At 48.2% G+C, this 288,358-nt stretch overlaps 3 protein-coding genes across 9 annotated transcripts; all 3 read right to left on the reverse strand.

The window, feature by feature from the left end:
* Positions 1-11,917: 11,917 nt before the first annotated feature.
* Ror2 (receptor tyrosine kinase like orphan receptor 2) lies at positions 11,918-172,472 on the reverse strand. Of its 4 annotated transcripts, none has more exons than XM_060373101.1 (9): positions 172,155-172,470; positions 44,402-44,479; positions 32,157-32,444; positions 31,367-31,397; positions 23,248-23,375; positions 20,102-20,416; positions 18,727-18,972; positions 15,646-15,848; positions 11,918-14,221 (listed from the first exon to the last, which is right to left on the reverse strand). In XM_060373101.1, exons 1-9 carry the CDS (start codon positions 172,249-172,251, stop codon positions 12,776-12,778), a joined length of 2,832 nt encoding a protein of 943 aa, XP_060229084.1. In that variant the 5' UTR covers positions 172,252-172,470; the 3' UTR covers positions 11,918-12,775. The 4 variants fall into 4 exon arrangements, 2 of the variants coding, with proteins under 2 accessions (XP_060229084.1, XP_060229083.1); XM_060373100.1 differs by having other exon boundaries at positions 11,918-14,224; XR_009587792.1 differs by having other exon boundaries at positions 14,085-14,221; positions 18,761-18,972; positions 172,155-172,472.
* LOC132649159 (uncharacterized) lies at positions 115,131-167,245 on the reverse strand. Of its 3 annotated transcripts, XM_060372307.1 has the most exons (3): positions 124,276-167,245; positions 123,786-123,855; positions 115,131-122,874 (listed from the first exon to the last, which is right to left on the reverse strand). In XM_060372307.1, the coding sequence occupies exon 3, from the start codon at positions 118,100-118,102 to the stop codon at positions 117,146-117,148; it is 957 nt and encodes a 318-aa protein (XP_060228290.1). In that variant the 5' UTR covers positions 118,103-122,874; positions 123,786-123,855; positions 124,276-167,245; the 3' UTR covers positions 115,131-117,145. The 3 variants fall into 3 exon arrangements, with proteins under 3 accessions (XP_060228290.1, XP_060228288.1, XP_060228289.1); XM_060372305.1 differs by having other exon boundaries at positions 115,131-123,855; XM_060372306.1 differs by having other exon boundaries at positions 123,786-167,245.
* Positions 172,473-213,071: 40,599 nt separating the features above from the next.
* Sptlc1 (serine palmitoyltransferase long chain base subunit 1) lies at positions 213,072-261,698 on the reverse strand. 2 transcript variants are annotated; one of them, XM_060372851.1, is made up of 15 exons: positions 261,583-261,698; positions 258,594-258,701; positions 257,913-258,007; positions 253,172-253,265; positions 252,600-252,672; positions 243,959-244,091; positions 239,144-239,273; positions 236,091-236,180; positions 224,886-224,993; positions 223,869-223,964; positions 223,466-223,562; positions 222,222-222,276; positions 219,187-219,304; positions 215,862-215,935; positions 213,072-214,314 (listed from the first exon to the last, which is right to left on the reverse strand). In XM_060372851.1, exons 1-15 carry the CDS (start codon positions 261,637-261,639, stop codon positions 214,221-214,223), a joined length of 1,422 nt encoding a protein of 473 aa, XP_060228834.1. In that variant the 5' UTR covers positions 261,640-261,698; the 3' UTR covers positions 213,072-214,220. The 2 variants fall into 2 exon arrangements, with proteins under 2 accessions (XP_060228834.1, XP_060228835.1); XM_060372852.1 differs by lacking the exons at positions 213,072-214,314; positions 215,862-215,935 and adding an exon at positions 215,942-218,620.
* Positions 261,699-288,358: the final 26,660 nt, after the last annotated feature.

Here is a 288,358-nt window from a genome sequence, read left to right on the forward strand (position 1 = left end):
TGGCTACGAAGCGAGTTCGAAGCCAGCCTGGAATACATGAGATCCTGCCACCAAAAGCCATTTTTAAGTTATAAAAAAAATCAATTGATTTAGGTAATTGGACTGGAGAATTCGATACTACGATGGAGCAGCTGAGAGTGGCCATTGTCATGGTAAATTCTACCAGAGTGGATGCAGGACTAGCCACAGGATTATCATCATGGATTGCTGCAGCCATGAATCATCTGAAGGAATGGGCGGGCATGGGAGCGTTAGCAGGCCTTCTGGTGTTGGTCACCTTGGTTTGCCTGTGGTATATATGCAAGATTAGAGTCTCACAACAGCGTAATGCAGCCATGACCATTCAGGCCTTTACAGCCATTGAAGCAGGACATTCGCTCCAAGCATGGTTGGATACCATAAAAAGCTAAAATGTTACGCTCAGGATGCGAGGCTAAGCACTGCACTCAGGGTCAGCCGCTTTGGACCCAGAGAAGAGCATGTCTGATTGCATGCGGGTTGATACCCCAGGTCCTGCCTCTGAGAAAAAGGTATCGGACGGGTCTGATGCTCTTTGGGTGGATGACACCTAAATGAACATCGGTACAAAGTCCCAATTTTTTCTAATATCAGAGATCAGACCTCTACTCTTGCCTGATGCGTCTAAAACAAAAAGGGGAAACTGTAGAGAGCTGCGGAATGCTGTGCCTTAAAGATGGAGCTGGTTTCCGCCTTCCACCTTCCCGATGGTGAGTGCTCTCTGTCACGAACAATTCCACATTTGGCTAAGGCCGAGGATCTGGCTTGCTTCCATGTATGTGGACCTATCTGCATTGCCCACGTGGCACGCCTGGGTTGGCTACCCAGAGGCTATTTAAGCTGTGGGCTGGCTTTCCCCAGGGTCAGATGATTGTTCAAGGTTCCTGAATAAACTGCATTGAAAAAAAAAATCAATTGATGAATAATTGAACAATTGCACGTAAGTCTCTATATGCTCCTAGAAATGCAAAAATAACACACCTCCGTTTGTTCTCTGCTACTCTCAACATGTCCAATGAGCCCAGAATGACGTGTGTGTGACAAAAATAGGAGACAATGAGGTCCACATACCCTGCAGGTTACATCAGGAAGCTGATCTCAAACTTCAATCCATCAACGTCAGTTAACTACATGCTTTCTACATGTGTACTGGTGAGAGCCCCTCCCTCCAGTGTGCCAAAGGGGTGGAGCGAGACGGATGGTCTTGATGGTCTGAAGGAGAAAGGAATGCTGGCACTGGCTCTAGAAAAGCCATGGTTAGCAGCCACTGGAGACAGAATCCATCCGGGCCAGGGCATTTAGCTCACTAGGGCTTCACCGTGTCGGCATCCTTTAGACCGTGTGGTGACCAACCTATAAACAACCCGTGGTCTCACTCGAGAGTCATTACAAATTAAAAGGCAAAATAGCAGCCCTGGATGCCTGACAAAGAGTCCACGCTCAGTGGCCACCAACTTCGCACTGAACAAGCCAGTCATGAAATTCTGCCTTGATGTGTATTTCTTCATCGTATACATGACAGCCTGTGATTTTGCTACAATAAAAAAATAGTGTAATTCAGTTGGCAGTGTTTGTCTCAAGTGGTAGACTCTTTTGACCCTGATTCCCTTCTGGCAAGCACATGAATTAATGACAAAGAGACTCTGTCAGCCCCCTTAGTTATTTCTTAATTTTCTAGAAATGACTCATTTAGGCTAAGTGGTGCCAGTGGAGAGGGGTGTGGGTGTGGGGTGTTATCATTAGACATTCTAGAAGCCCAGGTTTCCTGGATCAGAAGATTAGGAAAGAGATCTGCTGCCCCTCAGCCTTGCAGGAACCTCCATCTTGCCTTTTCCCCACTAGTCCCCTTGCCACAGAATCCTACAAATATCAGTTTTAAGTCTCTGTCTGCTGGCCTCTGTGTGAAATCTGACTGCCCACACCACGTCCGCTTACAGGTTGGATTGCATCCGGTTTTTGTTAAGTCACTTCCGCACTGTGACAAATTTCTGGAGATGAATCAGCTCAGAGGAGGGTGAGCTTATTTTGGCTCATGGTTTCCGAGGCTTCTGTCATGGTTGGCTTGGTCATTTGCAAGGGCTGTGCTGAGGCTGTCCAGCCTACTGGGCATGTGTGGTAGAACATGGCTGTTCATCAGGAGGTGCTTGGGCAGGGACAAAATGCCTCTTCCAAGGGCCTGGCCCCACTGCCTCCCACTGTGGTGTACTCCTATTCATTCCACCTCCACACTCCGACTCCATCCATGAGTCCATCTGTCTGTCGGATCAAAGTCCTCAGGACTCACTCACCTCCCAGAGTTCACTGCTGGACAGTGCTACAGTGAGGACAGACACATTGGGGGACATTTTTGGTCTCCAAGTATAGCGCCACGTCAACTGCTGTTTTCTGGTCGAGGCTCTTTAAGACAACAGACATAAACAGAAGAGACCTGTCTTTGGGCACCGTCCCCACACACTCTCATCGGTGTCACTGCCCCCTCCACCACCACCCCTCCACCCCTCCCTCAGGAGGAGACCTGACCACAGGCAGGGACTTCCATACCCAGTGACTCCTGAGGTCACAATGTCCAAAGCAAGGGAGAGAAGTGTTAGCAACAGAGAGTTTGCTGGTGGAGACGACCTCTGGCCCTACACCACCGGCTGCTTTACTCTTCGGCTTTTTCAGAAAAGCCCCGTACTTCCTTAACCTTTTCATGTAAATGCCACGTGATGCACATGTCCCTCCTCGTTCTCCCCCCCCCTCCATCGACCTGGACAGTTTCGCCTCTGCTCTGCACTGTGAACAGCACTGCAGACAACACCGATGGTGGTTATCTCTGTGGTACTGTCTTCCTCTTCGCTTAGAGGAGTTTTGCCCTGTGGCCCGGCTTCTGCCTGTTGGTGAGGGCATGCTCTCCCATCCCGCATGAGGGTGCTGTCGGGATCCAGGAGGCAAAGCCCGTCCTGTTACAGTTAGCAGGTACACACTCCATCCCTGTGCGACCTGGACCTCGTCCATCGACCTTCATCCGCCCACTTCAGGCAAGGGAATCACCGATCAGCTTTGTGTTTCCTGTCGGGCACTTCTCTACACACAAAATCCACAGATGAAGAGTGTGCCGGGTAGCAATACACAGGACGGTGCCAAGGGCTCTAGCGCCATCTGCCGCCCACATAAGGACTCGCAGGAGACTGGAGAAATGCCAAGCACCAGCTTCTGGTTCCATTGACCTGCAGAAAATGATCCTTTGAAGAGAACATTGTGGACAGAAAAGTAATTTGTCCTCTTACATGTACATATAAATGCAAATATGTATATGTACATACATATGTTTTAAATAATATATAGTTTACTATAAAACATAGGTGTTTATACAAACATATATTCATGTGTTTAAGCAGGCTTGTGTAGAGAGGGTCTGCCTCTCCATCCTACCCCATAAACTCCAAACTCTTAAAGCATGGCTCCTCTGCTTGTCAGGAAACTGACACCAGGACACACAATTCTTCTTCCATCCTACGGATTGAACTCAGAAGTACCCTTAGGTGACCATCCCTTGCCCAGGACCCCGGCAACAATCGGTAGCTGCCTACTCTCAGCATCCCTGCCTCTATTAAAGTCCAGTGCATCTTCATCCTGGGGCATGAGATCCCGGGGTAGATGGGGTGGCTAGGTAGGACCAAAGGGCAGGACTAGTTATGATGTCTCAGTGGGTAAAGTGCTGGCTTTGCAAGCCCCAGGACCTACGCTTGGATCACCAGAGTCCACAGAAAAGCTTAAGGAGATGGCGCATGTGTATGGCCTGAGAACTGCGGGGTTGGGTGTGGGGCAGACACTGGATTCTTCTGCTGGCTACTGGCTCAGCCTGCACTTCGGAAGGCAGCAGAGGAAGGAGCTAGACCTGATGCAAAGCGCTAGGACAGGCAGCTCGGGGGAGCATCTTCTTTGGGTATAAGCAGGAGTGTTTGCAACAATTGAAACCACTTGTTTGGCCAATCACAGCTGTTCATTTTGAACTAATCAGCTAAAAACTCTTGAGCTCTGGACCAGTCACAGCCTTGCCAGTGGTCACAGTAGTCCACTGATTAGGGTGTGTGCTCCCTAATCAGGTCACTGAGGTTCAGGATCAAAAAGAGCCTGGCACAGAATGACCCAACATCCTGGTCTGAAAAAATTGAGGAAGAGCCGGGCTGTGGTGGCACGCACCTTTAATCCCAGCACTCAGGAGGCAGAGACAGGTGGATCTCTGTGAATTCAAAGCCAGCCTGGTCTCTGAGTTTTAGGACAGCCAAGGCTACACAGAGATAAGCCCTGTATGAAGGTGGGGGAGATGGAGAGCAGTAGAAAAGGGCATCCCAAGATCAGTCTCTGGCTTCATTATTATTTTTTAAATTCAAAATATTCCTATTGAGATACACCCCCAAATTCCTCATGACTAATATGGTATTTGCCAGATTTAATATATCCCCAACTTTTATCATATACAGTTAGAACTTATTTATTATAAAGAAAAGTAAACCTGGAAGTTGTAGCAGTCCTTCCCAGCTGCCACTTTGCAGCCTTTTCCTTTCCTCCCACGTCAGGGGACTCCTAGGTGGGTGTTGCCACCAGACGATTCATTCTTTGGCTGTGTGAACATGTCCCTGTGACACGCTGGTGTTTCACTTTTGTCTAAATCGTGTCACATTTCATGCCGCCTCTGTGAATGGCTGTCTCTGTCAGCGTCAACAGCGGTGATATTAATTCATCTTTAGTATTCTGAAACCCAGCTCATTCATTTTAATGGCTGCGGCACAGACAGTGGAACAACATGAATGAACTGCAAATTATCCACCTGTTATCCGTTGAGGTTCTTGGGCGTCTGCCAGTTACTCATCCATCATTCTTGAGCTCCACTTAGGTGTCAGGCTCAGCTCTGACATCTTGTCAAATAGGAGCCCCAGCTGCAGTGGAGGGTGGGCACAGTGACAGGCCAAGCAGACAAGCAGGCAGAGGCGACTGCACTACAGCATGATGTTTCACCTTGGGGTGCAGTATCTCCTCCCGGAATCCTGCCAAAGGATTCGAACCTTAGCTCTTAAGCCCCTCCAGTGACCGCCGGGCTTCACTGGCCATTAGCCTGCAAGTCCAACCTTGCAGGCATCTCCGGGGCTGTTAGGAGACTTGGCTGTCCCTGTTCTCACATTTGCATCACCAGCCAGTGGTTTCACATGGTGGGGAGTTCACTCTATCACACTTACTGCCGCGGTGGACTGAATGAGAAATGCCCCTCCCCGACAGGGTTGTGTACTTGAACACTTGGTCCCCAGTTGGTGGTACTGCTAGGGAAGGTTGTTGTGTGGCTTGGATGAGAATGCACCCCCCGCCCAGACTCGTCTATTTGAAGGCTTGGTCCCCAGTTACTGGAACTGTTTTGGAAAGATTAGGAGGAGTTGTGTCACCGGGGGTGGGGTTTGAGGTTTCAAAAGCCCAGATGCGCTTTCTCTCTGCCTCCCGACTGCGGCTCAGGATGGGAAGCCCCCACCTGCTTTGCCAGCACCATGCCTGCTTGCCACCGTGCTTCCCGCCAGGACGACCTGAGGCTGTAAGCCAACCCCAATGAAATGTTTCCCTTTCTAAGTTGCCTTGGTCATGGTGTCTCTTCACAGCAATAAGACAGTTATCAAAAGTTCAGGAAGTGGGGCCTTGCTGGAGGGAGTGGGCCACTAGGAGGCTTTGGGAGTGCACAATCTCACCAGCTTCTTACTTGCAGCTAGAAATACCGTCTCTCAGCCTCTTGCCCCAGCTGCCTGTCACTGCGCCCCTCCCACCATCACTCTGGGGTTGCAAGCTCAAATAAATTCTTCCTTATAAGTTTTTACAAAGATGCATTTTTAAAGTGTGTGTGTGCGGGGTTGCCCTCTGATCCCTTGGAGCTGGAGTTATGGATAGTTCTGAGGCTGTGAACTGCCTGATGTGTGAGCTGGGAATTGAACCTCAGGTCCTCTGAAAGAGCAGCAAGTGCTCCTAACCACTGAGCCATCTTTCCAGCTGCCTCAACAGACTTTGAAGTAGCTGGTTTTCACTTTGTACCAATAAGGATGGTTACACGTTTTAAAAGGTGACCGCAGATTCCAGCAAGGGTGTGAAAAAAAAAACTGCTCTTCAATGCTATGGAAAGTAGTTGGGAAGTTTCTCAAAGACCAATAGTTTATATACAGCTCAGCAATACCTCTACTAGGATGTCTACCTGAGAGACATTTCTCCTATTTGCAGGCGTTGATTAGTTGGTTTGACAGTGATGACGGTGGTGATGGTGATAATAGTGAAGATGATGATGCTAAAGGTGATGGTGATGATGCCAGGTGAGATACAGTCAGGTTCATGATGCCTCCTGTATACTGGCGCCAGTCTCAAACATCCGCCTTTTGAGGGAGCTCAGGGGCAAACGACGGCATGCAGGAAAGGAGAATCCACAGCTGCTAAGTCATCAAGTGGTGACAATGACTGCACTTGAGCAGTGCCAGTGTCACAGTGGCCTGTGCACAGTTCTCCCGCTTGACCTCAACACAACCCTGCGGTGGTGCCGAGAACAGAGGCCTGCTGGCCACCGCGGGGCTCCGACTGCTACTGTTCCTTACCACCTCCTAGCTGTACAACTCTGAACGAGCACACTTTGGAGGCCTCGGCCTTCTCATGTGTCAAATAGGAGTCAGGATAGCAGAAACCCCCAGTGATTCTGGGGGAGCCACAAATGGTTTTTGCTGCAGTTATCACCATTGTCACCATGGTTGCCATAGTAATAGTAACTAGGACTACTTCAGTATCATCACCATCACCAGCATTACCACCGTCACCACAACTATCACTATCACTACCACCATCACCACCACCATCACCACTGTCACCACCACCATCACCACCACCACCACCACCATCACCACCATCACCACTATCATCACCACCATCACCAGTTTACCATCATTTCCAGTCATACAGCTTGGGGTTCCTGCCTACCCTAGGCCCAGCTTAAGGCTGGAGTGGGGAAACTCATGGGCCTACGGAAGGCCTAGCTTTCTCAGCTTGCCCCAGGAGGCCTCACACACAGAGCCATGTAGCCTAAACAAGCCCCCAAACAGGCTGCCCAACCCAAGCTGCAGACCCCTCCTGACCCTCCAGGAGCTCCAGTGGGATTCTCTGTGAGGCCCAATAGGCTAATCCCAAACTGGCTCACTGCTAAGGCTCATCATTCACCAACAAGCCGGAACCCAGGGATTTAACCAGCACTACCTCTACCTTTACTCAGAAAATGACTTGGAAAGGAGGCAATCCTTTTTATGTTCCGTTTCCAAAGTCTTCAGTCTCCTTCCTGCCTACAAAGCCAACTTCCTTCACTTGGCTCATGAAAGAAAACAACAACAAAAACCTCATTCTAATCTACACAATGCATTGTTGCCTATATAAATGTGAAGGGTAGATCTTTATACTAAATTTGTCATAATTTAACATTTTGACAGACACGAAATTACACCCATCCATGAGCATGGTCACAGCAGCATAATTCTTAAAAATAATTGCTTACTTTTGGGGAGGCTAGAGAGATGGCTGAATGGTTAAGAGCACTGTCTGTTCTTCCAGAGATCCTGAGTTCAATTCCCAGCAACCACATGGTGGCTCAAAACCGTCTACACTGGGATCTGGTGCCCTCTTCTGGCCTGCAGGTGTACATGCAGACAGAGCCCTTATAGATATAAAATAAATAAATAAATCTTAAGAAAACAATTGCTTATTTTTACGTACTCGAGTGCTTTGTCTGCAAGTGTGTCTGTGCGCCATGTTCGGTGCCTGCAGAGGTCTGAAGAGGGAGTCGCATCCTTTGGAACTGGAGCTGAGGATGGTGTTGAGTTTCTGGGAATTGAATGCTCGCCACTCTCTGTCCCCGGAGAGGACCACTGGTGACCTGAATCTAATGGTCTCAGCTCATGTGATGTCCCCTCTCGCTCAGGAAGCCTCAATGTCAGTTTTCTGGCTTCAGCTGCCCCTCCACTCACCAATTTTGAAGTTTCAGATCCTCTGCCTCTCAGGTACAGTGTGTGTTGGTTGCTGCCATCTTGGATCCCATCAAGTCTCTGGGAATTGAACCTGGGTCCTCTGGAAGAGCAGCCTGCACTCTTAACCACTCAGCCATCTCTCCAGCCCCCAAACTAGAAAAGCTGACCAATGATGTGTATATATATTTACACACACACACACACACACACACACACACACACACACACACCAGAACACTATGTAGCAATGGACAGCATGAACTTTGAAAAAAAAAAATTGCTAAGTGAAAGACTGGAGAAGCAAAATACCACTTTTCCCTGAATTCAGTTGACAGGAAATGTTCAGAAGACAAACCCAAAGACAGAAGGGGAGCAGACCAAAGTGTTCTAAAGTGAGAGGGTGGGGAAGTCCATGCTCTTTGCACGTGTGCATTAACCGTGGGCGAGGATTAGAAGCAAACAGCAGTACAGTAAACTTGTGGAAAAGGGAACAGTGGGAGATGGCTCCATCCAGGGAGAATGATGAGGCCTGAACATGGGAAGATCCTACCCTGGGGCCCAGAAGCACTTCCTATTAAACGATACACGTATCCCTTGACAAGATGACCACAGCCCTGTTAGCGCCTGAGACCTCTTCGTGAGCCTTAGAAAGCACACACAGCCTGGCTGTGCTGGAAGCAGACACACCAATGGAGGTCACCAGCCTTGACAGCACCTCTGGCCCCATTTCAAAAATCCACCTCAGAACACTTTGTTGAGATGGTAGAGTCCTTAACTTTTCCCAGGCTGGCCTCCAATGCCAGGGCCTCGGGCAGTCTTTCCACCTCAGCCTCCTTGCCACCGTATCTGGCTTCAAAGGGACCATAAGGGTTAAATATTAGCTCTTACTCGCCCTCACAGGCACTGATACTTTTCATAGAGTGTGTTTGAAACACAGTTGTAGATCCACAAACGTTTCGTGAACTATTTTCCAAAGTGAGGCCGAGGCGTTGTCTCACAAGAATGAGAGATGGCCCAGGCAGGTAACTGTGGTCACACGCCGTTCATCAGTAGAAAAAACCATGGACAGACCGATGCGATATGGTGGAGTACTGGGAGACGGAAGGCATGTGAAGAGTGTTTGTGGCTCTGTAAGGCTCACGTGGAATTCAGGTCCGTGCGCGTGCTGTTCTGTAGCCGTGAGAGCATCACTGTCGTGGGTTCAGACACAGACGGAACAGTTACCCACCGGTGGCATTCTCCTGAACCGAGCGGCCACCGATCTCTGTAGTCCGTGGTTCTAGAACGTACCAGCTAAACCACCACTGCTCAACCGCAGAAACTTTCAGAGGCTGGTAGCTTTCCAACTTCACCCCGAGTTTAAGATTAGAATGAGGGGGAAATGGACATTTTATCTTTAACCTTCTTGAAATCCCCCAGACCCGTCTCCCCCACTGCGACAGAAATACCCTCCGCATTTCTGGAGAACTTCTGCTTCCAGATCCTCAGGGCACCGGCGGTGGCAGCCGTCAGTACCTGGTGGCCAGTCACAGTCGGCTCAAGCGGCTTCCGTGCTTACCAAGAAGCACAAAAAGCCATTTCCCATTTTCAGCCTCGGGCATCCGCAGCTAAACCCCAGGTGTGCACATTAGAGGCTAAGTTCCTCTTTCAGGGGTTGTCGCTTTCCTCCTATGTCAGCAACAGACCCATCAATAGCCACTCCAGACATCCTGACCAAACTGGCTGAGGGGCCCTGGAGCCGGCTCCTCATCCATTGTCCAGCCTTTCCTTCCCACAGAAGTGTCTACTCTGACATGGGGACACAGTACAGTTTACTGGGTCTGGGCAATTTAGCACTACTGTGCCAGCACAGTGAGGGGAAGACAGGGCTGGGAGTCAGGACTTGCTATTCCAGCAAGGGCACCTTGGCCTCTCCTGCCTCCCCATGCAGGGGCAGGCCACCAGAGAATGCTCTGGACTCCTCTGGAGCACAGCGTGAGACCCTAGTGCTGGAGGGCACATGGGCGTGCTTGCCTTGGAATACCAGAATCTGGACAGGAAGGGCTTGCTGACCCCAGCCTCCTACATAGGACAACACACGCCTGCATACTCTCACTTCTACACACCTGTCCATACATCACAAAAAAAAAAAAAAGACAAACAAACAACAACATCCCCCCCCCAACTCCCGATGCTGGTCCTTCATTTGTGAAGGTTCGTATATGACAATCCACTTCTAATCAAGTAGTCCTGATGCTCTTCTTTTGGCATTTCTGTCTTTTGTTATGATAGCCTCAGCCATGACCCCCAGCCTTGGTCTCCCTGGCTTAGTCTGGGAAGTTGAGAAGACAGGTGCCGGGCAAGGTCAGTTCTATGAGCCAACATGAAGGGCATCTGCCTCATGGCAGGGGACTTGCTGCTGCAAGGCAGTTTCTGCCGAACACAGTTCTTTCCCATAAAAGTCGCTGGACAATTTTGAGGACTTTGTAGGGCTCACAACGTGACTTAATTTAAGTCAAGTTTGAATTTACGAAGTGAAGAAAACAGGGAGAAATGGGCCCTGGAAGTGAGTCCTAAGGGGCCAGCGGTGCTCTGCCTCAGCGTGCCATCCCTTGAGCAGCATCAAAGGCATCCGTAACCCTCACTGAAAATGCATTCTGGGCCAGCAGCACCCAGTCAGACTGGTGCACGGAGACCAAGGATGATGTTGTCACAGAAGCTCTCTGAGGGGAGGAGCTGTGGGGAAGGGACACTGGAACAATGCCATACCTTGAGGCCCCATCAAAACAAAGCGCCCTGGGCCTGAGCACAGGGTTGTTTGGTGTCTGTGCTCAGGATTCAGCCCAGGCTGTCACTGTGTCCAGGGCCTTGGCCCAGGCGGTTGCACTGGAAATGGAGCAGGGGTGTGGCGGCCTTGATCAGTGAAGAAGTCTCACTCCTCCCTAACCCTCCTATGCCTCACCCTTCGCTAGAGTCCCGCAAGGTGATGCTCTGGCCTCCACAAGTAACACACTAGAAACCAAAGGCCACCGTCACGTCACCCTCAGTGAATCTGCACTTGAGGCTGTAACAGAGCAGTGGAGAAGAGCCAGCCTGTGCATAGAACAGGGAGTCCTAGAGGTCAGGGTTGGGCAGCCAAGACAGGGCTGCATGTGACCAGTGTGTGTTCTGTACACGGTTGGCTCAGCCCACTGAACCCTGTCAATATGTGTAACTAACAAGCTGATCTAAGATAGAGTAAGGGGATGTAAGGGTGGAGACCTGGCTCAGATTGTGTGAAATTTGGGAGGTGGGAGGGCGTAAAGACGGAGGGAGGGAAAAAGGGTTGATTAAAAAAAAAAAATAGCAGTGGGAACTGGCAAGATGGCTCAGCAGGCTCAAGTACTTGTCCCCAAGCCTGATGACCTGAGTTTAATCCCTAGAGTCTACACAGTAGGAGATAACTGAACTCCACCCACACACTATGACACCTGGCACAGACTCGTGTGCAAGCACACACACAAACACACGCGCACACATGCACACACAATCACAAAACAATACAAATCAAAGGAGAAAAAAAGCAGTGGGAAGTCACCCCTGCCGTCCGCCCGTACTGCTTCGGCCCCGAGGAGCTGCTGGTCCTAGCAGAACTGCAAACCCTCCGAAAGGCTCAGAACAAACCCCTCCCAAGTGTGCCCTCATCCAGCAGGTGCCTGCCTCACCCGAAAGTCCTTCCGGCCTGCAAACAAGCATTCACTTATCTGGTGCACCAGCCACGAGGCCTACAGCACTGACAGCACGTGCCCGGCAGCTTGCCCACGGCCGAGCGAAGCAGGGGCCTGAAACGAAAGGACCTTCTTCACACACATGCGGCAGAATGAAGCCAGACACAACCCCAGTGTGATGACATCCAGAGATAATACACACAGTTAAATTACTAAGTCATTTTTTACGATCAAGATACTTCCATGAAACGGCACACAGAAAACCATATAAATTACATTTAAGGTCTGCACACGATTCTTTAAAAAAAAAAAAAAAAAAACAACAAACATTAACAATACTGTTTTCTGTACAATGTTGCTTCCTTTTGAACATTCTCAACCCAGGAAACATTTTCCCTTGAATTCCAGAAAAGTAGGCAAAATACATATGCAGTATAATTAAAACCCTTCACAAAAATACGAAACCGTGCTGATTTCTGTAAAGGCACATTTAAAAAAAAATATTCCAAGGCACTTCCCACTGTTCAGAAGCTCCTCTGTCCTTGGAGCCCAGCAGGTGGCAGCACCCTGCTCCTACTGGCCTTTGGCTGCTAGAAAGCAAGTGACCTGCAGTGGCAGAGAGACAAGAACTCTCTCCACCCTCGGCCAGGAGGAGCCTTCCGAGACAGCTCGGTTCCAAGGTGCCTCTCTGCCACCCTTCCTCGGCCCAGAGGACAGGGAGTGAGGCTGTTTCTTTGCACAACGTCCTTAGCTTGTTCTCCATCAGCCATCAGGATAAAGCAGACAGTGGTTGGGTCTCCCTGTCCTGTTTCTGAGGAGGCCGTGCTACAGGGACCCTGCCCAGGCTAGACGGCTGTCTGAAACGGCCTCCAGTGAAGCCAGGGCTGCCGTGGCCATTTTAAGGGCACAGAGTGCAGGAGATTGTATAGGATTTCTCACAGTCTCAGGCGGGAGGGCTCAGTCAGTCGCTGGGCTCTGGTGCAGCTTCTCAGAGCCGTTCTGAGGTCCCCATCTGGTCATGTCAGGGGCTTTTGTTCTAGCGTCGCAGGCCCTGAATACTCCTCAGGCTTCAAGCTGGACATGGGCCTCGCTCACCTGCAGAGTGTCACTGTCTCCCAGGAGCTCCGTCTCTGGGACAGAGCCCTCCTCCTCCTCCTCCGCCTCCTGCACGGGACTCTGGGCCACGTCTTCCGGGACGTTCTGTGCGTCCTCAGTGCCCTCAGAGAGCAGGGCTGCCCTGTCCGCCACAGACGTGTTAGAGGGCGCCGTGGTGACATAGCCAGTGCTGGTGGAGCCGCTGCCGCTGTGGTGGGAGCTCGGCTTGGGGACCATCTGAGGGGGCACCTGCTGTGGGGCCATCGGCATGGGGATCTGGACTGGGTAGAAGTTGGGCAGGTAGGCCCCATAGGCCGGCACGGGCTGGTAGCCATTGACCGGGATGTACAGCTGTGCCGGGGGCACCAAGGGTCTGATCTGACCCTTCATGGGGATGAACTGAGGCTGTGGGAAGGGCTGGGCCTTCTGCTTGGGCGCCACGTAGCGGGCATTGCTCACATTGCTCACAGGGCTGGTGCTCAGGGAGCTGGTCTGCGTGGTGTTGCTGGCTCCCGAGGTCTGTGCCGAGCTGTTGTAGTTGGCTAGGTTGCCCCAGGCCCGGAGGCGGCTGTGGATGTCCTTGAAGCGGGGCCTGCGGCCGGGGAACTCGTTCCAGCATTCAATCATGAGGGCGTAGACCCAGGCGGGACAGTCATCCGGGCAGGGCAGCACCTGCCGGCTACGGATCATCTCCACCACGTCCTGGTTGGAGTACCCACAGTAGGGCTGCAGGCCATAGCTGAAGACCTCCCAGAGGACCACGCCGTAGGACCAGATGTCAGAGTCGACGGAGAACTTGCCGTACATGATGGCCTCGGGTGACATCCAGCGGACGGGCAGCAGGGCATTGCCCATGAGTTTGTAGTAATCGGCGGAGTACACCTCTCGGAAGAGGCCCAAGTCTGAGATCCTCACGTTCAGCTTGTCATGGACCAGCACGTTACGTGTGGCCAGGTCCTTGTGGACCACGTGGTGGCTGGACAGGAACTCCATCCCGGCGGCAATCTGGGCCACCACGTGCACGAAGTCGGGGGGCTCCAGGGCTGACTTCACCGTGCGGTCGTCGTCGGTGCTGCCCACGTCGGAGTGCGGGGAGCGCATGACCAGGAACTCGTGGAGGTCACCGTGGGAGCAGTAGCTGAAGATCATGCTCAAGGGCTGGTCCTTGGTCACCACGCCTAGCAGGCAGACGATGTTGGGGTGCTGCAGCCTTGCCCGCAGCATGGCCTCTTGCCGGAACTCCTCCCGCAGGGGCCCCTCGGCCTTGTCCTTCAGCGTCTTGATGGCCACTGCCTGGGTTGGTTCCCCCGGGGCGGGCCCGAACAGGTGGCCTTTGTAGACTTTCCCAAACCGGTCCTCACCAAGCTCCTCCATGAACCTCACAGTGGACAAGCTGATCTCTTTGAGTTTGGCCTGCTGAGGAGAAGTCAAGTACAATTGTCAATGCAGTACCAGGACAGAGGGCCTGGGAGCACCATGGCTGGCCTGGCCTGGCTTGTCCTGTCTGTCCTGGGTCTGGCCTTCCCCACAGCCCTCTCAATGTGCTACTTAGAGCTCCAATACTCTGCCCACATCGGAAACCCCCTGGAGTCTTAACCCACGTGTTAGGGTTCTCCAAAACCTGAGCATACGCCCATGCCCACGAGTATAACATCTGTCCACACTCACAGCTGAGTCCGGAGCCCAGTTTTCTAGTCACCCAGGGACCCTTACAGAGGTGCTCTCCCAGCACACCCCACATCACGGCAGGATGCTCTGCCCTTAACTTCCTGCCTGCTCGGATTTCTTCACTCCAGAGCCCAGCACCACGTGCTACAGACTTCCTCTATGTCGGTCTCAGGCCTCCCTCTACACTCGATGATGAGTTTGAGATCCTATGGATGGAGTGACACCCAGGGGCATGGACCCTCCCTACTCCTTCTGAGTGGACTATCTGTAGACTCTAAGCCTTGTGCACCCTCACTCCAGCTGAGGGCCTGTGTCTTCCTCAGGAGCCAATCCCAAGCCATGGCAAGCATCCAGGGATTCCTGACTGAAAGGCTGAAGGAGCCAGCTCTGTCCCCGGCACCCCAAGAGCCTTCAAAGTCACTTGAGTGAAGGCACTGCTCTCAAACCCAGTCATGAGCGAAGTCTGGGTCTCCAAGAGCTGGTGAGGCGGTCACCTGCCATAGGTCAGTGTCTCCACTCACATCCCTGCCACCTGGAACACTCGAGAGCAGGGCCAGCCACTCAGGGTTGCTGCCCTCCTGGTAAAGGGCTGGTAATTTTCCCCCCAAAACAAAACAGGAAAAGACCCTCCACGCTCTCAAAATTGCTAATCTTCAAACAGTAAGGCTGTCTGAATTCTTTTTTTGTGTCACCCCGAGGGCAAAACTGGGGCAGCTCACTGGGCCAGGGAGGTCCTGAGGCAGGTGGAAGGGAGGGCCACCGTCTCAGGTGTGAGTCCCACAGACCCGCACGCGCCCGTCTATTGAGAGGCAGCAGCGAAAGCTCCACCACCTTTTCCACTCTAAGCTGCCACTTCCTGGTCTCTCAGCACCGGGTGTTCAAGTACGGCTGGCAGTCCCCAGCTTCTGCTCTCTTTAGGTTTTTACCAGGGCTCTTCAGCTCAGTACGTGGAAGAGAGCCGGAGTGTGGCGTCACGGGTACCCCCTTCCTGAGCTCAGACTAGGCCACACAAGAGGGCCCATGTACGCTGGCCGGCTGACACCCCAGGCGTAAGCTGGGCCCTAAGGGAGTTGTCTCCTAGGACACCTGCAGGAGGATTTGTTCGTGCTCACTGCTACCCCATCCCAGGCTGCGCACCCAAAGAGCTGCTAGGCTAGGGGCCAGAGGACCTGTTTGTGCTGGCTGATGAGGGGCATCTCCATGTCCTGGCTGGGCGAGGCCATCAGCTGCCGGCGCTGGGGAGTGGAGGCCGAGGCCTTCTGTTTGTTGCGGCACATGCAGACGAGGAAGAAAAGGCAAGCGATGACCAGTGGGATGGCGATGCTAGGGACCAGGATGTACAGAATCCCCATCTTGCTGCCATCTCGGGGACCTGGAGACCACACAGGGGATTCCATGAGCTTTCAGAAGACATGTCCTTTCTAGCTCTCAGCACGCCGCCCCTCCCACCACCAGGTAAAGAATTCAGGTATGGCTGGCTGTTCCCAGAGTTCCGCCCTCTTTCATTTCTACCTAGGCCTCCTCAGCTCAATGTCCTTGATAACCTTTCCCCCTAGTTAACATTTTAATATGTTTCGACAGTTTTTTATAATAATGACATTGTTCGGGATAACAATTATAGACGCATTCGAGGTGAAAGAGTACAAGTAAAAAGCAAAACGGAGTCCCAAGGCTTGTCCTTGTGGCAACATGCCACAGGGGCGAAGAATCCTCGACAGGTGATTTGGACCAACACACAAGGACCTTCTGGATTTCCCTTCGCTCTTCTCAAGGAAAAGCTGAGCTTTCCCTCCACATAAAGAACTCACAGGAAAGTGCAGAAGGGCACACAGGGAGACGGGCTGAAGGACATCGGCAAGAAAGGTTAGGTGGGGACTGACCAGCACTGGCCAGGGCGGAACACTGGCTGGCCCTGGAAGGCTTCTCACCCCAGGCGGCACTCTAACGGAAGCCGTTGAACTTCAAGGATAGCTGGTGTGGTTGAAGGAGGGCCTGGGGAACCATGGGGTGTCTCCATCCCCTTGAGCCCCATAAATAAGGATGCCAGGCTGGGATACCCTAGAACTGGGAAGCAATGAGCTCCCGTGTGGAAGTGAACAAGCCCTTTCTAGACTGTGGTATCTGGAAGAGGTGACCCAGTCCCCAGCATGTGCTCTGGTGCTGCCTTAGGGAGGACCAAAAATTGCCATGTCCTAAACCCACCGTAAAACACAGATATTTATATTACGATTTGTAACAGTAGCAAAATTGCAGTTACGGAGTAGCAACAAAGATAATTTTCTAGTTGGGGTCAGCACAACATGAAGAACTGCATGCATTAGGAGGACTGATGGAGGAAGACCATTCCCGGCCGGGGAATCCTTGACTGAAGACAGCAGAGGGGGCGAGCTGAGGCCTGTGAGCACCTGCTGATCCCACTCCTGCTCCTGACTGCACGGGACATCCCCACTTCCCCGCAATGGTCGACTAACAGGTTAGAAGGCAGATAAGCCCACTCTCCCTTCAGAGCAGCAAATGTGTGCATTTGACCACAGCCACATGAGACAAAACTAAAGGCTGTGGGGTGCCCCTTACCCACGCCTCAGGGAATCCTGCCCACACAGTAACAAAATAAAATGGGTTTTTACCGTCATCATTTAAAAACTACCAACACAACACACACTCACCGGGGGAAAAATGATAACATTAAAGAAAGGGGAAGGTCATTATTGGCAGAGAGGTGTGTCACCAAAGGCTATTTCACTGCTGCTGGATTGGTACTCAACTTTACATGTGTATTTTCAATTGAAGTTTAGCAACTTATACTTAGCTATTTTGGCATACAGACATTGCATTTTCCTGGGGAACCATGAGGAGTCTCCATCCCCTTGAGCCTCATAAATAAGAACACCATACTTAGATACTCTTGAACCAGGAAGCAATGGGCTCCCTTGTTGAAGCGAAGAAGCCTTTTCTAGGGACTGTGGTACCAACAGAGATGACCCAGTCGGCAGTGTATGCGCTGGTGAAGCTACTTTAAATAGAGTAGTACACTATTTTAAATAGCTGTGAAATCATTTTAAATAGCATCCTGTATTACCCTGCTGGCTGCTGGCTTTGGAGCAGAGTAAGATATTTTGGTCTCTTCCTCCCAGAGCACACAGATATGTGGGCTCCATTAGCTGTATTCAGTCCCTGTGTGACCACCCTAGCCACTCCGGAGCCTCCAATGGTACACGACAGGTGCACTGGGTTCTGGCCCTCACTAGCACGTTTTCAAGATGGTCCCCTTAACATTTCTGCCCCATGAATGCAGACCTTTCTGAAACCTATGGTTTTAGAGCCAATAACCTATATAGTTTTAAGTTTTTAAAATTGCAAAATAATAGCTATTCATCAAAATGCCCCCTACCTGGACACCCCCATGGATCTGGGAAAGTTATTGTCAAAAGCCTTTCTAAAACTCCACCCAGGACAACGGGATGGCCAGCATTCTCATGTTCTACTATTTTCCCAGTAGGCCTTGTGGACCCATTTCTCAGAAGGAAGGCTTCACAGGGCCAAAGCATTTCCTTAGAACCAGACTTCGCTTGGATGTGACATCAAACATCTGCATTCTTGAGGTGCATTCCTGCCGTAAGGACATGCTTATTCAGAGGTGAGTGGCCCTGCGACCCCCCACACACACAAAGCTGGTGAGGGCAAGCTGTGGATATGTGGGTGTGTGCTCCTTAGAGCAGCAGGGCATTCAGAGATAGCTGACTACTGATGTCTTAGATGTGCAGCAATTGCTCATCCTTCTCCCACTCATGACTGAGACACCGGGGGATGTTGAGACCTAAAATCTACCGCCTCCTTACTCTACCAAGTCTACATGTAGGAGCCACAAAACGGGATGAGGGGTATGGAGGAATCACATCCACCCAGCTTAGAAAACCCTGTGCAGTGATGTTGGTGTCAGAACCCACAGGCCAAACTGAATGTCCCAGGACCACACACACACAGGGCCCTGGTGGGAGGAAGGCCAGAGAATGCACACGGCAGCCACGACTGGGACGTGAGATTAGTTCTGCCCAGTACAGCGTTTAGAAGTTCATATCCTCAAACACCCTGTGATGACCTGGGATTACAAGTCTATTTAAAACAAATGATTGTGATGGTTAAGATGGGACACGGAGTCCCCACTGTCCCCTGGAAAGACACAATATCTTATTACAGGCAAACTCAACAGTCAACATCAAAAAATATATATATAGAGAGAGAATACATACTACACGGGGGAACGTCACACAGTTCCATGCGTACGTTTTTATTCTGCGTAAAGCACCACGGCCCTTCCATCTGGCCCCCGGGGTTCCGGCAGTAGGCGTGGCCTCCTCCCAGCTCTGGGAATTCTGTGCTGGACAGGTGATGGCTGTGAGGGTGCTGCAGAGCCCAAGGCTGACACTGGTGGCCTGACTTGGTGGTACTGGTCATGCCCCTGTAGTCGGCACCGGAGCCGTTGTAGCACTGGTGGTCTGAGAGAGGCAGAGAGGCAGGGGCCTGAGTACCCCGGGATACCGGCAAGCCTGAATGCAGAGCCTTCCCGCCCTTAGGATCTTCAGAAAGGAAGCACAAAGCCACCCTGCCTCCTTGCAGAAAACCCAAAGACCTAAAGATTTGAAAACCTATGTCCTGGAGAATTAGCACTAGAGGAACGGAATCAAGCCCCCAGCCCACCAGTGACATAGAAGGTGCCAAACAGGGCAGGAGACTTACTGCCATCGCTCCATCCCTGAGACCGCCTATGGGACCCGCCGGGCATCCACACCCAACTGCCCGGGTATGATGCCAAGCGGCCTCATGCTCCCTTGTTCTAGGAGCAAAATGGAACTGCACAGACAATGGTGGCAAGTCGCAGGCCCGTCCCTGCACCCCCAGAGGCCAGCTTGGCTGCCAGTGAGAGTGTCTGGCTCAGCCACACGTGAGAGTACACTAGCCTCCGCAGAGGAGCTAGAGCTGGGGTGTGCCGTTAGGCTTCACATGCGTCTACTGCAAACTCCACCCTGAGGCCCAACTAATCCTCCACTCAGGCTCCACCCAGCCTCACCAGGTTAGTGACGCTATCACCACCAGGGGAACAAACAGTGTGCGGGTTTCAGCCTCTGGCTCGGGTCACAGCATAAAGCCGAAGTCAAGGTATGGATGTGCACCGTGGAACCAGGTCCTGCTGCCTGGTAAGGAGCTGCCCACTCCTGGCACACCCAGATGACCCCAGGAGAGCTGGTCCACCAACTCCCTTCTCCAGGGACCCACATCAGGGGCTTTCTGAGCTCTTGAGAGTTGTCCAGTGCTAGGAATCCTTGGGGCTCAGGAGCCCAGGTGCCCCCAAACAGGCCGGGAGGCTGGCCCTGCCACCTCAACGGTCCTGACACTGATCACTCGTTTTGGAAATCCCAGGTTCAAGTAGATGGACCCAGACAAGGAAAGGGTCCTGTTGGGTGAGAGCCTGGGGCAGGTCGATTCCCAGCCTCTAGCTCCCAACCACTAGGGGGCTTTCCTGGGGCTGTCCTTGCCGCGGGCTCTGGCTGCCAGCCGGCCCCGCTTAGTAGGGCACCAAGGCCTTGAGAAGCCACGGGTGCGCTTTGACACCCGGAGGACACTCACAGCGACCCAGGCGCTCGGCGGGGATCCCGATGCGCATGCAGTTGGCGGCATCAGGGCTCTCGGGCACGGGCAGCGCTTCGCACTTGGGCAGCTGCAGCCTCATGAGGATGAGCGGGTTGGAGCGGGCAATGGTGTACTCCTGGCGGCACAGGTCGTTCTCCAGCACTTCGCACTCGTCCCGGCACAGTTCCCGCGGCTTGGGCGCCCTGGAGCGCGCGTCGCACAGAGGGAAGACGAAGTGGCAGAAGGAGGGGATGGCGAACTGCGAGCACTGGTCTGACAGGTGCGTGGAGGTGCCAATCATGGTGAAGGCAGCTGCGGAAAAGAGACTCTTCATCAGGTCGGCCCCGCCCCTGGCCAAGACGCCCCGCCCCTGGCCAAGACGCCCCGCCTTCAGTCCCTGATCAGCCCCACTCCCCATCCTCTACCCTTGGTCCTTGACCCTCAACCGCACCACCTAGCCGAAAGCCCTCCCTCAGCCCCCTTCTCTGGGTTTCCAGACACCTGCTGGACTTCTGCCTGGACTCTTGACAACCTATCCCGGACACCAAGCCCTTTCCCTGAGCCCCAGCCCCTGACCTGGGAGCCCGTCTTAGGTCTAGCCCACCCCCGTTATACTATTCCAGACTCACACGCTGTCCCCTAACAGTCACCACCCCAAGCAACCCCGCCTCTCTCCTTTGCCCAAACCACAACCTCGGCGTCATCAATGGCTTGCTCTACAACCCCGACGCCTCCCCACCCGTTCCTGCGGCTACCCTGAGCCCTGGACACCCTGTCCCTCTACCTCATTCTGGCCCTGGAGACCTTGCCTCACTCCCTGTAACCCCCAGCTCCAGATTATTTTATCTCCTAACTGGGGTCTTCTGGGTACATGAGGCTCACCCTGAGAGCCCACAGAGGGTAAAAGGAATGTGTGTGGAGGGCTGGGAAAGTCGGAGGTGGGGATTAGGTATCCAGGAGGACGTGGAGAGCTGAAGCAGTCAGGCCCCTCTGCCTGCACACCCTGTGTTCTAACCCTGGGAGAAAACCCAGAGGCTGAGACCCTGGGGCATGTACTACCAGATGTAGCCAGCAGGGGGTGCTGTTGCCACCCTTTTTTTTTTCCCCCAGAACACAGGACCAGGAGCCTACCCAGTGTTTGCCAACGAACAGAATGTCAAATCCATCCTGGACTCTGTGGGTGGCATTTTGAAGGCTAACTCAGGGATGCCAGGGCACTCGGCTTGTACCACAGGTCATAACTGTAACCTTGTCTCTACAGAACTTGAACTGAGGAGACAAATCCAAGCATGCTGGCCTAGGGAGGGTGAGCACTGCTCCTCATGACCCAACAGCGCTGTGCTAGAAGAATTTTGGGCTTGGGGATGCTCCCATATCCTAAGACAGGTACACACATGTAATGCAATTCTGGGGAGTGAACCCAAGTCTCAACACAAAATTTACTGTTTCACATAGGCCTCGAGCACACAGTGATGTCACAGCTCTTCTGTTCGAGCTGATGACCCAAAGCCGATTGGATTCTGCTTTCGCCCATCAGGTTGGCTCTGCCTGTGCCAAGTCACAGCGTGAAGCACAGGTGTCACTGGACCCCAAGGCTTCCCTGTTGCTCAAGATGATGTTCAAACACACTCTGGTAAGAGCACCAATGCTGTTCCTAGAGCCTTCGCACTACACTCTCATCTTCATCTACATAGCTTACACAGGTCAGGCAGGCTCTGCTGTGACCAGGAACTCTGCCCTCTGTCTCAGCCCTCGAAACCTTGGAGGCCAGGTCAATGATGGCAATGGTGTATTTCTGCCTTGATCTTCATTCCACTCTACCCCATTGCCTAGGTAAGGATCTGCCTCCCTGTGCCCCACCCCCCCGATCTGAACACAAAGTCTGGCCAAGAGCACCACAGAAAGCATTCAAAGCCCGCACCCATAGCTTTGCTGATCTTTTTCAAGGTCTGGGAAAGAAAGGCATCCTGCTTGGAGGGAGGTGAAGAAAAGGATGCAGGACTCTAACTCATTTTCCTTCTAAAGCTTCTTCTAATGAAGATCTCCCCCAACCACCACCACCACCACTACACAAACACACACACACACACACACACACACACACACACACACACACACACTAAGGGACCCAAGCTGGGATGCTGAGACCTGACAGCCAGGCAGCAAAGTCCCCAAGGGACTGAGGAGAGCAGCTTCTCTTCCTGGCTGACCTGCCCCACCACACTGACACAGAACGAGAACCTGGCTTTGTTCTCTGAAAGCTAAGGACGGAGGCCTCACTCACTGTGGCGTCCCCTCTGCCTGTCACCGACGGTCTCCTTTCCCAGGCAGCCGGCGCCAGGTGGCACCTGCAGCCCAGGCATGGCACATAGATGACGCAGAAGTGAGAGAGTACAGGGCAAGCAGTATTCTCGAGCAGACTGAATGTGAGCATGCCATCAGTGCCACTCCAACATGCCCGGCCTGGCCAGGCTGTGTGTGTGTGTGTGTGTGTGTGTTTTACAAACATCTGCACTTGTTAACCCTGGTTTACATGCGGCCTGCCCACCCTGGGGCTATTGTGTTTGCTTCCCAGTCTGGTGGTGCTGAGAGATGGGGGTACCTTTGGGGACAGGGCATAGTGGCCCCCCTTAGAATAGGTGGGAGCAGATTTCATGTGACATGCTCTGTTCTAACGAGGTTGTGGTGAGAGATCAGGTCTGGCTCTTGTCTCCCCCCCCCCCAGCACACCCCGCAGCTTCCTGTCTTGGCAAGTGATCTCCCCTTCTCCTATGGGCTCCCTCCGTGATGGCTCCCACTATGGCATGGTGAGGCCAGGGAGGCCTCAGCAGGCCGATGCCATGTAGCTTGGGCATCTCTGTCTTGAAGCTGTGAGCCAAAGAAACATTTCTTTATGAAGTGTTTAGCTTCGAGTATCTCATCATCGTAAAGAATAAAAAAAAAGACTAACATGCTAACTTAAACTCGGGAAATATTTTAGGCCAGAACACATCAGCAAGAGCGTCGGCTTCTAAGAAAGAGCTCTTATTTCCCACTGCAAGGCATGCTAGAGGGGCCTGCTGCCTGGAACGCCAGCTGACGAAATGCTAGGATGGCACCTGTGTGCACGGAAGGCGCCTGCACAGGGGCTGTGAGCTCCCTACCTGTGATCCGGTTTTCAATCTCCCCCTGCATCTGCAGAGAGTCCACGTAAATGGTCCGGTTCCCGATGAAGCGCGCACAGGCAATCCCCCGGTAAGGCTGGCAGAAGCCGTCCTCCTGGTCGACATCCCTGCGGAGGCACAGGAAGCCCCGTGAGTGACTGCTGAATGCCAGCGGTGCGGAAGCGCTTAGTCCAGAATCCTACAAACCATCCATGTGCGCTTGCTTGTTCTGCTTTATTTCCGTGCCAGAGTCCTTCTATTCAGTCCGGGCTAATTTTGAACTCCTTCTGTGGCCTCATCTGGCCACAGTGAACTCTAAGGGATGGTTCTGCCTCAGCCTCCCGACTGCTGGGATTACATCACCGCACTTGGTAGGGATTACATCACCGCACTTGGTAGGGATTACATCACCGTACTTGGTAGGCCAGCGATTTTTTTTTTTAAAACCTGGTCCAAAAATTCTACCACTTTGTCTGTAATTGCCCTAATTGTTTGGAAGCAACCAGGTGCAAAGGAAAACAGACTGGCACTTCCGAGCAACAAGACCCAAGCCAGGGAAAGGATGTGGGCATCCCCTAAGAGGGAAGGGAGTCCATCTGAGAAGCTCTGGGCTGGGTGTGAGGCTCCACCTCTGCAATGCTCTGGAAAAGGACAAGTCCAGAGCCAGTGACCAGACCCCAGACTGCTAGGTGCTGAAGAGGGGGAGGGCGGATCTTAGCTCCTCAGAGGAGACCGAGGGCTGGAAACTCGTAGATACGATGATACCATGTTGGGTCCATAAGCCTAAACCCATAGAAATGGATACTCAAAAGGAACGCTAACGCACTGCCCGCTTCAGCTCATGACGACCGTCGATACGGGCTCCATCAATGGTGAGCAAGAGAGCAAGAGGTAACTCTTAACTCCCAGTCAGGCTTGCCGTGAAGCTACCACAGCTGTTCAGCAGCTTAGGAATCACTTTTCTATTCTAATCACCTTTTAAAAGCCTTAAGTGAGAGTGAAGCATCAAAAGACTCTTTTTCCCCGCCTGAGACACCATGCAGCCCTGGCTGGCCTGGAACTTGCTATGTACATCGGGCTGGCCTTAAACTCCCACGGATGCCTCTGCCTCCCGACTGCTGGGATCAAAGGTGTGTGCCATCACCTCTGGTCCACGGGGAGACTTCTGGACGAAGTACGGTGTCACCAGGTGTTAATCCACAGGGCCCTCGCACGAGGACTTTACACATCTGACACAGCGCTCACTCCTGTGGCGCTCCCCTCACGGTGCCCTCGTTTGCAAACAAGGAGTTTACGGAGGACAGTAATCCGTGAGCTGAGTTCCAGCACTGAGTGCTGGAGGCAGCCTCTGAGAAACAAAGGCAGGACATGCCCTCTGCCTTCTTTTCCACAGCAACAGAGCACAGCCCTCCAAAGAGACGGGCAAGGCCGACTATACACACGGCACGCTGAGGTGACGAAGCTGACACGCCCAGGAAGGCAGCCTGGCCCTCCTAGAACTCACCGCTGTGGTAAAAATACCTGACATCAGCCTGCGCGGTGGTGCACGCCTGTAATCCCAGCAGCTGGGGAGGAAGAGGCAGCTGGATCTCTGTGAGTTCGAGGCCAGCCTGGTCTGCAAAGCAAGCCTAGGACAGGCAAGGTTATACAGAGAAACCCTGTCTCGAAAAACCAATAACATATATGTGTATATAAAACAACTTAAGGAGGGGCAGGGTTATTATGACTCTCGGTTGGGGATACAGTCCACGGACAGTGAGGAAGCGAAGGCAGCAGGAGTGGGAGGAAACTGGTCACTGTCTCCACAGTCAGGATGAGAGAGATGAATGCTGTTCTGTTCAGCTCGCTTTCACCATCTCCATCAGTCCTGGACCCCAGCCCACAGGAAGGATGGTGTTGCCCACATTCAAGCTAGATCTCCCCACCTCGGCTGAACCTGGAGACACCCACACATCTGTTTCCGTGGTGACTCTAAAGCCCTTCGATGTCCCATTTTTTGACAAGGAATGGTCCCGAGGATCCTGCAAGGAGGCACCTCCAGGCTGCAGTAGGATTCTCGGGGCTGCTGAGTGAGAGAGGCACAGCAGAGGAGCAGGAGACTGCATGATCAAGCCTCTGATGTGACCCTAGGCCTTAGGTCAGGCGCATGAATGAAAGGAACCATACAGAAGATCCTTCGCCATGCACAGCCTCCCTGAACCCCCTGCTCGACCCGATGTGGCCAAGCACAGATCAGAGCCTGGCCACGCTGGACGCTGGAAAGACAAACAGCTACCAGGAAGAAGCTACAACCAGGGAGAGAGAGCAGACAGTCTAGAACCATTGGGTACAGAGATGGAACCAGTAGGGATCAGAAGCCCAGGAGGAACGGAGGCAGGGCCCTGCAAATAGGTTAGCAAGCCCTACAGCCTCCCCTGTCAAGAAAGGCCTCCAGAGGGGGTATCCTAACAGGCAAAAGGTCACAGAAGGTCAAGGAAGTGCCCAGATTAGAGGCTCAGCAGCAGCATGGTTACGGGGGGGGGGGGGGGGGGGAGGACCTGATAAGTGGACTATTAAAAAAATTGGAACATGAGTGTAAAGTGTAATCACCAGACATGCACACACTTAAGTATTAAGTATTTTCATTCACTACAGAATTTAAAGATCTCTCTCTCTCTCTCTCTCTCTCTCTCTCTCTCTCTCTCTGTGTGTGTGTGTGTGTGTGTGTGTGTGGCCATATCTTCATCCTCCTCCTTGTTTGGCACAGGGTCTCTGCTCTTCAATGCTGTTTACCCCAGAATAGCTGACCTTCAGCTTCAGAGATCCTTCTGTCCCACCTTCCATCCCCATAAGAGCAACAGGCTACACACACACACACACACACACACACACACACACACACACACACTACTATGTCTGGTTTTTACAGGGGTGCTGGGGATTTGAACTCAGGCTCTTGTGCTTGCACAGCAAGCACTCTTATCTATAGAGCCATCTCCCCAGGCCAAAAGCTTCACTCCCTATTATAACAAGGTGGCTCGGAGTTAAAACGTAAGACCAGTGTCCCTTCTTCCAGCTCCACCTGGGGCTGAGTTGAACCACTGAGTGACTGGTGCTCTAAGCTTTCATGTTAAATGCTAAACTGGTCTTTTCCCAAGAATGCTCCTTAAATAAAGAAGCCAGCCTTCTCCCAAGGTCACCATCAATCACTTGTCAGTGGCAACCTAAGTCGATTTTATCCTGTTCTTTCTCTGTAACTGGGATGGAGTCTGAACCAGAGTTAAGAACATTCTCCTTAACAGCCATGGGAGAGTGGCAGGAGCAGCCAGACATTAGGCCCAGGAAGATGGACGCTCACGACGCTCACTGGGGCCCTGGGTCTAAAGACTGTTGGGTAAGGTGGACTTGGCAGTGGAGATCCTGGGGCCACAAGCATGCAGCTGGATAGCAGGGTGGCAGCTGTGGGCATACTTGGTGTCCAGGTAAGCCAAAAAATTAGGGAGTTCAGGACATGGCCCCAGCAAAGCAGCTTTCAAAACACCAAGAGTTAGCTTAATTTTGAAGAGCTCTGAAGCGCCAGGTACACAGATGTGCCCCCAAAGGCTGGTGGAGGATGGCAGAAGGATGGCTCCAGTGCACAGGCTGCAGGGAGCAGAGCACCTCGCCATGCTGCCCGTTCCTAACTGCCTGGAGTGTGGGGCATCCGGGCCGACTGGTGAACATGAGCCACCACTAAGTGAAAACAGCAGAAACAAAACCCACCTCACGCATGACGTGCCTGGCAGGCATGATCCTCTGCGCATCACCCCAGCCTGGCGAGCCTCTAAGAAAGGCAGGCACCACGGCCGCTCAAAGCTCTTGTTCTCTCCACACACCCTCCTCACTGCCGGCTGAAGGACGACGGTAAATCCCTTAACTACCTGTCACACAGTCACAGCAGCAGAAGCCGCAGGCTTTCAGCACCACATGTGAGCTTAGGGCAGAAGGCAGGGAGGAAGCCTGAGGCAGCCAGTCTTTTTTCTGTGTGAGGACCAACAACAGCCCTCCTCAGTGACTCAGTGCACGAGGATAAACCCAGCCTCCACCTGTCATTCACTGTCCCAGCCTGCCACCACACCTACAGGACAGACCAATTGACCCGGGCAGGAAGGCTATGTCTCTGCCAAGGAAACAGGCCTGTGAAGGAGCCTAGCGGGACAGGTTAGTTGGAGATGGAGTCCAGACCAATGGGAAAATAGAGTCGATGCCACGGAGAGGCCACAGCCTGTCACCTCAGTCTATAGGGATGTGATCACAGACAATTTTTTGTTCACCTGTGGCATCAGCCAGAGACTGGAGCTGAGCAGCTTGAGGGCATGAGGAGCTCAGCATGAAAGATTTCAGTTACGCATGCTGATAAGCTGAGCCCAAGCAGCCTTTTTACGATATGATGAGTTAGGAACATGCACTGTACAATTAAGAAGTGCTAACAGAGAGACTACCTGTTCTCATCACAAAACAATGATAATTATGTGAGCTGATGCATATGCTAATTGGCCTGATTAGGTCATTCTACAACACATAAATATACCAAGGCATCATGCTGTAGTCTATAAACAGCCGAAAGTTTTTGGTGCCGGAGCCTGACGCTACACTCTGGAGCAATACACACAAATTTTAGTGTTTATTGTATGTGTCCATTGTGTATCTGGAGCTGCACCTCAGGCCCTGAGAATGCTAGGCAAGGGTTCTGTTTCGTTTTGTTATTTTTCAGTACAGAGTCTCACAAAGTTGCCCAGGCTAGACCTGAGCTCCTCTGTAACCCAGGCTAACCTTGAACTTTCTATTTTCCTGACTAGGCTTCCCACCTAACAGGGGTTACAAATCTGCACTAAGAGGCCCAGCTGTGCCAGTTTTCATTCGGCATAAACTTAAAAATGAACTGATAACCTTCAAAGTCAGACTAATCGAGCACCACGTTAAAAGAATAACTCACCCCAACATTCTAATTCGGGGACATCATTGCACAACAGGAAATCCCTATGAGAGTATCAGCCTGTGAAAGCTACATGCGAAAGACACAGGCCTGTTGCCAGCTGTCAGCACCATATGCTGTAAATGCTGTGTGCTGAGGTGTTTGGGGATAGGTGTGGCACTGCCTGCAACACACTAGGAGGAAGTGAAAAATCCGGTGGATTGACGGCTGGATCTGGGGACGGTGGAAAGACACAGTATGGCCAGAAGCTGATGCTTGCTCCACAATACGCCCAGCAGCCTGCACTGGGAGTGCTTGGCTGTGTGGCTGTGGTGCCCCGATGCTCCCTCCAGAATGGCCCTCCGACATTTCATGCTTGAAATATTTTATAATAAAATGTCGGGGGGGGGGGTGCTGTAGGACATGAAAAACACGGTTCTTAGAGGAGACTCCAGCAGAGGCCTCACTCACCCGCTCACCTGCGGGTCCATTATCCACCAATCTAAACAGCTTCTGAGCAGTTCAAGGAAGCTGGGACATTTTTAAACAAGGCCCAACACCGAAAGCCCAGGAATTCTTCACACACACAAAAAGGAAACTTTTTATCTCCATCCAGGGGTGAGTTAAACGGCTCAGTGAGTAAAGGCACTTGCCTCTAAGCCTGCTGACCTGAGTTCTAATCCCGGGGACCCACCTCAAGGAAGAAGAGAATGAACTCCTCCAGGCTGCCCTGTGACCCTAAAGTATGTGCTCCCACACACACTAAATAAGTGTGAAACAAAATAACTTTCATTTGACCAATAGATAAGATTCAAAACTTATGAAAACTGTAAGTTAAAAAAAAAAAAGGAAATGAAAAATGGACAAAGGATAGAGGCACTCAATAAAGAAAACCATTGGTTCCAGGAGGCATGCAGCCAGGTGCGTGAGTGGCAGGGAAGTGCGGAGTGGGGTGAAATGAACAGATATGGAAATCCGTGTATGGTAGGTAAGGACGGTTGTGCTTGCTCAAGCCTGCGAATGGCCGTTTGGCAACACTGACAGCAGCAGTGTTAGCCACTGGGGACGTGTCCCACGGTCCTGAAGAGACAGAGAGCTGGAGAGTCCTGTCCAAACTGGGCTTTTTCCCTTTCCACGCTCCCTGTGGTGAATCCTAATTAAAAAAGGAGGCACCACTAGCCACAGTAACATTCTACAGTGACAGTTATGTGGCCGGGGTCTTCCCAGCTTCTCCCTGGCACACCCCAGTTACCCTCTGTGTACCAAGATGGCCACCGAGGGAGCGCCAGGCAGTTAGCATGCACAGTGTGGATATTCTCAACAGAGGGATGGATGATTCCAACCCCGAGTAAGGGCCAGCAGGGTGCCACGGATCTCACCACGCTGCTCAGAACGAGGTCCATCTTAAAAACACAGCACGTTTATTTGTGGACTTCTCCCGTGAGCATTTTCAGGCGGAAGTTGGTCGAGGGTAATCTTGCGAAGGAGAGCTACTGTGGGCAAAGGGGGGCTGCTGTGTCAAAGGTGAGCTGTTTCGCTCTCAGCATTGCCCCCAGGGCCTCGGGGCCGGGGCAGAGGGTACACGGAAGCACTATGGGCAGTCACAGCGGAGACTCCTTGCCCCCGAGGAAGTCATGAGCTCTGTGTCCAAGGCCAGACGGGGAGAAAAGAGGACCAGGTGACGTTTACCACACACTGGGCAGGATTTTCGTAACAAAGTGAAAGGAAGGGTTGCCCTTCTCTAAGCTGGTTGCCTCAAGAGACCTGGTCCGCTTAAAAGCGTACGGGGAGAGCAAGAGCCCAGAGGTCGCTCTGCACTGCAGCCTCCCGAACCAGCTACACGTATGCCCTGCCTCCATCGATGGCTTAAAAATGCAGAGGACATCTACAGCATAAGACGTTTCATATAGATAACTGTAACTGAATGATTTACAACTTAACGTGAGTGTATGGAAAGATGGTTTTATAGTCCTAAAAATTAATATATTTTACATTACCTAGGTAAAAAAAAATGTGTACATTATAATATTCATTAAATTATGGGCAAATAAATTCTAATAGGAAATACTTATAATAGCATACACACACACACACACAATGTGTGTGTGTGTGTGTGTATGTGTTATTTTTGCAGTGCTGGAGGCTGAATTCAGAGCCTCATTCATGCATGCTCCTAAGTGCCTCACAACTCCAGCAACAAGAATATGTAATATAAGGAAGCGTATAATTATGAGATAAGAACAAAGAAACATTTCAACTTCTTAATTGACTTGTGCCTCTTTAAAGCCACACACCCACCCTACCACAAACACTCACACACACCCCTGGGGCTGTTTCTCTGCCTCAGTCACCCTGGGTGTGAAGGGTTATTAATGAGTTTCAGTGCTACGTCTCACTCGGCTGCCCACTACCCTGCTCTTACTCCCCACAGCCCTCGGGCTCAGCACCCCACAGGTCCCGCCCGACACCATTTGGAACTGAGACCGGTGAGCAAGTTCTCGAAAGGGCCGTGCAGGAAAGGTGGATTCCCGCTCACAAACGCAGACAGCGCAGGGAGTAACTGTCCAGGCAGAGAAGGGCCGAGAGAGCCACAGCGCGGAGACCTCCCTGTGCAGCTGGGCTGTGGAGAAGCCGTATTTCACCACGAGAGGAAAGGCCCGAATCCCAGACCCGGACCCATCCTCATCCCCTAGGACGCAGGAGTCTCAGGCTCTTCCTCAGTGTGGATTTGAAAACCTGCTGCAGAGGGTGTCCTGAGGCTCAGTGGACACACCTGAAAAGTGCAGGCACAAGTGTCAGGGACATAGCCCAATGGCAGAGCTCGTGGGGAATCTGTGCAAGACTCTGGGTTCAAGCTTTAACATCAGGAGAGAAAAAAAAAAAAAGACTGCAGGTTGAGAATGACTTCCATGTCCACAAATACATGAGTCTCCCGTGAGACTCTGCAGGGCACGCTCAGATATCCCGATTCCGTGCCCTGTGCAATTACGGGGGCTGAAAGCGATTAACATCTGTTTTTATGATCCTTTAAGCTTCCCAACTCCAATTAAATGCCTGTTTGTGTGAGCTCCCAGCCAGCTTCCAGCAAACTCTGGAGAGATGTGACCATGCCAGGGTTCAAAGCCAATACTCTGACATAAGGGGAGCCCTCAGGGTGTCAGTCAGGTGCCGCAGACGGATACTTACTGGAAGTTGTGGTTCGGGCTGTGTGTTGGACCTAAAGATGTGAAACAGAAAGACACGTTGTTAATATGGCCAGGGGTAAACATGGCGGCCCAGCAGCCCCGCCATGACCAGCTGTCCTTGGGCTTGACCTTTCCTCCCACTCAGAGGGACACCGGACACCCCAGCAAGAGGGCTTCCTGTGGATGAGTACGTGTGGGTGGCATTCCTCAGGCTGTACACTCATCTAAACTTTCTCCATAGAACCTGTTCTCCTCATCAGGGCTGGCTCTAAGGGGCCTAGTGCGATCCCAGGCAGCAGGCCTGAGGCATTCCCTGCCAAGGACCTTCCCCTACTGGGTCACAGGAGGAGAAGTTACTCCTGCCGCTTCATCCTGCTGTCCCGTGTGACAAGCACAGAAACCCAGCACCCCGTGCATGGTCCTGCGCAGTGGGGCCAGCCTTGCACGTGAAGGATGGGTGTGTTCACTTGGGACAGGCATGGCAAGTGAGCCCTGGCCGGTACAGTGCCGCAGACGCGCCTTAGGTTCTGGCTCTCTGTGGCACGGCCATCCTCCCCCAGAGCCTGGCCTCCTGCAGTATGGTCCGAGGCACACACCCAGCTCACCTTGTCCGTCTGGGATGCCTTCCTGTGGGCCGGGCTTACTGACTGCTCATCTGCACGCACCAGGGAGAGGCGCTGGAGCAGTGTCTGAATTCGTGCTGACCAGCGCATGCTCAGCCGCAAACGCTCTGCCTGTCCCTGGCTCTGCCCCTTGACGCTCTTGAGAGCGCCTCCGCTGCCGTCACTCACCTAGCCGCACATACAGAACCCCGGTGGCCGTGATGGTCTTCAGCCCGTTGGTGGCCACGCACTGGTAGTAGCCGGTGTCGGTCGTGTCCAGGTCCTGGATCCGCAGCCGAGAGCCGTACTCGGTCTTCCGGATGATGACCCTCCGAGGCTCTTGCACCACCGGGGCATCGTTCTTCAGCCACCGCACGTTCGGGGGCGGGTTTCCCGCCACCTTGCAGTGCAGGATCGCCGTCTGGCCCTGGACAATGGTGATGTTGTTGACTGGTTCCAGGAAATTCAGGAAGTAACCTGCAGGGGATGGGGCCACAGAGCGCAAACGCGTGAAGCCACCGTGAGGGGACGGCCGACCTCTTTCTGACAGGTTCCACGCGGTAGCCTGAGCTGGCACGGAACTCATTACAGAGCCCACGGCTCAGGCTGGCCTTTAACTCAGAAATCCCCCCGCCTCAGCCTCCCAAGTGCTGGGATACAGGTTGGGTCACATGGCCGCTGATTCTGTTTTGAAGACCTGATTGAATGCATCTGGCGGAGCCAGGTACGGCTCATGTCCTGGCCACAGCCCTGGGACTTCTGTCTGGATCAAGTCTCTCTGCCACACTGTAGGCTGTCCACACTGTCAGAAGGTTTTGATTTTTGTTGTTTTTTTTTTTTGTTGTTGTTGTTTTTGTTTGTTTGTTTGTTTGTTTTTTGAGAAAGGGTCTCACATAACCCAGGCTGAAGTTCAGAACCTCCTGTCTCAAACTCCAGAGCCCTGGGGTTAGAGCCATGTGCTGCCATGCCTGCTGGAGACACTCTTAACTATGAAAGTCACTAACCAAACCCAGGACGCTAACTGGGCTCACCATGCTGCTCCTGGGAAGGTGTTCGCCGGCTGCCTTCTCTCCGTAAAAGCAGCTCTGCCACGCCTGTCAGGCCCCATCCACATCCCTTCTGCCCTTTGCCACATCCCAGCAACCTGTCAGGCCCCGACCAGCCCTGTGCACGCTGACATGGAGAGTGACAATTACTGTGCTGAGGGCATTTTTTCTCTCAGAATAAATTCTGAATCAGCTTCTTAAGTTCCTGGTAAACAACGGGGCTCTGATGGGGAAAGGCCTGGGTGTGGGTTCGTGTCAAGGTCTGGATGGTACGAGAGGCAGGTTCCCACCTTAGACCTCATCTGCCCAGAAGACAGTCATGATTTCATCCACATACATCTTCCTGCTTTATTTCTCAGGTAGGTAGGCCACTGGTCACTCTGTAATTTCCCTTAGGGGTGCACATCTTTTTTTTTTTTTTTTTTTTTGTCCTACTATGCTCTGTGAATCCACACAAAGTCAAGGTGGCAGAGCTGGTTCTGTCCCCAGGGTCTGAGTGTGGATCTGTTGGCCTCTGCTCTTCCTCAGGGACCACCCTTGCTCCTTGCCCAAGCCGCCCTCCCTTGTGTAAGGGCTCCTGGGCTACAGTGGAGCACCCTGGGATTCCAGGGTGAGCTCTCCATCTACAGTCCTTAATCATACCTACAAAGGTCCTGTGCTGTGGGAGGGGACACGGCCACAGGATATGGAAGTCAGGGCCCCGTGAGCTCCGAGGGAGCCACTACCGTCCACAGTGTTCACTTCCTCCCGAGCCTTGATTGCCTTGTTCTATCATCACGGTAGCTTCTGAGCTGCCGCCTGGGATTCTCACACAGCTGCCAGCTTCACTAACAATCCAGCCTTTTGTTGTGAACTCACAGCTCTCTCCTGCCTTTCCTTCCACTCCTTGTCCATTATTCTGGTGGATTGGAAACTAATAAAAGCTGAAATACCGCAGCACACAGAAATCAAGGCTAGACATATTCCCACAAACAACATAAAATTTTGATGGCTGCCTTTTGCCATACTTGACCTAGAACGTTTAAGATGTCTGGGACACAAACAGGGCCTCTGGTCCCTTGTTTCCCCTCCAAGGGATGACTATCCATCATACCAGTCCGTACTATTTTATAGTTTCAGGAACTTTCTCTTGACAGGCCACCTTCTCTAGCTGCCTGCTTTCACTCAAGCTGGTTTTCGTCGGTACCGTTCTTTAACTGCTGTGTAACGGTGCACTCCATAAACACGTCACAGTTTTGTTACTCATTTCCCGGTGGAGGGGCAGTGAGCTGTTCCCACATTTGGGCTTCGATCAGTTCACTGACCATCTGTGTGTGTGCCCATCTGGTCCTGGACGTGTTCAAGAGCGCCTCAAAAGTACCTGCTGACGTGGAGGCACGGAGTCCTGGGAGCAACCGCTGGCCCGGGTCTCTGCAGATGTGCTCCCTACAAACACCTGCATTAAGGCGCCCCCCACAACTTCAACGACACTTGCTCTTGGGGGGCTTTAGAGTTTTGACAGTCGGATGCACATGAGGAAGCGCCATGCTGCTGTATGCAGTCGGTGGCTTCAGACATTAGGAGAGCACCGGCATCCATCAGAATGATCCCTGGACACTGAGCATATTTTCTGAAACGGCCTATTCACCTTTCTTCTGTTTTCCCTCCTGACGTCTACAATTAATTCCTTCCCTACTAATAACAGGTATAAAACAGGCAATTTCCCTTCAAGCTCTTCAGCCGCATAATAAATCACTTCAACTTTCCTACGTGTGGTCAGACCCAAGTGGCTTGTAATTCATTTGAGGGGTATTTTTTCTTTTGCCTATGTTATGAAAGGTGTGCCTCTTTACAGTTGTTAATTTATGTGAGTGTGTGTGTGCTTGTGCGCACATGCCACCACATGCATGTGGACGAGCATCAGAAGAAATCGAAGGGGTCAGTTCTTGCCTCTGCCCACAGTGTGGGTTCCAGGAATCAAATTAATGACTTCCGGCTTGACTACGGGAATCACTACCCAATGAGCCATCTCACCAGCCCTGAAGGTGCGCATTAAATGCATTTTTGCTGCTGTTCTTGTTTTATACAGAAAAACAGGTTTTAGGGACCAGTAAGATGGCTCAGGGATAAAGGTGCTTGCCAGCAATCCTGATGACTTGACTTTGAGCCCTAAAGACCCATGGCACACGTGCGTACACACACACACAAACACATACCACAAGAAGTAAATAAATAAGTAAATAAATAAAAATGTAATTTAATAAATTTTAAAAACAGGCAGGAGAACTGCTCAGAGCACTGGCAGCTTTTCTAGAGGACCCAGGCCTGGTTCCCAGCACCAACATGGATCCTCACAACCTTCTGTAACTCCAGTTCCTGTGTCCTCTTCTGCTTCCACAAGCGTCAGGCACACAGACAGACATGCAGGCAAAACAGCCACACACATTGAAAGGGTGGGCAGTGAAAAAAATCCCAGAGACAACAACAAACATTCTTCTTTTAAGACAACACATTTTACGTCATGGCGATTCTTTGAGGCCAGCAAGACTCACTCTGCAGCCCAACCGACATTCGGATCTTGTGGACAGTTCATGAATAGCTTCTCTGTCTGTCACAGAAGTTTGTGTGCGCCCATTAAGTCAAGCGTGCCTGCTTGATGTTGGCAATTTTTCTCCAAGTTTCAGTTGTTTCTATGACTATTTGCTCGATGATTTTTGTTGGTCAAGTAGATGTCAGCAATGCTCTTCACTTCCTTTGAACTACTAGAAACCTTGTGGCCAGGAGCATCAAACTTCAAGTTTGCTGTATCATTTGGTCCTTGGATCACTGTGGAATGCGTTTGTCTAGAACACTCTGATTCATCAAACATACCTCAAGATACTTTTGGTTAAAACAGCCCTACTTTCCTTTGCTTAATAGTTTACCCTTTTATGATAATTTACTGTTTATGAACCTAATAAGCTGTAAATAATTTTACATATGAAACTATAAATATTTTAAAATATAAATTTTAAATTAGTTTTAATGTTTTCATTTTGTCTCTTAATTCTCTTGTACTTTATTTTTAAATGAATCTTTAAAAACTCTTTACTTCTCTTAAATAGTTTGACAGTTACAGTGTATTTATTAGGTTAGCTACTTTTAATCAGCATCACCCCTCATTGAGCAAAACTTGTGAAACACAAGAACCTTTAAATGCTAAAATACAAAACCTCCCACCTAGACGGTCCTCGCAGGAAGGAAGCTTTGGAGTACCTGCTTTTCATCTCTTACACTCTGATTTCAGTCGCTCAATTGTGATCCTTAGTGATGGTTTCTACCGTCAGAGTTCCTTGACATCGGCCAAAGTAGAAACTTTCCCTAGCACCACTTCCTGTCTCCTTCCTTCCTCCTAGGTTCAGCTGAACCTACCCAGAATCCCAGGTGTGCCTTGGGCTGTGGACTGAGGTTGTAAACACTCCCATTGTTAGTGTAAAAGTACCTGTTTCTTTCACCTTGAGGAGCAGTTTAGCTGCTGGTTGGGCTCAAATCTGTCAATCCCAATTGTTTCCAGGCAATCTTACTAATCATTGATGCCGCTCCCCGGCCTTTGTCAGCCTGAGCATCTGCTCTCATAGCCAGGCAATTACTTCTGTGTTAGCCTCTTTGGATCCTAGCTCCCTTCCTTAATTCTGAAAATTCCTGCGTTCATCAATGGAGGAAAATTCTCTGTCAGGGTCTCATGAAATCCAGCCTTTACTCCTTCCCCTCCACGTCTCGTTTGGGATAGTCAGTGTGTGCAGTTACGTTCCTCCAATGGCTCTCTGAAATTGTTTTCGTATTGTCTAAACTGCATTGTAACCTGTCTGTCCAATTTCTCAACTCACAGGCATTGCTTCTGGAAGTAATGGTTTCCTTTTGATTCCAGCACTTGCTCTGTGTAATTTTCTTTTCTTTTTTTTTTCCCCCTTAAGAAAAACAAAGTCTGCAGGCTTCAGTGTGTACTACTGGCCAGCTACCCTGTGCCTCTACACTGTGCTTGGTAACTCTTTGCTGCAGGCTGGCTTTTCTTTGGCAATTGTTTGAGGGCAGGGTTCCTCAATGAGACAGTGCCATGGTTCATTTTAACTCTCTGGCTGTGGATCTCCCACAATGTCCTTGCTATGGTACTGACTGCCAGTGGCCCCAGCTCAGGTTTGCTAGGGCACCTTCTCAGGAGTTCCCCAGCGAAAGCCAGATTCCTCTCAGCTGCTTGACTGAACAAGAACAGAACAGCTCTGAGCTCTGTGTGAGAGGCTTTCCCACAATGCCTCAGTGGTGTGGACTCCGTGGGCTCCTTTTCTGGCTCGATACTAAGACTCAAGACTCCTGATGAAACTGAAGAAGTGTGACTGTCTCCATAGCTGGAACAAGATTTACCGGGCCCGACATGGAAATTCCATGATTTGATTAAAAGCACACTTGATTTTTATGCTGACCTATTACTTCTCCCTGAAAGTAAACCTTCAACATCCAGCTCCAAGGGAGTAGAAACACTTAGGCCCTTGTTCTGAGTCAGGATCCGCTAATCCTGTGTACTCTCCACCTTGTCTACTTTCTGGAGCTAATCCACTCCACAGTTTTGGCTTTGACACTTCCAGCTGCCCTTTGCCCAGAACACCTGTGTCTTCCTGGCGTCTGTTTCTGAAGCCCGCAAACATGTCAAATCTGCAGCCTGGACACAGGGATACCCCATTCGTTAGCATGTTCCCAGCAACGTGACAATGTCAGAATCCAATTCCCTTCCACAAGTCACTTAAACTTGAGGACCCAGCGAAGTGGGATTGTTCTCTGAGGAGAGCAGCCTCTGCCCTGGCAGCCCTGGGCTGTTACTTCCATCCTTTCCCTTCTCTTTCTGGCTCCTGGGCATCACTCCATTTTGGCATCACTCCAAAACATTTACATCGTGTCCTAACATTTTACCAAGCACGCGTGTGCCACTGACCCCAGAGAGCTGCGGAGTCGGCTTGGCCTACCATTCTCCCCATCATCAATTCTCCTGAGGCTGGAAGGGAACGTTAGAGACCTGGCTCCCAGGAGACTGCACACAATACCCCTTCCCCTCAGGGCTGAACTTACAGCCAGCCGGTTAACCTCTCAGCTTTACTTTTTTGACATGCAAAATGTGAGGCTTGCACTAAATCACTTTCCAAGCTCCTCATCAGCTCACAGAAATTCCTTTGAGCGGTCCCAAACCTCTCTAGACAACTGGTCAGCCACCAGAAGCCAGGCAGCACTGGCTGAAAATTTCAGGACAGTGGACAAAGCTGGCACATTGTGCCGTTAGGAACAGAAATTCCCGGCTTTGATTCATCTGGATGAGTTGCCCTTCTGTACTGAGGCAACCTTGGCTGCTGACGCAGAGTCCTCTCTGTGGGGGCTCTGGCCAGCCCGGTGCAGGGCCTAGTGCAAGCATTAAAGGATCCCAGAGGCTAGAAGGGAATTCCCTCCCCGGGAAACTGCTCCCTCCTGCCCAATCGCACACAGATCCATGATTAATGATTTTATAACCCAACCAACTGCCCAGACAGTCACCCATGTTGTCAAATGACTTAGGAGCCCCAGTATTGGCTTCCCGACCAGGCCAACCTGGTGTAGGAAGGATATAAAGAAAGCCTTCTGTGCCTGGGGTCACAAGGTCATGGGGTTTCGATTGGTGGGAAACAAAACAGACAATTTCCTGCAGGGGTGAGTGAAAAGGAGACCCCAAGGGTCGAAGGAGGGATGTAAAGCTGCCAACCCCAGAGTAAAATATTTACAGGTCAATAAACCAGCCAGAGGCCAGAGCAGGGGCCTGGGTTCACTGCCCTGCCTGAGCCATCCAGCCGTCTGCACAGACCCACTGCAGAAAACAGGGGAAACAGGAGGGGATGCGAGACACTGGGGGAATGAGAAAACAAAAAGGGGAGTGGGGGGCTTGAGGGAGCTCCGTCAGTGAAGCATGAGGCAGACCCCATCCAGACCCCAAAATACTGGGTATGGTTGTGTGTGCATGGAATCCCAGCGCTGGGGAGGCAGACACTGGCTGGTTCCTGGGGCGTGCTGCCCAGTCAGCCTACCCAAAGCACTGAGATCCAGGCGAAAGCGAGAGACTGTCTCCAAAACCAAGGGAAACGTATCTGAGGGACAGGGAGGAATACTGAGGTTCTCTCCCGGGGCTCTACGTGCATATACATACATGTGCATGCATAACCCCCACAAGCACAACTGCACACACATGACTGTGCAAACATGTAAATACACAGGCAGGCACATCCACACACAGGGACCTGAGAGATGAAGGCAAATAGAAGACCGTTTGACCTTTAAGGAGTGATCTTTATTCCTCAATGGTGTTTTACTGGTGCTGCTGTTGTTCGTTCATTCGTTCGTTCGTTCATTCATTCATTCATTCATTCATTGTGTGTGTGAGCTCGTTCCCTCTTTGTGGGTCTCGGTCTTGATTGTGTGTTTAATTCTTTTGGTGGAGCATCTTTCAATCCTTTGAGTCGAAGGAGCCATGGCCAGGTGAGGCCCTACCCTGCGATCACAGTTTCTGATCAAACATACAGCATAGAATGCCGGCACCTGCTCTGTGCGGCTTCAGCCACAGCATAGGTCACATGGACACCGAACACGAAAGCGTTTCCTGTCAGCCGGTGCGGCTGAAGGCAGAGACGGGGCATAATGGAAGATGTAATGACTGCAACAGGAAACGGGAGAGCGTGGGCACCATCCACAGGGCGCCGGAGCCTGCTGTGTTCAGGGGCGGGTGGGTTCATTCCTGAGCATGCTCAGTGGAGGACGTGCCGTTCCAGAGCATGCGTAGTCCAAAGCCATGGTGCTAGCGCTTAAAAGACTCGTCGTGGACAGAAGTGGCTGTGGGAATACTCAGTCTGAACCGTAATGGCGATGCTGAACACACTGGACAGGACACTTGAAGGGTGCGTCGATGCAGGGGTCTGCCTGCGTTGCTCCGTGGCTGACAGTGCCACAGAGGGCGCTGAGTACCGTCCCCTCTGGGGCACAAGGCTTGGAGGGAGCTATCTGAGGTGGGGGCAGCCTCTGCACACTCACAAACCACTGGTGATCTGTGACCGCAACACTCAGTAGTTAAAAACAGCACCAGAAAGTGCCTAGTGCAAAAGGACACCGAATAGTAAACACCATGGCTTGGGTCAGTCGTGTCCGGCCTCGTTGCCCCTCTAAGCATGGCTTGCACGGAGAGCTGGCAAAGGCTCTAAATCTCAGTCTGCATGGTTTTGTTCAGTTTGTGCCCACACTGAGAGGAAAGGGCCTGGCGTCAAGGGGCCATCCCTAGCTCTCGGCCCAAGGCTCACGGCAGTCTTCCTGCCCTCCCCAGCAGGCCGGCTCCACTGCCGATGTTGAAACAGTTTCTCTGCCTGTGCCACCACACTTGCAGAGGACAGACGGAGGACAGGGGCACCGCCTGCCCTGCCCTGCCCGCTCCCCGGCATCTTTCTGCTGTTGCGGGACATGCTGTGCTAATGAACACTTTGAGCTTCTGCCTGGCTACTGGGTGTGGACCAGATGGAAAACAGTATCAGCAGAAATGCTAAGAACGACATTCCTTATAAAGGAGGGTCACAGCTCCCACACTCCCCCACACACACCCTTGTGCCTCTGGACAGTGAGAACTCCCACAGGCCGAGGAAAACTTTTCCCTGCTTGTCCGCTTAGACAACAGTCCTAGAGAAGAAAGAATTTCAAGCGGAAATGCAGTGTCCAGGTCTTCTGTGAGTGTCCAGTCGTTCTGTCGTTCTGTGAAGCCTCGTGTCCCCCTGCTCTAACCGGCTGCTGCACGCACTTGGCGACACCTTTTCTCTGTTGCCCACCCCAGTGTTCTCTGCTTTCTTGTGTTCTTTCCACATCCTCACAAGGGGGGGGGGGACTACAGCGGGGAGCATGGAGCACATTGAACCTTGTGGAAATGAGGCGTGCCAACTGATTCGACAGACACTATAGATGGACAGGTGCCATGTGCCAGGCGGTATGGGTCTGGTGAGGCAACAGTAAGCAAGACGCTATCCTGTCCTGGAGAGTGAAAGCTAGTGGGCCAGAGACCAGGCAGGGGTGAGCGCGTATCTCAGTGGGAGAGCACTCACTAAGCATGCACGGGGCTCTAGCTCAGGGCCGAGTACTTGAGTATGAGCGTGCGCATGCACACACACACGCAGAGTGACAGACACTGACAGGCAGACAGACGGACAGACAGGCATTCCCAGCAAAGTCAGTGTGAGGCTGAGGGACATTCTGGAGAAAGGGGCTGCTGCAGGCTGGGACCAGATGGCCGTTCTTGTGTGAAATGGTTACTTCAGTCTCAGCAGAGCTGACCTCAGCACAGGAAATAAGAACTCAGCAGAGGAGGTTGTGTTCCCGATTCACAGCTGAGAAAAGTACGTGGGTAGAGCAAGAGGAAAAAAAATCCTGAAAAATCCCTGATGTATTTGGAGGCTGCAGAGCTGTGTGCTGAGGGTGGAGGATGAGGAGCCGCATCCTGAGATGAAGGCCTGCAGGGGAGGGGCTAAGAGTCATCAGATTTCATCGTCCCTTTTTCTTTGGTGCTGGTGACCAAACCCAAGGCCTCACTTGTGCCAAGCCCACACTCTCTCTCTGAGTTTTGTTAAAGTTTTTTTAAGAACTGCTCAGACTGGTTTGAACTCCTGGCTCAAGCATTCCTCCTGCCTCATCCTCCAGACCAGCTGAGACACCAGCCACGTGTTATTACACCCACCAAAAAAAACCTTATGTTAAATTTTCCGTGTATGGGTGTTTGGCCCACGTGTTTAGCCACCATTTGCATGCAGTGCCCACAGAGGCCAGAAGAGGGCGACACATCCCCTGGAACTGGAATTACAGCTGGTCAGGAGGGGCCCTATGGGTGGGAGGGTACCAAACCTCTGTAAGAGCAGCCAATGTTCTTAAGCACTGTTCTCCAGCCACAGACAGACAGACAGACAGACAGGCAGGCAGGCAGGCAGGCAGAGATAGATACGTAGATAGATACATAGATAGATACATAGATAGGTTTTATATCATGCTTCATTCCTTGAAATGTTTCATCTTTTAATTTTCCTACAGACTCTCCTTCCTTTTTCTTTTTATTGGTGCTGAGAATCAAACTTGGGCCTCACACAGTCTAGACACATGCTTTACCACAAACCTCCATACCCAGCCTTACCAATCCCCTCTCAACCGACGGAACTATGAGCAAATGGATGCCTGGCATTGTGCCTGCCCTGTCTGTGGGATTCTGGCACGGTAGCCACAGTGACTGAGACACACCTATGAACACATGGTGAGAAGATATTATCAGAAGAGGCATCACACCCCCCCGGACTCCCTGCTCTGCCCTCCCCTCCCATGGGGTAAGTGACTCTGAGGATGTTTGGAAAAGGCATGTGGAAACCCACTATTTTACAACCGATATAAAACGTACATTTTTCATAGAGAAGAGCTTAATTGTAATTACCTTCCATAGGGGTTTATGCTAACCCCAGAAACCACAGGTCACCAAATTACAAAAATAAATAAAAAAGAGGAGGAGGCAGCATCAGGTTTGGGACATTTTCCTTTAAGTTGTTGGTCAGAGGTCTTGGACATGCCCCAAAACAATACAGCCAACTGCTGCTGCTCTTGGTTGCCTACCAAAACCTGAGAGTTGGACCCTATTGCTCAAGACTCCCCACACACTGGGCACACACAGAGTGTGTGGAAGTGGAGTCAGGACGGTCCAGGAAGCCTTTTCGCTGCTAGCCAGCTCTCTTCGTACTGAACGGCTTCGGGGGAGGGGGGGAGGGAGTGTCTTCAACCGTTTTACTCAGCTGTGAACTGAGGGACTTAGCTCAGGGAAGTGCGGTTGTGTGAGATATGCGACAGCGGCGTGAATGTTACAGGTGTAGCTTTCTGCGTGCATTTAAGACCTGCTCCGCAGGAGGAAACGCACACCTGGTGCTGCCATCTGGCCAAGAACCGTGGCTGGGAAGCTCGCAGGCCCCAAGAGAGAACCTACGACAATTTGCTAAGTGGACAGGGTCAGACCTCCCTCTAGATCCCTACTGCTATACTCCCCCGTTAGTGCAGCTCTCAGACACCGTCAAAAGTTCCTTTGCACAGTGGGTGGCAGTGGTTAGCACAGAGACTCACAGCCGGTCAAAGTGACTGTGGCGTGCTCTGCCACAGGTGAGACACCTGCGTCACTCCGGGATGGCCATTCTTGGTCGTCACTTGACCACACCTGGAAGGAACTACAACCAGAGCAGATGGGTACATCTGGGGGATTGTTCCGGCTTGAACCATTAGAAGCAGGAAGACCCCTCTAAATCTGGATCTTTTGAGGTGGCAAGATCCACCTTTTCTTTGTTTAGGCCACATTTTCTGGTGGAAGCCTATATAAAGGGCATGGAAGAAGGAAAATTCTTGTTTATTGTTAGAATAGTCAGACCACAACCTATTATACACACACACAGACAGACAGACATACTTACATCTCATTCTTTCAGTTTTGTGTCTCTGGAGATCTCTAACTAACATAACAGCCCTCCCAAAGGATCAGGGACCATGAGAGAAGTGGAAAGACGGAAGTCAGGGAAGCTAGAGTAAAGCAGTGCCTTCTGGGCGCAGCAGGATGCTGTAGCCATCAACAGCTGTGGCTGCCTGCACGCAATCAAGCTGGTCAGCATTCTAGCATGGAGCGGGAAGGGGTCATGAGCCTCTGGCAAGGCAGTTTCCTTTACGGATGTGGCTCGTATTTAGCCAACCATGTTCCTGTGGAATGCCCACATCAAGAAGGGTATTGACAGCACAAATTGGAGAGGATGGATTATCTAAGAAAAGAAAGTGCCTCTTCAAGGAAATAGGGCATGCGGTTCTTTGTTCTGTCAAAAAGACACCTGTAATGCCCATCAGGCGTGCCAGCTGAGCATGGTGCCTACAGAAAACTTCCAGGACATGCAGAAGCCACCGCAGGGGAACACAGAATGCTCCTTCAGGTGGCAGCACATAGAAGTGTCACCCTCTGAGACATGCCACTCGGCTATTTGAGAGAAACAAATGTGGGGGTGAGGTGCTCGTCAGCGCTACTTAACAGATGGCCAAGATGTGAGGCCAGCCCCTAACACTCTGCTAAGAACCTCTGGGCACCCCAAGAGCCCTTCCTCCCCAGCCAGCCGCATTTCCTGCAGCTTCATTTGCTGGCTTCCAACCATCCTCATCAGCTCCCAAAGCCTTTTCTGGGGGTATGGGGAGACTTCCTGTGGGGACCTCACCTGCCCAGCAATGGAGACCCTATTATCTGTTTGATTAGGCAGGTCCTGCCCCAAGTGACAAGGACAAAGCAATACCCCGTGATTTCCTGCAAGCAGCACAAGGGCAGCTATCCTTCTGACTTACCTTTAAGGGTGGGAAGGGGGCTGTCCGGTCCATCAAGTTGTCCCAAGGTGTCAATTGCATCCGAATCCTCCACTTCTCCTGGGAGGAAGAACACACACACATGAGACACTGTGAGAGCCAGCCTGCCCAGCACCAGCAGACACAGGGGAAAAGGATGCTACGGCCACAGCCATCAGCTTTCCAAGTATCAGATTTCCTGCCATTACAGAAGTGGTTTCTAGGTTACCCCAAGACAGCCACAGGCTAATAGAACCTGGGAAAGAAGCCCTCTGTGTCAGCAGGGAGGAGAGGAGCACGAGAGGGAGCAAGAGAAAGTAGAAAACGAAGGAAGGAGAGGACTGGTTATCAAAACGAAGGGTTCTGAGCTATTTCGTATCGAAGTTCCAGGTAATTCAGAGAAAAGTTCAGAACCTCTCCCGCATCCCTTTGTCTCCCTCATATGGCCCAGGCTGGCCTCAAACTTAAAACTGGAGCCTCCTGCCTCTGCCCCAGAGGTGCTAGAATGGCTGGTGTGTGTCACCACGACAGGCTCTGAGAATTAGAACCTCCTTAGGCAGCTTATCCCCCAGTTTCCCAGCGCCCCTGGATCGATGTGATCTAACCGTAAGAGGTGGATATGTGTTCTTCTTTCTAAGGACAGCTGGATGCCACCTCTGGTGGGACAACCGTCTACCCCAGGGAGCACAGACATGCTGGTTGGAACAGCCCTCTAATGCGCTGGAACACTAAGGGTAAGTGTAGATTTGGTGTGTCTAATTGAACACTTATCTCCACATATGGACAGGAAGGGGCTCAGTGTTACTCTGTCAGGGGAGGGGAGTTAACACTCTCAAACCAGGAAGCCACAAGCAGCTCTCACAGAGCACCATCCAACTCCCAACTAGCCCCTACTCCATCACATTTACTTCCAGCCTTTACCCAGGACCCAGGCTTCAACAGGGTCCTGTTGTCTGAGAGCAAGAAATGATAAAGTTTAGGGTGACTCGCACCTTCTAACCAGACCTGGATTTAAAACATGGAAAGACTACAACAGATTGGCCCAACATACCCATCTAAAAGGGGGCACTGTGACACATCCTCTTACACAGTGACCCTTTGACTCCAGTGTGGCTACACTCATCTGAGGTCCCCAGAGTTGCTAGGAGTAAGAGAAGCAAGGAAAAACGGTGGATGCCAGGTTCAGGCGTTACAGGACCTGGGAGCCAGTATTTGGTAGAGACAACATTTCAGTTTAGGAAGGAGAAAATCGTTCTGCAGACAGATGGTGGCGATGCCCGCCCGACACTGAACGTAGCCAGCACTGCTGTGCTGCAGTGAGAATGGTAAAGATACTCCTTTCACCTTATGTATACTGGGCACCATTCAAGACAACTGTAGCGATGCTTTCAATGAGAAATGCTCCCCACCCACCCAGCCAATAGACACAACAACTGAACCCTTGTTCTCCAGCAGGTGGCGCTGTTCAGGAAGGTTGGGGAACCTTCAGGGAGCCAGCCTTACGGGAGGAAACATGTGACTGTCTTTTGAGAGTTTATGGCCACGTTCCACTTCCAGTTCGTGTTACATGCTTCATGCCTGCGGTTAAGGATATGATTGCCTGGCTTCCTGCTCTAGCCACCATGCCTTTTCTACCCCGCCTCCTTGCCAGTACGGACTCTCCCTCTGGAACCATGAGCCAAAATAAACCCGTTCTTGCATAAGGTGCATTTGGTCATGGTGTTTTATCACAGCAACAAGAAATAACTAATTGTAATTTTGAGGCTTGTAACTCGGTGTCCGGTGACTTCTGGTCAGCACAGGAGCCAAGAGTTACCTAAACAGCTCCAGTTCAGAGATGTCCTGAGCGGAAGCCTTGCCTGCTGGACTAAAGATCCAGCTGTGATTCTGAGGTGGGGCCAGGGGGACCACGTTCTTCCTCAGGCTAAGGAAAGACTGGCTCCTTGCTCCTAAGGCATGAGTCTCTAAGCTGGTTCTTCCATCTCTGTTTGGATGGTGGTCCCCGATTCCTCAGGGCTTCCAAAATCCAGGTCAGACTGTGGCACTCTTGGCCTCTGTCTCTCTCCTGCCCGCACAGCAGACCAGTGTCATTTCCCAACTCTGTTTTCCCATCTCTCCTGGTTAAACTCACCCACGACACTTTTCATAAAATATTTACAGTCCACTGCTGGGAACTAATGCCCTTTTTTCTTTATACATCCCCAAACCCTGGGGCAATCAGAGAAACCTCCCTGGACCAACAGCAGGCACTCTCTTCTCAAAACAGCTAAAGCCCGGCGGGTGCTGAGCTAGGGAAGAGGGTTCTGTGGTATTGCCATTAAAACCATGGTGGGGGGCTGGCTGGATCCTTAAGCCCTTTACCCACTGAGCTGAAATCAATCCCAGAATTCCCACTTAAACAAACATGAAACAATTCTTAGAAGCCCATGTCCCATGGCTTCTGTGCCTATGGAGCCAGTATCAAAATACATGTATTGAAAACAATGTCCAGGCTTTAGTAGAGCACTTGGAAGCTCAGTGCTGGGGCAATGGGGACAGGCAGGTCCTGGAGGCTCGCTAGCCAGCCAGCTTTGCTCGTCTGGGGAGTTGCAGGCCAGTGAGCGACCCTGTCTACAAACACCAAGGTGGCTGGCACCTGAGGTTTGTTCGCTGGCTGCCGCACGATGCACTCACAAACACGCATCCATTAGCACAGGCACAACTTTAAAAAAGAAAAAAGGCCAAGGCAGGAGCCACAGCAAGGCAGTCAACAAATGCCTGTGCAATGGCCTCACCTGATCGAGCTGCTGCAGACTGGCACACTCACAGGCTGCCAATCAGCACCCTGTAGGTGCAGAGAGACCGCGTGGAATCAAACACACTGGCACCGTGCACGCGCACAGCGGAAGGGGCACAGAAGTTACTAAAGGCGTGGAAATCCACAAGCGGCGTGAAGCAGTCAGCTAGACAGTCACCTCGAAGCAAAACCTAGGCCCGGCACCTAGTTCCATGGTGGGGGTGAGGAGCCCCAGCTTCCAATTGGTCGGTTTGGGATGGGGAGGTGGAGACATGTTCCTGGGTGGGTGCCATCTGCAGAGCTGTAGCATGTGTGGGCCAAGTCAGAGCAGACACACACTCAAGGCTGGCATCTCTGGGAGTGTGCTTGCTCTAAGCATGTGCCCTTGTTCCTTCTGACCACTTGTGCTGAGTCAGTGAGGACATCTAGATAAACAAAAGTATCAGCCACAGAATTTGAAAACTAGGTGAAGGCTCTGGCATGTTGATACAGACACACCCCCTCCCTACAAACACACACATGCTCGCATGTGCACACACACACACACACACACAGGCTCTGGGGCTCAGAGAGGGTCCAGGCCTCCATTTCCACAAGTAGCCAGTATTTTAGGATATCCAGACACTGGGGTCCTCAGATCTCTTTCAGCAGAATGAGACTCTGCCATTACTGTCTAATGGAAAGAATGGGAAATCCTGTGTGTGTGTGTGTGTGTGTGTTGTTGTTGTTGTTGTTGTTATTGTTGTTGAAATTAAAAGCCACACAGGGTTCAGGCCTAGAAAAATGTCCTCACTCAAGGCACCTGTGACCTCCTGAAACTGATAAGCAAAATGGGACGGGCAGGGGGTGAACTGGAAATGGGTAGATGTCTAAGCAGTAAGGCCTTTCTTGGCCTTAAAAGGGAGCCAAGTGTAACATGAATGAAACACTAAATGGACACGCAAAACCAACATCCATACCCTACCCCAGCCCAAACCAGCACTGAGATAGCTGCTATGGCTGCTAATTTCAATAGCTTTGATTTTTTTTTCCCAGAGGAAATGCATATGAAGTGATTCCTTTAAACTAAGATATGTCATATGCGATAAAAGGTGAAGTATTTTACATCTTAAACAATGCACGCATCGGTAGTGTTTAGCGGACTTTTCAGTGAAAGCCGTAATCACTAACAAGCCCCAGGACCTTCATCGCCCACCCCACACCAACCCCAAGGAGCCTTCCTCACATTAGCGGTCACTACACGCAAACACAGTCATGGCCAGGTGGCCCTTCCAGCCCTGAGAAGTCAAATGGAAACGAAAAAGGGAAAGGCGTCCGAACGAGGCCTGCTGTGATCCTGCATGGTTGAGAAAGGTGCGTGCACACGACACGGTGCTCCGCTGATGCGTCCGTCCACAAAGGGCACGGCAGGGGTGCCGTGTGATGCTCCAGGCAGCTCCAGGGTAGAAAGTGCACACTGTTGTGGTGTCGGAGTGCCCGAGAGCACCAATGAAAGGTGGGTGTCCTGTGGTGGACAAGCCCAAACACAGCTGCTCTCCTGAGGCAGAAGAGTCAGGGAACTGACTGGGCAGCAGGTGGGGCTTTGTGACAGCAGGGTGGGGCCGGCCAGCAACTTGGAGAACACATGTCACCTCTATCTCCTCCTCCCGCTCCCTCCACCACAGAACAGGCAGCCTCTGCTCACGGCTCAGTAGCTTTCTATCTTGTCTTGACACAATCTTTACTGCTGACCCAGTTTAGCGGGTCACGACCTTTGTGCCCGGTAACTGTTCCCACGTGCCCATCCTGAGCACAACGGTCTCCCTTTGTTTTCAGTTTGGGGTTCTGTAGTTTGAGTCACCTATAGTCAAAAACAAAAACCATCTCATCACAGAAGCTGTAGGGTGTCACAGTATGTAACACAGAGTGCCCTTTTGTCCACACATCTTTTCTTGCAAATGTTTGTTGCAATAAGTCACTGGTGTGGCTGGAGGCCTCTGTGTTCTGCTGCTCTATCAATACTGGATCCTCACAGGGACTCCTCTTGGGCCTCCTGCTGTTGCTCTGTGTCCTGGAGCTCCAACAGTTTTGGATCTGCAGGACCCCTTCATGTAATCCAACAGTTCATAGACAGGGTAGATGTCGGAGCGGACCAACCCAAAGCCCTGGATCTGGGCCTGATGGTGGCCAAGTTGGCCAGTCCTCCAGCTCTCCCTCACCGCACCACCAGGGCCAGCTCCCCAGCACTGCCCTGGTACCTCACCGAGTGTGGCAAGCCGGCGCGGAGGGGGCCAGCTCTCCTGCTCTTGGGCCCCTGGAACCAGCTCACCCACCCCCACAACACCAGATCCAGTGCCACTGCGTGGCCCAGCCTACAGGCTGGGTCCCTCTCCTGAGTGACTACAGTGCACGTGAAATAACACTTCTGCGCTGTAATCATCACTGTGGCTGCCTGCCCATCTTATCGTTGTTGGTATAACCTCTCACTACCTAGTTTATAAATGTTTCCACAGGTATATGTGTACAGGAACAAACATACTCTGCAAAAGAGCCTGGTACCATCTGTGGTTTTAGGGACCCCTGAGGGTCTTGAAGATATCCTCCTGAGATAAGGGAGACGTGAGGAAGAGAGGCTGCTCAGTCTTTGCATCAAAAGCCACGTGCGTCTGTGCTGTGCAAGGACTCTATCCCTAGCCAGCTGGCAAGGTCATGAAGCAAGGCCTGTGAGCCTGTTACTTGGGTGGACATAGCAGGAGGAATATCGTGGTTACTTCCCTCGTTGTTGGGACAAAATGCCAAATGAAAGTAACGTAAGGATAAAAGTGTTTACTCTTAGCTCAGTGGGGAAGTACAGCCCACACATGTTGCACATAGGCATATATACAGAGGATCCGACACCTTCTCGGGCTTCTGAGGGCACCTGAACTCATGTGTCCATACACACACACACACACACACACACACACACCACCTTCTCCTCTTTCTAAAGACTAATGCATCAGCCAGGCACTGTGACTCTCATACCTGTCATGCCTGTCATGCCGGCACCTTGGAGGCCAAGGCAAAGCTGTTGGGAGTCCAGGCCAGACTAGGTTTCATACTGAGACCCTGTCTCAAAAGAAGCCCCTAACCCAACCCAACCAAATAAAACCAAGAATGTGTACTGTCTGTCAAACACACCGGATAATATAAGTAAATGCCAGCGACAGGCCCTGGCACAGCCGGGCATGTGGGCTATGAGTGTGCTACCCAACGGTCTCATCATTCCACCCTCTCACGTCACAAAGAGCTGTCCGAGGCATCTGGCTCCCAGCGCCTCACACTCTCTTACCTTCCACATGGCAACACCCCTGGAAAATGATCCAAGTATGAACCCAGAGCGTGACCCACACACATGGCTGACTCACAGGGCATTCCAACAAAAACCTTGACACACTACACTCATGGTTGTAGCTGAACTTCGCCCTAACTGCCACTGGCCTGGTGGCAGCGGTTGTCCGGCAGGAACCTGTGGCACACTCTGAGGAACACGCTAGCAGTGAATGTCCTGTGTATTCAGGACTGGATAAATTACTATCTCTGTAACCACCAAAGGGAGGGTGTGCCCTGTCACCACGGAGGACACCGTGGCAGGCAGTTTCCCACAGGGGGACCCAATAGCTGAAAGCCCTGCTCAAACGTGTTTGAATTCTGACTAAGCGGACACTGCCTTCTAGTCTAGCAGCGTGATCAACATGGCCTCTCACACCGCACTTTGAGTGACAGCATCAATGAGAGCTTCTCAGGCTTTTTTTTTTACACTAGCATCTAGCTCTCATTAAGGGCAGAGACACAACTAGGCAAGAATTTGCTAATGAAGTTCAACCTATGCCCTTGGACTTGAATTCGTGGCGCTGGCCTGGTTTTCATTTGCGCTTCTTTACGGCATGTTTTGTTCTTCAGACTTTTCATCTAGGAATCTCTTTACCTGGGGATCTGAGTCAGTGTGTTCGTTGTGATGTAATTAGAGGCCGTCTTCAGAGGACTGCTCGCACTTCAAAGCTTGCTCCCCTTAATTAGTAGAGAGTTTTATTCTTCCAAGGCTTGACACTCTTGGATCTGTCCCCCCCCCCCCCCCCCGTGAAAAGGTAATTTCCAAGACGAGAGAAAAGAATTGGTGCAGAGACTGGAGAGTCACACACGAGCAAGCCTCTTGGAGAGCAAGAGGGTTGGGTCTTAGGATGAGCTCTAATGTGTGGAAATTTAGAAGGTACAATCCCTACCGACCTGTGACAAAAACGCTAGTCACACGTGGCAAAATGATGCCATCTCCATGATCACAATCACCAAGCTAAAAATATGCACAGTGCTGGAAACGCAAGGGTTAAGACCTAGAATAAGCAAAGTCCAAAGTCTTGAGAAGGTGGGTGGCTAGGGACCGTGCTTCCAGGAACACTTAGTAAGGGTGACACCATGAGTTTTCACTGCCAGCTGGAAGGCCACAGCACCAGCAGTGAGCTGTCAGTATCTAATCGCTGAGGGTCTTAACAGTTTGTAATGTTTTATTTTCATTATGTCTAACTTTAGGCTGCGTAAACATAAGCCTCTGCTTGACTCTGCTTCAGAAATATGATATAAAACTCAGCAACCTGAAGACAGAATAACCAGGGTCTCTTGTCGGCTTGACCTTGGCTTTGATCCCACTTCTACAGCAAGCATATTACACTCCCAACAAGTCCATGCACTGGCTCAAATCCCCTGAATATTGCTTTTAGAACGCTTTCTCTACCTTCGGCCTCCCACAGCCCTGAGCCCCCAACAAAGGCCTACTGTCGGGGGTCCAGCGAATATTTGGCTGAAGGGAGAGCGGCCCTGAGAGCTGCTGAATTGGGGCCTTTCATGAACTGTCTCTCCTTCTGACACCAGAGTTTTTGGCAGTTGGAGACGGGGGAGGGAGGGGACTGGCCCCAGCATATACTCTGGGAAGGTGTGACTCCACCCTTCACAGGGACCCAGGCTCTGCAGCCTGCTTTCTATACTGAGGCTTTCCACTCCAGAATCAGCAGAAAAAGACAAACAGGAATGTGGGCAGATCACTCCATGCTTCTGCTGTGTTTTCTCAGTTGGTTTTCACAGAAAAGTCTTGAAAACGAGTCACTGCCACCAACTTTCCACTTTGAATCTTTGGGAAATTTTACTTAAAGGTGGAGAAAGATTTAAAAATAAAGTAAAAGCATGAAACGCAGGTAACTAAACTGCCTTGTCCCGTGGAAAGAACATTCCTTTGTTTGCTTAATGGGTCATAAGGCTCAAGTGACAGATGGACTTCTGCAAGGGTCAGTTGAGGGCCTCAGGCTTGACATGGCTCCATTAGGAATCCTTGCCTGCCTCAGAGGCAGGTGTTACCTCTCTCTCCAGAGTTTTCAGCCTATTTATGCTCAAAATTCTTTGACAACCATGACCTTATTCTGAAAACACTCAAAGGGTGAACATCTGATGTCATCAAAGGTAGCAGTGTCAATTTTTTACAATATTTATTATTATTATTATTATTATTATTATTATTATTATTATTATTATTATTACAGAGTTTCATCGTATCACCTCAGCTGGGCTGGAACACGGCATGTAGACCAGTAGACCTGGATGGCCTCCAGCTCCTAGAGATCCACCTATCTGTGCCTCCCAAGTGCTAGGATTAAAGACATGCCCCACCATCTTTATCATCAGTGGCTTTTTGAAGATGTTCCTGCAGCAGCTGGAGAGACAGTTCAGTGGTTAAGAGTCTTGCTGCTCTTGCAGAGGAACCGAGCTTGGTTCTCAGCACTCATATATGGTGGCTCACAACTGCCTGTAACTCCAGCTGCAGGGGATGCAATGCCCTCTTCTGGCCACTAGGGGCAACTGCACTCACATGCACAGGCACACAAATACGTAATTAAAGATAAAATAGTTGTTCTAATAGGCTACTTCTCAAGAAGCCACAACAAAGACCAACTCCTGTTGACTCTCTTGCTTTTTGTTTGTGTCTGAGGCAAGATGTCACTAACTTACTCAAGCTAGCTCAGAAAGCCCAACACTGCTGTTTCTGCCTCCCAGATGCTGGGATTACAGGCATGTACCCCCATAAGTAGCTAAAATTAACGGCTTAAACCACAGAGACTGGTTTCCTTGCAGCTCTGCAGGCTCCAATTCTAGGTCAAGGTATGGGTAGGTTTATTTCCTCTGAGGCTTCAGGAAGCCTGCTCAGTCTACTGTCCTTGGAAGGTGTCTCTCTTCAACCTTTGTCTCACCATATCATCTTTTCTCTGCCTAAGTATATCTCTGTGCTCATGTTTCTCCTTCTTAAAGGTCACTGGTGATGGGGGGGTGCCCTATGACCCCATTTTAGCTTGTTTTCATATGCAGAGAGCCTATCTCCAAGTCTAAGGTCAAGTCAGAGACCCAGAGGAGCGGATCCACCAACATAAACATTTCCTGTTGACACAATTGAAACTTTAATGAGTATTGTTCTTTAGCCCCAATACATTACTAAAGCTGAGTTCTTGGACCCAGAAATGGAAAGAGGAAGACAAGACCCAAAAGGCTTTTTTTCTACTCAGGCTATACCTCCATGTAGCTCTGACTAAGAAAAGCAAGTAGGGAGTTGGGGGAAGGTCAACTCTCTGAACACGGACCAAGGACACCTTCTATGGGAAGAATTCCCGCTCTGTGTCATCTCAAGCAAACTAGGCATTCAACTGCTCAGAGGTCATATCTCGGCTGCTACGGTCTGCCCTTGGTCAGGGCTAGCGCCTGCTCAGCTGACAAGCTCTGCTCAGGGTCTCACAGGGCCTCTGCAGCTGGCCCCAGCTCGACCCTGGCTGGTGTCTGTGTGAGAAGGGCCGCCCAGGTTCTAATTCTAGCCTGTGTGTGAGCCATCAGTTCCCACTTAAGTCCTTGTTTGGAGTTGCCTTGGGGAAAAGAAACAGGTGTGAGTCTTTGTGTTGGGGGAGGGAGCTTTCAACACCTGATCATTTTATTCCCCTTTGGGGTGGTCCCAACTATCTGAAAAGAAGTCTTTCTAATATTAATGTTAGCTTCAGGCGACTGAGAGGGCAAACAGGCTCTGGAGGACAGAGAAGCCTCCGTGTCCGGGGAAGCAGAGCAGTCTCTCCAAGTTGCTGAGGGTAGCAACTCTCTCACCCCCTCTTTGGATGTTACTGCCAGGAGGTCCAGCCCCCACCAGCCAGCAGTTGGGGCAGCAATGGCCCCAAGCTCCCTCCCCTGGCATTTCCAGCAGCAGCTAGCTGGGCATCGCCTCTTGCCCAGTTTTGTGCCCAAATGAATTCCTCATCCCTTTCTCCCTGCCTGACATTCCTCTTTCACATAATATTTATACGGCAGCCATTCCACTCCGAGGAGCAGGGTGGTAGGCCCGTGGGCACCGTGTGGGGCCTGGTCTGGCACGGCTGGCCTGGCCATGTTTGGTAACGGCCCTGTTGGACATTCACGTAGTTGATGCTTCTCCATTTATGCACAAGGCCTTCACGGCCTTCTCCTCCGACCTGCCTCAGTCTGCCTGCCTGTTCTCTCCTTCCCCAGTCCTCCACACAGAAAAGCATCCCTTCTCTAGCCCTGACACTCAGGTGACTCACTTGAAGTGACACCAAGATACCCTCATCCCCCAAAGCCAACTCCACAGCCTGAACCGCTCCCCACAAAGGCAGACCATGATTATCACAGCCTGCCCCCTCCTCCACCTGCACATCTGAGCCATAAGTCACACTTGGCGTGTCCGCACACGAATCTGGCCTTCTCTCCAGGCCTCGTCCCCAGCAGCTCTCTGGCTTTCTAGACCTGATCAGCACTCTGCTCCCAGTGAAGGCCACTGGCGATGAAGTGATCTCTGATTCCTTTTCCCACAAATGCACCGAATAGACCACCCAGGGTTCTTTGCACCATTACCTAAATGCTTCCAGGACCCCTTTTACTCCGAAAACACCAGGTTCCAGCTACTCTCCTCTCTTCGAGATTTACCAAACTGGTTCTAAAAAGGCCCCTGGACCGACCCTCTAACCCAACCTCAGTCTGTTGCCCTGGAAACGGGCAAGGCATCAAGCACTATGGCTGAAGTGCCAAAGCCAGGGTGAGAGAGGGCATCCACGTTCCGTGCTGTGATCCGCTTACACTCAGGCCCAGGCAGAGGAAGTCTTTCAGAAGAGGGCATTGGAGAGAGTGCCCTGGGGGATAGTGCCCTCCCTGATCCTCTCCAAACACCCAACCCTCATCTCGTCTCATCTACACAACACCCTAACAACTCTAGCCAACCTCCTGTCTCATTCCATTCCGAGACACTTTCTTTTCTCTTTTCCGAGACAGGTCATTCGTCAGGGCAGCTTCAAAATCACAGAGCGGCCGAGGAGGATGGTTCCTTTCCTCCCCAGTGCTGAGATTCTGGGTCTGGGCCACCCACTGCACACGGTGCTAGGGCTGGGGAAGCCTCTGAGAGACAGCGCGAGCCCCTCCTTGACACTGGAAGTGGCTGTTCATCTGCTCCCGTCTCCCCTTGGAGGCAGAAAGAGCTTTTGTGTTTGCTCACTGCCTGGCCCAGAACCTGGGATTCAGCTCTGCCTGTGCTCCTTAGGTGAACGAATGATTGTGTGGAAAAAAACACCAGACTCAACGCATTCCAGAATCTTCTGACCTATGTAAGAGTTAAAGACAGATGCCTGTACACCTGCACACACTCAGAGAGAGACAGAGACAGAGATCAATGACTTGACTGAGCCTCTGCCTCACACTCAGCAGTCCCTCAGCCCCAGCCTGCCTCTTCCCCTCCAGGCTTTGCAGTCACTCTTGCTTCTAGGTAAGAGGGGACTTCCGATATCCAGGAGGACACCAGATATACATGGTCTCCTCCTTCCTTCTTCAGTCTCCATCTCTGGCCTTAGTTCACCCTGCCGCTTCATGTCACACAATTTGACCCATTCACAGCTTTACTAACATTGTGTGCAGGGTACTACATGGTGTGTGTGTGTCTGTGCGCGCGTGTGTGCACCTGTTCACCTCTGCCTTGCATCAGATAAAGCTAACTTTCAGAGGTCGGTTTCTGGTCATTGTGTGGTGTGTGCCTGGGAACTGTATCCCACTGACCCTAGTCACAGAGAAAATAGTTGCTGCCAGACAAGCTTGCCCTAGTGATGACGGGCACAGTTGCAGCAATCTTTATGAGTCTCTGAGCTGAGGCCAGAGAAAGGCTCAGAAAGAAACAGCACTGCCTGCCAGAGCTGAGCCCAGTCCACAGAACGCGTGTGAAAAGCCCTACATGCAGGCCCACGTTTGATGCGCTGCTTTGCGCGTGCCATCCCAGCGCCCGTGTAAGATGGGAGGCAGGGACAAAACTTCCGTGAAGCTCAGGAGCCAGCCAGCCTGGAGTCTGCGCTAACTGCAGTGACGGAAATGGTGGGAGCGACCCTGCCTCAACCAGGAGGAAGGCGGGAACTCCCACAGTCATCTCCAGACCTCAAACGTACTCCCTGGCACACATCTGCCTCCAATACATGCATTAGACGGATAAACAAGCAGATCGGTGTTTTCTCGTAAATAAAGCGTTGGGTACCGGTGAGACGGCTCAGCAGTAAAGGTACCTGTTTCTAAGCCTGACGACCTGAGTATGATTTCCAGAAACCACATGGGGCAAGTGTTGCTAAGTGGGGCTCTTGATCCTGTTGCATTTATTTTCTCTAATAGTTAAGGAATATCTAATAGTTAAGGAAATATCTCAGCTGCAACAGGAATCAACAAGTAACAAACTTTATTAAAAGTGAAGACTCAGGCATGAGTATAACTACATGCACACACACAGACAGACCGACAGACAAAGACACAGAGACAGAGAAAAAGATACCACATAATTTGGAAAGGGGATCTGGAAACCAAAATCCAAATTTCCCAGGAGGACCTGGGAACTCTGTGTGTTTCGGTGGCAAAGGGAAAATCTCCTTCCCCTAATTTTGCATCAGTCAACTTGAATGAAGAATGGGGAGCAGACAGTAGAGCCAGAGTCTCAGGGCAACGTGCTCGCGACCAATCTTGAATAAACCTGGCCAATCTGGACCCATGAAGCCTCTGCTAGTGAGAGGAAAAGCTCTCCAGGCCTCTGTCTCCGGTCAGGAAGCTGAAGTCATGACTTTTACATCGTTTTTATTTATCATTGACCCCTTCACCTGTATGCTTGTCTGTCCAGTTCCTGCTCACTCAGAAGGTCACAGAGAGAACTGACTGTTATAAACTGTCCACTGACTTCAACAACCTGGCACACTCTCATCTTCACCTACACATGAAATAGATAGACAGATAGACAGACAGACAGACAGACAGATAGATAGACAGATGAGAATGAAAATCACTACCAACAACAACAACAAAGGCTTCTGAGGCTCGAGCCATAGTTTGAAGTTAGCGCTCACACGTGTGACGAATGTGGAGCAGCACCTCCAAGCTGCGCCCCACCCCCACCATGCAGCACTTGGTCCTTGCATCTGGTGAAGGTGCTCACTTGTGCACTGCCCTCTGGTCTGCGGCCCTCACGGCCCTGTACCACCACCCTCCCTCCTTCCCCAGCAGTCCTGCCGCCAAGGCACCAAGACTTTCCAAAGAGGCCCCTTTACAGCATGCATCCAGAGCTCCCACCACATACAACTGCAGAGGAGGAGCAAGAAACAGACCGCCTCAGACCCCTCCAGCGCCCCTCAGCCATAGAACGCACTGGCTGCCCGGGGCACGCCTGGCACCTCGGAGGCAGAGCCAAATGCCAGCAGCAGGCCGGGGACGGAAAGCCTTCCAGCACACAGCGAGGACAGGGAGACCTCACTCTCCCTCTTCAACAACAAAAGTCAACAATTTTACACCACAGAACTCACCAGACCCACAGAAGCAGACATTCTCCAACCCAAAACAACCCTTTCCGTTCCAATAGGATAACGGGTATTTGTGGCTTGACACAGGCAGCTCCCGCCATCCTTCTACCAGAATTTAAGGGAAATCTGAAGGATTTGGGGGACGTGAAGAACAACCCAGCTGAAACAGTCTGTGTATGCAACAGTCCTGGGAAAGGAGGCGCCCACTCAGCTCAGTGCTTTCAGCCCTTGCTCCACCATCAGGAACCTGCACGTCTCACGCAGATCCCCTGAGATTCAAGGCCTGTGAAGACATCTGACCAGCGGCTGGCTGACCAGACAGTGACTCAGGTTCAGATGTGGCTCAGAGGAGTCCAGGCTTAAAACTAAAAAGAACTTGAAAAAGTATATTGCAAACAGCTCAAGGGTTGTGCGTTATAATTAGTACAGAAACCACAACACTAGGAAAGGAAAGATGCCTTTAAAAAAATATATGATGAATCAACCAAGGACCATGCATGGAGAGGACCTAGACCCCCCGCGCAGATGTAGCCCATGGGCAGCTCAATCTCCATGGGGGTCTCCTAGTAAGGGGGACAGGAGCGGTCACTGGCATGAACTTGCCTGCTCTTTAATTACCTACCCCTGGCCAGGTGGCCTTATTAGGCCACAGAGAAAGAGGATCCAGACCGTCCTGATGAGACCTAATAGGCTAGGGTCAGATAGTAGGAGAGAAGTACCTCCCCTATCAGTGTTCTTACATTTGTGGGATGAGACAAATTGGGAGAAGAGGGAGGGAAAGTGTGACCAAGAGGAGATGAGGGAGGGGGGCTACAGCAGAAATACAAAGTTAATAAAGCCTAATTAACAATAATAATAATGAAAAAATATTTTTAAAAAAAGACTAAAACAAAATAAAAAATATAGCAAGAAAAGCAGAACCCCACACCGAAACAGAAAACAAGCAAAAGCAAAAGCAGGGCCAACAACAAACTGGAAGGGCATGAGGACTCCCTATCAAACCAATACAAAGCAATGTCCCCAGGGCATATTCAGATAAACACAGTGGACCAGGATGGAAGGGAAAAAGTGAGAGGGAGGGAGAGAGGGGACAAGGAAGGAAGGGGGAGGAGAAGAGATGGAAGAAAGGGGAAGAGAAGGGAGAAAACAGCCAATCAGAAGAAAATATCTCTAAGTAATCCGAGACTTTGAACTAGGGAAGACTTTCAGTCACTGAATGGATTCTGCCTGAAGGATACCTAAGAAGTCTCAACATTCTTTTCTTCTCAGATGGAGGCTGAAACAAAGGGAATGAACAAATCACAGCGAACTCTGAGCTGAGGGGACAGAATCTGAATCTTACCAGCTGAGACAATGACCATTAGAATGGACAGATAAAAGTGCTAGAGAGCAAGTCAGGTAAAGACTCTCTGGTGAGAGGAAAAGAGAGTGAAAGAATGAAGAAACTCACCACAGCCTACGGGCATGAGGAACCTGCAAAACACAGTGAGTGGTGCTGGCAGCCACAGGGAACCCAGATGGGCCAGGGTGCCAACCTGCTCCTGTAGTCTAAGCACCCAGAAAGCTGAGGCTGGAGCACTGCTGTGAGTGTCACTATAGCCAGGCCTTACAGTAAAAATGAAAACAACTCCTTTTTAAAACATGTAATAAGCAGAGACTTACCAAGTGTCATTTACTCTGATTCCTACAGGTAAGGAACTCCAAAGAGCTCTATGTAGGGTAAGCTAACTGCAGTGCCCAGTTAACCGCATCACAAACAGGCTACAGAAAGACCAAGAAAAACAGAAAAGCAACAACAACAACAACAAAAAAAAACGTGAATCAAGTGAGTGACCCAAGGGACAGTGGTACCACTCGGAACGGGGTCTTCTTTAGAGGCCAGAGAGACAGAGCACTGGAAATGCTGGAGGACTGAGATTATCAACCCAGAATTCGACATCAGATCAGCTTTGCTTCGGAAATGAAAAGGGTTGGCCATATCTGAACAAACAGAAAATCAGAAAAAGCTGTCATTAGCAGACTGCCCTCTAAGAATATCACAGACCCATCTGAGACGGAAGATACCAAACAAAGGAAATAAAGAGCATCATTAAAAAGAATTGCACAGTTGAGCTGCTTGGGGAGGGAGAGCCATTTTTCTCCGGGGGGGGGGGGGGTATAGCCATTTACAAGGCTTGGGGAGTGCTGCTACTCTGAGTGGCGAATGAGCAGCACCAATTATATCCAGAGGGTTATAAAGAGTAAGATGAGGGGAGAAAAAGGGTAAGAGGAGAAAGAAGAGAAAAAAAGAGGAGGAAGTCGCAAAGGGCTCAAAGGAAAGGAGAATGAATGAAGATATATTGGATCAGAAATTTGCATACTAATTACATTTGACTAATTCTATATTATATAAATAATATATATAATTATATATAAATATATCAGCAAACAAAAGTATAATCTACTGTGTTGACAATTAAATTAAATGTAAATGGTTTTAAGAAAGCAAATCAAAACATAAAGACTAGCAGAATGGATTCCCAAAAGCATCGCCCAACCACAAGAGAGCTACAGAGATCCACTTCTGAGGCAAAACACAGATAAGCCGGGAGGTTACATTCCAGAATAACCACCTCGAGAAAGTCAGAGTAGCTGCCCAGGTGGCTGGCAAACTCTAAAGGGAAAGTTATTAAAATACAAGAGTAACTTTAAAGTAAGAGGGTCAGTACGTGTAGACACGTGTCTGAACTAACAGCAGGGCCCTCCAAAGGAAGCAACAACAAAAATGCTTGCATAGTTAAAGGGGAGAAACAGATAATTCAACAACAGCAATCAAAACATACAGGAACAGAGGACAACAACACTGATATCAACAACACTGATATCCCACGTGAGCACAGCTAACCCTGCTACTAGACCACTGTGCCTCACAGTGGACTCACATTCTACAGCCCACAGGGAGCACGGACCAATGTGCTGGACTATTAAATGAGCTGCGATATAATGTGAACGGACTGAAAACAAGAAGAGTGGAACGGCATAAAAATGTACAACCAAAAAAAAAACCCACCCACAAACAAACAACAAACAAAAACAAAACTCTGGGAAAATGGCCAGGAAAGGAAGAGAGGAAACCACACATCTCCTAGTTTTGGGGTGGGGAGAACTCAGGACACCCCGGCGAGCAGGTGAAGCAGAGCTTCGGGGTAATTTATAGCTGTACGTTTTTGTCTATATTTAATAAGATGATTTCCAACTCTTAAGCTTTATTCTTTAAGAATTAGGAAAATTACCCCACTTAACCTTTGGCACCGTGACCCTCCCATGTGAAGAAATGGCTGTCTGTCGTGGGTTTGTGGCTCACTAGTATGTTAGGCACCGGACACGGCAGCGACGGGCACGAGCAGTCAAGGTAAGAGGCAGACGGGCACAACATCAGTGGTTGCTGACTGAGAGCTCCGTAAGTGAGCGCGCAAAGGCTGGGGCCAGCTGCCATCAGGATAACTTCAGCTCTGTGAGCAGCCTCGTTTTTCTCTTGTTAAAGATTGGTTTATTTATGTTTGTTTATGAGTATTTACCTGTGTAGGTTTATGTGCCGCACATGCATACAGCTGACTACAGAGGCCAGAAGCAGGCACTGGATCCCGGAACCGGATGTGGATGCTGGGACCTGTACTCAGTCCTGTGCAGCTGAGACATCTCTCCAGCCCGGGCACCTCCTTGTCAAGTAAAAGGAAAGCATCTTCCTTGAACGTGTGAGCAAGAAGTAACGCTCAGCATTCCACGCTGGACGCCGCCTTATGAAGTGACCTCTATTTCTGAGAATACTAAAACGTGAAGTACAGGACCTGACACGTCAGCTGCACACTAATGCCAGGTTGCTATCCTTAGACTCCCTGTTCCACTCATGCACTGGGACACCTGGCGGACATGGGTCCCGGCTCCCGAACATACTCCATGCACCATCTCCTTGCTTCAGGAATCATCAGATTGTGCCTGACCTCAGCAACACGAACAGCAAGGTTGTTCAGTTACGGCATAAGCGCTTGCATTTTATAGTGACAGTGTCGTGTGATTAACGTGGACGATGCGACAGCAGTCTGAGCCACTGCTACTTTGTGGTGATGGTAAAAATGCAGGCGGCTGCCAAGTATGTGTGTTCTCTGAACGGATGTTGGCGTCGCCTCTACACTTCTCCTTTTAAAGGAAAAGAATCCATCAGCAGGCCTGACTTAGCAACTGTACTGCCAGCCACTACTTCTCTCTAATGCCCCAGTGGAAGACAACTTTCAGTGCAAAGTTTTACCCAACTGAGACTTGTAAACTCATAAATCATGGTCGCTTCCACGCTTGTTTTCTCTGATGCCTCTTTTTGTGTTCACAGCCAGAAGCAGTAAATGAATCAATCACGGCTTGGCATCATGGGTGGGTGGGGCTGGCTCTGCAGGTGGGCTTCCTGCTCCGTGCCCAAAGCCCTTTTGCCTTTACAGCCAAATGGTACCCAGGAGTCTATTATTATTTCCAAACCATGTCTACCCAGAGGGGGCCGCCCAGGGGAGACAGCGCACGCTCAGAGCATGTTCAGAGGCAAAGAGGTGCTCTCGGGAATAAACTCCGCAGGCTGTCTTCACCCATCACACCTGGGCTCCCCAGCAGGGGGTCCGAGTGGGATTCCCACTGGATCTGGGTTGACATGTAAACCTCCTCTAAATTCAAGTCTCTAGCAGCCCCTTTCTACATTTTTAGAGCATGTTTCAGCCTTTCTACATTTTCTGTATTCTCCCGGAACCACTTTACAATGAAAAGCCCTCAGGTAACCACAAGCTGACTGTCAGATAGGAGAGGATTGAAACTAGAAGATCAGGCGCCACCTTTCAGTTTCCAGGCACCAAGTTCTGTTCCCCTCAGAATAAGCTCTGACAGCATGAACCCGGAGGAGGTCCTGTGCCTATCCCGGCCCGGCAGAGCGCGGGAGCAGAGCAGAAGCAGTTTCCTGTTCATCTGTGAGGTGACAGAGCTCCAACACATTCCTGTTCCGTTTTCTGTCTCCTGTTCCAGGTTCTCCTAGGAACTCCACCTGCCCCAACACAGGTGGCAATGTCTGGGACCCATTGGGAAGGGAAAAGAGCTGAGAATGCTACAGAACATGCTCCACACAGAAGGTGGCCCAGCATAGAGGTCAAAGCCTGGGCTGTTCTACTCTGCCAGCCTGCCTGTGCCTCGGCATAGAGACTACAACTAGATACAGAGCCTGGAGATGTCCTGGTGTGTCCGAAAAGACCAGTCAGATGGACACCTGTGCAAGGCCCTCCTCTGCCTGCCAATCATGAGCTCTGAGACCCGGGAATCCTGCCTGGAATCCTGAGGCTCCAGGGAGGAGTCTCTGGGAAGCTAACACCAATGAACCTCAACTGTACTCCACAGCCCTTAGGAGCCTCGTGGGCTTGCTGCTCTTTCTTTCCACCTGTCCCTCCGCTTCTGATTTATTCCTACTCTCAACTCATTTGCAAGACAAGCCAGATGCCAACAGCACCCTAAGGCCACAGCAACCTTTTTCTTGCAGGGCTACACCTACAACCTCAGGGGACCACTTGCACGCTACACCCAGAAGCCAGCCAGCCAGGGTAGGGGATTTGACGCCCAACATGTGGAGGGACTGCTAAGGGAAGGGGTACAGTAGGGCAAGATGGGTAATTAAGGCCTTGTCTTCTTTGGTCAGAGGGTGTGTGTGAGAAGGACATTATTATCTTTGTTCCCTCCCTCCCTCCCTCTCTTCTTCCCTCCGTTCCTCCCTTCCTCCCTCTCTCCCTCCCTCTCTTCTTCACTCCCTCCCTCCCTTCCTCTGTGGGAAAGGAAACTCGGGGCTAGTGCTCTACCACTGACATACACCCTAGTTTTGTACCCCAGGCTTGTATTCGGTTTTTGTTTCTGTTGTGGTAGAGCTCTTGTGATGAGAAGACAGCTTCCCAAATGGGGTCTCTTCCACCGCCGTCCTGGGAAGGGAACGCAGGCTGTCAGGCTTGCACAGCAAACACTTGTTCTCACTAAACCATCCAGAAAGGCCCTGTTTCCTTGTGTTTCATTTTGCACTGCTTTGTGGAGGTGGGGAGGCACAGGTTATTTATTTATTTTTATGTATTTATTATGTATCTATTATTTATTTGTTTGTTTATCCATGTTTGAGGCAGGCTCTCACTATGTAGCTCTGGCTGGTCTGGAACTCATGTAAACCAGGATGAGTTTGAATCTTCAGCAATCCCCTGCCTTGGCTTCCTGAGCCCAGGGGCCATCGCACCCAACCTTTGTGTTTGTTTCTTTGGACCATTGGTCATCACCAAAAGCAGCACTGTGCTCCCATCTGCAACCCCAGTATTTGGGGGGGGGGGGTCCTTAGCTTAAAGATGACTTAAGGCTCAGGCTGCTCTGCTCTATCATGATGTCAAAACAGACTGAATTTGCTAAGAACTATGCTTCTTATTTTGAACTGGGGCCTCTCTCTGCATGGCATTAAGGAGTCAGACCCTCTGTCAAGCTGAGGACAACACAGCCTGCAACATCCTATTACATGCATAATCATGAGTGGAAATGGCTGACACCAGGCATTCTGTCGGGCTCAGCCAGCATGCTCGGCAGGTTAGCTGCCTTTGATATGGTTTTCAACTTACCAGTTTTATCAGACCCAATACCTTCTATATTTGTAATGTAATTTCTGCAGCCAGTCCATCTCGGTCAGAGGTGAGAGGAACACACTGTCTGGCTCAAGAAGGATTCAGGATGCCAGAAATGCTATTTAAGGAAACCCTTGACCTGCAGGATGAAGGATGTGATTGCTTTGCAACCTTCCCATTGAGCGTTGTCTTGTGTAGCTATTTACACCAGATTGAAATATTCCCTCCCAGACTGAGACATTTTAGGATTCAGGAAGTAAAATTTACAAGTCTCAGGAAGTTCCTGAAATTAGAAAATTACCCAAGCAAGGAGTAACTGCTGGTGCTGAGGAGCACCACCCTCCAAGCCACACACACACACACACCACCCCACAGCAAGCTACATGGGGAAGTCCAGGGATGTGAGCTTTTCAATGATGCAGCTGCCTTTAAGTCACTAATGCTCCTGTAAGTGACCCCAATAAACTCCCTGTTTCACTAAGCTAGACTTGGGTGAACAGGTTTATTGGTTGGCCTCGGGTGTCCTATCTAGAATAAACAGGGGTGTGTTCAACCTTCCTAGAAAAAAAAAAAGCCACACACTGCTGAGCTCAGCAGTAATAAAAGCAAATGCATTGCACTGTGGTGCAGGCCTTTAACCCCAGCACTCGGGAGGCACAGGCGGGTGATCTCTGTGAGTTTGAGAACAACCTGGTCTCCATAGCTAGTCAAAAGGGATGTGTGTGGGGAGGTGCTGGTGAGACGGCTTAGCAGGAAAGGACACTCGATTTTCTTGAAGAAGATCTAGGTCCAGCTCCCAGCACCCACGTGGCAGCTCACAGCTATGTGTTAACTCCAGCTCCAAGGGATCCCATGCTTTCCTCTAGGCACAAGGCATGGCACACAGGTAGTATACATATGTACAAAAGACAGAAGCAGAAAATAAAAATAAGGTTATATATATATATATATATATATATTAAAGAAGCAAACAGAGAAGGGAAGGCCAGATGGATAGGAACTGGCCTGGGTCAGGAAAAGAGAGAAGCAGGAGGGACCAGAAGCGCACAGCCCTTCCCCAGCTGCCCCAACAGCTCCCCATCCCAGCACAGTAAAGTTCACAGCTGCGATTCCAAAGAGACTCATTATTTATGCACACACACACTCCTCCATTAGCATTAGCAGGCTCCGAGACAGCAAGACAGCCTGAGCAGGCAACCGCCCTGTTTAAAATATTTACCAAAACGGATGCCAAGTCTAGCACCATGTAAAGCGGATGGGCGAAGAGGCCTGAAACACTTTCATCCTGGAGGGTGAAATCATGCCGACAAGAGGGTGTAATGAGGGCAACCATGGGCCTCCTGCCACTCGCCACAGCCAGGACAGTGCAGAGGAAAGCCATCTTCCCGGCTCCTACCCCAGGCTGCCCTTTTCCATCAACCATTATTTTTGCCTATCAGTAATTTCAAGCATGGGGTGGAGGGTCTGAGATCATGGCCTGCCAGGCACTGGCATCCAGGACAAGTGTACCAGTACAGGTGTGTTCCCTAAGAAACTGAACACTTCTGGGCACTTGTGTGTAGCTGGTTTTCCTTGGAACAGGTCCCCTGACTGGCCGCTCCCAGCAGGAATCACCCAGACACAGATGTAGCAGGAATTACCCTGTGTGCTATGTGGATGCCGTGGCTGTCGATAATAAACCGCCTGGAGTTGGCAGAGCAGGGCAGGCCCCTGGGCTGGTCAGACCACCGCAGACCGGGCTGCTTCCTCCCGGGTTTGGGGACTGTTATGAACTCAGGTCATTTTGCACCTGAGCTGTGTGAAGGGCTGCCCTAACAGCCCCGGCACTGGAGACAGACAGATCCCTTGGGGCTCACAGGGCAACACCTGTGCTTACTTGGTAATGAGAAACCTCATCTCAAAAGACAAAGTGGGTACCACCAAGGACTGAGAGCTGAGGCTGACCCCCGTGCACTGCCCGGCACCCCGCCTCAAGGGCAGCGTCACAGGGTGTTTATCCACATGGAGCGCTGGCGGGAACACTTCCACCCAGATTAGGTGACAGGAGCATAACATGCCCCGTGCAAGAGAGTGACAGAGCTCCCAGACTCACAATCACGCACACCCCAAGCCCCATCAACTTCAATCCTGGGAACTTTTTATCATACAAGTTAATATTGGCTCGTGCCCTAGATTGCAGGTCTGTGAGCCTACCAATTCTGTGTGTGATAAAAGACCAGGTCTTCCGTTTCAACTGTAGGTAGGTGCAAAGCGGGTTAAGATAGAGACCCTCCCACATCACCCCTACCCACTCCACTCTACCCCCCCAAAAAAAAAAGAAAAGAAAATTCTGTAGCTAGGGAGACATCTCAGCGGGCAAAGCGCTTGCTTCACTATAGAATCCCGGTGCCTCTACACCACGTCACTGTGTCAAGGGAGCGCACCTTGGGGCGAACGGCATGTCTTCTAGGATGGTGAAGACACCCTAGTCCTTCAACCTCTGACATCAGGAAGTCTCCGTGTGGCTCAGGGGTGACAGCACTGCTCCCCACAGTAACGGTGCTCAGCAAAGAACAGGGTCGCACAGCACACACCGTCAGGGCTGGATTCCAGCTGAGGCTGGCAGCAGCCATCAGGCCCACAAGAAGAGGGCAGTTCCCAGCAGCAGCCTTCCGTGTGTCAGCCAGGCGGCACGTGTGGGTACACCTTTGGCAGGCGGAGAGCTCAGCCTTTTGCTTGTTTCTTGCTCGATGCCTTAGGCCTTCTTTCTCCAGGGTCTCCTTCTAAGAATATTAACCTTATTCCTGAGGCTCCGTTGGGCTTGGCTTTATCACTTTATCACGACACTATCACTTTCCAAAGATCTACCTCCTGGTGCTATCACACTGCAATTGAGAATGCCAACTTCAGAATTTGGGGAGATGCAAACAGCTGACCCCCACCATGGGGCAGCTGGAAAACTAAGAAAAAGAAGCCATAAACTCTGGCAAGGGTCGTGGGAATTGCCTCTCTGTGACCCACCCCCACCCAAAAAAAAAAACCTTCTGATAATCAATCTAAAAGGAAGAAGGGTTTATTTGTGCTCATAGTTTCTAGGTTTGGGGTCATGCTCACTGGTCCCTGTGGTTTTGGGCCTGTGGCAACATAGGACATCATGACACCTAGACCCCCTGGAACTATTCAGATGAGCTTACCCCATGGAGGCCAGAAGCAAAGACATGGAGGGACTGATGTTCCAAATTCCCAATAACTTAACTTCTGCCCGCTAGGCGGCCGCTTCTCAAGGGTCCACCATCAGCACTACAGACTGGTGGCTAAGTCCTCACCACACTGGCCTTTTGGGAAATTCGAGATCCAAAGGAGGGCGCAGCTGACTGACCTGACCCTCAACGATCCACCAGGCAACACTATATACGTGTGTGACGGGAGCTACAGACCCCATGAATGGTAGGCTCTGCTCCCAAACCCACTTGTATCCGGTTGTACCTGTTACTGTCATTATGCTGCATGGCTGTCTGTGACAAAAATGTGGCATCAAGCAACTGACAAGAAGAAAATTCTTTCTACATAAAAACCAAGCTTGAGGGTTTAGGCAGACAGTAAAAAGCGGGCTGCTTTCCAAGTGACAAGTCCTCATGCACATGACAACCGACGCTTCAGTAGCAAGAGCAACAAAAGTCAGTGCACATCTGGTGTTTTCCTAGTGCTTAAAATGTTTATAGAAGTCACAGAATTCAAGCCCTACAAGTGTCTGGCTGTGCTCTTTAGGGGGACTATGGTTTTGGGGGTGGCTCACAGAGTTCCGCCATTCCACACACAAGGACTTTTCCAAAGCCGGCTGGAGCCATCAAATAGCTCCTTTGCTGCCTGTCTCTGTCCGTACACAGGGTTTGTGCTTGCAGCTGTCGGAAGCGCAGAGCTGGGGGCTGGCTTGGTGGCCTGTTGGGGCCTCTGCGTGTAGAACCAAATGACTGTGTACTACAGAGGTAACACCGGGAAAGCATCTGCCTGAGCAGAAGGCAAAACCGCACCTGTCAATCCTGAGGGCGCTTCAGGCTTCAAACTCAGCACTCAGAAGGTGTGTGCTGACGGCTTTCCGTGTTTGCCTTCTAAATCCGCTCAGGATTGCTCGGGGCCAGGCTTGGTTTTCACCACGAAACAGATGATGTGCCCATGAAAACTCTTCCTGGAAGTCACACCAGCAGCCTCTTGAACTTTAGGGCGACGAGCTCCGGTCTGAATTCCACTACCACCACAGCCTTGGGCATGATGGGAAGCTGCTTAGTCCCGAAGAGTGGGGTGAGGGTTAGCCCTGGACTAAATCGGCTTTCCTGAGAGCTGCTGAGAGTGGGATTACAGTGAGTTGCCCGCTCTGTGGTGCCTGACTTCTGACAGGAAGCAACCTGCAAGAGGTAGGAATGCCACCCCTCTAGTGAGCCCCCAGAAGCTCCTGGACCACACTTGCAGGGATGGAGTGGAGCTCAAGACATGGTCAGGGGTGTCTATGGGAAGGGGTGGTCCTGGTTCAACCCACCGTAGAAAACTGGCTTTTTGCCAGATCTTCCTTCCCGCCTCCTCCAGCAAGGTCCCCAGAGAAAGGGGCACGTTAATTATATGTTGAGACTGTCTCTGCTTTCTGCAGTTTGTCGTCTGCTGACCCTAGAGAGACGCCAGTCCCAAGGGTGGCTGGATCCTACAGGCATCAAACAATGGCCTGCAAGAGCATCTCAACACGCAAGCCTACCCTCTCCCTCATTCCAGCCAGCATCCCCCATCCTGGCCACTTCAGAAGTGTATGACTAGGACAACTCAGACACCTAGACGCCCTGGAACCATTCAGATGAGGCAGCCCCAAAGGTGCTGTGTTTATGTACGGGCTTTGCTCATTCATTAATTCCCTCACCACGGCGCTCAAGGTCCTCTCACCACCCCGCTCCTGAGGCTGCCTGCTTCTCCAGTCTGTGAGCATGAAACAAACTGTGACAATAATTTTCACACCTGCATACCTCGTCATCCCTGCTTAAAACAAATGCTGGTCAGATGTGGTAGTCTACCCTGCAATTCTAGGATTTGGTAAACTGAGGCAAGTGGCTCAGGGATTCAGCCAGGGCAACCTAAGCAACATCATGCACTAGGACACTGACTTGGCATCCACAAAGCCATGGGTTTCATTCTCAGGACTGTTCAACACACACACACACACACACACACACACACACACACACAAGGCATGGCACCACAAAGCACGGCACACACACTCAAACAAAAAATTTAACAAAGTGAAACCAACAAAACCTTCTAAGTTTCTGCTACCATCTATACTCTGTCTCCACAGGTGAAAAGGTGCAGGAAAACGAGCAGGCCAAGTGAGCCTCTGGGTGGCAGAACCTGAACCCCACACTTTGCACACAGGTAACCTCAAAGCATTGCCCCTGAGCCCCTGAACCAGGAACCCGGGGAGGAGAGACCTCAGGGAGGACCCAGGTGCCGTCAGTCTACAGAGTCAACATGAGTGTGAAAGTCAGCGTTGAATGTTGCTTCCAAACACAAGGAGAGTTCAGCACGGGGTGGGGGTGGGGGGAATCAGGTTTATGTGTGTGTGAGACGCAAGCGCACATCCTGTCCTTCCAAACGGGTATGGTCCATCTGATACACTAGGGACTCATACATGGCACTTGGATTGGAGCTGGGTGTGTGAACTGTGACAGTGGTTAGGGAAACCCAGGACCCTGATGTGCCTACAGCTCCTTTTCAGCGTCCCTTTCTCCTTGTAAGGAAAACTCCTCCTTATGCAGGTCTTCTGTACCCTTCAGGCTACTCCCACTGCAGCGGGAGGCTGTACGATGTCCAGGGCTCCACTTGCTAATCTCCAGGGGCAGAGTCAGCAGACTGGGTACCTGCCGCCAGCTTGGAATTCCGGTGTCAGCTGCCCTTTTCCTGCCTTTTTCTCCTTAATCTCAGGTATGTGTGGCTTTTCCTGAGTCATGATGTCATCAGCTGCAGTCCTCAGTAGAACCAGTATGGCCCAAATCAGTTCTTCCTGGACATGAGCCACCAATATATTTACTCTTGGCAAACAGAACATTAAAAAACATAAAAACAAACAAAACAAGCAGGGGCAGGAGAGCTGGCTCAGCAGATAACAGTGCTTGCTGCTCTTGTAGAGGACCCAAGCCTGGCTCCCAGTACCCTGTGAGAGGCTCACAATCACCTGTCCCTTCTACTTCTGACATCTACAGATACCTGCACTTGAGTGCATGACCTGCCCTGACCCCAAATGCATACACATATTTTTATTTAAAAAAAAAAAGTGAAAAAAAAATTGACAAGTGATGCCCCCTTAAGATGAATTCACCAGGAAGGAAACGGAATGAACTTTAGAATACACAGCAAGGGAATGCTGGCTTCCTACAGTTTCCATCACTCACACCCCTGGGAGTACAAGCCCTACAAATTACAGCTGTTGGTACTTTCACTTGCACTCCACAGAACTGCTTGTCTGAATGAATTTATGCTCTCAGTCATGGAGGGCTCATTATGTACATAGATTGTTTAATTGGTACCCCGAGTGTTCTCAGATGCTTGCTCTTGGCCGGGGAAGATCTGCCGTCTTTGGAATAGCTCTCAGAAACCCACAGGGTGAAAGAAGTCAAGCAAAGACTCAGGGCAACACCAAGCCACAAGCACACAAGAAAAGATTATAGAGATTGTAACAGGCCCACGTGTAGGACTTGCTTTTCAGACATAGTAAGGAAAATTGATGGGGTGTCAAGGAAAACCAATCCTAACTCTTGATCCCAGAGTATCCTTTCAGGAAGATTCCATTGGTATCAGTCAGTATGATTTTTGGGCCAGCTCTTGTAGATTTCAGAGGCTTTTCTGACTTTTCTTTGTCCAAATGAAGCACTGGAATGGCACAGTTCTCAGGGACCAGTATTTATGACCTGAGCAAAAGCAGGGCTTCCCCAAGCAAGAGCAGCCCTTGGATGACAGGAAGGAGCAAAAGCCATAGGGAGGGGCTGGAGAGATGGCCTAGAGGTTGAGAGCACTGGCTGTTATTCCAAAGGTCCTGAGTTTAATTCCCAGCACCCACATGGTGGCTCACAACCATCTATAGTGAGATCTGGTGCCCTCTTCTGGTGCACAGGCACACATGCAGGCAGAATGGTATATAAATAATAAATAAATTAATTAGCCAATTCTTTTAAAAACTCAAATATTGCTAGGATTAAAGGTACCACACCACCATGCTCGGCAAAGGTTTATTGCCAAGAACAGTGGTGCTTGCCTATTATCCCAAAACTCGGAAGGGAGAGGCAGGCAGATCTCTGTGAGTTCAAGGCCAGCCTGCTCTAGAAAGTGAGTCTAGGATAGCCAAGGCTACATGGGAAAACCCTGTATCGAAAACCAAGGTGTTGGAAGGGAACCTCACAAGGAAAGTTCAGTGTGGCAGAAAGCCAGGAGCCAGTCAAGCAATGGTGCTAAATGCTCACTAGGAGATGCACAGCATTTTTTTTTCTTCCAAAGGAGAAATTGTAAAAATAAAATGTTTTATCAAGTACCTGGGAAGACAGATCAGTCAGGAAAGAGGCTGCTGTACAAAGAATGAGGAAAGGCGTTTGGACTCCTGGCACTCATGTATAAAGTCATGTATCGTGACACATGTCTGCAATCCCAGTGTTGGGGAGGCAGAGACAGGAGCATCTCTGAAGCTCACTGGCCAGCCAGGCTAGTCAAGCAGGTAGATGAGCTTTTAGTGAGAGACCCCGTGTTAAAAATCACGTAGAGGGCAATCACAGAAGACAGTGCTGACAGCCTTTGTATGTATGCTTGCATGTGTACGTATGAAATGTACAGGGACACATACCAGGTGTATGAACACACATGGTGACTAGCTAAATGTTTTACCCTGGCTTGTTTCTGATATTAGAAAGTATCTTCTGCCGGTAGCAGGGAATGGGGTGGCTCTGTTGTCTTCCAGAAAGGACTCCTAGCCCTTGCCTGCCTTTTCCCCAGTGAGTGCTGCAGAGAACGGTTGTGGTGGCCCCAGGCTGCAGCGTGAGAGACTCTGGAGGGCCAGGGCAGGACGGGCTTCCTCACACTGCAGTGGCTGACGATGCCATCTAGCCGTGTTCTATGAACAGAAAACAGAAACAAACCACACTGCCCAACCATGAACGCCACCTGGTTGCCAAGTACGCACTTTGGAAGAAATCCACACATTTAAAAGAAAACGTCAAGCCCCAGTTCCCCTGAGGTTTACAGACTCACTCAGCAATTCATACTCCGACATGACCATGTGCTCCTGATTTCTCACTCGTGATAAAAACATCAACGATGACTCTTTCCTGCAAGGGTCTCAATATGGTGTAAAGACAGTGGAACTCTGTGGAAAGGAAGGCGATGGGGCAGGTCCATCCAAGTGTAGATTCAAAATGGAGGGCGAAACGTTGCTCCCATGAGCACAACTCGACTGGGCCCATAATGATCACACCTGTACTAAACACGCCCAGACTACTTTCCTTGTTACTCCCAAACTAATGCAGTTGGGGTACTAACAGGACTGAGAACCACCCAAGAGAGAAGCCTTAGGTCTCATGATCTAGATTAGGATAGTTGCTGTGGGAAGGCCCCCAATGTGGGAGACATCGTGCTGGACTGCGTGAAAAGTGACCGGTCACCAGCATCCGTCTCTCTGCTTCCTGCTGGCCACGGCGATGTGACTGGCTACCTCCTGCTCCCTCGGCCTGGCCTGCCATGCCATGGTGTACTATAACCTCAACTGTGAGCAGAAATCAAGCCTTCCGTTCTGAAGTCGATTTTGTCAGGTGGAAGATCACAGCAACCGAACAGTAACTAATCACAGTGCAACTGTGTGTTAACATTCACATTGTAGCGGGTACTGTGGGCACTAAGACCAACTGTATGCCCTGAAGATGGCCCCTTAAGCTTGACCTAAGGGACTGTCCTACATAGCGACCTACAATCCAATTCGATGGACAGATTTATAACCCACAACAGTGGTCAGCAGTGGAACCTTAACCAAATATAAGCAGCCAAACAGTTCATATTCAAGTAAGACAGACAGGAAGATAGCCACTTCCACTATCTGTATTATTTCGTTCCGCTATGTCTTCTGTATGCCATTTCCTCTTCTCCAGCTATAAATAGAGGTCTATCCATCTGCTGGGCAGGCACATGGACAGAGTTTTGTTCCAGACTGCTGTTAGATTCTAAAGTGGAAAGGTAGCTTATTAGATCTGCAGAGTGGGGCTGGGGGCTGGCTCCGAGGTACAGAGTAGTTGCTGTAGAAGGCACAGGGCCTGGGCTCACTCCGCATGAAAATACCCCCCCACATACACACTCACTCACAAGTCTAACTTGTAATTTTCACTTTCGTCATAAATAAGCACGGATGAACTAACACAGAGACTCTAGCAACATGTGAGCAGATGAGGGCAAACCCTGGCATTTGCGTTGTTCTGAGACAGGGTCTTTCTATACAGTCACGGCGGCCACGGAACTCATTACCGGCTGCTTACCCACGGAGACCCACCTTTCTCTGCCTCTTGAGTGCTAGGATTAAAAGTATACACTACCACACCGTGCCGCTACGGCATTTTACACAAGGGTCTTGGCCTGCACCCAGCACACTTTGGTACCCACAGGGGAGACGGGGTTCGTATGCAGGAAATAAATCCCTTTAGACATGGAGGACACAGTTCATACTGAGAACATGCTGGGAAGCAAGAAGCTATAGAATATAAAGCAGAAAACAAAGAGCTCAGCCCACGCTCCGTTTGTCTCACTAGCTTTGCTAAACATTTTGGTTGCTTCTGGTGAGAACCTTGCAAACACCCAGCCAAATCATCAGAAGCATCCTCTCAGGTCTGCTCCAAAAACGAGGCACAGGAAACTGCTAACTGCACCAAAGCAGAGTCAGCAGATGAAAACACTTTAGTCCTGGAGAACTGTGAAGGCCACTTCCGTGGTGGGTTTCAGAAAAAGTTTAATCCCAGGGCTTGCGAGGCAGAGGCCAGCGATCCCTGTGAGATTGAGGCCAGGCTGGTCTACAGAGTGAGTTCCAGGACAGCCAGAGCTACACAGAGAAACACTGATTTGGAACACTGCCCCCCCCCCAGAAGGAAAAGAGAGAGAGAGAGAAAGAAGAAAGAAAGAAAGAAAGAAAGAAAGAGAAAGAAAGAAAGAAAGAAAGAAAGAAAGAAAGAAAGAAAGAAAGAAAGAAAGAAAGAAAGAAAGAAAGAAAGAGTTCAAGAACAAGCTCCATTACCCTTTCTGGGGTAAATGGTCTGCACCACACTTTTATACATTCAATGGCCTCTGACCCAGGGCATGTATAAGATGACTTTCCTCTGATGAATAGTCATTACAGAGTCATACATGCTTCTCTCGGTAGCAAAGAAATCTTAGGCATTTCCATTCCTAAGAGAATGCCTCGTTATTTTAAGAGAATGAAACAACTTTAACCGCAATTAGAATACAGGGGTCAAAAAAATCTCATGCTGTGACACATGGATGCTGTTTGTGTGTATGTATTGCGCGCATGCGTGAGAGTGTATGTACAGACTATGAAACTTGATAAGAGACCACATTGTGGGAGGAGATGCTGGGGAAGGGAGGCCAATGAGACACATATACTATGAAAGCTGAGGCGACTTCTAGGGACAGAGGAGCACAATGGGAGCAGGGGACAGAAAAGAATCGAATCAGTGAAAACACATTTTGTTTGAAACTGCTGCCGCAGTACATGCTAATAAAACAACAGAACACATGTTCAGTCGTGATGCTAGGCAGAACACTAAATATTTGCAGGTAAGGCGAGTAAACTAGACGGGGACGCTAAATAGACTCTTGCTTTCGACAGGCCAACGGTGAATCACAGGATTTCCACTAATCCTCAGATAAACACTGTAAATACTGTTCCTGACTCAGACGTCGTCTGCCGGCTAGCAACGGGTACTCTTGCTTAGGAACGGCCAGCACCTCATCCATCAGCCTTTGAGAGGCAAACAGTCTTCCAGGGAGATTCTCCACAAGCAAAAACGGTCATGGGAGCTGAAGAAACCCAGGACTGTGCACTGTGGAGCAGTCCCCATTCCCATCCCCATGGGTTATTCCAGGGAGGGCATCACATGGCCTGGCAAGTCTGAAGAAGTAAGCGCTTCTGGAAACCCAAGAACCATACGGAAACAGCCAGCACCCACACAGATGGCATGCGTATGCAGAAGGGGCACCCTTGGCCTGGAAGGTGCCACCTGGGGTCTATGCACACGAGCCCTGGCTTTCTGGGTCACTGTTAGGTTGCTCATGGCCACTGTTCCTGGTCTGAGAACCCACCTCCCCTGCCCCATTTCTGCAGTCGCTTCAGTGAAATCCTTAAGTAGCAACACCAGTTGCTCAGGACAAATGTCCACAGCATCTCATTCCCCTTCCTGGTGGCTCATCCATCAGTCCTCATTTTTCTTTTCAGAAGGGACTTGATCCAGTCTCTTCTATCCCTCCCCCAAACCCTAACAGCAGGCCTGTTGCAGGTTACCCCGCACCTTCCACCCCCAGGCCCACTCTACCCTGCACAACCCCCGACAAAGACATCCTTTCAAGAGATGAGGTGGATTGTGTCGCTCCCTTTCTTAAAACCCTCCAAATGGCCTCCTTGCCACTCCAACCAAAGCGACAGATCCTTCCCAGAGCTGCAAAGAGCCAGCCTCTACTCTTGAGCCAGCCAGCTGACCCTCCTACTGGACCTGCTATGTGAACTCTAGGGCGTTAGCATCACCTCATCTCAAGGTCCGTCTCCCAACAAAAGCTCCCTTTCAGTCAAGCCTTCAGCGTCACCTATCTGAGGCAACCCAGCGTACTCACACTCCATCAGACAGATGCTTCTTAACCTCGGCTCCAGGCATCTGCAAACCCTGCCTGTTTGCTACTTTACTGCCCGCCGCCCTAACTGAGCTGATTCCAGTATTTCCAAGTGCCTGGCAGGGCAGTCTCCTCTGGTTTAGGTGTGGCTTATCCCCTCCAAACTGACACTGAGGCTTGGTCCCCAGTGTATCAGCAGTGAGAGATGGCAGGCCTTTGACAGAAGGGGACCAGTGAGATGGCTCAGTGGGTGAAACGCTGAATGCAAGCCTATTGGCTCTGGAGCCCATGCAAAGGTGGAAGAGGAGAACCAGCCCTGCAAAGCTGTCCTCTCACCTCTGCACTGTGGTTCATGTGTATTCCCCTCCCAACACACACACACAGAGACAGACAGACAGACAGACAGACAGACACAGAGACAGGGAGAGAGAGAGACAGAGACTGAAAGAATATCAATATATTTCTTCAGGGGCTGAGTCTGCCACCTTGACAGTGGGCTCCTAACAAATTAGTCCAACCTGGAACTCCATTGGCTCCCCTCCCCCCCAGGGGAAAAAAAAAAACAACCTGCTATGACACTTTTGGTGGGAAGTCAAAACAGCACGAGGTGCTGTGCTCCAGGACTTCCCAGGCCTCTTGGGTTCTAAAGAAGGACCAAAACTCCATCCGCAGAGGCTGTGAGGCAAGCTAAGGCAGCGTGGGCGGGGAGCATCGGGGCAGCAATGATGCTTTTGGTCAGCAGCTGGAAGTAACCCCAAGGAGCCCTGCACGGGATAAGGTCCATTGACTTTCCGGAAGAGGGGGAAGCCCTGCCTTCAAGGATTTATAGGCGGTTAACAGTAACGGGCGGAGGGCTTATGAGACCACACCCCTCCCCACGATATACAGGCTGTTATCAATCATTGGGGGGAAAGGATATTTTTTTTCCTTTGGTGGTCTAGCTGATTACACTTTGTGCAAGCTCCTAAAAGTAACCCCAGTTAAACTCACTGGTTCACCAAGGGGCTCTGGGTTAGAGTTATTACATTGTTTTTATCATTGGTATCTTCTTGGAGGTGAGTAAACATTCATTTCGCCTCAGGGGTCAAAAAGGTCGTACAATAAGAGCAAAGCCCTTCCCTGGTCAATCATAATTGCTCTTGAGCCTAACTCCTCCTCCTCTTCTTCCTTCTTCTTCTTCTCCTTCATCTTCTTCCTCTTCTTCTTCTTTCTCTTCTTCCTCTTCTTCCTCTTCCTCCTCCTCCTCTTCTTTTTCTTCTTTCTCTTCTTTTTGTGGCTATACTGGAACTCGCTTTATAGACAAGGCTGTCCTTGAACTCAGAGATCCACCTTCCTCTGCCCCTACTTCCACCCCTGAGCGCTGGGATAAAGGTGTGCATCACCACCATGTGTCAAGACAACCTTCTTTAAAATTAAGATGGGAAGAAAACTCACAACCAATGCAAGAACACTTTCTAAGTTGCCTCTGGGCTTACATCTGTGATCCTAGCACTAAGGGAGCTGGAGGCAGGAGAACCAGAAGTTCATGGTCCTCTTCCTGTCAATAGGGATTCAAGGCTAGCCTTGGCTACCGAGAATTCCCAGGAAGTAAAACACTGGGCTGGGGCTCTGTCTGTCCTCTGGATAACCCCTCCCAACTGATGCAGGGCCCTGGAGCAGACAATGGGCAAAGCCAGCATCTGACTTAAAACACACACACACACACACATACAACACACACACACACAAGCTTGCCGAGCTAGTCCAGAGTCTTGGGACTAGTGAAGCATTTAACCTCGTTTCTGATACAGTTGACACTCAGGGAGATGAAGGCTGTGAAGCAGGGATTGGGCATCTCTAGCTCAGGTTCAGACAACAGTAACAGGCCTCCACTGTGAAGCGCTGGCAGAGGTTCTGCAGAGCTTACAGCCCAAGCGGCCTAGACCAGCACTGTGTCAAGCACGTCAGCTGGTCCAGCAAGTCAGGATGAGCTTACCCTCGGATGTACTCATATGTCTTAGAAGAGACCATCACTAACACAGGGAGCCAGAGTAGGGCCAAGGCCTGGAGGGCCAATCTCCCACACACGACACCCCAGGGAAGCAGGCCTCATATGGGCCACAGTGGTCCAGGCAGAGGACACCAGAACTAAGCTGCCACGACCACCCGTTCAGAAAGCAAACACCCTGTCCACCAACAGGGATGCCCTTGAATGAGTAATCCCAAGGCCATTTCACAAAGATGAGGTCCTCATCTAGTATTTACGGCAACAGAAAGTCAAGGCTGCTTTAAAGATCTTAATTAAGATTTACTTAGAGAGTAAAAGCAAAAGGAGAACAATAGCTCAGCTAGCTGTTAACCAGTGGCGGAGGAAGGGAAGGGGCCGGGGGCTCTCTGAGTGTCTCCAGGTTTTGTTTATAGCCGTCCCAGACTAAAATCCTCAGGTGGGGGTGGGAGAGCCTCCCAGCCCTCCCGCCCCTGGGTGCAACTGACAAAGCATTTCCTTTTCTCCAAGGCCAGGGCAGGATCACAAGCGCTTTTGCTGTTCTCAAGCCATGTTTGTTTTTGTAGTTTCTGCCAAGTTAAATCAATCCCGCTTGTGGCCGCGTTCAAAAATCACGACTCGCTGGAACAGCCTCAGCCTTTGACTTCTTTCCAAGAACAGAGAGCAACGTTCGTATAGGTTTCACATGGCTGGAGATCAAATCCTCTAATTACTCAAATCTGTGTCACAGAACTGCACATTAGCCACTTGCAAGATGACAGATTGCCATTATCTGATGCGCCTGGCTGAAGTTCTTCCTTCCACTCAGAGGGCTTTGCTTGCAACTGCACAACCTTGTTGTACAGCACACACCCCCCGAAGCTACAACCTGGGCCTCCACCCAGCACTACAACCTGCCTGTAACACAGCCAAGTGTCTCTCACTAAGCCCCTGCCTCCTCCCGGACCCCAGGTGCTGGCTGAAACCCTTCAGGTCCAATGGCAGTGATTACAACAATGGAATCATCCCTAACAGAATCTTCTGAAAGCTTAGAAGGGCAAGAGAAGCCCTGCCACTCTTTGTAGAAGGAACCGGTGCTACTTGAGAGCTGGCACAGCAGGGTAAGGATGCATCAGGGAGAAAGCAGAGCCTGTGAAGATGAAGCTGAAGCTGCTTGGGGCTTCAGCTACCGTCCAATGGGCTACAAATACAAATGCAAGCAGCAAGATCTCTTTGGTGCCTGTGGTGGCTAATAGCCTCAACTTGATGGGATCTGGACTCCAATGAAAGCCTCTGCATACACCTGTGATGAACACCTACATCAGGTTACTAAAATGGGAAGCTCTGTCCACTGCGGGTGGCACCATTCCATGGCTGTGGCCTTAGACCAAGTAAGAAGGAGCTGAGTAGCGCCATTTCTCTCTCTCTCTCTGCTTCCTGACTGTAGATCCCACATGATCAGGATGCTGCTACTGTTCTTTCCTCACCACCATGGACTGTACCAATGAGCCAAAATAAACCCACCCTTCTTTAAATCGCCATCTGTCAGGTTGCTTGTTTTGTCAAAGCAATGAAACAAGTAGCTCTCCAGCATCTAAGTGCTTGCCCTGTATGGCTGCAATCAAGTCTCTCACATGGACAGAGCCTTGGCCAAGGCCTACCTCTGAGCAGCCTTACTGCACCAGGGAGGCTGTGCTGTCTCCTCCTTTCTGCTCTCCAGTTTGGTAACAGCGTTGTCTCTGATCTAAGATATAAGCCCCATCCCAACAGGGGGTGTAGCCCAGCAATAGAGCACTTCATTGCATGCAAAAGGCCTGGGCATTGCTCTCAGGCTCAGGAGAGCAATGAGATTACAAATAATACCCAGTGCCTCTCACCCATCCGTGGCTGGACCCCAGTGGATCTGGCTTTAGAGAAGCCATGGCTGGGACTCAGGACTGTGGCCTCAGGAGAGAGGATGGTATAGGGATGCCAACAGGGCTGGGGGAAGACAGGATGTAGGTTGACACATCAATCACAGCACGGCCCAACCCCCAGATGCCTGCCTCTGTGCCTGCCTGCGCTGAGCAGGTCCTAGTCTAGGCAGGAGGAGGCCATGACACACATTCAGTGAGAAACTGAAAGAAAGTTAAGTAGCTATTAAGGGCTCTGATGGGCAGTTGTTAATTTCCATCTGTGTGGGAATGCTTATGCAGCCATGGAGAAGAGTTGTCCTTCTTAGGAACCACGCACACCCTTGTTTGTGGGAAGGCATGTCTAGATGTCCATATTCAAGTTGTTCAGCAAAACATTTTTACCAAGTGTATACTGTATACACAAGAGGCAGAAAACTCTGCGATCCAGAAGTAGAAACGAGCCCACTGTTAAGTGGAGCGTGAGCTTCGTTTCTCAACAAGTTGTAGTCCTTAAATTTTCCATAATCAAAAGGCAGAGGAAGCTGCCCGGCACCCAGGACATGGCGAAGATGGCTAGTCCGGATGGTCAGCTTGGCACAGCTGGGAAGAGAGAACGTCAGCCAACTGTCGTCAGCCAGAGAGACTGTCTCCCAACAGTCTCCACCAGATCTGCCTGTGGCCGAGTCTACGGGTGTTTTCTTGACTGCTGACTGATGTCATACCGTGGGCAATGTCATCCCTAAGCAGGTGGGCGTGGCTGCGTAGGAAAGGCAGCTGAACAAGAGATGAGAAACAAGCCAGTAAGCAGCATCCCTCCTGTCCACGGCTGCTGCCTCAATCCCTGCCCTGTTGGCATTTCTGCTCTGATTTCCCTCTGTAGCGGACTAGAATCTCTAAGATAAAATGAATCCTTTTCCACCCAAGTTGTTTGCTCATGGTATCTTGGAGTTGTGTGTGTGTATGTGTGTGTGTGTGTGTGTGTGTGTGCGTGTGTGCACGTGTGTGCGTGTGCACGCGCTCTTGCATGTACGAACACTTGGTGCCCTTGGATGTCAGATGAAGAGGGTGTGTGTGACCCCCTGGAACTGGAGTTGCAGACATTTGTAAGGCTGTGTGAGAGTTGGGAGTCCTCTGCCAGGACAGCCACTGCTTTCAATGTCTGAGCCCCCGCCACAGTCCTGGGCATGGTATTTATCACAGAAACAGAAAGCAAAGTAGGACATGTGGGTTCTGGGAACACAAAAGTCTGTCCCTGTGCTTACCCAGTTGTCTCTCCAGCCCCACCCATTCCTAATACATAGTGAGTTCAAAGCCAGCCTGGGCTATATGAAAGCCCGATTCAAAGCAAGCAAATAAAGGAGCGCAGGTGTGTGGAACAGCAAGCTTATCAGATGTCCCTGCCACACTCATGCTGGAGATTCAAGGACGAGAGGGTGGCAAGGCCCTGCCAGTCGTCAGGGGAAAATGAGGAGTTTTCTCTCGGGAGTGGGGAGGGACACACACGCACATTGTGAAAGGCCTCCCCTGCGTGAGACAGCACATCCAGGGGTCTGTAATCACAAACACATTGTCGAGAGGGAACAGGAGAGGTATTTCAAAGGTCTTCCCATGAGTGCTGCAGGAAATGGAGGAAGACAAAGCACAAGCAAATGCTGTTGTTCCCCACCTGAAGCAGCTGTCCTCTGACCCTGGTATACGACACCCCAGTTTCCTGACAAAAACCAGGACACCAGGAGTGGGATGCTTGCAGCCCCCCTCAGACGTCCTCAGAGGGAGACTGGCCCATGTGTTTGCAATTAGGAGGCTGCAGACGCTGGGAGGGGCTGCTGTGCCCGGCCAACCAGCTTCTTCCCAGCAAAACAAGGCCTCCTTAGCCAGGAACCAGGCGACCGCATAGCGGCAGAGCCCTCCAGACTCCCAGAAACAGGAGAAAAGATAGCACCGGGCTTCAGTTGACAAGTGTCACCGTGTCAAGCCACACAGCTGGGACCCTCAGCAGTTCTCGACAACATGCTACACAGACGCCCTTCCTACACGCAAAAGAGGTGTCTGGGGGTGGGAGCATGTTAGCCCTGAGAATAGCATGAAATTTCCCCACTCAAGAACACCATGTAAGGTGAGGTGGTTTTAGGACCATGTGGACAGAAATGGGACTGTTCTTCCACTGGGTTCTAGGGAACCTGGGTGAGAGAGAAGCCCACCAGGAGACACTTTCAGCTTCCCACAGTAAAAACACACAACAGCAAGTAACAAACCCAGGGGTCCCTGAGCTCTAAGACGCTGCCCTGGGCATTAGTGGACCTGCCAGACCCACAGGGTGGACACAGTTCTTTCTTTACTATGTAGACCAGGCTGATCTGGAACAGAGATCCCCCCCTCTGCCTCTTGAGTGCCAGGATTAAAGATGAGAAGTGCCATGTCTGGCCAAACTTACAGAAGCTTTAAAAACAAACAACAAAACAAAACAAAACAAACAAACAAAAAACAAGACCACTCAGACCAGAACCTGGGGAGAACAGCTGGCAAGAAATGGTCAACTTCAGTATTCTGAATTTCTTACTACTTTGGTTGTGGGTTTTATTTGTTTTCTGTTTTAATTGCTTGCTTGTTTTGTCTGTTTGTGAGAGGATCTCCTTTATCCCAACAAACTCACCAGAGAACCCAGATGGCCTTACACTTCAGACCCTGTACCTGGACTCTGGGTGTGTGCACTCCCGAGCTGGCTACTTTTGTTAACTTGACACAAGCTAGAGTCTGTGGAAGACGAAACTTCAACTGAGAAAATGCGCCCACAAGATTGGCCTACAGGGTATTTTCTTTATTGATGGCTGCTGTGGGAGGGCCCCGCTCACTGTGGGTGGGGCCACCACCAGGTTCTATAAGAAAGCAGGCTGAACAAGCCATGGGGTGCAAGGCAGTAAGCAGCACCCCTCCACAGTCTCTGTTTCGGTCCTACCTCCAGGTCTGTGCTTTAAGTTCCGACCTGGGGGCTTCCTTGGATGGTGGGTTGCGCTGAGAGTTAAGTTGGGATACACTCTTCGCTCGCAGCGTCGCTTCTGGTCATGGTGTTTCATCACAGCAATAGAAACTCCCAACTCAGACAGCTACCAAACCCAGTTTTATGCGGCACTGGGGCTTTTTCACGTATCCCTAAACAAGCACTCTACCCAGTCAGCCACACCTTGTCTCCACAGCTCACACAGTATGGACCACACGCCGTGGAACGGGATGTAGAGCCAGTGCCTCAGTCCTCACGTCACAGACCGAAGTCCAGCCACACCAGAGAGGCCTCTGACTTCACTCCCATTGACTGCTGTTTGCCTCACGGACAAGACAGACAAATAAGCTATCGTGGAGGTTTACATGTGGCTCCTGAGCTCTGGTCCAGGAGGGCCTCCTGACCTGTGCTGCCAGCTCACACAGCTGTGCTCGGGGAGGAGGGAGTGCCCAAGCATGTCTGTTGTGGGATGTGCAGCACTGCCGGGACTGCCGTGTGGCAGACAGCCCAGACTCCGAGGGTGTAAACCCTGGCTCACCGATTCCCAGAAATATGAAGCCTTAGGCCTCAGTATTCTCGTCCGTCAAATAGGGGAATGGTGCCTTGCCAGCTCACAGGTTAGAGCATAGTCAGTTCTTATAAAAATAAAAAAATTGAAAGTAGTGAACAGTATAATGAAGAAAGAACACTTATCTGTGGTCCTTTTAACAAGATCACACACACACAGAGAAAAATACATAACGCACATGCACCAAACACATAGATCACATTTCCAGACACAATACACAGCACATGCATACACCCAAAACACACACAAAGTTTTAGTGCTCTTCTTTCTGGCTTCTCAAATTACATTATACACTGTACACATTGATACAAACACTTTTATTACAAGATCAGAGTCCCTTTTCAGAGTGAAGTCTTCATTATTGACAACAACAACATTATTATATTAATAACATTGCCACACCCCCCTCAGGGCACCACTTGGAAGGCAATTTTTGTATACAGTCAATACACCCCCACGTGCCTGTCACAACGCCTCGTAGGTAAACACACTTCCAGTGTAGTAGTTGATGAGGCAAACATTGTATCACACAAACATCCCTGTGATGTGAGTCTTATACTAAAGATTCTTGCTGTGTCCTATCTTTTAATTTGGTGTTTTTTCACAGCTACGTCTCTGTGCCGCCACCACCACAGTTAGTTTCAGTTGTCAGCTTGACACACTTGGAAAAAGGGACCCTCAGCTGTGGAACTGCCTTCATCAGCTTGGCCTGTCGGCCTGCTACCTGATGCAGAAGGGTCCAGCCCCCTGTGGGAGGCACCATCCCTAGACAGAAAGGCCTGGGCATCACACTGTGGGGTGGGAGGGGAAGTGTGGACTGGAAATGATGTTAAGCAGAGGTGATGCATAAAACTATCCAAAAAAGAAATAAATATTAAAAATGAGCAAAACGAGAGGAAAGCTAGCTGGGCCATCGAGGCAGCAGGTCAGTGACTGCCTCCACCGTCTCTGCCTGAGTTCCTGCCTCCAGATTCCTGGGCCCCACCTCGCTCAGAGATGGACTGAAATCTGTAAGCTAAAATAAACTGCCCCCCTCAAGCTGCTCCGGTCATAGTGTGTATCACAGAAAGCACACCAGGACAGTCACTCACCAAATGTGCTTTGATATCCCCCTGCTCCTGAACCTGGGAATTGCCAAATTGCCTGCTGCGCATGACAGTGTGTGCCTGCACTGGGGATGCCAAGGCAGGAGGAACCTGTGTTCAGGGCCAACCTGGGCCACAGCAAGACCCTCTCTCAATCACCACAACAACCAAAAGCATAGCAAAGGGCCAAAAAAACAACGTGGATTTAGTTTATATTTCTGAAATGTAAAAGACATTTGAATTATCTCACCACCCAGAAGCTTTCCTCCCGCCCCAGCCCTGGAAATTCCCTTGATTCCTTCCACTTCTATTAACAGTCACAGCGTGGGGCACTATTATTAGAGTTAATGTCTGCAGCTTTTTCATATATTTTACTACATTATGTGGACCTCCCTTCAGCATGAGCCACACTCATTTTCTTGGTCACTTGTTGGTTTCCCAGGCGGCTACAGCACCATTTTGTCCATTCACTAGGCCGTGGATTGGAGGCACTTTAAAAGTTTCTCCACTGGAAAAATTGGCATATTTTAAAACGTTAAGGCTACTGGAGCATGGATTATTAAATTCTAATGTCTTCCGTTATGCTAACACACCTCCACACAGACTGTCAAAGCTTTGGGTTACTTCAACAGCGCTTGCGTGTGCTTGATGTTACAGGGATGCAGTTTTTGGTGGTTTTGCTTTTTTGGAATAGAATGTTCCCCCTATACAACCTATTACTAGACATAATGCATTCCAAAAAGATTTTAGTCTTGAGTTTTCATGTATGGTCTTATAAAATAATAACTACATCTTGAGCATAACATTACCCTATCTCCCTCCTATGCTCTGTCTCATGTCTTCACATGAGACTTCCAGAGACTTTCAGAGCATCTTGCAGAAGGATTTTTTAACTGGCTTTGATGTTAATGGTAATATGTAGGTTATATGGCTGGTTCTGAGTTTGGCATAAATATTAATAACACTAGAGCAAACTATCCTTTCATCTTCAGTTCTTTAAAACATTTCTGGAATCAGAAATGGGTGTCCCAAAGCCTTGGAGTCAGGTTGGAGAGATGGCTCTGTGGTTAAGAACGCTTGTTGTTCTTCCTAAGGTCCTGCGTTTGGCTCCCAGCATCCACGCCAGGTGCCTCACAAGTGCATCACAGATCATGTGATGAAGTGATATGCCCTCTGCAGGCACCCACACATATGTGATGTACAGACATACACACAAATGAAAATAAAAACAAATCTTAGGATGTCTCACCATCACCCTGTCTGGATGGTTACAGCCATCAGAAAGTCAAAAATACAGAGATTTCCATTTCAGAGTAGCCTCAGGTGACATTAACAAGACATCACACAGCACGTCACCTCTGAACTGCAGGCGGGTCACTTCAGAGTACAGCTGAAGTGAGGCAGGAATGAACACTCTCCCATCATTACAGCCCTCTGGGCACCCGAATCTGTAAGCAGCACGGATGCCCCACAGGAGGCGACAGCTTTGGGTGTAGTGGGTGACTTTCCACTACCTGAAGCCAGCTAGAGAAGGCAACTCACTAGACAGGAACAAAGAAACGAGCACGCAGCCATTGGTCTAAGGAATCAGTGTCTTCTCGCCAAGGTCCTGGATTTTACAGGTGTGGTAGTTAATGGAGACAAAGCGGGGCCTGGAAATCGCAAATCCCAGTGCATAGATACAGCAAACACTTCATACTCTCTGGAACACATCACTGGATCATAATTTATCTGCTGATGTACAGCCCAGCACCCCGACTCCTTCTCTAAGTTATAAAAAAAAAAAGGAAGAAAGCCTGCTGACTGCTGTTTGCATTACTTTCACCATAAATCACCTATATTTTATCATCCATTTCCTGGCTTGGTTTTCTTAAGAGTGAAGTGTTTAAACACACCTACAAGTCTGACTACAAACCCTGATCAATTCGCGTAAGAACTCAGACTTAAGTCAACAGAAACTGTTTAAACAAGTTTTCCACGTTTTCTATTTTCAAAGCCTTCACTTTGAGCGTTTCCTTTCTTCTGCTCCACTGGACTTATGGATTACGCGATTAAACTCTATCTTACAATGCAAGCACAGTTCCCAGAAGCAAGTCTGGGAACACACAGAGCTGACAGCACACCTCCCGGCTGCTCCGTGGGCACACATGGGCGAGCCCACCACCCTTCCGAAACTGGGGGGCGGCGGTTGGTGGTTTATTTGCATAGGGAACAGGAGTCTTGTTCAATGTGGATCCATAAAAATTAAAGGGGTCTGGAGACATGGCTCAGGGATAAAGCATTTGCCAAGCATAAGGTACTGGGTTCAATCCCAGCAATGAACACTTTATTATTATTATTATTATTATTATTATTATTATTATTATTATTATCATCTAGTCACTGACAGATGTTCATGTTACAATGTTAAGAGGGAAAGTGAATTTGTAACAATCAGTTTAAAGATTTTACGGGGTGGGGGAAGGAGTTTGTGTACAAACTCTAAGTTGCAAAAGCAGTTATCAAACTGCTACAGGAATGCTGTTGGGCCCTGGGTAAAGAGACAGGATTCAGCAATACACACATCTGTAACATTTTGTATGACACTACTCACACAGTGCAAGTTTGTTATCTTTTCTAGGGGCAAGAACACCAGTGGGAACCAAAGCTTGCAGGGCAGGCTGGCTGGAAGGAAGCAAGGATTCTTGGGCTACTAAGTAAACCCATGATTGTTTTTGCTTTGTTTTGCTGAGACAGGATCTCATGCAGCCCAGGCTGGCCTCAAACTTGGTAGGTAGCAGAGGCCGGCCTTGAACTTCTAACCCTCATGCCTCTTCCTTCCGGTGCCTGCATTATGGGCAGGCACTGCCACACCCAGATTTGAAATGTAAATCTGAAACTTTGGTCCCTTTCCTGGACTCCTTCTTAGGTCCACAGAACCAATTTCAACAGTGTCCAGCTGCATGCTCTTCATGAGGAGGAGGTGAGAGGCTACAAGGATCACGTCACCCGTCATCGTGTCTTTCTTCCGCCCCTGGAGATGGTCTGGAAGACCAAATGGGAACCACAAAGCTCCTGATCCAAGCATGAGAGTATCCAGGGACAGGGACTGCCTGAGCCACCCTTTCATAGAGCCTGGTCCAGCTCGCAGTCCAGCCCATGGTACTGTAATGTTCACTGACCTTTCAGAGGCGTGCTGACATTGGTATGTTTCACCAGTTTAAAACTTATAGGGCCAGGATGACACTAAAGTGACCCCATAACTCAGTGATGAGCACTTGCCTACAGGAGGTGCGTGTGTATGAGAAAGAGAGAAGAGAGAATGAGTGTGAGCATGTGTATGAATGTTAGAGTGTATGAGTGTACGTGTGTGAGTGTGTGCACATGTGTATGCATGCACATACATGTGGTATGGTAACCAGTGAGATTTGGCTCTCTCATTCTATCATGTGGATTCCAGGGATCAAACTCAGGCTGGCTCATCTTGGCGGCAGACACCTCTAACCACTGAGCCATCTCTTTGACTTTGAACAGAAAACATGGACAGAGCTACCCGGAGCACCAGTCTTAGAGGGATGTTCCCTCAGTGTGTGTTCAACTCTAGCATCTGAGGATGGGGTAAACAGCTCAGTCAGCAGAGTGCTTGTCTTGCCCAATCTCAGAACCTGCCTGAAAGTGCTGGGCGTGGGGTGCAGGCTAGTAATTCCAGAGGAAGAAACAGGAGGACGCTAGGACTCACTAGTCAACCACAGTAGCTACCTGGAAACTTACAGGCCGACGAAAGAACATGCCTCAAGATGCCGCAAGGGTGGCTCCTAACGCCTGATGCCCCAGATCACCCTCTGGCTTCCACACAAGTGGACACAGACATGCCACACACGCTCGCATTCCAAAGGCTTTGTCAGACCCTGTTCTCCTCTGTCCAGCTTTTAGGAAAATCATCTATGTAAGCAGCGTAACCTCTGCCTGCGGCCTTGTCCCCAGCCTCAGGTGCCCACCTCCTGAAATCAGGGGTGCCCATTTCAGAGACAGGCTGGTTAGACAAGCTGGTGATTACAGAGTAAAAACAGGTCTTACCCCACAGCACACTCATCCCGGAAATGCCCTGTAAATCCTGGGAGAGAGTGGCAAGGGGAGCTTCTAGGGACAAGGCAAGGAACTGGGAGCTACAGGAGCCCAAAACCCTGCCTGTCCTGGGCTGTCTCCAGGGTGTGCAGCTCCAGCGCATCCTCTTTGGGCTGAATCTGCTCAAAGATTTACCATACTCCATTTCCTTACTTTCTAAGACCTGTGGACACCCCCAGGGGAAACTGCCAACCACTCACACCCTGGTCGGCTACGAGCTCTTAAAACCAGACCAGCATAAGCACAACCAGCATTCTGTGGCTTATTTTTCTTTTTATCCCAACACAGATCACAGTGAGCCCTGAACCCAGCCTGGCATGAGCCTGTCTGAGTCTCTCACATCCAATACCTGCTTCCCCTGGCAGAAGCCACACTCTCAAAGACTAAGATATAGCACAGCAAAGACAAAAGCTTACAGGTGGTAAAGGGCTGTGCCTAAGAGTCACAGGAAGCAACAATGTCAGTAAGATCCAAGCTGAGTCCAAGTGTGACCTGAATAACAGGATTTTTTTTTTTTCTGTCACATCCCTAACATTCCAAGGAAAGCCTCCAAGCCCTTCTCAAAGGGTATGGGTCTCCCATGGACTCCTTTATGATTTAACCACAGGCTCAGCACACATGCAGGTCCACCTAAAAGTTCCATTTGCTGCAGCTACGGGTTCCCAAGGGGCTCAAGACAAGCACGGCCTCAATAAAACTCCACAGCGCAGGCTCTGTTCACAGGAGACCACTTTATAACAGGACCGTGCTCTCCGCCAGGAAACGACTGCTTTTCCAGTCTGGCCCAGGAATGTGTCCTGCCTTATGTCTCTGGGCAAAATCGCCACTGTGAGTGGGTGGGCAGGAGGAAGAGCAGCTCAGAGGCAGTGGCGGCTCTCATACAACACACATAGAAATGAGAATGTCCAAGGAGAGGCCTGCAGGCACATGGCCCTGGGGTCTTCAGGTCCACTCTCCTGTGGGATGAAGCAGAAATCAAGGCTTACACCCACAACCACCACCACCACCACACCCCCTGCTGCTTGCCACACACCACACACACACACACACACACACACACGTTGTTCTCAGTAAGGGCCAGCTCTCCTCCACACCCATGAGCCTTTAGCATCAGCGCTTCCAGTAAGACCTAAAAAAGCAGAGTGGTGTCTCTCTAGCAGGTGAGCAGAAGTGGAAAGAAGGCTGGACAGTGGGCAGTGGGCTGTGAAATGGTCCTGAAAAATTAGCAGTGTGAGGGGCATGGGTCTCTCTGGCTTGGAGGGAAAGGGGACACTTTCTTAGGGTGTTGTGACAATCATACCCTCATGGGCGCTTCCCTCTTCATGACTCTTTCCTCCTCTCTAATTATACAGCTGTTTAACTTGTCAAAAAACAACAACCACTTGCCTAATTTACAAGTGTGTGTGTGTGTGTGTCCATGTATATGCCTTTGTATGTGCAGGTGTACGTGTATCTGTATGTGCGCTGAGGCCAGATGACATCCTGGGACATCCTTTCTCAAACACTATCCACCTTCTTTTTGAGACAGGGTTTCTCACTAGTCTGGAACTTGCCAAGTAAGCTATGCTGGGATTCCAGGGATAATTTCACTTAAATGAGTGAAACTAAATGACGCTGTTTAGGGAGCAAATGTTTAAACAAGGGCAAAGGAAGACTGGGAGACAGCTCACTCAGTAAAGCACTTGCCTCTCGAGTGTGAGGGCCTGCACACGATTCTCAGAGCCCACATAAAAGGCTCTTATGGAGAAGCTTGTGCTCGTAATCCAGCACTGGGAGGGCAAAGGCACCAGTTCCTGGGGTTCGCTGGCCAGCCGTCTAGCCTGTCTGGGGAACTCCAGGCCAGTCTGAGACCCTAGCCAGAAAATATTTTCTTAATTAAAAAGGTGAGGAGCACCTGGTAAATAACAACCAAGGCTGTCATCTGGCTGACACACACACAGACAGATACACACACATGGCTTCTCTCTCTCTCTGCCTTTTTTTTCCACTCAGCCCACCCCCATGACTAAGCTCAGGAGTCTCTGAAAACACAGGCCTGGTGTAAGCATTTGTGAAAGTGCCCAAACAGATACAGTGAGCATTTGTGTCGGGTAACGTGAGGCCTGAAGAGAACTTGAAGCTTCGAGTCTCCCGAACCTCATCTTCAGTCCATGAAGCTGTCCTGATCAAAAGTGTGAGGTGTGGGAATGCCTTTGCCAGTTCTCAGACCTGGTGTCATGAGCTAGCAGCCTCCACTTCCTGTCTGGGGGGTCACCCCTTCCCCAGCCTGGTTAGCCAGGCACAAGGACAAAGGAGCCTCTACAAGCCTCCGGACCCTAGCCTAGGGCCCAATCTATTAAGGAGTCAGCTGTCCTTCTCAAAACTATCTCATAGGTGTCCTTGTTTCATTTCCCAGTTATCTCAATTTCAAAACTGCTTTTAAAAGAGAAAAAAATTCCAATCCTGCCAAGTAAACACACACACACACACACACACACACACACACACACAATTTTTAATCACCATCGTGCTTCAATTTATTTTCCCCATACTTTGTGTTTAAACAGGGCGGAAGTAAAAGAAGAAGAGACGTCAATTAAAGTGCCACGTGCTCACACGTTCTAACTGCAACATATAAAGGACAAAAATCCTCAAATTATAGGTTTCATTGTCAAACTGCCACTTTAAATACATGATGGGGGGGGGAGCAGAAATTACCCATACTCCCTTTCTCCTCACAAAACTGGTTTTATTTTTCATGTTGACATGTAAATTTTAGTGCTTTTCCAGGAGTTTATTTTGAGATTTATTCTTTATTAGGTAGTTAAAAATCACTGCTGTTCACCTTAACCTGGCCCCACCTGTGTCTCCCACTCCCACTCCAGACCCTGACAACTCGCCCACTGCAGGTCAGAGAGAGGAAGCAAGGATCTAATTGGAGTCTCCACTTTGCTTGATGGTTTGAGATAAGCTGGAGCAGGCCGCTTCCTGGGACAGAATGAGCCTCCCAGAAAGTCCCGGATGAGGGCTGCTCGGCATCTGAGGAGGCCAGCCAGAAGTCAGCTAACTTCCTGGCCCTCCCGGGGCACCTGCCCTCTGCTCTTGGCAGTCAGCGTTGGCTACACACACAGTGAGAAGGAGAGAAAAGGAAACACTTCACCACCCAGCCCGACAGGAAGCCACAACTGAAACCAATGACAGCCTGAGTCTCTTCTCGGCTTTTCCCCAGAACTCCACGTGCCTAGCTAAGTGTGATGCACAGTCCCTAAGCCCAAACCTGAGAGGCACGGCCAGAGGGGCTCGGTCGTCTGCTGTTCCACGTTCACAAACCACACATTGCATGTACATTCTGCTGTCTCAGCAGGCTGTGGGGACTGGCAAGGAAAACCTTGCGCCCAAGCTTTAAAGACAAGTTCAGAATATCAAAGTTACAAATACAATTCAACAAGTGATGTGTGCCCACAGTTGGGTCTGAGGAGGGAGTTCTCTGGTTCTCACCCTAACACAGGTCGATCAGGGACCAAGATGGAGCCCTCTAGTCCAGCCCATCTGTTCCTGAACAGTTTGCCATCAATGGGAAGTCCTGAAGACACATACAATTCCTTTTGTCCTCACTCTGCAAGGCGGGCAGGTGCTCACAGGTGACCTGAGGATGACAGCTTAATTATCACACTCAGTCCCTCTCTTCTGGTCCATAGAGGTGGGTATTGCTAAATTCCCTAGGTCTCAGAACGTAGCATGGTCTAAATGTTCGCCGACAGCCCCTATGTTCACAGGGACAGCTGCAGTTGGGACATACAGACAGACAGAAGCCTAAAGCTCATGACAATACTACCATTTAAACTGCACTAAGTTTGGGGGGCTGGTGAGATGGCTCAGCAGTTAAAGAGCCCTCGCTGTTCTTCCGGAAGACCTGGGGTCGATTCCAACCACTGACATGTGGCTTACAAGTGCTTGTAACTCAAGTTCCAGAGGGCCTGGTGCCTTCTCCTTGCCTCCAAGGGTACAGCATGCCTGTGGTGCGGACATACATGCAAAACGCCACCATACATTCAAAAAGCTTTGAAAACTATGTTTCTTAGGAACATACTACTTGTTAAATGAATTCTAAACTTTCATGGGTTTATCTAAAGCGATAAAGTTCTGTAGAGAGTAGGAGTGTGGTGGGGGTGTGCCACAGGTGCACAGTGCTTGACTGTGGTGCATGAGGCCTTGGGTTGCATCCCCCACCCCACAAAAGCCATCTCGACAGCATGTGCCACTCAGTCACATCTCTGTCTCCCTACACCTCTGTCAGTGTCTACAGGTCACAAGTCACCGTGGGGACCCTGCGGGGCGTGAAGAGCTTAGAGAATCATTGTCACCTGTCTGCTTCCATCATGGCCTCCTGCAAGTAGGAGGCAGGTTCTGACCTCCTGCTCCTTCTCCAACCACTGCAGAAGCCTAGAACCAGGGACCAGAGACTACGGATGTCATTCTTTTCCAGAGGCTGGAGGCTGAGGAGGAGAAGCCACCAAGAGAGGGGAAAGAAAAGGGATACTCTGGAAAAGGAGAGGGTCACAGCATAAGGGGTGGGGGTCTCATTCACCCTCACTCTTGCCAGTCTCTCGATTTGCTTCACCCGGCTGTAACATGGGCCAACTCAGCATCCCAGGCCAAACTCACCCAATTCTAGGAAGGCATTCATTTCCCCAGAGAAGAAAGCTGCCAGCAAAAGATGGGTGTAAGCATCCATATTCCAGGGCCCTGTGCGTGCCGCTCTGCATGTATGGATTACATGTGTGTCTCTTTGAGGAAGGGCAGTCCCCAAACTACACTCAGGCTGACTATGAGAGTTATGGGCACATGATAGTCTCAATCAAGGGGCAGAGGATGGCTCAGCTGGCTAAGTGCTCATAGCACAGGCGTGAGGACCTGAATACAATCCCTAGAACCCACATTAAAAAAAAAAAAAAGCAAAGGTGAGAAACTTTCCCAAAACACAAACGATGCTGGAGGTTGCTGTCTGGCCTCCGCACACACTAGCACACACATACACTCACGAATGTGTGCGTACATCTCAATTCAAACCCCAACCATCCCAGACATCATTCCAGCTGCTTCAGAGCTGGGCTGCGGGGCCAGCCTGTCTGCACAGCTTTCCCGAATCGTCACTTCCCTGCAGACTGGGGCCTTTCAACAGCCACTCTCCAGCCCTGGAGGCCTTCCACAAGCTCTCCCACTTTAAGCCTTTTTCATCCTGGCAGTCGGTGGGGAGGGGCCGTCATAACTCCGAGTTCCACGTTTCAACAGGCTGCCCTGGCCAACAGCATAAATCAGGCCGTGTTTTAGTGTTTCGGGCCAGAGGAAATGGTTCTCCAGCTAGGTTCCCTACTGTTTCTTAAAGTGATTATTTTGATTTAAACCGCTGCCTGGTGGCAAGTCTGCTAGCTACCAGCTCCAGTCCATTTGTCCTGGGAGCACCGAGCACAAAGAAGCCCTGTTTTCTGGTTCCCAACATGACCTCCTCCAGGCCACTCAAGGTGGGCTTTGGGTACTCACGCCCCCAAAGAGGAGAGCTGGTCCTCACCAGAGGAACTACCAACCCAAAGTTACTGTGTGTTTCCTGCCAAGGGTTGTCAGCTGAGCTGTTTTGCTGGAGGCCTTTTGGACTATCTTCAGCAACTCAGTATCCCTCCACGTCTATAATTCATGGGGGGTGGGGGGCGGCTCTGGTTCAGTCCACAGCCGTCTATACCTGTTGGCCTTCTTAGTCTAAAATGAAGAGACAGGCCTGTCTTGTTGAGCCATCCACAAGGGAAATCCAGCAGGCCCTGGCTGGGCCCCACGTCTACCCACAAGCCTGGCAAGATGCTGTGGTCTGCTTCCAGTGCCTTTACAGTTTCTCAGGTTGGAAAGAAAGGCAGAGGCCAGGTGAATTTCCAAGGCAGAAGGTTGTGTGCAGAGGAGGGGGTGGCCTCCGGTTTCAGCGTGCTCTTATGGGAAGAGCTGGGAGGCGGAAGGGGAGAAACCCTGCCTGTTTCCTACACATCTGTCCTAATTTAAAGCCAGCATTTCACGCTTTGCAAAATGTTGCTAAATAAAGCAAAATACATTCATGACACAGTTCAAAATTATGAATCTAATAAAGGGGTGGGAGTAGAACAGAGCCTGTCCTTGGGGAGGCCCTGACTTGATCAGAATATATCTTCCAGAGATGTCCAGGAAGGGCTTCAAGGCCATGCTTCATCCCAAACCCCAGACTCCAAGGTCATCTGTCAGGGTGAACCCCAGAACACAGGTTACTTTGCAGATGTCATGTGCCCCAGCGAGCCGTCAGCATACAATCCTTACTCAAAACCAACTTGCTCTGCTTAATGCACAAGAATGAAGCCAGACAGCTCCAAAGGTCCCCAGCTGGTTCCCTCCAGCAGTGTTCCCACTCATGCCCACCACACAACCATCTTCTATCAAGAAAAGGATTTAGCGATTGTTTGAACACTTAGGGGTATCCACTTTGGGAATACATGTTGGTGAATTCTACAAAACATGCACCATTGAAGACATAGTCCAACCGTCAGAGGGCAACAGGGAGAAGAAAACGGGGTTACCTGGGCCAGGAATGGCTGGAGCAAAGGGCACAGCCCTCTGGGGATGCTGCCTGGGCGGGCTGTTACCACAGCAATCATCAGTGTGGTGTGGAGATGCAGCCCCCAGAGTGCTGCCGCTTCCATCTGGATCCCCCGAGAAATTCTCAACCTTCTCATCTTAAAGCTGAGGGTGCCAGCGTGGGGCTGTGGCTCAGTGGCTCAGTGGCAGAATGCTTACCTGATGCCGAGTTCCATGTCCCGCATGGGGAAAGAAACAGAAAACAAACCTAAGAATGTTGGCCAGGGTGATCGCTCAGGCGTAAACACAAAGACCTGACTCTGACCCCAGGGTCCACAATAAAAACATTTAAAGCCAGGCACGGTGGCACGCCAGAATCTTAGAGACTTGCTGACAAATGAGACTCCATCTCAAAAAGCAATGCAGGACCTAAATAAGACTGTTTTCTGCTCTCTCTTCACACATACATAACCAAGTATAACCCCCCAAACACACACACATACACACACACTAACAGCTCAGTATGGTAGGTTTTATAGTTGATGGTATCTACAGTTTGTTCCCCAAAACAGAATGAAGTCCAGACTTCACTGTGACTATATCTGATGAGAGTACGAGTGAGAAGGTGGCAACTGGAAGAAACAGCCACTCTCTGTCCCTCCGGTGAGGATACATCAAGACAGAGGCTGCCAACAAGCCAGGATGAGCATTCCCAGAAGCAACGGAGTCAGCCTGTTCCTGGGCCTCGGGCTAGCATCTCCAGTGGTGTGAGCAGGGAGCACTTGTGTGTGCTTCAGCAGGGAGCACCGTGTGTGCTTCAGCTGCCCAATCTGTGGCTCTCTTATTTGGCTGCCTGGGCTGGCTGATCCATGCAGGCTCGGTGGAGAAGCAAAGATTCCCTAGGAAATTTCTGGTGAAAATGTCAAGGAACCGGCTAGTCAAGTGGGCAAGGGTCCGCCGGTGTCCAGGCTTGCCCGTCCTGTGCTCCCTCCCACAAGCACACGCAGGTCAGAAGAAAGTCACGCATACCAGGTTAGCCCCGGGGCACAGTGTGGAGGGAGCACGGAGCAGAGCTGACAACACCGAGGAAAGGGGAGGCAAGTGGGTGTAAATGCCTGGAGACCAAACGGCGTCAGTTGGGATGGGCTAACCGGGAGGCCAGAAAGCTGACCCAGGGAGAGTCAGGCACCTGACCCTTTAGGGCTGCCAGGACAGCTCACCGAGTGCGAGTGCCACCAACCTCACGACCCACATGGTAGAAGGAAAGAACTAACTCCTGAAAACCGGGCACTGAACCCCACGTGTGTGGCAAGGCGTGTGCGTGTGTGTGTGCTTGCACACACACGTGCAAATTAAACAAATGTGAATTTTTTTAAATGTTAAACTAATATCGACAGGTCAGTGGATGCCATGGCCTCACACTGATCCGAGACCCAGAGGCCTGACCAGTCAGTCTCCTGACGTTTAGCGTCAGGCGGTCCTTCGAATCTAAGATTGATTCACAGAAAATATACCCAAGTCCCTACATGGAAATTTCACCCCCAAAGGGCAGGCAGTTTCGGTCTGCAGGCCACACAGCATCATAAGCTCTTCACTAGAAAGGGCTGCCACACCAACCCCCCTCCCTGTTTTCCACAGAGGGAGACTGGGGGGTGTCATCCATTCTATCTGTTCCTCAAGGTCAAGCTGAACAGCCAGTCCCCCAAATCACCCTGCTTCATGGGGTGTCTTCCCAGGCCTGTTTTCCTTATTTCCAGGAGGAGCATGGCACGGGCTAGGGTGGACGGCAGAGGCCGAGAACGCCCACTCAGCTCAGGCATGGACCCTGCTCTTCCCTCCAGGGTGCAGCAGACAGGAAGCCTTCCTTCCTCCACCCAACTAGAAGCTCCCTGGAGTTCAAGTTCCAGCATCGGTCTAGGCTCCAGCCTGGCTTTGATCTTGAAAGCAACACCCACTAGATCCACTGTCCAGGGCAGGAGCCAGCTCTGTCAGCAGAGCTCCCAGACCAGCCAGCATCTCCCAGGCTGCACCCCTCCCCCACCCCACGTGGTCCAAACCACCTCGAAATGGAAAACAGATGAGCCTGCTGCAGGAAAAGTTATTTACATTATGGAATACTTCAGAGCAAGCAGAGACTAGAAGAGGTTTATCACCTGAGGCAGGAGACTAATGATAGCTGAGTCTTCTCACACCGAAGGGGCGGATATGTTTTATGGAGAATGAAGAGGAGGAAATGTGTTGGTTTGATCTTATTTCTTCATCTCTACTTTTAATGATCTGTGTGCCAGGCAAATCAAGCCATCAAGGACAGATAAGACTCAGTTCAACCAGCCAGCAAACAAACAAACAAACAAACAAAACAAAACAAAACTCTCTTCTTGAGGAGCCCCTGAAAGTCTAGACCAAGAGCGAAGTGTACAATGGATGCAACCTGTACCTAAAGCACTCTCTTACTAGCTAGGAGGGCTTAGACCACAGAGGTGGATACACCAGGGAAGAGGGCTTAGACCACAGAGGTGGATACACCAGGGAAGAGGGCTTAGACCACAGAGGTGGATACACCAGGGAAGAGGGCTTAGACCACAGAGGTGGATACACCAGGGAAGAGGGCTTAGACCACAGAGGTGGATACACCAGGGAAGAGGGCTTAGACCACAGAGGTGGATACACCAGGGAAGAGGGCTTAGACCACAGAGGTGGATACACCAGGGAAGAGGGCTTAGACCACAGAGGTGGATACACCAGGGAAGAGGGCTTAGACCACAGAGGTGGATACACCAGGGAAGAGGGCTTAGACCACAGAGGTGGACACTGCAGGCTGTGTGTGCCCTGCCACTCACTTTCAACTGCTCTGGTAAAGTCTTGTCTGTTTTTAAATAACAGCTGGAGACAAGGCACTGATCAGATACTCAGGGCTGTGTCTACAGGGGCCATTTCTATAATAATGTACACAATGCATGAAGGAAATTACACACTCCACAGTACTGTGTTCAAACCTAAAGCAATTACTGCTTCCCAAGATACACCCTTTTCTAAGAAAATCAGGACTCCCGTTTAGGTTTTCATAAATGAGTGGTTGGGGGAGAGGTCTGAGTGTATGTGTGTGGTGTGTGCATGGTGTGTGTCTGTGTGTGTGTGGTGTATGTGTGGTGTGGTGTGTGTGTGGTGTGTATGTATGTGACTGTGTGTGTGCATGGCATGTATCTGTGTTTGAGTATATGTGTCTGGGTGTGGTGTGTGTATCTGGGTGTGTATATGGTATGTCTGTGTGTGTGTGTGTGTGTGTGTGTGTGTGTGTCTGGGTGTGTGTGTATGTGCTCATGCACAAACCTCAGTTTGACACAGCTTTCCTGTGGAAGTGAGAGGACAGCTTCCTTTGTGGAATCAGTTTCCTCCTTCCACCATAATGTGGGATCTCACTGCATATGCCAGGCTTGACGGTGAGCACTGTCACCCTCGGCTCCCACAGTTCTTCTCATACAATGACAAACATTCTCAACTTTGTGTACCGGAAAAATGCAAATCAAGGCTGTGCTGGGGGCTGGGGTTGTCTAGGTCAGCAAACTGTGAAGTTCACACCCAGCACCCACATGCAAAGCCAGGAGTGGTGGCCTGTGTTTGTAACTCCGGAGGCTGTGAGTGGAGCGCCTGGGGCTTGCTGGCCCACTCAGGCCAATGGGATCAGTGAGGCCAGTGAGGCCAGTGAGAGCAGTGAGAGCAGTGAGAGCAGTGAGAGCAGTGAGAACAATGACAGCAGTGAGAGCAGTGAGGACAGTGAGGACTGTGAGAGCAGTGAGAGCAGTGAGGACAGTGAGGACTGTGAGAGCAGTGAAAACAATGACAGCAGTGAGAGCAGTGAGGACAGTGAGGACTGTGAGAGCGGTGAGAGCGGTGAGAACAGTGAGAGCAGTGAGGACAGTGAGAGCAGTGAGAACAGTGAGCACAGTGAGGACTGTGAGAGCAGTGAGAGCAGTGAGGACAGTGAGGACAGTGAGAGCAGTGAGAACAATGACAGCAGTGAGAGCAGTGAGAACAGTGAGGACAGTGAGAGCAGTGAACACAGTGAGAACAGTGAGAGTAGTGAGAGCAGTGAAGACAGTGAGAACAGTGAGGACAGTGAGAGCAGTGAGAGCAGTGAGAGTGGTGAGGACAGTGAGAGCAGTGAGAACAGTGAGCACAGTGAGGAGAGTGAGAGCAGTGAGGAGAGTGAGAGCAGTGAGGACTGTGAGAGCAGTGAGAGCAGTGAGAGTGGTGAGGACAGTGAGAGCAGTGAGAACAGTGAGCACAGTGAGGAGAGTGAGAGCAGTGAGGAGAGTGAGAGCAGTGAGGACTGTGAGAGCAGTGAGAGCAGTGAGAGTGGTGAGGACAGTGAGGACTGTGAGAGCAGTGAGAGTGGTGAGGACAGTGAGAGCAGTGAGAACAGTGAGCACAGTGAGGAGAGTGAGAGCAGTGAGGACTGTGAGAGCAGTGAGAGCAGTGAGGACAGTAAGGACAGTGAGAGCAGTGAGAACAGTGAGGACAGTGAGAACAGTGAACACAGTGAGAACAGTGAGAGCAGTGAGAGTAGTGAGAGCAGTGAAGACAGTGAGAGCAGTGAGGACTGTGAGAGCAGTGAGAGCAGTGAGGACTGTAAGAGCAGTGAGGGCAGTGAGAACAGTGAAGACAGTGAGAACAGTGAGGACAGTGAGAGCAGTGAAGACAGTGAGAACAGTGAAGACAGTGAGAGCAGTGAGGACAGTGAGAGCAGTGAGGACAGTGAGAGCAGTGAGGACAGTGAGAGCAGTGAGAGCAGTGAGAACAGTGAGAGCAGTGAGAACAGTGAGAACAGTGAGAGCAGTGAGGACAGTGAGAGCAGTGAGAACAGTGAGAGCAGTGAGGACTGTGAGAGCAGTGAGAACAGTGAGGACAGTGAGGACTGTGAGAGCAGTGAGAACAGTGAGAACAGTGAGAGCAGTGAGAACAGTGAGAGCAGTGAGAGCAGTGAGAGCAGTGAGAGCAGTGAGGACTCTGAGAGCAGTGAGGACTGTGAGAGCAGTGAGAGCAGTGAGGACTCTGAGAGCATTGAGAGCAGTGAGAGCAGTGAGGACAGTGAGAACAGTGAAGACAGTGAGAACAGTGAAGACAGTGAGAACAGTGAAGACAGTGAGAACAGTGAAGACAGTGAGAACAGTGAGGACAGTGAGAGCAGTGAGAGCAGTGAGGACAGTGAGAACAGTGAGAGCAGTGAGGACTGTGAGAGCAGTGAGAGCAGTGAGAACAATGAGAGCAGTGAGAATAGTGAGAGCAGTGAGAACAGTGAGAACAATGAGAGCAGTAAGAGTAGTGAGACCTGTGAGAGCAGTGAGGACAGTGAAAAACAGTGATAGCAATGAGGACTGTGAGAGTAGTGAGAACAGTGAAAACTGTGAGAGCAGTGAGGACTGTGAGAGCAGTGAGGACAGTAAGAGCAGTGAGAACAGTGAGGACAGTGAGGACAGTGAGAGCAGTGACAGCTTGCTTCAGAAAATAAAGTGGAAAGCAAGCAAGGAATACAAAGTTGACCTCTGTGCTCCACCTGCACAAGTACATGCTTTCACATGCACATGACCCCCCTACATACACACACATACATACACATGAATACACATATACATATACACACAACACAACACTCACAATACAACACACATGAGCACACACACAATACACACACATACACACAGCACAACATACAACACAACACACACGCACACACACACACACACACACAGGGAGTGACTGCAGTTCCACTTCACCCCAGCCAGAGTGGAATCACACACAGCATGTTAATATCCGTGCTAGCCTTGTATGTCGCCGGTGTGACTCCAGACTAGAACAACCACTGTGGGCGACAATCTGGGGCTCCAGAGACTAAAATCGAGACCTTCATGGTTAGATTTGTAACCCGACGGTGCAGCTCTGCACAAGTGTCTCCGAGTGCCCCACACAGGCACCTTGCCTCTCGGTGGGCATTGTGGATGTTGTTTCTGTAAAGCGCTGAGCACTCCCACTGACATCGGCCTGGCTGGCCATCCTCGGGGACCGAACCAGCACAGCTCCAAGAAGATGACAAAAAGTGTCTCCACACTCCTGGGTTTCACACTGAAGCTGCATTAAGTGTTAATGTTGAGTGATAACACCCCACCCCCACCCCAGGCAGGCCAACCACCTTCCAGATCACTGAGGGAAGTCCCCAGTGTGTGGCCCTGTCTGCTGAGGTCACTCGTGGGTGTGTCCTCTGCACGCCGTGTGTCCACTTCTAACTGGCTGCTTCCCGTGACCTGTTCCTCGGAGCACATCACAGGTCTTTAAGGATGACACCCATGTGACTCCAGACCAGCTGTAGGGTCCCTGAGAGGGGTCTGCAGCTCCAATAAAGGTGTTCAGATTCTGTGTGTGGAGGTGCCCAGCCAGCTCACCCAGAGTCATTTTCCCATTTGGAAAATGCACGCCTAGGCCTGGCGGTGAAGCTCAGCGGTGGAGTGAGTGATGAGCGTGTGCAAGGCCCTAGGTTGTAACTAGCACCAAAAGTGGCAATAAAATAGGACCTCTCTGTTAAAGGAACGGTACTCTCTTTCTAAAAGATGTGTTCATTCACTCAGTCACATGTGTACGAGGCGGGCATGCATGTGTGCCCTCAAAGAGGTCAGCAGAGGGCACCATGGATTCTCCCTGTCACTCTTCACCTATGCTTTTTGTTTGTTTGTTTTGTTTTGTTTTGTTTTGTTTCCAGCACAGTCTCTCCCTAAGAGAGCACGTGTTCGCTCAGCTAGGCTGGATGCCAGCAGCCCCAGTGACCCTTCTGTCTCCACATGTGCAACTCCCGGCCCGTTACATGGACACACCCAGGTTCTCACGACTGCGCAGTAAGCACTCTTATGCTGAGTCAGTACTCCAGACATAAAAGACTTAGAGAAAGCAAACAGGGAAGGCCTAGCGTTAGCTCCACATAACTTCCCCTTGAAGACACTTGGTCCTGGCACATCAGCTCCCTCATTCCTTAGGACCTCCTGGTCCCCCTGACTGTGTTTTCATGTCTTGTAGAGCAACTATGGCTGTTCAAAAACGGCGAGTCTGTCCTGTATGGCGAATAGGGAACACTGAAATGTAAGCCACCAGGCTTGGGTGCGGCCTAGCATGGAGGCTCTGGGCCCCACCCTTAAGGAGGGAGGAATAAAACAAAACACAGAACTTTCCAGAAGAGGGATGAGGTGTGAGGTACAGAACCTCATACAGCCTAACATGGAGGCTCTGGCTTCCACCCTCCACACTAAGAAAGAAACAAAAAAACAAAAAACAGGAGAATGCTCCAAAAGAGGTTTGACATACAGAATCTTACCCCTTCCCCAAACACAAGAAACATGAACCCATTTAAATGTCGGGGAGAATTCTGTGCAGCAGGCGGAGTTACAGTCAGAGGAAGTGAATGCAAGACAATTCAAGAACACAGGAAGGAACCTGGAGAGAAATGGGGCCCACGGGGTAAAAGGTGGGTGTAGCAGCTGAGGAGGCAGAGGTGCTGTGGGGTTGGCTCAACAGCCAGGTGCCCCACCAGTGCTAGACACAGCCTCAAAAGAACAGGGGGAGATGCCATGACACCTGACATGGACCTCAGGCCTCCACACACATGAAGACACCTTCACACACACAAAAACACACGCAAATGAGTCCCTCGGCATGGCACGCTAGCTCACATCTCCAATGCAAACACATAGGCAGCTGAGGGGACAGAAGTCTGAGCAAAGCCTGAGCTACACGGTTGAGATCCTGTCTCTATAGCAAACAGAGAGGGAAGAAGAAGGAAGAAGAAAGCAGGGAGAGGGAAAGAGGGAAGGAGAGAACACATGAGGACACAGAGAGGGGGCGCCAAGAGAGGCCTCTGCAGGAACCGGCCCAGCTCACATTTGAACTTCTGGCCTCTGGAGCCATGAACCTGGTTCACCTAAGCTGTGCTCCTCTAGGGCTTTGCTATGGCAGAGCGCTAATTTAAGGCCCTGGTCTGAGGCTCTACCCTAAACAGACACCCATGCTAGCATTTGATGAGCACCGAAGTCACCCACAGAACCCTATGCTAGGGCTATAGTCAGTAGAGCGCTTACCTGGCATGCACAGGCCCTGGTTCAAACCCCAGCACTACATAAACCCAGCCTGGAAGGTGGAGGCAGGAGAATGAGATTTCATCCTCTGGCTATGCCTGAGTTTCCGGCTAGCATAAGATACTCAAGACTCGTATGGGAACAGCTTTCCTTTAGTCCTCATGACAGAGAAGGGAATTCCAGCAGGCGTCTTCCACAGGCTGGGCTGGTATTTCAGCCTGTGGTCATCATCCCCTGCTTCCTTATGGCACCATGAGGTGCCAGGATGCAAACTAACTCCTACCCTGAGAGCAGCGCCACCCTCGGGGACCTGTGCACACTCTACGTGGTGTGGCTGGGAGAGAAGCGGACAGAAGGCGGCAACCCTTGAACCAGCAGCTGGATTTCCCTGCAGGCCGCCCCCTCCTCTGCTGGTAATCCATCCCCGCAGGTGCCAGAAATTTCTGAATCCCAGCCTGTCCTGGGAAGAGCGGCAGGAGAACAGTGACCACAGTGACCACGGGCTGAAACATCAAGATCAGCAAATGAAAGAAGCCAGCTGCCAGAGAAAGACTGGAGACCCTTCCCCACACGGCCTCCAACTCACCAACAGAGCAAGCTCGAGAGAAGCCCCAGAGACACAGCTCTGAAAACTGGGGTGCTCAGAGAAAGTCCTATGAAGAGCTACACATCCCGAGGCCCACAGCTTTGGGGGATTTTGTCTTCAGTTCCCTGTGCCCCTCTTGTGTTGGGGGAGCTTTCCATTTTTTAAAATTTATTTTTATTGTAAATTATGTATGTGCATGGGTCTGTCTGTGGGTATGTGGGTATGTGAATGTAGAGAGAAGTTGCCTACAGAAGCCAGGATGCCAGATCTCCCTAGAGCTGGAGTTACAGGCGGTTGTGAGCTGTGGGTGCTGGGAACTGAACTCCAGTCCTGTGGAATATCAAGATTTCCTCTTAACTGCTGAGCCTGTCTCTTTCTGAAGGAACTGCCTCTGTTTGTATTTAAGTACTCATCCATTTCCACAGTGGAATCCTTTCACTCTGGGACACTCGGAGAGCCTGGAGTCAGGTTGCCTCTCAACTCAAGCCCTTGGGAGCATTAATCATGTTTTTTCCTTTTGCTTTCCCTATCTCTCTCTTTATTTGGGGAAGGGCGATACTGGCCAAAAGCCTAAGCGTGTTTTCCAGGACACGGGGGCTTTCTTTGTTTGTCAGCCTCCGAGCCCAACTCAAAGAGGCCACGAGTTCTCTCCATCACTCCTCCTCCTGGCAGTTAACTATCCTGTTTCATTTCTCTCAGGCTGTGCCAAGAGTGTCCTCCATCTCCCTTCAGAGTCCATTCTTAAATTCTTTTCTTACTGACACTAAGACCCTTAGTCTTCCTGAGTGAGGAAACCATGTCAGAAGCAGTGACAGGGCTACCTTCCCATCAGCACAGAGACCCCTCCTCAGCCAACTTCAACCAAGGCTTTCTGACCACCAGGGTAGCCCCAGGACTCTCACACAGCCCTGCTGTTAGGAGGCTCGTGGCCTGTGTGCAGGGTATGGGAGCCAAGCCAGTTCCACACTTTTAGGAGACAGTCTAGCAGGTTCTCCACAGGCGCCCAGGCTTCTCGGGGAGAAAGTCCTCACAACAGAGACCTGCAGCCACTCCCCAAGTCTGCCTGGGAGCAGAGGGTAACGCCGGCCAGCTCCCAGGAGGATGCAGGCCAAGCAATGACATGCCTGGGCAGTGCCACTGTCTCCTGCCACCTTCCAGGCTGGCATCAGGGGAGAAGACTTCCTCCATTGAGAGCTTTGGTTGCCTCCGCTCTGTACCCAGCGGAGGAGGCTCCAGGGTGGAGCCGGGAGCAACAGGGCGGCCCTTGTTTCCCCGCAGCGTCCGCAATCTGGTTTTCATTGAACACAGTCCTCACTGCTCTCCCGCCACATTTTTCTTTAATTATGATAAAAGAGGGTAACTTAATCAAGCATAAATCCTGTTGAAATGAACAGGAGAAAATAAGGGGGTTAACGTGATGAAGAGGGGGAGGGAGGAAACCTCACCCCAGACTCTCGCAGGGAGCCAGCCCGGCAAATAAAAATGCAGGCTGGTTTCTCACCTGGAATCCGGTTCTGTTCCAGCCTGGCAAAGAAGAAACAAAGGCCAAGCACAACCTGCTCACTCGGCTGAGGCACCTGAGAACAAAGACCCCAGTTCATTGGGCGGGACCCAAGGCCTGAGTTCCCCCGAGTGCCAACCTGAGCTCCTGGCCTCACACTGGGGGCGAGCAGGAGAGAGGTGCTGGTCATTGCTGAGTTACCTGGGCAGTGGAGGAGACTGCAGGCGACCATGCACAGGGCACAGATGCACCCACAGGAGTGCATGCAACACCCACAAAGAGGCATGTGCTGTGCTCATACGCACATGCAGCAGTGGCTCTCCTGCATCTGCTGACAGTCGGCTACAACCCCGGGGAGCTCGCTAGCGGAGCAGCGTCCCAAGCCTCCTCCATGCCAAGAGAGTGGGGATTGAAAAGGCTGGGGTTCCAGGATGAAGACACCCTCCAGGCTGACATCAAAGACCCACTGATACTGAAGAGCGTATGGCTTCCATCCACAGAAGCGGTCCTGACTGAGAGCAAGGGAGAAAAATCACACTCATTCATAGTCATGCCGTGTGCTCATACAAAGAACGCTCGGCTCTCAGGGTTTCCATATGCCTCGGGGAAGACGAGTTACAGATGTGATCCAGTGCACCCGCTTCCAGATGAGGAAGGTGGCACAGAAGGGTGGGGTGCAGCAGGGCACAGGATCGGGAACCAGAACTAAGTGCTGCCCCCGCCCAAACAAGCACACCTCGGCGCACACGTGATGCCAGGTAAACAGCACAGTCCTCCCTTCCAGGGAGTGGCTCTGAGAAGCTGGCCAGGCAGCCCGGATCCAGAGGAGTACAGAGTCTGGGTGTTCCTCCATGGGGACTCAGGAGGTCCCTGCAGAGAGGGCAAAGTCACTGCAAAGGGTCTGGCCAGAGTCCCAGCCCTGCCAGGGAACGCTTGAAAGTCTTTATCCTGCACAGGCATGGAAAGCTGGGGTATATTCCGGGTCCCTGATTCCACACTGAAGATTTTGACAAGTCTTTCCAGTGGACAAGGATGGTTAAATGTTGGAGCCACATGAAGGTGCACACCTGGACCAGGAGTGGCCATTCTTAGGGAATCCATACAAGGTCTCTCCTCAAGCGCATCCTGTGAGGCACCAGAGTGTGTGCAGTCCGCAAGGCCAGGCTACTGCTCCAGAAGGGTCCATAGGGTCATTCTGAAAATAGGTGCGCCCTCATGGAGGCAATTAGAGACTCTAACTGAGGTGGTCTGAATCAGGCATGGGGGAAAAAAACAAACAAACAAACAAAAAACAGGACATCCCTGAAGGGCTTGGGTTCTAGGTTGGCAGAAAAAGAGAGATACTGACCAGCTTAAGGAGGACTTCATGGCTGAGAGCCCATTCCTTCTCACATGAGGGGGAGGCTGCTGGGCCCCAAGGACAGATGGACTTGTCATGGGAGCATTCGGCAGCACTGAGCAACTGCCTGTATGTGAAAGAAGCCAGCAACAGGGCTGCCCCCTGCTCTCCAGACCAATGAAAAGACACTCGCTGAAAGCCAGGAGTGGGGACAAGGAGCTGCCTGGGAGGGAAAACCCTCTCTGTCTGACATCAGGCAGGTGGCAGGTGTGTGAACAGAGGGCTTGGAGACACAGCTTGGTCAGTAGGACTAAGTTCAATCCCCAGAACCCTCATTAAGAGAGGGAGAAAGAGAGAGGGAGAGAGAGAGAGAAACCAAACCAAACCAAACCCAAAAGCCACAGGTGTGGTGGCATGTGTTTGTAATTGTAGCAGTGGGAAGGTGGAGAAAAGCAGGTCCCTGGGGCTCACTGCAATCAGTCTCTGCTTAGGAAGTTACAGGCCAGTGAGACAACCTGCCTTAAAAGAAAAAAAAAGTCTCCTTCTGGCCACACATGTGCACATGCACTCAGCACACAAACATTCTCTCTCTCTCTCTCTCTCACACACACACACACACAGACAGAGAGAGAGAGAGAGGGGGGGGACTACAATGGGCTGTGTTTGCATTTCTCCTAAATTCTCCATGTAGGCCAAAGTACAACATGGGAATGGACTAGGCTGACCGGGAAGCCATGTGGGCAGGACCCTGGGAGGAGATTAACTGCCAGTCCAAGTGGAGAGATTGCTGCTGCCTGCACCATGACCACACAAAAGGCTGCACCTGACCTAAACAACTTCCACCACAAGCTCCCAGCCTCCAGAAAGGCAAGATGTGAATGTCTGCTGTTTAAGACAACGTGATCAAATGCAGTCAAAAGATCTAATCAGTGGTTTCGTCCTCCCATAATGCACAAATGGTCAGCCGGCGCTCACAAAGATGCTCAGCGCTGGAGCCGTCCATGGGGCGCAACTCTGAGCTACTGAAACACCACATCGCGCCTACAGGGTAGTCTCAGCTGTCAAACCTACACGATGCTCAAGGGGAGCTCAGGGAGGGGACTGCCCAGATTAGGGTGCCTCTGGACTTGTCTGGGGAGGGGGGACTGTCTTCATTATGTTAAGGTGGGAGGACCCAGCCTGAAAGTGGGTGGGACCATTCCCTGCGCTGGGGTGCTGGTCTGTGCTAAGAGGACAAGGTGTGTACCAGCAGGAGTGCCTGTATCCACAGCTCACTGTTCTTGACTGACGCACTGTGATCCCTCAGTTCCTGCAGGGTCCTGCTGCCCTGACTTTCCCACCTCCTCCCCACTGTGACGGACTGCGCCTTCAGCAGTGAACCAAGACAAACCCCTTTTCTCCTAAGTTGCCTTTGTCAGGTCACTTTATTACAGCAACAGGAAACCAAACTAAAGCAGATGGTTCTACTGAAAACAGCTGAGAGTAAGAAGAGGTTAACTGAGGCTGACCTTCTGCCTTTCATATGCAGGCGCACACATATGCACACACATACATGAGAAGGTGGCAACAGGAAGAGAGGAAAGGGAAGGACAGAAGAAGAAAGTGAAAGATGCAGGACGTGGTGAGGGGGAAGAAAAGGATGAGGAGAGGGACAGAGCAGAGAGGGAAATTGTCTAAGAGGGTGTAGACAAACTGGAACCCTCAAGAGAAAGGGGATCAATGGGATGAAAGTGGAGAGAGTAATGAACATTGAATATCATCAAAATATGATATACACATGGGCGAAACATAACGTGACCCATTATTGTGTATACTTAATATATGCTAATTACAAACATTGTTTTTAAAAGACCAATTTAGAGACACTGAACGTGGAAGGGAAGAGGATGAAATCCAGGCAACTACAAAACCAGAAGAAGTAAAAAGCAGTGGAGAGACACGGAAGCATAGTGACATGAATGAGGAGAAAGGGCAGAGGTTGGCAGCTGTGCTCCCAGCACCTTGGCAGACCATAATACAAGCCCCTGCCTCTCAGCCTGAGGATTGGCATCAGCTGAGGTGAGCCGTGGTGTCGCCTGGGCCAGTGACAGTGCAGCACACAGCACAGAAGAAATCACCGCCTGGTGGCCAGGAAGTAGGAGAAGAGGCTGGAGGTGCAAGATCCCTCAGTGACGTAACTTCCTCCCACTAGACCCCAGCCCTTAAAGGTCCCAACAGGACCAGGAGCTAAAAACCTTCAACATGTGGGCTTTGCTGGATATTCCTGACCCAAACCAGTAGTTTGGAAACTGAGTTCCCGGGTCCTTTTGAACGTATGTAACTCTCATCATAGTCATAGAAGATTAATGTCCTTCTCTACCACACACAGCTACGCTCCTGGATTATCTAGGTTATGGGGCACTTTGTCCTGAAAAAATATCAAATAAACTGAACTTATGTTTCTGACTGGCTTTTAGCGAGAATGCATTTGGTTCTTGCAAGGGAGATGACAGTGGAAGCTGGAGGCACGGCTTGGTGGCAGGGTGCTTGTGACAGGGGAAGAAAACCAGTAATTTCTAGTTCCATTCCTTTGCCTGCGGGTTTCATGATGTTTCTTGTTGTTTCCAGATTCTGGCTATTACAAATAAAGCTGCTATGAACATAGTTGAGCAAAAGTCTCCATCTCGATGTGGATTGTCAAGTAAGGGGAGCAGGGGCTGCCTCTGTCATGAACTTGGTTGCCTGCTCTTTGCTCACTTGCCCCTAGTTATGTGGCCTTGCTGGGACACAGAGGAAGAGGATCCAGGCCGTCATGATGAGACTTGATAAGGTATGAGCAGATGGCAGAGGAAGAGAACTCCCCCTTTCAGTGGACTAGGGTAAGGGGGTAGGGGAAAAGAGGGAGGGAGGGTAGGATTGGGAGGAGTTGAGGGAGGGGGCTTCAATTGGGATATATAATGAATAAATTGTGAAAAGAAATTAAAATTTAGGAAAAAAAAAAAAAGAAAGAAAGAAAACCAGTCATTTGGGTAAGTTCTTCGTGTATCTTCATCTCTCAGCCCATGAGTACACCTTGTGTCTTAATACCCCGTCCCCAGGATGCTGGGAACACAGCCATGGACATCAGCCTCTAGAGCTGGGCCAGGAACAGGAACACTGTCAGCGCACGCAGAGCAGGGCAGGAAGTCTGGTCCTGAATTTAAGAGCTACACTCGCAATTATGCCTTATATGCTATAAACTCCCCTGCCAGCATTTGCAGGAAAGCGCTGCCATAGATCAAAGCATGTGAAGGGGACTTGGCCTGGACTGTGAATGTCACATGAATCAGACATCTGTGGCAGGCCAGCCGCCTTGCCAAGACAGTCTCAGGTCCTGCTTCCTCTTCTAAAAAGAGGAACCCACCGTTCCCCACATCCCCGAGGGCTTGCCAAGACCCTGAGGAAGATGGAATGTCTTCAGAGCACACTCCTGTCAGACAACTCACTTAGAAGACAAAGAAAGGAAGAGAAAAATCACATGTGGAGCACCTAAGGCCGCATGTTTTATTCAGGCTGCTGTTCCGCACCCCCTTCTGTCTTCCCTCTGTCTGCTCTGAGGGGCAAGAGGGGAGGGTCAGGAAGATAAAATTCTTTAACAGTGATTTAACCCAGGAGCTTTGTCACTTTAGGTGAGTTCAGCAGCACGGCAGTCTCCTTTGCTGAGAAGTGTATGGCTCCTTGCAAAAACGCTCTGCCCAACAGCCAAGTCTCCAACAGAAGCGGGGTCCCCAACACCCAAGCTAAGGCTAAAACCTTTCTCAGTGTGAATTTCAGATTCAGTGATTCCACGCAGAGAAAACAGAAGCACAGTAAGAGCACTCTCTTGAGCCCTTTCACCAGACAAAGGGGGAGCCACATGAAGGCACCTCATCCTTAAGCCATGAGCTGGCAGATTACAAACTTGCTACCTGCAAGAGGTAACCCAAGTCCCCAGGCTGGGGACTCAAGGAATCAAAAGATTCAATGGTGAAACTTATTTTTACATTTTTTCCGAATGTAACTGAAAAATTGATGTGCTTCTGTGCTGTGGTTTGGGTAACTGACTGCCCCTGTGATAAAGGCTTGGTTGCGAGCCTAGGGCATTACTGGTGGGGAGTGGGGTGGGGGGAGGGAGGCTGTCTCCCTCTTGGCTTCCCGGCAGCCCTGAGGAGTCTCCACTAGAAGCTCCCCTGAGCGAAGGGCAGGAGACCAGGGAGTGTGGCTGCTTCTGAACTCCCCTCAGCTCGCTTGCCCATCAGCTCTTAGAAGCAAGCCGTACATAGCAGGGCACAGTGGCGCATGCCTGTAATCCCAGCACTGTGGGAAGGCGAAAGCAGGCAGATCTCTGTGAGTACTCTGTAGGCCAGCCTGGTCTACAAAGCGAGTCCAGGACCTCCAAGGCTACACAGAGAAACCCTGTCTCGACGAAACAAAACAAAAAGCTATCCATTTCTATTCCGTGCCTAGCATAAAAGGCGCGGCTTTTTCTCAGTCTCTTCCCAGCAGCTGCCTGGATTTGCACCTGATCTCTGTCATGTGTTTTCTCTTAAACTCTAATAAAATTGTCCTCCCAACCTCTTTCTCTGTCCACTTCTAAATACTTTCATTAATTTTGCTAAGAAATCCAAACACAAATTTCCCTGGTAACATTCCTGCCTCAACTTCCTGAGTCCCGGGACCTGAGGAGTGTCCCACCACAGCTGCCTCACCACTCCGTTTTAAAAGGAGCATCACATGACCAAGGTTGATTAAGTAAATCTTGTCATCTAAGCAAGGAAGAAACCAACCTTCTATAGACGACACCTTCCTGCTGCTTCAGACTGTACAAGGAGTCAGGCGTGGTAGCTGACCCCACAATCCGAGCACTCAGGAAGCTAGGGCAGAATTGCCATGAGGAGGTGGCCAGCCTGGGCCACAGAGTGAGCTCTAGGCCCTCCTGGGTTACAAAGTGGGACAAGGTCTCAAAAGAAACTAGACAACAGCAAGTCAGCATTATATTTTCAAAACCTGGGCCCCTGGCATTAGCTTCCATAGATCTCGTGAACCAGCTAAACCCAAGTTGCCAGGCTAACCAGGTCCTACTTCCACCCAGACAGACTGTGCCACAACAGATGTTTCTTCCAACTGCTGACACTAGGACATTGTGCCATCCAAAGGTAGAGGGAACCCATGGAGGAAACAGTCCTGCCCTGCTGTACCTGCGTCGGAATGCTCCGGTGCCTTGAGTTACAACAGCGCTTCCACAGTAAAAACGGGCAAAGGAAGGAACACATCTGTGCTTCCACCATCTGCCTGCTGGCCTCCTGCAGAGTAGCTTTCCACAGCAGAAGCCTGCCCTGGGCCTGGAACCACTGCCTGCACAGGGCTACTAAAACGTTGACAATATTATTTTAACCTTTTTAAAAATAGGCATTAGGGGCCCTGCTAAGTCAGTAAAGCGCTTGCCCTACAAGCATGAAAAATGTGCCTCTGAGCCTCAGGCCCACGTAAAAGCTGGGCCTGTAATATAAAAGTGCTTCTGGCCTGTAATTCCAGCACGTGAGAGGCAGAGCCGTGAATCCCTACAGCAGGCTGGCCAGACACACCAGCCAAGGCGAGCCTCGGGCTTAGTGGGAGCACTGCCTCACGCAACAGGGAGGGTCCGGGAACCCCTCCCCCACCACAATCAGTCTCCTCGAGGTCACACAAGCATGCACAAGCACATGCACACCCGCACATGAAGACACACATGCTCACCACAAATATACCAAAAGGCCATGATAAGCCTCAGGAGGCTTAGAGAGATGACTCATCAACCAAGTGTCCGCCATACCACCAGGAGAACTTAAGTTCCACAGCCCAGAGCCCACACAAAAAGACAGTGACTTATGCCTGTAACTCCAAGGTCTGTGGGGGTGAGGAGAGGTAGATCGCTGCACTCCTTTAGCTAGACACTCTTAAAATGAAAAGTTTCATGCTCACTGAGATACCCTGTCCCTTAAAGAGACAGGAAGGAAGGAAAGGAGGGAAGGAGGGGGGAGAAAGAGAGGGAGGGAGGGAGGAAAGGAGGGAAGAATGGATGGAGGGAAGTTGGGAGGGAGGAAGGGAGAAAGGAAGGCAGTATCTTTGAGAGATGTTCAACATCTCCCTCTGACCTCCACATGTACATACATGGTCACATATGTATATCAACACACAACACACTCAAACTTGCATACAAACAACCAGCTATAACAAGCACAGATATACACCTGAGGCTGGGCAATTTAGAAAAAACAAGGACATAATTCTCATACATTTAGAAGCCAGGAAGTCCAAAGCCAAGACTCCCACACCTGGAAGAGCCTTCTAGCTGCATCTACCCAAGGAAGAAGGCAGAGAGGCAAGAAAAGAGGAGAGGGGGAAGGGAGGGGAGATGGAGAAGAGGAGAGGGGGAAGGTGGAAGGGAGGGGAGATGGAGAAGAGGAGGAGAGGTCAGAAAGGGAGGGAAGAGAACACAAGAATGTTGCAGGTCTGGGGATATGAGTTTTAATTTTCATTTCATCTTATTTTTCGACTTCTTCCTATTGCCCCCCTCCCTCTGGCTCCCACACAGTACCACAGCATCATGGGAGTAGGAGGCAGGCACAGTGAGGGCAGGGTTGGCAGCAGATGTCTACTTTAACACGCAGAAGAGAACCCACCTGTGCACCCAGGACCTGGGGGTCCAAGGTGCCCCAAACCTGCTGTTACTGTTCTCCTTAATCTCTCTATCCCCCATTTACTTGGCCTCAGGTGTGGGCATGATGCAGGAAAGCAGGGCAAAGCTTGTGGCTGTGGGATGCAAAGGAGAGCCTGGGGAGCTCAGAGAACCAGGGACGTGAATGACAAGGAGGAAGACGCTCAAAACGCCGGTTCTTGGGGTTGTTTATGAAATCCACGGACCACCCATGAGCTGCACGTGTGTAGCTCTGCCCCTGAGCAGATGTGGGAATGGAAGGCAGCACACGATCACCCCGGACCAGGACTGCCTGGAAGGCAGCAGAGACACAGGAGGCACAGACACGACCCGCGGGGTGCCCATCCGTACCCAATCCCAGAGACCCGCAGAACCCTAGAGCAGACTCAGCAGTCCACAGAGGAGGAAGGCCTAGGGTCACACAGAGCTGAGGTATCGTTCTTAAACTCTCCATGGCATGATCCAAAAATTCTCAACACGACAAGATCCAGGAACATCTCAAATGGCCAATATACACTAACAATTTGTTGCAGGTATTACAATCATCCAACAAAGATGACTTCAATAATAATAATATATAAAATCCGCCACAAGCACAACTTCAGAAACAAACAGAAAGATAGAACATCTGCAAAGACAAAAAGTTATTTTTGGAAAAAAAAAATAGAATTTGAGAATGAAAACTTCTCGTAGAACCTACGAGGCTAGCAAGATGGCCTAGGGTCTCTCTCATGCTGCGCATTCTGGGGACCTGAGTTCGATTTCCAGTCAGGCAGCTCACAACCTGTCAGTCCAGTTCCACGGAATCCAACACCTTTAGTCTCTGTGTGGGCACCCGCACAGGTACACGCATCTACACACATGCAGGGACACACATAGACATGTAATTAAAAATACTAAAATAAATCCTTTAAAAAATAAAGAACTAAAACAAATACTTAAAATGTGCCGAGACCACAAAAGGCCTATGTCCTATGGGACACCATGGGATGTCTGTCATTCCTACTGTCAAGAGGCTCAGAAGGGGAGGGAGAAAACATCAGACTTACAAAATAAACCAAGTGAGCTCGAAAACGATTTAAAAATAAAATGAAATAAAAAACAGAACCAAAAAAAAAAAAAAAAAAAAAAAACAGAACCAAAAATCATTTGATACCCAAATACATAATAACCGGCCTCTTAAAACTGAACGCAATGTGAACGCAATGAACAAAACTCTTAAAAGAGACATCCAAGAAAAAGAAAAACCTATAGACAGAGAACAAACTACAATGGCTATATCACCCTGAATCGGCCCCGCCTTGTCTTTAAAAGACAAACAGCCCAGTGACAGCAGATTTGTTACTGGAAACAACAGAGGCCGGGAGGACCTGGAACAGAGAGGGTTCACAAGGACAGTGGAAACTACAAGAGATGCTCTTAGGAAGGTGACTCTCACAGGGCGGGCGGTCCACACCGAATGCTCACCTCGAGGAACTAAAACCCCACAGCTGTGTTTCACAACAGCTCCAAACGAGGGATGCCACAAACACCTCAACAGTTCTGACACTGTGACACAACACCTGAGGAAAACACTTTACTGATGAAAGGGTTCATTTTGTCTCACAGGTGGGTGGCACAGTCCTCCATGGAGGGGTACCTGTGGTGGCAGAAGCGCAGGGCAGCTGGTCACACATCCCCATCAGGAAGCAGAGAGCAATGAACGCTGGTACTCAAGCTGAGCTCTCATTTTCCTCCTTTTAGTCAATTCAGGGCTCTAGCCCGTGGGATGATACCGCCCACATTCGGGGTACATCTTCCCCACGCTGCTGAACATTTCTGGAAAGGCCATCAGGCAGACCATGTTTCCTCAGTGACCCCAAATCCCCCTGAGGTTGACAGTGAACATTACCCATCACAGGGCAAGACAAACCCACGAAACAGCCAGGCACTGGCAGAACAGCTATCACGAACGCACTAGCTAGGTGGGGAGAATGGTGTGAGAACTAGGCTGAATGAACGGGAAGAATAAATGGCAGAGTAAAGCCACAGAGACAGAGCAGGGCTGCCGGACAGAGCAGGGGACCCTGCACAGTTCTGTGGGCCACGGAATCAGTCAACCTCCTGACACAGGTAGTGGCCGGACATTCTATCTGCAATTGCTTTAGAATCCCCTCCCCAAAATGCCAATTTGTATCCATCTGAAAATTAAATTTTGTCTTTCTTGGGGAATTATTTTAAGGAAGAAAACAAACGAAGCATCCCTGAAAGCTACCTAAGTCATAGATTCTGTTCATTTGAGTCTATCTAAATGTGAGCAACAGCCAATTACTGATGGCTAGGAATGGGGGAAGGGCCATGTGTATATGTGTGTGTGTGTGTGTGTGGTATGTACATATGTTTGTGAATGTGTGTGGTGTATGTGTGGTGTGTGTATATGTTTGTGTGTGTGTGTATGTTGTGTGTGTGTGTGTGTGTGTGTGTGTGTGTGTGTGTGTGTGTGTGTGAAGTGGGGGGGAGGGTGTGTGCATATGGCCCACCGCCTACCTGAATGGCTATTGTATCAAAAGTCTGTCCAGAAAAACCCAACAATGTACAACCTGGTCTTTCCTGGAAAAGGTTTGCCAACCTCCAATCTAATCTAGTGTTTGGGTAACTTAGTGATCAAAGAAAAAAAAAAGTCATTTCGTTTGATTAATAACAATTTCCTGAACAGTCACACACTGTCGTAGGATCCAAGGCCATTGTTTCAAAACCAAGATACTGAGAATAGAGCACTGATTTGCTGAGAATAGATACTGATTTGCTGAGAATAGAGCACAAGGGTCCTGATATGCAGGCTGCCTGGGGTCAAGGTACCAGTCACCTGAGGGCAAGGAAGGCCACAGCCATTCTCCATAGCAACCCCTGGAGAAACCATTCACCCCTCACTTACTTGTTACTGGAAACAACAGAGGCCGGGAGGACGAGGAACAGAGAGGGTTCACGAGGACAGTGAAACTACAAGAGCTGCTCTTAGGAAGGTGACTCTCACAGGGCGGGCGGCCTGTGTGTTGTGCCAGTCCTCCGGTTCCTGAGCACACGCATTCATGACACTTTCACGTGTGCCATTCCTATCATGCTAAAAGGAACTCGAGGTTAAAAGTAACTTCTCAATATTTAATGAAACTTTAAAAGCTGAAAATGTAAACACAAAAAGAAAAAGAAGCTGACTCACTGTTCCCCCAGCCTGAAGACAACCCCAAGCAACACAGGGTCAGTTATCACACTGCACAGGGAAGTCACAGCACTGCACAAAGCTGTCTCACTGCACAGGGACATCATCACACTGCACAGGGACATCATCACACTGCATAAGGCTGTTTCACTGCACAGGGCTGTCTCACTGCACAGGGACATCATCACACTGCACAGGAACATCATCACACTGCATAAGGCTGTCTCACTGGGCAGGGACATCATCACACTGCACAAAGCTGTCTCACTGCACGGGGACATCATCACACTGCACAGGAACATCATCACACTGCATAAGGCTGTCTCACTGCACAGGGACATCATCACACTACATAAGGCTGTCTCACTGGGCAGGGACATCATCACACTGCACAAAGCTGTCTCACTGCACAGGGACATCATCACACTGCACAGGAATGTCATCACACTGCACAGGGCTGTTTCACTGCACAGGGACATCATCTCACTGCACAGGGATGTCATCACACTGCATAAGGCTGTTTCACTGCACAAGGCTGCCTCACTGCACAGGGACATCATCACACTGCACAGGAACATCATCACACTGCATAAGGCTGTCTCACTGGGCAGGGACATCATCACACTGCATAAGGCTGTCTCACTGGGCAGGGACATCATCACACTGCACAAAGCTGTCTCACTGCACGGGGACATCATCACACTGCATAAGGCTGTCTCACTGCACAGGGACATCATCACACTGCACAGGGATGTCATCACACTGCACAGGGCTGTTTCACTGCACAGGGACATCATCTCACTGCACAGGGATGTCATCACACTGCATAAGGCTGTTTCACTGCACAAGGCTGCCTCACTGCACAGGGACCTCATCACACTGCATAAGGCTGTCTCACTGCACAAGACTGTCTCACTGCACAGGGATGTCATCACACTGCACAGGGATGTCATCACACTGCACAGGGATGTCGGGTGGGGCCTCAGCAAAGCCAGTGTGGAACAGCGCTGCACAGCTGTGGAAAATACTTATCTCAGTGACACTAGTGGGATCAAAACAAACTTCTGTGTCTGAGATGTTTTTGGCAGAGTTCAGCCTCCTTTAGTAAATACAAGCTCTGTGACACAAACAAAAAGCAGCTTCTTTCTACAGGTCAAACAATGGCTCTTGATGCTTGAAAGCAGCCCCTTTAGGCCAGTACCAGGGTCTACATCAGAGGACTTTGCCCGGCCACAGCTGGCCTTGCCTATTTTGACTTCTCTGGAGCTCGGGAAGAACAGCTCAGGGTGGGGTATCCTGTGCTATCTCCAACAGCTCTCACAGACAGCTCTACCCTGATGTCTTTCCTCAGGACAGTAACACTTCCTCTGGGTTCATATTAGTCCCCATCGTGTGCAGAGAACACAATACATATTGTACACACACACATATATGTATATACACACACATATAGATGAAAGGCGATACATAAATTATATATGGCATATATTACACATACACATATGCACACACTATGTATAAAGACCTCACTCTGTCCCCTATCTAAACCATTGCTCATGTTGAACTCTCTTTTTATCCGCCTATTTCATCTTATTCGTCACAAGGCCACACAACAGGCACCAGTTAAAAGGTGTTTGAATACTGAAGGAGCCCACTCACAAACGGAAAGGCTGTGTGTGTCCACATGATGGAACACGAGTGTCAGCACCTATCTCAAAGGGCTTTGAGAGTCAGCATTGGCCTTGCCATCTGACACACTGCTTTCCAGAGAAGGCTGTTCCGGGGTCTCTGGGTTATGTGTTCTTCTGCAAGGTCACTCTGGCTCACCCTTGTCAGCAGCAACTTCCCTAAGAATCACAGCAGGACTTGCTATGAGCCACGTGGAAAGGAACTGGCCCTTTGACAGTGCAGAATGGAATCTAACTGCCCAGAGTCCACTCGCTATTTTTAAAATACCCAAGAAGAGTCCCTGGAACCTGTTTGCTACATCATGAAGAAACCAAACCGTGTAAAGAGCCCACCTTGGACTTCTCAGAGGAAGGAAGCCTGCTGCCTAGTTTTGAAACAATGACCATGGTCTAGCCCAGCCACACCAAACCTGCAGGTAGCCCAGCACAGCAGCACCTTGCTGAAGCTGTAGGGGAACCCACAAGTGTGTGACACAAAACATTTTCAGGACTGAGGAGATGGCTCAGTAAGAAAGAGTTTGATGTGCTAGCATGAGGACCTGGGTCCAGATCCTCCATACTCTCATAAATCCAGACATGAGCAGCCCTGGGGTTGGAAGTGGGAGGAGACAGGGGAATCCCTGGAGGTCAACAGTCAGCAAATCGGGGCAGTCAGTGAGCTGCTGTGAGTTCAGTGAGAGACCCTGTTTTTTTAAAATAGTGTAGGGAGGGCTGGTGAGATGGCTTAGTGCTTAAGAGCACTAGCTACTCATGCGGAGGACTTGGGTTCAATTCCCAGCACCCTCGTGGTGGCTCACAACCATCTGTAACTCCAGGTCTAGAGGACCTGATGCTACATAGAGATTAGGACCACATACAGGACATATATGCAGATGCAAACAAAATGGTCATTCACATAAAATAAATAAATCTAAAAAAGATTTAATGAAAAATAAGGTAGACAGCGATAGAGGAAGACATTCAGCATCGTTTCTGGCCTCCATGCTTGCACATGTGAGGGTACACACCAGTCCACAAAAAAACACCATCATTTCCAAAATACCCCTACGTCATACAGTAGTGTTGTTACAGTGTGGTGGTTGGAATAGGCATGGCCCCATAGACTCGTGGGTTTGAATGCTTGGCTCCTGAGGAGTGGCATTATTAGGAGGCATGGCCTTGTTGGAGGAAGTGCATCACTGTGGAGTCGGACTTTGAAATTTCCTGTGCTCAAGCTATGCCCAGGGTGGAATCCAGTCTCCTCCTGGCTGCCTTCGATCCCAGTGTAGAACTCTCAGCTCCTCCTCCAGCACCATGCTTACCTGGACACCGCCGTGCTTCCCACCATGATGGTAATGGACTAAACCTCTAAAACTGTAAGCCAGCCCTGAATTAAATTTTTCTCTTTAAGAGTTGCCTTGGTTTCACAGCAATGAAAGCCTAACGAAGACACCCAACAATCAATAACAGAATGATTCTCCAGAAGGTAATTTCATAGTTCTACAAAAGTCTAAAGATCTGTCGCTCATTCTTTGCTTACTTGCCTGATCAGATTGGTTCACTTTCTTCATGTGCTTTGAAGAAGTCTGTGTGAGGAGAGCTTCCTTGCCTAAATTGAGTGGGACGTTCTCTAGCTGTGGACTGTCACAGAAACTCACGTATAGTTCCTGTGTCGGGTTAGCACAAGAGAGCCCTTGTCATTTCCATGAAGGGTAAGGACTGAACTCTGAGATTCCCGATGCTCGCTGTACTGGAAGCCTTGAGGAGGTACCAGAGGTCTTTATAGGTCTTTGCCTATCATGGGTCTGTAGGGGACCTCCTGTTCTTCAGCTCACTCCTGGTCAACCACAGCAAACTCTCTCTCTCTCTCTCTCTCTCTCTCTCTCTCTCTCTCTCTCTCTCTCTCTCTCTCTCCTCAAGGTATACCAGGGTCTGGCTCTGCTGGGACCCCAGGCATGGGTAAGGGAGGTGTGTAAGCCATGGTTGGTAGGCGCACACACCTCTTCACAGGGTAATATTGTGCCTGCTGGGGCAACACCATGGGCTACACCGACAGCATATAATTCACCCACTGCAAAGCAGTGGAATCCCAGGGTCTGGAGCTATGTTCCACAGAGAGATGCCTTCAGGGAAGCTGTGTTCGCCCCTGAAAATTCAAGCTGTAAATTACCTTTGACAAATTTGAAAAGGAGGAGGGACTCTGCCAGACCGCAGCTGGTGGTCTTGTTGGAGTGGTCTGAAGGGTGTGTGATTTGGCTTCACAAAGACTTACAGTCTATAATCCTGTCCTTGCCTGTGAAAAAAATCAAGTTGTGGCATGGAAATGTGATAGCTGACACCTGGAAGGTGGCTGACACAGCTTCCGGCCCAGGGATGGCCCCAAGCCCTCATCACAATTGAACTCAATCAAAAAAGAGAGAAAGCCCTCCGCCCTCCACCCTCACTCTGAGGTCAAGAATTGCAAGCCCTGCTGCAGAGCAGGAAATCTCCAGCACATGGATGAGTATGGCATGATGGTGAGCTTTCTACCACTGTGACAAAATACGTGAGGATCCACCAACTTAAAAAAAGGAAAAGTTGTTTGGGGGTCACAGTTTCCAGGTTCTGTGCACAGGCAGTTAGCCCAGTTGCTTCATTCAAGCATGGGATGAGGAATCACATCACGACCAAACATGTGAGGCACGAAGATACTCACTGTACAGCAACTAGGACCCAAAGACAAAAGTACAGAGGGGACTGGGTCACAGCATCCCCTCCCAGGGCATAGCCCCAATGACTTAACTTCCTCTCCCACCACAGAGGACCAACTCAAAGAGATGAGGAAGCTGCAGATGAGGAAGCTGGCTGTGAGCTCCAAAGAAGGCAGCCGCCTCCTAACATAAAAGGTGCAAGATGAAGCAGAGGGTAGAAGCCAAGGCAGTCATCCAGAACACCAAGCTAGGGCCATCGATAAAGATAGCCATACCAAGCCACACCTCTCAGTGTTAATAAAACTGACTCATGCTGGAAGAAGAAGCCATCTAGGGATTTCACAGCTAGAGGGGAGAAGCCAAGGACTGGTTTTTAGGCTTCAAAGCTCAGGCCCACTGTGATGGACCAATGCAGCAGTGACCTGGGCCCTCAAGAATCACATTAAATCCACTGTGGCCTGTTGGAGGTTGGTCTGATGCATGCCGCTAGCCTTCAAGATCTGGGTACACCTATCCATGTATGTAAACCTGATTGGCTAATTAAATAGCCTATACCTGGGCAGGGCCGAATGGGGAGGTGTGGATAAGGTTCCTGGGCTTGGAGAGGACAGAGAGAATCACAGGAGACAGGAAGAGAGGAGAAAGGAGGATGCCATGATGGGTTAGCATGGAGAAGAAATCATGTGGGCCTAGAGGAGAAAAGACTCCAACAATGATGTAAAAAGGTCCAGATGAATAATACAAGCAGGTACCATGGGATTATGGATGGAAGATAGTTTAGATGAGGAGGATTAAGGTAGATGACATTGGATGGGGCAGGGAGATGGACGGTGAGGCTACTGAGACAATGGAAGTGAAATATCTGCCCAGCCCCAGGTAAATAAGCAATTAATAAATCTAACAGGTGTCTGTATCTTGTTATCTGTGATAGTGGGTTAAATAACATCACTGTGATAATCTTAGATAATAAGTAATATATAGCCCAACACTTTTTTTTTTTTTTAAATTTACAACAGTGGCTGTGTTACATTAGGGAATCAAAGTCAGAAGACCGCACACAGTGGTTTACTAAATATTTCAGGCTCACTGTCAAGACAAAAACAAAAGTGGGGGCTAAATTTCCTTCCAAGGACTGAAAACTGCCAACAAGCCTGACCCAAGAGCTCTGACGGAGGCACACAGAGACTACTGTGTGCATGTCCTTCACACCTTTACACCATTCAGCAGTCCATGAGCTAAGCAGTCCGCGATGATGAATTATGAAGTTGACAGAATTTAGAATCACTGAAGCCACGGATTTCTGGACATTATCTGGGTCAGCTGACGGGGAAGTGGTCAGTGGTCAGTGCCAGCCCAGTGACTGGGGTCCTAGACGGAAAGAGAAGGAGAAAGGAGGGTGAACATCAACCATCCATCCCTCTGCTTCTTAAATGTGAGTGCAATGCAGCCACCGCCGCCTCACACTCCTGTGGCCACGGCTAGTCCATCAGGATGAACTGGACAGTCTCACTGTGGACCAACAAGCCAGGGACACCGAGGGTGAGCTTTCTGCTGGACCTGGGTAGGGGCACCGAGACCCTTCCAGAAAGGATCCATCATCCTAGATTCTAAGCACATGTGTGAGGGGCAGGAGCAACAGCCTGCGATGGACAGGAAGACAGTCCCTCCAACCCTCACAGATGACTCTGGGGAGGTCAAGACTCCAGTGGAGGAGGTCACTACAGACAGGAAAGGAAGCACAAGGAAGACCATGGGGAACCACCGGTGAGGGGTGGCTTGTCGCGAATGAACAAAGAAACTGGTTACTTGACTTGGGTCTATTCTGAGGGAAGAGACCATGATAAGCTTGAAATGACAAGAAAGGATTCAGAACATTGCTCAAACTCGGGGTTGAGGAGACGGTTGTCAGTAACGCTCTTGTGTTACAAGCCTGAGAGTTCCATCTCGAAAAGACACATCAAAAAGGCTGGCGTGGAGCCAGGCTGTGGTAGCGCACACCTTTAGTCCCAGCTCTTGGAAGGCAGAGATAGGCAGGTCTTTGTGAGTTCTATGTAGTGAGTTGCAGGAGAGCCAGGAGGGCCAGCCTTGTCTTTTAAAAAAAAATTAATAATAATAATAATAAACATTTTTAAAAGGCAGACATGGTGGTACAATTATTAATAGCTGTGCTGGGGAGTGGGAGACAAAGGAAGGGATCCCTGGGTCTCCCCTAACCTAACAGGTAAGCCCCAAGCCACTAAAAAGATCTTGTCATTTTAGAAAGAAAAGGTGGAGCGTACCTGAGGAATAGCACCGGAAATCGCCTATGTGTCCCCTCCACATTGCACAAATGAGCACCCACACACATACCTGTACACAAACACATAGAGGAACAGTGCATAAACTGAGCTGACAGGCAGTAATGGAACCTGAGGACGTTCCTGTGTAGAGTGCCATTCTCTGATGGTAAAAATACCCTCAGACATCACACACCGCAGAAGTAGTTCGTAGAGCGAGGAGGCAAAGGATGCGCCACACTGGCTTATTTTAAGAAGCTGCCACCACCACCCAGCCTTCTGCAACCACCACCCTGCTGAGTCAGCAGCCATCCGCACTGAGGCAAGACGCCCCACCAGAACAAAGATTATGACTCGCTCTGCTTGGCTCGGACAAGCATGGCATTTTTTAAAAAAGCAATAAAGACTTTAATTACAGTATGCTCATTTTTTTTTTTTTTAGATATAAGTCTAATTTTACTCTTAATAGACCCAAGCGTAGTAGCAACATTACCTTTCATACTGCACTGGGAAATCAGAAACCCTGTGTGACTAGCTTTCCTGGGATATACACTTCACGGCACCGGGCTGGAACCAGAGCCTCAGTGTCTCCAAAGCACGCCTAGATGCCTGGTTCCTGTTTCCTCTGCAGTCTCTCAGGTTCCGAGCTCTGCTGAGCCAGGAGGAAGGACCTTGGTGCCCCAGTACCTGCCCCTGCCTGGGGCGGCACTGACACAGCTGTAATTAGATTGAACTTGCAAACTGCTCCTCAGCTCAGAGAAAAGGCTATAAATACCTCCAGGGATTAGGAACCCCAAAGATAATCAATTATTTTCTCATCAAAAGGAGGCCAACAAAGAGGCTCTAAGGGTGGGGAACCCATAATTTACTTAAGCCTGGAGTTTTAAGAGGGCTTCCAGAGTGTTTAGAGTGCCACAGGGTCCCCGCACTAACCCTGCGTTTCTCCAACAAAAGGCCTGATAAGTCCTTTAATGGCTTGGGGTGGGGAGGAATACCAGAGTAACACTTTAATGATATGCGTTCACTAAATTCACATGTGGGCAAGGGGAAAGAAGGAGGAAGAAGAACGAGTGAACCTTGCCCAGGAGACCACAAAGGTCCCTGGGTCTCCCACTCACGTGGCCATGCCCAGCCTTTTCCACGGGCGAGCAGCTGGCCTCCCAGACAGAGGCCAGTTCTCACTAGCTCCTTACCAGAACCACACCAACCAACCTTCCCCCTTCTCCCAAATAAGCCAGCTTGTTATCCTGTCAAATGTGAGGCACCTGGACATGTTCACCCCTAGGATTCCACAAGCTCCCTGGCACACTCGGCTGGCCCCCAACAAGGCACTCAGAACACATGTGAAACTTTAACCCAAGGTCTTCATCCTTGTCCCTGAGGCCTGTGCAGAAGGAAGGGCCTTCGCTCCCCCACGGGAGAAAAGTTAACGCCAGCAAGTCTCAGACTCCTCCAGGAAACTCCTAACTGTAGTTCAGGGCTGCAGGGGGTGCCCCAGTTAGTTAGGGGCTTGCACATGAGGACCGAGCATGAGGATATTGGTTTGCACATGAAAGGCCCAGGTGTCCTCAATATGTGTGTTGTGGAGCCAGACAGGTGGTCCCCCAAAGCTCACCAGCCAGTCGGTCCAGCTGAGAGGGTAAGCTCCAAATTCCGTGAGAGGCCCTAGTTCAAAAAGACAAGGTACAGAAGGAATGAGAAAGACGCCCGAGCTTTAGCTCTGGCTTCCAACACGCAGACACCCACGCTCACCGTGGAGACGCACGGCACACACAGAGAGCGGAGCACATTTTCCTCTAACAAGCAAACCCGAGAGGAAGTGGCCGCAAAGGCCGTGCAAAACTACTGACAAAGGAAAGGAGCGTGGGTGGTGACAACAAACAGGACCTCAGGCTGCACTTGTAGGAGGAGATGCCTTACACACACGTGTGCCACAGGTCGAGGTGGGAAGGGAGCTGTGCTTTGCACATCATCTCCATCCATCCCAGGACACACCAAGCACTGTCACACCCACTGCAATGCAAACCCCAGAAGCGTCCCGTCTTAAGGGATCAGGCCCCACAAGGGACTAAGTATACCCTTCCCGGGCCCCACCTCTTAAAGCCAGAGCTTTGTTACCTCATTTTTTTTTTAAAAAAACAGATTCTTTTACTTTCTCTGACAAGTTCTCTAGATCCAACATTTGTTTGCTGGCAGACGTTGTGACCCACCAGATTCTTCCAGGAAGGCCAGAGGAAGATACTGTGCTCATTGCCTAACTGAGCCTCCCACCCCCAAGGGTTACAAACAACCCATTCACCCTTGATCACTTTTTTAAGGAAAAGAAAAAGCAGGTCTTCTAGAGACAGAAAGGCAGTGTTTCTCAGCCTCTAGTCTCCACACCTGCTTCTCTGGGGGGGGGGGGGGGTGTACGTGCACAGACGTGCTCGAGTGTTGCTGTGGAGCATCGAGGTCAAAGGAGAAGGCTTCAGATACCGGGGGAAGGGGTTGGGGATTAGAACTACAGATGGGTGCTGAAATCCAAGCCTCAGTCCTCTGAGCCCAAAACCCATCTTTCTGGGGCAGTTTGGGGGTTATTTGAGGTGCTGGGTTGGAGCCCAGGCCTCCCACAGACAAGGTAAAAGTTGCACCACTGAGCTGCATCCCATCCTCAAAGACAGTTTTCAATGCTGTCTACATGGTACTGCTGAAGGGGCCCCCTAAATCACACCCCTCCATCTGACTGCATCTGTCAGCATCTGGCAGGTCTATGGAACTGGTTCCTCTCCTGGCTTTTTGGCTGGAACCTTAGCTTTGGAGCGCTGGCGCTGCTGGTCCCAGCCAAGACCACTCCCGCCATGGAAAGAGCTCGCTTCCACTTCCAGTCTGCTAAAACGTGGGGGTTTTCCCCACTTAAGTGAATGTCAGGACTTAACCAGCTGGAAATTTGCATGCCCTGAGTTAAGTCTGGAAAGATTGCGGACCCTTTTAAAGCACATTTTCTAAACTGAGCCACAGTGTCCCGTGCTGCAGAGGTGATTAATGGATCGGGAGCCCGTTTTACTGCCTTTGCAGGGTAGTTTTTGTGTTGCCAGGGAAGGCTCACTAAGCCTTCTAACAGAACAAGCTAACAAGAGCCCAGAAGGCAGAACAGGTCGTTCGCAGAAGCTCTGAGCCCACCTTCTGCAGGAAAGTCCCAAGAGCAAGCTTTGTAGCTTCCTTCGCCCCATTTGTCAGTGGCCCCCTCCAAGGAGGCAGTCTTCACCAGAACAAAGGGAGGAGGAGAACAAAGGGGTCAAAGGGGTTAACAAAGATGCCTCTGCCTCTTAGGAGGAGGCTGGTGACAGGGCCGAGGTCAGGCACTCAGGCTGGCCCAGCACCCTGCGCTGAACAAAGCCTGCCTTCTCAATAGGTCTTCATCACTCCAGGGGTGAGGCAGCCTCAAGAGCATCCCCCTCTGGGCAGCCTGTGTCTCCAGCCACCTGGGCCTGGGCTACTGCACAGGGGTGTTACTCAAGACACAAAGGAGAGGGCCAAATGCCTGGGTGAGAGAGGACCTGAAAGAAGACTGGAGCCCTCACCAAAATGTGAGGTGGGGAAAGACATCATCACTAGAACTGCGGAGGGTCCACCGCCTCCCACCGCTGCTGGGAGGGACGGGCAATTTCTAAGGAAAGTGTCCATAACCTCAAGAGATTCGAAACAAGACCGGGGTGGCCTGAGCTGAAGTTGAGAGGCTTGCGTCATCACATCTGTCTACACAGCGGGTTCTAATCATCATCAGCTCTGCCTCATGGTACCGGGCATGGTCTTCCCCTACCTCGTGGACTCGCTCCGCAGCAGGCTCTGTGTAGTCCACAGCCCAACCCCAGGCTCTCTCTGCATTCTCTTCTCCCCACACCTAAGATACATCTCCAGCCTTCCCCACGCTGAGGGTAAGCTTCCTTTTTGTCCCATCGCCTTTCCTCTGGGTTGTGCAAGAGGGGTAGGAAGCGCCTGAGGCAGCAGCTTCTCTAACTCCATCCTGGGAAAAAGTGTCTCTCCTTAAAAAAAAAAAAAAAAAAATTAGGTTTTCCGTCTGGGGGTAGGAAGGGTGTAATTGCAGGGCTCTCAGTGTGTTGCCTGAAGCAGGGAGATTAAACAGATGAAAGGGAGAGATAACTTTACCTGCCGGCCATCTTTCTTCTCACCAGAGGTCACGAACCCATTACTTAACATTTAAAAGCCCCAGGAGGAGCCCTGGGAATACGTAAATACCAACACCAGCAGCTCTCAGGGTGGAGAGACTGCCTGTGTTCCTTTTATCCAGGACGGTCAGGAAATTCAACCCCTTCACAATCCCCAGGAAGGCAGTTTTTAATGTCCCTGGCTCCCACGGCGGACCCACAGAGGAAAGGCCTCAGAGAACGCCCCCAGGGCTGGGACTTGGCTGTCATCCTGAGGGAAGGTGGACTATACTGGAGGGAAGCCTCTTGCTTTTCGGGTTTGGGATTATTCTAACTTAGTATGTAATATTTCAGAGGGAATGACTCTAAGACCTGATGAAGGCCCTCTCTCCTCTCTCTCTCTCTCTCTCTCTCTCTCTCTCTCTCTCTCTCTTTCTCTCTCTCTGCCCCCCCCCCATTCTAGCCTTATGATAACAGCAATCCTTTGTCGTTGTTACCTGAAAGCCAGACAGGACATCGGTTCACAGGATTTGGCCTCTCTGGGCCTCCTTCACACCCTCCCCTCCATGCTGGGTAGAAACCTCTTACCTGGATGGAAACTTCACTGTTCCAGATGCTGGGAAGTTGCCCTAAGGCTCTGGGCGACTGGGCACACCCCACTATCCTCCAGCAGAACTCCCTTTGTATACATCTTGTCAGCACTAGACAAAGAGCTACTTCCTGGAGGTCTCATTTCTTGACTTGGGGATCTCCTCAAGGTCAACCCCTTGCCAGCTGCTTTTTATAGAACCAGATGCTCCATTTCTAAGTGACTATGGGCTTAAGGGAACTTTAAGAACAAGCCAAGCCACTGCTCTGCAAGAAGGAGACCTTTTGTTACGCTTGAAGTCCTCTTCCAGCGAGGGCCAATGGCCGTGTGTCTTGTGGAGACACTGAGGGGCTCCTTGACCTAAGTCCCTGTCCAGTGCAGGCAGACACCAGCAAGGCTAGCAAGGAGGGGAGGAAGGCAGAGAGGATGCTCCTTACCTCCTCAAAAAGGACCTGACAAACCATGTCCCTGTGGGAACAGGAGATGAGGTAACCCATCAATTGACTAGGAAGAAACCGGAAGCCCTAGGTGGACCCAGTTCTTGGGGTGTGTTCTGCTCAGGAAGCAGACTTCATTCTTCACCAAAGAAGATGAGCTGGTGACGAGGGCAGGACAAGTCCAGGCAGCTTGGTGGCGTTCTTTCCCAGTTTGAATGTTTACAGCTTTGTCCATTTTTCTTTGCTCACTAGCTCTGAACAGCAAGAAGGTTCTCCCTAGGACCACAGGCTCTCCTTGGTTGGAAGAGAGACTGTAATAAAAGAGAGAGTTGGGCCTGGCTCCCCCACACCTCACCAGTAAAAGGGAAATTGGCAGATGGCTCAGAGGCCCCAGGATACTTACTGAGAGCAGTAATGCTTGGTCCTAAGCAAGCTGCCAAGTGCTGGCCCCACTCCCAACTCTGAGCAGAAGAGAAGGGGCGACAGGCTGGGAGTCCCTCCCTCCGGGGCTGCTGTGCATGGCGAGCCAAAACCTGCCGGAGGACACTCTATGAAGGTCCCTGCCTGGAATCTGTGTGGCCACTGTTGCTTATGGGTGCTGTCAAGAAAGGCCTATCATCACAGCTGGTGGCCACATGGTTCATTAAACAGTGGAAGAGGCGGGGTGGGGGTGGGGGGAAGGTATCTCTTTTGTCAGGTAATCTGAGCCCAGAGCCTGCTGGTGCTCCCACTGAAGACACAGACAGAAACCACCTCCAACACCTTTCCTCCATCTCTGTGACTCCTGGCAAAGCCACCGACAACTAGGGTGGTCCAGCAGATGCTACTAGACTCTGCAGCCAATAGAGCATCGCATGAGCATCCAGAAACACAAAAGCCGTGGCTGGGGATGTAAGGGCATTGGTGGAGTGCATGGCTGACACGAAGAAGCCCCTGGGTCTGATTGCCAATGCCACATAGAGCGGGCCTAGTGCGTAACGGTGATCCCATCCCTGGGCAAAGTGGAGGGAGGAGGACCAGAGCTCAGAGGTCGACCTAAAAAGTGAGTTGGCGGCCAGCCTGGACAGAGACTGTGTTTCAAAACCAAACACCAAAGGCAACTTCAGACAGAGGGTATCTAAAATCAGGCTTTGGAAAGAGCTGATCAGACCTGCACCTACTCTCACAGTCTCAACCTTTGTGCACCCTCTATAGAGCCTCCAGAAAGAGAGGAGGAAGGTTGTTATGCATGTTTGACACACACAGGAAGACCCCTTCTGCCACACAGAAGCAAGCCCCTGAGCAGTCTTGGTTTAGACCCAGACCCTGGCCCAGCGCTGGGGCGTGAGGGCCACTATTCCTTCAGCCATGCACCCACTGAGCTGAACTAGAACACACAGATGGTCCTCTACACAGTCCCTAGCATTTGTTCCTTGACGGTTCACAGCTGGAGACCCAGGGAAGAGAAGAAAGGGACTCCAGAAGGGACAGATTCCAGCCAAGAAGCCAAGTGGCCAGTCAGAAAACTGAGAACCTCTTTCCCTCAGTTTATGGGAAAGTCCAAAGGGAAAACCAGAAGTTGGAACAGCTCTCAAAGACTGCCTGTAGGGTGCCTCACAGGCCGGTAGGGCCAACAGGCTGGCTCTCAAAGACCCACAGTGTCAGCCAGGCTAGGTATCTTCCTGCAACAGCTACCATTCCCACAGAACCAAGCGAGAAACCCAAAAGCCTGACGGTGTGGGAGCACAGCATCATTCCTGTCCTCAGCCACCTGGTCCCAGCCAGCCCCACCTCCACTTGCGGGCCAAGGCTGGCTTGGGGCTCCTAGAGGCACACAGAGGTGGTTCTGCCCACCCGAAACCTCAAGGAGTGCCACTGAAGATCTCTCCAGCTGACAGTGATCACAGCTCAGAGAACACTCACTCAGCTTCAGACCAATGAATGGATGCCAAAGAGCAAGGTCCATACACTGACTCCATTCTGGCGATCCCACGGTTCTTCCAACTGGAAAGGGGGCCCTTTTATCTCATGAGCCATTTCCTTGCCTGCTTTGGGGCAGACATCACAATTCTATGCCTGACACAGATCATTTGAAATGGTATTTCTGGAAGAAACACTGGTCGTGGCAGCTGGGCTGTAGCTAGTGAGATACCAACTGCACAGCCCTCGCCCTCACCGTTAAGCTCTGGGGCTCCACTGTAGAAGAGCAGACTGCTGAGCTATATGTGTAAGTGGAAGTCTTTCGAGAAAATAAGAGAAATAAAGAATCACCCACTTGAAGATGTCCCCTGTCTCAAGCTACACAATGCTCTCTGAACCTCTCATGGGATTTGCAGAGTGTCATCCACTTCGAAAGGCCTCACCAAAAAAACGGCGGTCACATTTGAACTCATGCTTCAAAACTACAGGCCAAGTAAACATTGATTCTTCAGAAATTACCTGCCCTCCTCTGCAAATGGATAGCCCAGGCGTGATGGAGTACGCCTTTATTCCCAGCACTCTGTTGGTAGCAAAAGGTGGGTCTCTGACAAGCTTGAGGCCAGCCTGGTCTACAGAGTGAGTTCCAGGACAGTCAGAACTATATGGTGAGACCCTGTCTTAAATAAAATGAAACCAACTAACCAACCAACCAACCAACCAACCAAAGAAAAAACAACTGGAGAGAATACTTAGTGGTTAAGCTTACAGTTATGAGCCATCATATGGGTGCTGGAAATTGAACCTGGGTTCTCTGGAAGAACGGGCTTTTAACCGCTGAGCCATCTCTGCAGCTCCTGAGATGTTTTTCTAATAGAAATGATGACATATTTGTCACTAGACTTGCCTGTAGGCATTCTGTGTTTTTTTTTTTTTCTTTCTTCAGCATTGCCCTCAATGTGAAAAGGGGATGATAGGAAGGCAACAGGGCCTTTAATCTCTTTTCAGGTGTGTATGCTGCAAATTTGCTTCCCTGGTTATCAAGAACCTTTGTTAAATTAGACACCAAGCGACTTTGCCCTCTGTTCAACAGGTCTCCACCCTTTGACAGAAAAAGAGTCACCCCCCAATATAAGGAACCACTTAGCCCTAAAAGAAGACCATCACCGGTCCCCCCTCAATATTTAGTGATAGAGGAAAGATGGGAGCTGTGGCAATAATATATTCCCCTGGGAGTAAACTCTCTCTCTCTCACACACACACCTGACCCCGATTCAAAGAATTGCCCCATACAAACCAGGCTCCAGAAGTTGTACAAGCCTATGTGTGAGAACTCAGAAGCTCCATAAAGGTCAGATGTGTCAGCTCTGAGAAGAAGAGAACTGGAGACAGCCGAAGCCCCAGGGAGCTCAAGCACCAGCCACACTGGTCCATGCAGCAATGAACAACAAAATCTGCTTCCCCTCTCCCCTCCCCCCACCATCTCAAGATGAAAGGTGAGAGCCCTCATAGGAGGATGTTGACTCTGATCTGTACACATGAATGTAGCCCTCCACACACACATCGTACATGCACACACAGCATACACACAAACACACATGGTTTTCCTACCTGCTGAACTACTTTAAATTTTTAGACAAGCGTTTCAATGTCGTCCCTTTAACACTTCAGCATATTTTGCTTGCTGAATGCTATGCAAGATGTTTGCGTCTGTATCTTTAAGTGTTCATTCTCTCAGCGGTCTACTACCTCACAGTAAATGTCGTCACACAGCTTAGCACTTCGATAAGGCAGCAACTGATTAGTGAAGGCTTCTGTATGTGAGAGGTTCCACACCTGAAACGCAGCTCCTTTGGGCTGTAGGGTGAATGGCCCCACCAGCCAGCCCCGAAAATTATGCTACAGGTTGTCTGCATCCTTCACGTCTTGACATGGGCTCTGACCTTGGGCAGCCCGTTTCTCTTGCCTGTGCCTCTGTTTCCTTATGTGTCTACTGGGATAACTGACAAGGGTTGTCAAAGGAACCAAGTGAATTTACTATACATGAAATGCTCAGAGTGGTATCCAGCCCTTCATTGGAGGGACTTAAGTATGAGGCCTTTCCTCCACGCCTCCCTTATCTGTGACATAAAGTAGAATGACCAATGCTGTCAACTTCTGCTTGGTATGAGATACCAAAGACTAAATGAAGAGCCCGTGTCCAACACTATGGAACACACTGCTCAACTCTGACACCACAGGAAATAACTGACAAACGCCTTTCACATCTAATCTCCTTTTAGAAGCCACTTCTAGGCAGACAAGACCTAACACTGCAATGTGTAATACAAGATATCTATACCTGAGACCCCTCAAGGCAGCTTACCCTGCCTTCAAACCATATCCCAATCCCCCAGAGACCAACTGCCTCATCACATTCAGAGAGTTCCTCCACCTAAAATTGTGGTTATGAGATACACAATGCAAAATATACTATTTTCAAGTGCACAGTCCTGCAGCTTTTAGCCTTACTGTGGTTTGAACCTGATGTTCTTCAGACTTCAGTTTGGAAGGTTGTAGAGCCTTCGGGAGGAGGGGCCTGGCTGGCAGAAGCAGGTCCCAAGGCATGGGTGCTTAAAGGATATGACTCTACCTGAATGAAGAAGTTTATAGGGGTTACTAAAAGGAAGTATGAGTAGGGATTAGTTACAAGTGTGTGGATGACTCAAAGGCAGCTGCATAACTGAAAGCCCATCCACATAGGTGATGACTAGCTCCATGCTAGACCTAGGAGCTCTGAATAGCTTACAGACAGCTCCCATGGGGTAGGGTCTCCTCTCCTCAGCCATCCTTACTGTTTATATAACCTCAGAGAGGGAGGGACTTTGTGCATTGCATAAGTTTCAGGGACTTCCTGAGACTTCTGAGTTGTGCGCTTCCTGAGCGGTAAGGAGGCACTAACATCTTAATGTGTTTCTATGCAGAATGGAATGTTTTTAACACTGGGGAAAATGCTATATAAGAGCACTGAAGCAGAGAAAGACATCCTCTCCCCTTTGTCTTCAGTTCAGTTGTTTGTCAATAGAAGCTCATGTCCCTTACCCACCCATACCAGTAACTCCCAACAAACATGTGAGAACTGGAATTGCTTAAGCATCATTAACACATGTCAAAAGTCTCCAAATCATTCAAGAATATCCAACCGGCCTCCACTTTTGACAAACATCAATGTTTAATGTTTCCAGAAAAGATAAAAATCCATAGGACCCAATCAATAGAAGCTGGGTCTCAGGTAGGGAAGGCCTTCCAAGCTGTCTCCCTGCCTCTGGAGGTCAACTTCCTACAGATCACTTCCTGCCTGACAAAACCACACCCCACTCGGACCGTGGCACCTCAGACTTCCATCCGACCTTGCCAGTGCCAGCATGCTAAGCAGATTCACAGCCCACCTCTGTCTCCCACATCTTCCAGGCACACCTCCAGGCCTCTGCTTTTCCACAATGCCATCCTGCCCACTCTCTCCCCAGAAACGTTTTAGGACAGCAAAAGTCTCACTTTCCTCAGATTCCCATATCGCCTTGTAAAGTCCTGGGTATCCCCTTTCCTCATCTAGTAAGCCCCAGCCCTCCCCAGACCACGCAGCCAAAAGAAGAGCCCACCGTGCTTTGCCGGATCTCCACCCCCTCACGGGTGCCTGCCCACACCAGCCTGCTCCCCACTCGTTTTTTCCCCCTACTTCTGGTTCCCATTAGAGAAATTGCCTCATCAGACATGAGGAATAGAGAAAGAGACTCACCTACCCCCTTCCTCTTAAATGCTAAGCTCGTAAACTGGCCAAGAGAAATGTTCAGATGTATATCGTAATCCCTATAAAAGATACTTCCAAGGGTACTCCATTTTTTTTTTCTTTTGGGCTTAGAACTGATTAAACAAAACAATGTTCTGTCCAAACCTGCATTTTTCTTATTACTTTCTAATCATTTTACCACCAGCATAAAGGCCTGTTCTTTTCCAACACTGGGCTCTTTAATCATCCCTGACAGGCCTCAGCTTTCTGCTTGGCCAGAGCCCAGCAACACCGTTGGGCTCTCAGCTGCCTCTTCACATCCTCCCCTGCGAGTAACACAGCTCATTGAAAGACTGAGTGGCAGAACGGGGCCTCTGCGCCTCGTGAAAGCTGTTCTCCCATGTAGCAAGCCGGGGTGTGTCCAGGTGACTGCTGTGTTGGATTGGGGGAGACCCCGCATCCTGGCAGGTACTGAAGGCAAAGTAAGCACAACCCCAAGTAAGCAGAGAGCTAAGAGTTTTCAGTTTCCATTGCATTTCACGGTGAAGCTACATTAAAAAAAAAAAATCCTTTAAACTATCCTATTAAGTTTTCCCTCTGCCTTCAAATACAGTCTCTTCTTTGAGATCAAAATTATCTCACAAGAGATGTGGGACAGATGTTCTCATTCCGCGTGTGTAGAGGGAAAAAGGTGAATGGGATCAGCTGGAGCATTCTCCTCTAAGGTATCACCACTGGTTATTGGGCTAATAAAAGGTGTAAGTCATCCCGGGGGAGGGGTGATAAATTCAGCACAAAGTTCTATCTCTGCAGGAAGATTTTAACCTATCAGAATTACAATGGCACCCAGTGGTGTCCTGAGCAAGCAGGGCTTAGAAGCAAGGAGAGGAGCCACCTGGCCAAAAGCGGCTTAACGTAGGGGGAACCTGGGCAGACAATAGGCTTCCAGAGCTCTGAAGTGAAACATAGCTGAGCAGACACAGAGGCATGCCTGGCATGAGGTCTGGGGCCCAGCCTCACTCAAAAGCCCGCTCTTGTAAAGACAAACACTACAGGCCTTGGAAGGTCCACCCCAATGCTCTAAGCGGGAGGTCTGGGCAGCAGGCCACAGCTGACCCAGCAAGGACAGCCCGCCTGTGAGGGAGCCCCTAGGCCATGCCATCCCGATGAGGGCTAGTGCTGAATGAGGTGGTTACGTGTGCAGAGGCCAGCCCTGTGCCTGGAGCTCCGAGAGCAAAGGGAAAAGGCCCGAAAAGTGACGGCGGACCATACAGCAACCTCAGTCCAGACCTGGCCACAGTGAGACCTGCCAACCCTGATGTTTCCTTGGGGGGCATCAGTGGGTCTCCCTGACTTAAGGACATGTCAGAGGCCACTGAGCCATGTGCAATCACCCAGCTCTGGGAAGAGAGTCAAGATGGCTTTGTCCCTTGGGTGAAGCGGTGTGCATCTGGTTCCTTCTCTGCAAACAGTGTGGAGAGCCCGAGGAAGGGCCTCCACACCAGACTCCTAACAGAAGAAAGAGACCTGGAGACAAATCGAGGGCCAAACTCTAGATGTGGTCATCTGGCACCCCACACCCAAACTCTCGAATCTCCAGCGGACAGTGCCTGAGTCCCCACAGTCTCACCGTGCCTTCTGTAAAAACGGGGTCCTAAAGTACCCCTGAACCTTGGCTGCAGCTGGAGACACCTCAGGCACCTTGAACTCTGCTCTTCACCCCATAATTCCCTGTGCTCCTGTAGCAACTTATGAGGCAGCTTCTGCACAGGAGAGCAGTGAAAAGGGTAGCCCCGCTTCAGCAGGTAGGCTGAAGACAGACAACAACAGAGGCAGGGTCTATCCCAGTCTGTCCCCTTGACCTTGAACCTCTAAAAGAGCCCAAGGGGACCTTGCCAAGGATGCAGGAAGACCCAGAGGCAAAGCAATATGTGTCTTGATGTAACGTGCTTGAATTAATTGGGCAAATTAACTAAGTGGCTGTGCATGGAAAGCCAAGCCAGGACAGAGTTTTCTTAAATATGTGAGGGGGAGCAACAACAGCAGGGTCTTGGGGTCCTATTGTGTACTCCGTGTGGGACCCTGGAAGAATGGCCTCCATCCTCCTCCACCGAGGGGCCTGGAAGGCTTGTGAATGTCACAGGCCATGTGGGTGTCACCTACCTGTTTCCCGGGGTCACAGGAGCGCAGGTAAGGGGATGTCTCTGTCAGGAGGTCAGGGAAAGCAGGTCTGCTCTGGAGCAGGCAGGCAGCTGCAGGACACAGCAGAGGACCCCACCACCACCACCACATCATGGAAAATGGGCAAGGCACGGACAGGTACGGAAACTGTCTCTATACTGCCCTCCATATTGCCCTCACCCCGACACACAGCTGCCAAGAAACCACACATAAACACACATGCACATTCACAACACAAGCCTCAGTACACACATACACATACCGCATACCACAGACTGTGTGCACACACTCATAAATACACACAGATCAAAAACCTCACTCACAAACGCAGGCACACAAACACTACACAAACATCGGCACACAAATAAATATTCACACCACATACAGCATGCACATTGTAAATATAGATATGCCAGGAAATCACATGAGAGTGAACAAACCTGTGCTGTGTGCATGCATGCACACACATCTGCACAGCAGACACTCAGCACCACATGCATATACACATATACATGCATGGACAAACCAGCAAACTGCACACACACATTTAGACATACAGGCATGTGTACAAGTGCGTACAAGCAGCACGTGTGTAGCCGCTCTCTCTGGGAAACTGAGACAAGAAGAATTAAGCTTACACAAGTATGTACCTGTGGATGCAGCCTTGATAATTTGGTAAAACATTAATCTCTAAGTACCTAGAGACCAAAAGATCCCACTGCCTTTTCTCCAGGACGGAGTGGCCCCTGAGATAAGGGGTCCCACAAAGAGCCCCACACGCACTTTTCTGCAGCAAGGCCCGGGGCCAGCACAGACAAGCGGCTCCTAACAGAGCACAAAGCACCCAGGCCAAGATCTGACTCCATGGCACAGGCTCTGCAGAGCCACTGTGTGCAAACCACCCTCCCAGGCAGTGGGGAGCTGGCCAGACACTGTGGAGAAGGAAGGTTGTGGCCGCCTGGCTATCAGAACCCTTCTCCTCTGAGAACTGGTTGGTGGAGGGTCTGGAAGGGACTAGAGAAAGCCATCCGTCCATGGCCGCTGCAGATGAGAAGACATGAAACGGCGCTGCAGATGTGGGAACCAGGGGGCGAGTCCTCAGTCCTGACAAATTTCCAAGGGAAATTCGAGAGCAGCAAACATCCAGGAATGGAAAAGCTGTCGAGAACAAACAGAGGAAGGGCCTGCGAAGACAGCTAAGTGGGCAGAGAACGCAAGGGTGAGGACCTGAGTTCAAATCCCCGGAGCTCACATAAAAGGCCATGTACACCTTTAACACAGCATGGGGCCATGAAGACAGGCAGAGCCCGGAGCCCTACAGCCAGCCAGCCCAAATGGCAGGCTTCTGGTTCATCGCAACCTTATCCAAACAAGTAACGGGGAGAGAGACAGGAAGACACCTGATATCCTCCTGCTAAACACACACATGTGGCATGTGCACACACACACACACACATACACACACACACACGCAACCACACACAGATGTGAACATGCACACATGAAAACAGTAAATAAACAACAGCAACAAAAAAGTGTGTGTGGCAACCACACCTGGGGATCCCAGCACTTGGGAGCCTGAGGCAGGAGAATTCCGAAGAATCTGAGGTCAGCCTAGGCTGTAATTCTAGGCCAACCTATGCAATAGCTTATACCTCAAAAGAACCTGTGAGAAAGTCATGCTAGAAGCCAGAGTCACCAAATGCAAAGTGAAGGAAAGGCCCTGTGCTGAAGACTCAAAGTCAGAGACTACCACAGATCACGGACATAAAAGCCCCCAAAACTGCCACAGCCTTTACACTTCTAATCTAGAAAAACAGGATTGGAGCCAGGTAGCAATGTCTCACACCTTTAATCCCAGAACTCGGGAGGCAGAGGCAAGCAGATCTCCGAGTTCAAGGCCAGCCTGGTCTACAGAATGAGTTCCAGGACAGACAGGTCTACACAGAAAGACCCTGACTAAAAAAAAAAAAAAAAAAATAGACAAAACAGAACAGAACAAAAAAACAGCCAAGCTCAGAACCCATATTTGACTGTAAGAAGGAAATCCATTACTAAAGGACAATTAATTAAGAAACAAAGCTTTGGAATTAAAAAAAGAAAAGGCACTGCTTAGTCAGCTGTCTACAAATCCTGCTCCTACTGTATTTAAAAATGCATCTTAATGTGTCTGAACCTGCTGACACTGGAGAGCATGGACTCCTCTTTCCACCCTCCTCCCTGTGGCTGCTCTCATTCTGGTGACGTTCCACCTGAAGGAACAGTCTTCCAAACCCTATCACTTGGCTGCACACCTAATCACAGCTGTGATTCTGACGGAGCAGTATAACCCACGTGGCTGTGGTAGGCTGTCTTCACTGACAACCCGACGGGATTTAGAATCACGTGGAAACAAACCTCTCAGCAGGTGTGTTCTGGGTTAGGTTAGCTGATCCCAGGGGACACACTCACCCTACGTGTGCAAGGCCCCACCCCATGGGCCGGAACCCTGGCCGTAGGAAAAGAAGGTGAGAAAGTGAACTTCCTCAAGCTCCGGCGGCCATCTTTCCCACCATGACATGCTGAATCTTCAGTCCTCAGCCAGAACAAACCCTGCCTTTAAACCTTATTGGCTGGGTGTGGTGGCGCACACCTTTGATCCCAGCACTCTGGAGGCAGAGGCAGGTGGACCTCTATGAGTTCTAGGCCAGCCTAGTCTATACTAGGGCTATACATTGAAGCCCTGTGTACAAAATACTAATAGTGATTGTTATTATTACTATTATTAGTCCGTTGAACCTATTCATGTATTGTGTGAGCGTGTGAGTACAGAGGTCAGAGGGCAGCTTCCAGGTCAATTCTCTATTTCCACCATGTTTGTCTCAGGGATCAAATTCAGGTGGCAAAAGGAGAAAAGTAACAACTGTGACAAATAAACACACACACACACACACACACACACACGTACCCCCAAGAGGTCAGTTGCAGGTCCTCACTGAGGCCACTGAGCTCCAAAGCTGCTCAGATTCCCCAGGAAAACAGCGCAGTGTTTGTTTATACTGAGTCTGTGCACAGCCTCCTATATATATGTTCAAGTCACTCCAGATGACTACTATGTAACACAGCGAAGGAGTCACGTGAGGCGGCTGCACAGGCGTGGCACAGCTGAAACCTCTTTGTTTTCAGTCTGCTCTCACTCAGTCCGCAACTGCACATATAGTATAAACTACAGCCCAGAAGCGATTCCTCTCACAAAGGCAAACCCACGTGTCGTCGCTTGTGCCCGTGTTTCAGACACCCTTGGGAAGTCATAGGCACTAGGATGGTCCTGTGTGGGACCAAACCAAATGCCTGCCTTACCCACTGCCACCAGTCCCCACCCCAAGTCACTGCAACTGGAGAGAGACCTTACTGTCCTTTCCAAGGTTAGCTCCACGGCTTCCCTGTCTTCCACGGAGCCTGAAAGCGTAAATGCTGGAAACTTTTTTTTTTTTAAAGATCTATTTATTATTTATACACTGTTCTGTCTCCATGTACGCCTACAGGACGAAGAGGGCACCAGTTCCCATTATAGATGGCTGTGAGCCACCAAGTGGTTGCTGGGAACTGAACTCAGGACCTTTGGAAGAACAAGCCAGCGCTCTTAATCTCTGAGCCTCACAGGCCACAACCTGATGGCTTGAGAGTCCTTCCAACTTCCCTGAGGTGATGGGATACAAACTGAGGGGCTCCTGAGTACCCCACAGATAATAAAGCTACAGAGTGCCTCACTGCGAAGGAGAGAGAGCAGCCGGGACCGCTTAGAAAGGCAACCTCGTGTTTTCTTACCTAACTGCTTCCCACATGGCAGAACAGAGCCCATTTCCAAGCCGGAGCAGAGTGCTCACTGGGAGGGTGACTCCCCACACTCTGCAAAGGTCCCTGCCTTTCTCTGCCTCCAGGAAAACCCAATCCAAAATGCTAGAACCAGCTCCCACACAACACTTGGGTCTTGTGTATCTTAGGCCTCTGCCAGGTGACCAGGCCACAGACTCCCCCAGGGCCACCTTACCTGCCACTTCTCAGAATCCATGCTCTTCACTGGGGCACAGCCCACTGTTTGGAATGGTTCTGGGGTCTCAGGAAAAATGACTACAAATCCAAGATATCCCAGGAAAGCAAAAGTGTTGCCTTCTGCAGACGGGTGCACAAGCAGGCCTGTGTGTGCAGGACAGTCCCGAGGTGTTTTTTATTCCTAAAGCCAAGGGGCCTGGTGGTGGTTTCAGTGGGAAGTGTCTCCCACAGGCCACATATCTGAACATTTGATCCACGGCTGTTGGGACTGACCGGGGAGGTGATGAGACCTTTGGGAGGTGCAGCCTTTGGGAGGAAGCACATCACTGGGTGTGGACTCTGAGGATTTATAACCTCACCCAGTTTCCAGTTCACTCTCTGTACTCCGTTTGTGCCTCAAGATGGAACCTCATAGCTTCCCACTCCTGCTGCCGTGCCTCCCAGGCCATCATGTCCCATTCCTGCTGCCGTGCCTCCCGGGCCATCATGATCGGCGTTTCTTGAACCATATACCAAAATCAACCTCTTTTCCCTAGCTCGGAGGTCATGGCAACGAAGCCGACAGGCAAAGCGGATGCAACCTTGAGCAAACACTTTGATCTTAGAATACTGCCGACTGGGGGAGGAAAGCTTGCTGAGATGATTGATGGCTATCCGTCTGACACGTACCTAGAGTCACTAGCAAGAAGGCGCCTCTACTGAGCAATTGCCTGGATGAGACTGACTTGTGGCCATGTCTGTGAGGTGTTTTCTTAGCCACGGCAGGCAGTGCCCGCCCTAGGCAATAGCCTGGGCTGAGTCAGAAAACTAGCTGACCAAGCTATGAGGAGAAAGGCAGTAAGCACCACTCACTGCTCGGCAGCCACTGCTTCAGTGCCTGCCTCAGCTTCTGCCTTGAGCTCCTGCCCTGCTGTCACTCACTGACAGACTGTGGCCTGTGAGATCTAACAAACCCTCTTCACCCCTGAGTTGGTTTGGGTCACAGTAAAAAAGAGCAAGCTAGAACTTCTCCAGAGATGGAGCGCCCTTTGTCTCCTTTAACTCTATGATAGAAAAGGCAGGGCATCTCATTTACAGTTCCCACGACCACCATTGTGGGAGCTTCCGACTTTCCTTATGTCTCAAGTGAGACAGTAAATAAGAGAGCTCAGTGGCGGAGCTTGTGCACTGGGTTCAATCCCTCATACTTCCACAAAAAAAGGTATAATAGTATAAAAATAGTATAGTATAAACATATAAACATAGTATTTAAAAAGTAGCACTGGGCGCACAGTTCAGGGCTGGACTGCTTGCCTAGCAGGCGTTAGACCCCTAGTTCAATCTACAGCACTGAAAACAAAAATGAAGAGGCCTGGGGAGATGGCGCACAGAGCCTGACAGTTCTCCAAAGCAGGAGGACCTGACTTCAGCCCCCAACAGCCCACGCAGAGGTGTGCGGTGGCTCTCCTCTGTATCCTAACTCTCCCAGCGAGGAGAGAGGCGGGCATGGGAGACTCCCTGCGGGCTCACAGCTGCTCATGGAAAAAGAAGAGACTGCCTCAGACGGAAGGAAGGAACAGACAAGACTGTGTGACCGCCCCCAAATGCACCCTGTGAGCAGTGCTCACCAACATGTGAACACTCCTGTTGCTCACACAGCCACACAAAGGACTCAAGCCATTCCCTTAAGAGGCAATAAACGACAAATCTGCAAGATCAGTCAAGGTGAAGAAGGCCAGCAGCTCAGATGATGAAGTTACTGCCACTAACCTTGACAACTGGAGTTCAGCACCGAGGACCCACACCCTGGAAGGAGAGAACTGTGATCCTCTGATCCCCACATGCACACACACACAGCTCAAACACTAAAATAAATAATAAAGATTATTTCAAAACCAATAAAAGATGGCCAGCCATGGTGGTACACACCTTTAAGCCCAACACTCAAGAAGCTAAGGCAGGTGGATCTCTGTGAATTCAAGGTCAGCCTGGTCTACATGGTGAGTTCCAGGACTGACAGAGTTGTGTAGAGAAGCCCTGTCTCAAAAAACAAACAAACAAAACAAAAAGGCAGTAAGAGCGTTGCTGACAATATCTGAAATGAACCTGATCAGGCCTTTAATCTCTACCACAGAGACAAATGACCCTTGGAAACCAATGGTGGACAGCCTGCCTCCCATAGTAAGCTCAGGGCTCCATCCTCGGCACAGAAAGATACTAAAGCCATAGACTCAGGAATGGAATTCTGGGACACGCTACAACATGGACACAAGGGTGGGGAGAACAAGGACCACGTGATTCACCCGCTTCTCTCTTGCCGTCCCTGTCATAATGAAGTTCACTGACACAGAGGGAAACAGTGGTTGCTGGGAGCTGAGGGTAGCAAACAGAGAATTGGCACTTCCCGGGGACAGAATTTCTGCTTCAGCTGTGAGGCATTCTGGAGACAGGCACTGACACCCAGGGATGGGAGGACATTGAATCCCACGGGAAGGACAATGAAAAGTGTACAAGATGGTAGATGTTATGTCATGTGCATTTTATGATGAGAAGACAACATATGGAAAAACCCCCATATACTCCAAGAAAAGAAAAAAGAAATCTCTAATCCTTGAGTACACAGAAAGTTAGAACTGCCACTTTAAGAGGGCTAAGAGGGTGCTGACACACGCCTTAATCTCAGCAAACAGGGAGGTGAAGAAGGACGGACAAGGGTAGAGAGTAAGGGAAGAGGGGGAACAAGGGGCAAAAAGGGAAAGGGAGGAAAGAGAGAAGCAGAGGGGGGAGGAGGGAAGGAGAGGGATAAAGGAAGGGGCCAGAGGGAAAGGGAGGGGAGGACTAAAGAAAGAGGAGGGGAAAGGGAGAGAGACAGACAGAGACTGACTCAGTAGCCTCAGACACCCACTACCTGGCCTTCCTGCCTCAGCAAGCCCAGGACCACAGTTGCTTACAGGTCCTCTCACAGCGCATGCTCACCCACTCACTTCAAATACCAACCCCCACTCCTTAACCACAGGCACTCTCTGGGTAGCCTGTGCCAATTCATTATGCCGTAATTTTCTTCCCAAATGAGGCCCAGTTCCTGCGTCCCTAAATTTCTCCCCTGAGTATTTAAAAGGGAGACACTTATTAAACTATTCTAACCTACATAACTTCTGTAAAGGTAATAAGAAAAAAATTTCTCCTAAACCCAACACGTGGGCTCATTCCACAGCTCTGCCCACATTCTCAACATCCCAGGACTTCCGGAGAACCTTCAAGCAACTCACAAACAAAGAGGAATTTTGAAAGCCAGCACAGTGAGCTTCTAGAACAGGCTTGCTAGGAGCTCATAAAAATACCTCAGCCTAGGGTCTCCCGAAGCACACAGTAATAAAGTGGCCATGTTTGCCTCATGTTGTTAAATGGACACTGCTGTGCTCTTGAGCACAAAAGCTGAGTCTTAAGCAGGGCCAGTCGGCAGATGAGATGGTTGTATTTTACTTTGTGTGTTTGTGGACACACATGTATGCATGAGCGGGCCAGAGGAAACCTTGGGTGAATCATTTCTCTTTTTGTCTTTTTGTCTTGAGACAGGGTTCTCGTTGACCTGGGCCTTGTCCAGCTAGGCCTTTGAGCCCCAGGAATTCACTGCTCCTGCTCCCCCACCCCACCCCTAGCACTATGGCTTAACTGCCCAGCACTTCTTTACATAGGTTCTCTGGGAATTGAACCCAGGTCCTCTTTACTGACTGCGCTATCTTGCCAGTCCCATATCCCACATTCTAACAGAGAGATTTCAGATAGTCAATGAACATTACCTCCCCAAATGTGAACCCTGTCAGGAGGGGTGAAAAAATCACCACCTACTGTGCCCTGTAGCATCATTCTTGGCATCCAGACTCATAGATTTGGCAGCAGGGATAACACAGACCTCAGATCAAAACCTCACACGCCCCCTCCCAGACACTGTATCCCACCTGACCCGGGGACAAGTACCCCAGGACAGCACATTCCTCTCAGAGGCAGCAGCCTATGTGTCCCAGGCAGGGGCTCAGGTCACAAAGAAGCACAGGCCTAGAAAAGTTGTGGCAGCTTCTGGTCTCTCTCTTGAAGTTCCTGGGCCAAAAGCTGAATCCTGAAGACCACCCTTTCTACCTCCCATTGGGGCTTCTGATACAGGCATGTGACCCAGCCCAGGGGCTAGAGCTCCAACTCCATGCTCACCCTAAACCTCACTGGACAGATGGGCAGGCCAGCTGAATACCACCCACCTGAGGTAGCACATCGGGACCCTTCATGGCTCTGATTCCTCACATTGCTCCTCTAGCCCTTAAGGGTCTCACGGCTGACGCCACCCTGGGTAGTAGGGCCTTCAGAGCAAAATCAGTGAGGCAGAATGTCTCCAAACGAAGAAAAGGAAACTGAAGGTCACTGGGTGCCTTCCATTCAGTCTGCCTGGGCCCCAGCAGGAGTTCCTTACCGTGGTGTATACACGCTCTACACGCTGTAACTACACACCATTCACACTGCACAACACACAGATGCCACAGCACACAGGGATGGTGTCCCATGAACACCATACAGCACACTCAACACGCCGAACAGAGCACACATGTATAAACAACATACAAACTCCTTGTATATCACATAACACATACCAACACGACACACAGACTTTACAGTCAGCTTTTTCTGAATCCTTTTTCCACGTGGTTTTTCCTCTAAATGGTAGGTGGTTAGGGGAAACCATCATAGAGTTGAAAAGAAAAAAAAAAAGAGAATTGAAGAAACTGAGGCAAACATCCAAGAGAAAAGACAGGCGGCAGACCAGCATGCTTTATTTTTTCCTTTTTTTTTTTTTTTTCTTTTGAACTGAGTGGTACTTTTCTGGAATATCCCAGATCCTCCAAGAAGATTCTGTATCAAAGGAAATACAGAAAATTACAGAGTAGCGTATGACCATCCTGGAATTGCTGGTTCTAGGAAACTATTATTAATGAAGAAAGGGTACGCTGCTATTTGAAGAGGGAGGGTAGTGCTGATTGCTGAGCAGGCGAAACAACACTAAACCCAAAACAGGACTTGAACCACAGCGCACACCAGGATGGGTTGGAGTGCCCCGTGACCTCCCAGCCCCAGGAGGTAGTGGAGGAGTGCACCCCAAGACAGTGAGGCCATTCTGGGGTATACTGAGGCAGCCCACAAGTGCCCACAAAACTGAGTCTTTCTCTAGCTCTCTCTTTCCCAGGTGTGGAGTTGAGGTGTCTATAGCCTTGACCTATCTGAGCTCCTGCAGAGAGCCCTTTGGGTGGAAGAAGCCCAGGAGATGGCATGCAGCCTTCTCTCAGGCATGATTAAAAGGCTCACAAGGGTTCTGTCACTTATGGGGACAGTTCAGCTTCAAGGAGGGGTCTTGTAGAGGGGCCCAGGAGGCCCATCAAGCCCCTGGCACCTCAGGAGCCATCTCTTCTAGCACAACCAACCACGTCTCTCACTACAGAGCTCACAAATGCTGCTGTGACTCATCCGTTTCAAGAGGTTTTTTTTTGCCCTTCGGTTACGGCCAGTCATCTTGCATGAGCTAAATAGATTTTCTATTCTCCTTTTATCTCTATCTCGCTATGAATCCCTTTATTGTATTTTTTAAGTGCTATTTGGAAAGGACGGAAGGTAAGCACGGGTTTTGTTTTGTTTCTTAGCACTGAAAGTTTGAAAAGTACAAAGCAGTATCACATGGCCTGGTTCTAGTCTGGAAGTCCCCTAACCTAGAGCTGGGGGTAAAGCCGGGGAGAGGAGGGCCAGCCTAACACGCATGGGGCACACCCATGGTGTTCTAGCCCCGCCCCCACCCCCAAACAGAACACCTGTACTTTCCCTGAGGTGCCCACCAGGTATGGCTCCAGGGCATTAAGGACACTCTGTGCCCTGCGACCCAACCGTCACCGCCATCCTGCTGTTACCCTCTACAGCTCGCAAACTGAAGCTCTGCCTCCTTTAAGCAACAACCCCCACTGGAGCATCTCGTGGTTGTTGCTTTTGGTCAAGGGAGATAGCTTGGAGGAGGGCCTGAATATAACCACGCATGAGGTCTACAAAGTGAGCCTCTGTTTGTTAAGCAAGAAGCCATTTCCTCCAAGCCAAACACCGCTGCCCCTCAACGGGTGCAGTTGCTCCCCCAGACCAACAGCCCCCTCCTCACATCAGCAAATGGCGCAGTCCAGGTGGCCCTGGAGGCAACGGCATTTGCCAGTCATTTTCAAGCCACCTCTACTGGAAAGTCTAACTCTGCACAACGAACAGACGGAAAAACAGTGGAGATGAACGGGCCAAGTGCCTTTCTGAGAGATGCATGCCCAAGCAGCCCTGCGGGAAGACCTCAAGCAGGGCAGAGCCACCTTCCCAACATTCCGAGATCTCTCCGTGACCCATTCCTTAAACACAAGCCACTTTCTCAGGGCACGGCGAGGTAGCATTTCTAGTCTAAATGACCCTGAAAACAGTTAATGAGCTGTGAGCCTCCTGCTTGTACTGGCTTTTCAGGCTGCCACGAGGAACCCAGATGAACCGCTCCAAGGCTCAGGGTGTACCCGGATGGGCCAGCCATCTACATGTGCTGCTGTTGGGGAAACTGGGAAGGGGCCAAATCACTCAGCCTGAGCTTCAGGCCGCCACCGGGGCTTGTCACCAACTAGCTACAATAGAACTGTCTCCATCAACGTCACAATGTAAAATCCCCGGGGCAAAGGGAGATAAGACACAGCATAGATCCAAAATTAGTCCTGAGGCACCCGTGACATGCCTGGGTCGGCTAGGGGAGGCGAGTGGAAACAGGTCCCCAGTCGGGGTCTTGGGTCTCAAGGTGAGTATGTCTTCGGTTGCTGTAGCTGAAGCTACAGACTGGGCAAGTAATAAGAAAAAGGGGTTTATCCAAAAACCAAGCAGCTGCGTTTGATGAGGCCCATCTACGTAGTGGAGACAGAATGAACATCACAGCTCAGGGCTTTCTCCTTTCTCTGTAGCCACAGCCTCACTAGATTAGGCCCGCCCTTACGGCCTCAGTTAACCTTAATTACCTGCCCAAGACTCCAAACACCACAAATGAGGCTTCCACTTCTGAGACTCACAAGGGTCTTAATTTTAATAATAAAGGCTGGAGACAGGGCTCAGCAGTTAAGAGCCTTGATGCTCTTCTAGAGGACCAGAGTTCGATCCCTAGCACCCATCTTGGTTCTCACCACTGCCTCTGACTCCAGCTCCAGAGAATTCTATGCCCTCCTCTGGCCCCTGTTGGCACTTGCAAACAAAGTATATCTTTTTAAAAATATATATATTAATCTGAGCTTTTGATGGGGGACAGTCAGAGCACAGGGCCACTACACAGTAGCTTGAGTATACAAGTTAGCTTTTATAGATGCAACCCTTGAGGTACCTGGAGGCATATTCTGTACCTTCTTCAGTGGTAAACTGTACCAAAAAAAAAAATCACTGAAAGCATCTCCTAGGGCTTGGGGTATAGCACAATAGTTCTAGACTAGTATGTGTGAGGTCTCAGGTCCAACTTCTAGCACCGGTGGGGAGATATAACTATAAATGCAGACGACCTTTGAAAGCGTAATAAGAAAATTATAACCTTTTAATGACTCTGAACAAGGAACACAAGCAGCCTTCAAGAAGTTATCTTAACACGCACCTGTCTCACTCACTCTCTTAGCCAAGCACTCACCCTAAGAGTTTCATGACTATTACCTTGCTTGGTGCCCAATGACAGTCCCACAAAGCAAGCCTGCAGCAGCACTCACTCCAAGAGAGGGGATGTTTACACAAGATGTTTACAGGGTGTCCAACGTCACCATGGAGACTAGTAATATTGGCTCCGAAGAAAAATGTTTAAAATAAACTCAGCATCTTACCTCCGCAATTTCAAAACTGATATTAATAACAAATAAAATTAATGGCATAGTTAAGAGATTACCTAAAAGGAGCTCCACTGAGATTTTAAAACACTCAACAGAGCCAAAAGAAACAGCACTGAGATCTCAAATGGAGAGTGCCAATTAAGAAAAGTGACTCAAATTCCTTGAAATGTAAACACCTTATAACTTCATTAAGAAAACCTATAAAACCTACACTTTGGACAGTTAAAAAGCCTGGACAGGCCTACCTTCCATATCAGCCCAAATTAGTCCATCACGGAGGATCCGGCTGTTGTCAGCATCACACCAGCAGGAGGAATTTAAGAATAAACCACAGTGACCCCAAACCTCTTGGATTTATAGAGCACCAGAGTCCACTGGGCCTAACGAAACCCTCTGCTTTGCCAAAAACAACCTATAGAATTTCTCTGTGATGAGAAAATTAAAATTGCTTCCTAATTACTTTCCTCCTCTGTAGGAGAAGCGATCTGTCTAGGAATTGCAGAGTCAGCATGTAATTCGGGAGGCCAGGTTAATGAGAGCAGGATGTGTGCACCCTGACGCAAGGATGCTCGCTCTGAACTCCCTCTACACAGCTACATCCTCAAAAACGCTTCAAAAGATGTGGACCCAACGGGTGAACGAAGTTTCATCAGATGTAAAGAGTGGCATACACACCTGCAAACCGTTCAGTTGCTACTTTTTAAAAAGCCAAACAAGGACTGACAGGCTGGATCAGTCAAGAAAGCGCTGCCCACACAAGCATGAGGACCTGTGTTCAACCCCCAGAACCCACAAAAGCCTGCACTTGTCATCCCAGGGATGGAGAGGCACAGACAAGTATATTTCTTCACGCTCACTAGCCAGCCAAGCATAATCGGCACATTCCAGGTCCCAGGGAGAGGTCATGTCTCAAAAATCAAGGTGGACTGATCCTGAAGAACAACACCCCATGCTGATCTCTGGCCTACACACAGAGAGAGAGAGACAGAGACAGAGACAGAGACAGAGACAGAGACAGAGACAGAGACAGAGAGAGACAGAGTCCAGCAACTCCTCTTCCCATTAGAAGCACCTATTACCTGTAACTGGAAGGCCAGGAATGAAAGGTGAGACTGCCGAAGTTCCCATGCTTCCCCGCAGGAAAGATTGGGCTTTGCCTCCATTCCATCTATGGATTTTAATCCCCTGGGAATCTGCATTTCCTTCAAAAGGAAGGAAATATTTTGCTTTTTTGACAAATCATCTGTTCTCATTTTAGGTACAGTCATGCCTATTATTTTTGGCTGTCGATATATCAGAAAAGAAACATAAAATGTCAGTGTCTGGCTCTGGCAGTGGTGTGGCAGCAGAACCAACACCGTACAGTTCAGGGCAGAAAAGGGATCTGTGACATGACTGGAGGCCATCTGGGCAGATCTGTCTATTCCACATACGCAAGACTTCCTCCAAACCTCTGGAACGTGGGGGCCTCAGATGCAGGGATTCATCTGAGATCGACATTAAACACACAGACAATTATAACCTACATCATACCAAAGAGCCTGTACCCAGCAAAACAAGCCTGAGCAATGGGAGAAAGAGATGCCTTCTAGACACAGGAGCCATAGAGATGAGAGCTGACAATGAATGCCTCGCGATGCCCTGATGATCAAAAGTAAAGCCACATCTCTACTTGGTAGCCAAAAGTAAGAACCACAGTGCTCAAGGCCTGCCTCTAATAACCACACTGCAGGAGGAGCCAGCTTGGAATGGGCATGAGGCAAACACACTGCCAAGTTAGCTCCCAGGGCGTGGACTCTGCTTCCCAGGATGCATTTCAAACTTCCAGCGGAGGGCTGAGGAAATGGTTCATGGGTAAAGTGTTACAGCCTAAGAGTGAGGACCTGAGTTGGAACTCTCAGTAAAGTTCTTCATCTGTCAAGACTCAGAAAGGTCCCATAACTTTCCTAAACAGGACCAGCTAGGAACCAAGGGTTCAAACTCATGTGCCTAGGGGGGACACTTCACTTTGAAACATCACCCATGTGACAGAGAAGGTAGAACCCAAGGTGCAGCAGTCTGTGCCTCACACAGGGGCAGGAAAGAGAGCTGAGGACTGTGACTACTAAATAGAGCCCCCAAAAACTCCTGGTGTGCAGGAGACAGAAGGAATCTGCCCCTTCTCTAGCAGCCTTCAGAGTTCAGGACATCTCGATTTCCCCCATGGAGAAGGAAGGAATGTGCACAGAACTGCCTGCCTGCCTCACTTCCCACAGGGTCAGAACTGAGTGTTGGATAAATCTTAGCACTTCTTTTTTAATTCTACTACAGCATCTGTGAGCATCTTGAAAAGGCCTTCAGGAAGCCAGCCGTTCCTGGGATCAATATGAAGTCACCACTTGGCTGCATTCAGAAGTGCAACAAGAACAGAGGGAGGGTGGCTGCGGCTCCAGGCCAGGGCTGGCCCGATCTAATCATGGAAATTTGTTTCCTCAGCCGCTAATCGTTTTGGCCCCGGGAATTTTTCCATGTTCTTGCCAGGAGTCCAAACCCCTGCATTAGGGGCTGGGATGTGGCTCGGTGGTAGAGCACTTTTCTAGGCTGGCTCCCCAATACTGCAAAAACAAAACAAAACATCAACAAAAAAATAAAGAAATTAAAAAAAAAAACATGCAATAAAGAGACAAACAGCCAAGTGTGGGGCCAAAAGCCACCAATCTCAGGGCTCACCTTTGGTAGCAGAGGCAGGAGGATCTTGGTGAGTTCAAGATCAGTCTAGATTAGATAATATAGTTCCAGGTCAACCAAAGCTACGCAGGGTAGGGAGAGCTATCTCAGAAAAAGACAAATATAGCATATTTTCTCTTATATGTGGAATCTAGGTTATATCATTATATATACAATATGTATAATAAATATGTATATAAAGTGAATGTAGAAGGGTGACTATTTGAGAAAAGAGTAGAGGCCAAGAGGGAACAAAAGGGCAAAGAGGGTGACTATGGACACACTATATACAGATATGATAATATGTATATATTATATACATATACATATATATGATATGACACTATATACATATACGATAAAAAGCAATCATAATGTCAATAAAAATATTATAGGCAATGAAATGAGGCCCTAACTGTCTTGGCACCCACTTCAAGGTTTAACTGGGGTGTAAGCCTGAGGAAGACCCTAGGTCCCACCTACCCACTTCCCTTAGGTCTCCTCCTCCACACCAACTGCCAACACCCACAGAACTTCAGACACCTTTCTATCAGAATCAAAAAGTCCCAAGAATCTGTAAGCATCAACCAGCCAATTCCATCTGCTTCCATGATGGCCGTTTAATTCCCCACTGCGGTCATGCAGACATCCAGTTTCCAAACACTGATCCGTGTGGGGGGTGGGGCTGTGTTCAGAGCCCTCATCCATGTCCTAACATTGGGATTTCTGAAAGGGACTTCTATTTTGTAACTAGGAAACGGGATTTGGCAGGAACTCCTTGAGAGTGTGCAGCCTTGTAAGTGAGGATAAACTACCTACCGCTGTCTCCCAAGAAGCCAGTGAAGAAGAAAAACAAGATCCTTTGCAAATCCTTAAAAAGAGCAGGCTTCCAAAATGCTCAAGATTTCCCATATGCCGTGTGGAAACCAGCATAAGACCAGGGTAAGCGATGAGTCAGACTCAGCTTTTCTTCCTAGCTCTCCAGCTTTACCCCCTCACAGTGGCTCCAAAGTTAATCCCCAGTGTTTACTCATGTGGTACTGTTTCCCATCACCTTCCATTCATGGAAGGTCATTTATTTCTCCATGACCCTTCTGCATTCTTCCCACTCCCTTCAACAGCTGGACAGCAATTCCACAGCTCAGCCATCATGGGTCTGGTACAGATTTCCAACTCCCCCTTCAAGGGTTTCAGTGTCTGCTCCATCTCGCCTACTGTCACGTCCCCTTTATCCTGTTATTAACATGTCTTCCATCTAAACCAATCTGCCAAGGTCAGCTACAAATCAACTGAGGAAAAATAAACCACAATAAACACGAGGGTAAAGAAACTATTTTCAGGGCAACAATGCCGCCGCCCTCCCCACCCCTCGTAGAAAGGCTGATGTCTGGAAGGAGAGCACAGTTCGTGGACAGCTTGAGGCTGAGGACACATGCAATACTCAAAGGGCAGAGAGGACCAGGTGTCCTCTCCAGGAATGGCCCCATGGGCCACAGCCTTACACACTGAAAAGACAGGGACTACATGATGGAAGAGGAAATAATGAGTTACCTCCAAGCCAAGGACACACTGAAGGTCCCAAGTTTGGCCACCAACGTTGGTTCTATGAGATGTGACACCGACCAGGGACAGGTCAGGTGAGAAAATCTAGGTCGATAGGGACATTCCCTTGAAGGACCCACACTTCCCACTGCTGTTTCTGTCTGGGGTCGGCAGTGAGGGTCGGCTGCCTTTCCACCAGCATCATGGAAGCAGCCCTAGGACTCATATAATTCATAGAAAGTGTAAGGAGGTCATCTTCGGAGCAGACTGGTAACCCTTCAACAACAACAGAATCAAAAAGACAACAAAACAGTATTAGTGTCTTCGGAGAAGCTAAAATAAACCTGTAAGGTAACTCAGGGGGTAAAGGTACCACTACACACACACACAAACACACTAACTAACTAAAAATACTTCAAAAAATAAAGAAACTGGAATGGAACCCTCATGTTAGTGGGAGTCACTGTTTGAGTGGGGAATATCTTCCTTCAGCCATGATGGCAAAGCCTGGCAATTCCCTTAAAATATTAAGCATGAAGTTCCCACAAGTCATATACACAAAATGACAACAAACAAGCTGCAAAAGATGGAGGTGACATTCATCAGGGCAGTGTCCCTGACAGCCAAGCAGAAGCAGCCCAGATGCCCATCAACGCATCAGACCGTAGATGAACTACGGTCTGGTCACACAACAGAAGATTGTTCCATCATCAAAAAGAAACACAGGTGATGAGCTTGGATAATTGCAATGCCGCGTCCTCCACAGCAGGCACTCATGGTGTGACGTACTGAGGACAGCAATGGGAAACCCCCGTCGGTAGTGGTTTGAGTGAGAATGGCTTCCATAAGCTCGCATACTTGGATGTTTTGTGACCAGGGAGTGGAACTGCTTAGGAAGGATTAGGAGGTGTGGCCTCATTGGAAGAGGTGTGACCTTGTTGGAGGAGGTCACAAAGGGGGTGGGCTTGAGTTTTAAAATTCCACATCAAGCCCAGCCCCTCCCCTTTTGACATGGGGTCTTTCACTGGACCAAAACTGGACAATTTAGCTACACTCTCTGGCCAGCGAAATCCAGCAATCCACCAGACTCCACCTACCCAGTCTTGGGACTGCAAGTGTATACTACCAAGATCTACATTCTTGCATGGGTTCTAGGAGTCGAACTCGGGTCTTTGTGTCTGACTAACTAAGCCATCTCAGCCCTGACTTTATACTTCTGTGAGCTTAAAACTATTCTAAAATAAAAAATGGTCTTACTTCTGAAAGGAACAAAGTGCCGACACTTACAGGACATGAATGAACCTTGCAAACACTGTATTGCATGAAAGAAATCAACCACAAAAAGCCACATATGGAAATGATTCTATTTATATGAAATATCAGAAAAAATGAGCTCGCAGAGCCCAAAGCACACACAGCTGCAGAGCCCTGGGAAAGCTATGACTGTAATGGGTACAAGGTTTCTTTAGGGGGCAATGACAACATTCTAAAATTGATTATGGTGTCAGTTTTAGGATGGTGAACACACCAAAGAACACTGGTTTGGGTTGTGTTCCTTAAAGTGCTGTTTTCTGGCATGTGAATCACAGAAAGCTGTTATTAAAATAAGAGCCCAGCAGTGGAAAAGTTGAATCACACATTTCACACAAACATGATCTTCAACAATGCATTTCACTTGGGGAGCAGCTTTAAGGGGGCAGAAAATCAATGTGAAACACTGTTACCATGTCTCCTACCCAATCCTGCCTCAGTTTCCTCTTATTGCATCAGCCTGCTACTCGTTATACCACCAAACCAGCTTCGATACAGAAGGGGGTCTAAGCCTCCCTGTATCGCCCTACCAGCCTCAAATTTTGAATTCAAATTCAAATGTTGAATGATGCTAAATCTTCTAACGTGAGACCTTTTTTTTTAAGTAATTGAAACTCTCTCCATAAGAACAATAGATAGATAAGTCACTCAGGTGAAAACTGGGTAAAGGTCTGGGACAACCATTCCTCAGGGAAAAGACAGAGGGCTGGTGCCTGGGGCTGGGGCTCAGTGGGTAGAATGCATGGCTGTGGCATGTACTAGGCCCAGAGATCAAACCCCATAACTGCAACAGACAACAAAAATGTATACAGTCACACGAGAAGACGTGCACAGCACTAATTACCAGGAAAATGCAAATCAAAACCACTGTGAACAGGGCTGGAGAGATGGATGAGCAGTTAAGAGCACTGGCTGTTCTTCCAAAGGACAGAGGTTCAATTCCCAGCGGCCATATAACAGCTCACAACTGTCTGTAACTCCAGTTCCAGAGGATCTGACACTCTTACATGCAGGCAAAATACCAGTGCACATGAAAAAGCCCACATGTCCACAGGTGGCTGAAATGGGGGGCAAAGCCACGAAGAGGGGCTTCCCACAAGAAGGTGGTGACAACGGAGACACCTTGCCCCTGCAAGTGAGGGGCCCTCCAAATGTGCATGGCCATCAAGCTCCACGCACGGCTGCTACGAATGAGACACTCACTCTGTAATTTAGTTTAACTTCTCTAAATGTGAATGAAGTAGCCAGATGTGGTGTGGTGAATACCTGTCAGTTACACAGTACAGCAACGACAGTGAGCAAACCCTTGACGATGCATTCCGGAACCTTCCAAGATAAGAAAATTTGCCATTATTTAAATGAATTTTTAATTGGCAAACAAAGCTATGGCAAAGGACTGAAGAAATGAGCAAGACAATGAATGAATGAGTGAGTGAATGAATGAATGAATGTTTTTATCTTAGAGAAACACGAGACGCATTAGAGGACTTCAAAGACTATCTCATAACTAACAACAGTGTGATCAGGAGAGTTTGTCGGAGCAGAAACCTCTCCCACTGAAGCCACTTCCTGGACCGTTTGGGGAGGATCCTGAGGCACAAGGGCAGAATTTAATGATGATGGACACACGGGCAGATGAGCCACCAACAGGATCTTGGAGACAGCTATCCTCTCAGTAGGAACAGAAAACATGGCTTCCGTACGTGTGTGTGTGTGTGTGTGTGTGTGTGTGTGTGTGTGTGTGTGAGAGACAGAGAGAGAGAGAGAGAGAGAGAGAGAGAGAGAGAGAGATATGTTCATGTTTTGAAAGTACATGTGTTTGGGCTGGAGAGATAGCTCAGAGGTTAAGAACACTGGTTGCTCTTCCAAAGGTCCTGAGATCGATTCCCAGCGACCACACGGTGTCTCACAACCATCTATGTGAGACCTGGTGCACAGGCAGAATGATGTGTAAATAATAAATAAATAAATCCTTAAAATAATAAAAAAGAAAGTACACGTGTAGAAGCCAGAAAACAACCTGGAGTGTCATCCTCAGGGATGCCCCCCACCCCTTGCGCTAGAGTCTCTTGTTGGCCCAGAGCTTGGCATTTGTGCTAGGCTGGACTATGCAGAGAGCTCCGGGATCTACCTGCCTTTTTTCTCCTTCCAGCACTGTGGTTACAAGAATGAACCACCATGCTCAGCTTTCTTATTTTAGTTTTGGGGGTATTTCTTTTTGTTGTTGTTATTGTTGTGTTTTTGTTTTTTTAACATGGGTTACTGTGGCTTGAACTGGGGTCTTCAACAAGGAACTTACTGACAGGGTTGTTTTCCCAGACTCTCTTTTCTAGTCTTGACACATGGCAGGTAAGACCCCACTGACTACGGAAACCATCCTTTCCAGGGGCTGGCAAATCTTTGGGATGGCCAAGGGCTGGCTCATAGATCTTTCCCAGGGTACCAGAACCCTGCTTCAAGCCATCTCCTGACCAAACTCAGGAACTCTACCATTAGAACTCTGAAGATAAGCACCAGCAGCCAGACAGCTAGGGACACCCAAGGGTCCCCAAGCTACCAGACCTATCCAGATCAGTCCTAACTCTCCCCTAAACCATCTAGCCTAACCCTGACCTTTACTCTTTCCTACACCACCTAATCCTAACCCCTAATCCCGAATCCCTAACCCCTACACCATCTACTCATAACCCTAACCCCAACCCTAACTCTGCCCTATACAGTCTGTCCTTCCTGAGGAAATCCAAGAAAGCGCTCCCCTTGCTCAGTTCTCCTCCCAAGCAAGGCCAGTGCTTCCTCTGCCACCCTGGGCATCTTGTGGTGTGTTCCCTTCTCATGAGCGATGCAAATAACAGACCCTTTCTGTGTGAGAGCAGCTGAGCAGGGCGGCAGGAGTGGCTCAGCAGTTAACAGAACCTGCTGCCCTTGCAGAAGACCTGATTCTGGTTCTCAGGATCACAAGAAAGCTAACAACTCTCTGTTAACTCCTTAAGTTCTGGGAGATCCTGTGCCCTTTTCTGACCTCTGTGGTGCACAGACAGATGGCAAACATTCACACATAAAATTTTAAAAAAAGGAAATCTTTAAATCTTTTTCTTACACACACAGTCCCATGCTAGGCTACTCACCACAATGTGGTACTGAGTCCTGAGGACCACACAGAGAAAGGAAGGCATCACATTCCTGAGGACACTCCCACTCACTGGCTCTGGTGGATAGAAAGACCCATTCTTGGAAGCCCAACAGCCCCTGATGGATTTGGAGTCACCACTCAAAGGCAGAGCTCTGACTAAGGCATGCTAATGCATTCCATGACCCCACCCCCTGGATGCCTGAAATCATAAACAGTAGTGAACCCTATAAATACTGTTTTTTTCCAGTACACACCTACCTTGAACAAAGTTTAATTTAGTGAGCAGACACAGTAAGATTAAAAATAACTAGCAGTTGGAGGGATAGCTCAGAGGGTCAAAGCAGTTGCCATGTAAGTCTAATGACTGAGTTCGTGCAAATCCGATGACTGAGTTAGGGTCCTGGGACCCATTTAAAGTGGAAGGAAACTGACTTCAGGAAATCGCCCTTTTAGATACATGCACACACATACACAACAATAAAAATAAAATAAACTTTAAGAAAAGAAAAATAGAAATTATAATACTGTAATAAAATTGCCAGCATACATGCTGTCGACACATTAGGCGAGGGTTCTATTTTTTTCCTGGGTAAACATGAACAAATGTCTGTTCACCCCAAATAGGGAAACAATAACAGAAAAAAGGTTCACCAAGGGCCAACTTGGTGCGCCAATGAGTTTTGCTGGGGTTACTTACAGGAGTACGGGTATGGGGTACTTACAGGAGCTGGGATGACTCAAAGGCAGCTGCACCAACAAAGCGCACCCCAACAAGGTGCCACTCAGAAAAGCTAGACTCTAAAGTTCTCTATACAAGTTAAAGACGCCGACAGCTAAGAGTCACCTCTCCTATCGGAGTCCGTCCTGCTTACATAACTTTGGAGTCTTGTGAATCTGTTCAGTTTCAGGGACTTCTGAGACTTCCGGGTTGTTTACTTCCTGAGTCTTCACTAGCTTTGCTTCAGAACTTTCTGAGTTTTAGGAGCTTCCTACCAAGGGAAAGTATTTGAAATCAGGAGAAAACATTTGAAACCAGAAGAAACCGCTCCACATCAAAAATGAAAGTGCCCTAAAGGGAAAAGGAAGAAATGCATGAGACATCATGACATTCTTCAGAGTGAAAGGTATACAAGACAAACTCAGGCGTTCTTCACTTCCGGAATTTTTCATTCTCTGTGCAGACCATGATTGACTTCATGTAACTAAAAGCAAAGAAAGTGAGCCTGCATATCATGGCGCTTACTGTACTTCCTGCTCTGGACGAGGCACCCACAAGTATACCCAGCCACCCCTCAGAAGGCCACCTTGCATTTATAGTCCAAAGAACATAGAGAGACTCAAAGGTTAGGAACTAATTTTGACTCCAATTATAGCTCAAAATACTAAATGGAAATTACATAAATCGACAACACGTGAGTCTTTCTAAAGCTCCACTTTGTGTAGCTGTAGGGTTGAAGGAGAACAGCAGAAAGGATTACTGACAGTGGATGACAATGATCTCCACAGATGGCTGGGTTTTGTTTGCGTATTGTAGCTCTGAGCGCTCTTGTGGGAGAATGATCATCCTTTCGTGGTTTCTATAAATCCAGAAACAATAAATTCCACATCCAAACTTCTCCTAGCAGTTCTCAAAATAAAATACCCCCGGGGTTCAATTTGGGAAACGCGGTGTTAGAAAACACAAAGCCAGTCACCATGCCACTGCATGCAAAGTTTCCTAAGCGACCACTCGGGAGCCAAGGGAGGGGCGCCTCGCCGCTCAGGAAACTCAGCCTCTGCCTCAGAAGAAGATTCACACGTGCCACCCGTGGCCACAGCAGCTTCGGGGCTAGCCCGGTTGGTCAGTGAAGGCTCAGTCAAATTACACCTTTCAGTTACAAAGGACATGCGGACAGCTTCACAGTGGGATGGCCAGTGGACAGGCTGAATTCCATCCTGCAAAACCCAATTCATCACTACCAAGATCCTGCAGGAACACCCACAGAGTAAGGCACATGAGAGGCACAAAAAACGGACGCCAGAATTTCCTTTGAGTCCCTACTGTCATTTGAATGACGTCCCCAAAGGGTTTGGCTCCAGGGAGTATGCGACTGAGGTGGTAGAGCCTTTGAGAAGTGGGGTCCACTGCAAGATATTGGGTCGTTAGGGGTGTTGCTCTAGAAGCGGACTGTGGACCCCAGTCTCTCAGTTCCTCACTGTTCCTGCTCCTAATGTATGTGTTCACTCTAATGTACATTCCTGCTGGATTTTGCTGCCTTCAGTAGAGAACCAAGAATACGGCCACCTACAAAACCGAGAGCCAACTGCCAGGACTTTCTTTACTTCCTAAGTAACTTATGTCGTGTGTTTTATTATAATAACACAAAGCTGATACAGGCCCTGTAATCCAAAAACACAATACCAACCAAGATGCCTTCTGATGCAAGGTGGTGTCACAAAGATGTGTCACTCCACTCCCGTTTAAAAGATGACACACTCCATCTTTAAAAACCCCAAGAGAGGGCCTGGAGAGATGACTCAGTAGTTAAGAGCATTGGCTGCTCTTCCAGAGGACCCGGGTTCAATTCCTATCGCCTACATGGCAGCTCACAACTGTCGGTAACTCCAGTTCCGGGGCATCTGGCACCCTCACACAGATATACATGCAGGCAAAACACCAAAGCACATAAAAACAAATAAATCTTTAAACACACCCATACACACTGAAATGGAAAGTATTAAAAAAAAAAAAAGCCCAAGATATTAAAATCTAGAACATGGTGAAAGGTGAGGTAGTCAAGGTAAGCCCCGAAACCCAGCACACTTCCAAACAACCTCAGGAAGGAACCCAGTGTCAGCATCAACGAATGGCCTTTTCACAGAGGCACAGGACACCACGCTTGCCCAGGGACCTGACACCCACTGCACAAAGCATCACAGAGCTTTGCCATGGAACCCTGGAGCTCATTGCACCATTTACAGGCAATACTACAGGCCACAGTCTCCTCTCCTCTTACTGCTTATGTAAGCTTATAAGGAAGGAGGAACTTTGTGAATCCATTGATTTCAGGGACCTCCTGAGACTTCTGAGTTATTCACTTCCTGAGTCTTGAGACACCTTCCTCCAGGAAGGGATGTTTCCGCTCAGAGGAAACTGCTGCACAACACCTTCCGGATGGGTAAATGGATCAGCCAGGAAGACTTCAGTCCTGCAGGTTTAGCACCCCCACCATCAAGACCCAAACTCCAAAATGCTCCAACATTCAAAAGCTTTTGTGTGTTAACACGACAGCAGAAGCAGAAATTCTACATCTGGCCCCCTGTGACAGGCCGTGGGCGAAGGATAGGCACACTAACAAAGCTTTGCATCAAGTGCGTATCAAAGAGAAATGAGCCTCACACTGAGATGCGGCTCCTCGAGAAATACACATTACATGCATGAAAGTACTCCGAAATCTAAACAATTCTGAAATCTGAAAAACTTCAGGTCCCAAACATTTTGGATAAAGGAGATTCGGTCTGCAGTAACTTAGACAAAGACATTTCACTTCTGGGAAGCGACTCCACAGATATTCAAACAACTGTCAAAAAAAGAAAAAAAAATCACAGATGTTTGATGTAGGGCTGTTTCATGTAATGCCTAAAGATCAGGAGACCTGGGAAATAAATTATGCATATAATGTGACATAAAAGTAGAAATGTGACTGTTAGGTAAAAGGGAACCAGCAAGGGCAGGAAATGTGGAGGGTAGGCGGGAAATAAGACCAAAGTATGAAAGAAGATGCCACAATAAAACCCATTATTTTGCATGCTTACTTAAAATTAATTAAAAATAAACTGTTCACAGATATTTGCATTTTTTAAATGAAGAAGCTGGAAGTGCATTAATATGAAAAGGGGCTTTAGGTTTTGATATGTTTTATTGCAGTAGGTCTCACTATCCTGGGTTGGTCTTAAACATGTGCTCAAGGCTGGCCTTGAACTTCTGATTGTCCTGGGCCTAGCTCCCAAGCACTGAGCTGGCAAGGCAGCAGAGCCTGCACACATGGGAAGGACCCACAGGAACAGTTACAATGAAAACCTCTCCATGTGTGCTCTAAAGGGGCCGTGCATAGAAACCATCATGAAAAACGCTCTGCTAAGAAGAAGAAGCCAGTCTCAAAGGCCACATGGTCCATGATTCCATTTAAATGAAATTTCCACAACAGTCAAATCCTCAGAGACAGAAAGCAGATCAGTCCTTGCCAGAGACTGGGAAACAGGAGGAGGGAGATGGAGAGCAACTGCCAGTGGGTGTGGATTTCTTGTAAGGGACAGATGAAAAAGTTGAGAAACTGCATGGTAGAGATGGGGGCTGCGACAGCTTCAACCACCGGCCGACATGACATAGTCACCGGGATGGGACTCAATGTCACTTATGAACATTGGACCAGGGCTGGAGAGATGCTCAGCAGTTAAGGGCACTGGTTGTTCTTCCAGAGGACCTGGCTACAATTCCCAGCATCTACACTGTAGCTCAGAACTGTCTGTAATTCCAGTTCCAGAACATATGACACCTTCTTCTGGCTTCCACGAACACCAGACATGCAAATGGCGCACAGATATACATACAGGCAAAACACTCAAGACACATAAAGTAAAAATAAGTAAATCGTTGAAAACAGTTAGGCAGTTGGCCCAGGCCAGGCTCGCTCGCTCAACTCTCTGCCCCTGCTTTGGTTTTAAGTATACTTATAAGAGCTGGTCCAAGCCGAGGCTCACTTGACATCACAACTCCCACACGTAAATGAGACCCAGTTCACAGCAGGATTCATTCCCTGGCTGGCGAAAAAAGCAATGATGAAGAGAATTTTTAAGACGTAATCCCGAACAGCTCACTTTATGCTCCGTGCTGGCCTTCATTCTTTGTGTTTTGTTTTTCATCAACCCTGGCTTTTACAGTCTGTAGAAATGTGGTCAAGGAGGAGAAATTTGACTCCTAGTTCTTCTGAAAGTTATACTTTTCTTGGACAAGTAGATGCATTCAAAGTTTGGGAGAATAGCAAAAAAAAATAAAGAATGAACCCTATCTGAACTCTGAAAACATATTCAAGCCTTCACTAATGAGAAGTAGGTAATTGGTACTGCACTTTGCCTTGCGAAACAATGGATTTTCCCATTGAAAGAAAGGGTGTTTTATGTTCAAAATGAAGTTTGCTAACTAAAACGATAACACACTGAATTTTGCAAACAGCGGGGAAATTTGGAGCACATCAAAGCCAGCTGACTCATGAGAGAAATTATGTTCTTGGCAAAACTATTAACACCCTTGGAAAACAGAGTCCTTCCAAGCCTCATTCCTGTCCTGAGTAGTCAGAAGGCTCCTTCTTATAAAGCCTTCTCCCCCCACATCCCCAGCAGCCACTTGGGTCACCCCTGTGCTCAGCCCCCTGTTCATCCACTCCCATCGCATATTGGCACACTGAATCAATGCTTCTCCCAGAGGCATAGGCCAAACACCCCCACTCTGCACTCACCCTGCCCAAGCCATTGCCTTCTCCTTTCTCTGTCCTGCTTAAAAGACAGAAACAGTACGGAGCTAGCCAAAGGACAAAGGGCACATCCGAGAGCCCCTTCTCCTACTGACCATTGTTGATGCAGCCCCCCAGGAGCCCAGGCCTCTCCATGGGTCCCCAGAGACCAATCCATCTGCCTCATACTTCAAAGGGCTCCCACGCGTCCATAAATCACTAGGCTTGACAGCCACATCCCAGCAGCAGTGAGGATGTTTGCTCTGGTTGGCTTTTGGTTTTGCTTTTGCCCAGGCCTCTGTAAGGGAAACCATGGTCAAAGGACAGTAGGGAGCCTGGTGTCCTGGGCCTAGGTTTGGGCAGGGGAGTCCTGGAGGGTCCAGGAAGCTGTTTGTTCTCTGTCCCTGGGAGGCCACATAATCCCTGGTCAACCTGGTTCACTCTGAATCCTTGGAGGACCCACCCCCATCACAGCTCCAAACCTAATTATGACCCTCCTCTACCTAGGTAGCACAGAGACATCACCTGGACAGACAGGCAGCTGATCTGGTGAGCTCTGGAGAGCAGGCCTCAGGTGCATAAGGGCATGCAAAGAGAGGTACCTTGCACATCCTGGTCATCAGAGCAGAGTGGTCATAAAGCTCCCAGTAGGACAGTGCTGCTGTCTGGATCGCAGCAGGCCTGAGTCGTGCTGAGGCACACGGTGACCTGAATGCAAGCTGCTGAACACGGTAGAGGAAGCTGTCTTCACCACACTCACCCGGACTCTCACCAATAACACCTCCTGCTGGTGCTGGAGGGATGGCCAAGCAGCTCCACCCCCAGGCCCCAGGCTCAGCAACCCAGTGTGGGCAGCACAGTGTTCTAACTCTGAAAGCAAACTCAGCACCCAGCAGGCCCAAGTGTCTGGCATGTTGCTGGGGTTTGAGTGTGCACCTCGGAAATTCACACACCGAAAACTTAGTCCTTGACTTTTCTGATAACGTATTTAGAGATGGGACCATTGGGAGATAATTAGGATGAGACAGGGCCCAGCATGGCATTGGCAGCTTCACGAGAACAGAAAGGGATCCCGGCTGGCATGCTCGCTCTGTCTGGGCAGGAGAGCCTCATCACATAGCAACACCAGATTCTTGGACTGTCCAGCCTCTCTAACCATAAGCCAGATATTTATTATTTATTTATTTGTTTGTTTGTTTGTTTGTTTATTACTAGGGATTTATCATCACAGGGGCTTGCACATATTGGGCATGCACTAGCCCTTTTCCCAGTCTTATTCATTACAGATTACCCCAACTTGGGGGACAGTGGTAGCCCACACCTTTAACCCCAGCACTCGGGAGGCAGAGGCAGGTGGATCTCTGAGTTCAAGGCCAGCCTGGTCTACAGTGTGAGTTCCAGAGCAGCCAGGGCTACACACAGAGAAAAACCCTGTCTTGAAAAAAATTAAATTTAGCAGGCGCTGCGCTCTGTTGTATCTGTCAAAACAAAGCACCAGCGACAGGACAGCCATATGGCAGGCACTTGTCACAGCAAAAGGTAGAAAGGGAAGATGGAGGAGTCACAGGGAAGGGCCAAGCAAGCCAGTTCTAGGCTGCTCCTTCATTTGCAAGCCAGGCTGCTGCTCCCTGGTCAGTACTTTCTATGTCGCCTCCTGGGCGTCCCTTACTACACCTACATTTTCTAAGAAAGGACCCGCCCCAAAGAGCTCATTGCATCATTTCCTGAAACCCACCCTCCAAAGGAAGGCCACAAACTGAGGGACCAGGAGTCAGACCACCGCCTGTCTTTCTTTCTTTGCAGAGGGAACCACAATTCAACTCCACTAACATAGTATTCTGTTAGTAGACATTAAAAAGTCAAAATGACCTGCATTCGTAACGGCCCTAAAATGGGAAACCGGGAGCTGGAAGTTGGTTCGGTGGGTTAAGCGGCCGCCACACTAAGTATGAGGGCCTGATTTGGACCCCGGGCGCCACATAAGATCTGGATGCAGTGATACTCATCCGTAAGGCTGGTACTCGCAGAGGACAGGCAGATCCTGAGGAGCTCACTGCCTCCATGCCAGCTGAAACAATCAGCTCCAGGCTAGTGAGAGAACCTTTCTCAAAAACCAAGGTGTGTCCTCCACGCATGCTCACCCGGGCAAGCACACACAGACAGATACACAAACACACACACACCCTCAGCTAACGTAAGACACCCCCTCTGCACCCTAAGATTTCATTTCAAGGATAGCCATCAAAGGCAGAGTCATTAGGGTGGAAAGGAGAAAGCACGCAGACACGTTTACTGAACCATACAAACGGTACCTTGCTACCATCCTACCTGTCTTATCCAGAAACGTCTGGCAATTCTTCTGTTGGAATCCACAGGACCCAGTGTCACATAGAGTGTGTGTGTCCAGTGTGTAACCCGCACTGGAGCAGAAGCAGTGCTTACCTAGCTTAGATGCGTGAAGACCTTCTGTGGCTTTGGCATACCGGAGTCTCCACAATGAGCAGCTGAGCACGCTCACTGTTTAGCGAACACGGAGTAGGTGCAACTCAACGCTAACGGACAATGCCAGCCAGCCCTGAAAGCGGCACGCTGCAGACCCAACTGCCACACTCCAGCAGCGCCCTGACCCCCATTCTCACTGAGTCAAGGGGAGAAGTCAAGAGCATTGGAAAACCGATTCTAGCCTATGCTGCCTTGATGATGAAGTCCAACTCCGTTTACGAATTACAAATTAGTGGCCTTTTATATCCGTTCTTCGGCAAACTACCTACCTTTCACAACACTGACAGCTAATAATACAGCACAGCTGCTCCATGAGCCTCCCCGAGGCTGCCTATCCTGCTTTATGGCCAGATTCTTGTGCTGGCTCAGGATATGATCCCAGTGTGATCATCCAGTGATCACCCACACTAGAGGCATGAAGTGTCACCTAGCTAAGGTTGTGTGCGCTCTCTGCTCTGGCTATTCTTGTCCGCTTGCAGATTAGGAAAACAATGAAATGCCAGAGAGCATGCACATTCCCTGCTCAGTCCATCACTTGAGACTCAGTACTTACTCAGCCCAATGCTTAGACTTAGCACTCAATGACGCCCTGCCCACCACAGCCCGCATAACCTCTCTCTGCACCACTGAGCAGGTAACACCTTGTTCAATGAGTCCCCTCGCTTCCTTCACCCCTCCTACTCACTTATGTATTAAAGTTAAGCATTCTCTCAAAACCCATGACCACTCAGAATTCAGATATGACTACCCTTGAAAGCAGTGTTTGTGGCAGGAATAAGGAAATTGAGATGACCACATCCATGATTCAAAACTAAGTTAACAGTGGCCTTCTGACATGAAGAAGCGAGGCCTCTCGAGGACAGAATAGGGGTAAGACACACATGGGCACAAGCCAAGGAAACCAGGAGCCACCAACAAGCAGAAGAAAGAAGTGCCCCTCAGGGCTCACTGTCCATGTTCGTCCACCTTCCAGAGCCGTGAGAGGGTGACTTGTGTAACACCATGAGTCCTACAAGACTCACCTACAGCCATCTTCCCTACTTCCTGTCAATACTGAGCCACAGATGCCTACTCTGTCCACGCTCGTCTCACTGCCCCAGGTTTGGAAAGCCTCCAGGCTGGCCCCTGTGTGCTCACAACACACCCATCATTTTGGACCACTGACCCACTCTCTCCCACAAGCACATGTCCCAGGCCCAGCCCGATCCTTCTGTATCACGGCCCTATCTTCAACCACGGCTCCAAGGCATGCCGTCTCCTTTAATGTGCAGCAGGGTTTAGAGGAATAAAGATTTGGGAGCTGGGAGCACTCAGTGCTAATGAGGTGCTAAGAGCAGCTGCTATGTAAAAAGGAATATGGTTTTGGAACTATGGGTCCGCAGTGGAACGCTACATACAGTGTGGTTGCACACAAGTCCTGAGTCACACTGACGCCTCCAATTCCATTCCCAGGCCTTCCCTCCACATCCACTGCACATCCCGCAGAGAGATGTCTGGTTCCGACGCGCAGCACGCTTCTCGTTCACTCAGTCCTGCAGTTTACACAAAGTGCCAGGTCCCAGCGGAAGCCTATCCTGGCAATGTGAGAGCAAGTCTGCTTTGCTGGCGGCATTTGGTTTTCCCCGTTGGCGGAGGTCACACAGTCAAGGTGTCACATCTAACATTGACACGAGCTAAGTGACTCTCTCCTTGATCCCACTGGTGTCTTGCCACCACTTGCAATAGAAAATATTTGACTTGTTTGCTGTCATTCAGCTCTAATCTTCTGGTCCTCTTCCGTACTTAATAAAGTTTTTCAAAAGCATTCATTCATTCATTCATTTGAAGCTGGGTCTCTCTGCAAGCCCTGGCTGTCCTCAAACTCACTATGTAGATCAGGCTGTCCCTCCCACTCCCCCCCCCCCCAGACTCCCAGGACCCCGCCTGCCGCTGCCTCCCCGTAACTGGGCTTAAAAGCATGCACCACTACGTCTGGCTTTAACATTACAGTCTGAGTGAGTAGAGCTTCAACATGTTCCTTAAGGCAAAGCCTACGAAGGGTTCAAGAATAAACTGAGAACAGAAGGAAAGTCTGTAAACACAAGCCAGGCTGAAAGGTTTCCCTGCAAGATCAGAACAGAACAGCAGTGTCCGCTTTGAACACGTGTTCAGCATGGTGGCAGAGGTTCACGATGGAACAGTTAGATTAAATAAGTAAATGAGAAATACAACTGTCTGTCCGCAGCTAACCAATATGACCTTATTAGGCGGAAAATCCACAAAGTACTATCTGAGCAAATAAATTCTGCAAGAAATAATAAATTCTGCAGGGAAAAAAAAACCATCAGTGTGTACAAGATAACTTCTACAAACCACACCAAAAAAAAGAAAATCAAGAAAGCAATTTCATGTAATAAATAATAAATAAAAAAGAAAGCAATTTCAATTATAATAACATCAAAGAGAGAGAGAATACTTCAGCGTTGTTAATTATGGAAGCAAAAGACTCAAAAGACTGCAGACTATAAAACACTGATGAATGAAATGAAAGATTTATGTACATCTGTGTTTATGCACTGAAGACAGTACTGTAAGAAACCAAGTCTACTGAACACCATCCACAGATTCAATGCAGTTCCTGACAAACCCCAGCCGGCCATATGTGGCTAAGGACACCTGCCATGAGGCCAGCAAGGCAAAGGAAGTGAATGTGTAGTGTTTTATTTTAAATAATTTTAGCTTAAATAATCACATGTGCCTGGCAGCTCCTATATTCCACAGCATAAAAGTTACAATGAGTTCAAGCCAAAAATGTTTCTGTAATTTAACTGTACATCCGGTTAGCTGTCCTTCCAGGAGGGTGTGGAAGCCATTAGGCTGGGGTATGGGTGATGGTGGGGGCCCCTCCCCCACTCCTGGAGGTTCAGGCCAGTGAGCACATTCTCCCCCTGATAACATCTCAGAAGTGGTGGAGTGCTTACTGAAGCTCACTCCAACACAATTAAACACACACACACTTCCCACTGGGGCTTAAGACCTTGTAGAGGCCTAGCGACTTAGTCAAATTAGGCTCAATTTTTTTTCTGTAATTATTTCCTTTCCTTTGGCTTTTTGATGGGGGGGAGGGGTGGCATCAGAATTAAAACTTACAGACAAGGCCTTCCCCGCCCCAGAAATTTCATCAGTGACAATAACCAAACCAAAAACAATCCCGTTTTGAAAAGCGTTATGAAAATCTTCAGTGTGGTCACTCCGTCAGTATGACTTCAAACAGCTTACACCCTAGACAGATTTTATGAGCGTTGCGCATGTAAGCGGGGCTGTCCCGCCCTCGTCTCCAACTTGGCAAGTTCCTCAACGAAACCAAATAAATACACGCTGGGCAAAGAAGGCCCTCTACAGCCCTGTCGGCTGCCGCCATAGCTCCTCCAGTTACTTGGATTTTTTTTTTTTTAACTACACCTCCCATTCAGCTCCTCACTGGCACGATCAGTGGAATGGTGCAAATCTAAGACCCCAAAGCCACAGTGGCCAAATGGATCCTTTTTACCCAACAGCCCTTTACACAAAACAACTAGTAACCACACACACACCCAAGAAAAACACAATCCTGGCTCTGCTTTGAAACCCTGGGTTTGGCATTGGGGAGTGGGGTCACTGGAGTTCCCCCAAGGAGGAAACAGCCTAATAGCTCACAAAGAGCTGTCCTAGCCAGGAGACCCATGAAGAAAAAAGCCAGCCCTGAACCCTGAGTGGGGCGCAGCAGAGCAAACCTTCACCACTGCGTAGCAAGGAAAGGTGTCTACCATTGTTTCCTCCCCAAGTCTCCAGACAACAAGCAAATAAATACCAGAAGACCTGTCTGTCCCGTTAGGAGGTCGTTCATAAATCTTCAGGCAGGCATAACATTTAGAAGTAGTGTGTAGACTCAGTGCTTCTTAATGGCACTACCATCCAGGCCTACCCCACTAACTCACTGTAAGGAGGGCTAAAATACTTCCAAAAAGGATTCACCTCCCCTACCAGTCAAAGGAGCCGCTTCTAACTCCTGAGTAGCTATGCCATTTCCTTCAGAAAAGATTGCCTTGCATCAAGTGTAGCTTCTCCCAAGCTTGTAAATCTCCCAGGCTAACTGTTTAAAGGGGCGACCAGGGGCTTGCTGCAAGTCACACAAACGCCAACTACAGCCACGCTCTGAGCAAACAATGGGAACAATGCTTTAGCAGTGAAAACAGAAGCCTCACCAGTGTGCTGCTTTCAGTCTGCAGAGGGCTGCCATCAAAACTGCTCCCGAGACGCAGCGTTTTAAACCAGTGCTTTTGTTTTTGTTTTGCACGTGAAAATACCAAGCAGAATTCTTGTCGGCTTTCTAACCATAGCAGGTTAACTAAATCAAGGGCAGCCGCAGGGCTGGAGCGGTAGCTCCGCGGTATGGTCCCTGCCTAGCATGCATGAGGCCACAAGTTCTGGGTTGTTTTGTTTTGAATGGAACCTGGCTGACTGGACCCACTCCCCTGATAGCGTATGTCCATGATGCTCAGACTCTCAAGGGTGACAGTCTTCTCCATTGGATGCCAGGGCTCAACTTGAAATTGTTATTAAACACTGAAAAGTTTCAAATGTATAGCTTTTCCCTGCTTGGTACTCAACCATAATAAGAAAAACATGTTTTACTACATGCAAAAAAATCTTTTCTGTTTCCACAAAGTCTTCTTACACAAGATGAGATGATCTTGTTTCTTTTCTTCTAGAAGACTGTCATTGGGTATTGTGACCATCACTCCAGGGAACTGGGCCAGAGGCAATCTGGGCCCTGCCAAAATGAGTGGCAGGAGAAGGCTAAAGCCCTCCCTAACCCAGATCAGAGTCCCAGAGCAGGTATCTGTGTCCTTAGGGAATGAAGTCTGCTATAAAAATATGGGAGAACAACATACACCCTTTTAAAACAATCGTCCCATGTTTTTACATCCCAAATCATTTCAAGTATAGAACTCTACAATTGCCGAGACTCACTCCTTGACAATAAAAAACATCTAAACACCCAAACTTTCTATAATAATCCCCTGTCTCTCTCTCTCTCTCTCTCTCTCTCTCTCTCTCTCTCTCTCTCTGTGTGTGTGTGTGTGTGTGTGCTGTTTACTTGAGTGAGAAGCAATCTAGAAACAAGAGAAACACAGCCTACTCTTTCTAGAGATTATAGTTCCATTTCACTAGCAAAGAAAATTTGCCTCCACAAAAGGAAGGAAGGAAGGAAGGAAGGAAGGAAGGAAGGAAGGAAGGAAGGAAGGAAGGAAGGAAGGAAGGAAGGAAGGAAGGAAGGAAGGAAGAAAAATGTCCTTTCTGCCAAAGTGAAGGCGGTACTCAAACTGCTACATCCAAAATGCAGACGGACTTTTCCATTCTGATTACAAACTTGACTTTAAGCAACCAAGGCTTCACCCTCCTTCTGGACCCCTCACCATAGCAGATCCCATCCCCCACACCAGCTACACCTCAAGACTCCTCCAAGCCTCAGGATTTGCAAGGACCTCGCTGCTACCAAAAAAGGCCGAAATCTCTGTAGAGGCCACCACTTTACAGCCCTCTAGTTTCAAGAGAATTTCTTGCTGGTGGAGAAGGGCGAATCCTTGCAGGGGGCAGTTTGCTAATGACATTAATTTAGGATGCCTCATACTCTCCCATGCTGCACTCTGCGGTTTCTGCTTTCGTAGAGAGAGGTGTCAATACAGATCAACTCCTCAGAAACGGTGGACGCCCTCAGCGTCAGCTTAAGCCCAAACGCCACCCCCAACACCCTGCCCCCAGCATTTCTCATCTCCCTTGGGCCGGATACAAGAAAGCGCCCAGCACAGCAGGACTTGGGAAGAGCCGGGTGTCCTGCGGCCAGCCTCCGCTCCCTAACTCTCACCTGCTTGCAGGAGCGCTGGGGGATGGGGGGCCTGACGCTGTCCCAGTATGGCGCGTCTCTCGCAGTTCAGAAACTGAGGGGCAAACCTCTAGGCCTGGAGGTCGCGTCTGCCCTCACTCAAGCCAGCAGGGTGAGGGGATTCTGGCTACGAACCTCCCGGCCAGTAGGTGCTCTGGGACTCGTTGCCGCCGCCTCCTCTGGCCACTACTGTCGTTTCTGCCCAAGTAGCCTCCAAAACACTTCTACGCTCCTCGACGGGGTCCCCTGAGCCCCGACCAAGCCCACGCAAAAGTCCCCCAGAGGTGGAAGAAACAAGCGAGGAAACTCCCGGGGAGGGGGTACAACGACACTCCCTTCAGCCCCACAACATCATGTCCGAGGGGCTAAGCCCCCACCACGCAGGGTCCACCAAACACCACTTTGGCCAGCAATTACAACAAAGGGAAAAGCAAAACCTTCGATCACAGGTCCCCCACTGCCCCAGGGAAAAAAGATTAACGCGGATTAACTTCATCTGCCCCAGAGGCAGACGACCTACAAGGGATGCTACGGGGACTGGAAGGGCGACCTGGGAAGAAACGACGGAGTCGGGTCTTGGGACACCCGGAGCAGGTCTACCGGTGCACAGCCCGACTGGGACGCACTTGCGAAAGCTCCCCACCGCTGCCCACCCCGGCCTCTGGAAACACTTAGTGGTCCCTAGAGCGCAGCTCATTGGAACCAGCTCCAGGCGACGCAGGGCACCGGCCCAAGCTGGCGCCGAGCGCGCGGCATGGCCTCGCCTGGCGCCCCACGATCGGGAGCACCGGCGCCCGCGCGGCGGCCCGGCACAGAGTGGCGGGGGAGCCGGCGAAGCTCGGAGGGCGCACGCAGGGTCCTTACCTGAGGTCCAGGGTGTCCAGAGCAGGAGCGCCGCAGCCGTCCAGACGGCCCGGGCGCACAGAGGCACGCGCCACGGCCGCGCCCAGCCCCGAGCCATGCTGCGGGCTGTGGGCGCCGGGTCGCCTGCTGCGCGCTCGGCCTTCGGGCTTCGGGCCGGGCGCCTCCACCCCTCCCCTCCACGCGTCCGCTCCTTTCTTCCCCGCGCCTCGCAGGCTGGTCCCCTTCGAGGGTCACTCTAGCGTCCGTCTCTCCCCGCCCCGATGCGCCGCCGATCAGCCGCGGAGGCTTCGGGGCTCGGGCGTCCCGCCGGCCGCCGGGACGAGCACGGGGGGCGGAACGCGGGCGGGCGCGCAGGAGGCAGGGTCCCCGGCTCGCCCGCCCCGATGGGCAGAGGCCGGCGCCGGCGCCCTCTGCCGGAGCGACTCGAGGGCGGCGACCGGAGCGCGCGGGAAGGAGCCTGGTCCGCCCCCGCGGCCCGCAAGCCGCCTGCAGCGCCCGCCCTCCCGCCCACGCCTAGGGACCTTGCTCTCCCATCACCCGAAACTGTTGCCACCCACCCCATAGTCAGGGGCCTGGAAACCTGGGTACCTGGGTCACCAATCAGAAACTAGGCCACACTTCATGAAGCTAACCTCACCTCCATGAAGGAAGCCAGTCAGTCACTGGCTCTTGGAAATCCTGGGCGCGGAAGCAAGAACTGAGGTGTGGACTTTGCACAGATGTTGCAGAAAATAACCGGCCGCGTCCCCACGGGCGCCCTACCAAGCCCCTTGGGGACAATCAGAACTCTCGGAAAATCGAACAACTCTTGCAAGCGTAGCAGCAAGGAGGCTGCCCGCGGGAGGGCGATGGTATCTGAAGTCACTGTGGCCTGTAGTTTACTGTGGAGAGCAAAGTGTGTCATTTTACCCATAAAGAGCTGAATGCTATTTGTTCTCCGCAGAACTCCCCCCCGCCCAAAAAAAAAAAAAAAAAAAAAAAAAAAAAAAAACATGCCGACGTAATTTGCTTTCTTTATAAAAAGACATTTGTACGCAATTCAGATCGCATGCTTTCTTGATTATTCTTGCTTTTGCTTAGCACATGAAAAGATTGGGATTCGGAAAGGCTGATCCTCTTGTTTGTAGCTGAGGAAATTTGTTCTCTCTCTCTCTCTCTCTCTCTCTCTCTCTCTCTCACACACACACACACACACACACACACACACACACAGCGTTTGAAGTCTCCTGCCTTGCTTTGTGCAGTTTAACTGATGAACAAATGAGTGTTTTGCCGAGCTCTGGTTCCTGTTGATTGGTGTGAGGGAGTAAGGCCTGTGAGCTTGCTCACCTGAAAATGGCACCTACAACCTCGGGCTGGCCGGGAATGAGTCTCTGTGGTGTCTGTTCACGGAGAGCCTGAGCTGGCCCTTGCCGCACCCCCTACCCAGTTTGTCTGGAGAACATCTCTTCCAGTTCTGCAGGGAGCAGGGCGGTGGTCAAGGATTGCCAGAGGTGTGTCTGTAGAGTTTCCTCTTTTCACCTTCCTTTGGGGCCCTTGAGTATCCTCTGTAAATCCTTTAAAATAGCAAACTCTAAGAGTTGGCTTGAAGCACTCAGGTCTCCCTGTCTTCGTGTGTGTGTAAACAGGTTCGTAAACAGGTAATCATCCCCATGCCTTTTGTGTAGAGGCTAAAAGTCAATGACAGGCTCTTGCCCTATTGCTTGCCCCCTTCATTTGTTAAGATGGAGTGTATCCCTAACCCTGAAGTTTGCAGTGTTAGCAGTCAGGAAAGTCTCTGCCCTTCCTCTGCACCCTGCCACCCTCTTGTCCCTGCGCTGGAGTCACAGATGTACACCAGGACGCAGCTTTCCCGTGGATGCTGGCGATTCCAGCTCAGTCTTCACACTCAACAGACCCTTTGCCCATTGCACCATCTCTCCAGCCCAGACCATTCAGATGTAGGGAAAGCAGACAGGGCTGCGGAGAACAGTCCTAGGACCTTTGCCACCTGTGTCACTCCAGCGCTTGAAGGTCCGGCCAGTTGCCTCCTCAGCTGTGCTGTTCCTCTGTGGCTTTCAGGCTTTCTCGAATTAACCCGTTGTCCTCACCTATTTGGTCTCTTCACACCACCAAATCCCACAAAAGTGATCCTGATTTTGTTTCTGTTTTGATTGGTTTTCTGTGATGCTGAGGGTTGGACCCAGGGCCTGGCACATACGAGGCTAATCTCTCCACAGAGTCATATCCCCAACCTTGACTGGAAAATAACACACACACACACACACACACACACACACACACCAGTTTGTGAACTGGGGTCTGAACTGCAGGCTGTGAAACACGACTCCTTTAAGCTCCTTCACAATTACCTTTGCACAGTTTCTCATTCTAAATTCGCCATCCATCACTCTGGGTGTTTCTCCCCACATTTCACTCCCTTCTGTTGGATCACCCCAGCCAAATCGAAGATGTCAAAACACGAGCTTTCTCGCTGGCTAGCTGAAAGTGGCTTAGACAAAAGCCAACACGGAATTTCATTTTCCTGCCTGCCTGTAGTAGTTACCATTTGCAGTTAACAAACTGTCCCAAACACGAGAGCTTCAGTCAACGTTTATTATTTCATGTTTCTGTGGATGAAGAATTCGGGGCTGGGAAAATAGTGGGAGAAAAGAATCCTTGGGATTAACTGGTACACCCCCATGCAGGCGGCAGTTGTCTTGATGCTTCATGATTGGCAGCCAGAGAGAAGAAGCCAGCATACTCTCCACTAATGAGGGTCGAGGGTAGTAGGACGGGAGCCAGCCAAGGCTGTGACAGCACCCAGCGCACATCAGGGAAGGCTCTTGGGGTAGAGCTTGACAAATGGGTCCTGGAATATCCTGGAGAACAGAGGTGACAATATATGCGTTAATTTGCATTTTCTTAATGAATAGTAATGTCTTTACTCTGCACTATAGTACCTTTCCTTCGCTCACCAACAGCCTAACTTTCTTTTGGGAACTATCTCTTAAAACCTGTTTCTTTTTATTTGAAATGGGGGGGGGGCGCTCAGAATTTAACTCAAGTTCTTTTACATGTTGGACATTTTGATCCACATCCCCAGCCTTTATTGTTGTCGGTTTTGGATGTACTCATTTTTATTTCACATGTATGTGTGAGTACCTACATGCAGGTTTGTGCACTATACGTGTGCAGTGCCAGAGGAGGCCAGAAGAGGGCATTAGATTCCCCCTAAGCTAGAGTTACAAATGGTTGTGAGCTGCCCTGTGAAGGCTGGGAAGTGAACCCTTGACCTCTGCAAGAGCAGCTGGTGCTCTTAGCTGCTGAGCCAGCTCTCCGTACTACCACCACTCCTTTTTGACAGGGGTTTGCTATGAACCAAGGTTGGCCTTGGTTCGTTCATTTGCTGTTGTTGTTTTTAGACAAGGGTACATATATCCTAGGCTAGGCTCAAAGCTGTTATGTAGCCAAGGATAACCTTGAGTGTATCCTGCCTCTGCTTCCTGAGTCCTAGGATTTCAGGCATGTAGGAACACATTCACTTTACGTGGTGCTGGAGATTTAACCCAGAGTCCCCTGGATGTTAGGCAAGTACTCCCCCACTGAGGGACAGCTCCAGCTCCAGGTTTGCTTTTAATTGTGTTGTGTACTGTCTTGTTTTGTCTGTTTTAAGAATTATTTGTAGCCAGTCATGGTGGCATGCATCTTTAATCCCTGAACTTGGGAGGCAGAGGCAGGCAGATCTCTGTGTCTGAGACCAGCCTGGACTACATAGTTAGCCCCAGGGCAGCTAGAGCTACATAGTAAGACAGTCTCCAAAAAGAAGGAGGGGGAGGAGGGTTGGAAGAGGAGAAGAAAAGAGGAGGAGGAGAAGAAGAAGTTAAGTTGTTCTCAACACCAGGTCAACTGAGGTAAAGATGGCACTTTTTCCATCTTCTCCACCCCACAATGGGATCAGGGCTTCAGGTAGAGTGGATAGAATCTCACCTGCCAACACATGTCCCAGGAGTCATGATATCTGTTACTATATTTTGGAACCATTTCCCCTGTGCTGCATGAGCACAGCCATCTGAAGCCCAGACAGGTTCAAAGGCGTGATTCCACCCATGCCCAGCTTACTGGACCAGCGTTTTTACTGTGGTTGTTGATGGGGGCATGGGTCACTGGATGGCAGATGTAGCTCTGAAAGTTCAGCATGGGTGACAACAGGTAAAAGCTGAACACTGGCATTCTCTGTACTCTTTGCAGGCAGCTCCACTGAAGACCCTCATCCATCACCACCAGCTGTTAAGTGTGTCACATTTAGGAGGGGCCTTGTGAGGCTTATAAGTTTCATGAGCTTCCTGAGGCTTAGGAGTCTCTCTCTTCCCTCCAGGAGAGAAATTTGGAGCAAAGGGCTACAGAGCACCCACAGAGCGCATATGTTGAAGGCTGGCTGATTACCAGTGGCACTGTAGTGAGGTAGTGGACCACTGAGGAGGTGAAGGCAACTGTGGGTTCACAAACCTGGAGGGTCATAGTTTAAAAAACTGTCTGAAGGGCTGGAGAGATGGCTCGGAGGTTGAGAGCACAGTCTGCTCTTCCAAAGGACCAGAGTTCGATTCCCAGCACCCACATGGTGGCTCACAACCACCTGCAACTCCAATCCAAGGGACCCAACACCATCTTTTGGCCTCTGAGGTCCCTGCATGCATATGGTGCACAGATAGACATGCAGGCAAAATACCCAAACACGTAAAATTAAAATACAGGAGAAAATGAAGGAAACTATCTGAAGTTTTAAGCTTTATGTCAGGAAAGATGCTGACGGGACATAGTTTCCCATTACTTGCACAAAGACGAGTACGGCATGCCTGGCACGGCATGTGGAGAGGGTCTTCTCCCATGACACTAAATAAATGGTGGCTCACAACACCAGTTTTAATCCCAGCTAGGAATCCAACAATCTCCTTGTGTTCCAACACCAACAACCCAGAATTAGCCGGGGTCTCTGCAGGTTTAAGGGCCAGCATGGCCACACTCCAGATGCCAATCACATGTGCTGCAAGTGCACCGGTTCCTACCTCTTCTCGGTCTGAAAACTTGCTAGAGCGTCTCCCCTAAAGTCCAGAGCACTCTGCTACTTTGTCTTTCCAGGAGTTCATAAAGGCTTCAAGGCAGGAACAGCCAGGTGACAGAGCTGCACAGGGCACGCTATGGCTCAGGTGGCTGCGGGGTGTGGAGCCTCCACATCCTCTCTAGGCATGTTGACCATCCTGGAAGGCCTCTAAACCCCATAATTCAAAAGGCTCACATGGAAGATTATCTATGGAGCCATGATTAGTATCTTCCTTGGAGACAACTAACCAGCAGTTAAAAACAAAACAACACAACAAAAAACCTGTTCACTCTGGAGACCTATTGAAGGAGTGTCAGCAGGACTTGGTCCAACCTGGACAGTGGAGATGGGTCTCTTTATGAAAGCTGTTCCCTGCCTAGGTAGCCACCCTCTTATCCCAGAAGTTTGCAACTACTTCAAACTTCCAGCAGTGGAGAAGAGCCTACCCAAGTGAAGATACACTAGTCAGCTGCAAACAGGAGAAGAGGGAGTCTGGAGCCAGAGGGCCCAGGGGCCTAGAGAAAGTCTGACTCCAAGAAGCCGCCCCTACTCCCACATCTGCCTTCCCCACTCCTTTGGTAGGAGTTGTTTGTCTGTGTTAATGAAGTTTGTTGTTCTGTTTTGTTATTCCTCTCTCTGCCTCTCGTTACTGTGCTCCCTTGTCAATGTGGAACTGTTGCTTTCACTGTCTGCTGCCTCCAGGATCTGGAACTGTTTCTTTGTGTCTGAGACCCTCTGGATCCTCTTTCCTTCCAACTCAGGTTCCCATCCAACCTCAGTTCTGTACTGTTGCTTCCCATCATGCACCCTCACTATCTTTGCTACTTCCACTCTAGGCCAGTAGCCGCTAGCTCTGTGTCCCTCACTGTAGATCTCTTAGCTGTCACTCTCTGTCAGTGGCTTCTTTTTGTCCAATTGTCACTTTCTCCCAGGACATTCTACAATCCCAGGGAACAAACTGAAGTCACCCTAGATGACCTTTACCCTCCCAAGACCCTCGTTACACTACAATATGCTGTCCACACTCACTCTGGCCGCTCATACAGGTGCCTCAGATGTCACTGTAGCTCCTCCAAGTGCCAGTGACCCATGCGTATATTGTCATCTGTAAACCTAGCCTCCCTGATACAGTCAGATTACAATGAGGTCGGTAGGGTGGGCTCTAATCCCATTTGACTGCTACCTTCAGGAAATGAAGAAACTGGATGAGCAATAGTCACCACAAGAAATGTGGGTCATGTTGCCACAGCCGAGTAGGTACCATTAGCTAGGAGAAAGGTTTTATGAGGTATCCCCACACACACTGCCCCCGGGGCCTTTGGTGCTGTCAACAGCTTCATCTCAGGCTCCGACCAACCGAACTTGGAGACGATACTCCTGCTGCTTAAGCCACTCAATGCTGTGTACTTGGTTATGGAAGGCCCTGACCTCACAGAAAGTGGAAGAGCACAGGAGGAGTGGCTGGCATCTCAGCCTCTTGTTAGAGAAGTGTCAGACATAATGAAACTCGCCCAGCAAAATTTCCTCACCTGGACCAAACGCATTGTTCTCAAATGCTGGGGAAGAGGACCCAAGTCCCTTTCCCTCTGGAGGATCGGACCCTTAACTGCTTTGTAGACACGGATTGATTTATTTCTTACAGGTGGCCTTGGACGCTCTCCCACTAAAGGCACCCTAAGAGAGGCCATTCAGATAAAGCAGAGAGCTGGATCTGTAGACCTCAGGTAAGTTGAGTGACAGTTTGCAGCCCTTCAAGAGGAGTGGGGTTGGTGGTTGGAAGTCCTCATACTAAGCAAACCCCAAAATGCTGGCATGAGGTGTGACCCTGGGTCCCCATATCCAAAAGAAGTCATTCTGTGGTGTTAATAAGATGTGGTGATCCTCTCTGGGACAGTCCTTAAATATGAGCTGACGATTCCTCCTGCCCCTCAGAAGTTCTGTGTGTAGGAGGGTGACCACACCATCCTGCCTCTCCCTCTCCTGTGCTTTGTTACATCTTTTGGGAATTTTTTTTTTTTTTTTTTTTTTTTTGTGGGGAGGGCCTGTAGGCCAAACCCAAGTCTACAGAGATAAGGTCATTGTGGACACAGAAACAGCTTTGCAGATGTCAGAGAGCTGCAGACCGATGGTGATACAGCAGAAAAGCTTTGGGAAATGAGAAAGACACGGAAGAAAAGGAATGAACAAGCTGCTCTCTCTTGTCCAACAGACAGTGCGTGCGGTCTACCAAGGACCATTTTAGTGTTGGGCAGATACTCACTTGACATCACGTTCTTGTAGTCAATTTACAGAAGGACACTGAGGATTACTATATATAGAAATTCAGAAAGTGTTTAACGAGAAAGCAAAAGCCATTCTGAGGACAGTTCACATCTTGCTATGTTATTGCTCCGTTGGTTAAATCAGATTTACCAGAAAGGATATAGTTTCCATCCCATGTGAATACTAATATTTCTTTCTCTCCTTAAGAAGAAAAACACTTTTTGCTTTATTATTTCAACAAGTTATCAATCTTAGTTTTCAACTAGTCCTCGTAAATTCTGGTTGTTAGTACTCATATCATTTTTATGATATGGCACCAGACTCTCAAATAAATACTGACAGGAGCCAGGCTGGAATCCATGGCACAGTGTGTCGTTTGTATAATCTACACCACCCTGGAGATACATAAATCATGCATTCCTGTGTGGCAGGACAGAAGTTCCCGTGTGCTCCTGCAAAGGAACACCACACACATCTGTGGAATGCCAGGGCCCTGCTTCTGAGGGAAAAGCCCACTTGACGTGGTCATCTCATAGCTGGGGATACAAATTTCAAAGGAAAGTGACTGTACATCTCTCTAAAAGGCTAGGTTCCTGCAGGGAGTAAACAGTCCACACACACTACCAGGAAAGTAGATACCAATCTGTGTGGGTTTGATGACTCCTTAATATCTGATAATGGAGCTGAGGGAGGAAGAGGACACTGGAACCAGATCACAGGGGCAGTTAGGTTCTGAATAAACACTCAATAAAAATAAGTCAGCACAGGTTCTGTAGGTAGAGATACAAGCTAAGGAGAGAATATGCCCAGAATATGTACTTACCAGGGGGTGAGTACAGGAGCAGTTGAGAAAGCATCCATTGAGGAGAGGACAGTGACTGGGAGGTAGGACATTCTGCCCTGAGCCTGTCAGAGGAAAGTGCTCTGGATAGTGGGAAGACTGAAGAAGCCTTTGCAGAAGGGGTGAGGGAGGAGTAGGAGAGCCGCAGGCTATAGAGGATCAAGGCTGGATCATACGGGTGTACCACCCAAAGGGGAGGTTACTGTCCTTTCTATACACGAGACAGTTGTGAGGAAAGTTAGTGAGAAGAGAAAGGTGTGTGTGGAGTAACGACTTGAGAGGCCAACTTGCCACTTCCTAGAATCCAATGAGAAGACGCTCTGTTGTTGGTTTAGTTTGGTTTTGCTTTCTTGAGAAAGGGTTTCACTCTGTAGCTCTGGCTGTCATGGAACTCACGGTGTAGATCAAGCCTCAAACTCACAGAGATCCACCTGCCTCTGCCTCCAAGCACTTGGATTAAAGGCATATGCCACCACCCCTGGCAGAGAAGAGATCATTAATGAGAATTACCTAGGTCAAGTTGGCCTGTGGGCATGTCTGTGAGGGTTTATCTTGATTATTAATTGATGTGGAAAAACTCAGCCCATTGTGAGTGGCACCAGGCCTAGACAAGAGATCCTGAATGGTGTAAGAGAGGAGAAGCTAGCTGAGGGTAGGCAAGCAAGGCTATCAAGGGATTCTCTTTGCTCTTGACTATGAAGGAAGTGTGACTAGCTGCCTGAGCTCTGCCTTGACGTCCCCAGAATTGCAAATCCTTTTTTGCAAATCCTAAGTTGCTTTTGTCAGGATATTTCATCACAGCAACAGAAAGGAAACTTTTTTTTTAACTTTTTAAAAAAGATTTTATTTACTTATTATGCATAGTATTCTGCCTGCATGCACACCTACACACCAGAAGAAGGCACCAGTTCTCATTTAGGTGGTTGCGAGCCACCATGTGGTTGCTGGGAATTGAACTTAGGACCTTTGGAAAAGCAGCTAGTGCTCTTGACCTCTGAGTCATCTCTCCATCTCAGAAAGAAAGCTTAAACAAGATGTGAACTGGATTTTGTGTATCTGCCCAGATGCCAGGGCTGAGCGTAGTTTTAACACAGCAAGGAGAGAATCGGAAGAAGCAGTTCTGGGCACCGGGACCTTCATCTCTCTGGTAGGCAATGTAAGCACTGTCTGGCTCACAGAAATTGGTTGGTTTAGAGAGTCTTTTTCCAAACACAGCCAAGATATGCCCTGCAGGGATTGACATGGCCTGTAAAATGAAGACTCAGAGGCTGTGACATCTCTAACCCAAGTGATATTTGTACCAGGATGTTAACTACTGAGGCACTATAAGGAGAGAGACCTGAACTTGCTTCGTAGACAGTCAGAGAGAGTCCCACACACTTCTCAGAACTCAGGTAAAAATGCTGAGGGTGTCATTGCACAGGTGACACAGCTAAGGGCCAGGGTCCAGACTGCAGATTTGTTGCTACAAGAAACAGAATGTCAGGGACCTCAGGCTGGCCTCAAACTCACATAAAGTCCCAGAATGACTTTGAATTGTGTAATCCTCCTGCTTCCACCTGCCAAGTCCTAGACTTCCAGACAGGCTACACTCTGCCATCACACCCCACCCTCACCTCGCCTCTTTTGTTTTGGTCTGTTGTTTTTGTGAAGACAGGTTTTCTCTGGGTCACCCTGGCTGTCCTAAAACTCACTTTGTAGCTGAGGCTGGCCTTGAACTCAGAGATCTGCCTGCCTCTGACTATTAGGTCTCATTTGAACTCTCCTGAATCCCTTCTCTTCCGCTGGGAGGTCCCCTGCAATGGGCCACCTTACTTTTTAAGACAAGGTTTCTCCGTGGTCTGTTGTTTTCCAGGAAGGCTAGGCTGGCTGGCCAGTGAGCCGCAGGGCTCTGCTTGCCCCTGACCCCCCAGTACTGCAGAGCCTATTTTAACATAAGGGATACATTGCAGCACATTTGTTTTGTGATGCAATTAAGTCAGTTGAGCTGCAGAGGGCTCTGGCCGTGAAAGACAGCTGGGAGAGACCATCTCTGCTGACCCTGCTTAGGTCAGTGCGGGGACAGAGACAAGGAATGGACCAGTCAGCTCAGAAAAAACCTGCAGACTGAGGACTTACGCTTTTCTCTATGAAAGAAGAGGGAGCTGAGATCGGTGCTGCAGTGTAGAGAGGAAGAGCAATCAGCAATCCACTGGTGGAAATCCGGGGACTTGGGGCGATGGCTGTGGGGGCTGAGTTAGTGTGAGGTGACTTGGTCAGCCAGTGAGCAGAGCTGAGTGAGTTCCATCCTGCTGGGAGAGCAGGCCTGGAGGTGGGCTGGGCCAGGCTTCCTTCCATTGCTGCCATTCAAGAAAACCACAGTCTGTCAGCCTGGACTGGGATAGGCGTCTTCCTGCCAGATCACTCACCACCCACATTCTGTGTTCTTGACTCTACCGTCCTCTACTGGGATCAGACTACCTTCTTCCTGCCTTTGCCCCCCGTGTGTTGAGATTAAAGGTACGCACCACCACCATGCAGTCACCTGCCATTTCTCGTTTTCACCTTGCAGATTTCAGCCTCTGGTGTACTGTCACCTGCTCACAAAGCATCTGTGGTTCTTACTAAACCTGGAGAGAATCCTCAGCTCTCTCATCTGTTGCCCTTCTGGACTGACCTTTCCACTCACACCATCACAGACAAGACAAGGACATGGCCACGGAATGGAGCAATGAGAAGGGTTAGTTGTATCAGTGCCCCTGAGCAGCTCAACTGTAGGAAATAATTCACAAAACAAAAGCAGGGCTGTGAGCCAAAGAAGCCAAGTACTTAAACACCATGGAATATTGGAACTGACACACAGGGTCAGGAAACCTTTAAAAAATGTAATTGTTAATGTTTATCAGCAATGTTCAGAGGATTGCGGGGGCAAACATGAATTTTCAGGTATGTGGAGGAAATGTTATAGAATGTGAAACTCGAAACAGAGCACCAGAGAGAGATGAAGTGATGAGGGATGGTTGCGCATATGTTCAAAGGCAGTTCCAGGAATTTTCTAAGCATATAAATAATGGATGCAAGGCAGTGGTGATGACTAGGAAATTTCCAGAAATTAAGACGTGAGTCTTCAGGCTGGAAAGGTCTGCCAGTCTCCAGGAGAAGAGATAAAAGAAAGCTCCCATCTGGAACATTACAGAATAAGCGGGAAATCAGAAGGATAGAGAGAATCCATCACCAGGCAGAGAAGACAGGCCACCTGTGAGAGACTGTAAGATTTCCTGCCCACTCTCAGGGCCTCAGTGCCAGGGAGTAACAGAGCCAAAGGGAGTGGGCAGCATGAGTCCCTGAGAAGGCCCACTCCATACCCTACCCAAAGGTAACTGCATAGTTAGGTTTACGTCCCAGTTAGGTTTCTATTGCTGTGATGAAACACAATTATACATAAGCACATCATTATTTTTAACAATTTATTTAATTTTTTTATGTGCATTAGTGTGAAGGTGTCAGATCCCTGGTAATTGGGGATTGGTGTTACAGACAGTTGTGAGCTGCCAAGTGGGTGCTGGGAATTGAACCCGGGTCCTTTGGAAGAGCAGATAGTGCTCTTAACCACTGAGCCCTCTCCAGCCCCAAGTACATCATTATTATGAATTATTTTTTTGAGGTGGGGGTTTCATGTACCCTGAGCTGATGGTAAACTCTCTATGTGGGTGCCTATGATTCAAAATCCTCCTGCTTCCACTTCCTTGGTGCTGGAGTTACAGGTGTGCGCTTGGTTTATACAAGGATGGAAAACAAACCCAGGGGGTTTTGTTTGTTTGTTTTGATTTGTTTTTCAAGACAGGGTTTCTCTGTCTAGCCCTGGCTGTCCTGGACTTACTCTGTAGACTAGGCTGAACTCAAACTCAGAGATCTGCCTGCGTCTGCCTCCTGAGTGCTGGGATTAGGGGTGTAAGCCACCATGCCTGTCTAAAACTCAGGGCATTAAATGTGCTTTTAACCACTATCTCCCCAGGCCCTTCTTCTTCTTCTTCCTCTTTTCTTCTTCTTCTTCTTCTTCTTCTTCTTCTTCTTCTTCTTCTTCTTCTTCTTCTTCTTCTTCTTCTTCTTCTTCTTCTTCTTCTTCTTCTTCTTCTCCTTCTCCTTCTCCTTCTCCTTTTCCTTCTTCTTCTTCTTCTTCCTCTTTTCCTCCTCCTCCTCCTCCTCCTCCTCCTCCTCCTCCTCCTCCTCCTCCTCCTCCTCCTCCTCCTCCTCCTCCTCCTTCTCCTTCTTCTTCTGGCAGGGGTCTTGCCTGCTGAATTCTTGATCCTCCTGCTGCAGTTTCCCAAGTGTTACAATTCCAGGCATGGCCACTGTGCCTCTCCCCTGGCTGCCCTCTATCAATTTCAACCATAAGGTGGGTGACAGTGTAAGTGTTTAAGGTACTACAAAACATGGGAGAGGCACCAAAAGATACTTAGTGAAAATCAGAAATACTAAAAATAAATTTAAAATCAGAAAATAATGAATTATAAAAACATACAGGAGGACGATGTTAACATCCCATAAAATAAACTTTAAGGAACAGGGTGTAAAATGGAGAGTTTGGTCAACAAGGACCTTATGGCCATAAAAAAAAACCTTCAATACTGATTTCAACAAAAAGGAGTGTTGCCAGAACATTGCCAGGCCAGTGAGCTTCGCCTCAGCACCAGGCAGTCTGCAATGTCCCAGCTCCTCTCCGAATGCCCTCTCTCATCCTCAAATCTCCCCTAAGATGCTAACAGGATGAAAAGAAGGGACTATCCAGGAGGGCCAGTTCTTACATACATGTTGGAGTTTTTCTTATTGTGACTCAATAACTTGACATTAACAGCTTCAAGGGAGGAATTGTTGCTTCTAGCTGATGGTTTATGAGGTTTCGGGCCATAAATCCTTGGCTCTGCTGCTTTCGGGTATGTGATGAGCCTTCACATAAAGAAGCAGGAGGATATGGTGGAAGGCTTTTACTTTACGGCTGGAAGCAGAGAGGGGACAAGGAAGAAGCGGGAGCACCATGGAGCCCCAGGTGCCTGCCTCCAGGGACCTGCTTCCTCCAGCCAGGCCCACCTCCTGACGTTCCAGTGCCTCTCAAGTAGCCCCCTATGCCGGGGAGCAACGCTCCAGCTCCAGCCCTCCTGTGCCTCCTCTGGAACAACAGAAGAGCAAGGACGTGGTCAGCTCTGCATTTGACCACCTCAATACAAACTGGAGTATTTCTGCCAAGTGTTAAGAAGACCATGTCTAGGGAACTATGGTGTTTTAGCCATTGGCTAACAAGACACAATTATAAACTTGTACATACCTAACAGAACCGCTGAGAAATACAGAAAGCAAAGATTAACACAAGCACGTGGGGAAAACTATGAAATCCCAATCATGGTGGGAGCTCTGAAGAAGGCTCTTTCAGACACTGACAAATCAAATGGGCGGTAAGTGAAGAAAGAAGAGAGAGTTAAATGCACTTATGCTCTTACGCTCTTATGCTCCTCAAGGGTTGATCTACAAACAAGAGTGCTGCACACTTGGGAGCTAGAGCCTAAATTAGTAAGACAGCAGCTCAGCTAATACTTTAATTTTTCTATCTTTCTGTCTCTTTCTTTCTTTCTCTCTCTCTCTCTCTCTCTCTCTCTCTCTCTCTCTCTCTTTCTTTCTTTCTTGAGACAGGGACTCGATTTATAAATCAGGCTGCCCTTGAACTCACAGCAACTCACCTACCTCTGCCTCCCAGAGTGCTGGGACTACAGGCGTACACCACCATGCCCAGCTTAGCTAATACTTTTCAAGCAAGTTCCTTGATTAGGGGACTCACACTGATGTATAAGGTGTCTTGTCATAGACTTGATAAAGCGTTCACGGATTACCTAATACTGATGTCAATCCACTCTCTTTAACTGCATCAAAGATTTTGGCCCCTAAGATTCAATAACTTTCATTCAATAAGATTCATGCAACACACTTTACTCACCTTGACAAAAATGAGGGTTTTAGAACAGAAGGGTTAGAGCAGAACCCTGGAGAGCATAAAGGCCATTGCTGTTCAATGTTTCACTACGCATGCCCCATACACAGCCGGCTCTGCACACACAGGCACAAAGGAGCATGCTTCTTCCTGTGTGTGCTCAAGATCAGAGGTTGTGGCATTTCGCCAAACGGAAAATAATCATTAGGTGTTTTGCAAGCCTGAATCTCATATTTTAATCTTATTGCTTATTATTAGTTCTATCAACTACAGAGTGAAATGCACTGTCAGAAAGAACTGACTCCGGAGTTGGGAAAGAAATTTTATTAGTTGAGCTGGGTTTGGGCCGAGTGAAGGTTGGGGTCTTTCTCACATTCTGTTGCTCATCTTTAGGGAAATGATGGGGTCGCAGCAAAGGCAGGCTTTCAGCATTCCACAGAGCTTCTGTGTGAGTCCTGGGTCTCTGGTTTCTTGTAAAGTAAGAGGGCAAGCCCAGCCTGGCCTACAAAGCAAGTTCCAGGCCAGCTGGGGCTACATAGAGAGAGCTGACTGTGGACACTCCTTGTCCCTGGCCTTGGCCCACCTCTCACTGTACAGCGACCCTGTTAGCCACTCATCCTCAGGGCGCTGGCTGCATGCTCTTATGTGATGCAGGTGGATGCAGAACTCCCATTCTCATATCGCTGGCTGGAAGCATAGGATCATTGCCCTTCTGTTGCCCTGTTACTTGCTTTTCCCCATTAGATCTTAAAGGTTATGGTGGTCAATACATGTAGATCAATCTCACTCATTCATACTGTGTAGTAAGTAATTTCTATATCTATCTATTTATCTATCATCTATCTACCTAGTTTTTAAGTGAGACATTAATCAATTTAGAATCCATCCAGAGATGGATATTTAGGCAATGTTTTTTGGTATAAAAAATACAGAGCTGGCAAAATGCCTCAACTGGCAAAGACACTTGCCACAAAGCCCGACTGACAGCCTGAGTTCAGTGAACAAACATGGTGGAAGGAGAGATGGAACTCCCACAAACTGTCCTCTGATCTCCTCGTGCATGCCATTGCATGCGTGTGTGCATCCATGTATGTGTATGCAGATATACCTTCAGGTGAAAGACTCCTACACTTAAATGCTAGACTCCAAATAGTCTGTTTTGTCCTGCTCTCCCCTGGGCACTCATGAGGAAAATTTGAAATGGCTTTGTTGCTAGGTGTTTTTTTGGTTTTGTTTTTTGAGACAGGGCTTCTCTGTGTAGCCCTGGCTGTCCTGGACTCACGCTGTAGACCAGGCTGGTCTCGAACCCAAAGATCTGCCTGCCTCTTCCCAGCGCTGGAACTAAAGGCGTGAGCTGCCGCTGCCCGGCTTAAATGTCTTTATAGTCATTACTTTACCCACTTCTAAGAAATACACCGTTTTGCAATTTGAGAGTCCATGCATTTATACTTGCTACTGTCTCCAAGACAAACTCACTAGTTGTGTTGCTCGTATCTACCCTTGTCCTAGTTTGCTTTCTATTGCTGTGATAAAACACTCAGCAAAAATGACTCTGGAGGAAAGGGTTTCTTTGGCTTACATGTCCCTGTCATGCCCTATCCCTGAGTTCCATCAGGGCAGAGACTGGAGGCAGAGGCCATGGATGGTGCTGCTTCCCTCCTTGTTCCTCATAGCTTGCTCAGCCTGCTTTCTTATAGAACCCAGGACCGCCTGCCCAGGACGGGCACCACACACAGAAGGCTGGGCCCTCCAACATAAATCACTAATTTAAAAAAAATGCCTCACAGGCTTGCCCACAAGCCGATATGATAGAGGCATTTTCTCAACTGAGGTTCCCTCTTCACAGATGACCCTAGCTTGTGTCCAGTTGACAAAACAAACAAACAAACAAACAAACAAACAAAAAAACAGTTAACCAGCACAATCCTGGCTTTTCTAATCACCACTTTCTCTCATATTTTGCTGAAGTAATGGGAGTTGTTGTTACAGACTGCCTCCTGTGCAGGCTAGCGAGATGGCTCAGTGGCTAAGGTGCTTGCTGCGCAAGCCTCTCAGCCTGGGTTTGATCGTCCATCTACATGCAGCTCACAAATGTCTGGTAATTCCACTTCCAGAGGATACAATGCCCTTTTATGGTCTCTTTGGTTACTGCATGCGTGTGGTGCACATACATACATGCAGACAAAACACATAAAATGTAAATAAATATATCTTTTTAAAAAGTACAGCTCCCCCTGTCCCCGACTCCTGCCTGTAGCAGGAAGGAGAGTTGGCCCTAAGGTCATGAGAGCAGGAGAGCTGTCCCTGCCCCTTGACAGCTGCAGCACTGGGGAGTGTAGGCCCTGGACATTAATTGGACATCACAGTAGGGCTGGCCTTGGTGGTGAAGGCAAGGGTGAGCAGGTCCCATAGGTATGAAAGCAGGAGAGCTGGCCCTGCCTCTTGCCAGCCACTGCACTCGGTGAGCTAGCCAGGGCCCAGTGCTGGAGAGTGGGCCCTGGTGGTGTGATGCAGGAGAGCCGACTGCCTGACCAATGCAGCTACCACACAGGCCCACCCCAATATCTACCCCATCTATGAACTGCTGGAGCACATGAAAGGGATGGGTCCTACAGACTGAAAACTACAGGATCTCCATGACACAGGGCAACAACAGGCTGTCTGAGAGGAGTCCCAGTGCGGTTCAGTATTGATGGGGTAGCAGAAGCCAGAGGCCTGGAACCAGACCAGTGACTCAGTGCAAGGAAAGCTGTGTGGACAAAAGGGTACTCTGTGTGGACACGCTGTGACACACAACTTCCACAAAGACTTTTCTTTTGGGGGGTTGCTGAGGGGAGGAAGGTTGCAAGGGTGGAAGGTGAATATGATAGGACAAGGAGATAAGATGGTTTGGGGTGCTTGTTGTGAAATTCACAAAGAATCAATACAGTGTTTTTAGTTTTTAAAGGTGCAAAAACACCAACCTATGCTTCTGTTCTTAGAGGAGCCTTTAACAACTGAAGTCTGCGGTGAGCTTTATCATTAACAACTTGTAATTCTACATTATTCGCATTTCTCAGCCACTTTCTTCACTTTCAAGTGAACTCTTTAGTTTTAATAATCATACATATACATAGAATTTATATATAATAGTTATAGCTTAGAAATTCTTTTAGCAAACTTGCTCTGAGTTGTCCTTTTGCAGCTGTTTGTTCTTGCTATACAGCTGCAGCATACACTTGAACTTAAGAAATGTTATTCACAGTAGTAAGAGTGTTTTATGCGTGTGTGCACGTGTGTGTATGGGGAAGAGAGGTCAACATCAGATATCTTCCTCTAGTGTTCTGTATTCATTTATTTTGTGCTTAAGTGTTTTGTGCACATATATGTCTGTATACCATGTGCATGCTTGGTGTCCCCAGAGGACAGAAGAGGCCATCAAATCCCTGGGACTGGAGTTGCAGATGGTTGTGAGCTGCCATGTGGGTGCTGGGGACTGAACCTTAGGCCTCTGGAGAGGTGGCCAGTGAGTGATCTCTTTATCCTCCATCCCCCAACCCCGCCTTATTGAGGCAGGTTCTCCCACTTATTCTGGAGCTCATGGAATGGACAACACTGGGGACCCTTTCCTCTCTGCCTCCCTAGGATTAGGATGACAGGGGCCTACAAACACACGTGGCTAGTCAAAGTGTTTTCAGAGTGAGAAAAGACACTCTATGCTTCCCAGTTTCCATTGTTTATCTACAACAATGGTTTTGCTGGTTTGTTCTTGTTTTGTTTTGTGTTTTTGAGACAGGGTCTCATATAGTTCACATTGGCCTCAAACTTGCTCTATGTATTTGAGGGTGACCTTGAACTCTTGATGCTACTGCCTTTATTTCCCAAATTCTGGAATCGCAGGCATGTGTATCAGGCCCAACTATGCTAAGGATTTTAACAGAGGGAATCGGGGTTCCCATAACTATCAACAGGTGGAAGGACAGAGATGCACACCCAGTGAAAAATCTGGCCTGATTTCCCAAAGTCAATAACTCTCAGGCCCTTTCCAGAAAGCTGCTACAAACCCTGCTGAATCTCTGTAGACTTGCTTGGCAGATGTGGTAGATGCGGCCTGCACAACCCAGGCAGATGCTCAGAATTCAGCATCTGGCCATGTGTTCCATCACTCTGAACCCCGTTCTTCTTTTATCTTCCTGATCGCTTACAAATGTCTTTCATGAGGGAGCAGCATCCCAGGAGCAGCAGGGCAGAGCCTCTGGGAGCTGAGGGCCCTAGGCCTCTTGCAATGTGGAGGTAGCCATGAGTGGAAATGACCAACAGTGCTGCATCCCTCAGGTTCCCAGTCTTACCTCTTTTACCTTCCAAGTCCAGTGTGCTTGCTCATCTCCATACCTGCCATTCATACATCTTCAATACTTTTCATCATGCAAAGTGCCCAGAAAGACTCTTGGCTGTGCACCAATTCAAATGCTAAATCCCTGCTATAAATGCCCCCAGAGATACTGTCATAAATAATATTTGACCTGCTATGTGGTCAGCACATGGCTCAGACCAGTGAGTACATAAAGACAGTGGTCATGGCTGCCACTCGACATGCTGTCCCAAGGTTCCAATGACTGAGACAAAACATTTCTCTAGGGGCTGGAGATATACCTCAGCTGGCAAAGGACTTGCTGAGCAAGCATAGGGACACATGTTCGATTCCTGGAACTCATGTGAAAACCAGGCATGGTCATACAGCTCTTAGAATCTGAGCACTGAGATAGAGACAGGAGGATCCATGGGCCTCACTGATCAGCCACCCTACCCTAACCAGCAAGCCCAGGTCTCAGTGGGAGACTGTGTCTCAAAAAAGCAAGGTGGGAGTCTCCTAAAAAACAACATCAGAGGTTGGCCTCTGGCTCCTACATGCACACACGTGTGTGCACATATATGGACACCATTTCTATAACCAGAGATGGAGGTACAAAAGCCACCAACAGAGAATCTGCTAGCAAAGAGGAAGTCTCTGTAATAAGAGGAGTGACATCACCCTGGCTGAGTTCTGGGGGTGAATGTGTTGTACTTCCAGTGTTGGAAAAGAATCATCTCAGTGTTGTGCAAAAGAATGTATAAACAAAGTAAAAGCACCTTGGCAAGGCAACTCCTCTTTTTAAAAAGGGTATGTGTGCCAGAGCCCAAACTGGACTCTGGGGCAGGCGTGTTCAAAATGGCTGCGTCTTTGTCAGTAAGGTAGGTGATAATTGCATCTCATCTCATTGGTGGGATCTTGAATTCACAATTTGACTGGATTGTCTCATTGGTACAAAAAGTGGGGTAGGGGGTTGAGGAAGATGGGCCCCTGTCAGTGTAACTACAGTTCCCTTCTGTCAGTGGGGCATGGGGGAGCAGGAGCAGAGGCCTGGAAGCTGGATTGATGAGAGGAAGCTGCTCATCATTCACCAGACGAGAAGAAATCATAAAACCTGAGGCAGCACGTGCCTGTAGAGGCACCGCCTGGGAGGTGGAGACAGAAGGACCTGGGGTTCAAAGCCATCTTCATCTGTAGGACAAAAGCAAAACAACATGGATCTCCACAGCGCTACTGCCCAGAACATTTGGACCCAAATCTCATCAACTCTTCAGACGCAGCTTCCAGTTAGGTCTTATTATCAGGGAATAAGAGGACAGAGGGACACGAGGATAACCGTGGAGGAAACAGTCCTGAAAAACCCTAGAAACTGCTGTCCATGACAACTGATGCAGCCATGGCACTGAGCTAACATCCAGGGGAAACTGGTAGGGTGACACAGCTCCCGACAGGACGCAGTGTGCACACCCAGTTTTTTGTTGTTGTTGTTTCGTTTTGTTTTACTATTTTATTTTACTCACCCCTCCACCCATATCAGATAGGTAGGTACAATGTTGACACCCTAACAAGGTTTAAAGGTACATACAATGCTGCCAAACCCAATCATGACACCTGTATATATATAATATACATTTCCTTCCTTCCTTCCTTCCTTCCTTCCTTCCTTCCTTCCTTCCTTCCTTCCTTATTAAAGATGTATTTGTTTTTCTTCATATGTATGATTTTTTTTCTTTTTGCCTGCATGTATTTCAAGGCACTGCTGCATACTTGTTTATTAGAGTCCAGAAGGCGGCATCGGATCGCTTGGAACTGGAGTTAAGGATGGCTGTGAGCTGCCAAGTAGGTTCTGGGAACTGAACCTGGGTCCTCTGAGAGGGCAGCCAGTGCTTTTAATCACTGAGCCACCTCCAGCTCATGGAACCTGGTTTAAAAAACAAACAAACAACAAACAAATAAGAAGCAAGAAAACCTAAATACTGGCTGGAATTAGGGTTTGGAGTCTATGTGGAAATCACCGTGTTTGTTAAGCGTGATAATGGCACCACAGTTACAGGGGACAGGCACAGTCTCTCCCCTCCGTCCTTCCCGCCCCCACACAAATCCTTTATCTATGGACTCAAGTAAAGTTGGTTAAAATGGATATCTGAAAATGATTCCAGAAAGCAAAGCCCAAATCGCTGGCCAGCAAGCAGCACTGTGCTGTCTCGGCCTCCACCCAGGACAGTGGGACTTGCCCTCTGTGCTTCACAGCCGTGTCCTGGGGAGTTCTGCCGGCAACAGCTGCGGGGTGCGTGTTGAGCACTCGCAGACTCCATCTCATCCTCTAGACGGCTGCTGAGACAGAGAAGCTTGTGTGGGTTCTGCGACTAAGCGCTCATGGTCCTTGGTCTTCTCTAGGGTGGTTCTGAACGCACTACCTGATGGATACCCTGGACAGCCACGTCTTATTTCTTGGAAGGGTGAGGTGTCGTAAGAGCTGTAACCTGTTTTATAATGGCACAGAAAACATATGTACATCTCCTGTTATCAGGATGAATACTGCCAATAGGTTTTGCTCCTTTTTAAGGAACTTTTTGGGTTTTGTAAATCTTTACAAAGCTGCTTACTTCGTGGTTTGTTCTCAGGCTTCCCCCGCTGTGACTTTCCCTCCAGCCAGCACTGGGCTCGCTGAGCATCTGCTCTGCTGCTTCTCATTGAGCTGGAAGTGCTTGTACACATTCGGCTTTCCCCTGACTCCCGCGCACATCTCCAGGGGGCAGTTGGCCCTTCTATACCATACAGACTCTCTACCACTATGCTCTCATAAAACAGGACCTTTGCACGCTGGCTGGGAGCAATGTCATTCGTGTTTCATGTCTCTGGCTATGGACGCCTCCAGCCGAAGCTGCAGGAGCAAGTCAGCCCCTTTCTTTCTCCCAGGGAACATTCCCCAGTGTGGCGAGGCCAAAACTGAATCACACAGCCAACTAAGTGACATGGAAGCTAGGACACCAAACCTTGGCAAACAAGGAAGGAAGAGGTTAGGAATTGAGGCTGGAGAGGCTAATAGACAGGGTTTGTTCTTAACCATTTCAGACAATATGTAACTGAGCCTCTGAGCAGATTCCCTTAGCCACTATCTACAAATGTTATAAAAAGAGTTCAAAAACTGAAAAATAGGAGCTAGAGAGGTGGCTCAGCAGCTCAAAGCTTGTGCTTCTCTTCCTGAAGACCCAAGTTCAGATCACAGCATCCATGTTAGGCAGTCCATAACTGCCAGTAAATCCACCTCCAGGGGATCTGATGCCCTGTCCCACCTTCATCAGGCTTCCACAGGCACATGCATGTACTCCCACACAAGCAGACATGCATACATACATACATGCATACATACATACATCACACAGGCGCACGAGTGCTCAAACACACACATACATATAATGTATGGATAAAAAAAATACATCTAAAAAAAGCTGAAAATAAACCTGAAAATAACCTGAAAACAAATAAATAAAGTCACTGAATTTACTATGGATTCTAGCATTAACGTCCATCTGTAAATATTTAATAAGCCACAGGCTAAAGCAGCTCCACACCACACAGAAGGCTAAAAACTTCACTTACAAAACCCAGCAAGGGATGCTGCTTGCCCTCAGGACGTTTACAGTAGTAGAAACATACAGAATACAGCCGTCATGTGGAGAAGACCCTAGAGAAACAAACAGACCCCGCATCCTCTGTGGGCACAAAGGAGCTCGCCTGGGGACTCAGGCGATTCAGGGGGTTTGGCTCAGCAGTTAGAAGAGCAAGACAATGCATGGACTGGCAGCAGCGGGCATCAACGGAGCAGCGAACTTTTCCTGCAACTGCTGGTGCGAGAGCCTGTGCCAGTAACTTGCAGCCAACCTTGTCATCTGGTCCTGTTGCTGGCTGTGTGGGATTTAGATAATCAGGAACGGGGGAGACCCTTTATCACTGCAGTTTTACAGCCCTTCTAATCGCACAACACAGGCTATACACCGAGCTCTTAAAATGGGGAGCTGACACAGCGCCTGGAGTTGCATCCATCTGCTTGTACTTGGGATACTCCTCCCCTACCCCCCACAAGCAGAACACGCCAGGCATTACTTATGACAGCAGATATGTACCTGGAAAGTTCCATCCCGGGACATTATACGAGCTCGGCAGTCATCTAGGAAGCCTGGTCCAACAGTCAAGAAAAGCTGAGTTTCTTGTGTGGAAACGTCCCAGGACCACACGGAGTGGCTAGTGCCTGGCAGTGCTGAAGCGAGCGAAGAACAGAAGGGAAAGATCCATCAGGAAATAGTGAGACAACTTGTGTCTGCCAGATTGAGAATGCGCACACACTGTCATCTGCAATTAAAACAAATTCAAGTAAAAAAAAAATCCCTCACCTCTCCTTTTTTGGTCACTTCAGCTTTTCTCTGGTGGCTTTAAAAACGTCTTTTCTTCCATGACACACTAGGAAAGGCACTTTTGGAGCTGCGGTGTAGTTATAAATGACTCGCCCACAACTGTTTTTTATTTCCATTTTGTTTCACTGACTGAGAATGTAAATTGAACTCCAGAGCCATTGTGCTTTGTTCTGCCTCTCTGTGTGGAAATGTGTTCCAAATTAAAGTCCGAGGGTAAACCAGAGGAGTCCCGAGTGTGGCCCTGCAGCTTTTGAACAGGGGCCCCCAAAGCCAAGAAAAGACAGAGCGCAATTTTATGAGCCCCAGATGGTGTGGGGGGTGTCGCGGGATGCCTTTATGTGGGGAGGTCAAGGGTTCAGGTTCCATCTGGAGGGAACCCTTTGCGTCTAGGGAAGAAAGATGGGTGCTCTGGCAGGAAATGTAGCCACCTGCAGGCTCTGCAGGCTGCCTTCCTGGCCCTGCTACCCAGCCCCAGCATGCAGCTGTGGGAGACGCCCCTGAGAACAAAGGAAAACCATGAATTCTCTCCCTGCCACATTCTGTCTCCAGCCACTGTGTTGCGAAGGTTCTTGAATCAGCTTTTGCCTGGCTTGCTGTTGGGAGTCAGTCTGGTCTCTCATTGACTCACTCCTGCAGCAAGTAGAACTGATTTTGCTGTAAACCCAACAGGAATGCTGACTTTTTGACATTGAGATGTGAAGTTCAAGTTGGGTTACTCAGTTACCACTTAACTGAGTAACGAAGTAAAACAAAACAAAACAAAAGCCAACCCAACCCTTCCTCCCTGCCCCACAAGAAGAACCCTCGCACTGTTCTAAGTATTCCTACGATTGGGGCCACATCTGCAGCTATCTCTGGTTGCATGAGGCTGGTGGTGGGTGGGTGTGGGCCAAAGGTTGGGCTTGCCTGCTTAGTCCATCCAGACACGTGGTCCTTGGAGAGGGAACAGTGGAAAGGAGGTTTCTGGACAAATGCTTCCTGGTGACATGGTTTGACTGACATGGCAAAGCTATAATGATGGTTTTTATGGCCACACTCCTGAATCGTGCATGCGTTCTTCTCTCTCTCTCTTTCAGGCCAGCCTCTGACTAACAGAAATCTGCCTGCCTTCTCTGCCTCTCAAGTGCTAGTTTTATTTATTTATTTAGAGACAGGGTTTCTCTGTGTAGCGCTGGCTGTCCTGGAACTCACTCTGTAGACCAGGCTGGCCTCAAACTCAGAAATCTGCCTGCCTCTGCCTCCTGAGGTCACCACCACCCTACAGATTTTTAGTGATTTTTTTTCTGGCATTGTTAGGGTTTGAACTGAAGCTAAGGTGAGCACTCTTCCACTCAGCTGTAGCCCCAGCTCTCCAGTGCTAGTTTTAAAGGCATGTGCCACCATGCCTGGCTTTTTTTTTTGGACCCTTAGAACCTACATAAAATGCCAGGCAGGCATGGCTACCACCTATAATCCTAGCCCTCAGGAGACACAGACCCAAGGACAAGCTGGCTAGCTAATTTGAGCTCTAGGTTCAAGTGATGTTCTGTGCCAATATAATGTAAAGAGAGATAAGGAAAACACCTGTCAATCTCCTACCTTTCTATGTGCATGCATGCATTCGCGCACATGCACACTGGTGTGGATAGTATAGACATGTGCATACACCATACACACTTTGCTGGATGTGGGGGCACACGTGTTATCTTAACACTCAGGATTAGAGGTTTGGGTCTAGCTTGGGCTACATGGTGAGGTCCCATCTCAGAAAATAGCATGGTGGTGAACAGCCTGCACCTTTGAGGCCAGGCCTACACTTTAAGTTTCAGTGTCGCCAAGGCCGCACAGGGAGATTTCAGTGTCGCCAAGGCCGCACAGGGAGATTTCAGTGTCGCCAAGGCCGCACAGGGAGATTTCAGTGTCGCCAAGGCCGCACAGGGAGATTTCAGTGTCGCCAAGGCCGCACAGGGAGATTTCAGTGTCGCCAAGGCCGCACAGGGAGATTTCAGTGTCGCCAAGGCCGCACAGGGAGATTTCAGTGTCGCCAAGGCCGCACAGGGAGATTTCAGTGTCGCCAAGGCCGCACAGGGAGATTTCAGTGTCGCCAAGGCCGCACAGGGAGATTTCAGTGTCGCCAAGGCCGCACAGGGAGATTTCAGTGTCGCCAAGGCCGCACAGGGAGATTTCAGTGTCGCCAAGGTCGCACAGGGAGATTTCAGTGTCGCCAAGGTCGCACAGGGAGATTTCAGTGTAGCCAAGGTCGCACAGGGAGATTTATGACACAAACAAACTAACAACTTGAAGTGGTGTAAAGCAAACATCATCTTAAATGCACCATCATAACCATTTTTAAGAGATTTTTATTCATATGAATGTGTCTTCCTCCATGCCTGAGCATGGTGGTGCCCTCGGTGGGCAGAGAGGATTCATGGAGGTGGAATTACAAGGGACTGCGAGCTGCTGGAGGTGGGTATTGAAGATAACGCTCCAGTCCTCTGCAGGACTATCAGGCACTTCTAACTAATGTGACACATCTTCAGCCCCAAAGCATTGCCAATGCACCCTCAACCAGATGGCCGAAGAGCAGTTTCCTTCTGTATCCACTCCCTTATAGCTGCCTTTGGCTCAAAATGGTCCTTATGCAGAGGCAGCATACGCTGGCTGGTGTGCTCCAGCCTTCACCTACGGTGGGAAGTTTTCTGCCCTCACTCCTCTATGCAGGGGAAGGGAAAGCACTTCTCGTATGTTTTGGGAGAAGCCTGTGGCATGCCATTCCTGTACATGCTTTGGGAGGAAGAAGTTGTCCAGGAAATGAATGCATATTCCCCTGACACCCTCAGATCTGCTTGGGTGGGGACTGGGTGGAGCTAGGAAGAGAGGAAAGACAACAGGATGTAATTCAGATTGTAGCGTGAGCCTCAAATATACCCAGACCCTGAATTCTATCCCAAGACTATGCTCACTGGGTCTCAAGGAGCCCAGGCTATTCCCCACTCTGCAGCCATGGTCACTTTGAACTTCTGAGCCTCCTGCCTCCACCTGCTGAATGCTGATTGCAGGTGTGGGTGACCACGCCCGGCTTACTACTTATCTTACTGGTCAGCTGTTCTGTGTTTGCAAAGGGAGAATGTAGCATGCTGCCCCTGGCCAGTTCAACAAGGAGCTGGTGAGCACTGGACCACCACAAACATTACACATGAAACTGCAGGAGACGGAAGAGTTTCCGTCTTCCCTGTGGTGTTGCCAGCACTGGGTCTATAAGCGAATGGTAGAGAAGGTTCACAAAGTTATTATAAATGTCAGGGAGCAGGTGAAAGCAAAGTGAGTATATCAAGTCCTAGATGGGTCTGGACGCTTCTGTGACCTCACAGAAGAGGGAGAAGGAAGCAATGGGAAGAACGAATAAACTTGGGTAAAGATGAACAGATCCTTAGAAGGAAGGCTATGTGACCATCTGGGTGGGTGTCAGCTTCAGTCTCCTAGATCCAAGATCGCTGTGGTTGGTGGGATTCTCAGGCAGGGGACCCATGAGAATGGAGTCCCTTGCTAAGATTTCCTTAAGCAGATGGGAGGTCCTGGATAGACTCTTCCCCAAGCGCTCTCAGTGGGAACTCCAACATGGAAAAAATTGGGGTGGCATTTCCTCAGTTCCTTCAAACATGGCTCAGCCAGCTTGCCCAAACATGTCTGCAGCCCCTTAAGTTTCTGCTTAAGCCACGGTCAGCTTTGGGCTAGCATGAAGTAACTGTCTTATCTGCAGCCCTCAGCTCCTTTTGTTTTACAGGACAAATTAACTCCCACCTCAGCTTTCTTGGGGCTGCTATGGTTTCCCCAAGGAGAAGCAGCCCAGACCACAAATCGGTGGCACTAACTAGACGACAGCGCTTGGAGTTTAGATCTGAAGCTCCAGGAGGAAGGATGCATCTTCTATGAGGCCGTCACTTCATCTCCATATGTGCCTGTAGGGATGCTGGGGACCAAACCTGTATACATGGGCGCAAAGGCCTCATTCATTCCAAGTGAATGCCCTACCATTGACATAATGCGCTATATACCACCTCGCCTTATTGTCACCTTATTTAGAAATGTTAGATCTGTCTGGAGCTGGGGAGACAGCGCAGCCAGGACAGTGCCTCAGCCAGCCTAGCCTACTTGGCAAGATCCAGGTCAATGATAGACTCTGTGGATGACAGCTGAAGAATGATAGCTGAGGTTGTCCTCTGACTTCCATGTACACTGGCCCACACAGGAGCTGGAGTCCTACATGGGCACCTGCATGAGAGTACACACACACACACAGGCACACAGGCACTACCCTAGAATGTTAGACCAACACAGAGCAGAGTCTTGGGACTTCAGCTTCCTCAGTGCTGGCAGAGTTTTCCACTGTATAGTATGGTCATATAGTATGGTCATCAAGGAGACGTTTACTCTGAAACACGAACATCCAGTTTCATGCAGTGTTTCCTCCAGACGTCACTGTCCCAGATGCCAGTGGTGACTTTCTCTCCCTCGGCCCTTCTTTTATTACTGGAGTCAGTTTGTAAGAAAGCATTCTCCCTTTTTTCCCCCTGTTTATTCACTCATTTATCCAGCCCTTGCCTCACATCCCAGTGAAGTCACTGGTGTCAGCTTAGTGTTACTGTCACTACTACATTGGCTCTGATTGGCCCGTCTCATTATTGGCTTTGACTCATTGCTTTTCATAAGTGTGGCACCATGACTCAACCACACCCTAGCAAGCGCCTTCTCTCCCATCATCTGGCACCCGGTGGGTATTCCATGGGAAAGTCCCCAGGCTTACCCCAGTGCCCTAATACAGCACTCATCTATCTGAACCTGTGATTTTTGTTTGCTTGTTTGTGTTGCTCAGTGTGGATGTTGGAGCAGGCACTCGCCGAGATCATAGATGACCTTGTGCAGCAGTCTTTAGGAGCCAGGCATCTTGGTTTATTCATTTATTTTTGAGACAGGGCCTCTTATTGGGACCAGGATGCAGGGTGATTTAGCCATGAGCCCCAGGGATCTTCCTGTCTCCATCTCTCAGGGTACTGGGATTGCAGCTCTCTGCTGCTACACCCAGCTGTTTTTTGTTTGTTTTTTCAAGAAAGGGTTTCTCTGTGTTACTCTGACTGTCCTTGGAACTCACTCTGTAGGCTAGGATGGCCTTGAACTCAGAGACCCACCTGCTGATCTACTTCCTGAATCCTGGGATCAAAGCTGTGAACCATCAGCAAGCCCCCTCCCTCCTTATTTAAATCTCTTTAAAAATTTTTTTTGTTAGTTGAGAATTTCAAACAGTAAATTCTCATCACTTTCACCCTCACTCTCCCAATGGCGTAGCGTTTCTTTTAGGGCTGCGCATTGTTGTTCTTCTTCTGCAGCTTGGTCAACATTTTGCCTGGGTCCTGGGGATCCAAACTCAGAGCCTCACACTGGAACACTGAGCATGTTATCCGCCAATCCATCTCCTCAGCCTCCCACATGAAAATGCTCCCTTAAATAGTTTATGGCCTGACCCCAAGCCCTGCTGTTGCAGGGTGAAAACCTAGCCCTGCTGAGGAGACTCGATGTGGTTCCTATCGCGGCGCAGACGCACGGTGGCTTCCCCCCAGGCACGCAGTCACATGTGTTTTCACACTGGGGTGGTGTTAGGTAAATTATTTTGATAGCTTATAAAATATACAGATTTTATTCATAGTTCTCCTTTGGAAAACAGTGCCACTAGGAAAATGGGATCTGTTAAAATATGCTCAATACAGTAAGGAATTTTAATTTACTTATGTTTTGGCTTTGAGAAATGGGATTGCTTAAACAAACTCTCAAGACCTCAGCATGTCGTGGGCCAAGTGCTGGATTAGATTAACCAATTCTTGTCTCCTTACCTAAGTGTAACTGGGCAGAACTATTAGCTCTCCATTCAGGCAGCATTTGTTCATGATAATTTGTTAACACTCCGAATGAAGCTTTAGCCAAAATAGATTTAGCTCAGAAAATTCTTTTAAAACTTTTTTTTTTTTTAAAGAAACATTTTTAGTCAGGTGTTTGTGGCATAAGCCTTTAATCCTCTTCCCAGAGTGCAGATCTCTGAGTTTGAGGCCAGCCTGGTCTACAGAGTGAGTTTCAGGACAGCCAGGGCTACAGAGAAATTTGCTCAAAAAACAAAACCAGGGGTTGGAGAGATGGCTCAGAGGTTAAGAATACTGGCTGCTCTTCCAGAGGTCCTGAGTTCAATTTCCAGCAACCACATGGTGACTCACAACCAAATGTAATGAGATCTGGTGCCCTCTTCTGGCCTGCGGGTGTACATGCAGACAGAACACTGTACACATAATAAATAAATAAATAAATCTTTTTTAAAAAGGGCTACAATTAGTGTTTGTCAACACATGCATGTATGTGCACCAAATTTGTGCCTGGTGCCCAGGAAGACCTGAAGAGGGCATCAGACCCCTGCAACTATAGTCACAGGCAATTGTGAGCCACTACTTGGGTGCTGGGAACCTGGGGATTCTGCAAGAACAGCAAGTGCTCTTAACCACTGAGCTATCACTCTAGCTCCCAGAAAATCCTTCTGATAGAAGTGATCCATGATGGAAGGAGACCGGACTCCCTCAAGTTGGCCTCTGTGCCCACATACATCCACAAATACACACAGCATCTACATTAATGTAAACAAAACAACTTCAACTAAAGAAGTTAGCCTTCAAAGCATTGTTATTCAAGGAAAGCTCGGGGAGGCCCAGCCTCGGTTGTGGTTGAGATGCAGTGAATACGTTGGCCATCAGTCATTTGTTCTTGTAGTTCCTTAGAGACTGACAAGGGTGGAGGAAAGGCCCCTTTCAGGAGCCAGGGGAGGAACGTAGGTGAGTCCTCCCCCATCTGATTCTAGGCCCTCACAGATTCTACTTTCCAGAATTAGTACACGAGACTGCGACATTTGGCAGACCCAGACTCGGGACTGCCATTCCATGCTCCAGTAAGCCGGCGTGACTTGAGATTCCCCAGAAAATCAGCACTAGGATGCCACTGTCCTCCGAAGGCTCCAGGTGATCTCGAAGTAGGCAGGTGCACACTCGGGGCTCAGTCACCTCAGTCACCGTCATCCTAAGACTCCCGGTAAGCTCTCGGTAGGCAGCTGCACACTCGGGCTCAGCGTTGCCACTCGGAGAACAGACTTAAGTGAACAAAGCAACCAGAGCGTCTCCTGTATAGGAGGAGTTTAGAGGGCAAGACGGGAGGGGGTTTAGGTGGATGACACAGGTTCCCTGCCAAGAATTGCGATTACAGAATAACAAAGTGCTCTTATCGGCAGAGAATCTTGTTTGAATGTCTGTGCTGCAGATTAAGGGAGGTACGGGGGGGGGGGGGGGAGGCAGAGGAGGTACCTACAGACTCAGCCCACAGAAGGAAAATACACCCAAGGAAGTCCTGTAGAGCAGAACTTGGAAAACTGAAAATAAAACAACACAACAACAAAAAGAAACTTGTGTGTTAACATTTCTCTTGTAATAAATCACCATGACCAAAAGCAGATTGGAGAGGAAAGGGTTTGTTCCCTCTTACAATTCTAAGGTCACACTCCATTATTGAGAGAAGTCAGGGCAGGAACCTGAAGGCAGGGGCTGAGGCTGAAGCCATGGAGGATGCAGCTTCAGCTTACTAGCTTACTCTCTTTCTTGGCTTAATCAGCCTGCATCCCTCCATGGGCTGGGCCCTCCCATATCAATCATTAATCAAGACATGCCCTACAAACCTGCCTACAGGCCACCTGGATAGAGGCATTTTCTTAGTTGAGGTTTATTTTCCCAGATAATTATTGTAGATTGTGTCAAGCTGACAATAAACCAATCAGGAAACTGGGTCTGTGTCTGCTGGTTTGGGAGAGTAAATTTGAGATTACATTTTTATCTTTCAATGGTTTGGTTATTTTGTTGCTGTTATGTTTATTTGTTTGTTTTTTATGGTGCTGGGAATTGAACTCAGTTTTTTGCATGCTGGGTGAGTACTATTACTGAGCCACATCCCCAGGCTTTTAAAGTTTTAGACTGGTGGTTTGTTTGGTAAATTAACTTTGCTGTGATGAACCACTCTGAGAAGCAGTGATATCAGTGGGTGGTCCCCACTTATAACCCTTGTGGAAGGGATATTAGACTCTAGAGACCTTCTCCACTAGCAGTTAGTTCCCAAATAATCGAGACAGAGACCTTTTAGAATCATAAAAGCTTTAAGGCAAAATAACTGGGCAGATATCAACCCTCTAAGCTACTTCGCTATTTCCCAGCTACACACCTTAAATTACTTGCCATAATTGTTCCTGCCTGGGCTGCTTCTGTCCCATCAGGTCAGCCCTCATGGCCTCATACTCATGGTCCATACTGTCCCATGTCAACTTCTCTCCAGCTTCCTCTCCTACTTCTATCAGGGCCTCGTGGTTACCATCTCACCCCTATCCTGGGAAACTGAAGCTCTACCTACTTCCCTTCTGCCCAGCTATAGGTTGTCAGCAACTTTATTTAACCAGTAAGAGAATATTGGCGAGCATCACTTGGTGTACCTGAGAATGTGCTCATCGGGGTGTAGCCAGATCTTGGGGGTCAGTATTTAACATTTGAATACACAGCAGCACAAGATCAAACCCCAACAATAACCTTCAAAAGAGTTCCTTGCTGCCCTCTGGGAGGGACGATGACTGGGCTGAGATGCGCAGGGAGCTGGTAAAGCACTTCTGGGTGCATTGGTGACAGTGTTTCGGAGGGTACTGGCATTTTGACTGGGTTAAGAAGACTCTCCTCAGCAACATGGGCAAAAGTGCCAGTCCAGTGAGTGCTTGGTCCCCGCCAAGTGACGTGTTCTTTCTTTTGGAGAGCTACGCCGTCTTCTCTGATCCTTGGACACCCGAATTCTAGCCTTTGGGCTCTCGGATGTGCACCAGTGGTCCTCTTGTGATGCGAAGGACAGAGGCACCCCATGGGCTTCCCTGGGTCTCCAGCACAGAGCTAATTCTTAGAGCATGCTTGCTCCTTCTTACCACACGTACTGGGAAAGGACGCTGACACACCAGACCCCTGGTGCTTAGGCTCCATCCTGGTGTGTTGACTGTCTGCTTGCTGATATGTCAAAAGGAGAGGTGCTCTCTGGGACTGCACTTCCTGGAGAGTACCTAAGGCCGACCTGACTAGGACAGACTGCTGGGCTGGCTGGGCTCTATGCCATCAGTGTGCTGCAGATAAACATCCTCTAGCCATGAATTCTTCACAGGCAGCCTGTGTCATCCACTCGGGGCAGGTGCTTTGAGAAGAATAATATTGGGAGCAAGAGCTGGGTAGCTCAATGGTGGAACACCTGCCTAGTGTTCTCAAGACTTTAACTTCTATCCCTAGCATTGCAGAAGGAAAAGAGAAAACAACAAACCAAAAACCCTTGAGTGCTACTCACCTACTGATTTATTTATATGATATTTGTAGTGTTAGGAGTAGAACCCAGGGCTTTGCAACATGTTAAGTTCTCTGTGACTATGCTAAACCTCCATTCCACGGGCAGTTTTAATTTATTTGAGTTAATTAGGTAACATTTTGAGGATTCATTTTTATTTGTGTGTTGGTGTTTATACCACCATCTCTGCGTTGGTGCCCACAGAGGCGAGAAGAGGGCATCAGATCTTCTGCAGCTGTCGTTACAGGTGTCTATGAACTGCCTGACGTGGGTGCTGAAGAGTACCTAATGCACTCCTGAGACTTAAAAAACATTATTGTTATGTGCATTGGTGTTTTACCTGTATGCATGCTTGTGTGAGGGTGTCACATTCCCCGGAGAATTGGAGTGGCAGTCAGTTGTGTAAGCTGCTTTGTGGATGCTAGGAATTGAGCCCAGGTCCTCTGGATGAGCAGCCAGTGCTCTTAACCACTGAGCCCTCTCTCCAGCCCCCAGGAAACTTTCTTAGGCAGAACTGTGAACATAAGGTCTCCACAGGACTGGGTCTGACTTGCCTATCCTGGAACCTCAAACTGCTTCCTAGATATGCCTGCCTTCCTGACTTCCACCGGAATGGTTTCCTGCAAAACTCCTTCTCTAGATTCTGCTTATGAGGAGGCTCAAGCCAAGGCACAGTCAGTTGGCACAGATGACCTGTCTTACGCTGCTAGGGCCTTAGTGGCGGGGGAGTGCCACCAGATTGGGGCATGGGGGAGGTTCCTGGCTAGCACTCTGTGAGTCAGCAATTGTGCTCAGCAGAGTAGAAGCCAGGGAAATTCAAGGGCCCTTGTGGACGCTGCTCTTTCTTCAGGATCTGATCTTACAGCGGCCTTTCCTCTCCCACCCTTTGGACTGTAGGTAGTGGAGGAAAATGGCAGGGAATAGAATGAAAGGAGACCAGAGCTAGGTCTGGCTGTTCCCAATTCCAGGGCAGTTAAATACTTTCTTTGTCTGTTTCCCAACCTTGGATGGGATTTCATGGAGTTTAAATAAGATGCAGTTTCTTAGATAGTTTGAGACATTACCCTATGGATATACAATTTCTATAAAATACCCATGGGTGGTTTTAAAGTAAGTCCAGGGGTGTGCAGAGGATTCTGCTGTGTCCCTGATGGGAATGGATGAGAACATGCACAAGCTCCTGTACTGACTCCCTCCCTTGACAATTTTCCCAGCATCCTTCACAAACAGGAGAGCACATGCAAACTCCCTAGCTATCACTGAAACACAAACATGGTTGGAATTTCATTTGTACATGATTAAGAAACAGCCATAAGAGACTATTTCTTAAGCAACACCAGAAGAGGCTATGAACTTCTTAGGTCTGACAGGCTTACCTGAAAAGTAAACATTCTTACAATCAGAAAACAGTAGGTGCCTAATGCTGGACCTGGAGGAGGGAGGGGCCAACCTTACCCCCTCTTGTTTGACTGCAGTTGGGGATGGGAGGGAAGGAAAGGCTGTGTTATTTCTTGACCACAGGAAGAGGCGTGTCCCCAGACAGAAATGTGGAGGTGCCACCTAAGCATCCGGGGGCAGGTTAGTTTCTGGTAACGTTTCATTCACTTGATAAATATTCACTGAATATGAATCTGTTTAGTCATTTGTCCTCAGGGAAGAAACTGCACACTGACAAGATGTTAGAGGTGTCATTTGTGTGGCAGGAAGGCCACCACTGAAGAAGCAAGGTGGACGGTAGAGTCCAGACACTGAACCTGGGTAGCTCAACAACAAAGCCAAGAACAAGACACTCGGAACCATACATTCCCCCTCTTATTTCAGGGCGCAAGGTCTGTGCAGCAGTGCTGTCATACAGGGGTGGATAACAGCACCCACAACCTGCCTTAAGATAATCAAGTCCAGACGCTGTTGCCCAAAAAGAGGGCTGCACCGTTCACCACCGTGACCCGGATCATATTTCAAAAGTGTCAAATCAAAGCCGCCCCACAAAGCCCAGTTCTTAATGACTCCCTTATGCAGCTCACATCTCGAACGCAAAAGTGGGGTGTCATTTGGGGACTAGACTTAGGAAAACAAAATCTAGCTGGCGTGATCCTTTGTGAAACCCACACTGAGGAGTTGGTCATGCATGGGGGAAGGGTACTTACTGCCCCATTTAAATGGCTCCATTTAAAAAGCCACGCCTGACAGCCATCGTAGATGTAAGATCTGCGGAGGAAAGGGAATGGGAGTAGAAGGAAATTTAGTAGGAATCTGAGCGTTTAAGTGGATTAAAACCCCACTGAAATTATGTCACTGTATGCCAGTGCCATTAAGAGGAAGAGTTAAAAGTCTGAGTAGTGTCTGAGTGGTAAATTCTGGATCTCCTGAGGGACAGTCCTGTTCGGGGAATAATCTATTTGCTGAGAATGGCAGGATAGTGAGTGGCAAGGGCTCATGTTTTCAAAGCACTGAAAAGAATCCTTCTAGTTGGTCTGCAAGACACAGACAGATGAACAGACAGCTGGGTAGGTAGATCTGAAAGACACAGATGGTTAGAAGCTATGTAGGTGCACTGGGAGGTATGCATGTCGAGGGAGGAGGGATGGGGGTGGGGATGTCTGTGGAGGGCTTAAGTTCGAAGAGTTGCCTTTAATTTTAAACAATAGCAGCTTCCTAGCTCCAGGCCACCAGTTTAACGTGGCTGTTTCTCACTTACAGCCTTGAGAGGCACTGACTCAAGAGTCATCTGCCTGAGGAGGCTAGAAGGGTTCTGACATTCGCAAGTGTGATAACCATCCTATTCAATCATTCAGTGCACAGATATTAGAGTGCCTCTGCACTGAGAAGAAACTCGGTTCATGAAACATTCATGGCTGGTTTGTCTCCAGTCCCATCGCAGAAACTTTTACAGAAGTAAAACAGTTACAGAAGACCGCATAAGCTGAGTGTTTTAGTTTCATTTCCATTGACACAACCAACACACTCAATGGAAACAGTTTTGGGGGAGAAAGGGTTTGTCTCACAATTCCAGGTGACAGTCCTTCACTTAGGGAAGTCAAGGCAGAGCCCAAATGTAGGGAGCAGAGGAAGCCGCGAGTGAAGGAAATCCCAAGTGAATGTGAATGGCTTATGGGAACAGCCACATCAAGGATATCAACCCTCAGCCCCAGGGATGGCAAAACTTTTCCTGTGTGAGGGATAGCAAAGCTTTCCATGGGCTCTGAGTGTGAATGATTGTAGCCTGTTGTGGGGTGTCTTCAGAATGAGACTGTTCGTATATAGAGATCTCCTATCAAGACTACCTAGCCCTGCCTGATATGCTGTACCTAATAAATCATAAATAAAGCCCCAGTCGTTAGCACAAGCGCCCTTCAGGCCTTGAAACCCAGCATGGAAGCAGCACCACGGGCCGAAAGAGAACTGTTGCACTCATTTTTAAACTCTATTTTATTTGGGGTACTTAAGCCTCCACCTCCTTTCCATCAACCCTTTAACCCTAGGTAAGAGAGAGAAGGTTAGTGGGGAGAGGCAACACAGACCCCTTTACTTCTCCCGGCTGTTTAGGGTCGATGGGTTCTTTTGGGGCTCAATCTCCGTCAATAGCAGATGCAGCAGGCAGTCTCCTCCAAGCTACTGGCTGGGTTGAAACAGCTCTCTCCATCTGTCCAAGCTGCCACAGCATCCGTCTCCAGTCTCTCCAAACTGCCACCCCTTCTCTTCCGGGGCTCTGGTCTTTATAGCCCTGTGAGTCCTAGACCACACCTCTCTCTGTGCTGCATGAGGGAGGCTGTTACCAGCTGGCAAAGACCACATCCAGCAGGAGGCAATTATCAGCTGTGGACAAACTAAAGCCCAAACTATAATCCCACACTTGGGATTTGAATCCCAAGTCTTTGAATCCCTACTAGGCTGATCCTACCCCCTTTCTGGAACTGGGTGAACGGCTGTTGGGAAAGCATAAGCAAAGCCTACAATTTCCTTGCTTTGAGTCTATTTGCCTGAGGGGGTGTAGGCCCATGGCTTCATTTCCTACCATCTGCCACAGCAGAAGGTGGCCTTGCCACAGCAGCTGGGACAGACAGCAACATCAGAGATGGAGGGAGGGCCCCAGAAATGCCAGAGGAATCAGGCCAGTGAGCAATATCAGGGTCCCAAAGCCAACTGGAGTTGGAAGCATGGCACAGAGACGCAGGCCAGAAGTCAGCCTACACTCCGGAGAGGTGAGTCTCTGTTAACCCGGGAGACAGAAGTCCCACCAGAGGGTCTCAGAGCAGAGCAGAGCAGCCAAGGTGTCGAGGATACAACAAAACCTACCGGTCCCTATGAAGACCCAGGGAAACCACAGTTAACGAGAAAAAGAAAACCTACCCGTGCAGGTACTGAAATGACTCATGTTGGCATCACTGCACAAGGATTGAAAGGGTCGCAGTAAGTACGGTTCAACAGATTCCCTTGAGAGGAGTGAAAACCAGCCTCAGCCCAGATCTCAGCAAAGAAACAGGCGCTGTAAATACAGAAACGGTCAGACTGAAGAAGACATTTGAAATGACAAGCTTACTGGACAGACTCAGTGCTAAAACAGAGACAACAGGAGGAAGATCCCCAGAACAGAACGACCTCAGGAAAAGGCATTATTCGAACACTGGAGAAAAACACAGTGAAAATAAACAGAACACGAAGAACCTTAGCAGCCTGAAAGAGGCACGAGGCTGCACACCGAGATTAGCTGACAGCCGTATCCTTAGAGTCCCAGAAGAAAGTGCGAAGAAGGCGGGGCTCAGCGTCCCCAGATAAACAGTGTCTGCCAGTCTCTGAAAGTTGGCCAGAGACTAAAAACCTCAGAGTCCCAGGGGTAAGCAAAGCCATACGGGATAAGCTGAAAATACACACACACACACACACACACACACACACACACACACACACAGTAATTCAGCTGCTACAAACAACTGAAGGCCCAGATAGACAAACAGACAGGTGATAGATAGATCTTTAAACAGCCTGAGACTAGTGCAGTGTACCTGTTGTAGTAGAATTAGAAATGAGTGTCGGCCGGCGGAATCTCTTAACCCGCTATCACAAACAATCAGGCGCAGACACTGCTGGGTTTATATCGCCTTGCTTACCTTGGGCTGCATCCATTCACACCTCTCACCGGTGGAGTCGTGCCGCGCCGAGAACGGTGACTAGTCAGCTGTCAGAGCTGTCAGTCGTATGAGGCTGGAGACACAGCTCAGTGGGGCGCTTGCTTTTCTTGCAGAGGACCAGAGTTCCAGCCTCTGCTTGAATTCCACGACACTCTTTTCTGGCCTCACGCTGCCCCCACCCCCCACTCTCCCACCCCCACCTCTTAAAGAAAGCTACAGTGTAACTCAAGAACATGGAAGCTCAGAACCACACTCCTTAGTTGCTTGTGCTTGTGTGTGTGTGCTTGTGCGCGCCGTTGGGCCCAGTATCAACAATTGACATGCTTTTTTATACACTGGTGACGGGAATCAATCAGAAACTGAAAGCCCTGAGGGTTTTATTGTACTATGTCACACACAGCACACTGCGCTCTACTGTTACTTTACTTCCTGGATTGAGACAGGGTCTCATGGAACACAGACTAGTCTAGAACTGGCTGTGGAGATAAGGATGACCTTGAACTGCCTCCACCTCTGAACGCTGCTCAGGTTGGGCATATCTAAGGCAATCCTGCTCTAGCTTGGGCTTCAGGTATGAGCATGTGTCTCTCCAGGTCCATGTTGAACTTTCAACCCTGCTGCAGCAGTATTAGTGGGTGGGGCCTTGAAGAGGTGATGAGGCCTTGGGGTGCATGGTGATGAGGGAAGATGCTGAGTTTAGAAAAGTGCTAAGGATTCTGCTCCTGGGCTCAGAACTTCCCTTGGCTGCCTTTGGGCCACAGACTGCTATGTTAGAGAGAGATGGTACTCTCCTTTTACCCCCTTGGTAGCCCTGTCTTGACTGGCCAAATTTCTGCAGTACAAGAGGTCCATTTCTGTGGTTTGTAAGCGACGCAAACCGAGGCATTTTGCTGGGGAGCAGGAAGAAAGGACTTTCCTTCCCATTCCCATAAGAAGGACGGCTCTTGTGTCGATGAGCTCTGGACTGCTAGGTGTTTCTTGCTCATTGTGAACACATGCAGTCATTGGCTTCAGGAATCTGGGTTTCTGAAGAGGAACTAAGGGGGATGTTGTGATGAAGCCTCTTCTCTGAGGACCCAGGCGTCCCTCACACGCCTTGGGAACAGAGCGTCGTGCTACGTCTCAGTGGAGGGGAGGGACCACACCCTTTAGGCCCAGCAGTCTAAGTTCAAAGCACAGATCACGAGCTCTGTGAAAGCCAAATGCTGTTGTAGAAGTTAATGGCGCCGCTCGTAAGGCCACTGAAGCACCCTCCACTCACTTCCTGCCAAGTAAATGCCAGTGGCTGTAATCCAGAGAACACCAAGTTTCCTGGATCTCCACTATCACTGTTACTATTGCTGATTATTACACAGAAAATGTCTCTGTCACAAGTCAAATGTGAAACATCCTGCACGGTCTCCTGTGTTTGGACCCTAGGTCCACTTGGGAAGGGCTGTTTTAAGCTGAGAAAGGCATGGATGTGTGGCCTGGCTGGAGGCCCTACAGATTGTCAATACAGTGAAACCAGGTGCCACCACCCTGCCTCCTAGTGCTGCCACCTGAGCCTCGCTACCCCTGCCCTCTCAAAGCACAGCCAACATAAGCACAGCCCTTAATTTCTTACGTTGCTTCCTGTCAAGGATTTGGTAACAGCCACAAGAACTGGAAGATCTCATTATTAGTTGTGACTGTGTGACTGGTCCATCTCTTGCTGTGACCTCACCAGAAGCCACGGTGAGGAGCTGCAGCCTTGCTGTCACACAGTGCTGCCTGGGGCGGGGTCTCCTCACACTGCATGTACATGCTCATGCTGCATTCAGCTGGGGAGCAATTGCTCAGACTTTGGTTCTGACAGACATGGACGGTGTTAACCTCAGAAGCTGATATTGGTCCACTTTAACCTGAACATAGGGAGTTTGTTTTCTGGCTTCTTGGTTTTGATTTATATATTAAGTTACTGTTTCAGTTGGAGGTTTAATTTGTATTTTCATTTCATTTTTTAATTTTAACCAATATTCTATTCTTAACTACTCATTTTTCTTTGATGTTTTTTTGATTAGAGTTTGTAATAAAAAGAACCATTATGGCCTGAAGGCGAGAGCTATGTTGAAGGGTTTTCTCTATTTTATCCAACTAAGTTAATATTAATCCAAAGTAGGTTTAGGTATAAAAAAGTAATTAGAACAAAGATCAAAGTCAACAGAAGACTTGCTATGGAAGCCCGATATTTTAACACTTTACACCACATTAAACCCTCTCGGGGTGTTAACTTCTGCGCAGACCTCATTGCCCCATACTTGCCATTTATCTGTTCGAATTTGATTTACCACCTGGTACCATTTCCTTCCACACGAAGATGTTCTTAGTACTTAGTACGAGGCAGGCTTGCTCGTGTCTTTTTCCGGGAAGGCTCTTATGCTCACTCATCACTGACGATTTGGCTGGATAGGGAATTCTTGACAGACAAAATTTTCATTTGGGTACCCTGAATACTTCACCTCAATGCCTCTTTGCCCCGCTCCTTCAGGGAGAACTCAGTCTCATCTGAATGCTGGCCCTTTGTGAGCTTCTTGAGTTTTTAGGTTATCCTATGATAACTTTTCACTGTTGTATCACTTTCTTTCCTTTCCTTCTTGAAGAACTAACGCGTGTGTTAGTGAATGTGATGTTCCCATAAATGACATGGTCATTGTTCTCTTGAAGCCTCAGCAGCTGTGGCTGACAAATCGAGACCACAGAGAATTGTCTTTAACAGTCAGTCTGTCATGGAGGTGGGCCTGGGCTCACAAGGCCCTGGTTCTCCGTAAGGGTATAAAAGCAGATCGCATTTTCCTAGTTTGCCATGTGCCCATAGGTAACAGCAATAGTCACTGGTTTACCAGGCTAGATGAGAGTCAACTATTCCTTTGTCCTCTTGGTGGCATCTTGTCTGAAGTGGACTGATGTGCGTTCAGTCCCCCCAGAAGCTCACACAATAACTGGGCCTGACCTAGGGCCTACAAGGATCCTGAACTTGAACTTCATGTTGGAACTGTGTAGGCCCCCCGGTGAGGGACTTAGGCTGTTTTCATGTGACCCAACGGGAAGTGGCAGGCAGTAACTAAGCGGGTCCACTGTTGGGCTCTTCGTCCCAGAACACAGAATTAACTGGCCTTCTGTAAACTTCTTGACAGCTTTGTGTCCCTGTCATCAACCAGGCTTTCTTCCCTCGCTGAGGACCAAACCCAGGGCATGTGCTGGGTAGGCAAGCCCTCTCCACTGAACCAAGTCTCACCCCCGCTCTAGCATGTTTACAGTCCTAACCAGCAATGTTTAAATTAGTACGAATCTACGAATTTTGAGATAGTACATACTCTTTGGTTGGGCAGGGAGAAGGGACTAACAAATTAAATTATGTTCCAAAACAAAAGAAAACACACACGCAAAACGAACACTGCCTTAGATTTGTAAAAGGTTAAGATTGAGAGGCTGCTGAGCTGAGCAAGTTGCTATACAAACAGACTCGTTTTCAGGAATGTAAGCTGTTGGAGGTTTATTTCATTAAAAACAAAAACAAAACAGACTTCTCCCCAACAGGACCCTCACAGCAGCAGCAATCACAAGGCACATATGAAATAGAAACATTAAAAATATCACAGATCACTTAAAATGCCGATCCACCGTTGACATGAATGCACATCATAAAACGACGTTTAAATGACTCAATTCCTCTGCCTGTGCAAAAAGAGAAGGCATAACGGCCTTCCATGTACACACTCTGTGGCACATATCACAAGCCTTTACACCACCCAATGTGCTGGCTGAGGAGAACGGCAGCCAGTGTGCAGCTTGGAACTGCTTTCACAGCAGGCCTATCTTGCTGGGGCATCTGGAATTTATAAAGTGAAAAGAACACAGTTCTCATTTTTCTCAGCTTAGAAAAAGCCCACACGTCTATGCTCCTGGACAAAACCACCATGAAAACGGACATCTGACATATTCAAAAATACCAAGGGCATGATTTGTATTTGGGGACCAGAATAATAACCCTCTTCCTAAAACCGACTAGAGACTATATAAAAAGTGTAAAGTCAATTACCCAAAAATAAAATAATGTTTGACTCAGATTATTGCTTAGGGAGCAGTATGACTATTTTCTGTTAGTGACGCTCAGATTAGAAATGACAACATATAACTAGTGCATATAAAGATCTATGATCAAATATGTTAAGTGGCATCTATAACGCAGAGATTTCTCCGCGCGGCAGCCACCACTGCGCTCTACCTGCGGGGTTCGGGAAGTCACAGTCGAACCAGCCTCCCAGTCACTGTGGCACACGGAGAGCTCCTCTTAGTGCAACAGAATATGGAGGGCTGCACATCGGACCATTCCCACAGACGCTGAGGGGAAACCGAAGCTCCAGTGAAAGAAAAGCAAATATGAATGACAGAGTGAAGCATCCCGACAGACCACATGGCACAGTGTAAAGAGCAGTGATTTGCTGTCGTCTGTTGTCCTCTAAAGTCAGCTCCTGCCTTACAAAAACCATCCATTGGAGGCTGTGCGCTCCAGCTGCAGCTACATGGGGCAGCAGCCCACTCACTCTCTGGCCAGCTGGAGGTCTCTGCACAGTTCCGCCTGCAGGTGACGTGGCAGGAAGCATGGGGCCGCAGCCTAAAGCAGCGCAGCCTGGGCTGCTTCTCTGATGGTGGACGCAGCCCTCTCCAACTCTTCGTCTGTGTGCTCCACTGTGATCACAACCCTGATGCTGAGAAAGACAAAGCACAGCGAGACAGGGTCACACACTGGCGCTGCGCACTGTTACGCCTTGCAGGAAGTCCACCTTTGCTCCTGCCTGTTTCCTACCATGCAGCAGAAAGGAGCAGCTGTGCGGAGGATCTGCGGCCTGCAAACCTAGCACAGTCTCTGTGGCCCTGGGCAGAAGCTATGCCTCCTGGCCATTCCCACACACCTGCATCTTGTCTGAGCGTTTGGTCTGGGGCAGCCACTGAGGCTGGGAAACCAAGCCCTCTCATCGATCTGCCACTCTAGGCAGTCTTGGGCCCAAATCAGAAAGTCACTACTTCTCACACCAGTGACTGTCTGGCCGATCCCGTTTAAAAACTCAGCTGGGAACATGAATGCCTGCATCAGGCAGCAAAGCAGACGTTTTCAAGTTCTTAGGATGCAGGTTTGATGAGGCAATACTCCTCTGTCCTTGGCCAACATTGGCTTAGCACTAGGCACAGTCGCCAAAGATAGAACAGTCAGCTCCTGTCTTAAACCCGTGCTCTGACAGGATGGCACAGAACCACATCGATGGTGGGTGCAGGAAAGGACGGTCGGAACCTAACGCATTTGGAGCAGCCACCTCTGGGAGCTCACCTGGCTCCGATTTGGCCTTCTGCATGTGAGAACACCCACCCATCAGGGAGCTCTGTGCCTTAGACCACATGCATCTTACACTCTGAGCTCCAGCGTGCAATCCACTGTACACCCAGCACACTACAGAGTCTCTCTCACCTGCTCGAGATCAGGGTGCCCAAGAGGGTCCTCTTGAGCACATACTGCTTGGCCTCGTGTGGGACCACACCCCCACAAACCCTCTACAAATGCAATCCACCTAAGCCCATTTACCCACTGCACTCAGCCAGAGTCCTGGAGTACCAGAGGGCAAGGTGGGAAAGTCACTTACAACAAACTGACTATGACACGCTCTCAGACTCTACTAAGCGAGCAGCTGAGCGTTCTACGGGTGTGCTTTCCTGTCAGGGTAAGCCTGAAGGGAGATCATCAGAAGCTGGGGACTGTCTGCACTTGGAGGGCTGGGTGTCACCTGCTTTATGAAGCCTTAGCATCATGCCAGTCTCCTCTGTGACCTCTGACCCAGGGGTGTGGTGGTTGGGGTGCTCGCTTCTTCTTTGAGGTCAAAGACGAGTATTTCAACAGCCTATTTGTGAATCCACGCCTACCCCCTTTACTTTGCAGTCCTGCTGTACCTTTGGTGTCCACAGATTCCCATTAGCACAGCTAGCATGGTGACCACACCCAGGCTCCTCCCTTCTCTTGAGTGTCTCCATAGCACAGGTCACCAGCATACTCTTGGGTCGCCAGATGATCCTTTAAGTCACTTAGGAGGACACTCAGTCCTGAGAGGCTGTTCGGTTAAAATGAAAACCATCTAGTAAAGACATGAACCCAGGAAACGTACTGTACTTTGAGGGCATTCTTATTCTGCAATCTTTCAAGTTTCCTCGACATACCACATTTCAAAGAGCGTAAGAAAGGCGGCATTGTACTTTAATGCTGACCAACCTGGGAGGAGGAAGGCACTTCTCTTCCTTGTCCAAGTAGCGTGCCTGGGTCAATGCGATGCCCTTGCTCATGCACTGTAGGGAGAAATTGATGTTAACTATTGAGGCTTGGACCACACTGGCCAGATACCACGTCCTCGAAAGCACCTGTCACTCATATTTCCATTTAAAGGTCTAGGAGACAAAGTTCTCTGGCCTCACTGTACCCTCCAGCTGAACCTTCTTTTGGATCTCAGACCTTCCTGTGATGGTGGGCAACTGGGCTATGCAGTCTCATGGTTACAGAGCCGATGTGATGTCTGAACACAGAGAGTGAGTTAGCCTCCCTAGACACTGCAAACTGGATTCTCCACACTTTGGGACAGTTTTCAGTTCCACAGCTATAGGCAGCTCGAGCCTACTACATCAGGCAAAGCAGAGTGAGGACACAGGAGGCCGGGAGCAAAGCCCTGTGTGCTGACAGTGTTAGCAGGACTGTTTCAAGACAGCAGTTGTGTGAGCACAGTGTCAGTGAGACCTTCCGTGGTTCCATGTGGGCACCAGAGTCTGGTACTGACAAAGACTGTCCTGAGCACTTCTATGCATTAAGCACCTGCCGACTGTCAGCTGAAAAGCTCTCCGCTGGAATATGGAATGCCCAGAACCTTGAGCAGGGCAACAGTTTACACAGATTTCCCTTTGCATGTAGCAAGTTTTGGGACTGGACAGTAATAGCTGCAGAACCCCGTGAATACGGGAAAGGTTGCTGAACTGCTACCTTCCAAGAGTTGCACGACTGTATTTACTGCAGGTGTGCATGCGCCTGTAAGTGTATACACGATGCACAGTGCACAGCCGAGTGCACAAAGGCAGAGAATGACTATCTCAACACCCAGCAGGAGAAGCAGCAGCCCCAAAAGGAGTGGCTACAGGCTCTGATGAAGGCAGCAGCACAGGTGCAAAACTCACTCCAGATCCAGGAAGGGAACCTGGAAGTGTACTGGCCCACAACATCTGGCCTGGCTGTGTCCAGCCTGGCTGGCTCAGAGACATCACAAACCAGAGCTGTTTGTGAAGACAGGGCCCTGGGAGGCAACGCAACATAAACATGGCAGAAGTTCTCAGGTCTGCATAGAGAAGAAGAGTTATCATACCCCGATGCCCTTTCTCTAACTACAGAGAACAGGAGTGTGGGGCAGGGTGCTGTGAAGAAGCTGTAAGGCACTTGGTCTCCATGTTGGATTTCTCAGGATGATTAACCAAGACGGCCAGCTACACAAGAGAGTGCAGACTGGATATGAGCTTGGGAATGTGATGTATTCGCAGGCTTATGTCTTTATTATTTGGCTCCTGTGTGTGCACATTTGTGTGCATGTGTGCACCAGAGGACAACCTGGCTGTTGCTCCTCAGGCTCCGTCCATCTTTTTGAGACAGGCTCTCTCACTGGCCTGATGTTTACCATGTAGGCCAATTTGTCCAATGTTGAGATCAGAAGTATGTGCTGTTATGACTGGCTTAAAAAAAGAAAAGAAGTGTGTTCTTGAGATCCACATGATCTGAGTTTCCCACGTGCTTTATCGACTTAGTAAAAAGTAGTAGCTTGAATGAGAAGAGCCCCCACAGGCTCATCTATTTGAGTACTTAGCCCCCAGCTGGTGGAACTGTTCAGGAAGGATCAGAAGGTGTGATCTTCCTGGGCAAGGTATGTCACCAGGTCAGGCTTTGAGGCTTCAAAAGCCTCCTGCTATTGTCAGTGTGCTCTCTGCCTCCTACTTGTGGATCAAGATGTGACTTCACAACTGTTGCCTTTCCTCCACCATCATGGACTCTAACTCTCTGAAATGGTAAGCTGAAATTAAACAACGCTGTCTTGGTCATGGTTTATCCCAGCAACAGAAAAGTAACTAAGACACTGAGCCATCTCTCTTCAGGTTTTGCTCTGAGAATGTTGTGTATGCATGTCTGTTCCTGTCTACTGCCTGCACGTGAGTCTTGGGTCTCTGAACAGCATTTCACAGTGCTAAGGCAAAAGAACAGAGTGGGGTGAAAGAGAGCAGATATACTGGCATGAAGATCACTGCAACCACAGGGCATTGTACCATCAGCAGAGACAGCAAACAGCCTCCTTTCATGGGCCCCAACACAGACACACAGCTTTTGTAGAGCTTCTACACCCTGCTCACTGGTGTGGACCTACCAAAGAGAGCAGCCAGCAGCAGACTCAGCAGCCATGCAGACACGATGCAGTCACCCTGAGCTCTGCCGCTTTGTCCATTTAGTTGGTTCTGAGCGTGTCTGTTTTTTACCTTTGTCCAAACACTCTAACCACAGCTTACTTTCGTGTCTGTACATATCTGGGGTAAGACACTGAGGTTGTTTTTTGGGTTTGTTTGTTTGTTTGTTTTAATACAGTAGATCCCACGAGGCTCTGTACTGTGTGCAGTCAGTCCTCCACAGACTCTCACTCCAGATCACACAATTCAAACATGGTAGGGTGAAGAATGGCCCAGCCGACAAACCACAAGGTCTTCACATACCAGCTTCACACTGAATCTCATGTGACCAACCAGTGCCCTCCAGGCATGCCACAGGGAAGAGGGGGGCAGGAGCCAGGCTTTTATTTATTGTAAGGTGGTATCGTCTCAGGGCAGAAGTGGAGTGGCGTTTACTCCTCGAAGGCACGGAAGGCTGGTGCCAGGTTCCATGCGAGGCTGCATGGCCCCAGGCATGTATCCCCAGTGCTGCAGCACACTGGATTTCTGCACGGAGAGGGCAAGAGCCTGGAAGAAGGGCAGGTAGTCCTCTGAAGAGGCAGCTACTGCTGGGAGGGTGGGCCACGCAACTACCCAGTGGAGTGCAGAGTCAACAACTTAGTAGTAAGAAGTAAATTAAGACAGAGATTCAGTAAGGAATGGTGGCTCACACCTGCAATTCCAGCCCTCAGGAGGCTGGGTAGGATGGCCAATGAGTGAGTTGGAAGTCCAGCCCGGCTAGACAGGGAGTTCCAGGCCAGCTTGGTGACAGAGCCAGACCTTGTCTCAAAAAGGTGAGTGGGTGAGTGTGCTTCAGGGCTGCTCAAAAGGAGCTGGGCACAGGAACACTCAAGGCAGCAGGCAGGCCCCCAACTTCAGAGATGAGCTGATGCAAGGGGAGAGAAGGCCTTCAGGCTGCCCCAGGCACCCTGAGAGCTCAGCGGGGCTGGCCGGGAGGGGCCAGCAGCGGTAGACAACCACTGCCATGAGTGTGGTGAGCAGAGGCGTACCCCACCTTTTGGAGCAGGGAGGTGTTCCTGAAAGTGAGGTGAGCGAGGGTGGAGAGGCCGCCGAGTGCACAACTGCACACTTACGTGATCTACGACTTCCTGGAGCAGCTTCATATCCTTCTCCCGGGACCCTGTGCTCTCTTCCAGCTGGAGGTGAAGCGCTGGGGAAAGGGACTCCCCCACTACTTTTAAACCAGAAATGCTGGAGAAACAAACACATAGGACATGAGCACACTGCAGGCTCACAGAGGTCCCACCCAGCATAACTGGTAGGGCAGGGCTTGGGTCAGGGTGGCATGCTTGCCTAGCATGTGAGGCCCTGGGTTTAGTCCCAATGCCATAGATAAAATACTGGAATAAGAAATAAAGAAATAAATAGTCCTGTCAAGGCCCACTGAACTAACAGCAGAACTGGGGATGGAAACAGGAACATCCCACTACATACTGGGATTCCATCTTGAGAAGCAATGTGTTTTGTGGTGCCTGTCAGTCCAGGAAATGCCTGTTAAGCTGTTTGCATGGGCACAGGGAGGAAGACTCCTTTTCCTGGGATGCTGCAGTCTCTCCTTTCCAGTCTCCCCTGGGAGTCTGGGCACCCCTGCTGCTTGCCCTATATGCTCACCTCTCTCACAGGCCCCTCACCCCTGGGCCTGGCCCTCCCATCTCTTCACCTGATATACACTGCTCTTTTGTTCCCAGGAAAGCTGTCCATGATGAGATTCAGATCATGTTGGCTTTGTGCAGGGGCCGGGCCTCCCTTGGGACCTACGTATGGCAGGGTTCTTATGATTTGCAGTTTGTTTCCTTCAGGCCTATGTACCATCTTGACTCCTAGCTTATTATCTAGGTTTCTGAGTACCATAGGAATGTGACATAATAACACAGTATTTTGACTAACAACATTATATTCTGACTATCAACATTAAGTTTAGGTGACATAATTGTCTTATCTGTGTGATTTGCATTAAATCTCAAGTGGATTAACATTTTCTTAGATTAACACAGAGAAATCTGTTGTGTTAAGGAAGAAGACAGACTGCTCTAGGGAAAATCTTGCCTTTTGAAAGGACTGTTACAGATGCAGGGCTGCAGCATGAGCGGCACTCGGCCAGGATCACTCTTGCCTGCGTTCTCTGAACACACAGCTGTGACATATGACTTTGAGACTGGGCTACCTGGTTCAGCTTGGTTGATTTCTCTCAGCTCCCTGTTCTGAGGCCCAGGTTTCCCTCAGGATGAAATAATGAAATGGGTATCTGAGCAGCAGCAGGAATGTTCCCACCTTAGGATTCAACAAGCTTTTAGTGCCTGCTGCTGTGGCCTAGATGAATGTCACCACTGGTCAGGGCCCAGGAGCACTATTGGCAGGTGTCATACACTCTGGAGGTGGAAAGTCCTGGGTACAGGGGTGTACTCCCCAAATGGCACTGTGCATCTAAAGCCTCTTTCTGTTCCTTGGGTTTGTCCAGAATTCTCAGAGAACCATGGGTTCGAAGTACCAAAACTGAAGAAAACCACTGTTCCAATTATATCAGTTAATGGCCTCAAGCTTTCTAGTACAGTGACAAGCAGCTTATAACTGGTACTACATGAGGTGCTGGCAGCTAACCTTAACTGGTTTACAAGCCACCCCCAAACATTACTTAGTTGTATCTTCTTTATTTGAAGTAATTCAACACATTAGGCTTTCTCCACAGAGCGAGACAGGGTCTGCTTTTATAGCCTTAGAACTCAGGGCATCTGCCATGTGGGGTAACCTGTGCTGGTTTTCAGCAGAAACTAAGCCACACCCTCTCAAGGCCTATCTGCTCTGAGTCCTGAATGGGTGCAGGGAGCAGCATCAACTTCTTAGGTGATGTTTCCCTTGAGAAAAATTTTAAAAATTATGATTTCAAACAGCATCTCAAAGGACCCAGCTTTCCCTCAATATCCACAAGGCGCCAGGGACTAACCTAGTGTGTGCTCTAAGCAGAAGAGTCGTGCAGGGGTAGAGCAGGCTGGGAGGAAGGAACAAAACAGACCACCTACGTCTGTGCTAAGACCAGATGAACACAGTTGTAGTTTTAGTTCAGAAACTGAGGGGCTTTGATTCCAAGCCTTTTACATATTTGGCAAACACTTCACCTTACCCAGACAGGTAAATACCAAGCCCTGGGCTTGGTCCTAGGCTCAGAGCCACTGCATCAACAAGTAAGCCGTGGCCTCCACCCTGTAGTTCAGGAAGAGTCAGCTGTATACCACTACACACATAGTGCAGGTCTTCAGGTGCTGATGGAGGCAAACAGCAGGCGGATGACCTTCCCAAACCCAACCTCAGAGACAAAGGAGGAGGCTCTTCGTCACTGGCCACTCCTCCTCCTCAGCTGGTTCCTGCCCTCTAGTCAGAAATGCTTTCAACGCTACCCATGTGCTGATGGCTCAAACCATCTCTCCTGGCCCAGACTTTGAAGCATCAACGTGGGAATCCAAGGCTGCTCTCCAGCGAATGTCTGATGGGCAGCTGAAGCTTGTCACATTCCGTGCACTGAACCTACCCACAGTTCTAGCCAGTCCCCAATTTGCTACTTCATCCAGTCCCTCAGACTGAAGCTTTGGATTAGCCATGGTTCTGTCTTATTATTAGCAGACAAACTTCTGGAAGACCCTGCTGGTTCTCCCTTCACTAAATCCAGAGCACGTTATCTCCTTAGAAAGCAAAAGGATAAGAGTTTTTCTTTCTTAGAAGAACACTGATGACTAACTTTAACTTCTTTTCTTTCCATGTCACATTACTAAGAGCAGCATGGAGAGTAGGAACAGGACTGCCCCAGTACACAGCACGCGGCGCCTGCTCTATCTGCGGACAGGAGGTTGACTACGTCCACCTGGGTCATCCGCGGTAGCAGCTATAGGGTTAGCCTCCTGGTTAGCACGCTGCCCACTAACACGCTAGGTAACTTCTAGAAAAACAAGACCTTGTCATTAAGACACTGGCAAGCAGTGGGGTGCACTGTCCTCAGAGCTGCATGGACCTAGTTTTTGCTTTTGTGGTTGCGATGTGGTTGAAGGGCCCTGAGCCCACACAGCTGCCAAGTGTGGGACAGACGCATGTTACTCTGGCTACAAGCCAGGACGCTTACCCTTGTAGAGATGTATGGATGTGCTGGCATTTTTCCTTCAAAACTGCAAAAATGCCTGCACAGAAAAAAAGAGTGTGATGGTACCTTTAGGACACATGTTTGTACCAGCTCATGGATTCCTCTAACCGTCCAGACCCTTACTTGGAAGTGCTGGGAATGCTGTGGGTGTGAGCACTCTCAGCAGTGCACGCCTGGAGGGCCTGGGCTTTACCTGATGTCATCACTGGCTCCTGCCCACTGTGCTGCTTATTGTCAGCGTGAGCAAGGATGATGGCTTCTGAACCAAATGCAAGCTCCTGGCCTCCTCAAGAGTTACACAGGCTCAGCTGAGATCACAGGGCACACACTTCCTGCTCAGCTCTTAACCCGAAGCCAGTGGGCAGCACAGAGATTTTCTGCGATGTTTCCCTTCTATTCGGGGAAGCAGGAGACACATATCTGCCCTCGTGAACTGACACTCTGCTGGGGGTTCAGGAGTGCCTGCCAGGTAAGGCCTCTCCCTCCTGTCACTTAAGTTTACTGTCATTAGTGTGCCCTGGGGTGGGGTGATGCGCCACTGCACACGTGTGGCGGGCAGAGGACAGTGCTGTAGAGATGGTGTTCCACCACCGGTGCGTGGGTTCTGGGGATCTAACCCAGGGCTGCATGGCATGCGCTTTACCTGCCATCTTGCCAGCCCACTTTCTGGTTTTAAGGCTGCACTGTTACAGTAAAAGGCCTCTCGCTAAGCTCTCAGTTAACTTTTTACGGCAAAGTAAAAAGGTGTTTGCTGACAAACAGGTTAGCATGGATTAGCTGACGCTTCAGGGGCTGAAGGGGAAAACAACACCCAGTAAGGCTCAGCTCACTTCAGCTAACGTTCCAAACGCTAGAAGCCAAATGATGGCATTGACCCAGGTCCCCACCTTTCCTAGCCCCATGCTCAGCGTTAAAGACCGGCACACAGTCCCGTGGCAGGGGCAGCTTCTCCACTGCCATTGCCCCACAATGTCAGGCAGGGGCGAGTTTACCCATCTGAAACGCTGGGGTGAGGCGTGGTTCGAATCTTGGTGTTTTAGGCTTTGTGGCATTTCATAGACCACCTGTTGACACCCACTTAAAATTCCGTTACTGGTTTTTGTATTAAGGACACTTGATTTCTAAAGTAATTTAGACTTCTGTCTGGTCAATAATCTTCTTTGGCTAAATCTTCCAGAAAGCAAGATGCTATCACAGCCAAGAGAACAAGCCTTTACATGCCATACCTGGGTTTTCCTCCATGATATTGAGGGCTTCCATGGCGGCCGCAGCCAGCAGGGGAGGCAATGAGGCTGAAAAGCAGTACCCTTGGCCAGAGAGCCGCTATGGAGAAACAAAAGGACAGACGTGTCCTCTCTCTGGAGAGACTGTGCAAAGGCACCAAAGCCCCACACCACCTCAAGAGCACTGCACCACAAGGGGAGCTACGCCACTCTCGTAACAAGACCAAGATGCTTTCTTAAGAGATGAGGAGTCTGCACGTCTGCAGACACTTTGAGCTAGCCTTTAAAAACAGGTTTAAAATAAAAGCTGCAATAAACTAGGAGCTAATCTTGTATGGAGGCTGCATTCTGAAGTAGCGGTGGGGACAAGGGTCTGCGACTGTGCGTCACTTCTGAGCAGTGTCACCTGATGGTCAACCACGAATGAGCGGCCGCAGCAGAAGCCCCCCACAGATGCGAGCGCGTTCTCCATGTTAGCACTGATAAGGTCGATGTCATCGATCTGCAGGAAGAGCAGAGCACCCGTCACAGACAAGCCCGTCTGAGGATGGGTTGTCCTCCCTGACTGCCTGCACAGTCACAGTCACCCCCGCCCTACCCACATGCACCCGTTGCTGTCGCCATGCATTTAACTGCACGAGGCAGCACTCCGTCCTCCTTTCTCTGAGGCAGTTCAGTGCTGAGCGCAGGTGACATCTCGTTCTGGAAGAAGGGCACCCTGCAAGCCCACCCCAGGGTTGCCGGCAGGGCAGCCACCTGCAGCCTGAGGCACTCGGGGCTTACCCCACAGCACGTGGCCACTTTGGCTCCATTTCCACGTGGGGAAAGGAACTGGGCCAATGGTATTCAACTGTTTGGGGCTTTTAGTAGCTTTAGTAGCCATTCTCCATGGTTTTTTGACAACATGCATGCATGGCAAAATTACGTATCAAATATAGACACATATACCGCCACCTACACAAACACACATACATATGGCACAACTATATGTGTGTATGTATGTAAGTACAATTGTATGTACTTCTTCAAATCATATGTAGAATTTTAGATACTAAAAATGTCTTTAGAAGGACTAAGGACGTCCTTTTCATTACTTTCTGTTTGTACATGGGGTCTTTTTGTTGGATCGAGAAGGCCCATTTCCCAACTGCTGTAATTACAGGCATGTGCCACCATGCCCAGCTACAGAGGCAATCCTTGGTGATCTTCAGAAATGTAATACAAGAGTAGCTGCTTCCAGAAGAGACACAGAAAACCAAGTTCAACACCCTAGCCCCATCCTTGGCAACAAGTCCAGAGGGAAGATGGGGTCCTGATTGGGCTCACCAGATCCACCCAGAATCAAAGCTCTGAGCCCAAATGGGTTACGGTTCTTTCTATGAACAGGCTTCTTACACGGGGAGCTTCCCCAGTGAGAACTCACACTGATCCCATAGTGCTCAGTGACTCCTCGCCCGTGTTCACCAAGGACTCCAAATGAAAGGCTTTCCTCCAAAAAGATTCTTGCTTTATATTTGTATTTTAGCTTAACCTAGTGTTAAAAAGACAAAAACAACCAAACTTAATACTATCATTATTGGCAACATACAGAATGTGTTTTGAAGAAAAAAAAAATTAAACTTGTAAAAGTACTGACAGGTGACCCTCAATATTTCTGAATTCCATTATTTGCAACTTTACCTATTTGTTGAAATCTGTGACTCCAAAATCAACATCTACCCATTCATCCTTCAGACACTCATGTGTGGAGTGGTGAAGACACAGTGAGCTACCTGCCAATGGGTGCTCCCAGCACAAGCAGGGTCACTGTTCTCTGACCAAGCGCTCTTCTCATCGCACCACTGTACATTTTCACACCATAGAGCCTTGGCCAGAGACGCTGCAGTTCACACTGGCTCTGCTGATGTGTCTTTTAGTACTCTTAGATGCAGAAGGCTGAGAAATACCTTCTGGAAAAATGTGCACTGGAGAAACTGCCTGCAGCACGAGTTATAAGGCTGTGTAGGAATCAACAACATGAACTAGACGGAACCACAGACAAACAAGCTCCATCCCGAGCTCCCAGGAGCAACAGCTGTCCTTCCCTCTGCTGCCAGGCACGGCACCGCCACAGAATGCATGAACAGCGAACACCAAGAAGCAGCTCTTTTTATATCTAAACGACCCAGGCTAGTAACAGGCAGCAGGATGCTAAGACACGTATGTGCACAGGCATACAACTTCTGTTAAGTATTTGTCTGACTATATGTAAAACCTCCTCGGAAATATATTTTTTCTCAGCAGTTGTTTTAATCTGGACCACAGAAATGTTAGAATATAAAAAATGTTTTATGTTTATTATCACAGCTCCTTAATCTGCTTTCCTCTGACTTTTATTCATTAATTTACTTTTTAAGAGCAGGATCTCACTCTGTAGCCCAGGCTAACCTGGACTGGCCTAAAACTTATGTTGATCCTCCTGTGAGTCCCCTCAGCACTAGGACAGACATTGCAGGCACAGCATGGATGCCTTGTTTTTCTGTCATCAGGCTTATATGAAAATCTTTTTCTTTCAGTTTTTTTTTTTTTAAACAGAGTTTCTCTGTGTAGCTCTGGCTTTCCTGGAACTCGCTCTGTTTCTGATCATCACTGTTAGATGGGTGGGTGACAGTGGTTATTTGTCATCGGAAACACTAAGTTTAGGGACAGCTCACCTTTCAACACTGACTTTTCCTTCCTTAACAGGAATGAGAGATCAAGTTCTAAAAAGCATGTTTACAAAACAGAAACAATAAATCAGCACTTGAAGGGAAACAGTGAAAGAAAATTGGAATCCAGGCCAGACCCTAACTTGTACTACATCATCTTTACACAGTCAGCACTCCACAGAAGCTGCCAGATTTTCTGTATTTGTTCCACCACATACCTTGTCCCTGGGAAGTGGCCTGTAACCGTAACCCAATAAAAACCAGCTCTAGGGGGGAGCCAAGATGGCGGCGCCGGGAAAACAGCGCGTCTGAGGAGCAGGACAGCCCTTTCCATGCAGCGACCAAGAGACTGAACTCGGGGCCCTGAAACTACATCAATCGTGTTTCCCAGGTGAGGGGAGGCTCCCACGGCGTGGGAATTGGTCGGGTCCACTCACGGCTACCCAGCCAGAACCCGGAAGAAATCCCGGGTAACGCAGGCTTTGGGTCTCCGGGCTGGAGCCGCAAGCGGGCGTGTCCCAGCCACTTTCCCAGGCTGATCCGTGGGCACAAGGGTACCTGAGACTGGGAGTGCCAGTCGCGGGGGGACCCCACAGGGAAGCAGGGTTGCAGGTCTGATCGCAGGTCACCCAGTCTCTCCCCGGAAGGTCTCTGCCGCCATCACAGCCGAGCTCCTGCTGCGCGCAGAGAGCTTTGCGCTCAGCTCAGCGGTACAGACAAGCTGTGCGCCCCAGTACAACAGGGACTGGGAACCCCTGTCCGGAGAGGTCCCCACAGAGAAGGAAGAAACCGTGCTGCTGGGGTCACCTAGGGAAAGTCTAGCAGACTGCAGATTGCAAACAGACAGAATTGAGTGCCCAAGACACCAGAGCAGTACTCACCCGCCACAGATTACCGCAGCTGATCACTAAATTTACAGCAAGAAACCCAGAAGGAGGGCAGCTGCCCCCAGGACTTCTCCCGGTCAGAGGAGAGCCCTCTTGACTAATCAGGACCACAGTTACCACCCAGGTCTCTATGCCTGAGGTGAGCTGTAGCAACTCCTGAAAAACACCAGACATCCAGGGACTATACCCAAAAAGCTGGGAAGGCTTCCTTGAGGAAAAACCATCTTCCTGCCAAAGGGATTCTCTCCACTACAACAGTCCAGGAACAACCAGAAACTAAATTCAAACAACTAAGATAGCCCAAGGGGTAGAGAACAGCGTAAAAGTTTAACCAACAAAAGCCAGAGCATTATGGCATCTCCAGAACCCAGTTATCCAGGGGCAAATAGCCCTAGACACCCCAACATAAATGAAATTCAAGGAGACGACCTAACATCTATGCTCAAGAAGATGATAACAGAGGAAACAAATAAAATACGAAAAGAAATAGAAGAAGCTGAAGCCAAAAAGTATGTGGCCTTTAGAGAGGAAATGCTTAAATCACTGAATGAAATAAAAGAAACAGTGGATTGTTCAAACAAACAGCTGAAGGAATTGACGGAAAAACATGAAAATACAGTCAGACAGGGGAAGGAAACCAACAAAATAGCTCAAGACCTGAAGATAGAATTGGAAAAATTTAAAAAAACACAAATGGAAGAAATTGTGGAGAGAAAGAACTTAGGGAAGAAAGCAGGAACTACAGAGGTTAGCATAACCAATAGGCTACAAGAAATGGAAGAAAGAATCTCAGGTGTGGAAGATACAATGGAAGAAATAGATGTATCTGTCAAAGAAAATGTTAAATCTAAAAAATTCCTGACACAGACCATCCAAGAAATTCAAGACAACATAAAAAGACAAAACCTAAGAATAATAGGAATAGAGGAAAAAGAAGATTCCCTGCACCAAGGCCCAGAAAATATTTTCAACAAAATCATTGAAGAAAATTTCCCCAACTTAAAGGAGAGGCCAATAAGAAGAATACAAGAGGCCTATAGAACACCCAATAAATTAGACCAGAAAAGAAAATCCTCCCGCCACATAATAATCAAAACTGTAAGTATACAGAACAAAGAAAAAATACTAAAAGCTGCAAGAGAAAAAGGCCAAGTAACATATTAGCAAACCCATTAGAATCACACCTGACTTTTCAACAGAGACTATGAAAGCCAGAAGGGCCTGGACAGATATCATGCAGACCCTAAGAGAACATAGATGTCAGCCCAGGCTACTATACCCTGCCAAACTCTCAGTCCTCATAGACGGAGAAAACAAGATATTCAATGACAAAAACAAATTTCAACAATACCTACAAACAAATCCAGCATTACAGAAGACACTGGAAGGGAAAATACAACCCAAGAAAGCTAGCTACATTCAAGAAAACACAGGAAATAAATAACCCCACTACAGTAAAACAAAAAGCAACCAAGCACACAACCGTATGACCACAGCCAACATCAAATTCAAAGGATCTAACAGCCACTGATCATTACTCTCTCTCTCAATATCAATGGAGTTAATTCTCCAATAAAAAGACACAGACAAACAGAATGGATGCATAAACAAAACCCAGCAATCTGTTGTATACAAGAAACACACCTAAGTCACAAAGATAGACATTACCTGAGGGTAAAGGGATGGAAGACAGCTTTTCAAGCAAATGGACGCAAGAAACAAGCAGGAGTAGTCATTCTAATATCTAATAAAATAGTCTTTCAACCAAAATTAATCAAAAGAGATGGGGAAGGACACTTCATACTCATCAAGGGAAAATTCCACCAAGAAGACATCACAATCCTGAACATCCATGCCCCAAATACAAGGGCACCCACATTTGTGAAAGAAACATTGATAAAACTTAAACCACATATAGATCCCCACACACTAATAGTGGGAGACTTCAACACCCCACTCTCAACAAAGGACAGGTCAACAAAACAGAAATTAAACAAAGAAACAATATCTCTAACAGAGGTCCAATCCCCATCCGGAAAGGCAAAGAGGATGGACATCAGAAGAAGAAGAAAACAGGAAACAACCTAGGAACCTACCACAGAGGGCCTCTGAAAGCCTCTGCCCTGCAGACTAACAATGTAGATGCTGAGCCTGATGGGCAACTGTTGGGCAGAGTGAAGGAAATTTTATGTAAGAACTGGGAAATAGTAAGAGCTGGAGAGGACAGGGTCTCCACAAGGAGAGCAACAGAACAAGAAAATTTGAACACAGGGAACTTCCCAGAGACTCATACTCCAAGGACTATTCATAGAGATAACCCAGAACCCCTGCACAGATGTAGCCCAGGGCAGTTCAGAGTCCAATTGGGTTACATAGTAATGTGAAGAGGGATTGCCTCTGACATGAACTGACTGGCCTGCTCTTTTGTCACCTCCTCCTGAGGGGGAGCAGCCTTACCAGGCCATAGTAGAGGACAATGCAGCCACTTTTGATGTGAACTGATGGATTAAGATCAGAAAGGAGAGGAGAACCTCCCCTATCAGTGGACTTGGGGAGTGGCATGCATGCAGAGGGAGGAGGGAGGGTGGGATTGGGAGGGGAGGGAGGGGCTTATGGGGGGGATGCAGAATGAATAAAGTGTAATTGATGAAAAATTAAAAAAAAAGGGAAAAAATAATTTAAGAACCTTAAATGACTTTCAAAAGTGGAGGAAAACATGGAGTTAGTCAATTTACATGGAGCACGTCTCGCCCCTGGGGGCAATGGTCTCCTGAACCTACTCAGACCTCGGACACCACCACTGCTAGTTCTAGAACTGATGCAGGATGTTCCAACAAGGGGGTTAAGGCTTCTCATAATATTTCCTATAAGCCCACACCTGTTTGTTTATATCCCCCATTTTTATTCATTATTAGCCAGATAGAGCCAAGTAATTGTGGTAATGATACTTGCTTTTTTGCCCAATGCTGCAATGCTAGTAAATTTACTAGCTGGTTACTCGCATGCCTCACTGGGTGCCTGTGCCTGTTGATGCCCCTCACGCTATGACTCTCTTCAGACAGAAAAGGGATCTTGGAATTATAGCTGCCATTGTTACTGCCATCTCATTGGCGGCTGTTGGAGCTACCACCGCGGCATTAGCCAGGAGTCATACTGTGCAGACTGCTCAGACCCTGAATAACCTTTTAGCCAATGTAGCTCATGCCTTAGATGTACAAAAAGGAATTAATGCTCAACTAAAAGGAGGCTTGATGGTGTTCAATCAGAGGATTGACCTCGTGCAGGAGCAAATTGATACCCTATGGCAAATCGCTCAACTTGGCTGTCAATGAAAGTATGCTGGACTTTGTGTCACTAGCATACAACATAAGAATTTTCCCTGTGCTGCAAATCTGTCTAAACAATTGTCGAGCTATATTTTAGGTAATTGGACTGGAGAATTCGATACTACGATGGAGCAGCTGAGAGTGGCCATTGTCATGGTAAATTCTACCAGAGTGGACGCAGGACTAGACACAGGATTATCATCATGGATTGCTGCACGAATCATCTGAAGGAATGGGCGGGCAGGGGAGCATTAGCAGGCCTTCTGGTGTTGGTCACCTTGGTTTGCCTGTGGTATATATGCAAGATTAGAGTCTCACAACAGCGTAATGCAGCCATGACCATTCAGGCCTTTACAGCCATTGAAGCAGGACAGTCTCCCCAAGCATGGTTGGATACCATAAAAAGCCAAAATGTTACGCTCAGGATGCGAGGCTAAGCACTGCACTCAGGGTCAGCCGCTTTGGACCCAGAGAAGAGCATGTCTGATTGCATGCGGGTTGATGCCCCAGGTCCCGCCTCTGAGAAAAAGGTATCGGACGGGTCTGATGCTCTTTGGGTGGATGACACCTAAATGAACATCAGTACAAAGTCCCAATTTATTTCTAATATCAGAGATCAGACCTCTACTCTTGCCTGATGCATCTAAAACAAAAAGGGGGAACTGTAGAGAGCTGCGTAATGCCGCGCCTTAAAGATGGAGCTGGTTTCCGCCTTCCGCCTTCCCGATGGTGAGTGCTCTCTGTCACGAACAATTCCACATTTGGCTAAGGCCGAGGATCTGGCTTGCTTCCATGTATGTGGACCTATCTGCATTGCCCACGTGGCATGCTGAGGTTGGCTACCCAGAGGCTATTTAAGCTGTGGGCTGGCTTTCCCCAGGGTCAGATGATTGTTCAAGGTTCCTGAATAAACTGCATTGGAAAAAAAAAAAAAACAAAAAAACAAAAAAAGAAAAAACCAGCTCTAGGGCTGGCAAGATGGCACATTGGCTAAAGCCTACCTACCTGAGTACAATCCCAGGACGCCCATGGTGCAAGCTGTCCTCTGACCTCCACACATGCACAATGTGACACAGGTTAATTACCCATGCCACAGAAGTAAATATACCAAAATGTTTTTAAAACCCTACTGTAGTAAGTTTTGGCTTATTGCCCCCCTGCCCCACTATCCTGTCAGCCCCTGACACCCTTACAAAAACAGAACGATGAAGAAAAATACATCACTTGACTCAGTAGTTAGGATTCACATAATATCCTCAGAAGTAGTGAAAAGCTTTACAGATAACCCATGAAACTCTTCGTTTGAGTCTTTATTCAGCTAATGGACTCCTGGACCAATGCAAGCGTTCACTGGACAGAAGCCAATATTCAAAGGAGCACACTATCAGAACTTAGGAGAAAATGTAGGCACGTCCCAGCTGGTCAGACACTTTTGAGAAAATCAACAATCTGTCCCATAAATACATTCAATGCATTCAGGAATGAGAAAGAACATTTTCAGTCTGCTAGAGAAAATCCGCAGAAAATGCTCCACAGTAAGAGATAGAAAGGTTCCCTCAAGTCAAAGTGTCTTTTCTCACCACTTCTAAGCAACATGGAGGGAGCTCTACCCAGAGAAAACAAGCAAGGGAGAAAAGACAAGAGAAAGAGTAGAAACTTGAGGGAGAAGAAAAGTCTATTTACAAATGACATGGGTTCTTTTGTTTTATGAGACAGCATGTCATACAGCCCAGGCTAGCCTTGGAACTGCCATGTACTGAATGAAGAACCAGCCTGCCTCCATCTTAGGCTTAAAAACCATCTTACAGTAAAGACAAACTAGGCTCATTCCTGTTTATGATGAGGCCTCTATTTCTCAAGGACTGGGCTATGTCCCACCTGTAATGTTAACTACAAATGGTTTTGTATTGCCTACTCCAAGAATGGCAATCTGTCTTTGTTTCAAAAGATGTTTATAACCATCTAGAAACCCTACCTTTTCAAAAGGTTACATGAACACATACCATATCTTGTTATGCCCGCCTTGCAACCATGTCTTTTGTTTCAGGAGCCTATGTAGGACTAATATGCATGCTTATGTTCCATTCCTGTAGCCCCACCTATTCTACCCACCAAATCACCACTTGGAAACTCTGTAACCCTGAACATGGCCTCAGGGGGAGGCAGCCTGTGGACACAAATGAGAAAGCCTGTTTCAATTAATTGCTTGCTTTAGTTAATTTGGCTGTGATGACTTGGGTCAGTGGTCCTTATTCCACTTTGGGAATTAACAGCACCTGAGAGTGATCTTGAGCTTCTGATCCTCCTGGACACCATGCCTTACTCAGACATGATCATACATACATACATATATATGAGACATCTATAGTACATAATATATTAAAACAGCATATTATTCCTCTGGAATGCATGAATTTTATGTTTTGGTATGTTTTTATTACATAAAATATAACAAAAGATAGATATATAAAAATGGTTATATTCCTGTAAATTAGCAGTGAATGATCTAAAAAGGAATTTGAGGAGACAATTCCATTTAAAACAGAATCTAAGTCTCAGATACTTAGTAACAAAGTCAATGCAGCAGTGAAGCTGTGGCCAGTAAGGCTGACTAAGGATCAGAGGGAATGGAACCTACCCACAGACTGAAGCCTTACCCAGTGAGATGGCCCTAACTGTGAACCAACACACAAAGCCACAGTGGGTTCCAAGACTCAAACAGAACTGAAGGGACCTAGACACTGACAGAATCTTGAAAAGCAGCAGTAAAGTTGCAGAACTCAGGCTTCCTGCTTCCAGAGCCTAAGACTAAGTTACAGCAATGACACAGCACCGACAGAAGGACTGACAGGACACAGATGGGTGACTAAAGCCCAGAGTGCACACTGACCCCTGTGAGCTTAGACAAGGCACCTCAACAATAGAAGAGAAGCTGAGCAGCCATGCTTTGCAGTGTAACACACAAAACGTTCACCTGGACAGAAACCAAGGTGAGAGAGGGAAACTCAACTTTCAGAAGGAAACAAAGGAGAGATTTTATGTAGCTTCGATTACAAAAACTTTTTAAGAAATGACACCAACAAAACAAAACAAAAACAAAAACTATGAACAACAAAGCAGGCAAATTGCACTTTATCAAAATTAAAAACTTTTTTGGCGTATGTGAGATGGTCTTACTGTATATCCATGGCTGCCTGGAATTCCTTATGTAGACCAAATTCACTAGGATCTATCTGACTCTGCTTTCTGAACACTGTGATTAAAGAAGTCCATCACCAAACATGGAAAAAACTTAAAAAGTTTGTATATCAAATATCAGTATTAAAAAAGTGAAACAACACAGAGAAGCCCTATATCAAAAAAAACAAAAACAAACAAACAAACAAACAAAAAGTGAAACAAAGCCCACACAATAGGATGAACTATCTGAATCCCGTATGTGATGTGATTCAGGCAGTTTTCAGATCACATAAAAACACAACTTAAAAACAAAGGCAGACAAGTCAATGAAAAACTTGGCAAAGCACTGGAATGGACGTTTCTCGGAAGCAGACAGTCACCGAGTACAGGAAAACACTAGTGGTTGTTTGGGGAAACGGAAACACCAACCATGGTGAGGTGCCTTCAGACTTGCTAGGATAGCTAACACAGAGCAGCACAAAGACCTGTGGTCATGTGGCCAGTCTGGGGCCTCTGCTCAGTGTGCAAGTCCCCACAAAGGAGACTTCAGACAGAACTTCAGGCTGTAAACAGACTATCACACCACCCAGCAACACTGCTGCTCACACACAAGCCTTCAGAAGACATTTGTGTATGAACACTCACAACAGACGAGACAACCGGGTGCTACGCGCAGACCAGTGCACGGCCAAACCCACACAAAGTAACGGCATGTCAAAGGAAGGGATGTGCTTCCTAACAGCACGGGGGGTCTAGAAGACCCCGCCAGCGAAGGACGCTGGGTGCAGGGAGTGTGCCATTCACAGTGCGCAGCAAGCAGAGCCGAAGAGCCAGTCAGATGGGGCTGCCGGGGCGAAGGGGTGCCGACAGTGACCACCGAGCAGAAAGGGGGCTCCTACGCACTGGAGCCAGGTGGAGCTGACAGCTGCACAGGGCTCACACCGCTCTATGTGCTGTGCACTTTAAAATACATTTCACCGTCATGAGAAAAGTTGCAGTGGCTGTGGTTTCTGAAAATACCGCATTGCTTTTACTGTTAAAGGCTCTTTTATAAAACACATATTACATATTTTCATTTACACAAAATTCTACAAAGGTTAAAACTAATCTATAAAAGCAGAGAATACATGAGTGGTTGCCTGGGGCCAGGGATGGGTATGAGGGAACTTTCTGGAGTAACACAAGTATCCTGTACCCTGATTGTGCTGGTGACAGAGCGTACCCATACACATCTATCAGGATGAAGCCAACCGTACACTTAAGTGTGTGCATTTTGCTTGTCAATTTTGTCTCAATAAAATTTGTTTTTAAAAACTAAGGATTTGGAGCCAGAACCAGACATCTCCTGTAATCAGGCAAGACTTCCAGTGGACAGACTGGGCCACCAACCCAGTCACAAACCTTCAACCTACATTTGCCCTACCTACAAGATGTGCTGGGTTAAAGGTGGAGCAGAAATTGTGGGAATGGCTAGCCAATGACTAGTCCAGCTTGAGACCCATGCCCCGAGAGAAAGCCCATTCCTGAAACTGCCTGGAGGGCCAGGAACCAGAGGCTGGATAGCCCTGGGGCCTAGGATAGAACCAAACACAAATGGCAAAAACAAACAAACAAAAAAGTCAATGAAAAGATTCCTAGTGATAGTCCACTATGCTCATAGATTGGCCACTATACTCAGACTGGCATCTAGCCCAACTGTCACCAGAGAGGCTTCACCCAGCAACTGACAGAAACAGATGCAGGGACCCAAAGGCAAACATGAGGCAGAGTTTGGGGAATGCCATGAAAGAGGGGGAGGATGGATTGTAGGAGCTGGAGGGGTGAAGGACACCACAAGGAAACCCACAGATTCAAGTAACCTGGGCTCACAGGGGCTCACTGAGACTCAACTGTCAGTCAGGGGCCCTTCATGAGACTGACCTAGGCCCTCTAAACACGTTACTGCTATGTAGCTTGGTCTTCATGTGGGATTCCCAACAGTGGGAGCAGGGGCTGCCTCTGACTGTTGCCTGGCTCTCAGACCCTTCCCCCCTACTGGGTGGTCTAGCATTAGTAGGAGAGGCGATGCCTAGTCCTACGGCAACTTGATATGCCATAGGAGGCCTGTCCTTTTCTGAAGGAGAACAGAGGAGTGGGGGAGAGGATGAGGGGAGGTTGGGGGAGGGACTGGGAGGAGAGGAGACAAGGGAAACTGAGGCTAACTGTAAAAAATAAAATAAAATTCCACTAAGTATTGGTTACTCTTTGAAGGCAGTAATGGCCATTAATGTTACTGACTTTCCTAATGTAAGAACATGTTTATGATATGGTATACACAACATGCTTTTGTTGTTATTAGTTTAACACATATCTACTTACTTATTCATGCATGCGTGTAGAGCTGAAGCACAGCTCTCGGGGGTCAGCTCTCTCATTCCACCCTGTGGGTTCTCAGGTCAGGTTTAACACAAGCACCTGCACTTGCTGCACCAGCTGTGCCCCGGGTACCACACTTTAAGTGTGGTAACAGCGGAAGGTCTACCTGCCAGATAGCCAGTGGGCTGCTCACCAGTTCTGGAAGAGGGCAGATGGTTCCGGTGTTCATGTACAGGCCTTCCACAACGATGAACCGCCGAGTCACACGAGCCTTTCGAGGATTCTTTGAAAACAACCCCCCAAAACCCAGACGTCTTAGTTGTCATAATTCCAAATATAAACATTACTCCCAAGAACCCGCACCTCATAAAGGATTTATGTAAAAAGGAAAAACAGGCCATAGTGAATTAAAACTCAACCCCTGAGAGCCTATTATTTTGACAGGAACACTATTGAGAAGAAGCACTTTCCTTTCTTGGCCAGTTTTCAGTTCACAGCATCAGCTGGGCCCTCACACACCGCTGGAGGCACTCTGACAATATTTAAACAGTGTCCCAGCCCCACAACAGTTGGGAGAAAGCCCAGGGAACCTAAAGACGGAGCACAAACTCATGGGTGAGTTACAAGGCAAAACTATTCAAAACTATACAGCTAAGATTTACATTTCAGTGTAAGAGGAGACATACAGATGTACAAGCAGTGAGATGTTGATGATAATATTATGAAAGAGTCATGGTGTGTGTGTGTGTATACATTATACTACTGTATTTTCCTCTGCGTGCTGGCAATCTGTAACCTTCCTCACTTTTGCTGACCTATCAGTGAGTCAGGTAAAATCCAAATGTGACTTGTCTGATCGAATCCAAGGTGGCGGACTGGAGCGGCCTAATTCAGACAGTATGCATCTGTGGACACCTTGTGTCCAGAAGGCCACTAATCTACCACACCTGAGAACCTAGAGACACTGCAGGTGTGATAGTCTGAAAAATACTGAGACCAGACATAAAATTCATCCCCACCTTCCTACTCGATGACTTCTTACTTGCGTTCCAATCATTAATCTAAGAACGCCTCGAGGGTATTTTAGGACCCAGGGGCACTGCCTGCAGAGAAGCACTTCTGTGCAGGTACGAATCATAGTCTTCTTCAGCTCACAGGTAAACACTTTCAAGATGGTAGCACACATCTGTCAGGATCACTGGTGGAAAGAGGCCACCTGCACCTCAACACACAGCACCCTGACATCTCCCTTTTAAAATGTCCTGTTCCCTTAGTTTCTGCAGTGCTTCCTTACACAGAGTAAGCGGGTACCATTCAAGTACCTGGTTAGGGATTCAAAATATTCAGTATAAGAGCCTTAGGATGAACAAAAATATATGGAAGAATTCTAAAGATTAGTCAATCCACGCATTGGTAACGTATCTTTTCTTTAGATTATTTATCTACATACAACTTTTTCCAAAATCAGGAATTTACTGTAGTAATTTTAGTATCTGATTAAAAAAATACTACATTGTGGTCATTTCTAGTTTTATCAAAACATAGTTTTATGTTGTTCTTTTAAAAGATTTGTTTTCATTTTGGGTGTATGAATGCTTTGCCCCATATATACACATGGGCACGTGTGCAGTGACCACAGAGGTCAGAGACTAGTCAGACACTCTGGAAATGGAGTTACGATGCTGAAACCTGAATCTCAGTCTTCTGAAGAAGCAGGTAAGTGCTCTTAGCCTCGGAGGCAGCCATTTGTCTCTCCAGTGCTTTAACACGGCTTCACTGGAGACACCGGTTCTTACCATTCTTTTTTTCCCCCCTTTGGCTTTTGAGACAGGGTTTCTCTGTGCACCCCTGGCTGTCTTATAACTCAGTCTGTAGACCAGGCTGGCCTTGAACTCACAGAGAGCTGCCTGCCTCTGCCTGACAAAAGCTGGGATTAAAGATATGTGCCACCACCACCTGGCATACCTCACCATTCCCAGTGCTAGAGGCAAACCACTGCCTTGGTTTTGATTTTTACACTGCATTATAACTACAGGCCAATTTTTGATGTAATTTCTAGAGACAACATCTCAAGTAAGGAGATATTTATAAAAATAAAATGTGAAGTTATTTAATAGCTACCCCTGGCAGGAAAATGAGATATAAATTACTTAGTAAAAAAGCGAAATTAAATTTCTAAGATACATAATTTTCTTTCTGATTGTTATCCATAAAAAGCTCTATAGATTATAAATCTTATGAAAACACATAAAATCTGAGTACCACATCTCCAACATCTAGCCAGGAAAGAACTCCAGCAGACTTGTTCCTTAGTCACACTTTCCAAAACAGTATTTATTTTGGTGGTTGGGATCTAGTACTTAGAACAAGGACCATCTTTTTAGTCTGCTCAAAGAATTAATCTGTGGGACAGTCTCAACATCAGAATTTCTTTAACTTTTCTTAATCATGTAAATATGGAACACTGGGTGATAGCATGCTGAGCATATTCATAAAGGATGGATCTAGTGCACAGGATGACTCCTAAACAAAGATGACAGACTTCTAAATGAATAATGCAAGTATGTGGGAAACAAAATAACAGAGAACCAAAGAAGGCAGTGAGTGTTTTCCTTAGTCGCTCTAGCGGTGGATAAGTTCCTTGGTCAAGTCCACCTGAAGGCCTTCCAAGACATACCACACCTCACAGAGTCCTGCTGCAGAGCCACAGAGCAGCTCGACCTTTCCCATTCACACTGCCAGGAAAGTAAGTTGTAATCCTCTCAATGACGCTTTCACACATGCTTCCTCTGCACTGTTCTCCAATCACTATGTAGGGAGACACTATCCATCGCCACCCCTAGGGGTGCTCAAGGTGCCCAGGCCTTCCCTCTTGAGGGTGGCTGTTCCCACAGCAGCTGCCTGAGCTTCAGAAGGCTTAGGATCCAAGTAGGTATATTCTGAATTTAATCCATGAGCCTCCTGTACTGTGGAGCTGCCATGCAGAACTCGGGGCACCGCATCTCCTTAAGGGCAGGCTGCTGCTCTCCCCTCAGCCCCCATGGAAACATTGCCTTGACGACCCCCCAGCCCCCCAAATATGACAAGGCTCTTCAAGCCAAAATACATTTAATAAGCAGGGCCACCCTTGCTGAATATCCAAATGTGATCCAAAGGCAGGTTTTCAATGACAAATTACCTTTCATCTATAATTTAGCTGCTTAGGAAGTACAAAGGGCTGCATAATTCTCTTCAGAAGGACCATACCTTTTGGTCTTCAATTTCTTGTTCTCTCAGCAGTCGCTCCAAGTCAGCTGTGTCATTGTGCTTAAACAACTTAATGTCACTGCGTGACGCCTGCAGTCCTTTCTGGATAGCAAAGCAGGCTGCACTGTCCCTGCAAGGGGCGAGAGGCACTAAATTGGGGTGAAAGAGCATTGTCAATATTCTCAGGAGAATGCCTGCTTTTGTAAGCTGGCCAGCCTCCAACTGTTTACCTGAAAGACAGCACATAGAAAGCGTTTGAGCGCTCACAAAGAACTGTTTGCTCTTCCCTCAGCAAGTTCTTTCCGCATGGCTACATTAATCTCTTCCATGAAGCACAGCTAGCCATATCCTGACCTCTGTGAACTTGGGATGCACGCAGAGGGTGGCATCAGCACTCATTCACATGCTCCTCTTTCTAAGAGCTTTGGGAAGCACCAGCGGCCTCACTGTCAGGGCATCTGCCACCTGACTCATCACTTCAATGCTCCAGCACAAGGAAACACTGGCATTTCAGCTGCAGGCAAAGCATCTAGAAGAGTACCTGAGCACAGTCAAGCCGCAGAAAACCCGGTCTGACCTCACCCACAGCTGAGATGAGTGAAGAACTTAGACTTTGGCCTTTCAAGAGCTGTTATGATGACCCTTGCCTCGCTCCCTATGAACAAAACTTCTACCACACCTGGTAACAACGAAGTGTCCAGACATTACCAGTTGGTTGCTGTCAGAGGAAAACCAGGACTGCCACCATCACCCAGCAGCAATGAAGAAACTCTGACCTTGGGTGCCGAGCTGACGCAGGGCCTAGGATTGACAGGTGCCCTGGCAGGAATGACAGCAGCCTTCCACCTTCTATTCCCCAGTGTCAGAGAAAGCCAACCCAAACACATGGCACTACAACACAGTAATCTGCAAAGTTCATGCTCCAGATACAGAATTGAGTCAGAAGGGGGAAAATCACCATGTTTAAGTTTAGAATTTTATATTGGGCCACACTTATAGCTACCTTGGGGCACATATGATCTGTGGGCAGCAGGTTAGACATGTCAGTACAGACTGGAGCCGTAGACATGAAAATGCTTGTGTTCCACCGAGGATCACTTCCACCAGGTATCACTGCTAAGGTGACAGCACTCTCCATGACTAGCAGTGGACTCAAAGCCACCAGATACAAATGCTTCAGTGGGCAGTCGCCAGCGAATCTTGAACAAGTGAACTAAAACAGAAGCCTGAGAACAACAGCAGCTGCAGAGAATCTTACAGGGATAGCACTCTGAAAAAGAAAACGGCCTATTAGATACACTGTGGATCAGAGGGGAAGACTCCGTGCACAGAATGATGTCATAAAAACGAGTCCCTGCATGTCAGAGAGAACCCTGCAAAGAAGAGCGGCCAGATCAAGGAGCTCCAGCAAGTGATCTGACCTCTGTGTGGAGTCACAAGAGAGGGGAAAGATACTGAAACTGCAGAATGACACAATAAGGTTGCCAAAACTCTGAAGACAGCGGGCAAAACTCACACAGATAAGGCCAAATGAAGAGTCACAAGATGTGCAGTGAAGCACTTAGCTTCTGCAGGCTCCTGAGGCTGACAATGCGTGCAATACCCGAATTGGTATAAGTCACTTAGCATCTGTCTAGGTGGGCAAGGGATTGTCTTTTCCCATTGCAGAGTGGCCCAAGCCTCCATTCATGGAGGTACATAAAGAGGCATATAGAGACATAACTTCAGATAGCTGAACAGGAAAAACCTAACACAGAAATGACAGGTCTGAGGACTGGGACATCCCTGGTAACAGAGGCTGCCTGAGTGTGTGAAAGACCCCTGTAAGAGTCAGGGTCACCAATGCCAGGTGTGCTGCTCATGGGCCATGAGGCCGCTTCTACCTTGGTCAGTCTAGAACAGGTGTGCCCAGCAACATGCAGGTTTGGGGTCTCACAGTGTCACACAGTTTGGCATTGTTGACAGCCACAGGTATGCCCAGGAGGTTGACTACAACCATCCGCAGTGATTATGCCATGTTGAACAGAATCCTGTGCAGGGCCTGACAGTACACCAGTGACTACGAGGGCAAGATTTCTGGGCCTATGCCGGGGGCTTGGGAAACTCATTAACATTTCTAGGCACTCCTGAATCATCCCTACACAAACCACCAACTACGAGTTTGTTTGAGATGACCTTGGGCTTGGGTTGCCCTCTAGTGCTGAAAGAGTGTCAATACAACAGTCCATTTCTGGTAAACCTGCCTGGGGATCACCATGCCAGTTCTTGAAAGACAGGCACCAGCAAAGGAGCTCTGGGTTTGACCAGCCATGGCTCCTTCTGTGCTCACAGGATGTTTCACACCAAGCCCATGAAGCACTTTCAATAACTAGAACGTTGGGGTGGGAGAGCTGGCTCAGCTGTTAGGAGCACTGCTACTCTAGAGGACCCAGGTTCAATTCCCGACAGAACATGGTGCCTAGGGACCACACCTAGGGGATCTGACATCCTCGCCTGACCTCTGTGGGCACTGCACACACATGCTGTGCACATATATACATGCAGACAAAGCACACATTAAATAAACTCTTAAAAATGAAACAAGAACCTGTGTCAAAACAAGGTGCCAGCAACTACCACACCGTGATCAGGAACGCACAGGAGGACTCAGGCAGCAGTTCTAAGGCAACCAAGGCACACAAACTGCTCAGTACCCTAACACAGAACCCTGCCAAAAGGAAACAAACATAAAATTCTCTGAGCTAGAATATGAGACCAAAAGCACAGTAAGTGAGATTAAAATGTGGCAGGAGGTCTGAACTACAGAAAGGTCAAGCTCAAGACAGAACCACTGAGCTCAGAGATAGACTACTTGCAAATATTTATCTGGAGGGAAATGAAGAGTGAGGAAGATAGCTCACAGCAGCTCTAGGACAGCAGTAAAGAGCAAATGTCTAGGTCAAAGTGGGTACAAAGAATCTGGGAACGCCTACAGGATAGAAAGCTTCCAAGAAAGAACAGAAAACTTCCCTGAGAGACAGCTACAAATCCACAAGTACAAGAAGGTCAAAGGTCATGACGAGTCAGGTTTAACTCAAGACTTCCTCGAAGCACATCAGAATCAGGCTCTTAAAGGTAAAAGATGAGGTACTCAAGGTGTTCCAATTAGTCTCACAGCAAATTTTCTAGAGAAACGTTGGTTCAGGAGAGAGCAGTACAGGTTCTCAACTTGAAGGAAAAACTAAAACTACAGAAACCTTCAATAAAAACTCTACATGAAGCTCTCATTCAGAAATAAAGGTGGTCTTGAAAAACAAATGAATGAACAGGTGAACAAACAAACAAAAAGACCGAACTCCACAGGACTGATCTTTCTTCTGTCAGGCAGTGGTGGCTCACAGCTTTAATCCCAGCACAGGAAACTCAGAGGCAGGTGGATCTCTGAGTGCAGAGGCTAACCTGGTCTACAGAGCCAGTTTCAGACAGCCACGACTCCACAGAGACACGCTGTCTCGAAAAACAACCCCCCCAAAACAATACAGACAAAAAAAAAAAAAACACAACAACAGCAACAACAAAAACTAAACAAGAAAGGAAAGAAATGAAGGTGAGGGAAAGATCCTCCCAGACAAACAAAATCATTACTGTTTCACTAGCTTGGGATAGTCAACACAGAAAGATATAAAATATGCCCTCAAAAAGGTAAATTTAAATTGTAGAGATACTCCAGCGGCTCAGGTGCTTGCCTTGCTAGGATGAGGATGGGAGCTGGGATCCCCAGGTGCCATGTAAATGCCACCTGGAAGGAGAGGAGCTCCACACAGCAAGCTGTCTAACGAGGCCAAACCCAACCGTGAGCTCTGGGTTCGACTGAGACCCTGCCTCACGGAATACGGTGGAACAATCCAGGCTGGTTTCAAATGTCAACCTTGGGCCCCCACATACATACCCACACACAAGCACACCCAAACCAGAAGGGAAACATTTAGGTGGGCAGAAGGAATGCGAGAGCAGCTTCCTCACTAGTGTGTCTTCTTTTGTTTGTGATGTTTACGCTGCAGTCCTTTGAAAACAGCTTGTTAAAGTGAAAAGACATTTTTGTGAACCTCATGGTAAATGCAAAGATGCCAGTAACTGCTGACACCAGCTGCACAGCCAGCGGCTCTCACCTTGCAGGGAACAGCCACACCGTGAGTCCAGGGAATGCACTTGAGTTTCCAGATTTGCTGTGGAGTCAGATTTATGATTTGAACTCTGTGTATGTGAGTGTTTGTCTGATCATATATATGTGCATGGCATGTGTGCCTGCTATCCAAGGGAGCCAGAAGAGAGGATCAGATACCGCGGAACTAGAGTTACAGTTGTAGGCTGCTATGTGGGTGCTGACAACCAGCCTGGGTCCTCTGCAACAGCCTCTGCTCTTAAGCACTGAGCCATGCCCCTGCCTCAACTCTTATAAGCTTAGAGAGCAGACCCGGGGACTAAGAAGGATGGGTAATGAGTAGGAGCAGGTGACTTTGCCAGGCGCAGTAAGCAATGTGAGGTTGTGATCATGACAGGGCCACAGAGCTGACAAGGAAGGAGGTGGAAAGCCTCATTTGGGTATCAACAAGAGCAATCATGGTGCTAGGAGAGTGAATTCTCCACTGTCAAGCATCTTTTCAGTGAGGGTCTCAGCGCTTGCTTGGAGAAACCAAACATTCAAAAACAAGACAGGGAGCCCAGAAGATTCCTTTTTACTTTAGGCAGGTAACTTCCAACACATGACCTGCCGGACCTAGCAGCTCAATGCTGCTTCAGAAGGAATCTGGTCAGCAGCGTAACTGAGGCACTTACACGAAGACAATGTCTCCTCTTTTCGCATAGGCAGGAATCGCGCTGGCTATGGTGGAAAATCCATACGAGTAAATGATGGCTTCTTCCGTCTTCATAAATTTTGCCAGACGCTCTTCCAAATCCAGATGGACATCTAGTTTAAGGAAGAAGTTAAAACAGTCGAACAGTCTTGTACTTCTTTGTCCTTTACTAACAAATGATAAAAAGCACAAACTGGTTTAACTACTGGCCCTTGCACTTTATAGAGAGAATGAGAATTGAAAAATAATTACTTATTCTTGCTTCGTGTGTGTGTGTCTGTGTGTGTATGTGTTTGTATGTGCATGATAGTCCATGTGTGAAGGGCAGAGGACAACTTATGAGAACTGGCTGTCTCCAACCAGTATTTTAGTTCTGGGGATCAAACTCAGGTCTACAGGTTTGGCAGCAAATGAGTTTACCTATGGAAGCATCCCATCAGCCCCTGAAATATAAAAAATAAAAACAAAAACAAGACCAAAAAACAAAGAAAACTCTAGAAGATTAAAAGGATCTGGACCACAAATTTCCTCTGAGACTGTGAACTGGAAACAGCTCCCTATCTCCAAACATGGCAGATGGATACCTCAACTCAGCTACAGACTTGTTTGCTTCCAGTACCAGGACTGGTTACATCTAATCGAGTTGTTGGCCAAAGGGATCCCCTCAGAACCGCCAAATAACCCAGGCTGTTGCCAAGACTAGAGGCTGTTCTCCACAAACTGACAGCAAGGCCCCGTTGCTGAAGACAACACCTACACGACTCACAGGACACAAAGAAGTCCAGCTGGTGTCTACACAGAGCCCCCACCCCTGTTTTCTAGCATCTGTGATACAGGAAGTTTCTCTGCATGCTATCAGAAGAGAAACACAAACACCAAGCCAGCCACAAACCCTCTAATCTACACTGCTGTCCTCACGGAAGATCTGCTAGCACCACGGGGACACAAAGCTAGTAATCAACCAATAGCAGATTTGACTAAGGCCCCTTCCATGACCTAGAGCCCCCACACAACACTGCTTGCAAGACCAAGAACCAGACGTTCTGCTATAGTCACAGGTCAAAATCTTGCTCAGCTATCACCAGAGAAGCCTCCTCCTCAGCAGATGGGAACAGATATGGAGACCCGTGTGATGGCTACTCTTGGTTGTCAATTTGACTACATCTGGATTGAACTACAATCCAGAAATGAAGGGCAAACCTGGGAGAGATAATTTTTGCTTGGTTGGAAATGAGTGAATTCACTTTTAGCCTGGACCTTTGAGGTAGACACACACATTTGATTGGGATTTTGAGCTGGAAGATACACCTTTAATCTGGGCTATGCCTTCTGCTGAAAGCCTATGTAAGAACATGGAAGAAGCAAGCTTTTGCTCGTTGTCTGCTTGCCCTAGCCTTGGTAGCACATAGATCCCTTCTCTGGTATTGGAGCTACTTCTTTGGGATTCCAGCATACACTGAAATGAAGAACAGCTGAGACATGCAGCCTTGTGGACTTAGGAATTACTGAAATTTTGTAGTTTCTGCGCACAGCCATTGTTGGATTAACAGGCACTCCAATAAATCCCCATATGTGTGTGTGTGTGTGTGTGTGTGTGTATACGTATATACATATGTACTCTATATGTATGCATCCAGACAAAATACAGAGTGAGAGAAACCTTGACACAATAAGCCCTAAATGTGATGTCCCTATCAAATCTGCCCCTTAGGACTAAGGGAATCTCACAGAAGAGGAGGGAGAAAGAGTGTAACAGGAGAAGGAGAACACCAAGAAAACAAGGCTCTCGAAGTCCCCACGATCAAAGCTCATATGAACTCACAGAGACTGAGGCAGGCTCTGACTCTTGTGCCTTCTCTTGGGTTCTTTTTCTACGGCTTCCCAATTCTGATGTGTTAGTTTTTGTTTTATCCGGCTCTGCTCTGCTCTGCTCTGCTCTGCTCTGCTCTGCTCTATTCTATTCATATTCTTCATATTCCTGTTTGTGTTCTAATGAGAGACCAAACAGGAGTGGATCTGGATAGGAACAGAAACTATAATCAGGTTATATTATGTAAGAAAAAAATCTATTCTCAATAAAAGTGAGAAAAGAGAATACAGGTATAACAGGATAAATTCTAATACTGAGATGACATATTGAGGCACTCTGAAATCATGGCTCCTTGTAGCCTTTCAGTTCAGCCTGAGCATTTAACTCACACACAGAAGGAAGGATATCAGTCTCTGCGGACAGCCCACCAGCAACTGGCTCAGTCGTAGAGCTTCAAAGTCCCTTTAAAATGAGGCATTCTGAAGGAGAACTGGATCCGTAAACACCCTAAAATTTACCCTGTCCACTACAGTGGTGGTCACGCCTCGAGGACCAGATCAGCTTCACCCCACGCTCTGTGCAAAGAGCACTTCCAGCACAGGGAGGGGAGCTGGGGGAGGAGAGGAGTAGAGGCAGATTTGTTCCAAAGCGGTGGAGGAGGAATCAGGGTGTGTCAATGGAGAGTACAGTGGGTAACAGCAAGGACAAGGCTTCTTCATGTGAGGGAGGGTAGGAAGTAGCAACAGCCGATCCCAGGTTAGCTAGAGTCCTTAAAAAGCCCTAGAATTTTGAAAATAAACAGCAGATTCCATTTCAAACAAGCAGCGACACAGCAGGCTTGTCCACACTCACTGGTCACAATGTCTGGGGCTCCCATCACTGTAAGGAACAGAAATACACTGCCAACTGGCCACAGCCAAATCACAGCTAAGTCCTTTCCTTACATCAACATGACATAAATGTGGCTTTCACACAACTAAGCTTAAATTCATCAGCAAGTCCTAGCTCCATGTCATTAACACACAGAGCCTAGGACAGGTGGCTGCCATCTTCTAGAGAAATGGCATGAAAAGGCTTCAGGGAAAATGGCCAGAAAGAGGAAAGCAAGAACGACTCAATAGCGGCTTACCCCCAGCCTGCTAAGCACGGGTTAGTCTGAGGCGGGCCCCCTTCCCTGCTCTACTAGGGTCCTCAGCATCATGGCCTGTGCCTCTCAGGTCCAGACAAAAGACCCCTTCAACTCCAACCCTGCCTCTGGCTGGGAGTCTACAGGGTGGGCTGTCCAGGCCGATCATGCTGAACTGCTCTCCTTTGAGATCTCCTTTTCAGAACACTAAGCAGTCTGTCACACCATACTTTGGAGGAAGGTGCAACATTTTTACTAATGCTGAGAGGGCTTCTCAGCTCTCCCGACTCCTGTCACTGGTGATGGACGAGAGTGAGAAGCTAGACATACCATGGCTTGTACCTGGCCCTTAGAGGAAGACCCTCAGCTGATAGAAACAGTGCATCAGAGCATGTGAGTCACTGTGTGCACTGAAGGCCCAGGTGCAGAGAGCATTCGAGTCACTGTGTGCACTAAAGACCACTCACACACAGGTGCAGAGAGCATGGGAGTCACTGTGTGCACCAAGGACCACTCACACACAGGTGCAGAGAGCATGGGAGTCACTGTGTGCACTAAAGACCGCTCACACACAGGGGCAGAGAGCACGCATGTCACTGTGTGCACTAAAGACCGCTCACACACAGGGGCAGAGAGCACGCATGTCACTGTGTGCACTAAAGACCACTCACACACAGGTGCAGAGAGCATGGGAGTCACTGTGTGCACTAAAGACCGCTCACACACAGGTGCAGAGAGCATGGGAGTCACTGTGTGCACTAAAGACCACTCACACACAGGTGCAGAGAGCACGCATGTCACTGTGTGCACTAAAGACCGCTCACACACAGGGGCAGAGAGCATGGGAGTCACTGTGTGCACTAAAGACCACTCACTCACAGGTGCAGAGAGCATTCGAGTCACTGTGTGCACTAAAGACCGCTCACACACAGGTGCAGAGAGCATGGGAGTCACTGTGTGCACTAAAGACCGCTCACACACAGCACCTGCAGCATACTGGGTTGAGATAAATCAGTGACTTGCCTAGGCTCCAAAGTTTCAGAAACTGTGGCCTTCCTTCTGTCAAATGCACAGATTTGGCTGGCATCAGCCTTGCAGAGCAGGTTCTGGGATGGGCCAACATGCGAGAGTGCAGAACCCGTTTCTCTTGATGCTGGCTTGTGAGTGAACACACTACCACCCAAGGGAGGGGACAGCAGGAAAAACTTCCAGGTGCTGTTCTCTGACAGGCCCTGTCCTCTGTGTGTAGATCTACCCAGGCCAGGAGGCTCTAAGTTCAAATGGAGCAAAACTCAAGAGCTACATTTTATGACTCGCATCAGCAGAGATGAGGCGAGCACTGGGTGGTCTGTGTCCCACACTCCATAAAGCCTTCAGGACACTCCAGTCCTTTGTCACACCTCACCAGAACTGAACATAGGAGGCCTGACCACTCAACCATCCCAGGGCTCAGGCTGCTGCCAAGCCCTCAGGCTGGGCACCTCTCATCGGGTGTACACCCAGACAAGTGTGAAACTGTTTCATGCCTTGCAATCCCTCTTCTGAGAAACATGGGACAGCCACACCTTCCCAAGGGCTGCTGGGAGGACACACAATTTAACATAATAAAACACTCAGAACTGTGCCCAGCTTTGAAAAAGACTGTTCAATTAACTAGTAGAAAAGGTTTCACTTGGAAAAAGAAAATCAGGTTATCCCTTACCTTCTAATGAAGTTATATGAATTTATGGTAGTTAAAGTTTATTTTCTGTAGTTCACTTGTCTAACCTCATTTATAATGAGGAAACAGCAACTCTCCTTGTTCGTTTTCCAAAAGCTTATAAAACCAACAGTTCAAGTTCAAGGTACCACATTTCCTGTTAAGAACTTTCTAGTTTTATGTAAATACTATTCTTTGCTTTTTTGGGTGGGGGTGTGAGCCAGGGTTTCTCTGTGTGACTGAATTTATCATAGAGCTTGCTCTGTTGATCAGGCTGGCCTGGAACTTAGAGATCCACCTATTCTGCCTCTGGAGCGCTGTGATTAAAGATATGGGCCACCACTGTCCCGATAATAAATAGTACTAAAAAAACAAAGACCAAACAAAACAACCCTGGGCTACTGAGGTTAGTAGGTAAAGGCCCTTGCTGCTAGACCTAATGAGCTGAATTTGGTCCCCGGGACCTACATGGTGGAAGGGCAGAACTGACTCCTGTGAAGTGCATTCTACCCTCACAGGAGCTGTGACATATGCCCCTCCCCACACACAAATAAATGATTTTGTTAAATCTCCAAGATAGAGGAAAAAGTAGCTTTGCTACCTTGGGGGCTGGGGCAAGAAGATCGCAAGTTAAGGCCATTCTGGACAGGGCTGTTCAGTAGTACAGTGCTTAACCAGCATGCACAAGGCCTTGGGTTCAATTCCCAGCAACACACACACACACACAGGCACGCACACACTTGCACTCACACACACTTTTTTCCTGAGGACAACAGTGCTTATATATTCAAATGTCATGAAGACTGTTTCCACATTCAGGATCCCATGTGATTCTTACGAAATGCTCTGAGGTATGTGCCTGAGGATTGCTCCCCACAGCTACAAAACTAGATCTTATGACCACTAGAAAAGCAGTAGCCAATCCAGGAGTCCGAAGAACACATGTTCTTCCTGGTCCTCAACGGCACCCAGCTGACACTCCTCCCACACAGAGAAGGCATTTGCAGACACCCACAGGAGACTCCCTGCCGGCTCCAGACCAGAATGAAATGGTCACTGAGCCTGCCATAGAATGATGTCTTTTAACTCAGGGTAAGCCCCAAAAGCCACAGAGGAGTATCTGCTTCAGACTGCTCCCAGGGCAGAAGAGGCTAGCACAGAAGTGCAGCTTCCACGTACCCAAACAAGGTAAGTGCTGGAATGGATAGGCACCAGCACACGACCCTGAACACACAGGCTGATCACCACGAAGTGAGACACGTTCTCGGCTTCAAACCACACAGAAGTGGGTGGGAAACACTCCAATCATGACTCTATTGACATTTAAACCACAACTAACAACACGTTATCTGTAAAAATTAGTACATTTGCTGTGTGGTTTCCTTGAGACATGCATGTGTGTGCACTGACCACTGCTAGAATGTGCCACTTAGTTCTCTCTGTCAGACTTCTGGGAGGAAGCCCACACCACCCACATTTTACACAAACTTTAGCTTGGTCACTGCTCCACTGTCTTTCTGTTACAGTAATTGGTCAAAAAGAATTTTAAAAAATTATTTTGTCCTTACACATGTGTGCATGTGCACACGTGTGTGTCTGTGACACAGGAGTTCATGTGTCATGAGGAGGGGTGACTTAAGGGTCAGTTCTGCCTTCCCACCATGTTTGTTCTAGGGATCTAGCCTAGGCCTCTGGGCTTGGCAAGAAGCGCCCTTGAAGGCCTGGGAGGCTGTAACAAGTAGTTACTTCTGTTACGAGAGGTTTATGCTCACTATCTACAAGTTAAGGGAGGCTCTAGAAGAGGGAAAGAGCTTTGAAACAGATGCCCAAATGTTCACCAAGGAGAAGAGATCATATTAAAAGCAACACCTGTGGGCTTGGGGAAAGAAACTCTAAGACTTCAGCTACAGTGCAAACAAACACAACAAGGAGAAAGAGGGCCCTCACGTCTGCCTTCGGGCTCAGTGCAAGTGTGCCTGCTATGCACTGGCACGCTTGGGGCTACTCAGAGGTCTGAAATCAGCCTGGGATGACTCCAGCATATTGCTCCGACTTGACTGAGTGCTGAAACTCCAAGACAGGTCACTATAAATTACTCAAATAATTGCTTCCAGTATAAGGAGGAAACCCCCAACCAACCAAACAGAAAAACCCTGCTAGAAAACAGAAAGGGTACAGATGTAAGTGATACATGTGCACACAGAGGAAACAGGCTGACAGGAGCACTGCTGAGAAGGAATGAGCCAACCCGCCCACTACACATCGGCCTGCTGCACATGGGCCTGCAGCGCTGGCCAACCGAGCCTTCACTCACGGTTTTAGGACAGAGGGAGTGACTGGCTTATAAAGTCATTTGCGAGTACTTCTAAACCCATATTTTCGAGATAGCCTCTGGTGGCTATTCAGACATCCAAATAATGAACTCCAATTTAAACCTAAAATATACTCATTTGGAGGGCTAGGGTACAGCTCAGTGGAGAAATGTATGCCCAGAACACACAGGCTGTGTTTTGACCCTAGAGTCACAAAAACCCAAACACATTCTTATCAACATTAAAGCACAGTCCAATCTATCTAAGAAGCTATTTGTCACTGATACCTGCTTGGGCAAAAAAAAAAAAAAAAAAAAAAAACCCTTAACAAAACAAAAAAATGTCCCCAATGGATGTCACCTGTATATCTGCCACACTCTAGGGCAGGTACCATGCCCAGGTGTAATTGGTGAACACAAAATAAACTCTTTTTTAGGGAGTGGGGTGGGCTTTTTTATTCTGTTTTGTTTAGGCATTTAAAAAAAAAATCTTTCCTTTTTCTTTTTTTGAGAGAAAATGAACATGAACTTGGGTAGGATCTGGTGGGAGTTAGAGGAGGAAATATGATCAAAATATATTGTACCAACGTTTTTTAAATTAAAAAATTTGAAAAGGAAAGTAAACGAAAATTAGATCACAGAATGTATAAAACAGTTCTATTTTTGCAAAAACAGGAAAATGTGCCTGTATGAAAGTCATGTGCATGTGCTTCAGGAAAGCGGGGATGACAAGAAATGACTTTGAAGGCGAGGCCGAGGCCCCCAGAACAGGTTCAGGTAGGCTGAGGCCTGGAGTCTGAGCCTGTACTGTGCTCAGGAAGGAGCACTAAGTGAAGAGCATCCAGTTCACTGTTGTCTTCGTCTCTGGGAATTTTAGGCTTAAAGTCCAACCACTCATCTCATTTGTTTTAGCAACATATCTCCTCAGTCTTCCAGATCATCGCCTAAGCAGTGATCAAGGCCACGCCACAAATAACAAGAAAGCAGTTTCTGGGCTACTCGCAGTAAACAAGTCTTGTAAATCAGGTGATGGTGTACAACCCCAGTAAAACACAATGTTTCCAGTTTTCTAGTCCTATGCCAAGGAAGCAATTCCCTCCTGGTGAAAACCACACAACCCCATCAGCTTGCCTTAGCCTAGAAGGCAGTGGGAGCTGCGCTGCTCTCAGTCCATTGATTCTGCCATCTGAGGAGAATCTCATACACAACACAGGTGACCCTCTACAGTCGTCACAGAAAGAGAAGCTACAGTCACACCCCTGGAAGTGCTTTTTCACCTTTCTCTATGCTACCTGCTGCTCAGGGCTCTTTGCCAGGCTTACCTTTGGACCAGGTTATGGCTGCTGCCATTTCTCGCCAGTGGACAGAGGGAATGGCGCTGTGGCCTGTCCTTTTGTTCCACAACACCACAGCACTAGACATGGATCCCCACATGACTACAAAGACCAAACCCCAGCAGCTGGACCTTTCACCAGAACTGGCATCACAGGTGGACAGTCTTCTCCTACTGCCACTGTTAGGACCCCTGCAGCACACCCTCCCAAGTCCACCCACACTCCCAAACACAACTACAGGAAAAGCAAGAAAGCACACACACTCAGCTTGACAGCTAATACTTAAGAGATTCAAAAATCAAACAGCTCCTTCAAGGGAGTCTTAAAAAAAATGTACTTACCAAATGTGCCATAAAATCCTCTTGGGCCACAGGTGCCCACACCATATTTCTTTAAAGATGCCAAAGCTGCAGCCTGTGTGGAAGCAAACATGCTAATGACTTCCTCTGTGTGGTCCAGATGACCTGACCCTCCCTATTCTAGCCTCCCACAGGGCTCCTCCTCCCCCTCCCACTTTCCCACTTTGTCCTAACTACAGTAATTCTAACAGGGTTTAGGAAACAGACTAGTAAAACACAAACCTGACAGAATGGAGAAGTGACATTTGTCTACCTCTGAAAGCCCACTGACCGCCAGGCTTTTCCTGAGGATGTCTGTGTGTCCTGATCCTAACAGGAGCTGAGGCAATTTCCTGGGTGTTCTCTGACTACTACCCCTGTCTGGCTTCCTAGGTTCTCTGGCTGCACCCATTTTGAGCCCACTAGACACTTCTGCCCTGTGGGGTCCCGGTCCAGATTCTGATCCTGTCAGACACACAGAGGGAAATGCTGCCCCTCTCTGACGACTTACACCTGTCTTTTGTGTCGTCTCTTCAGCAGTGTCTTGTTCCACACCAGCACGATGCCCTACTCACCTTCACCCGAGGGTTGACCAGCAACCCAAGAAAGTTGAAGGCGGCAAAGTTTATACATTCTTTCCCATTCACCACGATGTTGTGGGTTGGAGGGCTGGGGAAAAGACAGAGTGGTTCACTTCCACACTCATCTGGGCACATGACAGCAGGCAAAGCACAATGCTGTAGGCACCCTTCCCTGTTTGCTCTCCACCCCTTTCATTTGTGCTTTTTGAGAAGTTAGAGAACGGTCAAGTAAACGTCAAACACCTTCCCATTAGCTCTGCTCTTTAATACGCTGCTTGTACAACTTAAAAAAGAGAAAGATGGTGGGGTTGTGGGGAAGGCAGCAGATGACTAGGGCTTGGTTCTCAGCACAGTGCTGGCCGACACTGCTTCCAATTCCAGTACCAGAGATCTGAGGCCCTCCTGCCTACATGGCCACTGCACACACGTGGTGTTCACATACACATACACATCAAACACATACACTCAGGCAAATACTCATACAAGTAAATGAAGAACGAATCTAATTTTTTCAAATGTATTTATTTATTATTTATACATTATTCTGCCTGCACGCTATAAGATGGCATCAGATCTCACCAGATGGTTGTGAACCACCATGTTGTTGCTAGGAATTGAATCAGGACCTTTGGAAGAACAGTTAGTGCTTTTAACCTCTGAGCCATCTCTCCAGCTCTAAATCTATTATTTTTAAATGGAGATAAATAAATGATAAATCTTTGATTTTGAAACTTCAAAAGAGAAAGTAGCTTTCTAAAAACTAGGATAAAATAATCACAAATGAATTATAAAATGATCAAGATCAAAGGCAAGAATGGGCAAAGTGAGTTATGATCTTAAAGCATTTTTAAAAATATTATCTATAGCAACCCAATGAAAGAATAGCTCATTTCTGAGTACAGCTGAGATGCTCTTTGAAAGGATCCCTCATGCCCTCTCACCCCTCAGAAACAAATTTCAGTAGCCAGCTATCCAAGAGCCAGATGTGAACACAGGTGAGATGGGGCACGCTCTCAGGAAACAGACTGCTGTCCATGAGAAGGAAAGCACTGTGCCTCAGCACTGTGGCTGGCTGGCTGTGTCTATGCTGAGCCACAAAGGACTGGCACACTGCTCTCAGGGACACTATTTATTTTTAAACAGATCTGGTAACTCATAAAAGAAGGGGTACAAATTTCTGGAAAGTTAGAGAAGAGACAACTGGAAATCAATTCACAGAAACAGACTAATACATGTAAAATGCAAGAAGACTCCATTTGGGAGGCAGAGGCAGGAGGAGCTCTGTGAACTGGAGGTTAGCCTGGTCTACTTAGTGATTTCCAGGACAGCCAGGCTACACAGTGAAATGCTGTATCAGGAAAACAAATCAAAAGAAAAGGAAAAAAAAATCCATAAAATATAAAAGAGCCCATAGGGACATGTAGAGTAGGCGGAAAAGTCAGAAGATCTAGAAGCCAAGTTCTCTTACGAAAGAAGTCAACACAGCATCTTTCAAAAGCTATAAAATTCTGACTGCTTGTTCCTGAGGTATCAGGAAAAAGACTGAATAGTTACTAGAAACAAATAAACATGTATAAATGGAGTGTTCAACTCAATTACTGAATTTAAAAATACAAAAAGGCAAATCCAAGCATGACTCAATTTAAAAATCACAGACACAGAAATGACACTGGGTAAAGTTCAGCATGGATATTCAAACTCTTAAAACCAAGGTTAGAAGGAACTATCACAAATTGATAAGATCCTGTATCTAAAATATGTAGATAACAAGGCAGACAATGAAGGCATTCTCTTTCAGAACAGAAACTAAAGCCGTATATTTCTTAATGCTCAGCTTATCACAACAGCCACACTGTGTGTCCTGCTGCTGTTTGTGCTGAGGCCACTTACATAAACAAAATCAGTCATGCTATCACCCGAAAGGCCCTGGGTCACGTCACATACAGACTGCAGCCTATTGAAACGCCTGGAACTGACATGGATAACGTGCAATAAAATACAAAACGTGCAATAGTAAGACAGACATTAAGGAAGGGGTGTATGAGCGGCACCTGAAAGGACTGCTTAGCCTTTTAAGCGCAACCCCACCTAAAATCCTACCAAGACTCTACAGAAATCTCACAGATTTCAGTAATGACACTGAAGGGGAAGTTGGGCATGGCTCAGTGAGTTTAGGAACAGGCAAGAAGGTCCTCACAGGAAAGCCCTATTGATACCAGGCTTGGCGGTGGGGCAGGAAGGCAAAGCCAATGAGAATTGGGCAGGTTGACAAGTGTGCAAAGTAGGATAATAAGTGACCCACAAACTACTGGGTCATGACAAGCCAAGAAACCATACACAAAGGTGAATTCAAGACTTTATAGAACTTAAAAGACACTTTAAAAATGACAGATGCCACCTCGGGGAAGGATGGTCCCAAAGACGCCAAGTTTAACAAAATGTCACATTTTGAATGGCTTCTGTCATATGAGATTCTTAGAACAGCCTAGTCAGTGCAGGGTATAAATGAATATTGTCAGGGCCTGGGGCAGGGAGGGAAGTGGGAAGGAAACTTGGAATTTACTTTAGGAGGGATGAAAATATGCTAGTGAAAATGGCCTACCCCTGTGAATACAATAAAACCTACTTATTTTAACCGAATATTTTAAAAGAATGAATTTTATGTTATGTGGATACCTCAGCAAAGCTTGCTTTTAAAGAAAAAACTAAAGTACCACTTTCCTGTGACCCAGTACCAGAGCAAACAGGAACCACACCAATGCAGTAAGACTCAGTTTACCAACACCAATAAAAACTTCACTCAAGAAAGCGCCACAGCTCAGCTAATACACCAAGGCCTGGGTTTAGTTCTTAGCACCACAAAAACAAGTATGCTGGAGAGATGGCTCAGCTCTATTTGTAAGCAGAGTTTGGATGCCGGCATCCACGGTGAGCAGCTTCCAAATGCCTGCAACTTTAGCTCCAAGGGACCCAACACCAGCTTTTGGCCTCCACAGGCACCCACACACACACACACATTTGCACATACTCTCTCTCTCACACACAGTCATCACTAATCAAACTAGAAAATTTAAAACTATTGTATTGTCTCCTCCTAGTTTTCTACCACTGAGCTACAATCCCAGCCCATTTGTTGTTACTGTTTTTATTTAATATTTCTTTTTTTTGGGGGGGAGGGGCTACTTTGAATTCACTCTATAGCTCAGGCAGGGCTTGAACTTGGGAAAAAGCAGACTCAACCTCCTCAACAGCTGAAATTCCTATCCACCAGGCACGGCCTCCTGTGGACTTTGTAAACAATGCACGTAATGCTCTTGGTTTTAACAAAAATTGATGAAAAAGGTTAAGACTACCTGGTGAGGATCAGCAGAGTGAACGCGTGTGAAATAAATACAATTTTAAGATTAGCATGAGACACATTCAGACTCTCAGGGGTCTGTCCATTTGCACTCCAATAACATAAAGGAGAAAATTAGAGAGAGGCCTGGCACAGTGGCATGCCTATAACCCTAGTGCTGGATTAGGTGCAAACAGGGGGATCACTGGCCAGGCAGTAGCCAAATACCAGTGACCACTTTACATTCAGTGAGACACTGTCCCCAGGAAATAAGGCAAAGAGTGACAGAGAAAGACTGAACCATTAGCCCCCAAACGTGTGTATATGTGCACACTGGATGTGCGTAACCGCCTATACACTCAGGAAGAGAGACGTGTAAAAAGCGAGGAGAGAGAGGTACAGAGAGAGGGGGAAGAGAGGAAAGAGAGGTAGAGAGGGGGAAGAGGTAGATAGGGTAAGGAAGACAGAGAAGGTGAGGAAAAAGGAATAAAGAGAAAGAGAGTGAGGAAAGACAGGGAGAAAGAAGGTGAGGGAAGAGAGAGAGGGGGGATGGGGGGAGTCCAATATAGGAAATAAACAAAGTTTTTAAGCCAACAGACAAGACTACAGGCCACTCTGAGCACAGGAACGAAGCAGGACAAAAGGTTCTAGAAAAAAGAAAGAAAGAGAGACAGAGAGAGAGAGAATAAGAATAAAAGAAAAAGGGAGAGAGAGAAAGACAGAAAGAAAGCCTAACAGATAACATGACTGAACAATGGATACTGTACAGGCTTATAGGAAGATACAGATAAACTGCAGACTGCCAGAGAGAACAAAAAGTAAAGCAAGGATGATGTTTAACTCTAGGAAAGGGAAGTTCATGAGAAAGAAATGCAGCTACCCGGCACTGGCCTCTTTGACGGCAGACTCAGAACTAACAGGGAAGGGAGGAGCAAGGCTGAGTGCATGCAGCTTCAGGGCTCCTGCTGCACCTACCCTGGGTGCTGAGACACAGTGAGAGCCATAGCACGCTGCTGTACCTGCTTTAGACCGCCTTTCCCTAATGTGTACTAAGACCTGAGACAGGGTGCTGTAGTCCTGCAGACATCGAGTGCACCTATGTAGCCAGTGTTTAGTCCCACCACAGCCATAAACAAGCAGGAACCAAGACACACAAGTGCGAGTTAGGGGAAGAAAGACTTTTTTTTTTTCTTTTTTAAGGAAAAAGAAAAGGTAAGTTTTAATGCTCAAATTAAGAGTTTAAAATATTCCAGGACCATCCCTCGAAAATTCTGAAACCTACAGCAGTTCCTCAAAGAAATGCCTTCATTTAACAAGGGAAAACCACACCTCACAGGCTTTGGAGAACAGACTGAAGCTGGGGCAAGCACTACAGTGCAGCCAAGCCAAGTAAGTTACCCAGAAACGATGTTGTAGTTGAGCGCAGGATGGTCTTTTGAGACAGGAGGGACAAGAGGTTCTGGTTGCCACTCTTCAATCAGCTCTTCCTTTTCCTAGAGGAAGAGGCAGTAATTAAGGTGCGGGATGGCACAGGCGCCTCACACGGGCTCTGCTGATGCCTACCTCCACACTGCAACAATGAGCAGTGCACTTCCAGAAGCTGCTGTGGAGACGAAAGCCATCTTTCTTGAGTTCAGGGCCACCACCACCCTCACCTCTTTCCTTAGTACAGCTCACACCTCTTTCTCATGCAGTTTTGGGGTAATATGACAACTTGAAATCTTCTGTGCTCAGGATTACTTCATCCTTACCACACCTAACACATCAAAATTCCACCTGAGATGTGGCTAGGTAGGATGATTTCCAACTCTGACCCTTCTCCTCTAGGTCAGGGACAACTCACATCACCTGTGTGTAGACCCTCAAGTCCAGAAGATGCGCATGTGCCCCCAGACCACCTACCAGCAGGCTGCTGTCTCCTCCAGTGTGGCTTTAGCCCACTTTCCTCAAACTCTGTCTACTCAGATGTCCCGTACCCCCTGATCTCCCCTCATTAAGCATGTAAACTGCAGAGTGACACTTATTCCTTTTTAGAAAGATGTGGCACACACCATGAGTAAAACAAGCCTCATTTCTTACCTTGGCTGTAAGATCAGAACGCTCCTGCAACTTGTAAGTTTTAGAGAAAACAAGTCTGATTATCCAAAGTATTAGAATTCCTTCCAGAATAAGATGATATGCTGGAGCCTGAGGGAGAAAAGCAAAGACAAAGTAGAGAAACCAAAGAAGCCATTCCAAAGCCTGCAAGGAAAGTCAGCCCACCACAGAGCTGTCTCTCCTGACCTTTACACTATTACCACATAAACCTTACTGCCAGGGCTTCCTTAATGGCTCCTCATGTCTTTCCCATCTTAACAACGGGCAATCACTCCATCACATGAAAAACACATAATACTTCAGCTTTAAAACCTTCCAGAAGATGGGTGGGTGGTGCATGCCTGTGATCCCAGAAGTAAGTGGATCTCTATGAGTTTGAAGCCAGACTATTCTACAAAGTGAGTCCAGGATAGTCAAGGCTACAGAGAAACCCTGTCTCAAAGAACCAAAACACCTTCCAGCAAATGAAAATGGTAAGACCTGACACACAATCCCACCACTTAAAACAACAAATTACATTAATTTAAACCTTGATTGGCAGGAAATGACTATAAGAAAGCAGTACACCTAAGCACACCTATCACCTCTGCCCAACCATGGATAGGTTAATAAAGTTGTGTGGAAACCAGCTTCCATAATTTGTAAAGTTTTGTGCACCTTATTGTATTTTTTTTCTGCCCCACTAAATTTCCTTAAGTCTTAGACAATATAATGTGGACTGTGGATTGGGTGACAGTAAGAAATGCTTAAAGAAACTCAGTTCTCTTTTTTATAGGCTGCCCAAAGTATGTACCATGTAGACAGTCACAAAGATATCTGTATTTTATTTATTTTTTATTGATTTATTGATTTTATTGATTATTGATTGATTGATTCTGTCTGCATATTGTCTGCATGTACATTGGTGCCTGGTGCCTGCAGAGACCCTAGAATAAGACTCCCCTGGAAATGGTTACAAACGGCTGTGAGCCACCATGTGGGTGCTGGGAATTGCATCTAGTCCCACTTAACTGCGGAGATGGTCTGTCAGCTATTATAGTATCTTGTCTTTTACATATTTTCAGGGTAAAGGCCTGACTGAGTTTACCTAGAAGAATCAAGACACCAATAACGCTTCAATCTGTTAGTGACTCTATTCCAGTGGGTTATCACCAGAAAATGATTGGAAACAAGCATGGCAAGCTGGGCGTGGTGGTGCACCCTTTAATCCCAGTACTTGGGAAGCACAGGCTGGAGGATCTTTGAGTTTAAGGCCAGATGGCCCATATAGTTGGACCCTATCTCAAAAACAAACAAACAAACAATACAAGAAACAAAATATTAAACTCGGGCCTTTTTTGTTTTGTTTTTAAGATGGATCTCACTTTGTAGCCATGGCTGGCCTGGAACTCACTATGTAGATCAGGAGTACTGGGACTAAAGGAATGTGGCAAACCCAGGCATTTAAAAGTTAGGCATGGTAGTGTATGCCTGAAACTTTGTACACAGTGAGGTTTTATCTCAAAATGCAAACACATACTTACAAACTTAAATATAATACAAAACTTAAATATAAAAAACAGATTAACAATGAGGCAGAAATAAGTGATTTCACCACAGCTAAAGAACAAAGAACATACCAGACTATGGAGAATGGAAAACTGTTGACAAATTCACATATGAACTTTCGAGTCAATGTGAAAATAGCTCTAAAACTACATAGATTGATTACATACACACACACACCTGTATTCTTTAGGTATACCATACAAGCCTCAAATTCTACCAAATACACGGAAACTAAAAACAAGAACAGAAATCTCTCTTTAAGATGACTTAAAATTTATGCTGACTCCTCTTAAAATTAATTTAGAACTCCAAATAATCTTGGTGTTCCCAATAATTGGACGATAGCAGGCAAACATGTATTCAACTCAACACACAGGCAATCCCACAAAGAAACTGCCCTTAGATGAAAAAAATTCCCGTCTAGGAAATTACTCAAATAGTCATAAACACCAGGTTTGGTTTTTTTTCTCTCTCTCCCCCTAGGAAATGCGATACACAAAGAATTCTCCCAAGTCTGTGTTGTTCCCTTTTTGGGGAGTAAAAAGTCACATTGCCCAACAGCAAATTACTCACTTATTTAACTAGAATAGGAAAATCAAATGTGCGCTCTCTCGAATATTCTTCATAAAGAAATTCCAGGTAGCTCTTACAATGGGAGCATTATCATTACCCAGTCCTGTAAGCAGCAACTTTTGGAACCCTAGCAAAAGAAGTGAAATTCCCTTCCAATCAACATGAGCCCTCTATGTGCTGGGATCAACCTGCTTGCCCTCAGCATGGTCTCCGGGTTTCAGATCTGCGTGGTCCAATACGCACCCACTAGCCACCTATGGCTTCCGACATTTTCACTAAAGTGCAGTTACAAATTAATTGTCCCGTGGCGTTAGCGACTGCCCTATTGAACAGCCCCTGAGTTAGAAGACATAGACAAGTTCTACAGGACACATAGCACGATAGCTCAGTTTGTCCAACAAAGCAGCATTCTCCCAAGACCCGTATTTGTTTCTCAGATCGTCTTACACAGCTGAATAAAACGACCCACACCGTTCAACCATTCCTTACAAGTCTTTCAAAAAGTTACACGTTTATAAGAAAACTGTGGGCAAAACAATGGCCTCAATGAATTCCCGATTATTCTTTTCTACTCTCCCACGAGGCCTGGACAAAGCTTACAATTCCTCACACCTGACACTGCCCAATCCCATCCACCACGTCTCGACATCAGTTCAACTGTGGTCTGAGGACCTGCGTGTCCTCGGCACCCCTCCCAAGACTGCTTTCCCGGGACCCTGCAGGCATCCAGGAGCGAGTACAGCTAAGCCCCGTGCCTTGTGCTCTCGGGAGCAGGAAGCACCGCGGTTCGGGACGCAGTGCGCTAGGCCCGGGCCCGCGAGCTCACGGGAGGCTCGGGCGGCGGACGCACCTCGTACAGCGCCTGCACCATCTCCACCAGCACCCACTGCTCCGCCACGGTCGCCATGGTCAGCCTCCCGACTTCCGGCAGGCTTGTCAGAACCGTGTCAAATAGTGTACGGCGCAGGTTAGTGACGTCACGGAACACCGGGGGCGGAACTTCCGGAGAGTGGGGCGTGGCCTCCCCGCGCGAGTGTGTTGTAAGTGGACCGGGCTCATTAAGGACTGAGGTTCCGAACCTCTGAGGTTTGTATAGCGATAAGCAATGAGCTATGGACTTTGTGCAGAGAGAATCAACACGAGGCCCTTATCCTTGGCAGTCGGCTGGGCGCAGGGTTATTAAGATGGAGGAAAATAAGCACACAGTCCTGGTCCTGGTCTTTATTCCTGGGCGGCGGAGGAAGGCGGATCTTCTGAGTTTTAGGCTGGCCTGCACTGCATGGGTAGTTCCAAATCAAACAGGGCTACACAGTGAGACCCTGTCTCAAAAAACCAACACAGAAAAAGTAAAGAAAAACATGAAGGAACTGTACCCTTCCTTTTAAAATAACAAGCAGTCCAGTCATGCAACATTATACAAAATACCCACAGATATTTATGTAGTTTGCGCCTCAGAGGAGTCCGGAATCATATTCAGTAGCGTGGCTATGTCTGTCTATTCTCATGGTAAAGTACAGTCAAAAAAAAAAAAAAACAAAAAACTGCCACAAACATTTATATACCTAGTTTCATGTGCACACTAGTTTGCATTTCCTGAAGGTTGTCTAGAAGTGTCATTGATGCAGCTTTTTCCTTTTTTTTTTTTTTGGGTCGGGGGGGCGAATAGAAGTAAACTGGGCGGGAGAGAAAGCTCAGTCAGTAAAGAGACCAGAGCTCAATCCCCAGCACCATGTAAGCAAAAAAGAAAAAAAAGGAAAAAAAGATTCCAGCTTTGGGGAGGTGGAGTAAAAAAATCTCTGGGGCTCTCTGGGACAGCTATCCTAGCCCACTTGGTGAGTTCCAGGCCAGAGACAGACTGTGACTCAAAAAACAAGGTTCGTAAATGAAAGACACTGTCAGGTCTAAACACACACACAAATACACACCCCTGTAAATATTCTCCCACACCCATAAAAATAGCCAAACTTTTTCACAATGAGTATACCAGTTTTACATTTCCACTAGCAACACTTCAGTTTCTTTTCACCTTCACTAGGATTTATCACTTTTTAAAATACTGACCATTTCTTACAAGTGTGTGTTTAAATCTCAGTTTAATCTGTTAGATTTTTTTTATGTTTATTTGACATCAAATAAGGTGTTTATTTTTCCTTTTTAAAGATTTATATATATGAGTGGTTTGTCTGCATGTGTGTATGTATACTGTGTGTGCCTAGTATCTATGGAGGCCAGAAGAGGGTGTTGGAACGGGGAGCGCCGTACGTATAGTCGTGAGCTCCCATGTAGGTTCTGGGAATTGAACTTGGGCTCTCTGCAAAAACAGCAAGTGCTCTTAGCTGCTGAGTCATCACTCCAGCTACCAAATACAGCCACACTTTGGTGAAATGTATTCATATCTTTCCTCCATTTTCCAATTGGATTACTTCTGTTTTGCTGTTCCATTTTGAGAATCCCTTGTATGATTCCAGATACTAGGCTTTGGTTGAATATGTAGTACAGTAAATATTTCTATTCCCTAAAGCTCATATGTTGAAAACCCAATTTTAGCACAGTGATGCTCTCATTTGAATGTCATTTGAATGTCTCTTCTAAAACTCATGTTGAAATTTAATTAACAGTGTTAAGATATCAAGAGGTAGGGCCTTTAAGACAGGATTATGCATGAAGGCTCCAGCCTCATAAATGGATTAATATTATGCCGTGAAAGCAGATTAGTTATCACAGCGTGGCAATGTTATATAAGCCAGTTCTTGTATGTTCTCACTTGTCATGTGATGGCCTCAGGCAGGTTGTGACACATTAGGAAGGCTCTCGCCAGATTCTAGCACCAAATGCTGGGCTTTGTTTCTTGAACCATGGAGGTTCTATTTCCTGTCTTTATAAGTTAGTCTGTGGAGAGAATGGAGGAAGATAGGTAGTATTAGGAGCCTGGGGCTTTGGGAGGTGATCAGACCATGAGCACTCCTGCTGGGGCCAATGCTTTACGACGCCCCAGAGAATCCCTGTGTCCTCCTGGTCCCTGGCAACCACCTTCCAGCTTTATTTTCTTAAGAATTTAGTTAGATAGCTCATACATGAAACCAGGTAATATCTTTGTCTTATAACTGGCTTATTTCATTTAGAAATAATGTCCTCAATTTCAACTCTTCTAGAGGATATGACAAAATCCCTTATTTTTAAAGGCCTAGGTCCCTATATGTAAACCATGTTTCCTTTCTTCACGTGTTTGTGGGCATCTAGAAGGTTTTTACCTCTTTGCTATAATGTGCAATATTGAGTTTTCTTTTTAAGCAGGGTCTCAAATAACATAGGTCAGTCTCAAACTCTCCATATAACCAAGGATTACCTTGAACTCTTATACTTTTTGCCTCTGCTTCCTCAGTGCTGGAATTACAGGCATGAACCAACCCAGATCCAACCCAGTACGTCCCAAATGCTAGGGCAAGCACTCTACCAACTAAATTGAACCACATGTTTTAAATTTGTAAAAATTACCTCTTTCTCTTTGTCTCTCACCGTATGTGCTAGTGAGTGTGTAGGAGTTTGTCTTCTTCTCTGTGAGACCCAGGAATCCAACTGGAGTCTTTAGGCTTACCCACTAAGCCATCTTGGTGGCTCCTTGTATGAATATTCATACACTTGTGTGAACCGACTTTCTTCTCAGGTGCTAGAGCATGAGTCAGACTCACAGTGATAGGCAAACACCCTACTACTGAGCTAAACAAATTATATAATACCTTAGTTCAGCGGTATGTCTCTGTTACTAGATATGCTACTTGCTTTTCTCCTTGCTGCGACAAAGTACCTGCAGAAGCAGTTTGAGGAAAGAAAGACTTACCAGAGCTCACAGTTTGAAGTGACATACTCCACCTGCAGGGGAGAGCCTGGCAGCGGGAGGGTGAAGTGGCTGGCAGCAGTGTCCACAGTCAGGAAACAGGGATAAAGCCCGGCGCTCAGTTTGCTTTCTCCTTTATTCCTTATGAGTCCAGGATCGCAGCCAACAGAACAGTGTTGCCCACACTCATGGTGGCTCGTCCTACCTCACCTAACCCTCACTGGAAATGTCCCCTGGTGTGTTTCCAAAAGATTGCAAATCCACAACTGTAGGCAATGGACATTAACCACTACAGTTTCATTCCTTGTCAACATGACAACTCAGCATGTCAACATTAAAACATGGCATCCTACCTGGTCCTCAAACACCATTTACATCCTATAAGGTAAAATCTATTCATTACAAACTTTCTGGAAGCGAAATTGCGGCTTTATGTGGTAACTCTGTATTTAGTATTTTGATGGAATGCAAGATTTTAAAACAAAATTTCCTGGGACACTTGGCATGAACACAGGCAGTATTTGAGGTAAATACACGCTACATGTGCTGCGTGTTTTCCTTCATGTCTAGTGTGTATATTTGATCCACTTATTGAAATACTGCCTGATATATTGCTCTTTACAACTAACCCTGCAACTCGTGTGCCAAGAAAGAAGTTGAGCTGGATGCAGTATGCACACATGTCATCCCAGCACTCAAGGAGGCAGAGGCAGGTGGATGTCTGTTAGTTCAGGGCTAGCCTGGGCAACCAAGGCTAAGCTGAACAGAGAAATCTGTCTCAAAAAAAAAAAACCCAAAAAACAAACAAACAAAAAACACCTAAACGAAAACAACAGCAAAACAAACAAGTTGGAAACAGTATGTGTAAAAACTTCACCAAATAGTTTACGGTTTGTTAAATACTTAGTCAGTCTCACTGGCATCTCTTCAGTGAGCTCTGAGAGTCTTCCAGCATGCATCTACAGCAGACACCCGTGTGCTAACAGGCACTGCTTTCTGATCCTGTATTGTGAGTCCTGTTGGTGGCAGGCATCCTGGTGGACTGCAAGTGACATGCCATGGTTGTGATTGCATTTCCCTAACGACCCCTGATGCTGATCCTCTTTCCTGTACTTATTGCCCACCTCTACATTTTCTCTGAAGAATTCACTTTGGAAATCCTTCATTCTATTTTGAACTATATTTATTTATTTTTTTTTTTTGTGTTGTGTCTTGTTTGAACTTTCATAGTGAGTAAACATACAACTTTCTTCAGCTTTGTTGAATTTCTCTTGGTATATCTTAGAAGATTTCTCCTCATTTACCCTGTGTTCTTCTGTTTCGAGACCATTATTAAAGTGTTTTAGATCTTCTGAGTTTATCTTCCATGTTTCTCAAGTTCACACTCTGCCTCAGTTCCTTTCTCCTTCTTTTGTGCCACACACAATTGTTTTGGGCCAGAATTCATCTTTTAGTCATTTTTATGTTATTCAACCATCGAATAGTTTTTTAAAGATTTAGGATATATTGTTCTTGTTGAAATCCCTCAGTGTCTCTTATTTATAATTCTCAACTCTTCTTTCATAAGACTACTTTTTCCTCTCCACTTACCGTCCAACCAATATCTTGAGTCCCCACTATAAGTCTGTTTGAGAAAAGAGTTGGGAAAATATAAACAATCAATAAAAAAAATCCTTTTGAATGGTGTACTCTGCCCTGCACACAAACAAGATAGAATATATGAAGTCCCAAGAAAGGCTAGAGAAAAAATATACAAAAAAGGGATGTGAGATTGAAGTTAGTATGGTGGTTTTAATAAGAATGGCCCCTATAGGCTCCTGTATTTGAAATACTAAGTCATCAGGGAGTGTCACTGTTTTGAGAAGGATCGGAAGGTGTGGCCTTGACAAAGTTGTAGTGAGCTTGTTGGAGGAAGTGTGTCACCGAGGGTGGGCTTCAAAATCCCACACTCGGCACATTATCTCTCTCTGCCTGTGATTCAGGATGTAGAGGTCTCACATACTACTCCAGCACCTTGCTGTATTCACCAAGCACCCTGCCATGATGATAACGGACTAAGCCTCTGAAACTGTGAGCCAGCTTCAATAAAATGCTTTCTCTTCTAAGAGTTGCCTTGGTCAATAGAACAGTGACTCAGAAGTGTGGGGCACGTGGACTGGGCTACCAGGGGAACAGGCATGCAATTCGTGAGGTGGAGCTTGTTCAAACCAGGAAATTCTCATCCTTGAGATGGCAGGAGTAAGAACCACTTCCAACCTGCTTCCCCAGGGCATGTGGGCTGGTGACCCCCAACTCTAAAGGTAGTCCCTGTAGCCAGCACCTACATGCAAATAGAGCAACACCAATATCCCAGCCACAGCCAATAAAATGCATTCACCCTCAAAACCTCTCCCTACTCCTGCCTTCAAACTTGAAAAAAGAAGGAAAAACCAGACCCTAGTATGCTGAGTGCTTTGTCACATGTGTGGACTGCTATTGTGAGCACATAAGCACAGATGAACATAGTCATATCTCCTATAATGTCAGAATTGGTGGAATGAGAATAAATCCACAAGATTCAGCAGTTTCAGAGGAAGCATTTTGACTACTTTAGTAATCAGGTGGAGGCCTAGTTTAGATTATTTTATTCTAATGCTTATTAAAATAGCTCCCCTATCACACATCACACAGAAATTTGTCTATGTAGTCATGAATGCCATTTAGAGAACAACAATAAACTAGAGACTACAGCAGAGTTCAGGCAGCTTTGGAAGTGAGCTGAGTGGCTGGAGAGTTGGTTCAGTGGTTGAGAGCACAGGCTGCTCTTGCAGAGGACCTGGGTTTAATTCCCAGCACCCACATGGCAGCTCAAATTTGTGTGTAACTTTAGTTCCAGAATATCTGATGCCCTTTTCTGGCTTCCGGAGAATAGGATAGACTGACTTCCCCTGTACTTGCAGATATAAGTCATTTGTGAGTGTGCCATGTAGGTGGTGCTGGACAAAGGGCCTTGCTTATTTGTCTGCCCAGGAGTACAATCATTCTGTTGTCTCTAAATGAAGTCAAAAGCTGCTTCTAAAACACAGTCTCTCAGGACAGGATGTGGGAGTCCCTACAGGTGTCACAGCTGCCACTGAAATTGTCCATGAAGAAATAGGAATGAAAACTCAGTTCAGTTTGACTTAGTCAGGATGGATCAAACTTCAGGCGTCTGATACCAGGTGGCTCATTTAAACACAGTACAACTGGAAATTGGTTTTCAGGCAACAGTTATTCCCAGTTCCAGGTACTCAATAAAGCTTTAGCACATAGAAACTCCTTTAAAAAGCACATGTGAGCCTGAAGATGGGCTCTAAAGTTTAAAGACCCAGATCTGAGTTAAAGACCTGACAGAGGTGCCAGAGAGGTCAGTAGTCTTTAAATGTACGTGACATCTCCCCCGAGGACAGGCTCTATTTAGTGGGCGCTGAAGATGAAGGTCTAGGGAGGGAGAGTCTGGGATGATCATTTTGGGAGATTCGGGTCAGTTTGGCTCTACAGATGCATCCACTCCCAGCTTTCTCTGGGCAGAACACAGGAACTTTATTTTTTCCAGTGAGGAGTCACCTCTGCATGTTTAACATTCCTGGTATCCCCAGTGCTCGTCCACAAACACTAGTAGGTATGGCTTAAGGCTCTAGGTGTCCACCAGCTCAACTTCTCTGTGTTCATTGAGCTGTGTAGGTGTGGTCTTCAGCAACAGGGCCTTACCATCAGCTCATGGAGAGCATCCAATAGCCTTGAAAAGAGCCCGAGTTGTTACCCATTCCTGGTACTGGAAGCTTTATTTGGTAACTAGAGGTGTCCACTAAACACCATAAGCTATTGCCAAGGCTGTTAGTTACTTTTGGTCACCTTATAGTAAAGCCCTTTGTTATTGTTGAAGATACAACTTATGTATGTCATTGAACATTGAGAAACACCACCTCAAGCTAGTTCACAACTAGAAGCTTCATTTTTCCTAACTAGTATTCATGGTGATGGAAGGAACTTTGCACACTTCCGGAGAAGAAATTAATCATCAGCTTCTCCTAGCTACACACCCTGTGACCTACACCAAAATCAAGCCTTTAAGATACACTGGTGCAATAATGGCACAAATGTTATGGGAGTAATCAACCACTTTTAAAATTAGGTTTAAAGCCCACTCCATAAGATTTAACCCACCATGATCCTGCTAAAGCAGCCAAGAACCTGAGACCAGATAGCTCATGAGCCTTGGGGAAAACCTACTACAATCATTCTCCTAAGGGAACACAGCAGTAGAATGATCCCCAGTGACATACTGGGATATGCGTGGAGCACAGCATCACTCAGTCCTCACGAGAGAAGCTTCTTCTACTGAAAATGGTAATTAACACCCCCGGCTCACAATGTGCAGAGGATGGGAGTCTTTGGAGTACTCAGTCAGAAATGGGTGTCTTCATTAACAAGCCTCCCCCCCCAAGGCTCAGGAATCTACACAGAAGAGGAGGCAGAGAGATGGTAAGAGCCAGAGATAGTGGACGAGTCCAAGGAAACAGCATGACGCTACCAATGCATAGAAAAAGTTATCTATCTATCTATCTATCTATCTATCTATCTATCTATCTATCATCTATCTATTTTTTGTAGGAATCAGGAAACTGTTACTCTAAGCTGTGGATTGCCCCTATCTATATGCTTTCTAAGCCCCTCTGGGCTAAACCTTTCTGCCCAGTTTCCTCCTTTGTCAAGTGGAGATGAGGTGTTGAAGATCAGGCACATGAAGTGCTAAGTTGATGTGCAGGCTCCTGGTGAGTGTTGTCTAGCTGTCATGCTGAGCACTGATCCCATGTCTAGCACAAAAGCAAGCTCTACATACACAGCTACTAAAGCATAGTGGTTTGATCCAGATTCTATGTGCAACCAGCTCTAAGGCTCTCCTAATCTCTGCCCTCTCTTCATGTAATGTATTGCAGAAATTGAGCAGAGGTATGTGGACCTGGTGAAGAGGATTAGTCCTTTCTTTTCCTTCTGAGATGGGTCAGCCAACAGGAAGCCATACTCCACACAACAGGCCTGAGCTCCTGGGATTAAAGAGCAGGAAGGAACCTGGGAAACCTTTAAGTTCAATCATATTTCAGAGCAAAGTCACAGCGGAGGGCATAGGAACACAGTGACTAATTGAAGACATCTAACTGGTTAGAGACAGAGACGAGCAGAGCCCTTGCTGGAAAAAAAAAAAAAAGCATCACAGGTCTCTGAGTCATTTGTCTAGTCACTCCTGCACATTCTTGGATCCCACATCAGTGTAGTCCACCAGCCACAAGCTGAAGATATTCAGAAAAAAATGGCTAGAGAGAAGGGTACAAAGTACTTGCTGTGTAAGAATGAAGACTTGATTTTGGATCCCTCCCTGGCAACCACAGGAAAGCCAGTCATGAAAGTGCATGTGTATAATCCCCTTGCTTGTGAGGACAAAGACTGGAGGATCTGTGAGATTACTTGCCCAATTGGTGATCTGCTAGTTCAGTGAGAGGCACTGCCTCAAAAAGGAAAGTGGAGAACAACAGATGAAGACAGCCAACATTGGCTGCATCCAGATGTACCTACACATGAACACAATAACACACAGACATCACATCCATGAATGCACACACACATACAGATTGCAAAAAAAAAAAAAAACACAGAAAAAGTTGTGCCTGTATTCAGTGTATGTAAATATTATCTTATTCATTATGTGATACAGAGGGACAGCCTTTCCACAATGTTAACATGGCCTTAGGAATTGAAATTATATAGAGAGTGTTCAAGGCATGTGGCAAAGTACATGTAGGTTACTGCATACACTCCACCATTTTCTGCAAGGAATTTGAACATTTAGAAGACTGAGTTGCATCCTATTTACACTGTGAAGTAAAGTCCTTCATATAAAATGAAAGAGTATTTGTAGGTACTTACATGCATGTGACCTATACTTTAGATAACTTCTAGTATAAGTGTGTGCATAGTTTCTAGGCTGTATAGTTTAGGGGATATTTATAGGAGAAAAAAAGATTTTACATACTCAATACAGATGCAAATTGTTTTACTAATATTTGTGTTTTGAGTTTGGTTGGATTCACAGATGCAGAACAAATAGCTGCCCAGGATAGACTGTGTATGTTAAATATTTAAGTGTATATCTAGGTTCACACAAATAACAGGTGTGTTCTCTCTCTCTCTATTCTATTGATAGTCTAGTAAGAATATCTCCAGGTTATGAAAAATCTTGACATTGAAGATTTGCTTTAGCATTTCCCCCTTTATTTCTGGTAATGCTTTGAATAGGTATGGTCCCCATAGACTCATGTGTTTGAATATTAAAAGGTATTATAAAAAACAGTCAAAGGTATTCTCAAAAATACGGCCCACGTAGTCTATAAGCAGGACATGACAGCTGTTGGTCTTTCAAAGCAACCAACTGCCCTAGCTTTAAAATATCTAAATGACAAGCCTGTATGGGTGAATCAATGGCCTACGACAAAAGGACAATTACAGGTGCTAGAACAGCTAGAAGAGTAGCAGCCAAATACTCAACACATTGAGGAATCCACCAGCCCATGTAATTCCCCTGTGTTTTTTATAGTAAAGAAAGCATGAAAGTGGAGGATGTTAACAGATTTAAGAGCCATAAATAAGATGATTCAGACAATGGGCTCTTTACAAGCAGGAATCCCATTGCCTTCATTATTGCCTAAGTCTTTGATAGTAATTTTGCTTTAAAAGATTGCTTTTTCACAATTCTTTTGCATGAGCATGATAGGGAAAGGTTTGCTTTCTTAGTGCCGATTTATTTTTTAAAATTATTTTTATTATTATTAATTAGTTTATTCACTTTGTATCCCCCCGTACCTCCCTCCCTCCTCCCCTCCCAATCCCACTCTCCCTTTTCCCCACCCGTGTCCCTCTCCCAGTCCACTGATGAGGGAGGTCCTCCTCCCCTTCCCTCTCATCCAAGTCTATCAGGTCTCATCAGGAGTGACTGCATTGTCTTCTCTGTGGCCTGGTAAGGCTGCTCCCCCCACAGGGGGAGGTGATCAATTTATAATAATAGTTGTCAAATAAGGAGATGTCACTGAATAAGGAGATACCATAGGAATGTTAGGGAGTCGTACTTTATGCCAGTGTTTTGTACAATAGCCATTAGAAATAATTCATAAACAGATTCCTCAGTCTAAACTTTATCATATGGATGGTATCTTTCTTGCTGATTCAGATGCAGATACCTTAGAAAAAATGTTTGATGAAGTAAAGAGAATTTTGCCTTGCTGGGATTACAAATTGACCTTGAAAAAATACAAAGAGGAGATTCTATCAGTTATTTGGGATAAAAAAAATAGATATTTACAGAAAATTCAACCACAGAAAGTACAATTCATGAGAAACCAATTAGAAGCTCTTAATGATTTTCCAAAATTGCTAGGAGATATGAACTGGCTACAGCCCACATTTGGATTAATTACTGAAGAGCTAAGTAATTTATTTCAAACCTTACTAGAGGATAAGGACTTAAATAGTCTGTTGGTATAATGTTCTTGTGGAATGTATACAATTTACCCTTGTTCATTCAAGTGCTGATATCTCTACCCCACTATCTGGTTTCAATCCTGACATTGCATTGTGATGTTTAGTCTAAGCATCACCTGCCTCAAATTTGTGTAAACATGCCACCATTTTTACTCTGTATTTTCAAAGAAACAACCAGCAATGCTGTCCAATGGAAAGAACAGGGTGGGATATCCTTGTCCAGAGGGGAAAAGAAGGGAGTGGGAGGTGTGAAGAGCAGAGATCTGCAGGGGAGGACTTGGAACCGTGAGGAGAGATGAACTGGACCTAAGATATGTCTAAAAGCAAGTATAATGGGTAAAATCTGAATGGTAGGAAACTATGTGGGCTTGGAGGTTTAGGATGGAGTAATTATTGCCCAGCATTGTGCTCTAGGTTAACTAAATACATCCTAGTCTCTGTGTGGTGATTTCAGTATACAGCTAGTTTAAGAATAACCACTGTTTAACTAAAAGGGAAATAAATAATAAATATTAATATTCAACAACAATAGTTCCAAGAAAGTTATCAGCTGAGGCTGAGAGAGAATTGGCTGTGGTAATAAAGACCCCCAGAGATAGTTTACACAGTGCTTTATTAACTTTAAATTTTTAAAATGCTAATGGGAAAGGAACAACAGCAGCAGAGAGACTTTGGATGACAGAAAAAAAAAACCTGCTGTTTTAAAGCAGCCTGTATATTTTAAAAATGTGTTAACCTCATAATGGAAGTCAGGATATGTGCTACATTGGGGAAGAGGTTTTACCTGTGTTTCCACAGGAGAAGAAAGGTTGTGGATATCATCTAAATTGATAAAGATTAGATTCAAACAGGGGGGAATCTCCTGAATAAAGAGAGGAGAGATTTCAGAGGTGATAGTTCATCAGACAGCTTACTCATTCGATCCAAACTAATTTATTTTTTTAATTTTTAAAAATTTATTTTTATTTTTATTAATTATAGTTTATTCATTTTATATCCCTCCTGTAGCTCCCTCCCTCCTCCCCTCCCAAACCCACCCTCCCTTCCCCCAAACTAATTTATAAAGACTAAATTTTTCTTCTTAATTAAAAAAGGATATTTTTGTTGGTTGGTATTAAAAATACAGTTAAGAGATTTAAAATATTTTAAGAAAATTCAAAGGGTTACTACAGTTCAGACATGTTTTCTAAATCTCTAAGAATTGGAATGACTTGCAGCTAAAATAAAATATTTGAGAAGGGTGATGATAGTTCATAACTTTAATCCCAGGGACACAGGCAGATCTCTGTAAATTAGTTGTTTTCTAAATTCTAGAGTTTCCTGAACAGGGTGGTGCAGATTCACACCTTTAATCCCAGCACTTGGGATACACAAACCTTGATCCCAACACTTGTGAAGCAGAGGCAGGCACATAAGAATTCTAGTGATTTAAATTTAAAAGTTGCTTTCAAAAGGCAGGCTGAAGTTCAAAGTAAATGTCCTTTGTGATCTAAAAGAAATATACTTAAATGTGTATTTAGTTTCAAATTTTCAAAAGATTCTTTTTAACTTCAGTTGAAAAATAATACTTTTTCTGTTGTCAAAATAATTTTGCCCTAGGAAAGATATAACCTGATTTAAAAAAAAAAAAAGAGCAGAGTTAGGATTGAGGCAGGGTTTTGTTTTTATCTTTCCAGGAGAATAAAAGCATCCAACTAAGAATCCCAAGACCAGTGAAAAAGTGAAACATCTAAAGATAAAGGACAGATCATGCAGAAAAAATGTCCCAAGAAAAGGAGTAAATTGGCCAAGTGGTATCACTCACCTCCATCTTGTCTCTTCTGCCCTCTCCAGACATAAGTGGCAAGTGGTCTTTATGTGGTCCCAATTCAGTTAAAAATTAAAGCTGGGTTTAGAGTTGGAGCATGGCTCTCTCCTCTCTAAACCCTTGCATGCTTGTTAAAGTAAAATCTAAAGTCTCTTTCTCCTATCAGAAGAGCCACCTGGTATGGGACAGAGAAAAACAAGAAATAACAGACTATTCCATTGCCACTAATCTCATAATATTCTGGTTTTCGTTTGAATCTCAAATGTTTCTTTAATGTATAATATCTCAAAATCTACAAACTTATTATGTATATATAAACTTTCTGTTATAATACTAGTAGTCATACAGAGTATTAACTAATTCTAGAAATAAGCTTCATCTAGCTTCCTGTATGTGTTTTCAGGTTTGAGTCTTAAGCAAGTAACTGGGAACAAAGTTTGTGTACCATGGATGTATTCAATAGATTATGGTTCTCAAACCTTTCTGAGATCTGCTGAAAATGGCATTTAAAATGTTTAGGTTTTCTACCATTCTTTACAATAACCTTTTAGGTTTCCAAGAAGATGAGAGGGACCCACAATGACAAATCCACCTGTATTGTGAAACAATAACCACTGGGAAAAACTGCTGCATGCTTCTGCTGCTGCCACGTTTTGTGTAAACAGTGAACACCTTTGAGTTGATGGTTACATTCTACCTGGTCTAGATTGCCACTAAACTGACAACCACCACCCAAAGATCAGCTTCGGACTATAGACTACTCAGGACATTCAAAATGCTCAGTTCACCTGAGACTAACATGAACATTTTAGAGAACCTTGAACTCAAAAATACTTAATCCAAAATGCCAAATAAAACCAAACTGGACATTGTAGAAAGCTTGGCGAAAAAAAAAAAAAAAAGCTTCATTATTGTAAATAGTTTCATTGTATTAGAGTAATTTTTTTATTTAGACAAAAGGGGGATATAAAAATAATATAGGCGTAATAGGAAAAAGAATAGAGTATTGAATCTACTCTTATAGAACTTTTTGTATTGAAAACAAAATTAAGGTTGCAATCGGTTACATTGATATAGATCCTTGTATATTGATACAAAATTAAGGTTATATTATATTTACAACATACTATGTATCAACTCTTTTTAAGGTATTGTACCTATGTAATTCTTAAAAATGCAATGTGAAGTTCTAGTCCTTTTGAAAGCTACTAGCACAATGTTGAGCATTGAAGAACCTCCTTATGGAGTTACCCTCATAAGTAGCAAGCTAGCCACTGGGCAAAAAAAAACGCCCTTGCTTCAACCCAAGATAGACTACTGGACAAACTGGATGCAGGAAAGTTGACTGCGGAGCTTGGCAAGGACAAGGTAGGCAAGCCCTTCATAATCCTTGCTTCACAGAAAGATATGTCAGATATTTTGGGTCAGTAGGCCAAAGAGATGGATGCTCCAATGTTGCAGAGGAATCTTGGGTGACTGTCCAGATAGCCAAGTGTTTCTGCCATTTCTACAGTTTTGGAAGCTGCTTGCTCTGCACTTCCTGTTTAGTCAGATATATTTATCCTTCTCAGGTCTTGATGAGGTTGAAGACTAGATACTTACAGTATCACAATTAAGTTTAAGTTTTTTAGGATTTAAACTATTTTAAGGTCTAAAAAGGTGTTTTTAGGTTCTTAGGTTGATACACAGAAGTTATAATAGGTACAGAATTTTGGACTCACCAATAAAGGATAGATAATAGTATACTTTCTCCAAGTTTGCTAAATACGTATTGACTGGACATTGCGAATGTAATTCTTACCAGATAGTATATAGTTTTTTGATGTTAGGGTCTTTTATTTAGAGCCAATGGGGAAAATATTGCAGAATATTTTTTCCCTTTGTAAATCCTGAGATTGAGAACTATTAAAATCTGTTTAACTGTGGTGTGTCTCAGTCTTTGATTTTACAACTTTTTGTTTACTGTAAACAAGTGCTTCTGGTCCGGGTTAGCCTAGCACACACCTTTAATCCAAGCGTTTTCTCTAAACAGGATTAAATAAAGTTAATCCCAGGTCAAGAGGTAGAGCAAGCAACCAGCTGATAGGGATTAAACAGAAAGAAGGGACATTGAGTTGAAGGGTATTTAAGAGAGTATGGAGAAGGAGATTTCTTTTCCTTCTGGGACATGAGATGGAAAGAAACTGTTTACAACTGGGCAAGAGCTAAGTAGGAAAGCTTTTTCCTTCTGGAACTTCAGCTCAGTAGGAAGGTCAGCTGGGTGCTTTCTCTGCCTCTCTGAGCTAGTAAGTGTTCACCCCAGCATCTGGCTCCTGGGGCTTTATTGGTAAAGAGTGAGATTTTTTGCTTAAAACAAAACCCATTCCTTCTAACCTTTAACACTAAGTAGGAGAAAAGGAAAGTTAGAGAGGAAAGGGGGATTAATACCATTAAATTACTTCCTGCTGATTTGGGAGTCAAGTTCTTTAGGAAAAATTTGATATTCATCATTTGGATATCGCCAACCAGCAACTCAACAAACAACAACCAGCAACAGCAGCAGGAGTATTGACCACAGGAACAAGGGGAGCAGCAACTACTGCCTCTCTTGGATCTCTGGCATTCATCAACTCTTTGAAGAGTCCCCAGAGTTACAAATGTGAACTATCTGCCCTTGCCAGAGCATGAGACAAATCATAGTCAGCTGCTGCGGACTATCTGAAGCAGCCCCATACTGCACACCTGAGATTAAAACAAAAACATATTCACATAATATGTTTGTGTTTTTAAAGGAACCAAAATTCTCGCTACAGGTTGCAGCTGTGGAGAGTGCATTTGCATGCTTTCATGGAGTTGCTGGATCAATAAAGGGAAGAACCAAGCTAGCCAGGCCCAGCTCCAAGGTTCTGCCTTCAAAACTGATGCTAAATCTCTCTGCACATTAAACAGAGAGGCTGCTGGGTTTTGCTTTCCAACAGGGTTGGAAAATCGTGAAGATGGAATTATTTAATCTATAAGAAGCAGCCAGCAGTAGCCAGTAGTAACTGAAAGCAGCTGCTATCATTACAAAAATCTCCAGTTTGAATGGGGACAGAGGGTAGGAGCCTTTAAAACACCCCAGAGTCCCGGGATCCAGCCCCGGGTGAGGTCAGGGCCTGAAGGGTGGATGCAACAGAGGCATGGGAGGAATGAGTCAGGCACTGGATTCAAGAGGAGTGTTACATCCTGACCGACTGGGAGTCTGGGTGCTTCTTTATTTATGCAGAACTCAGTAGCAGGGATAGATACATGCTGTTCCAAAACGTAGGTTATATCATTTTTGTTTCCTGAAATGGGTTTTAACTTCTACTTGGTCATAAATGTAGTCATCATTGATAAACCATGATGGAACAGGATTATCTTTTATGATCATTTTCCATCATCAACCCCACAACCTAACTTTTAACAATATTGCCATTTCAATGGCATATTTTGCCAAAACATGACAGCCCATTCTCAGGCTGGTAGTTCTTGTGGTTTCAAGGACACTAGACAGAAAGCCAGGCTGGGCAGACTGTCATGTCCCAAAGAGTGTATTATCAACTTTTAATAGTCAGAGTGATAATTGTCACTAGACACAGGAAAAGTCTTCAGCTCAAAGCTGCTGCAGTTATTATTTACTTTCTGCTCCAATTCAATGCTTATATTTTATATATTTGTAGAATTTATTTATATGTCTGATCTTGATGTTTTTTTATTCCTTGGTCATATGACATCATAGTGGCCATGTATGAGTTAACTTTTTGTAAGAAGTTTATCATTTATCATTTATTATTTTTTTTATCATTTATCCACCCCATTCTTTGTCCATCTGTAGTAGGAAGAGGCTTTAAATTTGATCTGCTGCCAACTTCTCTAGCCCACGGAATATTGTTTACCTTTTAAGTTTACCTTGTTCTGATTAAGTGCAGTAAGTGCAGGGGCAGATGTGCCCAGAGTACCTTTGAGTCAGAGCCTCACAAGGAGGTCTCTGGGATATTTACTTGAGTCACAACCTCCAGGGCATAAGGAAGACCTTCAAGTAGGGCCAGATGTCTCCCTAAAAGCAGGAGGGACAGTGCGGTCAGGACATTCTTCAGGAAGATTAGAAGCAGTACTTCTGGGAGAAGGAGTAAATGATTCATAAGAAACTTTCCATCAATCCAATATTCCCAAATTGTACAAATGAAAAGCCCTCCAAGCATGTGAGACATGGAGATCAAGGCCAAAGAGGGGTAATTGCACCACAGTGATTGCATCAATGTACAATCACAGCATTGTCAGACAGCTGTGCTGGCGTTATGACTTTACCTATTCCCATTGGATATGGCAATGCCACCGGAGGATCAGCCCAGAACTGGTTCTGGGAGATTCCTTCCTGGTGGTACAACATGATCCCAATAGCTATGGCTCCTGGCTGGCCTTCAAGATGGGTCATTCAAGATGGATGAAAGCATTTACACTCAGCCTAAGCAAACATGCCCAGCACTGATAAGACAAAAGGAAGCCAACATCAGCTGAGGATTTCAGCTCCCTTAATCACCCACAACACTCCACATTTAATTAAAAGACTTTGGCACAGTTCACCTTGACACAATGAATGTTCCTCAGATGAACCGTTTGGTCCTGACCTCCCCATCTGCTGTTCTTTCCTTGATGTGCTCAGGTGAGTCATGTGACCTCTCTTGACTTTACCTTCCTGGAGTGTGCATCAACGGGCCTGACAGGTGTGTCCTAAGACAGCCTTTTCTGGCTTGTAGATATCACCCTCTCTGGTAGTGAAGCTTCAGATTGGTTAGAAAGAAATGAACCTCCCTGGAGAGACACAGTCCAAGCAGTCCGGTGTGCTAAAGGAAAAGGACAAATAAGGGCATAACACACCTTGCCTTATTGCTGGCTCAGTGGGCAGAGACCTGAAGGCTCAAAGAGAGGGGACAGGGCCGAGCAAGAGAGTCCACTGAGCTAAACCCACCACCCCCTTACTCAGTCTTTACCCAGTGCTGCACACAGCCATCCCCAGATGGAGCCCAGACATCCATCCTTTACCCAAAGCCTAGACTCAGCTGGATTCAGCTTGGTTTAATAAGTTTGATAAATGCATGTGAATGTGTGTATGTATGCGAGAGTGCTCACTTTGGTGGGTACCTGTGGTGGCCACAGATTGACACTGGAATGTCTTCCTCAATTGTTTTCCCGCTGTATGCTTTGACAGAGTCCTTCACTGAATCTGGAGCTGACCAGTTTGGCAAGACTGGCTGGCCAGAGAGCACCCAGGACCTGCCTGCCTTCTGCCCTCCAGCACTGGGGTCATGGATATCTGCACCACCACACCTAGATTTTTATGTGGTTGCTGGGTATCTAAACCTAGCTACTCATGCTTTTTCAACAAGAACTTTATCCACTGAGCCATCTCCCTAGCCCCCAAATTAGATTTTTAACCTAAAGCTCTTGTGAGTCTCCATGTTTGGAAACTCAAGCCCTCACAGTGACACGTGTTTTAAGGTCACAGTTAGTGGGGTGTAAGTAATTATCACTCTTCCTTATTCTAAGCATTCAAGTGTGTCATAATGTTAGTCCTGCATCAGGCTTAGGGAAGGGAGTGAAGAAAACAAGAAAAAATAGGAGCCTTAGAGGTCCCCTTAAGTGTCTTTGTCAGAATCAAGTGCATGCTTCTGTAAGAACACCTGGAGTCCAGGGTTGTAGGGCAGGTTTGGCACCATCATGCTCTTTGCTGCAGCTGTTTGACCTGGATTTCCTAATAGCAGGGTTGCCTAACAGCATAAGGAGTTTATATCTTAATGTGTTCCATTTGCTCCTGGAATCGAATGGGGATTTAAGTCCTAGAACTGAATTTCTATTCAGAGTGCTTCTTTCTTTTTCTATCTAAATCATTGTTAAAGTGACAGGAATTCCAAGTTTTCTGGACTTTGAAAGATGTGTTTGGTGAAAATGAAGTCTCTAGAAGACTATAATCCAAGGAAATTAATGTCTCTAAAAGGCGGTAAGGACATGGACACCACAGAAGTGGATACTCAGGGAAACAGAGGCCATGCTGAAGCAGAGGCAGTAGAACTCAGTAGATCAACCCAGAGAGAACCTGCCTCAAGAAAAAAATGCTTTTAAAAATGGACTAAGAGGGGCTGAAGAGATGGCTCAGAGGTTAGGAGCACTGGCTGCTCTTCCAGAGGTCCTGAATTCAATTCCCAGCAACCATATGGTGGCTCATAACCATTTATAATGAGATTAGGTACCCTCTTTTGTCATGCAGGCAGAATACTGTATAAATAAATAAATTTTTAAATGGACTGAGATTAGATGCTGAAAAGGCATTTAACAAAATCCAACAACCCTTCATGTTTAAAGTCTTGGAGAGATCACAGATCCAAGGTACATACCTAAACACAATAAAGGCAATACACACCAAACCAATAGTCACCATCAAGTTAAATGGAGAGAAAATTAAAGTGTTCCATCAAATAAAATGGAGAGAAAATTAAAGTGTTCCCAGTAAAATCAGGGATAAGACAAGGCTGCCCACTCTCACCATATATCTTTAATACAGTACTTGAAGTTCTAGCTAGAACAATAAGGCAAGTAAAGGAGATCAAAAAGATAGAAATTGGAAGAGAAGAAGTCAAAGTATCATTATTCACAGATGATATGATAGTGTACATAAGTGACCCCAAGATTCTACCAGAGAACTCCTACGGCTGATAAACATCTTCAGCAAAGTGTCTGGATATAAAATTAACTCAATAAAGTCAGTAGCCCTCCTGACTTTGAGTGATAAAAGGGCTGAGAAAGAAATTGGGGAAACAACACCCTTCACAGTAGCAACAAAAAAATATAAAATATCTTGGTGTGACTCTAGCCAACCAAGTGAAATACCTATGTGAAGTCTTTGAAGAAAGAAATTGAAGAAGATTTTAGAAGATGGAAAGATCTCCCATGCTCATGGATTGGTAGGATTAACATAGTAAAAATGGCCATCCTGCCAAAACCCATCTACAGACTCAATGCAAGTCCCATCAAAATTTCAACACAATTCTTTACAGACCTAGAAAGAGCAACCATTAATTTCATATGGAAAAGTAAAAGACCCAGGATTGTCAAAACAATTCTATACTATAAAAGAACTTCTGGTGGTATCAACATCCCTGATCTCAAGCAATATTGCAGAACAATAGTAATAAAAACTACATGGTACTGGCATAGAAACAGACAGGTTGATCAACGGAACAGAATTGAAGACCCAGAAATAAACCCCCAATCTTATGGGCTCTTGCTTTTCTACAAAGAAGCCAAAACCTTACAACGGAAAAAAAGAAAGCATCTTCATTACATGGTGCTGCTCTAACTGGATGTCCTCATGTAGAAAAATGCAAATAGACCTGGATTTATCACCCTGCACAAAACTCAAGTCCAAGTGGATCAAAGACCTTGACATAAAACCAGAGACTCTAAACCTATTAGAAGACAAAGTGGGGGAAAAGTCTGGAACTTATTAGCATAGGAGACAACTTCCTGAACAGAACACCAACAGCACAGGCTCTGAGATCAACAATTAATAAATGGGATTTCATGAAACTAAAAAGCTTCTGTAAGTCAAAGGACATAGCCAATAGAACAAAACAGCAGCCTACAGATTAGGAAAAGAACTTCACCAGTCCTAAATCAGACAGAGGGCTAATATCTAAAATATAAAAAGAACTTAAGAAATTAAACATCAGAAAATCAAGTAATCCAATTTAAAAAATGGGGTAGAGAGCTAAACCAAGTATTTACAACAAAGGAATCTCAAATGGCTGAGAAGAACTTAAAGAAGTGCTCAGGATCCTTAGCTGTAAGAGAAATGCAAATCAAAATGACTCTAAGATTCCATTTTACACCAGTGAGAATGGCTAAAATAAAAAACCCAAGTGACAACACATGCTGGCAAGGATGTGGAGAAAGGGAACACTTCTCCATTGCTGGTAGGATCATAAACTTGTACAACCACTCTGGAAATCAATCTGGTACTTTCTCAGAAAATTGTTAATAGTTCTACCTCAAGACCCAGCTATAGCACTCCAGGGCATATATCCAAAAGATGCTCCACCATACAACAAGGACATTTGCTCAATTATGTTCATAGCAGCCTTATTCACAATGGCCAGAAACTGGAAACAACCTAGATGTCCTTCAACCAAGGAATGGATATGGAAATTGTGTTATATTTACACAACTGAATACTACTCAGCTATTAAAAACAAGGAAATCGTGAAATTTGCAGGCAAATGGATGGAGCTAAAAACGATCATCCTAAATGAGGTAACACAGACCCAGAAAGATGCAAATGCTGTGTACTCGCTTAGAAGCAGATATTAAATCTATAGTACAGGATAACCATGCTACAATCCATAGATCCAAAGAAGCTAAGTAGCAAGAAGGGCCCAAGGGAGGTTGCTGAAATGTCACTCAGAAGGGGAAATAGAATAGACAGCAGAAGTGGATGAAGAGAGGGAACTGGACAGGAGATGGAATGGGGAGGGAAGCAAGGATAGGGTTCACATGTGGGGAGAATGTGGAGGGGCAGGGGAAAGTGAGAGTGCTGGGAACAAGAAGGGAAACTGAGGGGGGCATCTCTTTGTCAAGCTGGAGGCCTGCCACAGGGTAGGCTCCTGGGAGCCAATGGGTGTGACTATAGCTGAGACTTCTAACACGGGGGACATGAAGACTGAAATGACCACCTCTAGCCAGGCAGGACTAGTGGAAGGAGAGGAACAACAACTCACTGACAAAACCTGATACAAGAATTGCCCTGCCTACAAGAAGTAGAGGGATAATGAGGGAACAGAGACTGAAGGAAAGTCCAACCAACAATTGGCCTAACCTGAGACCCACCCTACAGTAGAGAACCAGCCCCTGACACTAGTAATGATGCTCTACTGTGCTTACAGACAGGAGCCTAACTTGGCTATAGTCTGGAAGACTCCAGCCAGCAGCAGATCCAGTCAGATGCTGGGACTTGCAGCCAACTGTGGGGCGGACCTCTGGGGGTCTTGTGGAAGTGTTGGGGGAAAGATGGACCTGGAGTACACAGGAAACTCACAAGAAGAGCGACAGAGACAACTAACCCAATCCCCTGGAGCTTTCAGAGTCTGAGACATCACCTAAGGAGCATGCATGGTCTGGACCCTGCACACATCTAGCTAAAAGGCAGCTTGGTCTTCATGTGGGGTGCCCGGTGAGTGGAGGGGGTGGGGATGTTTCTAACATGGACTTTATTGTCTGCTTTTGGATCACTTCCTGCTGGCAGGGAAGCCTTGTCTAGCCTCAGGGGATGAAGATATGCTCAGTCCTGATGTGATTTGATGTTCTTGGGAAGGTTGATATGGGAGAAGGGGGACACTCCTTTTCTGAGGTGAAAGGGAGAACGGAAGGGGGAAGGGGAAAAGTGAGGACTGGGAGGAGAGGAGGGAGGGGGCACCCTTAGGATGTAAAATCAATTAAAAAATAAAATAAAAATAAATTTTAAAAAATGGACTGAGAATAAAGCTGTGTGGCAAAGTGCTGCCCAGCATACTGGAAGCCCTGAAAAATTAGAAACTGTTGCTCTGCCCCCTCACCCTGGAAACACAGGCTAGCTAGTATCTATGTAGCCTTTCATGCCTTCTGTGCTACAAATAACCTAGAGAAGCTGTAAAGGGTGTGGGGCTGTACAGATGATATTCAAATACTGTTTTTCAAAAGTGGGGGGACCATCCCCAGGTGTCAGTTCAGTGGGCGTTTCTGGGGCTATCACACCTGAGGGCAGCTGGATGTGAGTGAAGGCGTTCACAGGCAGATGCCTCTCATTTCTCATGAGTACATCATTGGAGGGCTGGTGAGGTGACATTCTTAACTATGGTCTGGAGAAGCCCCATAACCCAAAGCGGGCTTCTTACACATTTCCACTCCTGAGCCATTTTTGGTCCAAGAACATTTTGCTTGACTCTAGGTATATGGGTCTGTAAACTATATACATATAGAGCTAAGTCTTGGGTTGAGTGTCTGACACTGCAGGACTTAAACATCTCCACTGTTCTTTTGTTATTTTTATTTTTATTTTTTTTAGCATTGATGGATATTTTGCTTTTATGACTGTCAGTGCTGGAAATACAACTTCCCATATACGCGGAGTACAGCATGGCAGAAGTGTCAAAACAGAAGTTCATGGAAATTAGGTACCAAAATTAAAACAAACAAACAAACAAACAAACAAACTCCTGTCAGCATCTCAACCAGCATTTTAAAGACACTGAGCATTTCGGGCCTGCTGTGTACACTTTAATTCCAACACTCTGGAGGCAGAGAGGGCCTGATCTCTGTGAGTTTGAGGCCAGCCTGATCTAAATAGCAAGTTCCAGCACAGGCAGAGCTACATAATGGATAAACTGCATCTTAAAAAGCACAAAACAAAATCTAAAGACACTAAACACTGTGACACCATCCACCCCTACATGAACTTGACATGTGTAAACTGAGGCACAGCTGTGGTGCCTGGTGGAAAGGAACCTGCAGGGCCGCTTCTGTCAGCCTGGACCCTCTGTCTGCTTCCATGGGGAAGGTCAGGACTGAAACAGGTCATCTCTGGCAGGAGTCCTCGGGGTGGAGCTGCTTTTAGGCTGCTGGGAGACAGTGGGCTGGAGCAGGCCATGGAGTGCAGAAGGGGACAGGGGACAGGGTCATTGCTGGATATTGGAGTGAGGCTCTAGGGTCACAGCAGAGGCCTGTATGGGGCTGATGCACCAATACCCTGAGCTCATTGCCCCTTGGCCTCATTGCTCCTACGTCTCCCTAAGACGATTTTGTTTTGTCTGTCATAGTCATTGATCTAGTTGCAATATGTTTAATGGTGATGGTTCTTCTCTGTGCCTTCTCCAAGAAAGTTCAAGGAGAAAATGGGGGAAAAAAACAACAACCAAGGATTGGAATACTAAGTTACAGATAAGAAAAAGGACACTCTTCCTAATAATTAGATTAATAACAGCTAAAATTCAAAGCTCTCTGGCTGCAAAAGACTTGTCACCTCTTTCTGGTAGGGTCTGCCAATTCACTGAAACATCAACTAAAGTAACCAACTTGGCACAACTGACCCCAAACTTAAAATTTTCTTTTTCCTTTGCTTGATTTTCATTTAAAGGCTTTGAGTTACATTGATGTTAATTTGAGGAAAAAAAATTTTCAACAAGTTGGTGAAGGCACATGCCTTTATTCCCAACACAAAGTAAAAAGAAACAGGCAGATATCTGAGTTCTGGATCAAGCTTATTTACATAATAAAAGCCAGGATGGCAACTCCTGCTGTTTAGCCTTTTGCAGAGATACTCTAAGATTCAAAATGACAAAATTTTCCTTAAGGTTACCATGTAAATTCTTTTTTCTTAATAAATGTTATATCCTTACTGCTCTAAAGGTTGGATTCACATCATTTTTAGGTTTATGTAAAAAGAGACAATGTCACAGTGCTCTGAAAACTGCCTTATCCTTTTAAATGTGAAACATTTTCACAGGGGAAAAATGTTGGTCATGCCTATGTAAAAAAGACACAAGGGGCTTAAAGATTGCAAAGTGCATGCCAACCTAGTTTAGTCCTAAAAACTCAAAAAATATATCGCTATGTTTAAAAAACAAAACTGTCCATCCCATATCAAAAAGGGGGGAAGTCAAAGATAGCCAGGACCAATGTAAAAATCCAGGTAAAAGATGTCTAGGGATATACTTAAATGCTAAGGGTAAGAGAGTATATATATATACTAATGCTAAGAGAGTTTATATAAAGTTTGGCTACAAAGTCATTAACTGCCCAGTCTGTATGAATAAGGGGCAAGACAAAAAATAGCCACAAACAATGTAAAACCCAGGTACAAGATGCCTAGGGTATGCTTAAATGTTAAAGGTAAGAGGGAGTTTAAATAAAGTTTGGCTATAAAGGCATAACTACCCATTTTATATAAAAAAGAGTTAGGACAAATAGCTACAACATATATACAAATCTAGGGCTAAACCTCTAAACAGATACCTACGGTATGCTTATATTCTAAATTAAAAAGGAGTTTATATAAAATTTATTTAAAACATTAGCTTTCTATTGCTAAAGGCAACCAGCTTGTCTCTCTAATGGCAGGCTTCTCTAGGGAAATAGGTAGCAGCTTGGCCTACCACAACAGGTACTCAAGAGCCCAAAAAGATATTTTGATCTATCCAACCTTGTTTTGATGATAATGTTTGTATGTTCAAGAGTAATGGTAATTTATATTGCTGATCCCTTTATATGGAAATAACTCTGAAACTGACTGAAACATAAAAAAATGTTTCCAGCCAGAACTCCAACAATACTTGGGCAATAAATCCTTGCTATAATATCCTCAAAATGTATTATGCTAATCTTTTAATTGGCATAGATTAAATTTGCTTACAGTTTAGTTGCATCCTGCACATCTCATACATTTATAATTTTAGAACTCTATAATGCTTGTGAGAAATTATATGTTTGCAGAACAAAAGAACTGTACACCAGAGATGATGGATCAAACCTGATATAATTATTCCTCAGCATGCTGATACATTGACACACCTGTTCCAGCATCTTGCATGTTCCAGCATTCTGCTTGTTCCTGCCTCAACTGCTTCAATTGCTGTTTCTCATCAAAGCCTGCTCCCAAAAGGACTTTGAAGAAAGCTACTAATTTTAATTGGCCCAGCATTTTAGACTGTTCCAAAGAGGACTTTTATTAAGCCTGAAATTTCTCAACATTCAAAGACTGGACCACATATGTTATTGCTTGCTTAATTAACCATTTTCCCCAATTTTATTTGGGCTCCCTACAGTATTTCTACATGTCCAAAATGTCAGCTAGAAGAAATCCATGAGAACAACGTCCAATTTTCCTTAAAGAGGGTTGGGTATGTTTTTGGTTGTTTGCTATGGCTATGAACTTTTATTGTCATTGGGAGATGTTTATTATTAATGGTCTTATTCAAAGTGAAACAAGTAATATACAGGATATAGGAATAGAAAAAAAGGTAGATTATTGAATCTACTCAATTTAGGGTTTTATTTGTTATTCTCAAAAAAGGTATTTTTTAACTCATTGGAAGAGGATTTTGTATATTGATGCAAAAATAAGTATTTTTGATACATTGATATAAGCTTTAGTATATTGATACAAATGCAAGGTGACTTCCAATGCTTTTAAACTGCTGTTAAAACTGATTTAGGGTATTAGATAATGCAAGTTAATTGCTAGTTATTCAACTCATAGTCATGTCAGACACCAGTCTAATTTATCACAGGAGTATACATCCTAGGTTTAACAGATAGAAATGATTTTGTAGACAGATCGATTACATAAACATAGGTAGTCTTCAAAAACTTCAGAGACCTACAGAATATGGCATCTAAAAGTGTCTTTATTATTTTAAAGATTCTTTGGCAATGAGATAGGTCATCTCCTGGCATCACACTGCCTACCTCAAAGAAGATGATGAGCATCGAAGAACCTCCATATGGAGATGGCTTCAAATGAGGCAAACAAGCCACTTGGGTAAATAAAATATTCTCACATCACAACAGACAAATTCTGCCTAAAATGAGCTAGCTAAATGCAGGACAAGTCGACTGCTGAACTCCGCCAAGACAGGGTAAATTGTTTCTTTGTTTAGTTTCTGTTTTGGTGACCTGTCCTTTGATGAGAGTGGGTGTTGAAGTCTCCCACTATTAGTGTGTAGGAATGTATGTGTGGTTTAAGTATTATTAATGTTTCTTTTATAAATATTAGTGCCCTTGTATTTGGGGCATAGATGTTCAGAATTGAGATGTATTCTGGGTGGAATTTTCCTTTGATGAATCTGAAGTGACCTTCTCCATCTCTTTTGATTAATTTTGGTTGAAAGTCTGTTTTATTATGTATTAGAATGGTTACTCCAGCTTGCTTCCTGGATCCATTTGTTTGGAAAACTATTTTCCAGCCCTTTACTGTCAGGTAATATCCATCTTTTTGACTTAGGTGTGTTTCTTGTATGTAACAGAATATGGAATCTTGTTTACACATTCATTCTGTCAGTCTGTGTCTTCTAATTGGAGAGTTGAGTCCATTGATGTTGAGAGAGATTAATGACCAGTGACTGTGAGAATAGAACCTTTTATTTTGATGTTGGTTGTAGTAGTGTGTTTGTGTGCTTGGCTACTTTTAGTTTTGCTGTAGTGAGGTTATTTCCTGTGTTTTCCTGGATGTAGTTAGCTTTCTTGGGTTGTATTTTTCCTCCTAGTATCTTTTGTAAGGTTGGATTTTTGGGTAGGTACTATTTAAAATTGTTTTTGTCATTGAATATCTGTTTTCTCCATCTATAATGACTGAGAGTTTTGCTGGATATAGTACTCTGGGCTGACATCTGTGTTTTCTTATGGTTTGCA

Source organism: Meriones unguiculatus, chromosome 19 (assembly GCF_030254825.1).
Source record: "Meriones unguiculatus strain TT.TT164.6M chromosome 19, Bangor_MerUng_6.1, whole genome shotgun sequence".
In the NCBI taxonomy this organism is placed as follows: Eukaryota; Metazoa; Chordata; class Mammalia; order Rodentia; family Muridae; genus Meriones; species Meriones unguiculatus.

What these genes read in the sequence shown, in the direction of transcription:
- Ror2 (XM_060373100.1), bottom strand. Translation starts at nt 172,251, where the DNA reads ATGGCTCGGGGCTGGGCGCGGCCGTGGCGCGTGCCTCTGTGCGCCCGG. An exon ending in GATTGAAAACCGGATCACAG is followed by an intron (nt 20,417 to 23,247) that starts GTAGGGAGCTCA and finishes TCTTTTCCGCAG; the next exon opens with CTGCCTTCACCATGATTGGC. An exon ending in GTGTGACGTTCCCCCGTGTA is followed by an intron (nt 15,849 to 18,726) that starts GTATGTATTCTC and finishes TGTGGTCTCCAG; the next exon opens with GTCCCCGAGATGGCAGCAAG.
- Sptlc1 (XM_060372851.1), bottom strand. Translation starts at nt 261,639, where the DNA reads ATGGCGACCGTGGCGGAGCAGTGGGTGCTGGTGGAGATGGTGCAGGCG. An exon ending in CTGAGCACTATGGGATCAGT is followed by an intron (nt 223,965 to 224,885) that starts GTGAGTTCTCAC and finishes CTCTTCCTGCAG; the next exon opens with ATCGATGACATCGACCTTAT. An exon ending in TATCATGGAGGAAAACCCAG is followed by an intron (nt 222,277 to 223,465) that starts GTATGGCATGTA and finishes TTTTCTGTGCAG; the next exon opens with GCATTTTTGCAGTTTTGAAG.
- LOC132649159 (XM_060372307.1), bottom strand. Translation starts at nt 118,102, where the DNA reads ATGACATCCCTGTGCAGTGTGATGACATCCCTGTGCAGTGAGACAGTC.